Genomic DNA, 220,334 nt, shown 5'->3' on the forward strand with positions numbered 1-220,334 from the left:
CTGCCGACCTACGCCACAGCCACTGCAATGCTAAATCTGAGCCACATCTGCAAACTTCATCACAGCTCACTGCAACGCTGGATCCTTAACCTACTGAGCGAGGCCAGGGATTGAATTTGCATCCTCATGGATACTGAGCAGCAATGGGAACTCTGGCCCATTGTTTTTTACAGGAAAAAGAATCTGTTAGAAAAAGATGTTTTTTGTTTGTTTGTTTGTTTGTTTGTTTTCAAGGCTGCACCTTCAGGATATGGAAGTTTTCAGGCTAGGGGTTGAACTAGAGCTTCAGTTGCCAGCCTACACCACAGTCATGCCAGATCCAAGCCACATCAGTGACCTACTCCAAAGCTTGCTGCAACACTGGGTCCTTAACCCACTGAGCAAGGCCAGGGATTGTACTTGTGTCCTCATGGACACTGCATTGGGTCCTTAACCCTCTGGGCCACAATGGGAACTCCTGAATTTTTTTCTGTACATTTTAAGTGTGGTATGTTCCATAAAATGCAAATATCACCAGTTTATGGCTCAGGTGAATTTTTACATATGTAAGCACGCAGATGAAGACAGAGAACATTTCCAGCATCCCATGAAATTTTCTTATGCCCTCTCCTTGTTATTACCCCACGAGAGAACCACTTCTTTTTCTTTTTGATTTTTACTGCCACACCAGCTGCCTATGGACGTTCCCAGGCTAGGGGTTGAATCGGAGCTGCAGCTGCTGGCCTATACCACAGCCACAGCAATGCCAGATCTGAGCCGCACCTTCGAACTGCATTACAGCTTGCGGCACCATTCGATCCTTAACCCACTGAGTGAGGCCATGCACCCTCATGGATACTAGTTGGGTTCTTAACCCACAGAGCAACAATGGGAACTCCTGAGAGAACAACTTCTAACACCATAAATTCCTTTTGCAAATTCTTGGACTTTGTCAAAATGGAATCCAAAAGTATGTACTCTTTTGTAACTGGCTTCTTTCACTCAACATGAAAGACCCAGGAGATTTTAATTTTTCTTGATTGTATGACTGTAATTCAATTTATTTTTTATAGATAGTAGGAGCTTTGAAAATAATCATAGCAATTCCTATCAATTACAACATTTTCAGAAAATATAGTGTTTTTTTTGTAAGCATAAAAATTAGAACTTTAAAAATCATTGGGAGTTCTCGTCATAGCACAGTGGTTAACGAATCCGACCAGGAACCATGAGGTTGTGGGTTTGATGCCTGGCCTTGCTCAGTGGGTTAAGGATCCAGCGTTGTGGTGAGCTGTGGTGTAGGTTGCAGATGCGGCTCGGACCCTACATTGCTGTGGCTCTGTGGAAGGCCGGTGGCTACAGCTCTGATTCGACCCCTAGCCTGGGTACCTCCATATGCTGAGGGAGCAGCCCCAGAAAAGGCAAAAAAAAAAAAAAAAAAAAAAAAAAAGACCAAAAAAATCATGAAACTATACAAAAACAGTTATAATCATATATATAAATAATGGGGCCACAACTATATCTATGTTGCCCCAAAGCTGCAAGGTGACTCTGACCTCCTCATGGGCCCTCATTATTATTGTAAACCTCTGGCTGTCTGCACATCCTCATGGATGTCTCAGCAGCTAGTGTTACTGAGCTGAATTTGTATCTGTTCACCCAATGCACAGCAAAGCCAATCTGCTGACACCAGTTGTGGTGAAGGAAAGTACAGCATTTATTGCAAGGCATCAGGCAGGAGAGTGGGAGACAAACCTCAGATCCACTCCAACTTGGTCTTTAGGGTTAGGGTTTTTTTTGTTTGTTTGTTTTTTGTCTTTTCTAGCATATGGAGGTTCCCAGGCTAGGGGTCCAATTAGAGCCATGGCAACGTGGGATCCAAGCTGTGTCTGCAAGCTACACCACAGCTCATGGCAATGCCAGATCCTCAACCCACTGAGTAAGGCCAGGGATCGAACCCACAACCTCATAGTTCCTAGTCAGATTCATTAACCACTGAGCCATGACAGGAACTGCAGGTTAGGGGTTTTTTAAAGGAGAAGGAACAAAGAGGCTGGAATGAATCATGGTCTTGTGACATTTCTGTGGCATTTCTTAATTGCAGTGTTAGGACTCAGGATGTCCCTGATTTATAGTTCTCTGGCTAAGTGGTCCATGGCTTGGGGGTCTGTTAACTCATCTTGTCCTGGAGAAATAACCTGAGTTGTATATTGATGATGATATCTACAACAGCAATTTTAGTACATTGATGATGTTATTGGCAGCAACAGTTTTAGTCATCTGCCTGGTTAGCACAGGATTGTGGTCAGAGGGTACAAGAAAGGGAATAAAGTTTTGGATAGAGAGGTTAATCATAAACTCAGTAAGAAAGTTCAGTTTTAGGAGGACTCAGTTTCAGTGGGTCCCACAGTGAGAGTCAGCAGGAGGCCAGCAGAGGACAGGCACAAACCTATAGCATTTCTGTACCATGTCAAATGCCTGCTGGGGTTGACACTGAGGATAGAGACAGAGGGGTATCCCTGGGCTTTAGGGAGCCTCACTGACTACAGGAATTCCACACCAAGCCTTGGTACTATCAACTGAAAGACAAAATGTACAACGTGAGAGTTGTGAGTTTCAGTTTTATTTGGAGACTTACTAAGGACTGTTAGGAGGAAGACATTTTCCTCTCCTCTTCTAGGTTCTTCTGTCTGGTCTAAGAATGAAATTAACATAAGACAGATTGAGAGGAGAAAATAAAACAAACTTTGATACCATGAATACATGGGAAAGACTCAGAAAAACTGAGGAACTCTCCAAAATAGCTGAAAACTTCACCTTAAATACCATCTTCAGTTGAAGACAAAGGAAAGTGTTGGAGGTAAGGGTTGAGGGCTTTGAGGGCCGTGGAGATGGAAGAGCAAAGGTTTAGTAAAGAAATGCTTGCTGGGCCATGCAGAGACAGTGGAACACAGGTGGTCTCTGATCTCTAGGGATGTCCCCCACCACACTTAGCCCCTATTCTTTGCAGATACTTCTGGTGATTGCTGAACCAAGCCCTCTGTCTATCTACCCTCTTCAGGCAGTTAGGGAGGAGGTCAAAAGTTTCCTCCTGTGTCTTTTGAGTGTTTTCATCTTGAAATAATTTGCATTCCAAGGAGACATTTTGAGATGGCAAGTTTGTTTTCTTACAGTCCTGCTTTTGAAACTTTTAAAGTTTCACATTACAGAGGCTGAGTTGGTAGATTGTTCCATCTCATTAAACCACTGCCTTAGTCCTGACAACAGGTCAGTCCAGTCAAATTCATTTTAGGAGAGGGTGATGCAGAGGGGTTCTCAAAGTTAGGCCTATAAGGTGCAATGCAACTGGGTATTTAATAAGAGGCATTTCTAAAGAGACAAAGGAAAATGTAGGTTAATGAATAGAGCAAATTATAAACCCAGTGTCTGAGTCCTGAGAGCTGCCACTCAAGATTCTAGATGTCAGGGTCAAAGCACCTTTTGAAGTCTGAAATGTCTTTGATGATGCTGTCAGGTATTTAGGTAAACTTTCTGAGTGGCCCAAACAAAAACAGAAATGTAAACTGTTTAAACATGAGCTGCTGTGGTGATTTCTCTGAAATTTTTATCATGTCATCTGGCTTCAGTTTGCAGGGCTTGGGGAAAAAGTGTCATTTTATTTCTCAATGATTCCAGTCAGAGTAAGAGAAAAATTGGACAAGTTTGGAGAGTTGTAGTCAAATATTTGAGGAAACTCTAAGAATTGAGGATCCAGTTCAGTTTATAGGGGGAAAACAAAACCTCAAAGATGATTAACAAAATTAGAATCTAATATCCACAACCACTGTGTTAGTTTCTGCTGAAACACTAATTTTTTTTCTTTCTAATTAAAAGCCACCATTGTCATCCCAAGCTCTTTTTCTAGCTGACAAATTTAGTAACAGAAATAACATAAACTTATTTGACTTTTGGTAAACCTGGTTAGAATAAGAATTTTACGTTTAATGTGGATAACACTAAAGACAAACCTATTTTAATTAAACCAGTAATTTAAAATTTGCTTTTATTTACTAAAGATTAGTCCTAGATCACATGAACTTGAAAGACATTTGGGTTAGGTTCTATTACACTTTTGAGATTCAGAAATATTTAATTTATAAGCACTTACTTTTAAGCCACTTAAATGGAGCCCTTTTACAAATTACTTTTGGTAATACTATGCAGAGGTATAAAAAAATATTATATCTATAATATACATATTACAACATGTCGACAAACACATCCAGAGACCTCATAGCTTTCATTTAAAATTTTTATCATAAAGTGCTTAAAAATTGGGTTGTGATGATCATTGTACAGCTATAAATATAATAAAATTGAGTAAAAAATTTTTAATCATAAATCAGGTAGAACAATGTAAAACTCACTAGTATATAAATAGCAGTTGGAATATGTTAAGTTTATTTGATCAGATGGCCAAGACTTTTTTTTCCTGTCTTTTCAGGGCTGCACCCATGGCATATGGAGTTTCCCAGGCTATGGGTCTAATGAGAGCTACAGCTGCTGGCCTATACCACAGCCACAGGAATGCAGGATCCTTAACCTACTGAGCAAGGCCAGGGGTCGAACCCTTGTCCTCATGGCTACCAGTCGAGTTCATTTCCACTGAGCCATGAAGGGAACTCCCAGATGGCTAAGGCTTTTTGTTACTTGTTCATGATAAATCCTTGGGCAGTCTGTGAATTCGATTTTGAGTAAGGGAGAATTTCCAGCAGTTTATGCTTTTAAAAAGGTCACTCTTCCTCTTTGTTTCTTTGGTTTCAGGTTCTACCTGATCAAGTTATCTAGGCTAAGTCTCAGCCTATAGTATGCGATATTTATATTTCTGACTTTGTAGAGATTTGCAAGACAAAGACAGTTTTTTTTTTCAATTCCCCAAAGCACTGGGCTGCTGCCTAAAGGATATCAAAAGATTGATTTGTCCAACTGTATTTTCTTTAATTTGCTTCTTTACATCAGCTAGAAGATTTCCAACTAAACTGGTAATCAAACGATTTTTCTGTTCTAGAACGACAGGGCTGTCACTTCACTATCATGCCTTCAAAAGTGTGCACAAGGTGTTCAACAAAGATCTTTCCAAGTGCACAAGTCAACACCAGACCAATTCACCCCTGGGGCAAAAAGCTTCCACTCTTGCTCATATTAGTCCCCAGTTTTTAACCTCCCATTGTGTGGGTTTGGGCAACCTTTTGGTTTCCCTTATTTTTATTTGTTTGTTTATTTTTTTTTTTTGTCTTTTTGCCATTTCTTGAGCTGCTCTCACAGCATATGGAGGTTCCCAGGCTAGGGGTCGAATCAGAGCCATAGCCGCTGGCATATGTCAGGGCCACAGCAATGTGGGATCCGAACCGCGTCTGCAACCTACACCACAGCTCAGAGCATTGCCAGATCCTTAACCCACTGAGAAAGGCCAGGGATCGAACCTGCCACCTCATGATTCCTAGTCGGATTCATTAACCACTAAGCCATGATGGGAACTCCTTGTTCGTTTATTTTTATGGCTGCATCCCAGGCATAAGGAAGTTCCTGGGCCAGGGACTGGATCTGAGCCGCAGCCTATACAACACTGGATCCTTAACCCACTGTGTGGGATCAGGGATCGAATCCTCACCCCTGCAGCAACCCAAGCCACTGAGGTCAGATTCATAACTCACTGCACCACACATGGAACTCCACTATTGGTTTCCTTTAGCATGTTCAGTTAACATTGTCTGAAGGTTGGATGTCTATGCCCTGTCTCACAATGTGAGGGGAAGCACTCCCCTTTAGACACAATGTCCATCCCCGCAATACAATCAGATGAAAGAGATGCAACCATGTTACAAAAAGCCCATTCAGTTACACCAATTTTTCTTTCTTTTTTTTAGGGCTGCACCCCTGGCATATGGAAGTTCCCAGGCTAGGGGTTGAATGGAAGGTATAGCTGCGGGGATACACCACAGCCACAGCATGCGGGATCCCAGCCTCCTCTGGGACCTACACCATAGCTCACTGCAACGCTGGATCCTTAACCCACTGAGTGAGGCAGGGATCAAACCCGCATCCTCATGGATCCTAGTCTGGTTGGTTAACTGCTGAGCCACAAAGGAAACTCCGTGCCAATTTTTAAGTAAACTTTCATCTCAATTCTGTTAATGCTTATACCTTCAACCATAGGCTCCATTAGGACCCTATCAGCAAGTCTTTGTTTTACAAGTGTTACCAAACTGAATTTGGGTCCATTTGCCAGACTCAGAGCAAAGCCAATCTACTGACACTGGGTTGTGGTGAAGGCAACTACAGTGTGTACTGCATGGCACCAAGCAAGGATAATGGGCAGCTCGTGCTCAAAAGACCTCAACTCCTCAGCGGCTTTCAGGGAAGAGTTTTTAAAGGCAACATTAGGGGTGAAGGTTGCAGCTCATGGACTCTCTTCTGATTGGTTGGTGGTAAGGTAACAGGATGATATTTCAGGAATCTTTATCATCAACCTTCTGGCTCCAACCAGTCTGGGGTCTGCATGCTTGTGATCAGCATTTAGTCACCATTCTTCATTAAGTGGGGGTCTTAGTTTCTGCAGAACAACTCAAAGATAGGTATCAGATTGTCCTGTGTATCCCTTGAGGAACTCTGCTTTATCACTGAACTATTGCTTAAGCTCTCATTACTTTTCTTGCTTGACTGCTTTTCTTTTGTTTCTGCATTCCCTCCCTTCTCTAATTGTAAACTTCTTGTGCCTGCTCTTTGGAACTTGGGGAAGGTCTAGGAGGCTAAAGTTTTTTCTACAAACAAGAAGTGGGGGACATGGAGGGGTCTTGTCACTGGGCAGACCCAGCAGGGTCCTGCTCAGTTTCAATCCTCCCTCTTCTTTGATACCCCTCAATCCTGAGGGGAACAGGGATGGGACAAGAAAGGGGATAAAGTTTTGGATAGAGAGGTTGATTACAAACTTGGTGGGGGAACTTGGTTTTAGGGGAACCCAGTTTCACAAACAGTCCCAGAAACTTTTCTTTTTATCTCCTGTCTATTGTATCCATTGCTGCATAAAAGTGAAATCGCACAACTCAGATGGGACTTGAACTCATAATCTTCTAAATGAAACCAAAAAACTCATCTCAGGACGTAAGGAAGCTCAGGTTCTTTATGTCTCAGCACAGAAGGAATTCAGCAAGAGGCAAAGTGATAGGCAGGAAGTAGATTTATGAATGTAGGATGCTTGTGAAGGATACAAGCAGGCAGGCAAAAGGGAGCTTTTAAAATGTAATTGAGGAGTTCCCGTCGTGGCGCAGTGGTTAACGAATCCGACTAGGAACCATGAGGTTGCGGGTTCGGTCCCTGCCCTTGCTCAGTGGGTTAACGATCCGGCGTTGCCGTGAGCTGTGGTGTAGGTTGCAGACGCGGCTTGGATCCCGCGTTGCTGTGGCTCTGGCGTAGGCCGGTGGCTACAGCTCCGATTCAACCCCTGGCCTGGGAACCTCCATATGCCGTGGGAGCGGCCCAAGAAATAGCAACAACAACAACAAAAGACAAAAGACAAAAAAAAAAAAAATGTAATTGATAACAAGAATTAAGAACTAAGTGGGCTACATTTTTATAATCAAAGGAAACATGGGGAGGGAGAGAAGACCACTTTTACCTCTTCCTCTGTAAAGATATTGCAGGAAAATGGGGTGCAAGAAGATGGTCGTGTCCCAGGTCTTGGGGGAATTCCTGGGACCGGCCACGAAATGAGGGTCCTCGGCTTTGTGCAGGAAAGAATCAAGAGTGAGCTGTAGTAGAGTGAAAGCAGAGAGACACATTCCATAGGTAGAATGTGGTCTGTCTCAGGTGGTGAGAGAGGCCCTAGGAGATACACACTCCATAGACAGAGTGTGGACCATCTCAGAAAGTGAGAGGCCCCCAAATATGGTGTAGTTAGTTTTTATGGGCTGGGTAATTTCATAGGCTAATGAGTGGAAGGATTATTTCAACTATTTTGGGGAAGGGGCAGGTATTGAGCCACTGTCCACTTTTTGGTCTTTGATGATCAACCTTAGAACTGTCATGACATGTCTTGACATATGCTAATGTAATACAATGAGCACATAATGAGGCTCAATGTCCACTGGAAGTCAAATCTTCCACTGTCTTGGACCTAGTTCTAACAAGCGTATGTCATATCCTCAATGGTTATGTCATTCTTCTAAAGCTTGTGCCCTGCCCCCTTCCCTCCTGCCTCAAAATGTTTTTGAATCCCAGTTGAGGGGTCAAATCAAGGGACCCAGGCACTTTTGCTGATGTTTAACTTAAAAAAAAAAAAAGTTGTTTTCTTTTCCTTTTTAGGGTCACACCTGCAGCATATGGACATTCCCAGGCCAGGGGTTGGTTTAGAGCTGCAGTTGCCAGCCTACACTGTAGCTTGCAGCAACACCAGATCCTTAATACACTGAGCGAAGCCAGGTATCAAATCAGAATCCTCATAGGTCCTTAACTTGCTAAGCCTCAACAGGAACTGTTGATATTTAACTTGATTAATTGGCCTGTTGCCAATTAATTGCCTAAGCGGTTGCTGGTCAGGTTTTTCAATGTATTTTTTTTTCTTCCATCCTTTAAAAGTTTTCTAAAGTGGGGGTAAATAGAGTAGACTTGTTTGAGGTCCTTTAATGTTTGGGGGGGCCTCTAGGGGGTTCCTTTGGCCCATCCAACCTTATTAAATGCTGCCCAGCCCTAATACTGTATTAAAACCTTTGTTTTCTTTATTTGTTCTGGCCATGCCTGTGGCATGCAGAAATTCATGGGCCAGGGATTGAACCTACACCACAGCAGTGACAATGTTGGATCCTTAACCTGCTGAGCCACCAGGGAAGTCCAAAATCTTTGTTTCAATCCAATCAATGTCTATTTTATTTATTCCATTTCTTAATAACCATCTAAAGATTTCCATTACCTTTTCTGATTTCTCTTTTATTCTATCTTTCTACTTTCTACCTACCTTCTATATCTGTTTTACTTACCTTATTTTTAAATAACCCTTTAAAAATTTCTATCTTGTTCCCAGTGAGGGGAAGCTATGATACTAAACTCCATAAGCCTTCCCAAACTGTTTTCTTTTTTTTTTTTCTTAGTAGGGAGTTCTTAAGGTTAACTGTTACATTTATTTGTATCCACCCTTTAATTTGTTCTTTACATAGGTTCCAATAAAACAAGCTCCTTCTAATGACAGCTCTCTAAAATATTTTATCAGTTTAGAAGTTTCTGCCAACTTAAAAGAATCCATTATCCAGCCATTGATAAGTAGGATTTTAATAGTGACTCACGCAAATAAGATGCAAGAGGCGTCCCCACAAGAGAGTGCAAAGGATGCAGCCCTTTCAGATCCAGAAAGTTTACTCTCAAAAATAGTCTCAGAAAGTAAAGACCTTTGTTGCATCACTAATAAAGCAATGAGGGTTGAGATGACAATGGCCCCCTCTGAACTTGGACTCCTTAAGACAAACTCCCGAGAGCTGGCATGGCTGGACAAGAAACTATTTGGAATCCCAGTCAATTCAACTGGCTGCCAAATGCACACTGGTATGTGTATCTTCCAGATGGCAGAGGCTGGACAGAATAGTATCACCGGTTTACAAGCCAAACTCTCAAACAGAACAAAATGAAAGGAAAACCTGATCAGATGAATGGTTTTCTCCTTATGACAAAGGACACAAAAAAGAGAGAGAAAGAAAAAGAGTGACCATCCCTGGGAGGAAAAGGATCAACAAACCAAGGGTACTTTGCCATGTTTCAACCAAGAGTCACAAGTTCAATGAGCTAGCCCTACAAATATGTTCTCCAGCTAATCTAATTTTAGGAAAGAGAAATTTGCTGTTCTTGTTTCTAACAGACCCTGCAGGCAGAAGATCCAGGAGACTGGCAGAGTAAGAATTCTTACATGCCGGAGTCTTTTGTCAGTTATCCCAGGATCTCTTACCTATAGCAGCTTTGGAGTGAGTAATGCCCAGCCAGGAAATCTGCATTCCACCCTCACTGCCAGCTGTTGGGGAAGAAGACATTTTCCTCTACCCATCCAGGGTCTTCTCGCTGGACTAAGAATGAAACTGACATGAGACAAACTGACAGGAGAAAGTAAAACAAACTTTGATAACATGCATACATGGGAAAGACCCAGAAAAATTGAGGAACTGGCCAAAATGGCTTGAAACCTTCACCTTAAATACTATCTTCAGCTGAAGACAAAGGAAGATGTTGGAGGTAAGGGTTGAGGACTTTGAAGGGGCGTGGAGATGGAAAAGTGGATGTGCGGTAAAGAAATGCTTGCTGGGGAGTTCTCATTGTGGCTCAGTGATTAACGAATCTGACTAGGAACCATGAGGTTATGGGTTCGATCCCTGGCCTTGCTCAGTGGGTTAAGGATCTGGTGTTGCCGTGAGCTGTGGTGTAGGTCGCAGACGTGGCTCAGATCCCATGTTGCTGTGGCTCTGGCGTAGGCCGGCAGCTATAGCTCTGATTAGACCCCTAGCCTGGGAATCTCCATATGCTGTGGGAGTGGCCCCAGAAAATGCAATAAGACAAAAGAAAAAAAAAAAAAAGGAAAAAAGAAAAAAAGAAATTCATGCTGGGCCATGCAGAGACAGGTGGTCTCTGATCTCTAGGGCTGTCCCCACTGCACTTAGCCCCTATTCTTTGCAGATACTTCTGGTGATTGCTGAACCAAGCCCTCTATCTATCTACCCTCTTCAGGCAGTTAGGGAGGAGGTCAAAAGTTTCCTCCTGGGTCTTTTGTCTGTTTCCATCTTCAAATAACTGGTACTCCAAAGAGACATTTTGGGGTGGCAAAATAGTCTACAGGATTCTATGGCATAGGAGACAACTCTCAGATAGCTCTGCAGACCTGCTCCAAAGAAGTATAGGAGAAGCCAGGATTTATAAGAACTTTTTTGTTGGGAAAATAAATGTAGTCAAACATAAAAAGACAACTGCTAATAACAAACAATAGACATGTCAAGATAATGACCTTAGTGCCTTTCTATGTGTGGAAAGACTCAAGAATCTGGGGTCATTGAACTTTTTCCTTAGATATGCATCTTAATATCCTGGGGTCAGTATAATCCAAATGCTTCCTGTTTTTCTCCATCCTAAAGTCCCCTCTGGGTGCACTGATGGGTTCCCCTCCAGTGGGCAACTGCAGTGGCAATTGGCTTGATCTCTGTAGAACTGGAATGGTGGGCAACATTCTTTTCTTTACAGTATCCTGAGTCTGGGAGGGGCTGTGTGGGCCAGAGCCTGCATGCAGGAGGAGGAGGGAGTCTGATCGCTTAGTCAGCTTCTCGCTTAACCTTGAGCTGGTGGTTATAAGCTGGGCCCCAGGCGCCCGAGGCCAGACTCACCTCATCAGGCCCTGCTGCAGTGGGAGCAGGGAGAGTAGCAGTGGTAGGGGCAGCATGCTGGCCAGGGGGCTTGCCCTCCGCTCAGTCCTGGTCAAAGGCTGCCAGCCCTTCCTGAGTGCCCCTCGGGAGTGCCCAGGGCATCCCAGGGTGGGCACTGGAGAGGGAGCATGCATCTCCACTAAAACCCCTCGCCCCTTCAGTGAGATCCCCTCTCCTGGTGACAATGGCTGGATTAACCTGTACCGTTTCTGGAAGGAGAAGGGCACACAGAAAATCCACTATCACCATGTCCAGAACTTCCAGAAGTATGGTCCCATTTACAGGTAAGCCCTGCAGAAGGTGGGGGCTGGCGAGCCAGGGCACTGTGCTCTGCTCCTCTTTCCCTCTCTGGTCTGCTCTCCCACTCCAGGCTCTCGTTCACCTCTGGCTTTATTTTGTCCTGCTTGGGGGTGGCAGGAGCAGGGATGAGGCTTCCCAGAGAGTGGGTTCCATTCTCAGCCCTGAGGCCTCAACCCTCCCTGGGCCCTACACCCTCTGAGACTTCAGGGGGGTGGGAAGGCTAAGCCACGATCTGCAGGACACTTTGCAGGGTAAGTTTATCACCCCAATTATTAGAGATGAACGAAGTTCAGAGAGGTTAGGATTCTTGCCCTCGTCACTCAGCTAGATCCCTGTCCTCCTCTGGTGCTGGTCTCACCCCTTGGCCCTGTGCAGCTCTGGAGCAGTTGATTTTGTCCCTTCCACTAGCCTGGCTGGAGCCCCTACTTCCCAGGCATCTGCCTGGCTTCCTGCTGGGAGAAAGGGCCTTTGGTCTTTTGGCCTTTGAGCACCCCAATTTCTTGTCCTAGGGTAGGGGTGGGGCGTGGGGGTTGCCCCTGGTGAGAGGCCTCATTGGTTTGGGTTTAGCAGTTTCTAAGGTGGGTGGGCTTCAAGCCACCCCTGGGTTCTTTTCTGAGAGCATAGGCGAGGGGGATGGGAGGTGGTGAGGGTGGTGGTTGAGGGCAGGGAAGGGACACTGGGAAAGACAGTACATTTTATGTTAAGTAAAAGGGTCAAGATGGGGAAAGGGCATCACAGAACACGTCAGCTGGCTAGATAGGTGGCGTGGAGGGAGAGGCTTTTGTGGGTAGGGGACCAGCTGCTCACTGGTCTGGGTCACTTCCTCCCTCTCCCACAATCCCTTTGGAAGTCTTAAATGCCTGTTTTTTAAACAGCTAGTTGGAGGCAGGGAGCACCCCTCCCCCACACCCCATCTCCTGGCCCCCAAGTTTGCTCCTGAGCCTCTCTTCCTTGTCTCTCTTTCTCTTCTAGGCCTGTCATTGTCACTATCCTCAAGCTTACTTCTCTGAGATCTCATGTTACTCCCTGTTTCCTCCTTCCTTCTCCTCCTCTGCTCCTATTCCTAGTAGGAGCTGCTTATTTTATAAAGCCCCTCTCTGTTTTCTGAGTCATTTTCATCTGAGCCTTGCAAAAGTTGGTGTTGTTATCCCAGCGTATAGATGGGAAAACTGAGGCCCAGAGAGGAAAAGGGTATTGCCAAGGTCACACACTTCATCAGGGCAAAGCCAGGTCTGGAACCTTGATCGTCTGACTTCTAGTTCAGTGGGTCACTGTTCTAACTATAGCCTTGAAATGATAAACTCTTAAATAAACATAAGAAATTTAAAATACAAGTTTAGTAGATTTTTTTCCCTTAATACAAGATTATTCCTGTTCTTTATAGAATAATTTAGAAAAATTGAAATCAGATAAAATTTGTTTTGATATTTGTGTACCATTCAGAATGTGAATATATTTATATGCTGTTTGTTGCTGTCCTATAACAATGTATTGATGACTTTTTCTCTTTTCTCTCTTTAATGTAATTTTATTTTTATTTATTTATTTATTAAAAGTTAGCATTTTATTTATTGTTGCTTTGTTTTTCTTTTTGTTTTTGGCTGTGCCCAGAGCATGGCAAATTTCCTGGGCAAGGGATCAAACCCACTCCATAGCAGTGATCCACGACACTGCAGTGACAATGTCAGATCCTTAACTTGCTGTGCCACAAGGGAACTCCTCTTTAATATAATTTTAAATGGCGGCATACATTGTCAATCACTATACTCTTAAAAAAAAAAAGGAAGCATAGTAGCCCATAGTATGGATAATGCATATTTTTTTAGCTAATTCTTTAGTGAGCTATTTAGCCAACTCTAGTTTTTTTTTTTTTTCTTGGTGTTGTTTTGTTTTTTTGTTTTTTTGCTGTTAGACATCCTTATCCTTTTTTTTTTTTTTTTTGCTATGAACATTCTCATCCATCAGGCATCTTTGTCCAATGTCAGATCGCTGCCTTGGGCTGGATTCCCAGAGGTGGCATTGATAATAGCAGTTCAAGGACTTTGCTTAGTTTGTTTGTTTGTTTATTTATTTATTTATTTATTTTTATTATGGAGCCAGTGGTTTAAGGATGTGTGGCAGCTGGAAAAACAGAGGGGATTTTCTGGGGGCCACAGCCAGCCAAGGAAACATGGGGAAGGTAGGCCCAGGTTTTAAGGGTCAGTGGTTCAAACAGTTCTCTCCCCCTACTCCTTCTTCACCTGCCCTCTTCCCCTCCCTCTTCTCTCTGGAGGTAGAGGGAGGAAGAGAGGGGAGGGCAGGGAGAGAAAGAGAGGGAGGGAGAGGGAGACAGAATTTGCCTTGTACTTTCTTGTTTTTATGGGATTGTTACCCTAAAGTGTATCTTAAATTAACTTTCTTATGCAAAAGGCAGATGTGAGTCAAAAGCAGAATTTTCTGTTTCACAACAGTTGTATTTTAATACTATCTGCAAAGTGCTTATGAGGTATATTTATACCTGGAACTCGATGTTTTACCACAGTTTTGATAGTGACAAGGTAATTTGTTGGGCATCTGATTCTTGGAGGCAGGACAGGCCCTCCCAGAGTTTCAATCCTAGTGCCTAGAAGGGATTGCCTGGCTTGGTGTATGGCCTGCCCAGCAAGCGACATGGAGTCACTCCAGTACAGGGTCACTCCAAGGTGCCTGTTTCTGAGCTCTGCATGTGAGAGTGTGGAGGGTGCTGAGAATGTGGACACACAGGAAGAATGAGCATGGAGGACTGGATGGTCCAATGAAGGTGGGGATGGCCTGAGGACATGCTGGGGACCTGCTGAGGTAGGCAGGAGCCACTGTGATGATGAGCACAAAGCTGTCACTTACAGACAGAATGTCTAACAGGAGTCACACCCATAGGTTTCATATCAACTTATCCCTCAGCAATCCTGTGAGACAGGCACTGTATTTATCCTCATTTTATAAGAGGAAACTGAGACTCAGAGGGGGTAAGAGACTCAGGTCACACAGTCAGGAGGCTGTGGGGCAGGATCCATTCCTGGGCCTGTCTGCTCTGTGCAGTCAGCCATAGGGGGTTACAGACAAGCAGAATCCCGTGTCCTGATGGCCCAGGTTCTGCTTGGCTCTTCTCAAATCCTTACATTGCAGTGTCCCTTCTTTGCCACCTCAGGGAGAAGCTCGGCAACTTGGAATCTGTTTATATCATCGACCCTGAAGATGTGGCCCTTCTCTTTAAGTTCGAAGGACCCAACCCAGAACGATACAACATCCCGCCCTGGGTTGCCTATCACCAGCATTACCAGAAGCCTGTTGGGGTCCTGCTGAAGTGAGTCCTGGGCCACCTCACTGGGGCTGGAGGGAGATGAGGGGCAGCTGCAGCGAGGGCACAGGCTGGGGTGAGGGGCTACAGCCTCTAGACAAATCCCTGTCATCTTCCTGCCTCCCTAAAACAAATTATGGGCATGATGAAATGCCCTGCCAACCTTCGGGGACATGGTCAGGCAGAAGATCTTAATGAGTAATTAACCTTGAAAAATTCTCATTTATTGGCTCATTCACTAAGTCCCATTTTACTGAGTGTCCTTGGGCTAGGCTCTGGGTGATAAGCAGGACAGGGCCCAGTCACTGCGAGTCCCTTATAGTCTAAAGGAGCAGTGAGAAACACAAACAAATCAGTGTATTTAAATGTAACAGGTGGCGTTTCCCACCAAATTGCTCATCAAAAATTTAAAATGTGACCAGAGCAGGTGATGGTGAGGATATGGAAAAACAAGAATGCTCATAGCTCCAGTGAGGCTGAAAAGTGAGGCATCACTTTGGAAAATGGTGAGACATTACTTCCTGTAGTTGAATATCCTCATACGTATAATGCAACCATTCTGCTCTCAGGGATATACTCCTAAGAGTATCCCTGGCCCTGAGGGGGACGTGTACTAGAATGTTTGCAACCCTGTTGTTCATAATAGCAAAAACCAGGAAACGCCCAACAGGAGTGGGAATGAGTGAACAGTGGCAGACTCCAGTCAAAAAGAATAGACTCAGTGACTCACAACAACACAGACGATAGAAATACAAAGCTGAGGGGAAAAAGAAGCAAATCATGATGGCTTTTTTAAGAAGTTGAAAACTATACTTTTATTTTAAAAGTATGTTTTAGAAATATATACCGATTAGATAAAATTATATACAGAAACAAACAAGGGAGTCAGGTTGGTGGCTCCCTTAGCTGGGGAGGCAGGACGTGGGAGGACCAGGTAGGTACCCGTAAGTCACCATAAAATTACCCTAGTTTTCATGTCGGGTGGTGAGTTTATAATAACATCCTTGAAAATAAACAAAGCCCCAAAATGACAAAGAGGGCTTTGCACAGATCTATTTTCAAGAATGGGCCATAAGGTGAGACTACGAATGGGCATTAACCTGATTCTGAGCCCCTAAGATTCCTCACTAATGTAATGGGGCATGTTAGGGGTGCAGAGGAGGAGGGGTTGGTCAATTGCATTTGTGCAGGGGTTAGAAAAGGTGATATGAAGGGGCTCTTGAATGGTAGGAGGTGAGACTGGCCAGGAGGAAGGGGAAGCACTGGGGAGGGCAGGCCTATAGCAGAGGCAAAGACTAGAGGGCTTGAAAGTTACTTAAAGGCTCTAGAAATAAGAGTTCCTGGCTTGAAGCAGCAGTAGCAGAGGGAGTGGAGGGGGTCGGGGTTTTGTTCTCCTTCAGCTCCTTTTTCCTGTCACCCCCACCCTCCCCCTCCCCCACCCTCCCCGCTCCCACTCCCCCCCACCCCACCCCAGCCCCAGCCCAGGCCAGGCAGAAGCTGAGAGGAGGTGAAGGCAAGGGTCGACGTGGATGCGAGTGCTGGACCTTGAGCTGTGGCTCAGCCTCCTGGGAGAGCCAAGTCAGCCCCCTCTGTGTTTGCCAGGCCTGGGGGTTGTGACCATGAGGGCCCGAGGGCCCATGTTTTCTTAGGAAGTCAGGAGCCTGGAAGAAAGACCGGTTGGTCCTGAACACGGAGGTAATGGCTCCAGAGGCCATAAAGAACTTCATCCCCCTACTGGACACAGTGTCTCAGGACTTCGTCGGCGTCCTGCACAGGCGCATCAAGCAGCAGGGTTCTGGAAAGTTCTCAGGTGACATCAGGGAAGACCTGTTTCGCTTCGCCTTTGAGTGTAAGGGGCTTCACCTACCTGGTTACCATCCTGGGGGTGGGAGAACCCAGCACCCCATCTCAAAACCCAGCACAAACCCTTGTCCAGGGGGAGCTGCATGCTCTCATCTGATTCATGCTAAGAGGGCAAGGGTCTCCAAAATGTAGGTCCCTATTGCCACTTTCCTCCAAAAGCCAGAGCTTGGCTTGGCCTTTCATTCTTTACATCTCTCTCTCCTGGGACAGACACCCTTGAGGTCTTGAAGGGGAGGGGAAGGTTGGGTGGTTAATCTAAACTGGGTATTGGAGGATGTACGGGAGTTATCCCAAAGGCATAAGGAGGACAGACAGTATAGGCAGAGAGAATAGTACATGCAAAGGCCCTGTGGCTTGATGGATATCATATAGTCACTGCAGGAGATTTGGGTACTCAGAGTTTTGCATGAAGTCAGCATCTAAATTCCTGACCCAAGAGGTAGGAAAACCTTGGGATTGTTGTGACTTCTTATGTCCAGCCAGAGTGGACCCTGGATGGCCAATTACCAGGGATTGGTGTCTCCTAGGCACCCATCTGACCTATTTCAGATGACCTATTTGGTCAGTTATAGATGGGAGATCTCTTTCCCTAAGAGGAAAGCTGAGAGGCTGCTGGAGGTGCTGGTGGAAGGAGGACAGAGCACATTGGCTAAACCCTTCCCCAGCTCTGCTAGAAGATCTGCTTCCCATTTAAGTGAACCCTTTTTAGGACCTGCCATGTGACCCTCTGAAGGACCTGACTGGCTGCCAGAAAGGGAGTTTTTCTTAGCCCTGCATTTTCAGCCCTTTGGCTGGAATTGTAACTTTACTGAAGGAGGCTGAGGTTGGGTGCAGGGGTTCCTATGCGCTAAGGGGGATGGTTTCCTGGGAGCTGAGACTCTCAGATGGTCAGGTTGGAAGAAGTTCCTCAACCTTGCCTCCCCTGCAGCCATCACCAATGTCATATTTGGAGAGCGCCTGGGGATGCTGGAGGAAATAGTGGACCCTGAGGCTCAGAAGTTCATTGATGCTGTCTACCAGATGTTCCACACTAGTGTCCCCATGCTCAATCTCCCCCCTGACCTGTTCCGTCTGTTCAGGACCAAGACCTGGAGGGACCATGTAGCCGCATGGGACACTATTTTCAATAAAGGTAAGGGCCATACCCTGGCAGCCAAATGTTGGGGCCAGGAGAGCCTTGCCTACCTCAGAGATGGGAAGTCCAGGCAGGCTTGGGTTGGTGTGGATGATGAGGAGTGGGGAGAGAGAGAGAGGGAGAGACAAAGCCAGCTGGAGGCCCCAGACCTTGGCCTGCCTCTTTGTCCCAAGTTATGTCAATGAGCACTGACTTACCATGTAGAAAACCCACCCTCTGGTGGGAAGGGATGGGCATTGGGAAGGCCCTGGAACCCCTGAAAATGGTAGGCTGCATGCTAGCTATTGAGGATGATTAGATTTTTCTGGAGAAAGGAGATTAAAGATGCCCATCATAGTCTTCCAAGAAGCCCATGATCCCCAACATGAGTCAAGGACCAGTGTTTCTGTGCTTGGTGACAGAGCAGGACTTGGGTGAGAGAGATTGGTAAAGTAGGGTGGAGAAGGCTGACTGGGGTGTGATGATGACACCAGGCCCAGAGTCAAATCCCACCCTTGCTGTCCCCATCCCCCACCTACGTGACCTTGGGCAAGTCATCACCTTAGATGGGCTTCTGATTCCTTATGTGTAAAATGGGGATGATAGCACTTATCCCAAAGAGCTGTGGTCAATAAAAAACAGATATGAAGGATTTAGCAGACTGCTGCTCAGAAAAATGGCAGCCTAGAAAGTGCAGGGCTCAGAATCCCCAAGCCCTTGTACCAGCTCCCACCAGTGCTCCTTCCCTCCCCTCTGAAGACAGTCTCGCTCTGTTTTCTTCCTTCCTGTCCCACAGCTGAAAAATACACCCAGAACTTCTACTGGGACCTGAGACGGAAAAGAGAATTTAACAATTACCCAGGCATCCTCTACCGCCTCCTGGGAAATGACAAGCTGCTCTCAGAAGATGTTAAGGCCAATGTTACCGAGATGCTGGCAGGGGGTGTAGACACGGTAAGGACACAGTGCAGTGGCCGTAGGGGCACATCCTGCCCCTTTCTGTGCCCTTTCCCACCAGCCTGCCTTGTTGTCTGAAACTCTGTCCCTGTGGGTGTCAATCTCCCTCTCCTGACTCCATTTTCTAGATGCTAATCTCCTAGGAGAGTGAGGCCAACCAAGTCAGCCATCCATATGGAGCTTGCCTTGAGGCTGATCCATCATTTTTCCTTTGCCTGTGAGAAGGGAGTGACTAGGCACAGGTGGGTGACACAGCTCCCGCAGAGTCAGGAAGGAAGGCGGATCCTCAGAAAAGCTGGGAGCCAGTAGAAGTTGCCCTGGGCTCCACCCTCTAAGTGTCTTTCTCCTTTTAATTTTTTTCCTTTTTAGGGCTGCACCCGGGGCATATGGAAGTTCCCAGGCTAGGGGTCGAATCGGAGCTGCAGCTGCCAGCCTACACCACAGCTACAGCAATGTGGGATCTGAGTCACATCTAGCGGGGTTCTTAAGTCAACTGAGCCACGATGGGAGTGTACCTCCAAGTCTTTCTTGTTGCCTTCTATCCTCCCCCTTCCAGACCTCAGTGCCCCCCCTACCCCCCACCCCACGCCCCTGATGCCTGAAGGCAGCATCTTTAGTGTCTTCCTGAGATCCTTTCCACAGGCAGAACAATACCCCAGAAACTTGTGTTCTTGAATGTTAAGACTTCTCTGTCCAGTGTGCCATCTTTTTTTCTAATGCCTTAAACTTTTTCATGCTAATGTGATGGTGAGGGTTAATTCTTGAGTGTTTCTTGATTATTAGTTATGATTCAGGCACTGAGACTAGAAAGATGGATATAACAGACCCCAAATTTCCCAAAAGGGCTCAGAAAGGAAGAGTCTATTAGTTTGCTAGGGATGCCATGACAAAGTACCACAGTGTGGGTGGCTTAAACCACAGATATGTATCATCTCATAGTTCTGGATCAAAGTAACAGGAGGGTTGTTTTCTTTGGAGGCCTCTCTGCTTCGATTGTTGATGGCTGACTTCTTCCTATGTCTTCCTCTTCTTTCCATCTTCCTTCCCTTCTTATACAGACACTGGTCCTAGTTCATTTTACCTTAATTACCTTTTAAAAGGCCCTATCCCCAAATATGGTCACATTGTGAGGTACTGGGGGTTAGGACTTCAACATAAGAATTTGGTGGCACAATTCAGCCCATGACAAGGAGGCAGCATGGCCACTATTACACTATGTTATAGGACAGAGTGACTAGGCATATACCAGGTATTGAGGATGCCAAGAAGAGTGGGGAGCCTAACATGGCCTTGCAGCACAGGGACGGCACTCCACAGAGCTAAAATCAACTTGCCTTTCCTCTTGCTGCTATAAGGAGAGAGAAGGACTAGCATTTTAGGAATGGGGAGAAGCATGTGTCAAAGCCCCTGGGTGAATAACTTGATTTCCTAGATATCCTATTTACATTGTGCCCTAGTGGAAGAGTTTCTGTCCCTGGGCTGCAGGTGGAGCCTTTGGGCATATTTTTAAAAAAAGTTCATTGTCAGCCCTGTGGGAGAGATCTCCAAAAAACACTCACCTGCACCAAGCAGCTATTACTCTTAGATAACATTTATTAAGCATGTACTATATGGCAGGCAGGGTCCTAGCTTTCCACATATGTTAACTCATTTAGTATTCACAAATAGCACTATGAGGTATCAACTGTTAGCTCCCTTTTTCAGATGAGGACTCTGGGGCACAGAGAGGTTAAGGAACGTAGTCAAGGTCACCCAGTTAGTGACTTAGTTGACTACTGTAATAAGGTATCTCCTGAGTACCTGCTCTGTGCCAGGCCTTGGAGGCAGTGAGACAAACACATGCATTTGATCTGAGCCTTGAGGAAGGGGTACACACTTGCTTCCTGGGTTGCAGAAGGGAAATGAAGGAAAAAGGAACAGCATGAGGAAGATTTCTGGCTTTAGGAGCTGTGTGTAGCTCAGTGTGGCTAGAGCATGAGGAGCATGCTGAAGAGAGTTGGTGGTCAGCTGGGAGTAACCGGCTGGTGTTGAGGGGGCCCATGGGGACTGGCCAGAGCCTCTGGACTTGATCTGGGGACTCCCAGGAACCAGGCAAGGATTTCAAGCTGGGAAGTGACTGGATAGCATTTTTTCACAATTGCTTCTGCTGGGAAGAAGAAGGAGCATGTCTAAATCTCTTGGACCAAAACATGATCCTTGATAAGACAATGTGCCAACAACTTGTGTCCTTACCCTAGGAGGGAGGGCTGCTCCAGCCCGGGGTCCCACCACTGAGGAATCTGGACTGTGAGGCTTGATAAGGGTCCCTCTTACTTTCAGTGCAAGCTAACAGCCACTACCTTAAACTAATACTAAGATTAGCTAATTAATCTCAGTAAATACCATGTGCTAATTACAACACTGAGAGAAAACAGATCTGGTTGTTACAGTTTCAGCATTTTTTTTTTTTTTTTGGTCTTTTTTCTAGGGCAGCACCTGCAGCATATGGAGTTTCCCAGGCTCGGGTCGAATCGGAGCTGTAGACACTGCCAGATCTGAGCTACATCTGCGACCTATACCACAGCTCACGGCAACACCAGATCCTTAACCCACTGAGTAAGGCCATGGATCAAACATGCAACCTCATGGTTCCTAGGTGGATTCATTAACCGCTGAGCCACAACGGGAACTCCAGTTTCAGCATTTTTGAACTCACTTTATACTATGCTGCTATAGGCAAATGCCAAGTTTAGTGGGGAGTTCTACTGAGGAGAGGGCTGGTCATTTCACAGGCATTTCAAGAGGAATGGAGGTCATTCAGGTGTACAACCATTACACAAGTAGGACTTGGCCTCATAGGGCCTCTAGAAGAAGGCATTAGCTGTGTGGATGACCCTCTACTGGCTGGGGGGAGCTGGGTGGGCTATGGTGACATGAGGGAAGAGGGCAAGGACAAGTGCTGCCTCAAACATTCCTGCCTGGGCTGCAAGAAAGGCTTCTTGGACATTTGCCTTCTGAATTGTGTTGTGCCTTTTGTGGATGCTGGTTACTGGATACTGGAACAAGGGCGGGGAGAGGTTTTGAGCATGAAAATCTAGCATGGGTCTATGGACCCAGGAGTGACCGGCCCTCTTGGTTTTCTGCACCCCCACACTCCTTGCCAGACATCCATGACTCTGCAATGGCACTTGTATGAGATGGCACGTAGCCTGAATGTGCAGGAGATGCTGCGGGAGGAGGTCCTCAATGCCCGGCGCCAGGCCCAAGGAGACACAAGCAAGATGCTGCAATTGGTCCCACTCCTCAAAGCTAGCATTAAGGAGACACTGAGGCAAGCCCACCCCACCTGTGCCTGTCCCACCCCACCCCCTCAAATCCCTGCGAAGGGTCAGGGTGGTGCCCGGGCACAGGGCTACAAGAATGGGCTGGTGGGGGAGACTGGTAGCAGGAAGTGAGAGGTCTGGAGGAGACAACTGGGAATGGCAGAAGAGTCCTGCCTCCAAGTCCCCCTAGGGTGCTGTAGCTGGGGCTGAGATGCCATGCTGGGTGTGGGGGCTTTGTTCAGGCCTTGGGTCATCAGCTTCTGAATGTCTTCCCCTGGCAGACTCCACCCCATCTCCGTGACCCTGCAGAGATACCTCGTGAATGACTTGGTTCTTCGAGATTACATGATTCCTGCCAAGGTAGGTGCAGCAGGAAGGCTGCAGGCTCTGTCCATCAGACAGAGGAGGCCAGAGGAAGATGGTAGTTGTGTATAGATGGTGGTGATGGGGGCTTCTGTCGTTTGTCTTCCCGGAGCTGGCTGATGGGGCCTTTGGCAGCAGCAGTCCAAGTCTGAATGAAGGGCGGAGGTGGTGGGCACAGTGGGCAATGGTCTCTGGAATGCTGATGGAGCCCAGGGTTAGGAGAGAGATCTCATGGGCTTCCTGGGTCTCTGGGGGCCCTCTGGGGCTGAGAAAAGAGGTAGGGCAATCCCTTGGGCCATCCCTGACCGTGTGTCTTCAGATCATGCCCATATCATGGGTGAGGCTCAGGGAGGTGTGGGGCCTTGTTCAAGATCACACAGTGGGCAGTGTCCCGTGCTGCACAGCTGGGGAGCCAGGCTGGGGACTGGGGGGTGGGGATGCTGGCTAATGCTCTGGGCTGTAAGAGGTGAGGCCTACTCAGATCTCCGTTCATTCTGTCTGCAGACATTGGTACAAGTGGCCGTCTATGCCATGGGCCGAGACCCCGCCTTCTTCTCAAATCCAGGCCAGTTTGACCCAACCCGGTGGTTGGGTAAAGAAAGGGACCTCATCCACTTCCGGAACTTGGGCTTTGGCTGGGGCGTGCGGCAGTGTGTGGGCCGGCGGATCGCTGAGCTCGAGATGACTCTCTTCCTCATCCATGTAAGTCTATCCCAGGGACATCTGTCTCCCATTATTTGGTTTCCCCTCCCCAACAATTCCCTGCTGCTTCCTCTTTAGGCAGATCCACTCACTCCCCATTGGTGCTCCCTGGCCATCTGTCCCCTGCAGTGGTGATGGGATGAGGGTGGGGTGGGATAAGGTTTTGTAGACACCTAAGTGAAAGTCTGAACCAAGGGGACAAAGCACTAGTGGCATTTTCAGGCTCTGCTCAGGGTTCAGTAGGAGCTGGAGGTAGACCCCTTGGAGCATCTCAAATCACATTCAACAGGCACTGCTTCCAGGTGAATGAGCCTGGTCTGGGGGAGATAGGACCTCCCTGCCTCTCCCCTAAGCCCACCACTCATCCTTTTCAGATTCTGGAGAACTTCAAGGTTGAATTGCAGCACTTCAGTGATGTGGACACCATATTCAACCTCATCCTGATGCCGGACAAGCCCATCTTCCTTGTTTTCCGGCCCTTCAATCAGGATCCACTCCAGGCATGATCGGAGAGGGTGGGCAACCCATTTCCTACCAACCAGGCTAGCAGGGGTGTGGGAGGATGGCCTGATGGGGTGGGGCCCATGGAAGTGTCTGTACCACCAGTGCTCGGTCCCTACCCCTGCTCCTTTCTGGCCAGCTCTGATCAGATAAAGTTGGTGCTCAGTAATCAGCTGCTCCAGTTCAGCTGAGGCACCCCTTCTTTCACTCCACTTCTTCATCCACTCCCATGAAGGCAATAAATAGCTGAACTATGTGAAGTGTTTTCATTTCTGTCTAACCCTTAAGATATCTATCACTCTTGTGGAGATGCTCCCTGACCTAGGTCAGCAAATAGATCTGAACATGAACGGGGAGCCAGAGGCAGCTACATGTAAAGCCATTTCTGCTGGGACCCACACACCTACAGCAACCCAGGAGCCATCAGGGTCAACCTCCCTGTTGTTGGGGCTGAGGGTGGGAGGCAGAGCAGGTGGGGAGCTATTGGCACGGCACTAGGAGCTACTGAAGCAGCAGGCAGAGGGACAAAGAACTTGGCAGAGCTCTGTTGAGAAAACAGGGCAGCCTGAGAGGTATGGGCTAGTCTTGGCTTCCATGGAAGGACCACCTATCAGGGGTGAGGCTCTTGCTGGGGTTTGCTTGGCTGAGCCCTTGGGTGGGTATTCCCAGTGGGGTCATGAAGACTTCCTGCCAAGGACCAGTCAGAGTCTTGAGTACATCCCGGGACAATGTGGTGAAGGAGCTGAGATGAGCGACTGGCATGAGGTGGCTTACTCTGGGGATGAGAGGCTAGAATGCTTCCTCTACGCCATCTGACCCTTCTCTGGGCTTCCCCAGGGCTTAACCTCCTATTTTGGTGGGACACGCCCACGTGTCCAAGCTCTGCCTGTGAAGCAGGGGGACTAGGGCAGAGTCTTTGGTGCATTATTTGGACTGCCTGACAACGGTCCCAATTTCATCCCCCTTAACTCCCTCTGAGTTCCATGACTCCTGACTTGACCAGGTGCCTGATCCTTCCTGGCCATTGGCTACCCAGGTCTGAGTCCTGCAGGCAGACAGGGGGGGCTAGTCCTGTTTGAAACAGCAGCCCTGCCAGCTTGGCCTCTTCTACCAAGATCCGCAGGTTTTGAATCCACTCTTGGAGCCTTTCTGCCTTTCCTCATCACAATCCTCTTCCTTGTTTTTCTCTCTCCTTCCTACTCTGGGCGTGAGTCATCTTTGACTCAGAAATGTTAAGATCTAGAAAGGGCCTTACTGTTACAGAAGTTAAGATCTTTGGGGATAAATGAGGCAAACTGAAGCCTAGAGAGGTTGCTTGAGTCATCCAAGGTCACACAGCATGCCTGCAGCTAGAAGCCTCCTAACTCTCAGTGGAGGGCTTCTTCCTCTGGCCCCATCTGCTTTTCTATCCCTGGACACATTTAGACATAGCACTGCCAGCTCAACCTAGCTCTGGTGAATGCGGGTGTTCTGCACTAACATATAAGTGATTGTCACAGGCAGGCTTCAAGTCTTTCCCTTCCCAAAGAACAGATAAACCAAACTTGAAAGAAGGGATTTCATATATGATAGATGTTTAGGGGCAGGTAGCAAGTCCCAGCCTCCCTCATATCTCCTAACACAGCTGGCCTCTGGTGGTCTCAGTTCTTCCAGAGGTCTAGATGGGACTTGTCTCCCTGGCTCCTGCTTTGGAAGGCCTCTTCTCCCCCAGTCCTGGGTCCACTATAGCCTTTGGCTCTCCAAAGTTGACAGCTCCTGGGAGGGGCAGGAGGCTATAGGGCTTCAGCAGAAGACCTAGGTCCAGAGTAGGATCTGGAATGAGGAAGCTTGGGCCCCCCAGGCTGCTCTGCTCCAGGAAAGAGGTGAATGATCACTGACCGATAGCATTTAATAAAGTCATTTTTAGGGGGCAGGGCTGAGGCTCCTCAGCACACACAGAAAGGCCTGCTCCAGGACTCAAGTCTGCTAGTACTCAGTATGCTGGGATTTCAAAAGCTTGTTGAGCTGGGAATCAAGGGGTCCAGCTTGGAGGGTCGCCTTTTGTCCTTGGAGAGGGCGGAAGGGTTCTGCAGTGGGCAAAGCAAAGTGAAGTGAGTATTCCCAGCGGGAAGACCCATTAAAATGCATCTTGCCTGGCAAGCCATGTTTCAGAGGTTCCAAAGCCCAGTGGGTTGTGACTTCTCAAAGATTTCCAAACCCACTTAACCATAGCAGGTCACAGCCCAGAGTCTTCAGGGCTCAGTGGGTGAGTTTGCAGAGGTAGCCCTGTGTTCCCCTCAGTTCTCCCATCCTTTCCAGGCCTTTCTAGGAGCCTGAAAATGAGCAGAGTGCTGATGGTTCAAGAGTGGGAGCAATCAGGGGTTTTGCTTTGGGGGACTGGGTGCCCAGGGCTGAGCTTGAGGGGCAGTAGTGAACAAGCCTATTTGTTCTTGGGAAGCTGGCAGTGTTTCTGGCAACATGCTCCCATCCCTGGCAGCACTGCAGTAGCCCAAGGTCGTGTTCATGGGAGACTCTTAGGCACAGTGGAGTGGGGTGGGGACCACAGCTACTCTGCCCCCGAGCAAATCCTAAAGTACAGCCAGTGTGAGAGCATTCAGGAAATGCCCTTGTGGGCAATCTGTCAACCACAGCCATCTCATCTTTGATTCTTATCACCATCCAAAGGGGAGGAGGTGGGCTTGACACCTTGGTTCTCTACTCCTTTAGACAGATGAAGGATTGAGATGGGGCAAGGGCTTCAGCTGGTAACCAAGCAGAAGTTGAGTCCAGGTCTTCTAACTACCAGCCAGAAAGCTAGACCCCCTGCACAGTTTTTCTCAAGGCCCAGTGACTTGGGGGTGGGGTGGCTGCCAGCCCCACCACCCGAACACCAAGGAGCTCCTCCAGAGGGATCACTCACAGGTAGGTCCGTGATGATGGTGTTGGAAGGGTGCCTCAGGCCATATTCTTGCTCTTGCAGCCGTGTGGCCAAGTCCTGCTTTTCTCGTCCCCAGCGTCGAGCTGAGTCCTCTAACTACAGACCCAAAGAGAGAGAGAGAGATCAGGTCTCACCCCTGAGAGCAGGGATAGCCAGAACCTAGCCTGCTCTGTGGACAAAAAGCAAAACTCTGTGCAATGTATGCTCTTACCTTCCAAGAGACCTCAAGGGTGACAGGAGTGGGTGGAGAGTGACCAAGTGACAGACTAAGACTGATGCAACATCTCTGAGTCCACTAACATACTGAGACCCAGTATTAGTCACAATTAGCCCAGAAGACCCTCCTCATACAGGGAACTCCCATCCTCCTCAGATGCAGACCCCACCTCTCCTCACAAACTGAGTCTTGATCCTGATCTTCCTCACACAGGGAACACCACCCAGATCATACGTGTAGCCTGAATCTAATCACATATGGTGCCCTGAATTGCTTTACACAATGAACCATGACCCTGGTCACACATAGAGTCCTGATCAAAAAACACCCACAGCCTTGATGTTCCTCAAAAGGAAGCCCCAACTCTGGTAACACCTTCTTTATATACTGAGCCCTAGAGTCCAGAACTTCATCACAAAGAGAACCCTGACACTCTTCACATCCAAGGACCCAACCCTGAAAGACAGGCCCAATGCTCCTCATGCTTGGAGCCCCGAATATACTACCAGAGAGCCCAGACCCAGTCACAAAAAGCCCAGACCCTCCTCAGACACAGAACCCCATCCTGCCTCACACAGAGAACTCAACCCTTTTTACACACAAATCCCAGATACTGGTCACATATGAAGCCCCCAACATTATCGGAGGCAGACCCTAGTCACTCCTAACACATGGGGCCTAGACACCTCTCATACAGGGAAAACGACCCTGGTCACACATGGTGCACCAAGCCTCTTTATACACTGAGCACCAACCCTGGTCCAAAAATGGGGCATGGACACTCTTTAATACTGAGCTTGAACCATCCTCATGCCAGGATCTAGCTGCTTCTAAAACAGGAAGCCCTGACCCCCCTCACACACTGACCCCCAGCTTTCCTCACAAAGGGAGACCCAACCCACCTCAAACAATGAGATATCACCCTGGTAACATGTGGAGCCCTGACCCTGTAAAAATGGAGCCTGACCCTCCTCACACAGGGAGCCTGGACCTTCCTGACACATAAACCACCCCTGGTCACAATGAAGTCTGGACCTTGAACACAGGCTGAACCCCACCCTCCTTAAATAAGGAGTCTGGATCCTACTCACAAAGTGAGTTCCAACCTGATCACAACCAGAGCCTCAATCCTCCTCATACCTGGAGCCCCAACCTTGTAAAAACCAAGCCCTGATGCTCTTCCCCAGTGGAGCCTCGACCTTCTTAATTACAGAAGCCCTGATCCTGGACCCAGATGGAACCCTGACCCTGTAAAAATGGAGCCCAGAACCACCTCACACACTGAACCTCGAAGTTGGACACAGACTGAGCCCCAATCCTGTTCCACAAACAGAGCCCCAAACCCTTGCAATACTGGGCCCTCCTCACAAACAGAGCCCCGTATCTCCTCACACTGGGAGCTCTGAGCCTGGATACAAAACCCCACTCTGTAATAGGGGAGACTGGATTCTCCTCACAACTCAGAGCCCCAATCCTCCTGACACAGGGAATCCTGACCCTCATCCGCAAACAAAACCTCAACTCTCTTCAATACTAAGCTCCAACCACGCTCAGGCACAAAGTCCAGACTCTCCTCACAAACAGAGCCCCGAACTTCCTCCTCACTCTGGGAGCCCTGACCCTGGTCATATGGAATCCCAATTGGTAACATGGAAGCCCCGTCTCTCCTCACATACCCCGACATGGGAATTCTGACCCTGGTCCACAAACGGAGCTTTAGGAGCATGAACATAGACAGAACCCTGACACTATAAAAATGGAGCTTGGAACCTCCTCCTCACCCACTGAGCCCTGAAGTGGACAGAGACTGAGCCCTAACCCTTGTCCACAAATGAGCCTTAAACTTCTGCAATACTGAGCTCAAATCATCCTCACACACAAAATCCGGACCCTCCTCACAAACAGAGCCCCGAAACTCCTCACACTAGGAGTCCCCACTTTGGTCACACAGAACCCCACTCTGTAAAAGTAGAGCCCAATGCTCCTCAAACATAGATCCCCAACAAGAAATGCCAATTCTGGTCACAAACGGAGCCTTGACCTCTTTAGTAATGACCCTGAACCATCCTGATGCCAGGATCCCAACACTCCTCAAGCAGGAAGCCCTGATGCTTCCGACACACTTAGTCCCAGCTTTCCTCACAGAGGAGGACCCAACCCCAATACAAACACTGAGCCATGACCCTGGAGACTTGTGGAGCCCTGATCCTTTAAAAACGGAGCCTGACTTTCCTCACACAGGGAGCCTGGACTTTCCTGAAACATGAGCCACACCCACTGTGTAACACTGTGTAACCCTCCTGAAAAAGGAGTCTCTGTCAGCCTCACACAATGAGAGAGACCCTGGACCTCCTCACACATGCAGAGCCCCAATGTGGACAGAGACTGCGCCCTAACCCTGTCCCACGAATGGAGCCCTGACCCTTTTGACCTTTTTGTCTTTTTCTTTTTTTCTTTAGGGCTGTGCCCGCAGCATATGGAGGTTCCTAGGCTAGGGGCTGAATTGGAGCTGCAGCCGCCAGCCTATGCCACAGCCACAGCAATGCCAGATCTGAGCCGTGTCTGTGACCTAGGCCACAGCTCAGGACAACGCTGGATCCTGAACCCACTGAGCGAGATCAGGGATCAAACCCGTGTCCTCATGGCTGCTTGTCGAGTTCGTAAACCCCTGAGCCACGATGGGAACTCCAATCCCCAGCCCTTTTTTGCAATTGAGCTGGAACGATCCTCAAGCATGGATTCTAATGCTCTCCCAACAGGAAGCCCTGCCCCTCCTCACGCTCTCAGCCCAGCTTTCCTCACAGACGGAGCCCCAGCCTGCCTCAACACCAAGCAGGTGTGATCGCCCTCATCACATGCAGAGCCCTGGCCTTGAAAAAAACCGAGCCTGACCCTCCTCACACAGGGAAACTCGGACCTTCCTGACACACGAGCCACATCCTGGTCACAGTGAAGTCCAGACCTTGAACGCAGGTGGAACGCCACCTTCCTTAAATGAGTCTCGATCCTCCTCACAAGGTGAGTCTCTACCTGATCGCACCTGGAGCCTCAATCCTCCTCATACCCGGAGCCCCAACCCAGGAAAAACCGAGCCTTGGTGTTCCTCCCCTTTGGAGCCTTGACTTTCCTGATTACAGGAGCACCAGCCCTGAACATAAACAGAGCCCCGGCCCTGTAAAAATGGAGCTTGGAACTTCTCGCACACTGAGCCCGGACTCTGGTCATATATGGAACCCCACTCTGTAACACGGGAGCCCCGACTCTCCTCACACTCGCCTTCGACTTGGGGAATCCCGACTCTGGTCCGCACACGGGGCTTCGTGTGAGGATCCCAACCCTCCTCAAGCAGGAAGCCCCGACCCTCCTCACACACTAAGCCCCTGCTCTCCTCACAGAGGGAGCCCAACCAGCCTCAAATACGGAGCCATCACCCTCTTCGCACAGTTTTTCACCCTGAAAAAACGGAGCCTGACCCTCCTCACACAGGGAGCCCGGACCTCCCTGACACGCGAGCCACACCCTGGTCACAGTGATGTCTGGACCCTGAACACAGGCTGAGCCCTACCCTCCTGAAAAAGGAGTCTCTGTCAGCCTCACAAGGCTGAGTCCCGAACTGATCACTCCCAAAGCCCAACCACTTCACAGCTGAAGCCCTGACCTTATAAACACCTGAGCCCCGAGGCTCCGCCCCCTCGGAGCCTGGAACTTCCTGAGGACAGGAGCCCCGACCATGGACTGTACACAGTCGGGGGGCCCTGACCCTGTAAAACATGGAGCCTGGAATCTCCTCACACACTGAGCCCCAACACCATCCACAAGCTGAGCCTGAATTACCCTCACACAATGAGAGAGACCCTGGACCTCCTCACACATGCAGAGCCCCAATGTGGACAGAGACTGCGCCCTAACCCTGTCCCACGAATGGAGCCCTGTCCCTCTTTAAAACTGAGCTCAAACCATCAGCGAGGATTCTGATGCTCCTTAAGTAGGAAGCCCTGACCCTTCTCACACTCTGAGGCCCGGCTTTTCTCTCAGAGGGAGACCCAACTCTTCCACAAACACCTAGCCATGACCCTGGTGGCTGGTGGAGCCCCGACCCTGTAATAATGGAGGCTGACCCTCCTCCCACATGGAGTCTGGACCTTCCTGACATATGAGCTCCACTCTGGTCACAGTGAAGTCTGGACCCTGAACACATATGGAACCCACTTTCCTTAAACAAGGGGACTTGATCCTTCTGACGCATTGAGTCTTGAGCAGGTCACACCCAAGGATTTGGGTCCTCCTCACACCCAGAGCCTCAACCCTATAAAACCCTAGCCCAGATGATGCTCCTCCCTGCTGGAGCCGTGACCTTTCTGATTACACGAGCCCTGTCTCTCTATTACCAATGGAGCCCTGATCCTGTAAAAATGAAGCCTGGAACCTCCTCACTCACTGAGCCCCAACTCTCTTTACACAGTGAGCCTGAATTATCCCCACACATGGAGACCCCGAGCCTCCTCACACATGGAGCCCTGATCCTGGAAGCTGCTTGAACCCAAACCCTCCTGACACAGGGAGCCTGATCCTGGTCACTACAGAGCCCCCATCTCTCTTCTCATACTGGTTCTGAACCATCCTTATACGAGGTTCCTGACCCTCCTCAAACTCAGAGCCCTGTTTCCTCACACTGAACCCAGAGCCCCCTCCCATGAAGAGTCCCCAAACCAGTCACTCCCAGAGCCCCTGATCCTCTTCACATCTGGAGCCCTAACCTGTAAAAACAGTGCTTGGAAGCTCCTCATCTTCCTGATTACAGGAGCCTTGACTCTGGCCACAGACAGAGCTCTGATACCAGACACACACTGAGCCACAACCCCAGTCAAACATCGAGCCCAACACTCTTCACACACTGAGCCTGAACCATCCTTACACACAGAGTCCAGACCCTCCTCACCTATGGAGCCCTGAACGGGGTCACAAACTGAGCCCCAACCCTCCCAACTCATTGAGTCCCAACCCTCTTCACATACAGAGCTCCATCCATCCTCACACTTGGCCCCAACCCTCAAAAAGGAAGCCCTGGTCTTTGTTATACACAGAGCCCTGAGCCTCCTCAGACACTGAGCTGGGACTCTCCTCACAGACTGAGCCCCAAACCTTGTCACACACTGAGCCAGAACCATTCTCATACTTGGAGCCCTTACCTAGTGATATACGATTCCCCGACCCTCCTCACACTCAGAGCCCTGACACTGGTTACATGCCGAGCCCTGATCCTGGTCACACAGGGAGCCCTGATCCTCCTCAAACACAGAGCCTGATTACTCAGGCTGAGTGGTGAGGCTCTCTGGCCTGTGTGACCCCTGAACCTCACATACCTGGCTTTCCAGGGAAAGAATCCGGCTCTGAGCTCGCTCCAGCTTGGCCAGGAGGTTAAACTTGTCTGAATTATTGGCAAGGAGATCCTGTGAGAAAAGCAAAAACTCACCCATGGTCCCAACTCAGGGCTACAGCTGTGTGAGCTCAGGAGACCAGGTGACACTGCGGGAGAAATCAGCCAGGTCTGATGCAAATTCAGCTCCACATTCAGAGCAGAGCCTCAGACTCAGGGCCAACCCCCCTTCCTGGAGTTTCAGACCTGGTATGGTTTGTGCCTTTTTCACAGCCATTCTCCCCACAGATTTTGAGTGTATGAAAGTTTTGCACATCAATTTTCAAACATCAAATGCATTAGGTAGCATTAGGTTAATGCACAGAAAGGAATCTTGAACGGGGTCGGGGGGGGGTCTTTTTGTAACATGAAGGATCTGTTTGCAAAGCAAGGGTTTCCCAGTCCTCTCCACTTCACTTAGATGTCCACGCATCGGGTGTGCTTTCAAATAGAACTCACCTTCTGTGAGTCCTGAGATGAAGAGAAAAACTCTCCTGTGCCAAGCCCACCCCTCTCCTGTAATTCTAAATGTCCTGTTTGGGGGTTTGCATAAAGCAGGGCCACCTATCACAGCCTCAGAAGTAGAGAGGGGCCAGGGACACCTACCTGTGCGGGCAGGGTGCCCTTGGAGTGGCCTGGGCCATCTGTTTCTTGCAGCCTCTCTGCCAGGTCTCCTCTTGCTCCCAACTCCCCAGGGTCCACCTGGGATGGGGGAAAAGGGCTCTCCAAGGCTGTACCAATCCCAGGAAAATTTCGCTCCAAAATGGAGTTCTGAGAGGCCTATGTGAAGCCCAACTGCAGGCCAGCCAGGTGGCAAAGGGGCCAGAAATCAAGGGTCAAGGGTCAGTTAGGGGCTTGCTTTCTCTCCCAAGAGGCTAGGTGAGGGTAAGAGTGTTCAGATTCACATGTGTTCCCCAGGGAAAAAGAAACAAGGCCTGGAGCTGGAGACACCCACACTGGAGACCCTGGGAAACCTAGCTCCTAGTTCTGGGCGTCAACTTGAATTCTGCTCCGAGACTGTGCTGGTGTCTCTTACCGGCAGGGCCTGCTGCTGCAGAATGATGGGGGCCGACTGGTGGCGGTTCTTGTCCAGTTCAGCCCGCAGCCTCGAGTTTTCTGCCAGCAGCACTGAGTAAATGTCAACAGGCAGGGTCTCTCCCGTAGGAGCCGGGGGAAGGCCAGAGGCTGAGAGCATGGGGAAGGCTGTGAATGTGGCCACAGATGTTCATGAGAAGGGCTTTTCTGCCTCCATGCCCCTGGCCTGATCTGCCTCAGGATTTTACTTCATCCTGTCCTCCCTCTGCTCCCAAGCCTTCAATGGCTCCAGTGGGATAAGGTCCACCCTCCTTGGGCCATTGTTCTGGGCTCTTTAGAATCTGACCTGAAGAGTCTCCTTCATCACTCCCCCAACATTTGTCCTGGGTCTGTTTCAGCTCTTCGCCTCTATCTTTTGTCCCTTCGCTGGTGCCTGGCAACATCACTCTTTAGGACTGTGCCTGGCTGTTTCCCCTCCCTCTATTGCTTTCTTATCGCTCACCCCAACCTCAGGATTCCTGAAAGGTGGCCCAGCTTTCATGGTTTCCTAAAGACCTTAAAAAGTGGCCCCGGAGTTCCCGTCGTGGCGCAGTGGTTAACGAATCTGACTAGGAACCATGAGGTTGCGGGTTCGGTCCCTGCCCTTGCTCAGTGGGTTAACGATCCGGCGTTGCCGTGAGCTGTGGTGTAGGTTGCAGACGTGGCTCGGATCCCGCGTTGCTGTGGCTCTGGCGTAGGCTGGTGGCTACAGCTCCGATTCAACCCCTAGCCTGGGAACCTCCATATGCCGCGGGAGCGGCCCAAGAAATAGCAACAACAACAAAAAAGACAAAAAAAAAAAAAAAAAAAAAAAAAAAAAGTGGCCCCCACCAACACCCTCATATAGTGAAGGCTGACACAGGGGCTCACAGGGGTCCCTGGTGAGGTGGCACTGATGGGCTTCAGGAAATCCTCTGCTTGGGCTGGCCTGATAGGGGGTGATCTGTTTCTCTCCTGCTCATCTGAGCCACCGATGATTGGTAGTTCCAGGTGGCTTTGGTTAATATCAGTGGAGAAAACAAGTCATTGATGTAACCAAAATATTTTTCGTTTGTTTTATAGAAGCAGATTCTTTCAAGATATGCAGGGATGAGCAAATAATTTGAAGGGTCCTACAGTTAAGAAATTGCAAACTGTCGACCCAGACAGCCCCTTTTTGCGTGTAGCCCATCTCTGCTCACTTGGGTCTCCTGGCCTCTCCTGGAAGGTCGGAGACTCTTCTGAGCGTGGCTCATATACTGACTGTGTCCCTATGTGTTCTGAGGGGCTCCCTGGTAGGAGAAGGGAGCTCGGGGGACCTCTGGAAGTGCTCAGTGCCTGAGGGGGAAACTAGCACCCTTTGCTGCCATTTGAAGGTGCTCCTGAAACTGAAAGGCTCCAGGAAAGCAGGGCCTCCAGGGATGAGACAAAGGCCTGAGAGCAGACTTACCCACGTTGGGTTTTCCCTGCAGCCTCTTCTGCAGCGGCTCATTCCTATCCTGCAGCCTGTCCTCCAGCACCCGCTCCATCTTCTCGATCACCTGGAGGGCAGAGCACAGGGACTGGGCTGGCCTGGGGGCTTCTCATCTTCCCATCTGTGGCTGTGCCTGGGCAGCCTGACCCTTCTGGCACCTGCCTTCTCCTGATGCCTCACGGTCTCCTCCAGAGCCTTCATCTTCTGCAGCTTGTCCTGGTATTGCTTCAGCAGTGCTGACTGTGGCTGCTGAGCCTGGTGCAGGAGGAGCAGCTCCTTTTCTCGATCATTCTTCTGATGGTAGGGGAGGTGGGGGAAGGAGGGAAAGCAGGGGTGCCCTTGGCCCTGATGGTCCACCCCCGGCCCCTCTGCTCAGTCCTCCACTGAGCTGGTCCCCTGCCGTCTATGTCCCTGTCCCTTTTACTCCCAGACATTTCTCCAGACACTCCCCCCAAGCTCCCTTCCCCACAAGCCCCAGCTCACTCGAATCAGCTCATTCTGCAAATGCTGCACCTTGTCCCTCAGCTTCTTCTTGTCCAGCTCACTTAGCAGCAGTTTCTTCTTCATGGATGCTGGTGGTGGTAGAGGCACTGGCTCAGGGAGGAGGCTCCTCCCAGCTCAAATCGGCATAGTTAGAGGGTGGGGAGCAGCTGTCTCTCAGCTGTGGGGCTTGAGACAGGACTGGACTCTCAGTTTCCCATCCTGGAGAGGATCTAGCCAGGCTCCTACAAGCCTGTGTCTAGCCGTGTGCACACATAGGAAAGGCTTCCACCACCCTGTTCCCCTGGTGGCCTACATGCCCTCACCCAGGTTCTGGGCCTTGTTGATATTGTCCTCTTCTTCTTCCTCCTGGGTCAACTGGCTCCTCAGCATGTGGTTCTCTGCCTCTAGGATGCTGACCTGTTTCTGCAGTAGCAGGATGTCCTCTGCCATCTTCTTCATGGCCCTCCGGTAGTTGTTCATCTCCTGTGGACCCCAGAGCTCAGGGCTGAGCCTCTAGTCTCACTGGAGCCCCCACCCAACATCTACACCCATTTGGAAGTCAGTAGGTCACTCCTGAGGCCAAAGAACAGAGAGAATCCCAAGCCATGCCCTCAAGTCTTAGCAATTCCTTGAAGGGATGGTCATGACTGGGTCTTTGCCCCTCCTGGACACGTGAGAGCAGCCAAGCAAATGTGCTCTCCTGGGGGCTACGACTTTTCCCAGGATGCCAACTAGATGGGGATCCAGGGCTCAGATACCAGGTGAGGAAATGCATGAATGACAGAGACTTGAAAGTCTCTGGGACCAGGTTTCTAGGGCCTGGCTTCTCCATTTCTCCATCTTCTCCTTTCTCCCTTCTCTAATCTTTCTTCTTCACGTCACTGAGGAACCCAGGGAAGAATCTTTCAAAAATCCTACTGAATGCCATTTGGGAGCTGATCCTAGGCACTAGCCTCCCAACCAGCCCAGGGGTCGTGAAGGGACACAGGGTAAACCTAGGAGGCCCAGATAAGTACTTGGGGTCAAACTAGGATCCAGGGTGAGGCCAGGATGCTGGGCTCTGTCATTACATTAGGAGTATCAATAATAGTAATATCTGGTGTTCACTGAGCATTTGCTATGCTCCAGGTTAGGCCCCTGGAGGGCCTATGAGGGTGGGTGATGTTATCATCCACCTTTTACTGACAAGGAAGCCAAGGTCTAGAGAGGTAAGTAGCTTTTGCTTAGCCACAAAACTAATGAGTGGCAGAGTCAGGGTCTGAAATCCAGGGCTGCTGGCACTTGAGTATACGTTTTTAAGCGCTGTACAATCCTGCCATGGTGCCTCATATGTGGGAACTTCACACTATGTTGAGAAGTGATGAAAGCAGGTTACTTAAAAGAGATTATCAGTATGATCTTAATTTGGGAAAAAAAATCATGTCTGCCCTTGTTTATGCACAAGAGAATTAATAAGCTATATTTACATGCATTTTTTTAGAATTAGAAATCCCCTACTATTATTTATAAAGAGAGTTTCTTTCTTTCTTTCTTTTTTTCGTTTGTTTTTGTCTTTTTGTCTTTTCCAGGGCCACACCTATGGCATACGGAGGTTCACAGGCTAGGGGTCTAATCAGAGGTGTAGCCACTGGTCTACGCCAGAGCCACAGCAACGTGAGATCCGAGCCACATCTGCGATCTACACCACAGCTCACGGCAACGTCGGATCCTTAACCCACTGAGCAAGGCCAGGGATCGAACCCACAACCTCATGGTTCCTAGTTGGATGCATTAACCACTGTGCCACGACGGGAACTCGTAAAAGGAGTTTCTTCAGTATCAATAGTACAACAAAATATAAAAGAGGGACCCACCATGTGAAGCCAGAAATGTCCATAGAAGGGGAAGCGGTGACAGCTAGGTTGGGGGAGGAGTGGGAGGAGGGAAGAAGGGCCAGTGGGAGTTTGCTAAGTGCTGAAGGCTTGTGGCCTTCCTGAGGTTGTGGAGGCCTTGCCTGTGGGGGCTCTTAGGTTCAGCCAGGAAGGGGCTCCCAAGTCCTCAGGAAACAGAGTTCTGTCCCCAACTACCACCTGTGCCCCATGCTGACTGGGGGTGTGGCCTGGCTCCCAGCCACTGCCTCCAACCTGCTGCATGGTGGGCCACTGGCTTCCTGGGGAGGGGTTTCCACACAGCAGGGGCTCATCAGACACCACTTGTCACCTGCTGCTGTCTAGCCTTTTGGCTGGATTCCCTGTAAACAGTGCCAGTGCTGGGCGCATCTCCCCAGCACCTGCCTCAGTCAAGTTTCCAGTCTTGGATCCCCCAGATCTGCCCATCTGGTGCCCTCAGACAGCTTCGTTAACTAGGACCCTCAGCCCAGAGACTGAACACACACAGGGCTTGGCCACTGACTCACTGAGTGAACCTGGACAGGCCCCTTCACCTTTCTGAGCCTCAGATTCACCTTACAGGAGAAGCATGGAGCTACTGGAAGCTCAGAGTCAGTGTGTGTGGTGCAGGGCGCTGCCCAGGGCAGGCGTGACTGGGAGGCAGCAGTTTTCATCCTACTCCATTTCTGTTCTAGTGGCTGCTCTAATCAACAGGTCAGATCTCTTCTTCCTCCTTGCTACCCTCACCTTGGCTTCCCCTGCTCCCTCCTCTGCTGTGCTCTGCATCTTCAATTTATAGAAGCCCCAAGATGAACAGGGGTTTGGGAGGCCCATTAGACTGTCAAGAGGAAGAACATGATATTTTAGAAAAGAAAATTCATCTCTTCTTTCCCTCCTTAGCCTAGGTCAGGCTCTTATTAGGTCTGCTTTGAAGAATTACAGTCAAATGAGTCTCTTTGCTTTAGGGTTATCTTTTTTTTTTTTTTTTTTTTTTGGTCTTTTTGACACTTCTTGGGCCACTCCCGCAGCATTTTGAGGTTCCCAGGCTAGGGGTCGAATTGGAGCTGTACCCACCGGCCTACACCACAGCCACAGCAACACGGGATCTGAGCCGTGCCTGCAACCTACACCACAGCTCACGGCAACGCCAGATCCTTAACCCACTGAGCAAGGCCAGGGATCGAACCCGCAACCTCATGGTTCCTAGTTGGATTCATTAACCACTGAGCCACAATGGGAACTCCAGGGTTATTTTTTAGAGGAGCACACTCATCCAAGAAAACATGTTCAAGGATGCTCCATGATGTGCAGTCTGTGGTCTTATTCCAGGGCATGCTCAGTTTCTGGACACAGGCGGTAGTTACAAAGAATGAGCTAGATTTCAAGATGTCCATTCTGTTGTTGTTTTGGGCCACACCTGCAGCATGTGGAAATTCCTGGGCCAGGGATAAAACCTGTGCCACGGCAGTAACCCAAGCCACAGCAGTGACAACACCGGATCCTTAGCCCATTGAGCCACCAGGGAACTCTGTCACACCCTACTGTTAAAGGTTAAAAGGTGGCAAATTAATATGACCCCTCCATTACTGGCATGTGTGTGCATGTGTGCATTCATATAGATGTATAGTAACAGTGGCTACTGCTCAGCTTGGGAAGAGAAAAGAACACTTGGATCATCTCTATCTTTTGCATTTTTACTAAGAATGTATTCATATATTATTCATCTAACTAAAAATGATTTAAACCTAAATATACTGAGGACAACACTATGTTCATGGATTGAAAGATGCAACATTTAGAGTTAGTTCTCCCCTAAATTGAGTATATAGATTCAACACATTTCCAATTAAAATCATAATGCGCTGTGTATATGTGTAGAAATACATGAGCTGATTCTATGAGAAACAGAAAAAGCAAGTATAGCCAAAATATTTTTTTTTTTTTGGTCTTTTTGTCTTCCTAGGGCCGCACCCGCAGCATATGGAGGTTCCCAGGCTAAGGGTCTGATTGGAGCCACAGCTGCCGGCCTACACCACAGCCAGAGCAATGCAGGATCCTAGCCACCTGTGTGACCTACACCACAGCTCACTGCAATACCAGATCTTTAGCCCACTGAGTGAGGCCAGGGATCGAACCCTCAACCTCATGGTTCCTAGTCGGATTGCTTTCTGCTGTGCCACAATGAGAACTCCTAGCCAAATTTTTGAAAAGGAAAAGGTGGGAAGAGATGCTTTATCAGCTATCAGGACTTACGATAAAGCTACCGTAATTAAGACAGTGTGATATCAGGGCAAAGGTTGACAAGCAGGCCAAAGAAAAATAAGAGAGAGCACTGGAACAGACCCACACAGATATGGACCCTTAAAATATGCAAGGATGGGAATACAGGGTGGCAGGGAAAGGATTGTAATTTTAATAAATGGTGTTGCATCAGTTTAATACCTATGTGGAGAACAGGGAAATCTGACCCCTAGCACATTCCATAAGTAAAAATAAATTCCAGATGGATTGTAGAACTAAATGTTAAAGGTAAAACCATAAAGCTTCTAGAAGATAAGAACTCGGGGTAGGGAAAGGTTTTTCAAAACAGGACATGACACAAAAGCACAAACCAGAATGGAAAGGATTGATAAGTTGGGTACACTTAAATGAAGAACTTTTACACATGAAAAGGCATCATCAAGGGGGTGAGATGGGCAGGAAAAGTGGGAGATGATATTTGCAACAAACACACCAATGATGGATTCATATTCAGATATAAAAACAACTCCTACAAATCAGTAAGAGAAAAACAAACTACGCAACAGCATAATGGACAAGAGATTTGAAATGGCCCTCAGCAAAATAAGCCAATAAACATCTGAATTGGTGGACACCCACATTAGTCATTTAAAACCACAACGAGGTACTGCTATACACCCACCACAATGACTAAAACAAAAACAAAACAATCCTGACCACATCAAATGTTGGTGACGATGTAGAACAAGTAGAACACTTAGTCACCACCAGGGGAACACAAAATATCATCATCCTTTTGGAGAACTGCTTGAATACGGGAACCTATTCAAGTGGGACGCAGGCATAGCTTAATGATCTAGCAATTGTACTCCTGAGTATATCCCCAGCCAAGACCCATGTGCAAATGCATCAAGAAGCTGGTGTCAGAACACACCTAGCAGCATTATTAGCATTCCAAACTGGAAACAACTCCAGTGGCCAGCACAATAACACAAGTGCAGAGGGGTGGGACAGTCATGCAATACAACACGTGAATGATGGCCACGTGAAACCACATGGAGGAATCTCTCCAACTAATTGCGAGCAAAAGAAGGCAGACACAAAATACCTACTCTACAGGCACACCTAAGAGAGTCAGCAATCAGGGTATCAGGTCCCCTGGGGGAGGTGGGTGACCGGAGGCGTGAGGGAGTTTGGGGAGTGCCGGCAGTGCCGTACCTCTTGACCTGCAGGGCCTGTGGGAGTTCCATGTGTGTGTTCACTTTGTGATGGTTCATCACATGAAATCTTTATAATTTGTGCATTTGTCTGAATGGGTGCTGCAAGTCACATTAAAAAGTTAAAAACATTTATTGAATTCAGAAGTAAATGAAATCTTGGCTCAAGTTTGGGTCAAGTATAGGAGGCCTCCACATTGCAATCCTTTGGGGACCCTCCCAGCCCTCAGCAATAGTGGGTTCTGTCCCAGCCCTGAGCTTTGGAGGCTCTGGGGAGGCCGTGCTTCTGGGACTGATTGAAGCCTCTCTACCCTGGAAGGCCTTATCCAGTCCTGTCCAGGAGGGCTGGCCAGGTCCACTCCACCTCCCCAGCAGGGCCCTTGAGAACAAGCAGGCACACACGCCGATCCTTGTTGAGGGCCTACATGATGCCTCAGAACATCCTATGAGACTCAGATTGGTTCGGGTCACATCACCTGCAAATGTGAGGCTAACTTGTGAATCCAGACTCTGTGCTAAAATCTGTGCTCTTTGCACTCACTGGACTGAGGGAGGCTGGGGCTTCACCCAGAGGGAAGAAGAATGAGATCCTGGGTTAACTTTGAGCTGAATCTGTCTACAGATATTGAGAGGCACTGATGAGGAAGGTGCTCTGCACAGGCCCCAATGTCCATCTGATGTCCCAAGGTCCCATGGTCCCCTTTGTCCCTGAGGCCAAGGCTGTCCTGGGTGGAGATGGAAGAAAGGCATTCCCTGCCTGCCCCTCAAGGAGCCATCAGGGGCTCCCTGTGATGGGAGAGATGGGCATGTAGCCTCATCTCACTGTCCCCACCCATGCCCGTCTGGCACAGTAAGAAAACAGCTGGACTGATCCCATTGCTGGTTTACCAGCTTCTCCTTCAGTGAGGCCTTCCCGAGATAGGGGTGGGGAGAGAGAGGCCCTGGGCAGGCAAGAGCTCTACTGGATGCTGGGTTCCCGGACATCTTAGTCTGTGTGTGCAGGCGGAGGGCTGAGATCTTCAGGACTGTGATTCAGAATGTGTTCCCGAGGTTTGCACCAGCTTCCCCCAAGCTCCCCATTAACTCAGATGCAAAGTTTGAGGCTTGGTATTCAAGGGCTCTTGCATCCCCTCCCTCGTGTACCTCGGCCCCGCCCTTCCCCTCCAGCACAATCTTATTTCCCCCTTCACATCTCCCTCACCCTGAGCCATCTGCAAAGAACATCTCTCACTACCTAACTTTTGCCCTTTTAGAGTCCACTCAGTAATTTGCAATTGCAGGAGGACTAATAGTGTGTGCTCCTGAGTGTGAATGCATGGAGGGAGTTCTGGGGAAGGGGCTGCTGGCCCTGGCCTATGCTATGGGTCTGTCTAATCAGCAACTCTTCTCATCCAGGGGCTCACCCTTTCTAATACCCTCTTGTTCATCACTCTGCAGTCCTGGGGGTGAGCAAAGCTCTGTTCTTAACACCCCTTCTTGACAGATGAAGATGAATCCAGAGCATGGACAAAATAAATGGAGGAGACAGAGCATGGCTCCTGATGAAGTGGGGTGCCTTGCTTCAGCCAGATGGTCGATGGGTTCTTGGGGACTCCCCTAGATTGGAGATTAGCTTATAGACTTTCCAGAGGCCCCTACACCACCCCCAGGCTGGCTGTTCTCTGAGAGCGAAATCTCCCCAGGAGGGATGGAGAGGAACACGGGCCTGGCTTACCTTCCCTTGGTCTCTACCCTGGCTGGCACCCTCTGTCCAGGGGACCCAGAGAAGAGGCAGCCTGGCGGGCCTACCCTTCCTCCTCAGCTCCACCTACCGCCACAGCTGAGCAGTAGACTGCAGCCCTGACCTCTCCCCACAGCCTGGGCTGGGCTCCCCGCTCAGGGCCATGCTCTGCGTCACAGCCCAGCCTTGAGAACACACAGAACACCATGACCCAGATCCCTGCTGTGGTGCTTCCCCTCCCCCGCTCCCTGTTCTGATGTGAGCTGTGAGTGGGATGTCAGCCCCTTCCCGCTCTCCTCCCTGGGCTAGTACTTCCTCTAGGGACACTGGACTCCCATCCCGTGCCTTACCCTGAGTGCCCACTGTAACCCCCTCACCCACTGACACCCCACCAGGACCCCAGCTCCCAGAACCAGTGGAGGTGAGAAGCATCAGATGGCTTTGGGTTCAAATCACTCCCCTGCTACTGGGTGCTGGCAGCTTTTGCTGCATTAATAACTCCTCACTGGCTCTGGAAGGGTAGTAACTATGCTCTGGGCCTCAGTGTCCTCATCTGTGGAATGGGAAAATAACCCTATCTCGAGGGGTGGCTGTGCAGTCAAGGAGTGTGAGAAGGGCTAGCCCAGCCCTGGCATATAGGATGCCTGGAGATGCTACCTCCTATCTTTGTACTACCTTTTGGGTGTTTTTAAAAAATTATTCATAGAGTAGCCCTGGGGACAAAGCCCAGAAGGTAAGATTATCTTACTGATCCCACTTTGCAGAAACTGAGGCCCAGCATATATCTTGCCCCCCTTACCTTTAATTTTTTTTTTTTTTGGTCTTTTTTGTTGTTGTTGTTGTTGTTGCTATTTCTTGGGCCGCTCCCGCGGCATATGGAGGTTCCCAGGCTAGGGGTTGAATCAGAGCTGTAGCCACCAGCCTACGCCAGAGCCACAGCAACACGGGATCCGAGCCGCGTCTGCAACCTACACCACAGCTCACGGCAACGCCAGATCGTTAACCCACTGAGCAAGGGCAGGGACCGAACCCACAACCTCATGGTTCCTAGTCGGATTCGTTAACCACTGTGCCACGACGGGAACTCCCCTTTACCTTTAATTAAGGGGGAGACATGGTGCTTATCTTTCATAAAAGCCTGAAGAGGGCAATGCTTGCCTCTCTGCCCCCAAATAAGTTCTTATGATGGAATCAGAGGCACATTATCCAGGTGCAGATGTTCAAATATACCTGTGGCTACTACCAACTATGTTGACCAGAAGAGCCCTTATACCGTCATCGTTCAGAAGCCGAGCTAGGAGACAGCAAGCAGTGTGCCCAAGGTCACAGAAACTCAGCTACAAAGCCTAGACTGGGAGGAGTTCAGTAAATACCCAATCAACAAACACTTGCTGAGTGCCATGTCTGCGCCAGGCTGAGGCCACGGAGCCCAGACTGTCTCTGCCTTCAGCGGGCTCCTCACTACACAGAGGAGAAGGCAGGAAGTGCCTGGGACAGAAGGCAACTCAGAGAAGGTGCAGTTTAACCTGGCCTGGGGGGCCAGGAAGGCTTCCTGGAGGAAGTGATCATCTGAGCTGACTCTTGGCAGTGAGTAGGTGATACCTGGGGATGCAGAGAGGGCACCCCAGGCAGAGGAGGTGCTGCAGCAAAGGCAGGGGGGTGAGTGTGTGATGAGGAGAAAAGCAGGTGAGAGCAAGGTGCCGCAAGGGGAAGCAGGGGTATGGCTGGAGGGGTGGCAGAGCAGACGCAAGATGGCCATGAAGGCCAGTCTCAGGAGCTTAGACTTGGTTCTAAAGGCCACCTAAGTTGCAGGGCAGGGGTGCCTATGACAAGACCTCTCTAGCTGCTGAGTATGGATTATGAATTGGGTGACTGAAGGCCAAGCACAGTGAGCCAAGTGAACGTGATGGGACCAGAGCCAGGTGGATACAATGGAGATGAGGAGGGAGGAGTTGCAAACGCCTATGAGGAGCTGACTTAGGGGAGCAGGGCGTGCCGTGTTCGAGATGCCCGTGTGGCCTCCAGGTGAAGGTGGTCACAGGCCATTTATTTATTTATTATTTTTTAAATTTAATTTTATTTTTTGTTACTCAATGAATTTATTACATTTATGGTTGTACAATGATTATCACAATCCAATTTTATAGGATTTCCACCCCACAACCCCAGTGCATCCTCCCACCCCCCAAACTGTCTCCTTTAAAACCATAAATTTTTTCAAAGTCTGGTCACAGGCGATTGATGGTGGTCAGTTTGGATAGAATCTCAGCTGGAACTGGAGGGGTTGGGGAGCAGCCCATGAGGTGTGATGGAAGCCCTGGAGGAGAGGAGATTTTCCAGAGTCAGGGTGGGGTGTGGAGTGGGGAGGGGATTCAAGGACAAAGGAAAGGGGTGGTGGTGGAAAGGAGCCCTTAAATTCAGGGGGAATTGCCAGAGGGGTGGGAGGAAAGGGGTGGCAAGGGCAAGGCCACAGAGCCTTAGAAAGGAGGGGCGATGGCCTTCCACTTTGGGTAACGGCACTTCCAGTAATATAGACCAACCTCCCCTGCAGATAACCTAAAAACCTAGATACAAAATAAAAATCACCTTGTTAAAAGCATAAAGAGCTGGTGAGTCAGTGAGGGATTATTGGACAGATAAGAGATGGGGGAAGGCGAAACCCACACAGGAGAATGTTACCCAGTAACAAAAAAGAACCCACAGCACCAAGCAACCATACAGATGAATCTCATACAAACAGCTGAGCAAAGGAACCAAACACAAAATAAAACACACATGGCCTGCTGCCCTTTACGGAAAGTTAAAAACAAGGGCTATTAGGCCATAGTGATTAGGGAGGCGTGTGGAGGTGACGACAGAATAAAGAAGCAAAGCGAGGCATAAGCTGGTACAGTGGTCACATCTAGAAGAAGAGGGCTACCAGGGGCTTCTGGGTGCTAGTGATGCTCTATTTCCTGGCCTGGGTGGTGCCTTCTTGGATGTTTGCTTTATAATAACTTGGTTGTGTTTTGTTTTTATGTTCAGTGCCATTTTCTCCATAGGAGTAGTTTTCCCAGTTTAAAACGTTTTTGAAAAAAAGCAGAAGGCTCAATAGTGTCCCAATCTGCAGAGGGAGCCAAAGGGGGTGGCTCCTGGTGACCTCGGCTGGTGCTCTGAACTGTAGGAGGAGAATGTGCAGGAGGGGGAGGATGGAGGCGGACAGGGAGGTTGAGAGGGACAGAGGTAGCTGAGGACAGAGTCAACAAGAGGCATGGGGATGGAGAGAGAGAGGGTTTTCTGGAGGATGAGGAGACAGCAGAGAGAGGGGGCACGGGCTGGAGCAGGGTGGGGTGTGAGAGGGTAGTAGGGCAGGTGCTTCACATTCCTCCAAGGGGAAGGATGATCCTGAGGCAGGGGCAGGTGTAGACTCGTGTCTGGATCAGAGGCAGTGTGAGTGTGGGGCTCTGCAGGGAGTGGAGTGGGTGAAGAGGGTGTGCAATGAGGCCCGGCCAGTGTGCAGGGTATACTGGGCTGGAAATCCATGCTTCCCCACTTTGCTTTTCCCTGGACAACCACCCAACCTCTGAGTCCCCAAGCCCAAGGATCCGTGGCTGGCAGGCCCAGGCTACCTGCCATGTAATTTGCCTCTACAGCCAGCAGAGGACACCCGGCTCCCACAGATCCTCTGGCTTCAGCCGGTAGTGGGAATAAGGCTGGCCTGAGTGGGCCCCACAACTCTTGGGGAGCTTGGCTAGGGACGCTGTCTTGCTGATCGACACACTTGTTCCTCCTCCACGTAGTTGAGCCCGCTCTTCTCATACCTCCTGCCCCTGAACTCTTACCTCAGAGATACTGCTGGGTGCCCTCTGCTAAGAACCACACATGGAGGCCAGAGGGGTACAGTCATTAGCCCGAGGTCACACAGCAAACCCTGATCCTCAATTGGAACTTCTGTCCTGAACCAGTCCCAAGGAAAATGATGGGGTTGAATAGGGAAGGAAGAGGCTTGAGATGAGAGTCTTCTCAAATCACTAAAGGGACCCGCACTGAAGTACAACCTGCACAGCAGAAGACATCTGAGGCTGACCCATGTGCAGAAGGAACAGTTAAGAGGGGCTTGGATGCAGTTTAGTGTAACACACACAAACACACACACACACACACTCCCAAAGCCTAAATCTTTGCAAGACTTATCCATCCTGGAAGACACACTCTGGACACAGAGCCCAGGTAGGGATCATGGCAACTCCCCTTTGTTGAATGCCTGTCACTGGCCAGGCCCTTTATATAATTTTTTTCTAATGTGAGCATTGAGTCTGCGTTTCTGAGGAGGAAGCTGATGCCCAGAGTGGGAAGAGCTGGGTGGTTTGTTCAAGGTTGTACTCAGGCAGAGCTGCAATTTCACAGGGGATTATTGACAGAGGTGCTACAAGGCCCAGGAGACAAGCCTGGGGTAGGGAACGGAGCTGTGATCTCCAGGGGGACAGGGTGAGGTACCACTCTGCCTTTGACCTTCTCCTTTCACAAAGGGCTGGGGCTAGTCTCCTAGGCAAGGGGTCTGCCTAGGTGTGCACACCCCACCCAGGCCTACTGCATCCCCTTCCAGCAGGTGAGGTGCTCTTAGGGCCCTTAGGAGCTGCTTTTCTGAGCCAGAGACAGAAAGATTCCTGCCTCCCCTGGGCATGGCCAGGCCTGTTTCCTGGTGTCCCTGAGCCCCTATGCGGGCAAAAAGGGGTCATTTCTACTCCTTTATGACCTGCCTGTTCCCCTGAGAAACTACAGTGATGTAGTGTATCCACCCTCTCCGCTGGGATTTCCTCTGCTCAGAAAGGCACAATGGTGAAGCAGGCCCCCTCTCATGGCTCCTGGCTAACTGGTCTGATCTCTGTAACCTCCTTCAGGCAGGCCTCCTGGTTCTCTGACTCCCTCATGCTTGGGCTTTCTTGATGCTGCTTCAGTACACAGCCCACCTATCTGGTAGATAAAAGATGGCTGAAAATGCTGTGCTCCTCCTCTTATCGAGAGATGGGGTCTGATTTCCCTCCCCTTGTAACTGGACCAGTCTTACAGACTGGGCAGAATGCAGCATCACAAGTTCTGGGACTTCTCAGGTCGGGTCACCAGAAGCTATGCAGCTTCCACCCTCCCACCTGGAATACTCGATGTTCCCCCAGGGAAAGGGCCCTGTATCCCTGATGGCCCTGATGTGAGGAAGCCCAAAGTAAGTGGGAGAAATCAGTGTCCACCAAGCCCCAGCTGCTCTGGTCCCCTGCCCCATAAGTCATCACAGCTGGACCCACACATCATGGATTGAGACCAGCCCTCCCTGCTGTGCCTCAGCCTCACTCCTGACCCTCAGAACTGGGGCAGAATAATAAAAGAAAGAAATTACTGCTTTAAGTCACAAAGTTTTAGGGTGGCTTATAATGCAGCAACAAACAACTGGAACATGTTCCTTGGCCTCTGGAGCCCTTCAGTGATTCCATGTGCCCACATAAAAACTTTCAACTCTGAATTTTTAAGGTGGTCTGTCCCGGTACAACCAGACCACCTTTCAGAAAATAGTCCTGGCCACTCTGCTCATAGGCCAGGCTTCCTGGGCTCCTATCTATCTTTGAAGTCTTACTACTTCTGTAGAGAAGCCATCCCTGACCTCCTACCCCCACTCCAGCCTGGCATTCCTTATTCCAACAAGGACCACCTAAACAGTCTCCCTCTGGCTGCTGGGAGGCCCTAATATATGGGAGGAACTCCCCTCTTCTCCGCAGCCTCTGGGTGCCATCCTGAGTCGGAGAAGTAGGGCAAGGACCCACTCAGGTGGCCAAGGACCTCAAACTTGCCATCATTTGATGGATGGAAGTCCTGCAGGTTCCCTCAGGACTCTTGGCTAACCTAAGTTATCCAATACCTTTAAGGAGAATTAACACACTTCTTTAACAGAAAGTGAAACCATTCAGCTGGAACAAACTGGTGCTGGCTTCTGCCTTTCCTGAGATCAGAACGCTGAGCAAGAGCTCAGTTGTGGGGGGCTGTCTCAGAGAGACATGGGAGAGGATAGAGGTTGTGCCCTAAGAGCTGCTGAAAGAGAGCAGTACTTTCCCAGGAATCAGGGCTCGCCCTGGCTAAGTAGCCCCTTGTTCACAGGTATACCCAGGCCTACGCCTCTAGACCCAGGCCTCTCTGCCTTTGGCCACTGCCAACTCCCCTGAGCTCCCTTTCATCACCTGGGACAGTGTGACAACAGCAGAACCCTGCGATCACGAGAACAAGTCTCTTCCTTTCCTCCACTGCCTCTTGAACTTCATCACCACCAGAAGGTGGATCAGGAAGATCTGTGAGCCCTATTGGGGATGGGGACGTGAGGTCCAGGGTGGGTCCTCCTGAGGGCATGGCCTGGTGGGAGAGCCTACACTCCAGGCAGCAGAGGGTCTCTGTGGTGGGTCCTTGTCCCTGGAGGTGGGGGCCTAGAGGAAGTGTAACCCTGGAGGATCATGTCTCTACCTGCCACCAGTCTTGAGGCCAAGCCCAGGAGCTCTGCTTCTGAACTGAGGGCAGTCTGAAGCCACAGAAGATGTTAGAACCAGAGCCCTGCTCACCCCAGAGCCCTGCTCCTGGTTCCACTCTACACGACAAAGAATGTTGCTCCCCATCCAGTTCTACCTACAGTACAATGTGAAAGGAATTCAGGACAAAGATTAGGAAGGAGGTCCTCTGTGCTCTGGAAAAACTGGCAGAACAGGCCCTGAGACAGATATTTTTAGGAAAAAAATCATGTGAATCCAGATTCTTGCACTTCCTATATTTAGAAAAGCACTAAAACCATTAACTAAGACATCTTTTCCTCACGACTAACAGTAACCTTCTACCAAGATATATGCTTGGTTGCATGTATGTGTCTCCAAAATCACATATATACTGAGCCTCCCTTTCAGATCAGTTTCTTTTCTTTTTTTTTGCTTTTTAGGGCTGCACCCGTGGCATATGGAGTTTCCCAGGCTAGGGGTTGAACTGGAGCTATAGCTGCCAGCCTATACCACAACCACAGCAACTCGGGATACAAGCCCTGTCTGCGACCCACACCACAGCTCATGGCAACGCCAGATCCTTAACCCACTGAGTGAGGCCAGGGATTGAACCCACAACCTCATGGTTCCTAGTCAGATTCGTTAACCACTGAGGCACGATGGGAACTCCCTACCTTCAGATTTTTGTTCTTTTTTTTTCCCCATTTTCTCTCTCCCTCTCTCTCTCTCTCTCTTTTTTTTTTTTTTTTTTTTTTTTTTGGTCTTTTTGCCTTTTTCTGGGGCTGCTCCCGCGGCATATGGAGGTTCCCAATCTAGGGAGCTGTTGCTGCAGGCATATGGAGGTTCCCAATCTATCGGAGCTGTTGCTGCAGGTTTATACCACAGCCACAGCAACGTGGGATCCAAGCCGCGTCTGTGACCTACACCACAGCTCATGGCAACGCTGGATCCTTAACCCACTGGGCGAGGCCAGGGATTGAACCTGCAACCTCACGGTTCCTAGTCGGATTCGTCGACCACTGAGGCACGACAGGAACTCCTCTCCCTCTCTTTTTAACCTTTCTTTAGGATACAGTTACTTTCTCTTCCCTTAAATGCATTTCCATTCCTTATACCTTCTTTTTGTCTTGCATACAAAGATTTGTTATTAATTTTTAATAGTTTGAATTACATATTTTAATTAGAATTCTTAACTTTTCAAAACTTTAATTTTTAGTAAAAACTAAGAAGTAAGCAATTAGGAACTGTCTTTGGCATTCTGTAGATTGGCAGACTTACACATACTATTTATAATTTCTAAAAAAAAAAAATGCCTTCTTATAGGAAATGTCTGAGTGTGGCACCAAACAGTTATTAATAGTTCTAAATATCTTTAGTTCTCTGTAAAAGGAAGCCTGTGCTTAGTAATTAATGTTTCAGTATCTTATTTGGGGGGGTGACCTAGACATTTAATAAACTTTCATCATTTGACTTAGCAAAACTTGATAAGTTTCAAGTTACCAAACATCTGAAGAAACTATTTTTAGGTGGACGTTCCTAAGACACAGTTATTCCTAAAGGGTTCATCTAAAAGCTCTTATCTCATTTACATTTAACTTACTTATAAAAATCTCATATCAAGTTATTTTTCTTGCTGACAAGTTTTGTGACAGAAATAATAAGATATTATTTGATGTTTAGTAAACCTAGGTACAATGAAAGGATTATACCTAATGCTGAGGACTCTTAAGACATGTCTGTATTAATTACACCAGCAAACTTAAACTAACTTTAGTACCTACTATTAAGTTAATACTGGTCACATGAACCTGAAATTCATCTGGGTTAAGTTTCTTTTATATTTCTGATCATGTATACAAACAGTATTCTTTAAGCCAGTTAAATAGAGATCATTTATAAATTCATTTTGGTAATACCCTCTGAAGGTAGAGACATATCTCTAACAGACCTACAGAGATACAACCAGAGATCTCATATCTTCATTTAAAACTTAGTCATGATATTGCAATATAAAACTCACTAGTTTATAAGTAGTAGTAGAATAAGTTTATTCCTCTGGAGTTTAGAAAGGCCTCTTTTCTCTCTTTTTTCCCTCAGGCTCAGGAATTAGAGATGGTCTAGTAAAGAGCTCCCAAGAGCCGGGTAGAATATTTACATCTCCAAGGGACAGGGAGAGAAATGCAAGTTCCTCCTAGAAGGACTTGTTGATCAGAATTCTGAAAAGATGTTTTATCGAGCTGAGCATTCAAAACCAGTCTTGAAAAGTCAAAAAGCCCTATCTTGGCCATTTTCAGGGTGAGATTTCCTTCAGGCCCCAATTGAGTAAATACTTGCAAATATATGTTCTGTATGTATTGTGCCTGAATATGGTTGGAATGTTAGCTGGAGACTGACTTCCTGATGTCCCTCGTTTCTTTGTTTGAGAAACTTTGTTTCCCATTTTAAAGTTCAAAATTTGTCAGGATAAAATTTGCTATGAAACTGGCTACTGAGCAGATGTTCTCTGGGTCCCTGAGCGTCTTTTCAGCTCTTTTTGTGTGTGTCTCCGTTTCTCCCTCTGGCAGTGTTAAAACGGCTTGGATGCTTGGAGCATTCGGTGGCCAATCGCTATCTCATGCATCTCCAGACAAATCAGCTTTAAATAAAGGGTGGGTGTCTCCCTGGGACCACTGCACAGTATGAGGACTCTGCCTCCACCACTCCTGCAAATTTCTCTGTTGCCAGAGAAAGCCGTAACTTGTCCAGAAGGAGCCGTGTCCCTTCCTCAGAGCAGAGAGCTCTCATGTGATATCTTTACTTTTATCCTGACAAATTCTGTTCAGGTAGCCCAACTGAGCAAAGACGTTAGGCCAACCTCCTAGCTAATCACTCAGTCCAGACCATACAGTGTCTTTCAACTGTGAAAATCCCAGTGCCTTTCAAGTGGGCACCTCTAGCATCTTTCACCGAGGGGGCCAGGTACCTGTTATATACCACCAAATAAAACCCAAGATCTTGGAGTTCCCATTATGGCACAGTGGTTAACAAATCCGACTAGGAACCGTGAGGTTGTGGGTTCGATCCCTGTGCTTGCTCCGTGGGCCAAGGATCCGGTGTTGCCGTGAGCTGTGGTGTAGGTTGCAGATGTGGCTCGGATCCCGCATTGCTGTGGCTGTGGCATAGGCCAGCGGCTACAGCTCTGATTAGACTCCTAGCCTGGTAAACTCCATATGCTGTGGGAGTGGCCCTAAAAAAGGCAAAAAGTCAAAAAACAAACAAAAAACCCCTCAAGATCATCAACCAATATTCAGGAGACCAAGGCCGAGAGAGAGTTAGCCAAATTCATCTGAACTCAAACAGAAGGCAGAGGGGCATAAGGAACCCTTGGTGGTACCAAGGCTCCAGACCATTGTAGAGTTCAGATGAAGGGGATAAGTCTGCTCTGGATCCCTTCGTGGTTGCCAAAATTGTTCACTGAAGAAAAAACGAGAAGTACAACATGAGAGCTATGAATTTCAGTTTTATCTGGGACTTACTAGGGACCATAGCCCAAGAGACCTCCTCTCAGATAGCTCTAAGAAACTGCTCTGAGTCCCCGTTGTGGCTCAGCAGAAACGAAACCAACGAGGAACCATGAGGTTTCAGGTTCAATCCCTGGCCTTGCTTAGTGGGTTAACGATCCGGCGTTGCCGTGAGCTGTGGTGTAGGTCAGAGACACGGCTTGGATTCCGAGTTGCTGCGGCTCTGGAGTAGGCTGGAAGCTACAGCTCCGATTGGACCCCTAGCCTGGGAACCTCCATATGCCGAGGGTGTGGCCCTAGAAAAGACACACACATGCACACACACACACAAAAAAGACAAAAAAATAAATAAATAAAAGTAAGACGGTACAAAACCTAAATTTGGTTTTCTCTTTATTAAAAAGACAGTTTTCTTAGAATATTGATCCACTTTTGCAAACATATTGTAAAGTTTTTTACCTTTTAAATAATGTTATAATCTTTTTTGCCTTTGGAATCTTTTATTGTGACCTATGACCCTGTTTGACCAAATATTTTATAGAACCTTTTTGATATTTTTGACAAACTTCCCCCAAATCAAGTTCTAAACGAAGTTCTTTTAACCTCTATTTAACTTGAAACATCTCAAGAGATTTGTTTTCTCTCCTTGCCAAAGAAAGATACTACGCTAATTAGGTATATTTGGTGTATTAAATTATATGGGAAGCACTGTCAAATGAGTTACGATAAACCTTAGGTTACATTGTATGGTTAAATGTTATTAATACTGATATTCTAGAAGTTATATGGAATTCCTAAAAATCTGGTATGTCTTGGTATACTATAATCAGTAATAATCTGAGTTACCATCTTAAAATGTTGTATGTCACAGCAGTAACCAAGTTGCTTTGTCAATTGCATTGTAACCAGATCTTTAACCACGGTTTTTAAAGTCTTTTGTCATTTATAGACAGTTATTGTTGTTCTCTGATGCTTTAGAAAACAAACAAAAAGCTTCATCTTTAAGAAAAGTCATAGCAAATACCGTATGATATCACTTATATGTGGAATCTAATGTATGGCATACATGAACCTATATACAGAAAAGAAACAAACTCATGGACTTGGAGAGCAGACTTGTAGTCACCAAGGGGGAGGGGGAGGGAGGGGGAGGGACTGGGAGTTTGGGGTTAGTAGATGCAAACTATTGCATTTGGAATCGATAAGCAATGAGATCCTGCTGAATAGCACAGGGAACTCTATCCAATCATTTGTGATGGAACATGATGGAGAATAATGTGAGAAAATGTGTGTACATGTATGACTGGGTCACTTTGCTATACAGCAGAAATTAACAGAACACTGTAAATCAACTATAATAAAAAAAGTCACAGAAAGGATTTTTTAATAAGTACAAGGTTCTGCTAACTTTTGAATTATACCACTGAACTGGGTGAAAATTAAAGAATTCTAATGGAAAAACCTGATGGCTTCATAAACTATTAACAAAAGACCAATAAGAGTTAGTTACGTAGGGCTGTTCAATCTTTGTTTTCCAGACATAAGGAAGCCTTTCCCCTTATGCTAATTATGACTTACAGCAATTTGGTGAATTATACATTTATAAGCAGAATTGAAACATTCATCTTTTCTCTCTACTTGACCTCTCCAGGAATTGGCACCTTTTAGGTTCCCAGCAACCTTACCAGGTGAATAAGGAAGGCTACCTCCTGGCAGGTGCAGGAATCCCAAGATATTTTGGAAACCTTAAGAGGAACCCACCCAAATCTGTAGATATCACAGGCAGAATCTGATAACAAGTCCTTGGTTGTGGATTTTCTGGCCCCAGAAGGCCTCTTAGAAATTCAGTCTGAGACTCATTATGCAAAATTCCAGCATAGACCATTTAAAAGAGACTGTATGGGAGTTCCCGCTGAGGCATAGCAGGTTAAGGATCCGGCATTTTCTCTGCTGCAGCGCAGGTTGAGTCCCCAACCTGGCACAGTAGGTTAATTATCCAGCATTGCCACAGCTGTGGTGTAGGTCACGCTGCAGCTAGGATTCAGTCTCTGCCCCAGGAACATCCATATGCCATGGGTGGGACCAAAAAAAAAAAAAAAAAAAAGATCATTTATATAAATAATCAGGCCAAGTTTACTAAAACCAGACCTGTTTTGCAAAAAATTAGTCTTAATTTGGGGCTACATTTGGTAGAAATGAGGGTAATTTTAGAGAGAAAAAGATTCTGTTTTGATGAATGTTGTGTTCTACTGTTGTTAACTGTCTGGATTTACTACCTAAGACTCACTTCCTAAATGGCTCCTTGTTACTATTATTACATTACTGTAAAGTTTAATTGAATTATTAAAAGGACAATATAATTTGTTTCCGAAGCTTATCAGCAATCTATCTTTGGATGAAGATTAGGTGCCCTATGACTTGCAACCAGGAGATTATGGATATTAGAAAAGACATCATTTAAAGCTCTCTCTTCAATCTAAAAGGAAGGTCCCAGTTGTTCCCATTGTGGCTCAGTGGGTTAAGAACCGGACCAGTATCCCACGAGTTTGCGGCTTCTATCTCTGGCCTCGATCGGTGGGTTAAGTATCCGGTGTTGCTGTGAGCTATGGCATAGGTTGCAGACGTGGCTCGAATCTGGAGTAGCTGTGGCTGTGGCCTAGGCCTGCAGCTGTAGCTCTGATTCAACCCCTAGCCTGGGAACCACCATATGCTGCAGGTGCGGCCCTAAAAAAAAGAAAAAAATAAATGGAAGGAAGGCCCCTTATCAGATACTCTTAACTAGTTTATGTGCAGGAATAATGAAGGGAATTTCCTCTTAGATTCATATTTCCCACTTATAAAGCACCCCTGTACTGGACTGATCAATAGAGAGGACTGCTGACCTCAAATTCCCCTTAAAAAATGCTCAGAGGAGAATGACACCTGAACCAGGCAAGAAGAAGATGACATCAGAAGTAAACAGCTTTTCCAAGGTACTGGACCTCACTCGTGTGATTATAACATATTCTTGATTTTTTGAACTTTTGCCTATGAATTAAATGTTTTTTCCTATTATGAGCACAATCCTATGCAGAGTTTAAAAATTAATGCAGTTGTTAAGTTTTTAGTCAATTATCTATATCCACTATTTCTTGGTGGATTTCTCCTCTCTAAGGCTCCAATTGGATGGCCCTTAGGGAATTTATTCTAAAAGAAAGAAGTTGAAGTTCTGTTTGGGCCACTATTTTTTTTTTTTTTTCCAGATGTGCCTGCAGCATGTTGAAATTCCTGGACCAGGAATTGAACCTGTGCCACAGTGGTGACTTCCAGATCCTTAACCCACTGAACCACTGGGGAACTCCTGAGCCACCTATCATTAGATGGGACTCACTTGGCCAATCAGTCATACTGGTTCTGACCATGACCATAAACATGAATTTTCTTTAAATTTATACAAGCTCAATCAGAGAAATTACCTCAATTGCAGTCAAAGAATACAACTTCCTAATCATTAGGACCGAGCCTCCCTCAGTTATGGGATGGATTGATATGGTTTATGCCAGGCTATTCTGTTGTTTAAGGGACACCCCCTCCCTTAGGTTGGAAATAGTTAAATTATACTAAGGATAATCATCCTAATAACACTAGAAAATAGGACTGGTTGCTTATGAACAATGCCAATATATCATTTACCTTAAAGATAACGATTGGTACAGAACAGATTGGGTCAGATGATCAGGAATATACTGGATGGCACCTAATGGAAGTTCTTGGCTAAAATTCTTATTTATGACCCTATTACTGCTACTAGCTATATTACTTATATTCTGCCTATTTTACAAAATTACTGTTGCTTGTATTATACAACGTGTGACTGAGTCTCCAATAAAAATGATGACTAGGCAACTTGAAACAATTGACCAAATATGTAGTGCTAGATAAGATCAGTGATTATAATAGTGTAATTCTAGATATGGGAAGAAGCAACAAGAGATAATCTTTTCCTGGACCGTAACTAGTCAGACTAGTTAGATGCATGGTCCAGAGACTTTGGGCTACTGTTAACAGGGCCTAGTCTAGGTAACAGCACTTGAGTGATCTCTCCCTGAAATCACTGGAATGAGTGACCTAGGAATGCACATGCCTAGTGCCATGGAACAAACTGGTCATGAAATACCCCCCAAACCTTGGTCAAATTTATGACCAAAACGGGGGAAGCGGAAAACAAAAAATGTTGCCCCCATCCAGGTCTACCTAGAGTATACCCTAAAAGGAATTCAGGGTGAAAATTAGGAATGAGGCCCTCTGTGCTCTGGGAAAACTGACAGAACAAGCCCTCAGAGAGTTAGATGTTTTCAGGAAAAAATTACACGAATCCAGATTCTCGTATCTTCCCATACTTAGAAAAGCACTAAAATCATCAACTAAGATGTTTGTTCTTTGTGACTGGCAGTATCCTTCTACCGAGATGTGTGCGTGACTGCACGTACCCCTTCTCCAAAATCACAGACATACTGGCCTCCCTCCTTACCTCTTCAGAGCAGTTCCTTAGAGCTATCTGAGAGCGGTCTCCTGGGCCATAGTCCTCAGTTAAGTCCCCAAATAAAACTGAAACTCACAGCTCTCACGTTGTGCAATTTTTTGTTTAGTCCATATCTCTGATGTCAGCTGAGCCTCCCAACCGCAAGCAAATTGTGCAAATTACCGTTTAAAACATGTTCCCTGAGCTGGAGGCAGTTGCTTCTTTGTTCAACCCAAGGTTACAGCAAAGAAAACAAAAGGAGTGATTTTTTCCCTTTCTTCTGTTCTTTCTTTTCCTTCCTGCTGCTGCAGAGATGGCGCCTAGAAAGCTTTTGTGTTTAGCACACTGAAGCTCTGAGGGGTGGCGAGGCCTTGGCTGCTGACCCCAGCCCCTGCCTAATTGGCCCCTGCAGGAGCCAGGCCAGCTAATTGAGCAGGGTCTGGACAATGGGGCTGGGGGTGGGGCTGGCTTGGGGGAGGGGCTTCCTAGAGAGGCTCTGTTTTTCCTTTCCCATTTCCCTTCCCAGGCCTCCCAGAACCCGGCCAACCTTCAGGGCTCCACTCTGGGCCCTCCACCTCCAGGAAGATCCCCTGGGCTACCTCTACCCAGCCATCAATCACTCCTTCTCAGGTTTGTGGCTCAGAGTCCTGCCTCTTCTGGACTCAGCTTGGGATGGGCCCTTGCCCTCAGCCTAGGGAAGTACAGAGCCAGGCACTCAGGGGGTTGATGAAGGGACAGACCCCAGCCCTGGCCTCAGAACCCTGCTCACTCTCTCATAAAGAACCCCTTCCCAGAGGTCCCCTTCTGCTAGCATTCTCCCTAGTTAGAGCTTTGCCGTCTCTGAGTGCCCCATGCGGGTACTAGGAGAGCCCTGGCTGGGGTCTAGAATCTTACATTTTAATCCAGCTTCTGCCCATCTCTGCTATATGATCTTAGACAAGTTGCTTGCCTGCTCTAGGCCTCCTCATGCAGGCTGGGGTGATGATGCCTGCTGAGTGTGCTCTGAGTTCTTGCCACAAAGAAAGAAAAATGCTTTGGTGACTAGGGTCTGAATGAGAAAGTTATCACTAACCCAGACAACACAGGCCCCCTGCCTGAGGCTGATTCATTTCCTCTTGGATGCCCCTATCTGCCTCACTGGTCTCCCTCAGAGCCCTAGTGAGCGCTGCCCTACAAATAAGACTTCTTGGTCTGACCACTCCAGGCTAGCCAGGCCTGGTTACTTTCTAGGATGTAGGCCTGGACCTCCAAGAGGCCAGCGCCAGGGCCCCACTTAGCAGGAAACAATGATCACTTTATTGAGTTTTTCTGGAAGTCCTTTTCTCTTCCTTCTCTGGGTTCGTGGGTGTGGGCTCAGGTGGCCTGGACTGGGAGCCCTACCCAAGGTTCCTGTGAACACGGGCATCTAGGGCTCAACACCTGCAGGCCTGATCTTCTAATCTTCCCTCTACCTTGCTCTGGGAACCCTTTTACTGGTTGCCAGGCAACACATCCCAACACACCTGGCTGTTAGGTGAACCAACCCACGCTCCCAGAACTGGTGGGTGTTGGGGCAGACTTACAGAGCAGCTGTCAAGGAGGCCTGGGGCAGCCTTGGGGGCCAGAGCGGATGGGGACTCTGCCTCCCCCATCTTTCCTGCTAGCAGTTCTGTTCCCTAGGATGGGTCCTCAGGGACTGTTGCTACAACAAGTGCCTGCCTAGTGACCAAGCCCAGCCCTGAGCTGGAAGCAGGCAGGCCCAAGGGGCCACTTCCCCATTGTTTCAGGGTGGGGGCATCTGGGTGGGGTGACTAGAATCATGCTAGCTCATTCCTTGGCCAGAAAACTGCAAGGAGATGGCAGGGCCTGGAAGGGCTAGGGGGCCAGGAGGCCAGGAAAGGGGCAAGGTCCTGAATGGCTCTGGCCTTCTGCCTCCTCAACCCCAGTCTCAGCCTCCCCCTGCCCTGCATCTAAACCTCAGTCTCCCCTTAGCTTCCCCTCTCCATCTCCGTGGTCTCTGCCCCTTGGTTACCCCATACCCTCAATCTCCCCCTCCTTTTTCCCCTCAGCCGCCTCCTGTTTCTGGCCCTTGGCTTCCCCTCTCTGCAGCACTTGCACCCTCAGCAATCCCTCCACAGCAACCCAGGCTAGACTCACTCTTCTCCTGCAGCTGCACACAGAGGCCTAGGGCCCCACGCCTGCCCCCTGGGCTTGCCCATCTCTGCTTTCCTGATAGTCTGGACAAATTCCTTTCCTGTTAGTTCAGTTGAGACAACATGGGTGGATGTTTTTAAAAGGAACTCACTGGGAAGCGAATGGAAAACAAACCCAAACAAGGCAACTCGCCACTTAGAAACGGCCTTGGTCACTAAGGCAGAGCCATCTGCCCTAACTGCCCTTGGCCTGGGTTGCAGAAACACCCACCTAGGGCATGGAGGGGTCTGTCTGGCTTTTCCCCAGCTGAGTTGGGTCCAGCCTGTCCCAGGCAAGTTTGGTCCCAAAGCCTTTCCTAATAGCTACTCCCCTCATCTGTACCTAGCAAAATTCCTGAACAAAGTTGGGACTCCATAAATATTTGTTGATCTGTTTAACGAATAGATAGAAGAATGTTGGGGGTTTCTGGGGTTTCAACGGTGGCACAAGAATCATCCCTGCCTGGAAAGTCCAAGACAGGGGGTTTCTGGGGTTTCAATAGTGGCATGAGAATCATCCCTGCCTGGAAAGTCCAAGACATACAGATTTTTTTTTTTTTTTTTTGGTCTTTTTAGAGCCCCACCTGTGGCATACAGAGGTTCCCAGGCTAGGGGTCCAATTGGAGCTGTACCCACCGGCCTCCACCACAGCCATAGCAATGCCAGATTTGAGCCACATCTGTGGCCTATACCACAGCTCACGGCAACGCCAGATCCTTAACTCAATGAGCAAGGCCAGGGATCAAACCCACAACCTCATGGTTCCTAGTCAGATTCGTTTCTGCTGTGCCACGACAGGAACTCCTTTATTTTTTATTTTTTATTATTTTTTTATTTTTTAGCTTGACCTTTTTCAAAAGCAGGCACCCCGACCCTTGGCTGCTGGGTGCTAGCATAGGACTCTATATGGTTGGGGGTCTCTGGCCTCTGTCAGTGGTGTAGGGGGGATCTTACTCTCTTCCTCTGTAGGCCTCATTTTTTATTTAATTTACTTTAAGACCCTAGAGAGTTCACTGTTTTTTAATGGGGTTTCTTCCTCTGTTTAATAGGGATGGGGCAGGGGAGTTGGCTGGGACTGGGAGCCATAGAAAGACAGTGGGTTTCAAGTTTGCTCAGTGCTGTGTTCGAGTCCCACTCTGAGCCTCGGTTTCATCCTCTGTGAGATGGAAAATGTGACTGCACCATCTCCTGGAGCCTTTGGGGATGTACTGCGGTTATGGGGAAAAGTTCCAAGCATAGTGCCTGGCATGTGATTGGCTCAGGAAATATTAGTCCCTCCTCTGTGGGACTCACGGAGGCCCTGGAGGTTCCAATACTATTCTAGGGAAATGGAAACAAGGCTTGTGATGGGGATGGCCAACCTCTCCGGTGGCATCACCCACCCAGTTGGCACCCCAGATGTGGGCCTAGACCTTCCTGATCCTGCCCTTCTGCCTCCCCATAGGGTATATGGGCTGTTGTGTGTACATCCCCTGTCCCAAGACCCAGGGGCAGAAGCCTGGGATAAAGACAAAGCCAGACTTATGCCCCCCTCCCAGCCCAGCCTTCAGCTGCCCCCTCGCTGAGAGGGGCCCAAGGCTCCCAGGCCCGCTGCACTGCCAATCGATTGAATCTGCTCCCATCCTCAGGCGTGCCATGAATTTTTCATCAAAAGCCTGTAGACTTTGGGAAACGCACAATTAGAAGCCCCATCAATAATGTACCATGCAGAGGCATTGCTGTGCTCAGCCAGGCTCCCGACATGGCTGTCTTCCAGCCCTGCTCTGGTGGGAGGCAGGAGGGAAACTGAGTGGAGCCCTCGGGGGCTCTGTCACTGGACACAGAGCACGTGTGGGATGCTTGGAGGGAGGGGAAGCTGTACCCAAAGGCTTGAACATACCCGTTGAAGCCCAGTGGGACTTGCCTGGTCTCAAAAAATCGGTGCTAAGGAGCCCCCACCCTGAAGCGTGGTGAGGCATAGCAGAAAGTTGCTGTGTAAAGACTAGGGTTCTTTGCGGGGCTGGGAGATGTCCTTCCTCTGTGGGGTCCAGGAAAGCAGGGTAGGCACCAGGCTGAGGTAGGGAGCAGGTAGAGGGGAGAACAGAGAAGACTGGTGGCTCTGGGGTGGGGTTATTCATCCAGCTCAGTGGTCAAGGTCCCATGTGACCTGGCCCCACGCTCCATAGCCTCATAGAGCAGCTCCCCTTCCGCCAGTGACCCCTACATGCATTTGCTTCCTGAAACCTCAGAACCGCTGAATGGAAGAACAGAGGCTCTGTTCTGTCCTGCCTCTGTGCCTTGCAGTTCCTCCACCAAAAGGATGGAGGCGCCTTCACCCTGTCTCTGCAGATCCTTTCTTGATCCACCTCCTGACAAAAGCCTTTTCCACCCCATTTGGCTAGAAAAGATGCCAGCTTCCTTTTGTGAGTTTCTAGAGCCTGAACCGGACTAGAAACCCTCACTATGGGCCAGCCCTGTTCGAAATACTTTGAATAGATCAATGTAACTTCATCCTTCCAGTAACCCAATGAGGCAGCTGCCATTATACCCATTCTACAGAGGAGGAGTGAAGCAGGACAAGGTCAGGAAACTTGTCCCAGAAGGAGAGCTGGTTCCAGAGTCTACTCTCTTAACCACCTGCCCGGACTATGCAGCTGGATCTCCTGTCCCCAGCTGGCCTTCAGGTCCACCAAGTGTGTCAGGTGGTACAGGAGTAAGGAAGGGGTAGGTTCCTGGCAGAGGGAACAGCAGGTGCAAAGGTGCGAAGGTGAGAGGCCCAGTGGATGAGGTGCAGAGAGTCAGGATGTGTGGTGAGGAGGGCGGTGGGAGATGAGGCTGTGTGACTGCAGGGCCCAGTCATGGGGCCTTGAATGGCAGGCCAAGGCCTTAGTGTGGAGCCTGTTCTAGTCAAGGGGCTGGGCTGGACTAGAGCTAGACACTGGCACCACGCTTGACTGTGAATTTCTCAGGCTAAGGCCTGGTTACCTGGTAAACATACCCAAAGAGCTGTAGAGGGCACCAAAGCCCAGAGAGGGCAAGAAATTGCCTGGCCTCCCATAGCACCTTCCTGCCAGAGGCAGCTGAGCATTTTGTCACCTTTCAGGGCCAGGAAAGCCAGGCCATCTCTGAAGTCTGTGTAGAGGGCAGGAAGCACTGTCCCTCAGTGTTGGAAGGGGTCAAGACCTTTCGGAGGAAAGGGTGGCTCCAAGAGGAGTAGGATTGAGATGTTGGCCGGTAAGAACCTGGGGATGGGGTGCTGGCCATGGGTGGACAAACTTAGGATGCTGCCCTTTCTCAGTCCTCTGGGTGGGCCACCTGCCCTGGCATCCTGGAGCCACCAGGCCATGGCCCACTTCTCCCTGAGGCTGTGCAAGTCTAGGTTCTGTCCCACTCTTGACCCATGCTGCTCATGGGAAACATACTTGACCGTGGCTTCTCAGCCCCCTGCTACGCTATGGCCCAAGGATGTCTCTGTTCTTGGAGGAGGGACCTGAAAATCTCAGGCCGTGGGAACTAGAGCTGGGACAAGGTCTGGAGACCTGCCTCTCAGGCCCCCAGGGTAGCCGGCCTTCTGGGGCGGGGGGAGCTTGATTTGGACTGGAGGGCCAAGGCCCTGCCTGGTGGGTTCAGCCTCAGAAGTGGTCTGCAAGGGCCTCAGATCAGCCATGGCTTGCCGGGGTGAGGGACTAGAGGTGGCCGGGTGGGGGGCAGACGAAGGAAGGGGAAGACTTAGCTCCACCTTCAGCTAAGTCCTAGACCAAGGGAGGGGACAGTGCCCCCGTCCGCAGAGCCAGTTTGAGGAGGATGCCATGTCCCTGCTCTGGAGCACATCTGAGGAGGAGGCAGGACCCACACACTCCTGATAAAAACACATGAAAAGAACAGATGGTGCCAACAAGTGCAAATTAATTGAGCGAAGCCTGTGTACACAGGCGCTGCGAACAGGCTGGCTGACAGGCCCGGGAGGGGGTGGAGGGGGGCCAGGGCAGGGAGGTGGGAGAAGCTGTAACGAGCACTTATCGATGTCTCGCTGGATCTGCAGTTGCGAGCAGTTATTGACAAAGCCTGTCTATAAATCTCCCGGCCATGTCTCCAGAAACCTTAATTACGGGCCCTCATTACCCCTCACACCTCTAGGCACTGGGGACTAGCCTGAGCCAGAGTGGCTGCTGACACTGTGGCTGCTGCTGACACTGTGGCTGGCCCATGACAGGCGGGCTGAGCCCCTGCAGTAAGAGATGCCAGCTGACATGCCTGAGGGGACACAACTTAGGATCCTGGGCCCTGAGTGGGAGGCTCAGCCTCAAGGCCAAGGACAGGGAGATGCAAGAGATTTTGGTGCCAGGGAGCTCAGCATTCACGTTTTGGTTTTGCCAGTTACTCTTGGCTTTGCCAAGCACTTGGCTTCTCTGATCCTCAGTTTCATCATCTGTGCAAGGGGGAGAGGGCTATAGTGAAGAAGAATTAGTGTCCAGTGTCAAACGCAGTGCCTGGCACTGGAAGAAGCAGCCCCTGATGTGCCAAGAGCTGGTCTGGTGCACAAAACTAGACCATGGTGTTGTCTTATTGAACATAATATCACAGCGTCAGACACAGCTACTCTCTGACCAGAAAGACAAAACAACAACAACAACAAAAAAAAAAAAAAAAAAAAAGAAAAGAAAAAAAGGCCACTGTGTAATCATGTCTGAACACAGATGAAACATGAACATTGTCCAAACCACAAAGATGACAAGACAGCAGCCTTTTCTGGCTAATGTGAGTGCCAACTGATTTTTTTTTTTTTTTTTTTTTTGGTCTTTTTGTCTTTTTGTTGTTGTTGTTGTTGCTATTTCTTGGGCCGCTCCCGCGGCATATGGAGGTTCCCAGGCTAGGGGTCAAATCGGAACTGTAGCCACCGGCCTACACCAGAGCCACAGCAACGCGGGATCCAAGCCACATCTGCAACCTACACCACAGCTCACGGCAACGCCGGATCGTTAACCCACTGAGCAAGGGCAGGGACCGAACCCGCAACCTCATGGTTCCCAGTCGGATTCGTTAACCACTGCGCCATGACGGGAACTCCCCCAACTGATTCTTTACCAAGGACAGTTGCAGCCTCATTGTTCCCCTGCCTTCTGCATAAGAATCACTAAAATCCTCACTCATAGAATTATCCCCCCTCCTGAGAGCATCTAACCAGAGCAAAGCCCTATGTCCTTGAATTCTCCCCTGAATCACCTAACAGGACCCTGAGTCCTTTATGTCCTTTTCCAACACCACTTTCTGATGCCCCGACCTACCTTCTTGGCCATCTTTGGCTGAAGGGAATTGAGATAATTAGTAGAGCATCATCTCTATAGATAAGCATGCTCTTTAGACCTGAATTCTAGACTCTCGTTTTCACCCTCCCCCATCTTATCATTTCTGTGAAAGTAGGGGCCCACTGCTTCCCATTCAATGTCCCCTCCCCAGGCCTGGGGGAAAAAGCTCTGGAGTAGGGCTGTGGTGGGCAGAGATCCTGGGGCCACCTATAAGGTCTCTGGTGTGGGGGAAGGAGGCCCAGGCTGGACATCTGGGCCTCTTGGGGGATTCAGGGAGGCTGAAATGATCTGGAACTGAGAGAGGGATAGTGCCTAGGGGAGGGACTGGGGTGACAGAGGAGCTGGAGGTGGGGCTCACCTTAGCCCCTAGAAAGCCAGCACTGGGAGGGGTCCTCTGCTCCAAATGGCCAGGCCTGATGAGCTGGAAGGCGCAGACTCCCAGGGCTTTCTGGGGAAGGCTGGCATGGCTGGGCAATGCCTCAGGGTACTTGGGGATGGGCAGGTGTATGTCCCCATCTCTGGGAGCTCACTGACCTCATCTCTGTCTCTCTGGCCCCATCTGGATCCTTTCTAAGAGGCCGTTATATCCTCTGCCCCCATCCTCAGCAGCTGGATCCTTTCTGGCTGGTTCACCCTTCCTGCCTCCAGCCCAGCCCTGAAATGCTAGAAACTGATCATTTCTGCCAGGCTCCAGATTAACTCCATAGCTTCACAAAGCATTCTGCTTTCCAACTCCTGGGCAATGCTTTGGAAACCTGCATTACATTTTACCTTTGGAAGCTTGAGCCACAAGGCAGTTGGTCCCATCAGGGCCCCTTCTCAGCTGGCTTAGCAGCTTTTTTCTCATGACTCGCCCTCCTCATCCCTGGGAATACCCCTGGGCCCTGGCCCTCAGAGATGCAGGCAGCAGTGAGAGGAGGGGTTTCTTGGGGGTGCTCCCATTGCCTGAGGGCTCACTCTCTACCCAGTCTCTTGGCGGGTGCCAGTGCCTCTGTTCACCTCAGGCCCAGGGTTTAGGCTCAGAATGAAAACCCTGATTAGTCAGACCTTCCCCAAACACACCTCTAGTCCTACCAGCTCCCCTCCCACTTTTTTTTTTCTACACCAGCAGCAGGTGAAAATTCCTGGGCCAGAGATTGACCCAGGCTGCTGCACTGACAACATGGGATCCTTAACCTGCTGCCCCACAAGACAAATCCAGCCTCTCCCACGATTTTTTTTTAAGGTCACACCCAGTGCATATGGAAGTTCCTGGGTGCTCCAAATCAGAGCTCATCTGCTGGCCTACGCCACAGCCACAGCAACGCGGGATCCGAGCCACATCTGCAACCTACACTGCAGCTTGCAGCAACACTGGATCTTTAACCCAGGGACCGAACTCGCATCCTCATGGATTCTGGTTGGAGCCACAGCAGGAACTCCAATCCCCTCCCACTTTTAATGCCCAGGCCCCAAGCCCCTCCTGCTGAGAAGGCAGTAAGATCGAATACTGATAGAGGTCTTGGCAAAGTCTGGGACCGGTAAGGAAAAGACCATACACACGGGAGGAATGGATTCCCTAACAGAGAGGCCGATGGTTGTCTGACACGAAGGTCTCGGAGGAGCTGAGAGAAAGGAAATCTGGACTCCCCCCAAAGCCCTAAACTCTCCCATACTGTTCTCTTCACATCCTGCTGCGAATGTTAAGGAACCAGAGGCCCTTCGTGTCTCACAGAACCCTTTCCAGGTGCCATGAGGAGATTTTTGCAGCCAGCCTGTGGGGTAAGTGTTACCATTATTCCTATTTCACAGTTGAAAAGACTGAGGCTCCTATAGGTGCTGGCTGGGTGCGGAGTCAGGAAGCAAATTTCCTGTCTCTGATCCGGGCCTGTCTTCTCCCCTGGACCAGGTGGCTTCTTAGGAAGGGGCATTTTATGTACTTGTGGACCCATTTATGGAGCACCTACTGTGTGCCAGGTCCCTCAGAGTGTGGATCGGGGAGGGGATATGTGGCTGAGAAAGCAGAGCAAAGGCCTGGAGCTGTGAGCCAGTATATTAGGGTTGGGTGTGGGTAGAATATTCTGGGTTGGGGCACAGGCTTCAGCGGTCACATGAGGCTGAAGGGCTCGTGCTTCAGGTGAGGGAGCTTTAGAAGTGTTTAGAGCAGGGGCAACATACCTGGTAGCTAGTGTCCTAGGGCAAAGAGGGTCAAGTGGGCAGGAGAGTTCCATTTGGACTACTGGCTCCTAGACCCTAAGCCAGCTTCCTGAGGGAGCCCCTCTGGCATTCCATGGGAGCCCCCATCACTTAAAGGAGAAGGCAAGAGGGAGGGGCCTTCACCTTGGCCTCCACAACACTCCCCCTTATGCTGAAGCAGGGCTCAGAGGGGCTCCCCACCCTGCCAGAGGAGGGAGCTGAGATGCCTCTAAAACCAGTCGTCTGAGGGCGGTCCAGCCGCCAGGCCCTTGCCCTTTCTGTCCCTTCTAAATCCCTGAACCACTATCCAGCCATCCCCAGGGCCCACCACATGGAGCTGGATTTGCATATCTGAGAGGAAAAAAATTCTGCTGCAGAAGCTGAGCCCCATCAGGGCTGCTGAGTCCCCTTTTGTCTATTTGAGTAAGAGCCGGCTAAAGGCTGAAGGATAATTAGTCCCCTGTGGGCAATGCTGTGTGTCCCCCCCCCACACACCCCCCACCTTGAAGATTTAAAGGCACAGCCCACAAACTCAACTCCCTCCTCCTGGCCTACAGTTCCCCACTGGCGTCTCAGCCCTTCTCCTGTAGCCCCTCCTGCCCCACCCCCCCACCTACTCAGTTCTGGAGGCGCTGAGGAGGGGAGTCTGCCGCTGGAGGAGCGATGAATGGGTATTTTATCTGATTAAACTGGGAGTGAACTGGCCCTTCTCTATTATCTTTGGGCCTGATTGGATATTTAACACTGAATGTAGTGTGTGTGTGTGTGTGTGTGTGTGTGTGTGTGTGTGTGGGCATGAGCTGGGCTTTTCCAGTCCAGGTCAGGAGGAAATTGGATTGTACAGAAAAGCATTTAATCTGAGCTCAGGAGTCCACCCTAATAGAGTCAGTGAGCTGGGGGAGGGACAGTTGTGCCCTTAGCCCTGGACTAGAAGGGCCCTTGCCCAGGGTCCTATGTACTATAAGAGTCCCGCTCTGGCCCTCCTAGGGCCACACCCTCCTCAAGGGGTGAGAGGAGTTAGTGGGGCCAAGGGCATATGCCCATCCAGAGCCTGAGTACCACTCCAGACTACACTTCAGTGCTGGGGACCCCAAATCCCTTCTTCCTGCTTCCAGGCTTGTCCCCCTAAAGGGGAGGGTGCACCCTCAGGCAGGTAAAAGGCCTCACACAGTCACTGGGTCATTAGGGTGTAGAACTGACACTGAACTGGGTAAGAAGGAAAGGGGACATCTCCTGTGAGAGATGGGGGCGCCAGGGGCAGGGAGCTGGGAGCTGCTCTCCCCATGTCCCCAGGGTCCAAGGTGGAATCTGAGAATTCTCTGGGGTGGTTTCTAAGATATACTTGTTGGAGTAGAAGAATAGGACATATTTACTCGTTTGTGGGCTACAGCCTGATTTATAACTTTCCGTTATTTGGGGTATAGGAAACATGGTGTGTAGCCCTCCACATGCATTCTCACAGGTTTGGGGTGGGGTTGGGGTGCCACCACAGAGCTCTGCTTTGGGATTTAATAGATACCAAGGCAGCCCTCCCACCCAGATGGGCTGGGATGATGATGAGTCAAACTCATCAGGCTCTTGACTTCTTCTGCATCATGAGGCTTGGCCAAGGCAGCTGCAAGAGCAGGCATTGGGCTGAGACCCCAGATGGGCACTGGATCGATGAATGCTCCCTCTCAGTCTTGCTCTGTGGCCCTGGGAGGGTTACTGATCTCCCAGCAGTTTCCCCAACTGTAATATGGGGATGATAACTGTATATCCTTCATCAGATTGGTGCAAGGATGAAACAAGATTATGACAAGGATCTGAGAGCAGAGTAAGAGCTCAATAACGACTGATGGATATAATTCATATTATTAAAAGGAGGGCTAATCTGGCAGTTTGCAGAAGGGATGGGCCCCTTTTCCCAGGTTAGCAACTCTCTCCCAGCTTCCCCTGGTTCTGTAGTCCCCTCCCACCCTCACCAGTCAATGATTTGAGCCTTCAGCAATTGATGGCCTCATCATCTTGGCTTTATTTACAGAGAGAGCTGCACTCCTGCCCCGCCCACCCACCATTTAATCAAGGCACCGAGATGGACAGTGATACCAGGCAGCAAGAGCCGTCTCACTAAGGAGCAGAGCCAGGAGGCCGTCCTTCCTCCACCTGCCTTGTCTGCCGGGATGAAAGAGAAATCATCAATACCCACCTCCTGACACACACTCCACACAGGGGAGGCTGAGACCCTGAGAGGGAAGGAGGTCAGCCAGGGTGGCCCCCCCAAGTCACGGCAGAATAGAAACTGGACCTTAGGTCTCTGGATACCCTTCCTATTCAGTGCTCTCTCGGCTGCTAATTTTCTCTCCTTCTGGGGGTGGGGGTGAGGACTCTGCCCCAGTGGCCCTTTCATGCATATCTCCTCTGAGCCCAGTCTTTCGGTACTTGGGGCTAGGTCTTGATTGGGCCAATCCATTGCCCTACCCACCCATCAGTTCCCTCCTCACCCTACTAAGACTTCCTCATCCCTCACTGGAGGGAGGTATTCTCCCCACTTTACAGACAAGGAAACTGAGGTCCAGAGAGGGAAGGGACTAGCCTGGGGGCCCCACAGTATCTCTCGGTGAGATCCCAGGTCAGGATCCCACCTGGGAGATATGGAGATACACGCATGTAGGCACGCACACACACAGGTAATCTCCACCTAACAGATTCTTCTTGCAGGAACAAGCTCACCCACCTACACTTCTCCTGTACCAGCAAATCACGGTCAACCTACGACAACAGTGCCCTCTGTGCGCCCTGCCTGGCATTCTATGCAAAGGGTTGGGGGTAGGTTAGGCAAACTCCCCTCTGTGCTCCTTCAATCCCCTGAGCAGACTGCATCCCAGTCCTGGCCATACCCTCCTTCACTGATTTCAGATGTGTCTCTTTGGCTGAATGGAGGATTCCTGAGGACAGGGATCTGTATACGTTTCTGCCACTTAGCCTAGGGACAAGCTTCTGGAGAGGGTTCAGAAGGGAAGCCCTGGGTGCGCTGTGCTTCCCCACTTCTCCCTCCATCTTCAAGGGCTCCATGAATGCAGCGACTATTAATAAGCCTCCTGCAAAGTGGATGGCCCTTCACTATCTTCTTGTCAATCTTCTCAAAAGCTTCAGGAATTGGGTAAGGGGAGAGTATTTCCCCCTCTTAACAGATGAGGAGGCCCAGAGAGGTGGAGCGACTTAATCCAGGGTCACACAGCTCCTGAGTGGTAGAGATCGGGCTTAAAGCTGCCACAGCTGCACGAATGAGGAGATGAGTCTACAGGGGGAGGTAACAGGGCGTGGCACATAGTAAATGCTCAAAAAACTAGTTGAATGAATGAATGAACAAATGGGTGCACTGTGTGACTGCTAAGTCAACAGGAAGGGGAGCAGCTCAGGGGGTGGGGGTGGGGAAGCACTTAATATTTTTTTCCTTGTGTTCACGGGCCCCCTTCTTGGCTCCTCAAGCAGTGATCAGACTTGGGGCAGAGTTTCTTCCCCTTCCTACCCCTCAGCCCCTGGGGTGGCGCCCCTTTCTCACCCACTTCCCCAGGCTGTCTCCTGTCCCTTGGCCTCTGCAGGCTCCTCCCCAGTTAGGCTGGGGGCCACTTGCATGGAAGTTTGCCTCCCCATCTCTGGATATGCCCCTGCTACCTGTGAGGCCCAGGACAAGGGCATACATGGAGGCGCCCTGCAGATACCCACCCTCCCTCCAAACAGCTGTTCCTGAAAGTATTTAACCCCTGGGAGGATAGACTTTGTGGGCAGGGAGTCCTAGGGTCTTGGTTACACAAAGACTGGTCTAGATCATGGTGCTGGGGCTCTGGAGCACATACGCCTTACCCCTTGAACCCTTTGCTCTGTGGGGAAAGATAAGCCTGGAGGCCCAGAAAGGGCCCCCTAAATCATCTAAGGGTGGGGTCCCTCTCCCATTCTAATACGCTGTTCCATGGGCCCTGGGAACCTTTCCTGGGACCAAGGCCACTTGCCCCTCTGGTCAAGGTGGTCAGAAAAACAAGCCCACTCCAATGGCTAGTGGCTTTCTGTGGGCTGGTCAGCACTGGGCTCCCCACCAGCTCCAGGACCCGGCAGGGATGCAGGATGATGTGAGGGGGGGTAGTGAGCCCGAAAGTGAGAGAGTATGGGGCATGGGGGAGGGGAGCTGACCTGCAGGGGGCCTTGCTCAGCTGCTTATACACACACACCAAGACAATAAATCGACAAACACTTAATCTCTCTGCAAATTGAAACGGAGCCGTAAATATCTGCTGCATCCCAGTAGCTGAGTTATGAGTCTCGTTTATTAATCTCTTTAGTCCCAGGTGATGGATGGAGGAGGAGAATGGCCCACCAGGGAGATTCCAGGGTGGGGGGAAGGAGGGAGGAGAAGTGGGTCAGGGGTCTGGGAACAGCCCTTCTGGAGAAGGGGTCAGAGTGGGGAGGCCTGGAGTCTGTGTGCTTTTCCCATTTTATTCTCCATTTTGAAAACCCCCATCAGTGACTATTAATAAGCCTCCTGCAAAGTGGACAGCCCTTTACAGTTGCCAATGCACTGTCATCCACTCTCTTGTTAATCCTCCCCGCAGCCCACAGAAGCGGGCGTCGGGGGCGGGGGGTGTCTCCTCCAATTCACAATGAGGAGACAGGCACAGAGAAGTGGAGTGATTTATCCACGGCCGCACAGCTCCTGAGTGGCGGAGACAAGCTCAAATCTGCTACGGTGAGGTGAGGAGGGGGAGGAGGGGTCTGCAGGGGAAGATAACAGAGACGCAGGCAGGGTGGGATCCTTATTTCTTCCTTTCCATCTCCCTCCCCCTCCCTTCCTCAAATGCTTGAGATGCACTCTCTCTTTTTCTCTGTAGGAACTGGAGGAGGAGGAGGAGGACAGACTTGGGAGAGGAGGAGGGGGGAGCTGGTGCACCTCACAAGATTTATTTTTAGAAAGCCCCAAGTGCCAGCATGCAGGGCTCACCACTCCTGGGCTTCAGGAGTGCAGGGGAGGAGTGAGGAGGTCTGGAGCTGCAGGAGCTGGGCCTGGGAGGGGCCGGGAGGGCGAGCGGGATCTAGGGCTTGTGTGTGGTGAACATAGGTCTCTAGGTGGGCCTTGAGGCCAGGGGGCCAGAACAGGGGTCTTGCAGAGTGGCAGGGACAGAACACTGACCTGGCAAATGGAGCCACAAGCACTGGGCAGTAGAACTGGGGATGATGGAGACTGAGGTGTTGGAGCAGGAGGGATGGGGTGACAGTGATGTTTCAGAATGCACTTAGTGGCCTGTAGGGAGAACTGAGTCAAGGGCATCTGACTGGAGGCTGTTGAGGTGGGCACTAGAGGGCTGTGCCTTCTTTAATCTCTGTCTTGCTCTGTTTCTCTTGTAGTTTCCCTGCCTCTTGTGGTACAAAGATTTGAGCAGGGCTCAGACTCTCAGGTTCTGGGTGATCTGCCTCCCAGGTTGGGTTCGGTGTCATCTGGCTTACGGGGTGGCGGAGGGACCAACCCCAGGCTCCTGGGCTTGGTGAGGCCATTACCCTGGGCTGATGCTCCTGCTACTAGTTGCCACTGACGTGAATAGTGTCCATACTCAGACGACCCACTGCTGGCAGCTGCCTCCTGCTCAGGACCCATTGCCTGCCACCAGGTGGTGACCAGGGATCCAAGGTTAGGCCTGAGCCTCTCAGCCTCTCCAGGCTGCAGATTTCATCCTGGGCTAGAGCCTGGGGGCAGGACCAAGGCTCCAGTCACAGCCCAGGAGTCCCAGGGGCCTTTGGAACATCTGCTCCAACCTCTTCTGCTGACACAGGAAGGTACTGGAGCCCAGACAGGGAAGGGAGTTCAAGGTCACTTCAAGAAGGTGGTGAAAGCACTGTGAGTGCAGGGGCAGGGTGGAGCCGCATTGATGGGCAGAGGGTGTGTGCCCTATGGCTGTGGGGTGCTGAGGGGGCTGAGGTTGCAGCCACCTTGAAAGGAGCAGGGCTGGGCATGGGAGGGCCCACGCCATGACCCCATCCTGATTTGCCTGGAACTGTCTCGGGTTTAGTACAAGTTCTAAGTCCTGGGAAAACAGGGATGGTTGATCACCATAGGGCCATGCCAGGTACTTGCAGGATCAGGCTCACAGGTGTCTCTGCTACACTGCCAGCCCCTTCTGAAGGCCTCTGCCTCATCTGACCCTGAGAGGCAGGAAAGTCAGGGTAAGCAGCTCTCCATTACAGATGGAAAGATCAAGGCTCAGAGACATAAAGTGCTCTGAGCCACCCTGGGAAGGTATGGCAGAGCCATCTCTCCCCCTGGCTGGTGGGGAAGCAGTCCCTGGGCTGGGGAGGGACTCCTGTGATCTGAGCGGGAGCCACAGCTTCTCTGGCCTTCCTGCCTCTCCTTACCTTTGAAATAGGGCCCATTTTCTTGGGGGAAGTGGTGTCCAAAGGGTCTGGAGTCAACCTACCAGGTTAAATGGGATGCGGGAACCTGGGGAAGGGGACACAAAGAAACTGGGAGATTGCGGGAGCACTCTGGGTTCAGCAGACTCAAGATGGAAGAGAAACAAAAGTGTAATGCAGGGAGCAGGGAGAGCATGTGGGGACCAGGAAGGGGAGAGATGAAGGGAGGGGGTGAGGCTTTCAAACAGAATGAAGGAAATGAGTTATTCCAGTGTGGTGAGGTTGGAAAAACTCCACTGAATCTTTAAACAACCCTTGTCAATTATTCATCTGCTGGTATGAGGGCCCTTGGTCTGCCACAAATCTCCTCTGAGCAGTGGAGGAAAGGAGGGAGGGAGGGAAACTGGAGGGAGGGAGGGAAGGGGGTTGATGGGAGAGAAAAGGGCAAATATTTACTGGCTGTCTGCTGTAGCTCTTGCCTGCCGGGGAACTCCCAGAGCTCAGGGCCTTGGCTTTTTCCACCCCACCCGCTTTGGGCCCCTGCACAGTTGGGCATAGCTCTGGGCACCTGGCAGGGGTAGGGAGTTCTTTTTTCCTGGCTGGTTGGAGGAACTGCTGATGTAGCTGCTGGCAAGTGACAATCTGGTCAGTGGCAGGGGTTTTATGAGCCCCTGTGAATGGAGCCAGGCCTGTCTGGAGGCTACACGGAGCTCCTCATGTCACCAGCTCTTACCCAGTGTCAGAAGATATTGCCTGGCTCAGCATGAGGTGGGTTTAGGGCATGTAGGGGTAAACAGTGAGGTGGGTTTAGGGCAAGTTGTTTAGTGCTTGGAGAATTGTCATGTTTGGGATGACTCTTAATACCTCACTCTCTATCCTCACTTAATAGCCTACCTCTTCCAAAAAAAAAAAAAAAAAAAAAAAAAAAAAAGATTCCCCAGGCTGCTCAGAAGGGAAGTGAAGGCTTCCTCTAGCTCTGCCCAGGCCTTACACTTGTCTCAAGGTCACAACCACAAGAACCTGACCCTAGTGAGGTGGGTCCACTCAGGACTGGAGCTTTGCACCACTTCGACAAAATGGCACTTGAAAGTGTGTCAAAATCATGTGTCCTGGATGAAACGAGGAAGAATGGATTGAATTGCAACCCAGGCATGAAGGCAGATCCAAGGGCATATAGTGGGGGGCATCCCATAGAGGGGGCTGTGGGATGGACCAGCAGGCCCCAGGGCAGCAGAGTGTGTCTTTGGCATCCTCCCTGCAGAGAGGGTGCAGACCCTATATCCCTTCTACTCTCCTCTTTGTTCCCAAGGTTCTCCAGAAAATAGTCAATTTCCTATTAAGCTCTGGAGGAAATCAGCAGTAGAATTGTTTCTTGGGCTCTCGGGAGTGTGCTATAAGACCAGACACAGACTAATGCACTTCTGGAATCAGGGGATGCTGAGAGGCTCACAGCCTGGATACAATGGCTGAGAGCTGAGAGACAGCTAATCATTTGCTCACTGCACAACTACTGCCATGTCACTGGGGTAAACTGCTGTACCCCCTGGCTCTGTTGCTGGTGGCCACTCCCTGACTGCATGTCCAGGAGTCACACACCTTGGGACAGTGCCATTGCTGCCTGGATGTGTCTCAGTGCCAGTCAGGCATCTTTCACTGTTCTGTGATTCTTTCTATACTGTACACGCCATGTTCTGTGCTCATTGTTCCATGACTGCACCTTCCTGTACCGAAGTGCTGTGCACCGTTTTGGATCTACTGCTATGCAACTACATGCCACTGCTCCCTGACTATGTCCTATATATAGCTTGTCACTGTCTCTTGGTTGCATGAGCTCACCCATTGCTATGTAATTTTGTTTGGTTGCTATGGAACAGTGACCCATTGCTACATGCTACATGCTACCTGTACACTGTTGCTACCCACCCACATTCTAGTGCTTGTGACTGGGCAGTACTGGCTGCATGAGTGTTTGTCTGGGTTCTACCCTGGTCGTTCTGGGCTCTGCCTAGGGGACTGGAGCTGGAGCTGAGTCTCTAGGACCCAACCAAGGAAAGTGTCAGAGGTGGGAATAACCAGCATGATAAATCTGTGCAGAGAGCAGGGTGGAGGAATGATGTTGTGCAGGACTGAAGGAGGCAAGGAAAGGAGGGTAAGTTGAATGGAGTCAAAAGTCAAGAACAAGGAAGTGACAGGCTGGCCTGCGACAGGATAGGAGTAGTGCCCTGACTGACAGGGTTGACGAGATAGGAATACTGTCCTGCTGCCCCGAATACCATGTGAGTGTCTGAGTGACCCAGTGGTGTCAGGTTAGCCGCAGCGTCCAGGCTGGGCATGTGGGCCTCTGCTGCCATCACTCAGCTGTATGCAAGGCACCATGGGGTAGTGGAGTTAGGAAGCCCTGGGCAGGTCCTCCCACTGCTGGGCCTCCTCATTGCCATCCTTTGTAAAATTAGGAGAATGGACTGGATTAGTCTATGGTTCTTTCTGATGCCCTTTTCTAGCCAGGGGTTCAATCACATGGCCCCCAAGGCATTTACCTACATGTGCTGGGTGAGGCCTGGCCTGGGCCCTGAAGCCCAGAGATGAGGAAGCCAGTGTGCTTGGTTCAAGGCCTGGAAGGTGTGGCTGAGTGTACTTAACTCTTCCGCAAGCCAGAGAGAGAGCCAGTGCTTGTGGCCTTGCCAGGTACCCAGCAAGGCGGGGAGTAGAGGGACCATCCCACCACTGGAAGTGCTGGGTGATACCCAGACAGGGCAGGCATGAATTAGGTCTCCATGCGGAACACTCACACTGTCTCTGACATGGTATAGGGCAGCCCTGAGCCCCCTTGTTCTTACTCAGAGCATCCCCAAATCCTGACGTAGTGCCCTTGGCCCTCTTGTTTCTCCTCCTGCCCTCTGTCACGAACGATGTTTACTTAACCTCTTGCTCAAAAACAATTCCTCCTTACGGCTAACTTTGACATCTCAAGCGCGGTCTATTCTCATCTCCATGGTTAAACCTTAAGATAAGATTGAGACTAGCTGACTCACTACCCAAGTTATTATCCTTTAAATATTAAAGGATATTAAAAACATACAGTGTTGGAATTGCCCAAGTAGTGAATCCATCCTATAGGTAAAGGCCCTTTCCTTCTTAGCTCTGCTTTTGTTCTCCTTCTTTCCCCCATTATCATCATGAACATTATCACCACTGTTGCGATTTATAAGCATAATGAAGACTCTGATGCATTCCATTCCAACACTTCCTACACTTACCTCCCCAAACAAATACACAATATTAAGTCATCTCTAATTTCTCTCAAATAATCCAGACCCCAAGACCCATAGATCTAAACTCAGACTTGGATCTCTTGCCCAGCAGAAATGTTCACCAGACTCCAAACCAGGGAGGGCCTGCCATGCATGGTACCAGGAGTGGGGCTCATACCGCTCCTTCCTTGGTCCCACTGGGTACAGCACCTAAGATAAGAAGCTCATCTTGGAGTTCCCATCGTGTCGCAGTGGTTAACGAATCCGACTAGGAACCATGAGGTTGCGGGTTCGGTCCCTGCCCTTGCTCAGTGGGTTAACAATCCGGCGTTGCCGTGAGCTGTGGTGTAGGTTGCAGATGCGGCTTGGATCCCGCGTTGCTGTGGCTCTGGCATAGGCCGGTGGCTACAGCTCCGATTCGACCCCTAGCCTGGGAACCCCATATGCCGCGGGAGCGGCCCAAGAAATAGCAACAACAAAAGACAAAAGACAAAAAAAAAAAAAAGAAGCTCATCCTGCTTCCAGAAGCAGTGTGAGGTCTGCATCTGGCAGTGAGGAGGGGCCTCCCTGGGTGAAGATGGAGGCTTAGTGGGTTCAACAGGGGGACGGGGCGTTGGGTAGGGGAGGGGATGCCTTTGCCTGTCTTGGGCCTTCCTGTCTGCTCTTCCCCTCCATAGCACCTTCCCTCTTCCTTTCTTCTCTGGTCTTTTCCTCTTCTTTCTCCCTTGCATTATTTCTGCTCAGAGGCACAAGAGGGATGTCAGAGGCCAGGCTGTGGGGGCGGCAGGCATTGGCTTATTTATGCTGCCCGAAGTCTCCAAAGTCACGTCTGAATCTTTATTTTCAACCCAACTGAAGGCTGAGCTGGCAGGTCAGGCCTGAGCTGCTTTCCAGAGGGGGAGTGAGAGGAGGACGGGTGAGAGGGGGGTGAAAAATAGCTGTGAGTGTTTTGGCACCTGCCAAGGACAGCTCTGCTTGGGGTGAGCAGGAGCACGCCACATGGGAGGATCCTGGGTGCTCCACACCCAGCAGGCAGCACCCTTCCTATTCATCCAGTGGGACATGTTCCAGGAAGATGCAAAGTGCCAGGGGAAGATGTGGAGGCTGTCAGTGGAAGGGGGCAGGTCCTGGGAGGAGGAGGTCCAAGGGATTCCCTATGGGCCAGTGACCCTGGCTCAGGCCTTTTCTCAGGATCTTCCAGAGCAGTGTTCCCCATGGGCTCCGCTGTGGAAGAAGGGAGGAAGCTACACATGAATTTACCTATGGTAACTGGGGCATGACCTCAACTGGGGCCTTTGACTGGACTGTCTTACTGGTGGCCTGCCCTGGAGCTTTCTGCATCAAGGGGCTAGGACTCAGCACTGAGCCCTCATCAGATTAAGGCATCACCTTGGCTGCTTTTACCTGCCCCCCTTTCCCAGCAACTGGTCAGTTGGGGACAGGAAGACATACCAACTCCCATGATCAAGGGCACAGACCAAAGGTGGTGTCCTCTTTACTTTGTCCCAATTTCCTCTTTCAGAAATTAAAACTAACCTCTTAGGGGCTTCCTCTTACTCAGAGGATGAGCTCTCAAGGAAATTCTGAGTTGATGACTATTTGAGTCAGAGGGACCCAGTTTTACAAATGTTGCAGGGGTTTGTTTTGAAAGAAATCATTTGGAAATTCCATTCAGAAGGTAAAGAAACTGTAAAGTGAGGAATCTACATCTTCCACCAGTTTAGGGTGACTCACATATGGAGGTCCCAAAGGGGAGGTCCACTCACCACCTGAGAAGTGAGTAGCCCACAGGTGGCAGGCAAGCCCTTTCCTCGGATCCCATCCCCACTCTGACTCTCCTCGCTCTGCGGGGAGACACTCACCATTTTCCGGAACATCTTAGTCACCTGAGGCTCTTCCTCTGCTTCCTCAGAGGTGGATGTTCTGAGACCAATCGTGGAGCTCACTGTGGCCTTGGACCCGGATTCATGGATGGTATCCAGCTCCTCGTCTAAGATCTTGGGGTCCAGGATGGGCAGAACCATGTTGTTGTTTGGTGTCAAGAAGCTTTTTGGCCTCTGGGAAGAGAAGGTGCAGAAAAATTGCTCTAAGCCTCTGTACCACAAGTGTGCCTTTTACACTCCCCAAACCCTTCCTCCTTGTGGTTCAAGGAGGCCCTGCCCTCCTGGCTCTGTCCATTCCTACCACCTGCCCCTTGCTCCCTGGGCTCTAATCACATTGTCCTTGCCTTTCTTCCAACAAGCCAAGCTCTGTCCTGACTCAGGGCCTTTGCATCTGCTGTTCTCTCTTCCCAGACAGCCTCACAGGTCTTTACATGCTATCCCCTTCTCATCATTCAGGGCTCAGCCCAGATTTGATCTTCTCAGAGAGGCCCTGCCTTTGAGATAGAGGCCCACTCCATCGACACTAACCCTTCCTCCAGCATACTCTATTTGTGTTTTCCCATTTTACTGTGTTCGTAGTACTTATTCTACCAGAAAATCCATTTCCAAAAAATGACTGTACTTTTTTTTTTTTTTTTGTCTTTTTGCCATTTCTTGGGCCACTCTCATGGCATATGGAGGTTCCCAGGCTAGGGGTCAAATCGGAGCTGTAGCTGCCAGCCTACACCAGAGCCACAGCAAGGCAGGATCCGAGCCACATCTGCGACCTACACCACAGCTCACGGCAACGCCGGATCATTAACCCACTGAGCAAGGGCAGGGATCGAATCTGCAACCTCATGGTTCCTAGTCGGATTTGTTAACCACTGCGCCATGAAGGGAACTCCCCCAAAAATGAGTGTACTTGTTGACTGAAGCCCTGGATGACCCCGAGGCTGACTTTGGCATGGAATGCACTTCATAACTTAGACTTCTGGGGCTGTTTTGTCCCTGGGTATTAGGCCTGGCTGTCTCTCTCACCCACTTCTCTCAGTAATTTTCATTCATTTGGAGGCTCCCCACTGAACACACCCTCTGTGTAGCATCAGAATCAGATGGTTTGGGGTTTTCTGGTTGTCTGCGTGTTTTACATAGGGAAAAGCACTGCATCTGTCTCCTATTCAGAACAGCTGAACACCAGATTGGCTGGAGCAGGAAAACTACAGAATGTATATTGGATGGATGGGTGTGTGGCTGGATGCAGGAGGGAAGGAAGGGAAGGATAGCTAGAGGAAAGACCAATTCCCCATTGACCGGCTGGCCCCTGGGGCTGGGGTGAGATGCTGATTCAGGACCTGTAATGACATTTCTCCTCATTTCCAGGCAGAAAGCCAATCTTTATACCCTGGATTTCATAGACTGCCATATAATCCAGTTAAGGGAGGAAGCGGACGTAATGAAATCAAGGGAGAGGTCTCCAGAGGAGCCCCCATCAGTTCTGAAAGCAGGGACACTTTGCTGAGAGTCCCTTCCCCCACAGCCTATCTCCCTGGCATTCACCCTGTGTGGTCCCAGCAGCAGCTTGGTCAACTCAGGGACCCAGAGCTGACACTTATGGGGTCCCTGATCAGAGCGGGATACCCACCAGGTACTGTTTTTGTGTGGCTTCTGAAATTATTATGTATAACCCATTTAATTCTATCACAAAGATAAGTAAAAATGAAACAGACCCCTCAGTCCAGACCAGTGCTTCTACCCCACTGGTCTCTTGTGGGCAGGAGGGCTGTTCCAAGAAGGGAAGGACAGGTAGAGTATTATGAACTTCAGTCTATTCAGCCCACCTGACCCCCCGGCTACCCTTCCTGCAGCCCCTGCCAGTCTCAGTGGTTCTGCTCTGCTCTGCCCTCTTCATGGCTGACACTGGCCTACATCTGCTTCCACAGTTGCTTCGTGCCCGTAGCCCCTACCCCCATCCCACATGTCTCCTGCCCACATTTCCAATCCCTGCCCCAATCAGCTTTGCCAGGATCCAAAGTGGGTGGGTGACTTTTATAGGAAAATCTTTACACTTCCACATAATGCAGGCCTGGCAAAGAAGGTCAGAGGTAGTTGTTCTAGTCGTGTGATGTGAGGGACCCCAAGAGGGCCACAGTGCCTCATACAGTGCTTAAATTCTCCCAAATAGTTCCCTTCCTTTAGGGTCATCATTGCCTGTCCAGACTCAGCTTCAGTGTGTCCACATTTTGGGGATGGGATTGTGCCTTTCCCTCCTTGCTCTTATAGAAGGAGGCTTGTTGATACTACAGGGAGGAGCCAGGCTGCAGGTGGTGGTGGGTGGGGTGGAGGATGGGGGTTGGAGCAATGCTAAAATCAGGGTCGGGAGAAGATAGAGCTCCCTATTCAGGGCTGGTCTCACCTTGCCTTCCACCTCCCCCACCCCCTCCCCCAGCTTTCCTCCAGGGGTTGGGGGTAGAGACTACTGATGCATGCCACAAGTCTGTTTGTTTGATTATCTATTTGCCAGGCTTGGCCAGGCCTGTGGAGGCAGCTTGGGGCTGACAAGTGGCCCCTCACTCTGTGGCTCTGTGGCTGCAGCATGTCTTGCTTCATTAAGGCTGTAATTGGAGACCTACTTTAAAAACTCAAAGTGATGCACAGCCATGCACTGGCTCAGACTCGGCACCCAGTCTACCACTCCTTGTGGGGCTGCAGCTGCCCCACACCGCATGAGTGTATGGTGGGGAAAAGACACTCCTTCTTCACCATTCTCAGCCCTCATTGTTGCCTGCAGAGGAGGGTCTGTTGAGTCAGACCAAGCCAATAGCATAACAGGCTCAAGGCCTCTTGGGTCACCTGTTTCCCCCTCCTTCCCTAACATTGTCTGCCTCCTTCCCACCCACTGCATCCCCTAGATCCCTGATCATGCAAAATGCAACAGTTCCAGCCTGCTCTGGCAATTACAGACTAGCCAGGTTGCAGCTGCTGTCCCCGGTGCTGAAAGTGCCCGCCTTGCATCCTGCCCGCCTCTCACCCCGCCCTGAGCCTTCTTGCTGGAGCGCAGAGGCTCTTAATTCAATTAGCTGGCCCTGAACCCTCCCCAGGGAGCCCGGAGCGGAAACTGACAAATTCTGTTTAACAAAGACATTTGTCCCCCGCCCTGCTGGCTTTGGGCTCTGCCCGCCTGTATCCTGCTCATTAGGTATCTAACAAAGTGCGTCCCAAGAAATCTGCTTCCAATCGCTAGTAATTCAGGAGGCCTGATGCAATTTTCTCCCTGATAAGGGTGTCTCGCCCGCTGGCAAGCACTGTAATGAGCCCAGTGCAGTGGATCCCCCATCAGTTGCTGCTTTGTCATTTCCTGTGGCTGCAGTTGTAGGTTCTTATCTCTTCAGCTGAAGGCGAGGCTCAGACAACTCCCTTCAAGAGGGCTTGCTGCCTCCCCTGCATATCCTAAGCCTCATTTATGACAAACCATGTGGTCTTGCAGCTGTGGTGGGGTTTGAAGCTCTGAGTCTGTCTGCCAGCCAAGACAGGCCCAAGTGTTAATCCTCACAGGGGCCGTGATTCATTCTCCAGAAAATGGTGTCAGGGGGTTAATCTAAAAGCAAGTTGTGGGTCAGAGGAGGGGAGCCAGTGATAAAAGATTTTTTAAAATTCTGGCAGGGTTTTTAGTATTAAATGGAGCTCTGTTTCTGGCTCAGGGAATAGCCTGTTAGCTCACTCTTGTTAGTTTGAAACCTGGTCTTTCTGCATGAAGTCTTTCCCATTGGCATATTTAGAGAGACCCAAGGCATAGGTCAGATCATATCCTACTGCTGCTCAAAGATCTTCCTTAGCTTCCTTTTACAACAAAGTCTAAACCCTGCATCCTGGCATCCTCTACAATCTAGGCCCCATCTAACCCTCCTGTCTCACTGTCCAAGATAGCCTCCGCACATTCCATGCACTCCAGAGATGCCAGGCCTCTGTGGCTTTGCACTTGTGGTTCCCTCTGTCAGAAGCTCTCCTGCCTTGCCCATTTCTAAGCTACTCTTTGAGGCAGAGCACAAACCATGCTTCTCTATGGCCCTTTCCCTGACCTCTGTATGCTCGATGCACTTACCTCAACTAGAACTCTTAGCAAGATGGATAGTGGTGATCTTTTGAGGTGCTTTCCTGCTTGGCACAGGTTAGCGATCTAATAAATGATTGATGAATTCATGCCTGAATGACCTTGGCTAGACCAGGTCATTTTCAGTTTGGCTGAAAGGAGGTCTAGGCCATGGTAGTCTGGCTTTGAGTTGGGTAAAATGCCAAGAGCAGCACCCACTTTCTGAGGTTTGGTCTGGAAGCCTCTGTCCTGTTTCACTTTCTCCTCCCTCTTCTTCAATCCAACAGCTATGCACTGTGCTCATATGGAAAGCAGAGCAGGCCAGGAGAAGGCCTGAATGTCCAGTTTCTTAGTCATACCCACATCCTGACTCAATTCACTCCATCTGTGGCTGGGAGTTACAGGTTCACATTCTCAAGGCAACACAGGATGGTTGGTGAGACTTTTGGGATGAGCCTGCAGTATGACTCTGGGTTGACCCTTCCTACACTGACCTAAGAGCTCACAAGTCAAGAAGCAGGTCTTTTTCTCTCTCCTCCACAGGCCTCAGCTCAGGGCTCTGGCCTCTGGAGAGATGATTATCTGTCTCTTCTCCATTTCTTCAATTCCCTGAAAAACTGCTGTGAGACCAAATGTGGTGCTGGTGACGTTTATCTTCAGCACTTGACAAGGTCTCCTGATGTCCTTATAGATGTGAATCTGGTGGAGCAGCTGTCATGAGGGGCAGGCGCCGAGTGATGGATTAGCACAACTCTGTCGTTCCCTTCCCCCAGGAGTCCTGTCCTCATCCCTGATGAGTTCAGCATGTTTGTCAGCAACTTAGGTGAACAATAGCAAGCACTCCCTTTACTGCATGTCCGTCTGTAAGACCCTGTGCTGGGCACTTCCACACTGTCCCTCATTCAATTTTCACAACATTCCTGGCTGGTAGGGATCACAACCCCTTTCTATGAATTCAAGAGGAAGATCAAGAATTCAAATCTAGGAGTTCCTGTCACGGCTCAGTGGTTAACAAATCCGACTAGGAACCATGAGGTTGCGGGTTCAATCCCTGACCTCACTCAGTGGGTTAAGGATCTGACATTGCCGTGAGCTGGGGTGTAGGTCGCAGATGCGGCTCGGATCTGGCGTTGCTGTGGCTCTGGCGCAGCTCCGATTCGACTCCTAGCCTGGGAATCTCCACATGCCACGGGCGCAGCCCTAGAAAAGACAGAAAGACAGGAGTTCCCGTCGTGGCGCAGTGGTTAACGAATCCGACTAGGAACCATGAGGTTGCGGGTTCGGTCCCTGCCCTCGCTCAGTGGGTTAACGATCCGGCGTTGCCGTGAGCTGTGGTGTAGGTTGCAGACGCGGCTTGGATCCCGCGTTGCTGTGGCTCTGGCGTAGGCCGGTGGCTACAGCTCCGATTCAACCCCTAGCCTGGGAACCTCCATATGCCGCGGGAGCGGCCCAAGAAATAGCAACAACAACAACAAAAAGACAAAAGACGAAAAAAAAAAAGAAAAGACAGAAAGACAAAAAAAAAAAAAAAAAATCAAACCCAGATCTAAGGATGGGCTTTTGGGTGCACATTGCCAAATGATAGACTTTAGCTGCACCAAAGGGGAAAATGTGTTTGCAGAAAGAGAGTGACGGTCCTATTCTACCCACCAAAGCTGATTCAGCTCCACAGTTTGGGGGGACACTTTAAGAGGAATGTCGTCAAGATGAGACAGCCAGGGGATGAGAACCAGAAGCCAGTGTGACAAAGAGCAAATAGAAGAAGGAGAGTTGGTCGGGCTGGAAATGACACAACGATTCACAAGGGCTGACACAGGCATGGGGGCTGAATTCTCTGAAGCCAGTTTCAAGAAGGAAAAGGCAGGACTGAGGGAGACAAATGGAGAGAGGCAGGAGGAAGAGGTTTGCAAGGAAGCTGAGAGAGGCTGGAGAAGGCTTCTTGAGAGGTAATGAGCTTCCTGTCATGAGAAGTGAGCAAGTAGAGTCTGTAAAACCCTGTGGTCGGAGGGAGTGTCAAACTCCCTCCCTGAGGTAGGAAGGATGCGGGGACGGTTGCATGAGAATCAAGCGACAGTGTGGGGAGGAGTATTTGTATCCAAGGTATGAGGCACTACTGAGAAGAGTTCAGATTTTTGGTTGTTTGTTTTTGCTTTTCAGGGCCACACCTGTGGCATATGGAGGTTCCAAGGCTAGGGGTCGAATCGGAGCTACAGCTGACGGCCTATATCACAGCCACAGCTGCACCAGATCCGAGCCATGTCTGCGACCTACACCACAGCTCACAGCAATGCCAGATCCCTAACTCGCTGAGTGGGGCCAGGGATTGAGCCTGCAACCTCATGGTTCCTGGTCAGATTTATTTTTGCTGTGCTATGATGGGAACTCTGGGGTCAGGTATTATAAAAAGCAGGCAGGAACCTCTAATGATGGGATGGCAAACCTTGCCCCAATGCTGAACATCTGTGATCCAAGGACCAGGCTGGCCCTGGAAAAGCACAGGCTCCCCGTCTCATTTACCTGTCCCTAGCTTCCTTTGGTTGTATGGGAAGAGCCCTGAACTGGGCCTAGAGTCTGAGCAGGTAGGGAAAGGGTACCTGTGAAGGGTACCTGTTCCACTGTCTCCTGCCATGTGGCCTGGGAGAGTGGGAGGACAGGGAGGGTAGGGGGTTTAGGGTGGGGTTGGGGACCTGTGGGTAGGGCAGGGAAGACAGGCAGGGATGTGAGGTTGAAAGAGGGGAAAGGGTATTTTTCTCTGAATTCACCATTGTCCTTACAGTAGTGTTTTCAGAGCTGGAGTCTTGGGGGTGGAACAGGAGCTCCCAGAGGATAGAACTGGCTGGCAAGGCTGCTGTGCTACCCTGGACACTGGGCCTTCTGGACAGCTGGGCTCAGTGAGGAAATAAGAAGCTGGCTTGTGTCAAGGCTTCTCTGAGGACCAACCCAGGGCTGTCATGTTTGATTTTCCAAAAATCTGTAACATTTCATCAAAACTCAGCCTGTCCCCTGCCCTCCATTCCACATTTGCTAAAGAGCCACTGGTCCCCACTCTGAGCTGGTCTCTAGAGAGAGTTTTGTAAGTGGTCTGAATAAAAACACCAGGACAGCCTTTTGCATGGCATCAAAGACCTTCCCACACCACCTTGTGAGGGGAAAAGGGAAAGGGAAGGTCAGGTGGGACGGACTGTGGGAGATGCCCCTTCCCTCAGTGGGGAGTAGCAGGTGCCACCTTCTCTTTGCCTTTAAATGCACCCTTCCTGTGCCAAATCCAAGGAACCAGTGGTTTTCAAGTCTTCCAGCATCTCTCAGGGTTGTGAGCTGAGGAGTGGCTACCCATCTGGGAGATGCTGGTTCTGCCTGGTACCCTGGCACCCTGCCTGGGCAAGACTCTGGATCCCAAATCCCAGCTGCAAGAGGGGACTTGTTGCCAAACACCCAGATGACAGCATGGATTTGTCCCACTTCATGGGGAGGTACATTTCCAGGCAAGGAGGCAGGAACAGACACAATGAGCACTTACTGAGTGCGTGCCAGGCTCCAATCCACATAGTCAGCCTAGGAAACCTGGTCAGTTGTCTCACTTCAAAGAAGCTGACTGCAAGCTGGAGGGCATTCAGGATGCCATGGACCTCTTCATTAAAAAAGGCAGGGTGCTTAGCCTGGAGAAGCACAGGCTCCTGGGGGACCTGACTGCACTCTTCAAAGAGAAGAGGCCAAGATCAGAGGGGGAATGGAGGAGACCAAGGGTTTACTGGTATATGTGGAGCAGCATAGGCGCATAGGTTCTCAGAGTCTAATGGACTGCCAAGTGAGCCCCTATAGAACAGGCACTAAAGGGAAGTTTTTTGTGTCTATGCAGATGTGTTTGTGTGTTTCTAGCTTTTTGTACTCATCTACATCCACAACTCCAGCTTAAGGCAGATCACTCTGGGCAGCAGGTATCCATAGAGAAGTTCCACCAGAGGGAAAAAGCAACCAATAGAGCCAGAGTCAATCACAAGATCCCAAACCAGGAGATGGCTCTCTCTTACCATTCACTGGGACCACAGGTTTTGTTGGCTAGTCTGCCTGCCAGCATGCTGGATGGCTTCGGAGGAAGCTTGCTGGGCTTGCACTGCAGCTCGGGAGGGCAGAGCCAGGACCCTGGGGCAGAGGGAGGACCCTGGAGGTAAGGGTGGCTCAATGTGGGGTGAGCATTTCTATTAACTGCACCGTAGCCAATGAGCCCTGGGACAGGCTGCTTCTGGAGGTAGCGAGCTCCCTGACATGGCAGAGCAAGAAGACAGGCTGTGACAATCACCCATGGTGGACAGCATCAAGGAGATTCCTGTCCAGGGTGGGCTGTCCAGACACCTCTGCAGTCTCTGCCTATTTGGAAATTCCACAACGTTCCTGTTCCTAAAAGTCTGAGAATGGGTGATGCGGAAGCAGTGGGTGTGGGGAAACTGTTTTCACCAAAAATGTCAATTAACCAGGGTGGCCTCTGCCCAAATCTCCAGGCCATGGAAGCTTGCAGGAAAAAAGCTGTGTCCTTAAGTGGAGGTACACAAATAGGACATGCTTTTTTTTTTTTTTTTTTTTTTTTTTTTTTACTGAGTTATCATATATTTTATTTATTTTATTTTTTATTTTTTTAAATTGTTGTTTCCCCAAGGACATGCATTTTTATCTGTCCTGAAGTATTTCCTCTCTGTAGCACAGCGACCATGCCCAAGGAGTTGCCCCTAAGATGGAATTATTTAGCCAGGTGGACAAGGGGCCCTAAAAGGCCCATCACCACAAGTCCTTCTGCTGGTGGAGTGTCCACAGGACTCTAAGATCACCAGGCTTTGGGCAGTGGCTCTTGAAGCTTTGAGCAACAATGTTTGATTATTGATTTAAACAATGGAAGAATCGATGGTTCTGGACCCAGGTCTGGTGCTGCCTTCCCACAGGCTGGAAAGCAGAGATAAAGGCTGGGCACCTCCAGCCACAAATTGGTGGACCACACCTTAGGTAGAACAGTAAGATGGAAGGAACACAGTCTCTTTGTTACAGCAGCTTGGTGGGACCTTACTCAGATAGCGCATAGAATCCAAAGAGCCTGTTTGAGCACTCCCTATCAAGTCACCCCATTTGAGTTCCTTTTTTTCCCACTGCACCCATGGCATGCAGAAGTTCCTGGGCCAGGGATGAAATCTGTGTCACAGACCTGAGTTGCTGCAGTGATAACACTGGTTCCTTAACCCACTGTGCCACAAGGGAACTCCCTGTTTGCATTTTATCAGGTCTCATATCATGAGCTGATTATCTACTAATGAATTGATCTGCTCATTGTCTAGTCCACCCTTCCTTCTCTTTAAGAATGCAAGTTGTATGAAGACAGGGCCTTTGTTTTTTTTTTTTTTTTTTTTTTTTATCTTTTCAATGTAAAATCCCTAACCCATAGGACAGTATCTGCCTCACAGCAGGTGCTCAGTCAAGACTTGCAACTGCGGAGTTCCCGTCGTGGCGCAGTGGTTAACGAATCCGACTAGGAACCATGAGGTTGCGGGTTCGATCCCTGCCCTTGCTCAGTGGGTTAACGATCCGGCGTTGCCGTGAGCTGTGGTGTAGGTTGCAGACGCGGCTCGGATCCTGCGTTGCTGTGGCTCTGGCGTAGGCCGGTGGCTACAGCTCCGATTCAACCCCTAGCCTGGGAACCTCCATATGCCGCGGGAGCGGCCCAAGAAATAGCAACAACAACAACAACAACAACAACGACAACAACAAAAAGACAAAAGACAAAAAAAAAAAAAAAAAAAAAAAAAAAAAGACTTGCAACTGCATGGAGAACAGTGGTGGTATTACAGTGAAGGCGATTGTGAGGAGTGGAGCCAGGGATGCGCCTTTTAGACTTAGCTGCAATGTCATCTGATCTGTTCATCAATGCTTTCCCACCATGTCTTAGGGAGGAGGATGCCAAAAGGGCTCAGATACTAGCAGAGAGCCATGTCCATGCCAGAGGAGGGTAAATTCAAAGTTTATGGGCTCCATGGTTGCCTCCCTCTCCTCACTGCAATCCACAAGGGCAGCCAAAATTCTAGTCCTCATCAAATATATATGGAATAAAACAATGAATGAACAGGTGCCATGCCTGCAAGAACCTTACACCAAGTCTATACATATTAGCTCTTAATATGCAGGCCCCCAAATTGGACTTAAAGATTTTAGAATCAAAGTGACTCAGTGATTGGCCAATTCTCGGATAGTTATACCAAGAAACAGTTTAACCACAAAAAGATTTCGCTTCTGTGTGTGCCAATGCGAGTGTGAAAACATCTTTGTGTCAGTTTGCATGTGTGTGGGAGCATGTATATGTGCATTAAATGTGTGCAGTCTTGCAGAGAAGTGTGTATGTGTGTGTGCATGTCCGTGCACACGTGACTGGTGGGTATTCAAATGTGACTGTGTGTATGAATTCTTGGCTGTAGAATCTGAACATCCTCCAGTACTATTTTTCTGGTACACACCCAATCTTGATCCCCTTTCTTTTCCTTTCTTCTCGGAAATCCATTACTGAAAGGTTTTTTTTGTTTTGTTTTGTTTTTTTAACCCGCCTCCAGGGGGAGGGGGCTGGGCAAAGAGGAAGCTAAAATCACAAGGCCCAGATCAAAACACTCAGCAGCTAAATGAATTCGGCAGCATTTTCCCGCATGACTTGGAGGGATAATTTAGTGAGGCCGCCAGCTGGAAGGAAAGGGATTAATTCTGCACTTAGCACAGCTCCAGTGAATAATTCATCACTGGGACCTCTGTGCCCAGCCCCTGGGCAACTGGAGGAGTGTCCTGCCCACCTGCCTGTTGCCTGCCTGGGTCCCCTAGGGCCCTGACCAGCGGCACTTGATGGTCCTTTTGGTCCTCAGAACATATGTGCCCCAGCGAAGGGTTAGGAGGCAAGGGGAGGTGAGGAAGGGGCTGGCAGTGGCCACTGATGGACTCTAGACCCTGAGAAAAGCCGCGGAGGGCTGAGTTCCAATATGGAACATTTTTTCCCAAGAACCCTGCTTCCCCTTTCTTGGGGTCTTTTGTTGCTTCTGTGTCCTCCCTTCTCAGTAACTTCTCCGTCCTGTACCTGGTTTGGTGGTGATGGTGGTGGTTGGGGTGGGTGTCAGATTGTATCTAACAAACTCCCTCTCACCAAGAATGAGAGGAATCTCTAGAGGGCAATGAGGCACATTCCACAGTGGAGAGTGCTAATGGGAGCTTTCAAGTCCCCACCAGAGGCGCTTTGGGGAGATACTCTGGGGCTGGTACCTTCCCAGAAAAACCCTGTAGACCTTTCCTGAAGGAACCCCCTGTGTTCTTTACAGGTAGGTCACAGGGCCAAGTATTACCCTAGAGCTGGTGGCTATTTTTCCAGGCATAGGAAGCTAGCAGGAGTGGACTGATCCAGACATCAGCCCCTGCAAGCATTTCTGGGGTTCACCCAAGCTTCACATCCCACATCCCACAAACTGCCTACATCCCAGCTTCATGTCTATCCCAGTGCCAAAGAGAGAAAAATGGAAAAATCCCAGCCTGTCTGGTACACTGGATGATCTGAGTCCACTCCAGATTCAGAGCCCAGGTACAGCTGCTAGAGGAAGACATCCCATCCTTCAGGTAGGGCTCAGGCCCGGGGAGGGTTTCTACTTGGGCCAACCCAACAGTGGTGGGCAGATTCCAAAAATGAGCCTCCAAGATTCCAGGCCCTAATCCCTGAAACCTGTGAATATGATGAGCTATCACTCCTGTGACTATGTTACATGGCACAGTTGACCTTAAGATGGGGACATTATCAGAGTGAGCTAACCTCATCACATGAGCCCCTTTAAAAGCAGAGCACCTCCTCTGGCTGCTGACAGAGGAGAAAGTCAGAGAGCTCTGAAGCGTGAGGAGGATTTGACACGCTTGCTGGCTTAAAGATGGAGGAGGCCTTGTGAGAAGGAATGTGGGCGGCCTTCAGGAGCTGAGAGAGGCCCCCAAGCTGACAGCCAGCAAGGAAACTGTCCCACAACTGCAGGGATCTGGCTTCTGATGACAACCTAAGTGAGCACATATTTCCCCAGAGTCTCCAGACAGGAACAGGCCCCTGCCAGCACCTTGATTTCAGCCTTGCTGTGCTGGATTGCCTACCTCCAGAAGTGGGAACTCATATGTGGGTGCTGATTTAAGCCACAAAGTTTGTGGTAGTTGGCGATGCAGCAATAGAAGCTGATATCCTAGTTCATCCTTGTGAAACCCTGATCCCAGTGAGCCAGGCTTGGTTTGGGTTAAGATAGAGGCTGACTCCCAGGTCTGGGAGGCCCTCTGCTCTCAACTGTCTTCTTCCTAATCTCACTTTTCCCTCTGATTTTCTGGAGCCTACAATCACCCTCAGAGATTTCCACCCCAAACAGCAGACCCCTCTTTCCAAAAGCCCCTGACCCCAACCCCTGAGCAAGGTAGTAATCGTGAGGGAGGTTGGAACCCACTGAGGGGCTACAAGAGCTGGCCCATGGCTTCCAGGCCCTGACCCTCCCCTTACTCAGAGTCTTACCTCCGAGGAAAGTAGCTGGAGGGAGAGATCCACTGTGGGGGCCTCACCATTTATGGTTTTCAGCCTGGTGTTCTGGAGAGGAGAAGGAAGCAGTTGGCCACCCAGGCCAGGGCAGGCAGCTTCTGCCTCTACTCTGCCCACTGTTCCAGATTCCTGAGGAAGGTGTTTGCTGAAGGCTGTGCCCAGAGAGTGGGAGGGAGGCGGGAGCTGGTCTCCCACCTCTGCCACCCCACCACCGTTCCCAACCCCAGGGAAGCCCTGACTAGCACCTCCAGACTTGCTTCCTTCCAGATTGGGAAGATCCCATGTGTTAAGGTCTGTTATGTCAGGGTGACCAGAAGTATTTTAGAGAAAAAGGTGGCAAAGAAATAGACAGTGATGATAATGATGTCTTCATTCTTACTGAGAGCGTGTTCTATTCTAAGTGCTTTACAGGTATTTCCTCCAAAAAAATCTCATAGCAACACTATGAAAAAAGTACTATGGGGAGTTCCCATTGTGGCTCAGTGGTTAACGAATCCGACTAGGAACCATGAGGTTGCGGGTTCGATCCTTGGCCTTGCTCAGTGGGTTAAGGATCCGGTGTTGCCATGAGCTGGGGTGTAGGTCGCAGATGCGGCTCAGATCCTGCATTGCTGTGGCTCTGGCGTAGTCCAGCGGCTACAGCTCTGATTAGCCTGGGAACCTCCATGTGCTGTGAGAAGCGGCGCTAGAAAAGGCAAAAAGACAACAACAACAACAAAAAAAAAAAAAAAAAAAAAAAGAAAGAAAGAAAGAAAGAAAGAAAGAAAGAAAGAAAAGTACTATGGCTACAAAACCATTTTATAGTCAGGGAAACTAAGGCATTGAGACCAAGTAATTTTTCCATGGTCATGCAAGCTGGTAAGTGGTAGAACCAGACAGTCTGGCTCTAGCTATACCGAGAGATCACATACAGCATCTTGTACTCATTTGAGAGATGGGTACTCTTAAGATTCAGAGAGGTTAAGTAACATGCCCCAGGTTCTACAGTGAGGACTAGGGCAAGTCAGGATTTGAACCCAGGTTTGGCTCGTTAAAAGTCTGAATTCTTGCTGCTTTCCCACAGGGCCTCCCCATGCTTCTCCCAAGTTGCATGGGGGCAATTTCATCACAAGTCCAAGACTGAACTTTGGTGTTAGGGGTCCTCCTCACACCTGTGGTCAGTGGTCAGATGCCTTGTGGGGGACCTGGTGGAAGCCCTGGAGAAGCCAGATTCACCTGTGTTGGCGGAGCCAATTGGGGAGGGGTGGACCAGCCATGGACCGTTGGGAGAGTGGGGGGTACTCACGGTGATGGGGAGCTTCTCCACACGCAGCCCATTCAGGCCTTTCCCTGTCAGCATCTTTTGGTATAAGTGGCTCTTTAGTGGCAGCACGGAAATGCCGAGGGGCTTTCTGAGGGTCCAGGGTTCTGTGGGGGAAGGACCAGCTGGGGCTCCTGCCAAAGCCCCCAGCCCAGGCTTCTTGGATCCCAGCGTCTGAGGCCCCACTGGAGCCCATCCTTCGGTACTTGACATCTAATTCTACCATCCCTCACTGTTTCCTGCCTCCTGGCCTTTCCCTGTACAAACCCCCTCCTCCTCCTTTGCCCTTCAGAGCTTGTTGAGTTCAAGGCCAACTCTAAACACAGTCTGTGTCTCTCAGTATTTATATAGATCTCCCTTATCTCTCCCCTCTGGGGGCTTCACTCTTATAGTGTGGCTATGACTGTGGATCACTGGGTCTCTGAATTCTGTCTCCCCACTAGACTGTAAGCTCTGAGGGCTCCATCCCCTCCTTCTTCATGGACAGGCACATGGGGAAGGGGTGGTGGTGTAATAGGAACTCACGGATTTGGTATAAATACAGGGCTCATGTGTCCTAGCCCATTCCCCAGTGTTGCCATTTGGACAAGGAAGCCAGCCAGGCACTCCCCAACATGTCTGCATGCCCTAGAATGGGGGGGGGGGCTCCTTCACCTGCTCCCGCAGGAAGTAGGGCAGCATGGTCTGAACACCCTGAGTACACATGTTCTGGTGCACAGCTGCCCTAGTGTGGCCACGAGGGTCACTTACTTGAAGATGAGGGGTAATACTCCAGCACCAGGGCTGTGTCCCCTGAGAAGGTGGTGGCTCCGTCTCGGCCGTGGAAGAGGAAGGACTCATTCCACAGGGGCAGCTCAGGGGGTCCCCCAGGCTTGGACAGCTGAAAGGAGAGGGTGGGAGCAGATAGTGAGGCTACAGTATCTCCCAAATCAAAGGATGTCCGTATATTTGGTTGTATGCACGTCTATATATGTCGCAGATGTTTGTTCTAATTATAAAAGCAACAAACACTTAATGAATAAATTTTGAAAAAATACCAGAAAGTAGAAAAGTGAGAAAACAAAAACATATTCCTATACTAAGGACAACTGTTCATAAGACTGTATATTTCTTTCTAGTATTTTTTCCTATGCCTATTTTGTCATCCTAACATCCTGCCTTTTTCATTTACCATTAAAACTTAAGCTTATCCAGAGTCCTAAGTGACAGTAATTATCCAACTTTAGTAGCTGCAGGATATTCTGTCATGTCTAAGTGTCCTGGTTTCTTCCTTCGCATTTGTTCAATAACACTGCATTGAATGTTCTTTAATATATCACTGTGTATCTTAAATTATTTCCTTAGTATAAGTACCTAAAATGGAAATGCTGAATTAAAAATTATTTTTCAAGGCACTTGAGTCATCATGGGGAAACTGTTTCCCTAAAGAGTTGCACCAGTGTTCCCACCCACGGCTGCTGGTATCATAAACGCCAAGGCAGATGTGACCTCTGCCTTTGTTGCCAGCCCCTCTCTGCCCTGTACAAGTTTCCCAGCCCTTCACAGAAGCCACGACAGGTCTTCAATAGGGCATTTGGGGGACTTAATGGCACGCTAAGCCAGCAGTTGGGGCATACATGTGGGTAATATTTAAAAAATGAAACAAGACAGCATTTATTATACCAAACTATCTGAGCATCTGAGGGGCTATCAGACATCCCTGTGGGTGATCAGAAAAGCCTGAAGGAAGCAGGACCAGAGGAAGCCTCTGAGGCAAGATGTGGTAGGCTCAAGGGAGCGTGGATGTTATTCTGGGTGGGAGGATGGCCTAAGCGAACATGTGGAGGTGGCACCAAGCCTGGCATGTGTGGACCCTGGAATGAGGAGGGACTCCAGGGGGAGGAGGTCCAGCAGCTGCAAAGGCCAGAAGGTGGTGAGTGAGGAATGAGACTGGGGTGTTAGCCTGTAGCACCCAGCAGGCAACCCTGCATGGCCCTAACACTGAGAAGGGCCGGGGGTGGGGTATTACTGGCACAGACTCTCCAAGTGGCTGCCTTGCTTCTGCCCTCAGCCAGGGGCTGTCAGCAACAGTGACAGCCACTCCCACCTCCTGCTCCCCTGCGGGAATCGTCATCACCGGAAAAGGTCAGCACAAATGTACCACCGGCTCCAGGAGTTATTGATGCAGGATCGTGAAATATCAGTGTGGGTCCACTCCCCCCGTCGTGGCAAGGCCTTGATGCCTGTCACACTAATGTGTCTGCTCCCGTTCTCCCAGGACCAGCCTGAGACTCAGCTGTGTCTGCCTGTGCCCCTGGAGAGATAAGCTACAGTCACTTTGGGGCCAGGGGGCCCTGAACAGTGACAGGGGCAATGAGAGTGTTTCTGAAAGCAGGCTCTGTGGCAGCTCAGAGACAGCCACTTGGCAACCACGAAGCTGCTCTGGTTTCTAGGGTACCTGAGCATGGCCTTTCAGGATTTAGGGTCAAATCATGCCCATCCCCTTCTCCTGAGTCCCTGGGGGGGTATCCACATAGCCTGGACCATCTGGCAGACACTAGGGCACTCAAGGAGGACCTGTGACAGCCCTAGATGCCCCATCTCTTGCTCCCACCCAGCAAGAGGGGTGTTTAATGGATGCTGGCTGCCCTCTCTAGGGCCTATTAATGTGTCTAAATGGAGTCTACAAAGCAAGAGACGGTGTCTGCCTGTCCAGGAAGGACAGCTCCTTCCCTAAAGGGTTTCCCAAATGAATCCCTCAGGAAAGATCCCTTCAGACCTAGAACTGGGGAAGGAGGATCAGCCTCTTTTGTGCGTGTATGGGGTGGGGCAAGGAATCAAGCTTAAACCACCTTCAGAGTCTGATTCCAGGGACCCAGTGAAAGTGCTGGTAGCAGGCCTGTGTGTATTTGGGGACACGGTGAGGAGGGAAGCCATTCCTCACAGATGCTAATGGGAAAGGCCCTGGCAGGCTGTGGAATTAAGGAATGTGATTAACCTTCAGCTATGATCTTCAGCAAAGCCATTAACCCCAGCCACTGAGGCAGACCTGACTTCCCTGGGGACAGGGCCTTCATTCCTGGGCCTAAGGGCCCTCCTCTTATTTCCCCAGGGCCCCCAGTACCCACACTCACACCCGCAGCTCTCTGCTCTGCTCAGATGCAGCAGTGGCCATCCTTGTAAGCAGAGCTACTGGGGCAGCTGATGCTGGGTGGCTAGGACACCTTGGCTCTGGGCCCAGGTCTGCCTCAACCTTGCTGTGTGACCTTCAGCAAGTCCCTTCCTCTCTCTGGGACCTGATTTTGTCATGCCCAGTGAGAAAACATCTTATGCTTCCTGCTTTGAAAGGCTACTGTGAGGGTTGAAGGAGAAAGTGGCTATTTTGCTGTGAAGATGAAAAGTTCAAATCAATTGAACTTAGCAAATGCTGAGTGGGGCATTTTCCAGGCTAGTGGCCTCTGGGGTGTAGCAGGGCATATGGGAGAGCTAGAGCGAGACCCTGCTTCCCTCTGGAGCTGTCTTCCAAATGGATAGAACACACACACACGCGTGCGCGCGTGCATACACACTTCTATGATCCACGCAGAGGCCTAAGCAAGTTGTGGGTTGTGGAAGCTGAAAGTCTGAGGGGAAAGCTTTGACTTCCAACCTGGGAGGGGAGGACCTTAGGGATCAGGCAGTAGGTAAGAAGGTAGAAGGCCATTCCAGGTTGAGATTATAGCAAGTGAGAGAGGACAGCATGGGTGTGAACAGTTAGTTACACAGTGGAGCCAGAGAATGCCTGGGTAAACTGGGGCAGTGAACCAGGAGGCTGGAGGGGACAAGGCCTTGTGTACTTGGTTGGCAGTGAGGGCTCTGTCCTGTCCATGGTAGGGACAAGGGGGCCAGAAGGGCCTAACCCTGGGCAAGGGGGTCTCTGTGCCCACTTGTCACAGGATGGATGGGAAGGGCCCAAGTGGAGGCTGCTGCAGTGGTCCAGGCAAGAGAAGATCTCGGCCAGGTCGGTGGGATGGGAAGGGGCCCCATGAGAGCCTGGGTACAGACTGGCTGTGGGGCTGAGCAAGGAGGAGATTATGCTGGGCACTGACAGCTTTTTTCACCACTGCTTGTATTTCATCATCCAGGAATTCTATCAGCTCAAGAGGAGGCCAAGCCAGCAGGAGCCACCTGTTGGGCAGTGTTTCCCCTTAAGGGTGCAGGGTGCAGGGTGCAGGGTAACTCCTAAGTCCCACCCCTATGTTGGATCCCACAGGCTGGGTGAGGTCCAGCTCAATGGCTCACCTATCCCTTAACTCATCAGAGTTCAGGTTTTGCCATCACCACTAGGCTCTAAGAGGAGTAAAAGAGACACTCAACCATTTCCTTCCCTCCTCATAGCCAAGAACCTGCTTTGGTCCAGGTGTTCCCTCTCTACCTCTGTGGGCACTTGCTATTGGCAGGGTGATAACCCATGGCCCTCCTCCATGTTTGGCTGAGAGAAGTGCATGAGACCCAGTGGGAGGTTCTGCCGAAGGGCAGCTGGAAGAGAGGTTGCCAGCTCTTCATAAAAACCACACTGGGAAAGGGAGGCTCTCTCTTCCTCTGGTCTTGGTCCTGTCTGGATGGGGTGCCAGGAAAATTTTTCCCTCATGTGCTGTTTATCCAGGAGGGATATTGCAAACATCCTGAGTCCTTGAGGAGGATGCTGAGCCCAAGTATTAACCAATTCTGGTGCCGTCTTACATGGGGCCCCACCAGATGTGGGACAATAAATATCCTTAGGGTTGAAGTTAATGTGAGTTGGGGTTTATGTTACTTGTAGCCAAATGTAACAAGAACAATGGTGAGGCTGGCCTCAGAGGGGGCACTGGCAGCTCTGAAAGGGTCTGAACCCATTTAGCTTGGATGTTTTGCACAGGTTACCCCCATATGTTCTCCTATCAGCCTGATAAGGCAGGAATCAGGAACTGGTGGAATTAGGAAGCTTGTCAAAGGTCAGAAAGCCAGTAAATCACAGAAGAGGGGCCAAACCCAGGTCTGCCAGGCTTTGGCTTGGTGAGCCACTGGTGGGACACCACAGCACCCCAAGATGTCAGAGAGGCAGGTCCTAGAAATTACTTAGTCCAAACCCTTACCCCCTAAACGGAGGCAAGGAGATTGATGCTTAGAGAGGGGACAGGGCAGAGGTGTGTGTGAGCTGCTGACTAGTGTCCCTTCCAGGTAAGGCTCTGCCCATTCCCCTCTCTCCCCACCTGTGCCACAGAAGCCTGCCCCTGTCCTCTCACTGCTGGCACCTGGACTCTCTGTACTGGCTGCCATGGTGCCGGGTGACCTTTAGCAAATGTCCTGCCGTCACTGGACCTCTGGCCTTAAGTCCCACACATGCAAGAGGCACTGGGGATACTCCCCACCCCACCCCAGACTAGTTAGGCAGCAAAGGCAGCTAGAGAAGTCCTGGAATGGGGAGGGGGCTCACTCATTAAAGCAGCCAGCACCTCCTGCCCCTCGGGACTGCCTGCTGATTTGTTCATAATTTTCTGGGCAAATGCAGGGCCATGTGTGAAATGACTCTGGGGAAATCAGGCCGAGGATTGGTTCAGGTTTGGAGCCTCTGTCCCCGGAGTCCCCCTCTGTCTCACCCCCTCCTTGCCTCCATCACTCTTGTTCGTGTCTAAGCCTTCTTCAAATGTCTTTGCCTTTAAATGAGGGCTGGGGCTCCGTAGGGGTACCTCATTCTATATTTGCCATGCCAGGCGTGAACAGTTTGGCAGACCACAGGAGGGACCTCCCAGGCACTCTTATCTTCCTCAAGGCCTCTCGGCATGTTGGGACCATCACGTGGGGCAAGTTCCCATGAAGTGCAGGCTATGGGAAGAGATCAGTGAGGCCATCCCCCTGGACTGGCCCCAACCTGCACAGCCCCCGCCCCAGCGTACTCAAACCCGCCACCCTCCTCTCCAGCCCTGATGTTCATCGTGTCCTGTGCAGCCCCATCTCCACACCTGTGCTCCTACTGTTCTCAGTCGCCCTGCGCCAACCCTCCCCTATTAAAAACTCAGCAGTCCTATGTCCGGACACCTGCCCCCATCACCCAGGCTTCACATCCCTCTCAGCTCTGAGTAATCTTTTTATGGTGGTAAAATATACATGACATAAAGTTTATCATTTCAGCCATTTTTAAGTGTAAATTCAATGGCATTAAGTACATTCACAGTGTTGTAGAACTGTCACCACCGTCTATTTCTACAACATTTTCGTCATCCCAAATAGAAGATTTGTACCCACTGAAGAATAGTAACTCCCCATTCTCTCCTCCTCATAGTCCCTGGCAACCACCATTCCACTTTCTGTCCCGATGAATTTGCCTATTCCAGGTACCACATTTAAGTGGAATCCTACAATATGTGTCCTTTTGTGTCTTCTCTCCTCTGACTTTTACAGCTCCGACAGTCCCTCCTGCTTGGTTATTAATTATAATTATCTTGTGTTGATATTTAACATTTTCACGCGTGTCACTCCTGTCTTCCTCATCTTCAGCATCCCCGAGGGCAGCTTCAGCACGGACAGACAAGGCCCTGGGTACAGGGCGGGATTCAGTAAACTTTTTTTTAGGTAATTATTTTATTACAGTTGATTTACGGTGTTCTGTCGATTTCTGCTGTACAGCAAAGTGGCCCCGTCATAAAGACATATACCCTCTTTGCCACATCATCTTCCACCATGTTCTATCACAAGTAAACCCTTAAGAGTCAAGTGAACAGCCGAGTGAACAAAGGAGTGAGTGAGTGCGTTACTAGAAAGAATGGACCACTGAGAGGGCAAATGAGGGAAAGAGCCATACCTGAGGGCACCCGTTCCGGCTAACCTGAGGGACATCGAAGTTCATCACGGAGGGGATAGGGAAGGAGAGCTGGGTGATAGGCAGCCCCAGGGATGCCGGGTCCTGGTTCTCCTGATTGACCCTGGCGAGGCAGAGAGACAGGGGTCAGCACAGGAGCACTGCGGGTATCCAGCACTGTTGGCTCTGTGCCCAGGCCCGGCAGCCGAGGAATCCCACACAAGCTCTGGATTGAGGTGGGAGAGGAAAGTGCAGTGACCTGCATAGTTCACGTCTGGACACCCAGACGGGTGGTGGACCCTGGTCCTTCCAATGGCTGACCCAAGCCTTGAGAAAGCTCATCTTGGCTACAAGATGACCTGCAGCTTCCAGGTTCCTTTCCCCATGACTCACTGTGGCCTTGACTTCACTAGCCTGCATCCCCTCCTGAGGACTGTGAATCCACCAAACCCCCAAGGAGGCTGGGGTATGAGGGAGACGAGCCAGGGCTGGGGCCAGGGAGACCTCCAGGAGGGTGAGGGAGGGGACTTGTAGGCAGGATGAAAGGATATGAAGTTTGGGGACAAGCACTGGATGGATGGTGCCTTGGCCCTAGAGTGGGAGGGATATGGTGGGTGGGAGGTGGGGAGGCCGGTTTGGAGGAGCCAAGGACCCCTCTCCTCTGTATGCTCACTCTCTCCCGCAACCCTGCTCTTGTGAAGGGTCTGAGCTGCCTCTTTCCAGGGCTATGGCAGCTTCTTGGGACTTCGGTTCCACTGAGGAGGTTTGAAGAGCCTCATGGGGAGGGCAGGTATATAGCCTCCACACAACTTCCAACCCTTCCCCCCATCTCCCCGCCCATATCCACCCGGGCCCCACTCACTGAAACTCCTTGTAGTTGGGAACCACCCGGGCAACGACCACCATGGGGCTGGGGTTATTGGCCAGGGGCTCATTGATGCCCCAAAGAAAGACCTGGGGGAGAGAGGAGACAGGTGAGCCTGGGGTGGCCTTGGGCCCTGTCAGGGACATGGCCAGCCCACCATCTTTCTCCCCAACAATGAGATCATCCCTCTATCCACACCTCTGCTCCTGTCTCACCAGGTTCTTCAACAGGGGCTCAAGGCTGCCCTCTTTCAGGCCCTGGGCCAGACCTTGGGAAGGCGGCATGAGAAGGCCCTGATTCTCCACACACTTACACTGTCTTCCTAGCAGCTCCTGAACTGACTCCTGGTCCTCACCCTTGTCCACCAATGGCCCTCACTGCCCCCTCAGCCCTCATCCCACCCGCCAGCTGTGATTTCTGTGGCTCCTTTTACTTCTCTGACCCCTCACTGGCCTCTGCTTCTACTCCTGGCCCCAACTTATCCCCTTTCCCATGGTAGCAATAGCAGCCTTGTTAAAAATGAATTCGGGAGTCCCAGCTGTAGCTCAGCAGTAACAAACCCAACTAGTATCCACGGAGGTGTGAGTTCGATCCCTGGACCCACTCAGTGGGTTAAGGTTCTGGCATTGCTGTGGCTATGGCTGGCAGCTGCAGCTCTGATTCGACCCCTAGCCTGGGAACTTCCACACGCTGCAGGTGCAGCCCTAGAAAGAAAAAAAAGAAAAAAAATTGAACTGGATCATCTCATTCCTCTGCCCCACACCCACTGCCCTTAGAATGGATTCCATAATTCTTACCCTGCTAGCAGAGACCTGCATGTGTTGGCCTGTCTGCCCCTTAGCCCACATCTCTTGCCAACCCCCAGCCTCTTCTATCTCACCCCTCCAACACACCCTACTTGCTTCTGTTTCAGGGCCTTTGAGTGTGCTGATCCCACTGCTTAGACTCCTCCCCAGCCCCAATTCGGTGGCTGGCTCCTTCTCTTCCCGTAGGGCTTAAACATCACCACCTGTGAGAGGTGGTCTGTGACCACTCTTACTAAAGTAACCCAGCCCCTAGGGTGCCTCTTCCATAGCATCAGCATTGCTGGGTTATTCTAATTTCTTTCTTGTTTATTTTCTGTCCATTTGATTAGATCTCAGGCTCTGCAGGGGCAGGGACCATGTTCATCTCATTCACTGCTGTATTCCCAGCTTTTAGTAAAAGTACCTGACACACAGCAGAAGCTCAATATGTGTTTGTGGGACAAATGAATCCCACTGATGAAAGAGAAAAGGGGAGAACAGGTGAAGGAGAGGTCGGCTGTGTTTATGAGTGAGAGAGAGAGAGATACCAGAGACCTGGGAGGGGAAGGAAGTGGGAAGGACAGGCAGTGGCCTCAGGGAGGCGCTGGGGTTGAGTTGGTCTTGGAGGATGGGTGGGATCCTAATTACGTGGCACTGTTGGGAAGAGGCTCAGGAAGAGGAAGGGGCTCTGGATGCAGCTGAGGTGCCACATCTCGGGAACACGTCAGGATGGGAAGAGGACCCTGCCAGGCTGGACCACGCTCTCCCTAGTCCTAGCTCCGCCTTCAATGAGAGGAATGTGCCTGGAATAGGGGCTTGTTCTGGATCCCTCTCCCGAGCCCCTCTGCCAGAGCCCATCTCAGCTGCTTGCCCGCGTGCTCCACACAGGCGTGAGCTGCTAAGGGTTTAAGATAGTGAGGAGGACCTTTCAGCTCTCAGACCTCTGAAGACTGAATCCCTTCACCAAATTCAAAGGACTGATTCTTTCTTTCTTTTCTTTCTTTCTTTCTTTCTTTCTTTCTTTTCTCTTTCTTTTCTTTCTTTCTTCCTTCCTTCCTTCCTTCCTTCCTTCCTTCCTTCCTTCCTTTCCTTTCCTTCCTTCCTTCCCTCCTTCCTTTCTTTTTTAATGGCCACACCCACAGTGTAGGGACATTCCAGGGCTAAGAACTGAATCCAAGCCACAGCTGGGGCAACATGGAATTCTTTAATCCACTGTGCTAAGTTGGGGATTAAACCCACACCTCTGCAGGGGCCCAAGCTGTATAGTCAGATTCTTAACACACTGCGCCTTTGGAACTCCCAAAGGACTGAATCTTTGATGGTGGCATTTCAAACTTTGGAGGGGGGTAGGGTCTGGGCCTGAGGGATTTCACTGGACCCTGTCAGGCTCTATTGCTCACATGGACTCTAACAGCTGTAAGGGCTGAGAGGAGGGCTTAGAGATGCGTGTATGTCAGTGTGCAGGTGGGTGTGCCAATTTACAACTGTTCTGTGCTGAATGGTCAGGTGTGAATGAGACAGCTGCCCAAGCACACCTGCTCGTGACTGCCTGGTGAGTCACAGAAGCAATTTCTTCTTCCACTGCGCTCTCCTATCTGCTGTCAGGAGCAGACAGGGGGTCATCTGCGCTGGGGCAGGCAGGGTGCTAGAAGGCAGAGAGGCCCAGACTCTGTGAGACAAGTCAGAGGGCTGGGGTGGGGGTGGAGCAGATCCATGGGGTGGGGGTAGGGGTGCCCAGCAGGCCAAAGTTCTGCCAGGTCTTGAGGTGTGGTCCCCTCTCTATGGGGTGTGGCTGGGGGACAGCAAGGCCAAGCTGTTGTCACTCTTCCTTGGAGTGTGTGTGTGTGTGTGTGTGTGTGTGTGTGTGTGTGTGTGTGAAGTGCTGGCTGTCCTCAGGGAAAAAAAACCATGATCAAAGAGAGGAGGGAGAGAGGAGCAGAGGGTGCCTGCAGGTGAGACACATGTTAGCATCCAAGGGTGGCTGTGGGGAAGCAGAGATGTGGGTCAGGAGCTCTGGGCTGCCATATCAAACTCCCTTTGGGTCTCAGTGTCCCCAGCTGTGAAATGAGGCTAAAGAACACTTCTTGCCCTGCCAGGCTTACAGTCTTATGGAGCAGATCAGATCAGCTGTATTGAAGCAGGGAAAGCCCAGAGCTTGAGCTCCCTCTGGCTCCCACCCTGATCATACTCAGCCCATGACTGGATTTTTAATCTGCCACCCTGGACAGTTTGAAGGCTGGGGGAAAGGGAGAGAGGCTAAGTCCTGGGACCACATCTTCCCAGAGCATCACCAGTCCTCCTTAGGCTACCTGAAAGGCCTATGGATAGAAGGTAATGGGGGGGCACGGTGAGGGGCATATATGGAAGTGAGCTCATCCCCCAAGCTGAGCCCATCCCTGGACTGACTAATGGAAGAAGCTCCAAAAATAACTGTTGAATGAATGAATGAAAACCTAATTGGAAGACCAGACAAACCTCTTTAGAAACGGGACTCCAGGAAGGGTGGGGAGGTCCCTAGAATTTTCATTTAGGGGATGTAGGCCCTAGGTCAGGGTTACTACTCCAGGACGGACAGAATAAGAAAGAAAACACCAGAGAATGTGAGCCAAGGTGGGAACTCTCTTCCTCTCCCCATGAGATTCAGGGAGACACAGGGTTTGGGAGCTTCTTATTGTCTCTACAGCACTCCACGAATGGTGCGTGAGGAGTAGAGCAAGGGAAGGCAAGGCTAGGGTAGTGCCTGTATCCATGGAAAGTTCTGGAAAAGTTTAGGCATCATCATCGTCTTTATCCTCATCATCCCTGCCACCCCAGGGCAGGTTCTATACAAACAACTTTGGCTATTTTTGAAATATCCAGTTGCCCCCTTTTTTTTTTTTTCCCCAGATGACAACATGGTAATTCAATTTATTTTGTAGTTGCTTTTTTCTTTCTCAATTTCTTCCCCAGACATCCCTGCCCCACACCATCAGGCCAGTTAGAGATGGCCAAGAGCAGAGCCTGGGATCTGCTCAACCCCTGGCCCCTTCCCACACCACCCCACCCGACCCCTAAAGGCCCAGTCCCAGCACCTCCAGAGCTGTGTGGTTGTGGCCAATGTAGCGGGGGATGAAGCTGCCCTTCCGAATGACTGTCGCATACAGTTGGGTCTTGGCAGTGGCTTCATCAGCTTTCCCAGGCTCAGTGGGCTGGGGAAAGGGTGGGGGAAGAAGACACACAAGGAGGAGAGTGACTAAGGGGAAGACCCTTGCCATAAATCCAGCCCTCTGCAGACAATCACTTGGCATCGCTCCGCTGGGGCTCTGAGCTGATAATTAAAGCTCATGGTCCCTGTGAGCCCTTCCAAGGAGATCAATATAATAAATCTTCCCTTTTCTACTTGAATATTTCATTGCCCTCACAAGGACCACTGCCTGCCTGCTCTCTTTGTAAAGATGTGATAACAAGGTCTGGGTTGTAAGTGGACAGAGAGCCAGGAGGTCTCTGTGATGCTCCCAGAAGTACAGCTGAAGTGCTGAATCTTTTAGGTGAGTCACTAATCTCTCTGGGCCTTCCCTTCCCTGCCTGCCCCTGAGGTATCTCATCCTGAGGCCTTGGGCTTGGGGTTCTCTTAGAGCCTAGGGAAGATAAAGACCTGAAGGGGCATGGTTGAGGAGTCGCTTTGAAAGGAAGTCAGTGCCAGGGTCTGGGGGAGGGAGGGAGCAGAATATATCTGAACTGAGCACCTACTATGTGCTAGGTACCTTGCTAGATGTTTTATGCTCATCATTGCACTTGACCCTCCAAATGGCCATGCCAGGAGAGATATTGCCTCAATTTTGCTGATGAGGAATGGAGGGGGTTTTCTATGGACATATAGTTGGCAAGCAACAGACCTAGGTTAGGAATCCATACCAACACACGTCATATTGTTCTTTATTCTAAACAACCAAAAGGGTCTGGAATGCACACAGAGGGAGGGAAAGTCGTGCTTCTGTTCACCTCTTGCCCAGGGCCTGGCACAGAGTAGGTGCTTAAAAAGTACTTGAACAGTGAGTGATTTCTTCCTTCCATCAATCAGCAATGGGGAGGGGAAGAGGCAGGGAAGCTGGCCTGAGAGGTTCAGACCATGAACTGAGGGGCCCTGAGGCTCCCTACTCCAGGCTTCCCATTGTCCACTCAAGGGTGCATTCCAAGGAACACTTTATCTCCCACATACCCCAACACTCCTGGGCCTTTCTCCTGACAAAGCAACATGTGGAGGCAACACAGTAAGAACTAGCATGGGACATAGTGTGACCTGGGGTCACCCTTGACTCTGTTACTCACTTGCTCTGTGACCCAGGATGAGAGGATTCTTCTCCCTGAGTCCCAGTTCTATGTATTCAAAATAGAATTCACCTTGAGGGTTAGAGATGGTGTGTATGGCATCTAGCCCAGAACCTGGAACATAGTAGGTACTCTGTAAATACTGTATTTCTTTTATTTTTAGATACATTCTCACTCTTTAAACATACATGAAATGAGAATCTATCTTTAATTGGTGTATTCATTTAATGTGGCAGATATGCTATGTTATTGGGCTGTTCTCTGGAGGTGAATTCAGAGAATTCCAAACTCTTATTCAGAGAATTCCTACCTGCTGGGAGCTGTGTTTCCTAAACCCAAGTGGTCTGAGAGTTGTCATACTGCTGGGTGGGCATGGGATACCCAGGGATGCTCTGACGGAGAGATGGGGGCATCAAGTTGGTTCCCACCTGCTCTCCCACTACCTATCGCAGGCCCACTTGGACCCAGATACCAGGGCTTTGACTCACATTCACCAGCTCAAAGTGGTAGGGGTGGAAGACACGCAAGTACTTGATGGGGATTTGGAAGGACAACAGCTTCTCTTTCTTTTTATTGTCTGCCACCTTGAGGATCACATCTGAAGAGAGAAAAAGTGAACACAGGTGGAGGTCAGGGATTAGCTGACCACTGTCCTTCCTAGCGAGGTGAGACAGTGAGAGGTGAGAGACACTGCTGAGAGCAGGGGAGCAGGCCCACACTGAAGAGTCAACATGTATGCACATGTATGGAACACACACATGCACACAACTTAACAAGCAGTGTCTGAGCTCCTGCACAGGGCAAGGCTTCATGCTAGGTGCCGTTAGGGGCCTAACAAGCAATTCTCCCCCATATCTTGTGGAGGGAAAACTGAGGCTCAGTAAGGAAAAGTGATCTGCTCAAGAAATCTTTTGATGCAAATATCAATAAAAGTATACTCCAAGTAAATGAAAACTAAACACTAAGAAGGATGTACCACTTAAAATCCTTCCAAAGAGAATAGCTTTTGTTGTATAGTACACTAATGGGAAGAACACCAATGACCTGGAAATAATCATGGTGGGCCAGCTTAGGAGCATCCACTGCATGCCAGGCATGGGGATGGGCACTCCTGAGCCATTATTCCAACAAGTCCCTACCACCAGCCTTCAAGTAGGAATCACCGTCTCTGTTTTTTAAATGTGTAAACTGGAGTGCCAAGAGGTTATATAACTTGATCAACATCCCACAGCTAGTAAATGGCTGCTAGGAGAGGATGGATTCTGTGACCCTGTGGGTATCTTCCCACTTTGGAAACGTATGATTTGAGGAAGAAGAGGAGATGGAGAAGGAAGAAATGAAGAGATGGATAGGGGAAGGAGGTAGGAGGAATAAGGGAGATGGGGGAGGGAAGGAGATAAAAGAGAGATCTAGAGAAGAATGGGAAAGGGAGGACTGGGGTGGACGGGTGTATCTAAGGGAGCCTCTTGGGTAGCCCCTTGCTTTCTGCCTCTCTTCTTGAGACAAGGACATTTCAGCACCAGGGACAGCTGCCGGCTCTGCAGGATCACTGGGAGCACAGAGCTGCTGGGTCACTTGGAACTGGTGGGTCATTTGAATGAGGGGGTGGAGGAGGAAGGTGAGGGCTTTTCTAATTATTCTTCCTTTCATTCTCCTCCCCACAGTTACCTAGGATGCATAGAGAGGGTAAAACACTTGCCAAGTCCCTCAAGAACAGGCCATATGGGATTCAAACTCAAAGGAAAGAGGGGGAGATGGGCACCAAAGGGCCTTGATGCTGCCTTGAAGAAAGTAGAGTAAGGCAAGGGATATGAAGTCAGGAGCTCTGGTTTCTAGTACCAATATACCAACTTGCTTTGTGACTTTTAGCCAGTCGCTTAACCTCTCTGAGCTTCATGTTCCTGCTCTGCAAAATGTTAATACTTTAAAGAAGAAAAACTCTCTCTCCTAATAATTGCTGTTAATCCTAACCCTAACTCTAACCCTAAAATTGTTGTGTTTTTCAACCTATAAAATTCTAAGAAAATGCTCCTAATAACTGTCACCATTCTCCTGCTCATTAACCATCTGCAGTGCTCCCTACACTCACCTAGCCCTGACAGACTGAAAAAAACTCAGTTGAAGGATTCCAGGGCTTCCAGCCAAAGCTACAACAGTAGCTGTGGAGGTTACAGCCCCCTACAGCCACTACCCATAGGTCTTGAGTCCCCAAATCCAGTTGGAATTTACTGAGGCCAAACAAGGGGTGAATGCCCTGTGTTTCTCCCTGCTACTTCAATCTCTGAAGCTCTGTGTGGGCCGCCAGCAGATGAGCTCTAATTGGGGGGAATGGACAGCCATCCCTCCCCATTCCTGTCTCCATGCTACAAACACGCTTCATCAGCTTCTTCTCTGGGCATTGTGCCCCTCCGGCCTCCCACAGCTCCTTTTGTGTGGCCAACAAGCCTGCTTTGGCCCTGACACAGGGTTTGCAACTCCCCTTTGCTTTTCATTAACACATCCTTGAGCTCTCTCCCGCCCTTCCCCCACCTCTTGGCCTGGCCCCCATCTCACCCACCCCCCACCGCAGACATCACCACAGCAACCAGTTCCAACCAGGTTCCAACAAGCATCCAGCTACTTCAATCTGCAGAGAGGTGTCTGCCAATATTCCATGCCTGGCCATGAGGCCTCCCCACCCTCCGGCCCCTCCTGCAGTGAGTCCTGCTCCCCTCTCTGCTGCACAGATGGGCCCCAAGGACACTGACTCATCGTGTTCTTTCCTGTAATAACCCCAGATGTGTAGAGCCCAGGGCAGGATCACAGCCCAGGTCCACTCAGCACAACTCCTAACTTCCTGTCAGCTGTAGAGATGTACACACGCACACACACACACACACACACACACACACAAAACTACACACGTTTATGCACCACCAGGCACACACCAGCTCCCAGGTAAATCTAGGTGCATGCAAGACCCCCTGCTGAAGCCAGACATGTGCATGCAGACACACATACAGGATACACAGACATGCATGCCTATAGGCACAGTCACAAGCTCGTACTCACTCACACGTACAATGTTCACACGTGCATGTGAACTGGCAAGCAGGCATTCACAAAGACATGCACACACAGGGGCACATGTGCTTTTGCTTGAAGTTCTCCTCCTCTTTCGTATCTTCCTGACAGCTCCACCTATCCCTTCCTTTACAAGCAGAAAAAAAAGAATCTTTGGGCTTGACCTAGAACCAGCTACTTCTCCTTTTACTGATGCTCTTCACCCCTTTCCCCTCTCCCTTTCCACCATTTTTAGCAGCTGGTTTTCTGCTCCTAAATTGCTTACAGTGTCAGAATTCGCCAAACTGGGGACTTGAGGCTTGAGGGGGACAGTGGAGGAGCAAGAACTATTAGGCAGTTTCTATGAGCGTGTCCCTCGACCTCAGAAGCACAGAGACCCTACTGTCTGACAGTGGGCAGTGCTTGGGGAGGACAGGCAGGATAAGGGGCCATTCTAGGGACGCAGCTAGGGCTCAGGAGCTACACTGAGAGCACGGAAGGCTGATCGGGGGGTCCTCCATTTACTGATGACTTCAGCTTGAGCCTGTGACATAATTTCCTTGAACCTCGGTGTTCTCACCTAAGCAACAGAGCAGCGCTGCTCGTCCTGAGAGGAGTGATCCAGTGAGCAATGCATGGGGATGTGCCAGGAAGCTGTAATGTGCCGTTCCAGTGGGAGCCAGTGGTAATAACAACCATGAAAATAATAACAACGGTCGTAAAAAAAGATAAGCTTTCATTGTCTGGAAAATTCATTTATGTGGAACAACTCATTTTTCGAGCAGGCTGGGGAGATGAGGCATGACAGCATTATGATTTTTTTCCTTTAAAGTGCTTTTAACTGAGCCCAAGGAGACGTTCAGGTGGCTTCCAGCTGTGCCGAGACAGAGCTTGCTTCTGCCTTGCACCCCTCCCGAGTGTGCCAGCCCCCATCTGCCCCCGCCTCACCTTCGTGCCCTGCATCCTCAGCTTGGATCTCCACTTTGACAGTGTCCCCCCAGATGGGGGCTCTGGTGGGCTCCCTCGGCACAGATGTGACTGCCCTGGAGATCTGGTTCTTGCCTTCCTCCGATGCAGTTTTCCTGGGGTGGGGGGAGGGGCAGGTTGAGTCAGAGGGAGAGCACCCTGCCTGTTTCTCTCCCCTCTAGGACCCCACCATCTGTAAATCTGAGCAAAGGGTGGACAGAGCATGAAGAGCTCCCTCCCAGGCAGAGACACTCATGTCATCCCAGGCCTCTATCCGCTGCCCTGCTGCCTGAGTGACCAAGCCACCAGAGGCTGAGGGTGGAGTGTGGAAGTAGACACCTTGCCTGTCTGACTTCCTACCTCCTGCCAGGTCAGGGCTCTCTAGCAGGCACCTGAGTGCATCACTTCCCTGTCTTGACCCTCTCTTGAGGTTCTGTTTGGTGAGAGGAAGCCTCTCTGGGCTGCATGGTGCCTGTTTGGCTGGTACTTCCTTTAACCTTCATCTCCCTAAGCTTCTGGCCCAGCTACCCTGGATCTGAGCCTTTTCAATGGGGCATCCATGTGCCACCATCTTCTGCAGCACCCACTGTGTGCAAGGCCCTGGGCTAGCCACTTAGAGCTGGGCATGGGGCAGGGCAGGGAGTGGTGAGGGATTTCTGGCCAGCAAACCCTCAAGGTCCTGCAGGGTCAGGCTGTCAGAGGTGAGGCCTGGGCCTGGGCCCACTGCATCTCAGTGGATCCCACAGGTACCTGGGATAAGTGTCCCTGAGATCTGGAGCCATCAAACAGTTGAGTGAGAGAGTTAATGCTGCTTCTGTTGAGGAGCTTATTATATCAGCGCTGTAAAAGGTGCTGCTACATTAACTGCAGCAATCATGGGTGAGGAATCAGCTCAGAGAGCCTGTGGCAGGGGGAGCCACACCACACACTCAGGAGGGGGCGGCATCATGCACAAATAGTACCCCAGGGTGGGAAGCAGAGACGGCAACCTCACCAGCCCTTGGCCCCACCGCCATGTCCCCCCAAAGGGAGTGTGGAGCAGGGAAGTCGACCCAGAAGCTCAGAGCCCCATATGTTAACAGCCCCAGCCTGTGAGCCTTCCCTCAAGTAGCTGTGTGACTTTGGGCAAGGTACACTAACCTTGCTGTGCTTTACTTCCTCCATTTCTGAAATAGGGATGAGAACATCGGGTTGTTGCAGGGAGGAAATGGATTAATATGTGTAAAGTACCAGACACATTGTTAAGCACCACGAAAGTGTTAATAATAATACTGGTAATGATAATAACAATCATTTGAATTCCCCTGGCCTAGTGTCTCCCCATCTTGACCCTAACTCTGGTCCTGCAACTGGGCGTCTCTGGCTGTTGTGACCAAGGTACAGACAGACTACAGGCTTTGGAGCTAGCTTTGAGCCCATAGTTCTCTCCTGGCCAGGTTGCCTCCCACCCGAGGCTCGGTTTCCTCTTCTCTAAGTAGCACCTCCCTCTGAGGAAGATTATAAGGTCCGGAAGAAAGCATGTTGAGCTCTGGCACTCAGAAGGCCCCTGTTCATGTTAGTCCCTCATTTGTGACACAAAACAACCTGGGTGTTTCTCAAAGCTGCCTGACTACTCAGCCATGTGAAAGGGAAAGGGCTGTCCTGGGGGAAGGCTAAGCTGAAAAGGGGTGCGCTGCCCACAGAGCTGGAGCCCTAGAGTCCCCCAGACTTGGTGCCCACCTAGACATAGCCATTGCCTCCCTATACCTGCAAAGGGGTTCCTCTGGCCCAGGGGTGTGGGAAGCTGCCAGGCTGGAGAGAAGGAGCAAGGTTGTGGGGTGGTGGAGCCCAGCTCCTCGGGTCCCTTCCTCCAGCGCTGTTACCTCTACCAACTGAGGAGTACAACCTGGGCCCCTCCTCCTGCCACTCTGTGCCCTGGTTCCCCCTCAGCTTTCTCCAAGGTCAGAGGACGCAGAGCTCTCAGCAGCCCCTCACCAGCTTCCAATCCTCCTCTCTGCTCCCCACACCTCCCTTCCTGGACAGAGGGTAGAGCGGCAGAAAGGCAGAAGCACTAAGTGGGGAGTGTTGCGGGGAGGCTTGTAAGAGGAAGTCTGACCTCCTACACCCAAATAGCAAACCTGCTCCTGCAGGGCACGTGGTACTTGCATCCCTGAGCGCTTCCTGGTGCACAAAGAGGACAGAACCAGGGATGAGTGATGGGCTCAAGTCGCAGCAGTGCGGTGACACCACTAAGGTTGGAGCCTGTGACCCGAACTTGCCAGCTTGTCTTCCACCGTCCCCCCCACCTCCATGGCTTCAGCCGCTTGTCCCCTACCTTTCTCTACACAATCTCCTAAGCATATGACAGGAGGAATTCCAGGTGGAAGGAGATGGGGAAGGGTGATGGCTAAAACCAAGGAAGCCTGCTGGTGCTGACTTGGCTCAGGCATAGAAAGAGTTAAGCAAGCATCTCTCTTCCTCCCTCTCTTTCCCTCCCTCTCTCTCTCTCTCCCTCTGTCTCTCTCTCCCCTCCCTTCACTCAACACAGAGGTCAGGCAGGGCTAGGTGAGTGGAGGAGAAATAACTCCTGAGGGGTGAAGCCCCAGGGGAAGGAGGGAGGCTTTTAGCAGGTGGAGGGAGGCTGCCAGGGTAATGGCTTTTCTTGGCACAGCTGACTCCTCCAAGCCCTTGATGCTATTCTAGAAATGAGGGCTAGAGGGGCCTCTCATTCCTCCCAGAATAGGAGAAGGGAGCCAGCTCACTCTCTGCTCTCAGCCCCTGTTCTGTGCCCCCAGTCGGGCACAGAAGCTGAATTCTAGGATCCTTCAGGCCTCTGATGGAGCTTAGGTCACCCAGTTCAGTCTCAGAGTCCAGGGAGCCCCTCCGGCGTCTGCCTCCACACAGCCCAGCCTGAGCCACTGGGGAGCTGCCAGGTACTGGGCCTCAGACTTAATCCAGCCCTGGGGGCAGGGCAGCCACCCCAGGATGGGACTGGGTGGGGTTCAGAAGCACAATGCAGTGCTCCTGAGTCCCAGGCTGCAGGAAATATAAGCCCCCTCAACTTGGCCCACCCCTCAGGGCGCTGGAGGGGTGTGTATGTTTGACAAACTCCAGCCAGGCCCAAGCACAGCTGTGAGAGGGAAGGGAGGGCTCTGCTTTCCCTTTGTGAGGTCAGAACTAAGGGGAACGCACTGTCTGGTTCCCAAGGGCTGCAGCTGTGAGAGGAGGTGAGCTCTGGAAAAGCACAGCATGTTGACTGGGAGTGAGCAAGCTCCTGCGTCACTCCCCACCCTCCCCTGTCCTCTGAATGCCCTCTAGGATGTACACCACAGGGTGGGACCTGTGTGCCACTGTCCTTGTATCCAGGAAGTTTTCCAGGACTCTTCTGCTTCCCCCTTCTATTACAAGCACATATGTGCATGCATGGGTGCATGTGCATACGTGTGCACATGCACACACACACACACACACACACGCAGGCTGCCTGACAGAGGTCTGTGTGCCATGCTGTACCTGATCTCCTTACCCACCTGCCCTGTCTCCCAGCCCTCAAGCTGCCTCCATGGTCCCTAAGCCCCCCTCCTACACCTGCTCTGCTTGCCCTCTTTGTCTTCCACATTCCTGAGCATCAGAGCATGAACAAAGTCTGGCTTCCACCTGGGTGGAGCTTTGGAAGGATGCATGCCACTTGACTTGTCCTCAGTGCCAATGCCAGGGCAGCCCCTGGAAGATCTGGAGAAACAGGAGCACTCTAATTTGGATCTGTTCTGGCTGCTGGGTCCCTGGCTGGGCAGGCTCGTAAATCCTAAAGACCAGAGGGATATTCCCAGAATCCCTGGGTGGTTGGGTAGATGGAGAAGGATACGACAGAGGGCAGAACCTTTAGGCGACTAGGTGGCAGAATAAGAGGCCTTGGGACCTTCTGACCCATCCTCCACAGCTCTGCCACTCTCTCACAGGGAAACTTAGAGGGAGGAGGGAAAACAGGTTGAGATTAAGATTCCTGCCGGCCAGATGCTGCTGTGTCATGACTAGGCCTCATTCCCCTATACCTGTACCCTCCATGTGGCCCCTGAGCCACAAAGGCCAGCCTCTATGCTCCAGAAGCCCAAGAGGCAACAGACTCCCAGGCCACAGGCCTAATTCCATCCCTGGAAGGCATAGAAAGACCTCACGACCTCCTCCTGGCCCAGATGCTCAGCTTTATGCAACAGGAACAGGATGCAAGAGATGGTCATTTGAACGGGTGGGTCAAAGGCTGAATTCTTGTGTCTCTGACCCTGACTGGGCTGGATGAGGGAGGGAATGATTCCTGGAGAAACCAGGGCTTGAACAGATAAAAAGGAGGACCTTCCCCATCTGAGAATACAGCCTGAGATTCTGAGGAGCCATGAGCTCATGGGTAGGTCTGGGGAAGGGCCGCCTGGCCTATCCAGGATCAACAGGTTGAGAGCATGTCTTGGAATAGTCAGAGAGGAAGGTGAGGCTTGTGGTCCTCCCTGACTTCATTTCCTCTCCAGCCCTCTTCTCCCCACACCCACAGGCATTGTCCTCTGAGGCCAGACAGGCAGGTGTGTGTGTGCGGGGGAAGCCCTGGCTCTCATAACCCTGGCCCTCATACCTCTGGCCTTGACCAAGCTCCCCTGGAATAGCTGGGCAAGAAGACAGCACCAAAGCCTCCATACAGGAGGAGCTGAGAGAGCTGAGGCAAGGAGTGTCTAGTCTGAAGCTTCCTTCTCTCGCCTCTCCCACCTCACCAGACAACAGCCTATCCACGACGCACCCCCCCCATGCTTGCCTCTCCTCCAGCCCCCAGTGCATCTGGTCCTTGTGGGTTTTGAGCTCTTGGGAGGCTGCCACTTAAGGCGTGAGTGGGGCTGTTATTCTCGGCAAAGTGATGGGCTCTCCTCCTGGGTTCCATTTATTAATTGGACTCTAATGAACCACCACTAATTGTTGATGGTGCTACACCACTACAGGTGGGTCTCAATTTCGAGAATGGAGGCTATAAGGGGGATGTCAGCTGGAGGCCAGCCCTCTCTGCATCCACAAGGGCCTGCTCCTTCCCTTGCACTTTCCTGTAAGGAGCGGGGACTGCTCTGGAAATCAGAAATGGCACCTTCCAAGGAAATCTGAGATGAGCATTCTGGCAAAGGGAAAAATCTTCCTGTGAAACGAGAGTGCTGTTCCCCACATCCCCACCCACACTTTCATCTGAAATAGCCCTGCTCTTCTCAGGGGAGCCCCTTATGGTCAACAGGCTCCCCTCCCCCTGGCAGCTCAGGGAGGCAGCAGGGCAGGGGTAGTCTTTCCATATGGCCCGGGGAAAACCACAACCCACAGAGTTTTGCAACTGTTCCAAAGCCAGACGCAAGCCCCAGTCTGTCAGGCACTGTCACATCCTCTATCCTTCCCTGGGGAGAATGGCCTTGTTTTCCATAGAGCCCTTTCTTCTCTGTTGAGACAGGAGATGGTGCAGGGCCAAGGAGGGTCCCCACCTGTGCCATCTGCCAGCCTTTGGAATGTCCAGCTGTGGCCCACCCTGTGGCCTAGCTTGGGGAGAAGCCCTGGGAGCCATCTTCTTAGGCAGAGGAGAGAGGGTCCAGCTGTCAGTCAATACCATGGCCCTAGGGGACAGAATGACAGTCCCCTGGGCAAGGGAGAGCCATGGGTGAGACAATGCTGGGGGATCTGCCATGACTTGGAATCCTTCTTGATGGGTCACTTGAACATCCCCTCTTCTGGGGACCCCCTTTCTCATGGACGCAGCCTTAGAGCAGGAGGAACGTGGGCAGACATGCAGGTGAACTTCTCAACCTCGGAAGAATGACCTGCAACACAGCCCTGCTTCCTGCCCCCTTCCCAAGGGACAGCCTCCCTGAGGGGTCCTGGCACCCAAATGCTGGGGCCCTGAGACTGCTCGGCTACCTTCTGCCTGGGGAGACTGTGGGCACAGGACAAGTGAGTGAACAGTTATCTACTTACTCACCCCCGGCCCCTGACAGACTGTGAGCCCCTGAAGGACAGGGGCCGGTCTTGTCACTGCTGCAGTTGTTCCCAGCTCCCAGTCTGTGCACAGTGGGACCCAGCAAGTGTTTGTTGAGTGAAGGAAGGGGTGAGAGACCCTTGGAAAATCATGTGGAGACAGAGGCTCCTCTCCAGCTCTGTTGGACCAGCCCCCAGCCCAGACTGCTGGGGCCCTACTTTAAACTGTGGCAGCTCATTAGTACTATCCTGGAAGCAGCTCTTGGGCTGGGATGAGGGTTCAGATTCCAAGTTCTAGCCTAAAAGTGTGTCCTCAAAAGGAGAGAAGCAGAGCCCAACTGTGGGGCCTGGGCCCCCTTGAGGTTCTGGGAACTTGGGGTCTTGAGACCCTTGGATCCTGGCCTCTGTCCCAGCCTGAGGCCCTGTGGCTAGATCCTGGGTCTGCTTCTCCTGACTTCCATCCTGACCATCCTGATGGACCCCAGCTGTAGTCATGATCTCACGGTCTCACCCCCTAGGCCCTGCTTTTCCAACACGCACAAAACACTTGTGCATATACCTAGCACTCCCCACAAGCCCTGGAGCTGCCTGGGAAGTCAGAAAGTGAGAGATGGGGGACGAAGAGGGTCAGGACCACCAGCCCTTCTCCTCACTCAGGGACAGCTGCCCCTCTGTCCCCACCTTTGTGGGAGTAGTCAGGGGAGGCCACAGGGTTAAAACCCCTCAGTATTCCCAGGCCAGAGAGACCACATGAGCACTCAGGCTCACAGGATGTGGGTTTGAGTCCTGGCCCCACTGCCTACTGACTGTGTGAGCTCATCCTCTAAGTTCAGCTCCTCCCGATAATGGCTCCCTTAACTCACAGGTTTCCAGGTGGATGGACAGCCACAGAAGAGGAGGGGATGAGAAGGCCAGTTTGGGGAAGGCTGACTCTGGGGTAGAGGGGACATCGACCAGTGGGTCCATAGGGCTGGAGCTTAGGCAAAAGGCTTGACCTGCATCCAGACACTCTGGAGGCTTCAGGATAGGGGTGGAGGGGGTTTCCTGGGGTGAGGGAGACCTCCCAGGAGAGCAGAGCTGCAGGGGAGAGTCGAGGACGGAGAGTTGAGGACTGAACAGGGCACGTGGGCAGTCACAGGGTACAAGGAGAAAAGACCCCACAGAGGAGTGGGCAGAGAAAGAAGGGGGAATCAGAACAGGGTGTCCTGGAAACAGAGAAAGAAGGGCTTCAAGAAGGCAGGACACCTCTGTCAGGGCAAAGGGTCAGTGGCCAGATGGGGACGGTCATCTTCATCTGCTCCACTCCCACTGGTCAGCACTGTGATCTTCCTCAAGTCCCTTCACTGCCCGGGGCCTTGGCCTCCTTGGCTATCACATGGGCGAATGCAACTGCCTCCCAGGGCTCTTTCAGAGACCACGTGGGTGACGAACTGAGCTCCAAGTGAGCTCAGCATGGTACCTCCTCAGCAAACAGGGGCCACTTTACTCCTGGTACTGTCCCATGACCACTGTTGCTGTGAGTATTATTTTTGTTGAGTCCAACCCTTTGGCTGCTGAGACAAGCTCAAAGGTCACCTGTAAGTCATGTGGGGCCTCCACCCACTTCACCCAAATTCCTGCCTTCTGGGGGCCTTTGGCCAAGGCCCACCCACCAACAGGGGAAGGTATGAGCAGTCAGGTCCCAGGAGGGGTCTTCAGATTGGTCAGCAGATCTTCTCTGCAAATCTGGGTGAGGACCCTGATACCAACTTCCAAGGACAATGGTGACATGACGATCAAGGTAGAGAGGGAGGTGGAAAGAGCTTTCGGATTTGGCAATCTCAGATCCTGGTCTCGGTACCCAGTAGTTCTGCGACTTTAGGCAAGCCACAGAAATGCTCTGAGCCTCAGTAACCTCATGTGTAAAATGAGGCCAGTGTTACCTAGCTCACAGGATCCAGTGATGATTCAATGCTATCACACACGCACACACCCTGTCCTAGCACATTTGACAGGTTTATGGTAGACACTTGGAAAACACAATCTTCTTTAATCTTCCTCTCTTACAAGGACCTTAGACAAAACTGCTCTACTTTAAACATCGTCTTCAATTAGTTGTTAGGCTCAGTCTGGGGCCAGGGTCAGGGCTCCCAGGGTCCTCCAAGAAAACCAAAGATCCTATGCGTATGACTAGCTGACCTGATCTGTGCCCTGTCCCTCTTACACCAGCTGGGCCCAAGCCTGCCCCATGTGCACAGAGGAAGTTGCCCTTCCCGTTCCAGTGTGGGCTCTGTCTCTGCTTGTTAGCTCTGTGCAGCAGGTGGTCAGAGAAGCGGCTGCCAAATGGCAGCTCAGCCACGGAGCCTTTGGCCAAGGGTCAGAACCTCATAGGCTGTCTCCTGGCTGGCCCTTTCCCCACACTCTGCCTGCTGGGGTACTCCCCACCTGTCAGGGCCACTGCCTTCCTGGTCCCTGCTGTGCTCTGACTGGCAGGTCTCTCTGTGCCAAGGTGGGAGGCAGGGGCTGGACACTGCTCAGGCTCCAGAGCCTTGATCCCGGCCCATACCAGTCATGGGAGACCTTGGGCCTGGCCACAGGCCCAGCAGACCTGGACACAGAATCTGCTGTCTGGTACAACTGGGGCACTTACTGACTGTTCCCCAGGCCAGAGCACAAACCAGCTTGGCAAGCTTGGAATAGCATGGAGGACAAGGCTGGCCAACCTGGCCAAGGGAAGGTCCCTGCTCAGAGAGGGGCAGGGACTGGCCTGAGGTCACACAGGGAATTGGGGCTGTGGGCCAGACTCTGGGTTTTCTGATTGTATTTCAGCTTCTCTCCACTGCCCGGCAGATTTCTTCTGCTAGGTCTCATGTGCCCACTGTGACTGCTACTAAGGATATGCCCCCCACCCCATGTCATGCTTTAAAGCTGCCAGCACCTCCCACTATCTGGCTCCACCTTCTCTACAGCTTTTTGGGTAGGTACCCAGGAGAGGCATTTGGGCATTGAGCGGTAAAGTAACTTTCCCAAAGTCACAGAGTATGCTTGAAACAGGACTGGATTCATTCACTCATTCATTCAACAACAATTTATTGAGAGCTTCCTATGTTTCAGAGACTGTGTTGAATGCAGGGATAGAATGGTGAAGGAAACAGACCCCGTGGTTTCTCAGGGAACTAGTGGGACACAGTGTGGGGAGGCACTGATGAAGCATAAGCCAAGAATCACATACAAGCACATAAAACTCGTGAAACTGCAGCTGCAACCCTGGAGAAGTACATAGTCCCTCGGAGGCATGTACTGGGGGAGAATGTGGCCTGATCTGGAGGTCAGGGTGGGCTTCCTTGAGGAGGTGATGACTGAGCTAAGATTAAAATAGAGGAAGGGAAGAGAGAATGTTCTGGGGCAGGGAGAGTGCAAAAGTCTGGAGTAGGAGAAAGAGGGTCTGCTTAGAGAATTGAGAGGTGTTAGTTCATTAGGTGTGGCTGGAGCAGAGAGAGGGAGGTGGGAGGTCAGGTTGCTGGGGAGCTGGAGGGGCTGATAAAAACCCAAGCATCTTGGGCTGACAAAAACCCAAACATGTTGGCACAGATTTGATCCCTGGCCTGGAAACTTCCACATGCTGTGAGTATGGAAATAAAAAATAGGAGTTCCCAGTGTGGCCCAGTGGGTTAAGAACCCTTTGCTCTTTACCCTGGGAGTAATTTGAAGCCATTGGAGGGTTCAAAGCATGGGTTCCTTTGGTACTATGGCACCAGAGTATTGAATGATAACCTGCCTTTAGAGGGGATCTGAAGAGGGGCAATATTAGATGTACCACAAGAAGAAAAGTGCAGAAACCTAAGGTGGTGGAGCTTGCAGAGAAAAGCAGCCAAATTTGAGACAGGAGAAGAATCAACACGATTTGGCAAGGAACTGGATGAGGGCAAAAGAATGTGGTTACTGATGCCACAATAGGGATGAGCTCATGCAAAGAGAGAGTACAGAGAATAGGAGAGACCTAGTGTTGAAACCTGGGACAGGCCAACATTTAACACCAGGTAGAAGAGATAAAGCGGTACACGTTGAAGAAAATAAGAGCAGAGCATCTTGGAAGCCAAGAAAAGAAAGGGCTTCCAACAGAATGAGTGGTCCTGAGGGGCTCTTGCCCAGATGAGATACTCACTGGATGGGGAGCTAGGCATGGCGATCACTGGTGAACTTAGAGAAGGGCTTTCAGTGGAGAAGTGGGGTCAGACTGGAAGCAAGTCAATGGCTCAGATGGAAAGAGACAGAACCAACCACAAAATGAGCCAAGTGGACCTATTGGTCTGGCATAGATGCCACTGGAGCACACACCCTATTATTAGATTTGCTTAAGGCTAGAGCCTGCAGGGTGAAGGGAAATGGCTATGCCCCAAACTAGAGAGGCCTCATCTTTGAACCTGAACCCTCTTCTGCTCCCTGCTAATGCAATGAGTGATTGAATGGCTTCAGGGCACTCTCAGGCCTGTGCTTCAACCCCCATCCCCTCTCCCCGCTGCCCCCCTGCTGGGAAGGCAACAATCCAGAGAGGAGGGCAGTGGAACTAGGCAGAGAGAGGAATCTCCAGGATCCCATGCCTAGTTGGAAGGGAGACAATACAGGATGGCAGAGAGTAGGAAACAAAGCCAGGAGACTGCCTTGAGGGCACCAAAACACAGGCAACAAAAAGATGGGAGACACTATTTTGGAAGAATATGAAATTATGTATATATATATAATATGTTACTTAAGATTTAATATTATTTAATATATATTAAATATATAATATATATTTTAAGCATTAAAATATCCATTGTGAGAAAAATGAAAACTTTAGTGGACTTGCTTATGCCTATTGCATGCTTTGTTGCTGTGAATTTGGAATCAGACATGGGGCACAAGTAACATATTCTTTCCAGGTTTAGGGCTTCTGAGGGTCTCCATCCTCCCTCTGGGGTTCCTGCCTGGGGCTGGGGGGTTGCACTGAAAGCCCCTTTCAGGTCCTGACAGCTGGGCCTTCTTTCTCAGAAGCCCTCCCTTCTGCTTTCATTTGCATCTCATTAGCACCTCCCAGGGCTGGTGGCAGCTCAGCTGCCTGGAGCCCTGGAACGCTGGCTTCAGGATCGCCCAGGCCTGCTCCCTGCCCCCTCCCTGGGTGGAGATGGGTGCAGTGATGCGCTCCCCACCCCCTCTCCACCCCTCACCCAGGCTCAACGGCTTGGCTCCCACTGCGTGTTCCCATGGCAACCGGGTGATGGCACAGGTCGAGGTGCCTGTCGAGGAGCCAGGGGCCACCCAACTCCCCGCCCTGCCGCCAGGACTGGATTGGAGATAGGCAGGGCCTCAATCTCTTGAGATGATCAGCGATAATTGGTTTATGGAAATAGCTGAGGGGAGAAGGCAGTGAGGGGAGAAGGCCGCTCCCTGCCAAGCCTGCTCTCTGCCACCTGTCCTTCCTCACCACGGAAATGGAGTTGAGGGAGGGGAGGGCTGAGGAGCTGGGCAGTGGAAGTGGGGCTTTTGAGACAGGCAAGTGTTTCACCTGTTGGGCTCTGACACACCATCTATCCTCCTTTCTCTGTGTGGGTGTGTGTCTGTGTTGGGGGGGGGTGGATTTGTTGTCATAGTAACCTGGGTATTTGCCTGGCTCCTTGATCCCTAAGTCTGTGCTCAGGCCTATACTGGGCACATTGTTGGGGAAACGAAAAGGGAGACAAGGGATCGGTCCTAGGCAGCCCCAGTTCAGGGGACAGAGGGGCAATACATAACTTTATTTATATAAATATGTCAGACAAATGTTGCCACTGTTCCAAAGGAGACAGCGCTCAACCCAGGTGGCTGCCTGGAGGAAGAGGCTCGCAAGCAAGGCTTTGCAAGTGGGGTTTCAGAAGATGTTGGGGCAGGCACTCCCCAAGAGAAAGTGTGGGCAGAGCCTGCAGGCAGGCACTGAGTGTTGCTGGTAGAGGTGGAGAAGGGGAGGTGTAGGTAGCTTGTGGGGAGGCTCCCAATGGCTACAGAAGAGGCTAAGGGATGGCAAGCTCATGGGAGGGGGCTTGATAATCAAGACTGAGCCCAGGTACAACATCCATATAGAAGGCTTGCTGGCTGGAGACTGTTGCCCCTTGATGCCCTTCCAAGAGCAGTGAGGCCCATGAAGTGGGCAGTGGACACGGCGTGGCGGACCTCACTTGGCCACCAGGCTGTGAGAGGTGTGTGCCCTGACTACAGCTGGTTGGAGGGGGCCGTGCATAATAGGATCGGAATTAGGGAAGCCCCTGTGATAGAAATGACTGGAGAAGTGGGGAGGGCCTAGGAGGATGGTTGTGAGGACCCTACCCCAGGACTGGGTGCGGTAGGATGGGGCACTAGGAGGCTGGGAGAGGCCAGACTTAGGTCTTCTCCTTCCCTTGACCATTACCTCCCACTGAGCCCAGCCCAGGCCTCTGCCTCCAGGGGCCCTGACCCTTGAGTTGGATTTGTGGCCAAACCCTGGTCAGCTGGTTGTGGGGTCAAGGAGTGGCTCTTGCCTCCCTTCCCGGCCCACACAGCAGGGAGGAGGGCCAGGCCTCACATCTGCAGAGCCCAGAGCCCCTGTGTGATTCACACTTGGCTTCCCCTCCAGGTACTACAGTCCCAGCCCAAACCTTTGGGTGCTCATATTCCAAATACCCATCTGTGTCCCAGCCTGGACACTGTCCCCTGCCCCCACTCTTAGCCAGCTACTTACACTACCACAAAGGGCCACGGCTCAGAGCCATCTTTGCAGGTGGGTAGGTTGGTGGCCCCATGGAGAGTGACTGTGATGATCTCCTTATTAGGGGGAGCCAAGTGGCTGATGACAGAGTCCACATTCTGGGAGGTATTCGGGGGGTCTTCTGGGCCCTCAGTGACCTGTGGAGAAAGCCAGGGCTGAGTGGCCTCTTCCAGTGTGGTCACCTCCCTTTACCACCTCCCTCTAACTCCAGCCCTGTCACAGCTCCCCTCCAAGTGGCTGTTTCCCTCTGTCATCCCCATACCACATCTGGAACCATAGGAGCAGTCACCTTTGACCCCACTTTCTCCTTTCTCCCACACTCCACATCTCTGTCTCCCTCTTGCCTCCCCCAGTCCTGGACCCATCACTTCCAGAACCAGACAGGGGACTGCACCTTTCAAGGCCAGTCCCACCTCTGAGCCTCTGCTTTTGCTGGTACCTTTCCTTGTGATTTCTAAATCTGCCTGCTTTGGAAGTACTGGCCATCAGCCCGCTTTGCTGCCTTCTATAACTTCACCCCAGGCCATTTGTCACCTCAGGTCCTTCCTGTGCATAGCACTTTATAGTTTATAAGGCTTATCCACATCCATGAAGTCACCCAAAGCAATTAATGGAGATGAATGAATGTGTCTTTCCCAGATGCCTCATCTATATCCATCTTCTACCCAAGAAACCCTGCAGACCAAGCAAGAGGAGAGGTGCCCGCACAGGGGCCTCTTAGGCGGGCTGTCCCAAGCAGACGCATGTGCAGGGGCTCAATGGTGCAGCAGCTTGTGGAGTCACAAGCCGGAAAGCAGAACCTTGAGCAGAGGCAGCAAAGTGAGAAGGGGAGGGAGCCTCCTGAGGCCCAGGGCAGGCTCAGTTTGACTCAGGAGGCAGTGGGGAATCAGGAAGGGTGGCAGAGCTGGGTTAGGGACATGGGGCTGCTGTGGTTGGGGTGTCCTGTCCTCCCTCTGCACTTCCTGGCTGGCTCCCACTCACTCCCAGTACCTGGAATTGACACAGTTGACCTTAAGCCTCATCTGGCAGGAAGCCACTCCCACCTTTTGTCCCTTCCATTGATTAATCAGCACCAGCTGATGTGAGAGGCCACGGAGGTGTCCTCCTGGCCCTAGGAGGGGAGCAGTGGGCCTCCTCAGGTGGGGGTGCAGCCCTGGAGGGAGCACTGGAGGCTGACCCAAGAGAAGCTTGGTCTGGGAGATCCTGCATTCCAGGGCAGGCGCTGGCAGGGGTGGGAAGAGTCCACAGAGACCATGGAGAACAAGGTGAGCCAGAGGCCCAGAGAAGAGTGAGGGTCTGGTCCTGGGCAGGCTTTGTGCTCATGGCAGCCTCAACAGGTTGGGTCCCCTGGCTCTGTCCTGATAAAGACCGAGTGTTGGGAGGGGCTGAGTTTAAACCAGCTCTGCCTCTCACTATGGTGGGACCCAAAGCCAGCTGTGCTCTGAATCATTTTCCTCAACAGGATGATGAATGCTTGGGCCAGCCTGTCCGAAACCCACCCTGCTTCCTGTGCGAGGGCCCAGGTTCCCCATACACTGTTCCCCTTTGAGCCTGGGGGTCCTGGCACAGTAGCTCCTGATGCCGGGAAGCCTCCAGGCAGAGGGAAAGGGAAGGGCTTTTCATGGCTGTTGCATGCAGTTCCTGTGCTACTTCAATCCGTCAGCACGTCCTGCCAGCCCCACCTTCAAACCAGGTCTAGAATCCAACCCCTTCTCAACATCTCCAGTTGGGACTAAGACACAGGATTCTTGCACTTGCCTCCTCATTGCTCTCTTATTTCTGTTCTGGCCCTCCCTCATCTCACAGAACAGCCAGAGGGTTGCTCTACAAATTTTAATCAGATCACATCACCTCTCTGCTCAACATCCTACAGTAGCTCCCTGTTTCACTCAGAGCTTCACTGCGGCCTGCGAGGACCCTCCAGCCTAGGAAACTGACTTGTCTTATCCCTTGCCCACTCGCTCCAACCACGCTGACCTTCTAGTGGTTTAATCCCACCCACCAGGCTGGCTTTTGCCTCCCAGCCCTTGCCCTGGCTGTCCCTTCTGCCTGGATGGCGCTTCCCTACATGTTCGTCACTGTGGCTGCTTCCCTCACTGCCTCACATCTGACTCTTTATCAGAAAGTACAGGCTGTGGTCCTTGCCTAACAAGATGACTAGACGGGAGGTGAGAACATTACCCTCCTCCCAACCCCAGAAGGGCTAGCCCTACAGAGACTCTCCTTCCCTTCCCCTGGACTAAGGAGCCCCTCCCCCAACCCAGGACCCCACAGGAGCCACCACCATCTGCAGAAGTGTTGAGGTCCCCCCCTCCTCCATTCCAGGCCATTCGGGAGGAGCGGGAGGGAGAAGTCCCTGCCAGGGGGAGGGGGAAAGGGGAAGAAGCAGCCACAGAGCCACTCCCACCCACACAGATCAGAGCAGCTGCCTTCCCAGCGCTCCATCCTCACTGCACACCCCATAACCCATTCATTCCCCAGAAGGTTCCATCTTCTGGTTTGGTGAAATAGGAGCAAGACCAGCAGCCTAGGGGTCAAGAGCCTTAGGTTTCTCTCCAGTTGTGCCCCCAACGATCTGGGAGATCTGAGCCTTAATGTTCCCACATGGTCACTGGGACTGTCTGGAATGGTCTGTAACTGAGTCTTCCCAAGAACTGACCTAAGATTCCTGCAGCAAGGTCAGGAGAGGTGACTATGTCTCTCCCACTCCTGGATTCCCAGGAACTCCTGAAGATAGTAGTCCCAAGCCCTCGTGAGCTCCCTGGGGCCCTAGAAGTGAAGGGATGGCAGTACAGCGGTTGTCCGAAGGCTCACTGACTCCCTGGCAGCCCCAAGTCCAACAAGGCATTTTACAGACCAAGTCGGGAGTGGTACCTCCTCTACATCCTCTCTGTCCTACACATGCTCTATGCCTCCCCTCTGGGACAGCCTTACAGGAAATAAAGTTTGCAGGGGGCTTGGCAAGAACTGCTCGTGCTTCACTTTGGGGCATGAGGCCAGCTGCCCAGCTGGTACTTCCTGGTGCGGCTGGTAGGCACGTGCCCACTGGGCAGGCTGGGCTCAGGGCCAGGAAGGTCTGGGACCAAGGAGGAGGCCTGGAGGGGGGTGGGGGACAATGGGCCAACCTTTCTGCTTTCCCCTCTTTCCTGCCTATGTCTGGAAGGGAATCTGCAAGCTTTCCTCAGACATGTGCCTACATCAGGACCAATATCGCACCCCACCCCCAACCCCTGCCCTTCCCAGGCCTGTGGTGGAGACTTTACCAGGGAATAGAAAATGTACTTGCTAGTCTACATATGGGGGAGTAAACCGTGGCTGATGATGAAACCAAGTCTAAGTTCCTATAAACTCACCTGTGGGAGCGAGATGAACCCTAAGGAGGCAATTCACTTGCTCTGAACACACTTCTGACCAGAAGTGGAGCTGGATATGCCATAGGCTTATGCCCTGTTAACTCACCCAGCACTGCTAGGTTGCATAAAGCAGTGGACAGTATTTTCAGGCAGAGGTTTGGCTGGCTTACTGCTGCCCAAGGCCACTCAGCCAGTCCTGGCAGGACAGGGTTGTGAGAACCCAAGCCCGCCTGACCCCAAAGCCCAACCCTCTCAGCTGCTCCACTGGGGCCCAGCACGTGGGCAGGCTCAGGAGCAGCTGATTCCAATGTCTCACTCTCTAGTCTGCCTTGCCCTCAATAAGCCAGGATTAGCCAGCAGACGTCCTGAGAGACCTGTGACTGCCCATCACCCAGGGCATTTGGAGATATGTGTGGTGGGGGGAGGGGACATGGTGGGGGTAGGAAGACTGCACCAGCAAGGAAGGAGTTAATGGTCTATTGGACAGGAACTCAAATTGGCTCTGGTTGGGAGAGAGGTGCAGGAGACAGACTCTTCCATCCTTCCCTGGCCACTCCTCCGCCCTAGCAATCTGGGAGGCCATGAGAAGCAAGGAAGCGCAGTCCTACCCTCCAGAATGTCCCTGGATCTAAGAGCCATGCCAGCTGGAGAGCCTCTGCCAGAGGCCAGAGAAGGGGGCACTGGGCTGGGAAGAAGGGGGTCTGGCTGCCCTGATCGGTCATTTGGGCTGATTCACTCCAGAGGCCTCTGTGTCACCAGCTGTATCACAAGGGCTTTGAATTAAAAATGGTCCCTTATGTTCCTTCTCTTGCCTGGGAGTTACAATAGCCATGGTGAGGTCCTTTTATAGGTGAGGAAACAGGCTTAGAGACAAGAAAGCCCTTGCACCAAAGCACACAGCTTAGTTCGCAGGGACAGAGCTGGAAAACCAGGGTCCATCTGCCCCCACTTTCTGCTGTCTCTGCTCTGCTCTCACCAGCTGTTCTTTGGACGTGACGTGCTTTCTTTGGGTCCCAGTGGATACATGCTTGGGCTCATAACCTGCGTCAACAGTACTAGCAAATGGTACTAACAATAGTTGTGATGTCTGTGGCAGGAAAGGATTTTCAAAAGCACACAAAAGCAAAAATTGTCAAGAAAAGGAATGATAGATTTGATTACATTAAAATCCACACCAACTTCTATAATGGCTGAAATCACCAGGTTGAGCTGATTCACCTGCAAACACTCTGCATTTCAGATCCATGTATTCCAGGAGTGTAGGACACTTCACCTCACCTGGAAGAGCCACAGAACCCACCTCCTTCCCCATTTCACAGCTGTGAAAACTGAGGCCTAGAGAAAGGCTCTCCAGTCATGATTGAGGAGCAACAAAACAATGGACTTTGAAGGACAGATGATTTCATGCAGGTGTTTGATCCATGCCCCCAGGCCTCACCTTTTTCTTTTTCCGTCTCATCCTCTTGGGGGCAGGGGTGTTTGGCCTTGTTTAACAATCTTGGGGACCAGTACCTGGTATTGGTGGGTGATCAATCCTGCCCAGACAGCTAGCCTGGGTGCCTTGGAGTCTTTGGGGGTGGCAAACAGTATGGAGCATCAGTGTGGTCTCTGGGGTGCCAGACAGGGCTCTGGGGCCTGGGCAGGGGAAAGAGGAGGGTGGGGCAGGGGTCTGGAGCTTCTCAGCAGGGAGACATTATGAAATTGGAGGTGTCCCAGGGGCTCTGGGCCATGGCCAGCAGGGCAGGGGTCAACAACTGGGCAACTGGCTCTTGGTACCCAATGGGAGTGGTCCTCTTTCTGCCCAGACCTGGAAAAGCAGTGAGCTTTCCCACCCAGCTGGGTCACCTGGGCAACGTTGTGTGACATCATAGGGCAGAGTATAAGTCACAGAGACTTCTGTCAGGTGCAGATGGGGGGAATCAGAAGCCATTTCCCTTATTTCTGGAGCTGTGTCCTCCTGCTTTCTGCCATTCAGTCAGCGCCCTTCCTGCTGGTGGCACACCTAACAGCCCATAAACCAAGATTCCCCTGCGCTCAGCCACATGCTGACCACACGCAGGAAAGGAGGAGACTCAGATGTTGCCTGCAAGGAAATCGCAACTTGTTCCTCAAACAACTATTTCTGTTAATGAATCTGCAGCCATCCTGCCTCTATAGAATACCACAGTCTTTTGTTTGTTTAATAATAATAAACATAAAGTTCAGGAGAATGGTTTCCTCTTGGAGGATGGGTGGGAGGACGGGAGACAGAATGGGGAATAGATGTGTTATTGTAACGTTGTCTCTTAGATGGGGTGGTCAGTTAGTGGGTGTTCATTATATTCTTGAGAATAAATGATAACTAACAAGGGCCATGTTTGGGTCAACAATGGTTTTTAGGGTATGGCCCAAAGATGATGATCAATCTAATTCTGAGCTCCACAGAAATCATTACCAAGACAAAAATTTTTTCTTTTTATTTTTATTGAGCACTTACCACATGCCAGGCACAGTTCTAAGTGCTTTTATGCATGGTGAGATGGCAGAATGAGGTATGACTGGATCTTGGCTGGGGTTGGGGTCTGCTCCATGGGAAGGCGAGGTCTGAACTGACCTCCAAGGATGATCAGGAATCCTGGGCTAGCGAAGGTGGGATGGGGAACACTGGTAAAGACCCCTGTGGCCCGTCTCATTTTTCTGCCAGCTGATTTAAGCTCTATACTGAAAGTTCATCTCATTTTTCTTGATGTGGGGGCCAAGAGCAGGTGTACCCTGGCAGCAGGAGCACACTGCTTTGTGGAGACCTCCTAGCCTACCTCCCACCCCACTCCAGAGAGAGAGAGGCAGAGAGAGTGCTTCTCCCCAGTTTAAAGACAGAAAAGCTGAGGATTCACCTTTGATTAGAACAGAAAGGTCACCAGCCGAGGTCACCCAGATGGTTGGGGATGGAAGCTGTGAGTCCCACTCCCAGTTTTCTCCCCTCTCAGGCCTGGGCCAACACGGTCACAATCTAGCAGGTGTAGAAAGGGTCTCAGTGGATGGTTCCCCAGTCTCCTTAGAATGCTTCTCTCTTCCTCTCAGTCTCTTTGGGAGCAAGTTGTGGTGGGAGGAGGGGACCAGCACTACTCCACTGCATACAGGGGACATTTGCGGCTCAGTCCAAGGCCCTGCAGCAGGTCTGGAAGAGGCCAGCAGGGCAATTAGGGAGCACACATTAAGGAGGCACAGGCTCTTAGGGCTATGTGAATGTTTCTGCCACCACACCTCCTTAAATTCTGTACCCTCACTGCCTTGCCTGCCTCAGTGTGGCCCCTGCCCTGTCCTGCAGCTCCTTCCAGTGCCCCCCTGGGCTCTGGGCTCTGACCCAGCTGCCCTACCAGCATCTGAGCTTTCTGCTGCTGCAGCCCCTATTGCCTTCCTGCCTGGGAAGAAGATGATACAACTGGGCCCTGGCTCCAAGCCGTCTGGCTCCAGAGCACTAGTGAGCCCTGCACCCTGCACACTCAGCAGCCTCCGGAAGGAGAGCATTCCCACCACCTCCCTGGACCAAGAACCTGACTGCCCAGCTCCCTGGACCAAGAACCCCTGGGACATTCACTCCTGTGCTACACTAACCTTCCCATCCCAGAAAGGCAGTGAGACAGCCAGCAGCCTGGAGACTGGATACGGCTTTCCTATTTAACACTATGAACCTCCCACCCCTCTCCCACCAGTGGTTCTACCTGCCTCATTCCCCTTTCTCGGTAAGAAGAGCTCTGCCTCCCCAGCCCAGAGAAATGAACCTGCTTCCTGAATGGCCAGAAGACCTTCTGCTCCCCTGCCTGAGAGTCAGCCCCAAGCTTTGATGACTCAGGGAGATGCCACTGTGAGGAAAAGCAGGTAATGATTGATCTCACTGCTAATAGGTAACCCTACCCACCCCCTGCCTCCCAAGAGAGAACACTTGGAGCTGCATCATTTAGTGGGGCCAGGGGTTAAGCACAGCCGTTAGGAAGCCCAGAGTGGCTGCTTTGGATCTGGGGTGGGCTCTTGAGGAAAGAGGGGTCCTGCTTCCTCCCATGGCTTTGAGATGCGCCAGCTGGGCGGCAGGAAGAGTCTATCCTCCACCTCCCCCATTCTTTTACCACCACTACCCCCCTCCCATCACCTTCTCTCCATTTCTTTTTTTTTTTTTATAAGATTTTTTTTTTCTTTGTCTTTTTGCCATTTCTTGAGCCACTCCCATGGCATATGGAGGTTCCCAGGCTAGGGGTCTAATCGGAGCTGTAGCTGCCAGCCTACGCCAGAGCCACAGCAATGTGGGATCCGAGCCACGTCTGTGACCTACACCACAGCTCACGGCAATGCCGGATTGTTAACCCACTGAGCAAGGGCAGGGATCAAACCTGCAACCTCATGGTTCCTAGTCGGATTCGTCTCTCCATTTCTTTTGGGCAACTGGATTGGGCTTCTGGGGAAGGAAAGGGATAGATGCGGTGGGAAACTTGGTATGATTTTTGTAGCAAATGACAGTTGATAGCTGTGTGATCTTGGTTCAAATGCTAACCCTCTCTGAGCTTTGGTTCCCATCTTTATACAGTGGGGAAATCCAGGCAGCTCTGAGGGCTGAATGAGGCAATGCAGGTAAAGCACTTAGTGCTGATATTCAGTTCAGTGCTCCCCCAAATGCTTGCTCTCTTCCCCGCTAAACAACCTTGGACTTGGCAGGTTCTCCCCAGAAGCAATGGGCCAGAGAAGTGAAAAATGCCTGCAGGTCACAGCATGCACAACTCCACCCAGTGCCTGAGCCTTCACCCTCAGCCCAGATAATCCAGCCCCTCTCTCCTCTTTCCCAGACACACTCTGTTCCCAGCTTCCAGCTCCATTCCCACAGCCACCTCTCTCCAGGCAGCCGCCTCACTAGAAATCTCTCCTCCCCTCCTATCTAAATCCAATTTATCCTCATGTCCAGCTCGAGACCCTTCATCTGGGAAGCCTCCCTCTTTGTCTGCTCCTAACAGTCCTCTTTCCACGGTAACACTTGCCTGTGTCTGTGCTGCTAAGTTCACTCCCGATAGGAAATAAACCTAAGGTCAATGCCCTGCCAAGGCAGTTCCCTGAGGTCAATTGTCAGCCAAGGCAGTTCCCTTAGAGGGTCTCTACCCTCCAAATGCCACTTTCCCTCAGCCCCAGCAGTGTATACAGCAGGTGCTCACATTTTGGCTGAAGGATGGCAGACTCGAGGAGGACCAATGAATTCAATGGTGAATCCACAGCCTGTGAGGTCAGGACCGTTGGGGGCTGCTCTGACCTCGCATGAGCTAAGGCTCAACCTGGAAGTTTCTGCAGAGAGATTTGAGGGTGGCTGAGTGGGGACTGGCTCTGCCTTGTGCTTCAATGAGGGCTGCCACTGGGACCCCTGGGGGCCAGTTCACACCCCACCCCTTAAGGCACTAGGCTGAGTTTGAGCTTAAGTCACTGCAACCAGAGCTCTCTCTGCTGGGGGCACCCAGGAGCCCCTCTCTCTGTGGTCCTGCCTCTCCAGCCTTCCCTCCTCTCACCCTCAGCCTCTCCAACACCAAGGAAGCAGCCCAAGGACAAGGCTGCCTGCTTCCTTTGAGAGAGTTCAAATGGGAGAGCAGGTGAGTATGGCTGGAGAGTACAGCTGAGTCTCCTCTCCTGTCACCTGTGCTGTTGGGGGTCTCCCATTTGTACTGCAGATCCATTCTCTTTCTCCTCTTCCCTGAGCTGTGCCTGGAGGCTGTCCCTGGGTTCTGGTTAGGCTGGGAGGGCCAGCAGGGAGAGAGGAAGCTCCCTCCCAGCTGGTTCTCTGGATTGGCTGGTCCCTCTCCCCATGGCTACCCTGCCTGGCAGGCAGCACTCTCCACACAGCCACCCCTCCAGGTCATCATTCCCCCTCTTGCCTGTTTGGGTCTAAGGGGCAGTGAAGGCTCCTCTCACTTACTAGTCCCCAGGGGACTACACATCCCTCTTGTTCTTCCTAAACTTCGCCCTCAACTTTGCAAACAGTCCCTCTATTAACCTCCCCTCAAAGGATTGAAATTGCATGCATTCTTTTCCCTACAAGGTCCTGACTGATGCACCTGCTGTGTGAGCCCCTCTCGGTGGGCCTGAACACTGGTCTGATATCCTGGTATTGCTGGCACCCTCACCACTACCACGTCTTCACATCCTGAGAAGACCGAGTGGGCAGTAACTACGCCAGGTGCTGTGCCCAGAGTTTACCTCACTGCCTCTTTTTATCCTCATTTTCACAGCCCCAAGAGTTATTGCTGTTACTCCATTTTTTTTTTTTTGTCTTTGTCCTTTTTTTAGGGCTGCTCCTGCAGCATATGGAGGTTCCCAGGCTAGGGGTCTAATTGGAACCGTAGCCGCCGGCCTACTCCAGAGCCACAGCAACATGGGATCTGAGCCATGTCTGCAACCTACACCACAGCTCACAGCAACGCCGGATCCTTAACCTGCTGAGCAAGGCCAGGGATCAAACCCACAACCTCATGGTTCCTAGTCAGATTCGTTTCCTCTGTGACACCACAGGAACTCCTGTTACTCCATTTTTAAGAAGAGGAAACAGACGCTCTGAGAAATGAAGGGACTTGTCCAACTTCAAAGCAGCAGAGTTGGGATGTGAATGTGGGTCTGCTGGCTCCAAAGCCTACCATCACAATCACAAAAGCGTATCGCTTTCGCCTCCTCTCCCAGGGAAATGGGTCACATCTCTCCATCCTTCATCCTCAAACTGGGATGACATGAAAAAGGCACAGTTCAGAGATGACAACATCTGGCCTTTCAAATGGGGCCAGAGATATACTCTGTGACAATGCCACCCACAGACACGAGAGTCAAAGGAGAGAGAGGAAGGGCAAGCTGGGGGTCTCAGCTGGGCACAAACCAGGGCAGAGGACACCTATCAGCACAAATGGGTGGCAAGGTTGTCTGGCAGGATCCCTGCACCCTGGGCTTGCTCCCAGTTCCAGCTGAGTCCCTTCAATGGAGCCTGCCTGCAGGCTAAGCGGACCATGGCAGATCCCAGAGGTGTTGGGGGGCTGCCCTTCCGACCTTCTGGTGCCTTACTGTGCAGAGGTGACCTGGGTCAGCTTAGTCAATGGCTGCTGGACTTAAGGCATGAGCCTCCATATTTTGTCATGGCGGACTTGATAGTTCCAACCCTGTCACTGTGCCTTGTTTTCGTCCTTCAGGACTGACCAGCCTGACCCAGCACTACTACACTGGGCAGCAAAAAATACTCTGGCTCCTCCATGCCCCACAGCAAGCATTTTACGCAAGTCCTTTGACCCCCTTGGGCCTCAATTCCTCAACCACAAGGCAGAGAGGATAATCCACCTTGTAGGGGTGCGGTGAGGACCAGGTGAGAAGATGGGTGTCCCACATATGGCAGGTGCCCGGGTACAAGCTTCCCCTGGGTTTATGCCAGTTTGTGTCAATCCAGGGCCCCTGTGGCTCCAGTTCTCCAACAGGAGACTTGGGGTGACTGTTATGGGTGTGCTGCTCTCCCTGCTGGCTGCCACCCTGTCCCTTAGTTCAGCAGGTGCATTTATTGATCCTGCATTGAAGGAGACCTCTCAGCATTTGGTAACCAGAGGTCTCATTCAGGGCAGCCCAAGTCCCATCGCCATGCCACAAATCACTTCACTGAAGATGCAACGTGGCTTTTGGGCATTTTTCTTTTGAGAAATCAGTAACTCGTTAACAAGGGACTGAATAAAGGGGTAAGCAGAGAAGGCCACCTGCCGTTCCCTTCCATCAAGAGGGGCAGAAGGGGGGGACCCTGCCAAGGTGGAGCAGGGGTCCGCTCGTGGCAGAGAGGCCGGGGGTGGGGGGATCCAGTAGGCTCAACCAGTTCCCTCACCCCAACTCTTCCAACCTACAAATGTGCACAAGTTTCTTCTCTGCTTCCATGAACTGCTCTCAGAAGAGCACTGCTCTCAGAAGAGATGCTGACTCTCAGGAGATCCCTGCAGGCCTCATAGTCTGCTCCCTCCAGCCCCTCCAGCCTCATCACAGCTGACCCCTGCCTCACACCCACGCTCCCCTGAATGGACTCTGGTCTCCCCAGACTTTTGGCTTTGCCATATGCTCTCTGGACTGTCCTTCCCATAGCAGCCTAAATAACCATGGTGCTTCTTTAAGATGCAAAGCAACAACCTCCAGAAATCTTCCCTGAGACCTTCCCCCACTGCCCCTACCCCAACCCAGAGGCATCAGAGCCACAGCCCCTGGGATTCCCCCTGTCTCAGAGGAGAAAGACCCTCTCCTGCTGAATTCCCTAGGAGAGGGTCTGTCTCCTCTGAGGGCAGAGATTGGGTCTGGTGAGACCTCATCCCCAAGGCCCGAGTTGTTGCCTGGCACAGGGCTGGTGCCAGGGGGGTGCTCCCTGAGCGAGGGAGGGACAATCTTAGCATCAGACACATTCCTCTGCCCTGTTAATTCCCCAGATGCCACCACTTCAGCTTGGGATAGTGATGCCTGGTCCCCAAATAGCCCCCCTCTTCCAGAGTCCAAGCTGGAATGAGCCAGCAGGTCCAAGGAGCTCCAGTTACAAGAAACTGCTTATTCAGGCCTCATCTGCTAGGACCCTTGATTGCCACCTCTCAGATTTCCGGCTCAGCGCCAGGCCCCTCGCCCACACTGCGTACTGTCTCTACCCAAGAGCAGAGCCTCTGGCCCTAATCTCATTTGCGGCCATGAAATCGCATTTGCAGCATATTAATGCAGTGCGGAGCTGGCCTGGCCCGCCTGACTCCTGGAGGAGAGGAGCCTGGAAAGCAATCTTGTGGGGAGACGTCTCCCGGAACTCCCACCGACAAAAAGCAATTATGCTTTAAGAGGAAGATTAAAATAATATCCCTGCCCCCCCAGTGCCCACCGGAGGCCCCCCATCACCTCCCAATAGCAATTCAAGGGCAGGCTTCCTGCTGGGGGATAGGGTGGGGCAGACTGGGTTCTCTCCCTCCCGAATGTGCCCCCAAGGCCCCTCCCTTCACTTCCCTGCAACCTTACCACCCTTTACCCCCTTGAGTTCCCCAAAGAAACCACGCCCTCTCAAGCCTCTGGGCCTTTGCCTGGGCTGTTCCCTCCACTGAGAATGCAGCCCTCCAACCCTCGTCTATCTGGCAAGCTGCCATTCACACAACATAGTAGTCATAACATATTTTATGAGCATTTAGTATATTCTTTTTTTTTTTTTTTTTGGTCTTTTTTTGGGTGGGCTGCACCTGTGGCGTATGGAGGTTCCCAGGCCAGGGGTCGAATCAGAGCTGTAGCCGCCAGCCTACACCACAGCCCCATCAACACCAGATCCGAGCTGCATCTGCGACCTACAACTCAGCCTACAGCAATGCCGGATCTTTAACCCAATGAGCAAGGCCAGGTATCAAACCTGTGTCCTCACAGCTGCTAGTCAGATTGGTTTCTGCTGAGCCACAAGGGAAACTCCATATTCTTTAAATTTACTAAATGTTCAATCTGACAATTCTGTCAAAGAACTACTGTCATTACTCCCATTTTATGGATGAAGAGAGAGGGGCACGGAGAAGTTAAGTCCCATAGCTAGAAGGTGGCAGAGCAGGGATTTTAAGGAGAGCTGTCATTCTTTGATCCAGGGGAGGCCCAGCTGCTTTCCCCTCCCACATCTAGGTCGGCAGGGGTCTCACTGTAGTGTCTTGTCTCCCTGGGAGCTCTGAGAGGCCAGGCCTGGAGGAGAATCAGGGCCTAACAAACACTTCTTATGTGGAAGAATCGACGCTCCTCCTGCAGGGATAGCAGGGGTGCAGATGTTTGTCCCACTCCTGCCTCCAAGGCTGAATCCTTCCAGTCTGTCTGTATCGGAACTGGAATCTATTTGGAATTCCCTCTCCTCCAGGAAGGGCGCCAGGACTGCAGTCAGGCTAGCATATTATTTAACTTGCTAGGCATCATTATCCCCATAGTACAGAGAAGAAAACGGAGGTCAGAGAAGTAAAGTGACTTTATCAGGAACACTTAGTACAAGGCAGAGCAGGGATCTGAATTCATGCCTGAGTCCAAAGTCTGTTTATCCACAGCATCCTCCTGGCTATAACTCACTCTTGCTCCTCACATAGGGTGGGTAAGGGCTTAATTGTGTGCTGGGGCTATTTACACAACACTTTTTTCTAAGTGTCATCAGCTAACTCCAGTGGGCCAGGGGTTTTGCATGGGAACCCTGAGTCACTGAGAGCACCAACCCCCTCCCCAGTCCGTTCCCAAACCACCCAGGACAATGAGCCCTCGCTGTTGGGGTCAGATAACACTGAATACTCTGTCTTGGCTGGACTTGGTGTGATATGCAGCTACAAGAAAGAAATCTGTTCACCCAAGTGCTTGTCCATGATCCTGTCATGCTGCCTGGAAAGCCCATGGAAGTATGAGTCTCCCTGGGAAAGAACACTGCAAGTCATTCCCACCTCTGTGCTGATTACGGTAACAGAAAAAAGCAAAAATATATGGTGGAGACCTGGGTTCTAGCCTGGCTTTGCTAGTGAGTCACTGGGAAGCCTTGAGTGAGCCACTTAATTCCCAAGGGCTCAGTTTCTTACTCCAGCATAGGGACATGATCAGGGCTATCCTGCCCACCTCCCAATATTCATGCAAGGCTCTAATGGGTTTTGCAGCTTCCCCTTTGCTAGCCTGGCTGCAAGCAGCCTGGGCAAACAGGATAGCAGAGGGGTCAGAGCCCTGGAGCTGGCCCCAAACTTCCATGCCCTCAGCATACCCTGCAACTCCCCACCCCACAAACACGCACTCTCCACTTCATCCCTTCTCCCTGCTTGCTGTCCCTTCCCCCAACTCCACATTCTGGCCCCCAGAATTTTGTTCTCCCTGTCTTTTCCCCTTGAAAACCACTCTTCTTAATCCCTACTGGACCCCCCATTTTTTGAGGCAGATGTCCCCCTGACATCTGTGAGGTGGGTTTTTGTTTTGTTTTGTCGTTCTAGAGTTGCACCTGCGGCATATGGAGATTCCCAGGCTAGGGTTGAATCAGAGCTGTAGCCGCCAAATCAGAGCTATGCCACAGCCATGGCAACGTCAGATCAGAGCAGTGCCTGTGACATACACCACAGGTCATGGCAATGCTGGATCCTTAACCCAATGGGAGAGGCCAGAGATGGAATCTGCATCCTCATGGATGCTACTCAGGTTCATTTCCGCTGAGCCTCAATGGGAACTCCTGTGAGGTGGGTTTTAATGAAACAAGCAATTTCCCACCCTTGTCCTCATCTGAGTCTCACAACCTCCCTGCCAGTGGGCACTGCTTTGTCCATTGTACAGATGAGGAACTTGAGGCCCAGGGAGGTAACTGATATGCCCAAAGACATACAGCTCTTACGCAACTGCAAAACAGAGTCCTTTCCTACAGCAGACTGAGTCCTTGATGACCGCCCAGCCCGTACCCATAACTTCTTCCCCAAGCGCCAGCTGCCATCACAGTGAGCTTATGTCTCTGTCTTTCAACTCCTCCTATTTCCTCTCCCCACCTAGCCTGGCAGCTCCCCAAGGGCTGGGAGATACAGGTACCTTCTTTACTGATGGGGGAGTGGATGAATGGATGGATGGACATAGTCACTGTGGGCCAAGAGAGGTTGGAGCACTGGACCCAAGGGTAGGCTTCAGATCCAGGTGGAGAAAGAATATCTCTGACTCATCCTCCATCCATCCTGTTGGTTGCAGCTGCTCCTGAGGCCAGGGCCTCTGCAGAACCAGCCCAGGGCCTCTGCAGAACCAGCCCAGGATCCAGAGTGGGATGTCTCAGCTGACTCTTGACAGGCCAACCCCTTACCAGGGCTAGGTTAGGCCAACTGGGTCCTGTTAGCTTTCTTTCCCTGCTTCCCTCCCTCATCTGCTGTTTTATTAAAGACCAGTTATTAAAGACTGGTTTCACACGGCGTTTTGATTGCACCTCATATATCACACATGCCATGTCCGCAAAGCCTCCTTCTCCTCTGGTAGAAGCTGCACATTGGGGGTCTGTACAGGGACAAAGCCAGAAGGTCCCAAGGAGCTGTGGGTACATGTAGGGGAAGGTGTGTACCCCATGTCTGTTCAACAATGTGCTGGTGTAAATCCACTGTTGTGATGTGGGGAGGTGGGGGTCTCTGCATGCCCACGAGGTGGTGGCTTTACATATATCCAACACGGGTGTGTCCTTCCACATCTGCACATCTGTGAATGCGTCTGTGTACCCGAGTATCTGTTGAGGGCACATCCACTTTCCAAGGGTGTGAGTGAGGGAGAAGAGAGGATGAGCTTAAAAGGCCATGATAACTTGGCCCTCCTGCCCCTCCTCCCTCCTTGCCCCTGAAGGTAATTTCTGGAGATGAGGGGCTACCACAATTCTCCCCACTAGAGCACACAGCTGCTGGGCCTGAGCTGGGAGGACATCAGAGCCTGCTACCTCTCTCCTCTCCATCTCCTCTTCACCACATACATCTCTCTCTCTCTCTCTCTCTCTCTCTCTCTCTCTCACACACACACACACACACATGCTCGTGCACAGGCAGTAGTGCCTGACTGGGGTGGGGGAAGGCAGCGATGGGGGAGGGGTGGCAGGGCCATCTGGTAAGCTCAGATACAACAATCTGCTAATGGGGCTTCTTCCCAGACCAGCACCCAGGCTGATCCAGCCTTCTCCACCCTGAAACCTGGTACCCAGGTCCCAGAGACAGTGGGGTTCACAAGTTTCCAACACCCTTCCCCTGGGAAGCCAGCTAGGTAAGCAGCAGCAACCCTTTCTTCCAGATGCAGGACCTGAGGCCCAGACCCATCTACTTTCCCCAGTAGAGACATTCCAACTCATTACTAGAACAGCATCTATTAAACCCTGCCTGCAGGGCAGGGCTAACCGTATATCAACTAATTCAATTTTCCCAGCAATAGATAATACAGGAATCGCCCCCTCCCCATTTTACAGATGTGAAAATGGAGGCTGAGGGATGTTATGTGACCTGCACAGGGTCAGTTACTAAATAAATGCCAGAGACTGATCTGAACCCAGATCCTCCTGACCCCAGTGCACCTGCCTCTCACTGCCAGTTGGCTGAACCCCAAACCTCTCCTGTAATATCCCACCCTTCTGAGCTCTGGGCACTGTTTCCAAGGCAGGAAAACAGGCAGGTTGGGTGAAGAGACAAGCCTGGGCAAGGACATAAATAAAGGACACCCCTACCCCACCCCCATGCCAACACTACATATTTTTCAGGTCTTAGCCACTATCCACTATGTACAGGGACCTCTGCTTTCTTCTGAGCACCCCCCCCCCCACCGCCGTGGGCAGAAAGTCTCTCAGTACCACCCAGAAGCAAGAGGGGACAGTATGTGGCCTGCAGAGTCATTGTGGTGCATAGAGCCAAGGGCCTTTCTCTTCCTGTGGGGCTAATGGCCATGTCCCTCACCCCTGCCCTCCCTGGGGCCAGGCCCAGCTAGCCCCACCTCTCCTGTCAGCCTCAGCCTTTGCCTGGTGACAGGTGACGGGTCTACATTCCTCCCTGCATGGGTGACAGCACTCTCTGGGAACACATTGACAGTGCCTTTGTTCCCCAGAAATAAAAGAAAATCGAGCTACAAAGGGAAACCTCAGGTAGCTTTTAACGGAGCTTGGCTGCCTGGGGCAGAGTGTGTTTAAGCTGGAGGCAGTTGTCAGAGGAGCAGAAGGGGGAGCTGCCTGCAGTCCCCTCTTGCCCCCCTCACTCCCTTGATCGAGTTTACACAAGGAAAAGGCTCTTCCAAATAGCATGCAAAGGAGAAAATCAATGAGAATTGACAGAGAAATGTAAAGCAGCAAAGCAGCCGTGTGTGTGTGTGTGTGTGTGTGTGTGTGTGTGTGTGTGTGTGTGTGTGTGAGAGAGAGAGAGAGAGAGAGAGAGAGAGACAGCAGAAGTATGCTGTCTGGACCCAGGCTGACCTACTCTGGGGCCCAGGCCTGGGGATGGGGGTGGTGGGAGTCAGTCCCAGGCACGTGCCTGCGGAGGGGCGCTGGTGGCTGGGGGAGGGGTGGCAGCTGAGTCTCTCACTCGAGTTAAGAGAGAGATTAATATATTCAATCCGCTCGGGGTAATTGAGGGAACAATTGGAGTGTTTTTCTAAAGCACATAAAACTGCCTCATTTGCAAGGAGGAGCTGACCTGCTCACATCCTCTGTAGGAGATGGAGCTCAGGAAAGGAGGAGGGAAGGTGACACTGGTGTCCCAATACAGAGGGCTTGGGGCACTAGCTTGGGAGAGGGGGAGCAGTGCTGATCTAACCCATTCTAACCTGTCCTACCTTGTTAGTAGCAATCCAAGCACTGCATTCCAGAGCCTCTGTTTCCCCACCTGTGAAATGGGTACTGGGCATAGCCCTCCACCAGGAAATTGGATACAGGAGGGAAGGCCACGCTGACCTTGAAGGTCTGGCACTGAGGTGTAGGGGCGAAGAAGTGTCCAGCTCCCCATCTCCACCCCAGATGAACCAGGCAGTAATGTTAATGAAATCCACCGTGTGTGTATTGCCCCCCCCCAATCCTTCCTTTCTCCAGGGCAATAGAAATGGTATATGCAATAGTGAGCAATAAAAGGCAGAATGAATTGAAAAGCAGGGCCGAAAGGGGAAGAGAATGAGGGCCTGGCGTGTGCTGGCCCAAAGGCAGAAGGATGCCTGGGGCTTCAAGAGTGTGGGTCTGGAGCTCCAGCCAGAACCAGCACTCCAAGGGCGGAGAGACTCAGAGGTGGGTGGAGGAGGGAGGAAGAAAGGGAAAGGGGTGGGGGAGGGGCGGAGGGAGGGAACAAAGAGAGACTGCTGCGGAGACCTAGTTTGGGAATGGACGGGCTGGCAGCGGGGACGCTGAGCAAGCCTCTGACTGCTCGTTCCCCTCCACTTCTCCTTAATGAAAGCCCCCCAGCCTGTTGGTGCCAAAGCCACAATCAGAATCCACAGGCATAGAGCCAGGTGCTCAGCATTTGGTGATTGCTTTATTAGCTTTTTCTTCTCTTTTTCTCCCCTCCAGGGCAAAAAAAAAAAAAAAAAAATGTTTTAAATGGAAAAAAAAAAAAAGACCCTTGAAAGCATCATTTAAAAGGCTCCTTGGGAACAGAATCATTTCCTTGAAACAAAACTGCAATTGTTTGCAAAGGTAAATGCCAAGAAGGGAGCCCATCTCCCCCTCCCTCTCCCCTTTTCCCACTCCCACCCCTGCTCCCGTGTGGGAGGAAGCTCTGGGTCTAGTGTGAAGGAGCCCCCAGGATGGCTTGCTGAGCTACAGGAAAGGAATTTTTAAGTTCATATTTCCAGAAATTTCATCACTGGGAATTTCCAGTCTACAGTTTCCCTCTTAAACAGCTCTGTGCGGGGGGGGGGAGGTTGTCCTTATACCTTCAAGATCTCTTAGAGAGGTGGGTGAGGTACAGGAGGGATTGTAGCCCCTGAGGGCCTTTGCAGCTCCAGGCCCAAGACCGATGTGGCCTCCCCTTGCCCCTCAATTCCCCAGAAGGCCTTGTGTGCCCTTAAAAAAGTTAAGGGGTGTACCCCCAAGGCCTCAGCAGGCAGATTTGGCCTGCCCCTTGCTGCTTCCCTCATCCTGGGGGACCTACCCTGCATGGCCATCCTCGATCTGGTTGGATGAACTCCCACTTGCCCTGGGGAAAGGGGCCTTGAGGGTGCTGGGGTGGTGCAGCCACATGGTCTCAAACCTGCCAAGAGGCGAAGGAGGCAGCATCAAGGGACAGGATGAATCTGGTAGAGCTCTGCCGGGAAAGGAAGCTGCCTGTGCAGCTGGCAGGAAACCTGGAGCTGGCTCCCTCCTTTGCACGGTAAATTTCCCTCTGCAGCCACTGCTTGTGCATCCTGGTCCCCCAACTCGTGGGTCAGGGCCTGAGGGAGTGAGCTCTATCGTAGACGCTGTGACCTACATGCTGGAAATACTCATGGGGGATAAGCCCTCACTACCACCAACCCCCACTCCCCCCCCCTCACCTCCCCACACACACAGGGGAAGAAACTTGGGGACTGGAGAAGTGAATATGTTAGCTCAGGGAATTGACTGTCCCAGCAGAGTCTCCAGGATTTCTGGAATGCTGTGACCTACGCTGGCATGGCTATTTAGGACTATGTAACCTGTGGGTCATGGCTGAGAAGCAAAGTGATTCAGAGTCAGTCACTGACGCTTACACTGAGCCTTGCCTCCTGTTCCCTACTCATCCTTGATCATTGTATAGCTAATGCCCCTGCCCTCTGCCCCCTGCTGTATCCTCACCCCATTCCTCAATCCATGACCATCAGCAGTTCTGGCTTTAAAAACGGACACACAAATTGGAGAACAACTTGAGTTAACACTGAAGTTCTAAATTGGGTAGATTCAATGGTTGAAATCCCTGATGCAGACAGCCCTGAGGCTAGTTTGGAAGGGACAAAAATCAATTCAGGGAAGGCTTCCCGGAGGAGGTGGTCTTGCGTCTATCCATTAGCACCTGGAGCCCAGAAGTCCATCCCTGGCCTTGGAACTGAATATTGCTGAATCTGCACTCAAGGATGCAATTCCCCCCTCTCTTCTCCATGCCTCCTGCTCACTGCCTTTTCTTCTCACTCCCGCCACCCCCCAAATTGCTTTTTTCTCCTCTTCAGTTGAAAATCAGAGAACTGGGTTAAGGTCTTCATTTTCCCTATCTGCAAGAGTCCCTGTGGTTCTAGGCCACATCCACTTCCCCAGGGAGCTGGCCACAGGTCCAGAGGAGGCCCCATTGCTCTCTGAGAGCCTGGTCATGCCGTTGTCCTTCCAGCTGTGCCTTGGTACCTCCAAAGACACCAGAAAAGTGCCCTCTTTCCTCAGACTGAACTGCTGGATGAGTCTGCCTGAGCTGAAAGAAACAGCCCCTCTATTTTCTGAAGGACCCCTCTCCATTGTCTGTTCCCCTACTGGCTTCCTGGCCCTGTTGTCAGGGTTGTGATGGCTAACCCCCCCACCCCCACCCCTGCCACCGCCACCCCTCAGTGAGGAAAGCGATTTTCCTCTCCCTTGAAAGCCATTTTCTTGTCTTGGTAGAGGCAGACATCTGACACTTTAAGAGGGAGAATGGCAGGGAGATGATGGCATTAAATAACAGAAATTAGAGCTGCAGTGAATGGCTCAGCCATCTCACGGTCCCCCTTCCCTGCAGCCATCCCACCCTCCCTCACAGGCATTCAGAGCTGCAGCCTGCAAAGAACTGTCCACGTGGCCCAGGGCTCAGGTGGCAGGGACATGCTGGGACCTAGACAGCAGGGGACCACTTCTTCCTGAGCACTGAGCTTCTTGCATATCTAGTCCTGTAATGAACTGTAGAACAGAGGAGCCAGACCATGAAATCAGGAGGCTTGCAGCCTAAGGGGACAGAATGTCCTGTAAGAACCAGGTATCATCCATCTCACTGACAAAGCTCACCATTGTATCCTCAGCAGCCACACAGAGCTGGGCATACAGTAGGTGGTCAAAAGTATTTGTTGACTGACTGACTGATGAATGAATAAACAGAGGCCAAAGTAGTCTATGTAACAGACTGAGACCTGGGCAAGATAAGGTGGTCCCTGGTCCCTGGTCCATTTATCCAGTTCTCATGGCACATTCTTCCACATCACTCTGCCTAAACCACAGGTCAGATTGTCTTTCTCCGGCACACATCCCTCTGCTGGTCCCCCACAGCCTCCTGAACTGAATATCCACCCAGCTCTTTTGTTACTGTTCCCTGATTCCTTCCACTTTCTCCCATCCATTATTGGTGCTCTCATCACTCTGGGCTCCACTTCAGCCCAGACCAATGCACTGTGGGATGCAGGCACTGCAGGAGACTCAGGCACCTTTGGTTGTTACCTTTCGGTTTCGACCTCAGTTCATTCTGTTGCCAGCCAAACCCATTCCTTCTCCTCAGCCAGCTTATTCTGGTCCCTCCTCCTTGGAATACGCTCCTCAAAGCCCAGAATTGCCATTCCTAAATCTTACCCACCTAGCATGGGGTCTGATAGAGTCCCTTAACAAATGTTTGGCAGATTAATGAATAAATGAGTGAATGAACGAATGATTCATCTCAAACGACCTCTCTTCTGAACACCCTATCCTAGGCTTCAAAATTAGACCTGCACACTCCTTCACCAGAGCCTTCCTTCTAGCTTATGGGACCATATGAATCCTATGTTGTATCAAACTGTTTTCAAGCCAGGTGGCACCTTGAACCCAGGATTTTTCTTTTTTTCTTTTTCTTTTTTCTTTAGGGCCATACTCACGGCAAATGGAGGTTCCCAGGTTAGGGGTCCAAACGGAGCTATAGCTGCCAGCTTACACCACAGCCACAGCAACATCAGATCCAAGCCGCATCTGTGACCTACACCACATCCCATGGCAACGCCAGATTCTTAACCCACTGAGCGAGGCCAGGGATCGAACCCACAACCTCATGGTTCCTAGTCAGCTTCGTTTTTGCTGTGCCAGGACAGGAACTCCCCAGGGTTTTTCTTAGCTTTGGATTCAAAGCTCTATTGTGCATTAAGGTTCCCAGGCAATGTTGTGGGCCTTAAATGGAATCAAGCATCCTTGGGAACAAGCCTCAGTTTCTCCACCTATGAAATGGGCTGTTCACACTACTAGCTTCTACCTATACTGGCTGTGAGGCCCACAAGTACGCTACCTGGTTGCAGAACAAGACCACAACCAGGAACCCTCCTCAGCTTGGACTAGACCCTCTCACCTGGGACTGAGGCTGCCAGGGTCCTGGCTCAGGGCTGAAGCCCTCCCGGCTGTGGTGGGAGCTGGATGGGCTTGAGGGTGGGTGCAGAAAGACTTCCGTCCCCCGATCGCTCCAGGCCTCCCTCGAAACCTGGTGAGAATGTGTGACAGCGAATTTGAGGACTGAAAGGTCTCAGGGGACACTCACCCAGTGGGCAAAGAAACTCCACCGAGTAAGGATTTCTTGCTCTGTGGAGCCTTTATTCCATTTTTCTGTTCTCCCTCACACTGGGACTCCCTGCTCCACCCTCAGAATGCTTGTTCTCACAACCGAAGGAGGCGACCTTAGGGAATTCAGGAGCTCTGCTCACTGAAGGGCTGGGAGACAGCTAGGCTGATCTGAGGCACTGGGGGCGCCTAACTGGGGGAGCAGTGACGCTGGAACCCGACGGGCCCAGGAAACACCCACCTGCAGGCCGGGCAGCTGGGGCTCTGGGCGCAGTGACTTTGGTTCTGGCTGGCTGGCACCCAGAGGCCAGTTGAAGGCAGGAGGCTGCAGGGCCCCGTGCACGTGGAAGGCCACCCTGAAGGCCGGGGCCCCGCCGTGGCGGGCCGTGGGGTCTGGCCCGGAGCAGAACCAGGCTGCTGCAATAGGTCCATGGGGGTTGGTCAGGGCGCGGGTAGATGGGAAGATGGCGTCCCCCAGGACGCGCACAGCGGCCCCTCCTGAGGCCCCGCCCAGCCTCAGCGTCTCCACGCGCAGCCGCGCGACGTGCTGTCCGTCATTCTTGCAGAACCCTGGGTGTGCAGCCTTGGGCTCCGAGGCAGTCCCTGCGGTCTCTCTATGCCTCCGCCGGGGGATGAGGCGGACAGGCAGGCACCTTGAGAAACCCGGGCTGCCTGGCAGTTGAGTGGAAGCCAGGGTTGACTCAGATTTCCCTGTGGATGACTCTCTCTCAGATCCCACCCATGGCTCCCTCATGTGGGGAGCGGAGGGCTCTTAGCCTGTGAGATGGTCCTAGTCACCCGCTGCCCTCCCGGGAAGAGTTCACCTTGACCCTGATCTCTGACCACATGAAGGGCTGGAACTCAGCTTCCCCATTCCCTCACATGCCTTCCTCCAGGAAGATTGTTTGGATGGCCTCGCAGTCTAGGCATGGACATTCTGCTCCAGTTAACTGTTCTCTGGAATTCCTGCCTTTGTACCTGTTGGCTGGAATCTTTTCGAAGGTAGGACCCAGGTCTCCTTCTCTCTGTCTACCCCAGATCCCCACAGTCCAGTGGCTCTAGGCTACTCTAGGATGCCCAGGGGGACTAGCCCCAAACCTGCGGTGTGCTCAGGGCTCACAAAGTCACAAAGCCATTCTTCACCTGTCCTTTTATTTCCTTCTTACCCAACCCTGTGTGACAGGCGTCAGCATCCCCACGTCACACTGAAGGAGGCAGGGGCTCACAGAAGGTCAACATAGCCCAAGTTACACAGGCAGAGCTTTGGGATTCGGTCTAGAACTCTGCCCCTGCCCCTTCTCATCCACCCCGAGGCTCTCTGGAATCCCTGATAGGGGTCACCAGGATTTGCAGGGGCCCTGTCTCTCCCCCAGCACCACCCTTAACTTTATACCTTTAGGCAGAGTAAAGACAAACTTGCTCCTGGTGAGGGTGAGGCTCTGGCCAGGGTCTTGCTGCTCATGACATCAGTGACAGCAGAGCAGGCAGGGAGGGGGTCCCCATCATTCACCTGCAACCGCACCCCAGCCCCAGAGCCGGCCTAGAGGGGGTTCTCAGCTGACAGCCGCAGGGCGTTTCTGCCCTCCTCATTAAACCCACACTCAAGACCTCAAACTCCAGGTCCAGTGTTTTCTCCTCGGTCTTCAGCCTCTGGCTCAGCAGGGATGTAGGGACCCATAGTTTAGGCCCCCCGAAGGCCATGGCCATGTCAGGGACTAACCCCCAGAGCTGCACACTGCCCCCTCCTACCCACAGTCTCTGCCCGGGCCCAGTCCGAAAGTCTACACACTAGGCACTGAGGGCCATACCCCACCTTTCTCTGAGGAGAACCCAGGTAACAGGGCAGGAAGCCAGGCCTGTCCCAGGGAATGAAGGCAGCAATAGATTCCTCCCTATTAGCATTTGTTCATTAAACAAATATTTATTGAGTGTCTACTGTGTGACAGGCACTATTTTAGGCATCCAGAATATAACAATGAACCAAAGACTCCTGCCCTCCTGAAGTTTATCTTCTAGTGTGGGAGAGAGGTAGGAACAAGTAAAAATAAGCACTAAATACAGAAAATAAGTAAATGATGGTATCTGCAAGATGATGATAATTCCTTTCTTTTTTTTTTTTTTTTTGACTTTTTGCCATTTCTTGGGCAGCTCCCGTGGCATATGGAGGTTCCCAGGCTAGGGGTCTAATCGGAGCTGTAGCTGCCAGCCTATGCCAGAGCCACCGCAACGCGGGATCCGAGCCGCGTCTGCAACCTACACCACAGCTCACGGCAACGCCGGATCGTTAACCCACTGAGCAAGGGCAGGGATCGAACCCGCAACCTCATGGTTCCTAGTCGGATTTGTTAACCACTGCGCCACGACGGGAACTCCAATGATAATTTCTATGGAAAAACTAGAGCAGGGTCAGGGATGAGGGGTACCAGCGTGGGGAGCACATGGGTATGGGATCATCAGGACTTCCCATTTCCAGGAGAGCCTGTCTCCACATGCCTGTTCATTTGCTAGAGTTCATGGTTACATGTGAGTGTGGGGGTACTGTTCCCTGGGAGCATGCCCTTAGCATCTGCTTCTAGAACCAGCTTGTTACCTGATGACTCAAAACCCAGAATATGGGACACTTTATAGAAAGTCTCACTCTCTAAAGCTTCACTTTATAGAGAGCCTAGAGGAGTTCCCGTTGTGGCTCAGCAGTAATGAACCCAAATAGAATCCATGAGGATGTGGGTTTGATCCCTGGCCTTGCTCTGTGGATTAAGGATCCAGCATTGCCACGAGCTGTGGTGTAGGTTGCAGATACAGCTTGGATCCCGTGTTGCTGTGGCTGTGGTGTAGGCCAGCAGGTGCAGCTCCAATTTGACCCCTAGCCTGGGAACTTCCATATGCCGAAGGTTCAGCCCTAAAAAACAAAACAAAACAGAACAAAACAAAAAAAAAGAGAGAGCCTAGAGTTGTCACGCCAAAGAATTGTCAAACATGAACCCATCCTTCTGGCTCCTGGGTGTTGCTGATAACCAGTGAGAGGGGGATTCTGAACACTCCTCAGTAAGAGTCATCTCTACCACCACCACCACCACCACCACCACCACCACCACCATCTTTCTCATCATTAGCTGGTATCATCGTTATCATTTATGATGCTCTTCATTGAGAAGCTACTGGATAGCAGGCACTTTTCATGGCTCTGTGAGATAGATATAATTACCTTCATCTTACAGATGAAGAATCTGAGGCTGAAAGAATCTCAGATAACATAGCTAGTAAGCAGCAGAGCTGAGATCTGAACCTAGAAATCATAACTCTATCTACAGTTTTCCCCTACTAAATGTGTCTTGGGATTGGCTCAAAGATTTAAATTCATACTATTAAGGACTTCTGTACTTTAAAACTATAGAGGTATAGTTCTGATTTATGGACAGCATAGATTTCATTCAAAAGAGTGCATTTGATGTCACCTTGACTGGAAGGCATCATTTTCAAAAAGGAAAAGATTGGAGTTCCCATCATGGCACAGTGAAAACGAATCCGACTAGGAACCACGAGGTTACAGGTTCAATCCCTGGCCTCGCTCAGTGGGTTAAGGATCCGGCATTGTTGTGGCTGTGGCGTAGGCCAGCAGCTCTAGCTCCAATTAGACCCCTAGCCTGGGAACCCCCATATGCCTCAGGTGTGGCCCTAAAAAGACAAAAAGACAAAAAAACAATAAATAAATAAATAAATAAAAGTGGTCTGAAGATGACATTGGCGAGCCCAGCTAAGGGCTTCCGATATACATGGTAGGCTTCCCTGCAATGATTAAAATTCAGCTTCTTCAGGTCCCTTAAGGAGAAATTGAGCGAGAGGGAGAGGGGGTTTAGAAGACCAAAGTTCTAGTTACCTGATATGCAGGTGAGCTTGGGCAGATCCCTTTCCATCTCTGGGCATCAGTGGCCCCATCTGATGATGGATGGAAGTCAGGTGGATCAGTCTTCTGGATAAACTCTGGCTGTCTAAGACTCTGTGAGTCATTTTGGGGAAGGCCACAGTCTGGCCATTTGGGAAAGAAGGTGGCTGGCAGAGGCTTCCTGGAAAACTTTTCCTCCACAGCTGGGCATGGCCAACCAGCCTGGGCACGGAAGCCATGGTTTGCTTCCACTGGTCTAAGGTCTTGGAGAGCCAGTGATTCAGTAGAAGTGGCTCTCTTCTCTGGCATGTTTGAAGTGACCCTCAGCGATGTTACAAGAAGGGCATCAGTCTCTTCGGCTCTAGGGCAAACCTCTGTGCAATGCACCCAGCCCCGTGCCCCTGCAGAGTGGCCTCATGCTTACTACCATTCTTTATTATTTTGAGCCCCTTCCTCAGTGCTTCCCTTCCCCACTCTGACCTTTTTTCCCTCCCTCCAACTTTCTGCAAAGGACCTGAGGTGACTATGTCAGTGACGGCAAGCTTAGAGGCCCTCTGCATCTGATACCCAACCCTCCCATTTTTAGTGCCCCCCTCTCCCCTACTCAGTCTCTGGGCAAAGCTCATTTTGTGTGTGTGTGTCTGGGGGTGGGGGTGACTGTTTTTTAAATTGTGGTAAAATATGCAACTGATGGTCGTAACCATTTTTGAGTGTGCAAGTTCAGTAGCGTTAAGTATATTTACACTGTTGTGCAACCAAGCTCCAGAACTCTTTTCATCTTGTAAAAACTGAAACTCTACACCATTACACAACATCTCCCGATTTCCCCTCCCTTTGCCCCTGGCAACCACAATTCTACTTTGTGTCTCTATGAATATGACTACTCTAGGCACCTCATATAATTGGAATCACATGGTATTTGTCCTTTGGTGACTGGCTTATTTCACTCAGCATGATGTCCTGGGGAAGGCTTTCGTTTGCCCCAGGCTGGCCCTGCCCTGTCTCCTGTCATCCCCTCCCTATCTTTGCTGGTGCTGTTCATTCTACCCAAACTGCCCAGCCCCACCTGCTGTCACCCAACTCACCTGCTCAGAGTCTGGCTAAAAGCCGCCTCCTCTGGAACCAGGTTGATGACTTTGTCCTCTGCCACTCTGCACATTCCTCTCCCATCTCACATGATGGCTTGTCCACACTCGACTGAACATTCCTTCAGAAATCACATCTGTGTGCCCAGGACAGGGATGGGCAAGGGACATGTGCCTGGGGGGCCATTACAGCCTTCTAGAATGAAAGGAAGGGAAGGAAGAAAGAAAGAAGGAAGGAAAGGAGGGAGGGAGGAAGGAAGGGGTCAACTAATGGACAAACCCAACCCAGCTATTGCTTGTACATCAATGAATAAGGTTTTTTTGTTTGTTTGTTTGGCCAGTTCATCTGGAGTCCATCTGTGAGAAGTGAGGACCATTTTGGGCTTTAAACCTGCACTTGGACTCAGAGACATGTCCTGGTGTCTCAGTGGGCAGGCTGGTGCCCAGGAGGGAGACTGGCAACATGGGTAAGTGGCATTGTAGAAGGCAGTGTTCCTCATACTCAGGCTTCTCTGCACCTGGCCTCAGTTCTGTGGAAAAAGTCTGGACACTTCAGTGAATTTTAGCAGGTCAGGACTGGACAGTACTCCCATTTTACAGATGGAGAAACTGAGCCCAGGAGAGCAGAGCAGGACCAGATCCCGACTGCCTTCCCAGGATTCGCTCCACACCCAGCTGCCTCCTCCATTCAGCTTCATGTGGTTTTCAAAAGTTTTAAATTCCAGGCAGAGGCCTGGCTCTCATAGAAGAAGCCAAGAAGGGGCAGGGTGTGGGGTGAGGAGAGGAGGTGACAGTGCTGGTGTCCAGGCTGCCTTCCGCAGTCCCAGCGTGAAAAGCCTTAATGGGACTCTCAAGCCATCTTTCTTCCCCAGAAGAATGACCATTCAGAGGCCACTGGCTTTGTCTGGAAGAGCCTGGGACTGTAATTAGCCTACCCCCGAGAGCTCCCTTCCTGCTTCCCACAATAGCGCCTTTCAGCCTCCCCTGCTGACAGTCCCCGTGGCTCCTGTGGGCCCTCAGACCTCCATCTCCAAAGGCCCACCTCCGACTCCCCCTCCCATAGCCCCCACCTCTGCTCAGAGCTGAGTCCTCCATCTGAAGGTTCACCGCATCCTCCCAAGGCCTGGGGCTGGGACGGTTAGGCTTCTACACATGGGGAAGGAGAGGCACAGAGAGATCAGTAGGCGAGTGACAGGATGGACCTGGATCTCAGACCTCCTGACTTCCAGGCCAGTGTGATTGTGGGATCATTGCTGCTTCACACTGGGACTTCAGGCCCCAGCCCCTCTCCAGCATCTTCCCCTCCCATAGATAGAACCACCTAAGGCCATCTAATACCCCACACCCTTCAAATCCAGAGGCTCATTGAGTGATGGAATCACAGACTCAGACTGGCAATGTGAAACACAGCAGCCAGTCTCACCATTGCACAGATGGAAAAACTGAGGCCCAGAGCTGGAAAGCGCCTTGTTTGTGGTCACTCAGCTAGTACGTGGTAAAGGCAAAAATTGGAAGAAGCCTAGTTTCTTGACTCCATTGATTGTGATTGTTAGAACTGGGGCCTGGCTACCTTGAAACTCTCCCTTCTGCGTGATAACTGATCCAGTCTCCATGCCTCCGGCCCCATCAGGTGGCATACCCTTCCCTCCTGACCTTTCGCTTCAGGCTCCAGCATAGAACAGTGACAGGAGAGTCTTGGGCCATCCCTGAAGCCCTCCGGCTCTGGCCTTCAGCCAAGCAGATGCTGGGGCTGCACCCGTGATCCCTGGGCTTGCCCTGACAGCCCCCACCACCAGCCTTGGCTCAGAAGGGACAAAGTCCCTGGGGTCGCAGGAGGGAGAGGGCGCTAGCCTCTCTGGCGGCATCAGCAGCGCTGACCTTCCTTTGCCCTCTGCGCCCAGTTGCCCAGCTGCTCCCCCGACTTCAAATTCAAACCCCTGCAAGGGCGTCCAGCCTGCCTGGGGGGTCCTGCAGACTCCGGGGGTTCTGAGACCAGTGCCAGTCCTCCTACAGCAGCAGAGGCCAACAAAGCAGGTGAGTGGGGCAGAGACGGAGCAGGAGCTGGCCAGGGCAGCACCAAGTCAGCACACAACCTGTCTCAAGAAAAGGTACTGCCTAAAACTTTATGAAGAGAGAGAAGCTTCACAGTTAGGCTCAGAGAGAGGGAGACAGAGACACAAGAGAGCAGGAGAGAGAGACAAAAAGGGAAATAGAGGGAGAGCAGAGAGGCAGATCTCGACCAAGAAAGAATGAGGCAGAGACAGAGTTAGAAGGAGGGACAGAAAGAGAGCAGATGGGCCAACTGAGGCAGACAGAGAGAGGGTAGGCTAGAGAGAGATGATAATAGGGATGAAAGAGGAACTGATGGACCAGCACAGACAGGCAGACAGGACGACAGAGAGGCAGAGAGGCAGAGAGAGAGAAAGAAGCCAAGTAAAGAGATTCTGACACACACACCCACCAGTGGGCACAGGTTCTGCGGTGTGCTCATCAGAGTGCTGAGAGGTGGGGCCCAGGCCTGCCACTTAACCAACTCTGGGGGCCTTCACCCAGCCCCAGGACTGGGCCCCAGAGGGTGTCCTCCAGCCACAGAATGGAACAGCATCAAAGTTCTGGGAAGAGAGGTTTCTGGGGAAAGAACCACGTACTCTGCGGGTGCATGTGGGTGGGGCTGGGGTAGAGGATCTCTGACAAAGTTTCTCTTAGCTCCATCACTGCCCCTGGCATTTGTGGCCTCTCTGGTTCTCAGTTTCCTCTGGGATGTGATAGTGAATATGGGTGGTGCAGGGTTCTCTGAGATCTCCTCCAGCTCTAAGATCTGGTCTTTGCTCAGACTCTGTCTTTGCAGCTAACTTACTGCTCTAGCCTATCTAAGTCATGACCTCCACCTCATAGCCCAAGATGGCTGCTTGAGATCCAGCCATTATAAATGCATTTCAACCAATGAAGGAGGGAAGGCTAAAGAAAACGTTTTTCTTTTAAAAAACACCTCCTTGAAAGTTATGCTCAACACTTCTTTTTCCATCGCATTGGCTAATGCTTAGTCTCAGAACTGCATCTAGCTTCAAGAGAGGCTGTGGAATGTGTTGGGGATAGAGTCCATTTCACATAGTTTAGTGATGCCACCATAGCTGCTCCCAGCAGCTTTGATACAGCCATACCGTTTTCCTTTTGCTTACGTTAGATAGATAGTTAGATAGATAGATAGATAGATAGATAGATAGGAAGATAGATATGTAGATAATACATTTAAAATATGTATTTCGAATAAGTGAAAAATCCCCTTTCATTTCTCCAAAGTCATTTCTCCCAAGTGTGACCACTATGAACATTTGCTGTATCTGCCATATTCATTTTTTTTTGTGTATTTACACACACATGCACACACACACAAACTTATACCTAGTTTAAAGGAACATACACACATATATGTATTATTTTGCAACTTGCATTCTTGGTTATTTTTATGGGACCCTATATCTTGGAGGTTCAACCACGCCAGTCCACCTCATTCTTTGCAACAGCTGAATGGTACCTTACCAAATAGATTTATCAAAGGTTATTGATAGATATTGGGCTTGTCAAATTTTTATATTACAAATAGGCGTGGGCATCTTCTCTGCATATATACATATCCAAGTGGTCCTTGAGGATAGGTTCCTAAAAATGGCCCAAAGTTGAATTCTCTCCTGGTGTATGGGTTAACCCTTCCTATGAAAATCCTTCTTCTCCATGAGGAAGAGACCGCTTCGGGTCTTGACTTAGACTGAGCCCTCTCCCTCCCTCCCTCCCAGCCACCAGGCAGGCACTGGCCTGGCACCATCCTCACCACTGTGCCCTCCTTTCCAGGGTCTGTCCCATCACGGGAAGCCAGTCTCACATCCTAATGCCGCCTGGGCTGCCCCACCCTTTTGTTGACTCTTCCTCCTTTCTCCTCTGGGTAGGGAGACCCTCTCCTGGTAGCCTTCTCCTGGGAATTTCGGATCCTGCTTCTGGTCCCCACCTTTATCCCTGCCCCCTTCCTTACTACCACAGCACCATGTTTTAGAACCTTCTGAGCCCTTCCTTCCTTCTCCAATCCTGTTTACACCCCTCAGGGGGCACCCCCTCTAGGAGGGAGAGGGGATGGCATGGTGAGCCTGAGCCCAGCTCAGGGACGGGGATCAGCCTTGGGGGTTGTAGGAATGTACTCGGGACAAACAGCAGGCCCCAGAACCCTAGCCTTCTTCTAGAGACAGACCGAGCCATGAGGAGTTGAAGAGAAAGCTCTCTAAGAGAGCATTTGGCTCTCCCCCTGGAATGGACCATACCTGAAATTTGAGCCCCAAAGCTCCATGAAGGTGTGACAAATCCCCCCTTCCTACGGTCAGGGCCCTCAGCCCAGCTGGGCAGCAGCAGGATGCTGATCAGGTTATTAAAAGCTTAGCTGGTGGTTCTCCTCTGGCTCAATTCATCAGGCAATAGCCTCCTGGGAGTGATGGATGGTGACAAATGAAGGTAGGTAGGGGGTTCCTGAGCCCATCCTGGGCCACAGCTGGGGAAACTCAGCCATCAAAGCCCTGTGCAGCCTTCTCCACGAGGTGACTCTGAGGGCCAAGGAGATCAAGTTTCGGCAAATGGTTTGGGGGTGGGAGAGGCTCCGCCAAAGACAAGCTGCCCTGTGTGTTGTGTGGGGCCCCAGCCGGGCTGTGGGCCTGAGCTGGAGAGATGGGGGGTGGGGTGGGCTTCTCTGATCCTGGAATCACAGGCGGGAGGCCTGGGGGGCGGGAGGAGGGGCAGGGCCAGAGCTGGCAGGAAGGAGGGAGCTGCTTTTCTGGGAGGAGGAGATCAAACACCTTTTAAAGCAGGTGCTGGGGCCTCTACTCAGGGCCAACTGCTGAGACCGCACAACAGTCATCCCTCTGGGATCCCAGCCAGAGCTGGTTCTGGCGCTCAGAGAAGGAGGTCCCCGTTGTTGGGGAGCACGTCTGCCTGGAGGGACAGGACTCCTCAGGGTGATCAATAAGAAGAAGGAGGAGATACAGAAGGGAGAAGTCACGAGAACGCCTGGCGGAGGTAGGGCTGGAGCTAAGCCTTTTTGGGCCAGGTAGGATTGGAACAGGTGGGGGAGCAAAGCAAAGACACGCTGGGGAGTTGGGGGGCAGAACATGAACAAAGATGTGGGGCAGGAAGAGGGCAGGAATGGTAGGGTTGAGCAATCCTGAGGCATGAGGTTGGAGACCTGGAGATGGCTTACCTAGGGCACCCCAGAGAGCAAGTGCAAGCTCCGAAAGGCAGGGAGACATCAGAAGAGTCGTGTCTGAGTAGGGCCTGCTGGTGGGCAGGAAATTGACAGAGACCCCTGTCCTGTGGGCAGCAGAGAACAAGGAGAGAGAGCTCAGGAGATCTGCCCAGCAGTGGGTGTGCTCGGTGAGGAAGGAGGGCCGCACAAAGCCTACATCTCAAGGCTAGATCATGGTGGCACCATCCCAGGGAAGATGTGCTGGAAAAGGACAGTCTCCCAAGAGGTGGGAGAATCTTCATGGCCTTTTGGCTAGCCCTCCTCTGAAAGCAGGAGACCCTCTGTAAACATCTTGATGGTCCCAGACTCTCCTGGGTTTTTTGTTTGTTTGTTTTTGTCTTTTTGCCTTTTCTTGGTCCGCTTCCGTGTCATATGGAAGTTCCCAGGCTAGGGGTCAAATCAGAGCTGTAGCCATTGGCCTACGCCAGAGCCACAGCAATGTGGGATCCGAGCCGCGTCTGCGACCTACACCACAGCTCACAGCAACGCCGGATCCTTAACCCACTGGGCAAGGCCAGGGATCAAACCCACAACCTCATGGTTCCTAGTCAGATTCGTTAACCACTGCACCACGATAGGAACTCCCCCAGCCTCTCCTTGACTGCCTCCTCCAATGGGGGGCTCACGACTCTGTGAAACTAAGAAAGCTACCTTTGTCCTGAGTTGAAATCTGCCTGCCTGCCTTCCCTCCTCTGAGTCAGTTCTAGCCTAGCCCTCTGGGAGGGAAGAACACACTGCTCTCCCAGAACAGCTGACTACCCTCCTCCTCACCATTGTCCACACTCATGCCAGAGCAGTCTGGCCTAAATCCCTCATGCTATGATGATGCCATTGGTGAGGGGGCAGGAGAATTCCAAGAAGGAACTGTCAGATGCTGTTTCTGATGCTCCCATATGACAAGAGAGGTAGGGGGTAGAGAGCCATCCCCACTTTCCCCTCATAAGCTTAGCAGCCCACAGCACTGCCTTCCAGCCACTGAATAGGGTGCAGCTCGGTCCGGAGCCAGGGTTAGGCACCTGCATGTGCTGGGGGCAGTTTGGTGCTTGCATGCGAGCACACTGTGTAGATGGGGCAGACCCAGAGCTCACTGGTCCATGTGGGGTTGAACCTGCCTTGGCTGCTTATCCACAGGCTCATGGGGGGCTGGGCTGCACAGGCAGGTGCATCAGCCATCCCATCATTCCTGGACTGAGGCACCCCTTGGCCTTTCTCTGCTGTGATGCTGGGAAATGGGGGTGTTGCTGAGGCGCTGAGGTGTTACTAAGGTTCGAGTGCTGTAGAATTTTGGAGGGGTACAGTACACTCAGAGAGCCATAGGCTGGGATGGGAGGGTGGTGAGGAGTGGGGAGGGGGTGTCTCTGGGCCCTTTGCAACTGCCCACCATGGTTTTGACCATTTTGCCCCAACCTGTGCTTGATTTGCCAGAGTTTGAGGGTCCTTGGAATGTGGCTGCAGTTCTGAGATGTTTTAGATGTTCTGGCATGTTCCTCAGGCTCTGGGGGTGCCTGGGGATGACACGGGAGAGCTTAGGGTGTTCCTAAAATTCTTGGGATACTGCTGAGATTCTAGAGGTGCTCTGGAGGATCTGGGAGTCCTTGCTGGTGTTTCTGAGGTTCTTCCTCAGTCTTTCTGGCCCCCTGTCAACTTCTTTTAAGCTTAGCACTTTGCCCTTTGAGCATTTTGATAACCACAGCCTGCTGAAGGCACACACGTGGGCCTCTGTTCCTGGACGCAAAAATTCCTCAGATTTAATCAACTTGAACAAAAACATGGGGAGGAAGGAAGCCCTCTCCTGAGGCCTTCATGGGCCAGCTCCAGCCTGAGGGGCAGGGCAGGGCAGCTCCTTGCCAGGCCCAGATGGCAGATGGTCTTTGTCTGCTCAGAGCCCAGAAGTTTTTGTAAGCCACCCCCCCACCCCCCACAGTGAGCAGGGCTTTGCCACCCCCCAGTCTGAGCCCCTCGCTGGCCTGGGCTGCTCAGTGGCGTCAGCCCCATCTGAATGTGCCCACATGGCCTCATGAGGGAACAGCCTGGCAGCCCTGACCCCCTGCCCTGCTCTCTCCCTGCCTCTCAAAATTCTCTTTTCAGCTCTCCTGAGACACTTACACCTCACTCTTGTCATCATTACCTATGTGACCTCAGGGCCCTGCTCCAGGCCCCCTCTTCCAGGAAGTCTCCGAGACTACTCAAACCGTCTCCTGCCTCCCCTCTTCTCTCTTCTCTGAGCTTTTACTTGCCTCCCAAGGACCTCCATTCACCAGCCCCTCCTCTCCTGATGACAGCTGCCAGCCTCTGACTCTTCTGGGTGCAAGTTCCCCTGTAAAGCCAACTGCAGGAGGCAGGCCCCGGACTTTGCCACCAGGCCTTTGGAGAAATTCTTCCGGAGCCTGTCATTACCATCTTTCTCCTCTCAATACTTTTCTTTGCCAGCCTTCAGTCTGGCCAGGTGGCATCCTTCCTAACAACTCAGCGGTAGCCTACCATTTCACAGATGTGAGTTCTCCTGGCTTCAGGCTGGGGAGGTACTTTGGGCTCCAGCAGTGGGGTCCTCTTCCCAGCCTGAGCCATGCAGCCACCTAGAATCTGTGGATCTTTGACCCAGCCTGCCTCCCTGTCCTCATTAGAGTGGACGGGGGAGCTGGGGGCCAGGAGGGTGGGTGGAAGACAGTGAGGGAATGTCGGGGCAGTAAGAGCCACTCTCTGTGGCTTTGACCTTCTTACTGAAACCATTGCCTGATGTGCTTGCTCCACATTCCTGGGCTATGAAGTCATTGAGGGCAGGGAGTGGGGGCCTTGGGGAGAGAAGAGCCCACAATCAAAGAATCTCCTGGCTGGATAAGCTGCCCATCCTGGGAGAGAAGCAGGACTGCAACTCAGAGAGGCCAAAGGAATCCCTCAAGGTCACACAGCCAGTCCCAGAGGTCAAACCCAGGTAGGTTGCCTCACCAACCTGACATTTCCCTCTGCCTTATAGAAACCAGCTCTTTCCTTCTGGACCTGCTTCCTCGCATTTCCAGCCTGGCCTTGACAAAGGAAATGGGCACGAACTGCCCTCTCTCCCTGGCGCCCATACCTGGGGAGGGGGGGCGAAGCTCACCCTTTTGTCCCCTCTGCTTAGGGCCTCCCCAGTGAGGAGGGAGATGATACTATGAGCCCTGGCCTATTCCTGAGGGGAGGGATGGTCTCCACTGGCAAGAGTCTTTGGGGGCAGACCAGGCATTAGGTCAGGGAGGGGTATGTTGGGGTTGGGGCTGTGCCTAGACTTAGCTTGGGCCCATCCCTGCCAGGCTGGCTGTAGCCCCTGAGGCCAATGGGCCCCAGGTAGCCTCTTTCCTCGGTGTCCAGGTGGGTACCCTTCTTCCTTCAGGTGTCTGCTCAAGTATCACCTTCTCAGCTGGAACCTTTCCTCACCCATCCTGCCTAAAGTAGTCAACTCCTGTGTGTCTGCCTCTCCTGTCCTATCCCACTTTATTTTCCCTCTCAGCCCATAGGACACACGTTTTATGTCCCTGCTGCCCCCTACCACACGTAAGGTTCCCCAGAGGTACAGGACTTTATCTGTCTTGCTCAGTGCTGTATTCTCAGCATGGAGAACGTGGCCTGGCACATAGCTGCCATGCAGTCAATCTCTGTTGACTGAATGAGGGAATGAATAAACCAGACTGGGGAGGAAGATTCAGACTTCCACCAGGGAAGGGAGCCGTTTCTGACAGGTAGAGTTATTCAGCTATGAACCTCTCTACCTCATAGAGGGAGTGAGTGCCCCGACACAGACTGGATTCCAATTTTTGGAAGGGGAGGCCTAAAATCAGATAAGGAGTTGCTCCCTTAGCTGTGGATCTAAGACTCTTGAGCAGTGAAGGGAATGAGGGCTATGGTGTTGGAGCAGAGGGCTCTGGAAACCCGTCTGGAGAAATAGTAGCCTGCATGGGACAGGCCCATGGAGGGGCGATAGTTACCAGAACAAGCCATGGCTTTGCCAAGCCCCATTGAGAAAGTCCCTTTGGCCCCAGAGCCGTATATTGTGCACCAGGAGAAGGAGGGAGGAGGAGGAGAAGAGGCAGGCTCTGCCCTCAGGAGCTCAGAGCCAGGGCTGAGAGTCAGGATTCACCCCAAATCCCTGGGATGAGAAAGGCAGTGTGGGCTCCTGTGTTGCATCAAATAAAGTTCTGGTTCAGCTCTGAGTCAGCAGATGCTGACATCTCTATAGGCCGGGGCAGGGGTGGGGTTGGGGGGGAGTGGAGACCAGAAGAGCGGCCGTTTGGGAGGGAATAGGAAGAACCAAGGCCAACAGAGCTCTCAGGCCCTCGTGCCAGAAGGCCTTGTGGGCCTGGCTACAGAAGTTGGAGCTTTTAGGACTTTCAGTTCTGTATGTCCCCTCTGAGCCTCACCTATGCTGTTCCCTCTACCGGTAACACTCTTCCTTCCACACTGCCACACCCTCCACCCTCAGCTCACCACTGAAAGGTTTCTTTCTTCAGGAAGCCCCTCCCTCTCATCCTTTTGGACCACATTCAGTTTCCTACTACAAGTCAGGGCACTCTGTGCCTCCCCCTTGAGGTTATTTACCTACTTGTCTGTGCTCCTCCCAAACTGTAGACTATTTCAGGGCCCCAGTGGGTGTTCAATGAATGTCTGTTAAAAGAATAAATGAATGTCTTTTTGAAAAGCTTATTGAACGAATGGCTTTGCTGGTGAGCACCATGGCCTAGGCACCCTGTGGGGTATCAGAGGCTAGGGATCTGCCAAGGGTCGGGGGGGCCCCTCCGACCCCCACCCAGGGATAGGAATCTGAGAGCTACTCTCTGCCTTGTCTGCATCTTGCCATTGCCCACTCACCCCACCTCCACCACCACTACCCCTCCCCCTACGGTTGGGGGCCAAGAAGGGGAGGGAAGCCAGCTAAGGGTGTTGGAGAGGAACCCCCACACCCTGCCTAGACCCTGCCTTCTTCACCCTCACCGTCACCCCATACTCCAGGAGGAACAGGAGACAGGCGGGGTTCTTGCCTGCCCGTGGGTCTGGTTCGTGTTTAAAGGACTAATTTCTGCCTTGTGGGGGTGAGTTATCTCCTTGTGAAATCAAGTTGGAGAAACAGAAAGGTTTTACCAGTCAGACACATGTTCTTCCAGGAGAGGGAATAGATGTCTCCCTCCCTCGCCTCCACCCCCCGCCCAGTCCCAGCCGGCTCCCTGGGCTGCAGGAATGCCTGACTTGTGTGTGGGGCCCCGCACATGTGCTGGGCAGAGGTGTGGGAGATTGGGGGCAGGCCCTGAAGGCAGGTATGTGCGTGCAGTCGGGAGCTAGTCCCCCTGGCCACACTCCTCCTGCGCTCAGGCCACCAGTGGGGAGGGGGCCTGTGAAGACCATGGTGTGTTCCCATCATGAGGCCCCAGGGGGCCAGTGAGGGGCAGGCTGAGGCTGGGGGATGGTCTCAAGGGAGTTTGAACAAAGAGGGGGGGATTGGGCTGGACCCCTGAGAGCGGGAGGGGGTCTGGGAGACTAGGCTGGGAGGGTCCGGGAGGCTGTACTGAGCCCGCCCGCTGCCCGCCCACCCTTTCATCTTTGCAGCTCCTTCCTCCCTGGTCCTTCCTTGCGTGTGTGTCTGTGGGTCCGTCTGAGTGGGTCTGGTGAGGGGGAAGGAAGGGGGGAGTTGTCTGTGAGCAGCTTGGATTAGACAAAACTTCTTTGAAAATGATGCTTTGAGTCAAAGCCTGACGGTGCCAGTCAGACAGAGCGACAGACAGGTGCTCCAGTGAGAGCCCAAGGACCCCGAGGGAGCACTGTCCCCAAGGGATAACGCCTCCTGCAGACTGGACGGGAAGGGACAGGAGGGGACAGGAGAAGCCCTTCCCCTCGTCCTGTCCCCGGCCCTCACTCCCAGACCGGCTTTTCCCAGGGAGCTAAAAGCAAGAAAGTAACCTTCAGGATTAAAAAGAAACGTTTCTTTGTTTGGGTTTTCTTTCTTTCTTGTTTTTTCCCCTCCCCTAAGCCTCTTTTCACATCTAGAGTGGCCTTTTCCCTCTTGTTTGGGGGCGGCCGAAAGAGAAGGACCAGGGAATGTCGACCCAGGGCTCAGGGAACCAGACCTCCTCCGGAGCCACAGACGACGACTATGGCAGCTGGTACATCGATGAGCCCCAGGGCGGCCAGGAGCTCCAGCCGGAGGGGTGAGTTGGAACCCCTGGCGGGGTCCTCCAGCACATGGGTTGTGGCAGAGGTTACTGATGTGGGGGGATGGGGAAGACCTTGTGTGAGGGCTGCTGCGGTCGGTGGGCTCTGCCGCTCCTTTGCTGTGTGGCCCCTTGGCACGTCACAACCTCTCTGAGCTTCAGTCTCCGTACCTGTTACATGCCCTTGCCCTGGTGTTAAGATACTTGAGGTATGGGACCTGGAACAGGCTAGTCACCTAAGAAGCACCTGTAGGGTGTGTTTAAAATACAGATTCCTGGGCCCCATCCTTGCAAACTCAGATCCAGCTAGGCTGGGGTGGCTCCCGCAGTGACTCTGGCCTGTAGCCGGGGTGTAGTTCTGGGTGAGTGTTGAGGGAAGTTGGGACTGCCTTCAGGGGGTTACTGGTCCCTATGGTGACCATCTGGGCTGTGCTTTTCAGCAAGTGTCAGGTTCTCTGGGCAGGCCCAGGGCAGGGGAAGCCTGAGGAAACACTCTGGCCCTGTTGGCTTTGGCTGATCTGAGTCTCCGTGAAGATGAGATTCTGTTCTCTTTAGCAGGAGAGCTCTGGGTGGCCCAGGGGAGGGAGGCAGGCTCAGCCCAGCCCAGCGTGGCTTGAGGACCCGGCCCACAGCCGCCACTGCCCAGATCCCTTCTATCTTTGTTTAGTCCAGGCACGCTGGTGGAGGAGCTGGGCCTCCCTGTGCCCCCATGCTGCCAAGGACGCCTTGCCTACGTGGGCCCCAGAGCCCAGGTCCCCCCTTGTTGTTCCTGGCCCTGACCCCAGCCCCCACCACCATGCTCTGTCTGAGGCTTTGGGAACTGGAAAGGTGAGGCTGGGGGCTTGCTGAGCCAGATGTGTGCACATCTGTTCTCCATCAACAATCAAAACCAGAGAAGGGAAAATGCTCGCGTGCCTCCCCAGGGGCTGGGGCTGTGGCCTGGCCAGACCGGGGTCACCCAGTAGGGATGGGGGCCCCACCCAGGCCTGGGGGAAGGAGCAGTTGTTTGGAGGACTCGGGGTTCTCACCACCTGGAAAGCAGCCCTGCTGTCAGTAAACACATGCCCTTCTTCCTCTCTCCAGCTGACCTTGAGAGCCCAGGGCTTCCCAGGTCCCCCTGTGTGTCGGGGGTGGGAGAAGCAGCAGAATGGAGAGGGGTCCAGGAGCCACAGGTGGACACAATCCCTGGCCTGGGTTAAGGCCCTAATTTGAAGCTATGTCCTTGGTCCTTGGCTGCCTCAGGGCCCAGGCATTGGCTCAGGCCAAATGCCTGCAGCCAGCTCTAGTGGCTCAGGTATTTAGACATGGCCTTAGAATAAAGGGGGTGCATGGCAGGGACTGGGTGATAAGGAGACTACCTCTAATCGGGGTGGCATCTAGAATCTGCAGCTCCCTTCTCCCATCACAGAGAAAAATGAGAAGCTTTATTTGAATCTATGTACTTGGCTAAACCAAGTCGAGCTTCCTACCAAAGGTGGGAGAGGGAAGCTGGGAGCTCAGGGGAATCCCAAGGAGATGAACTTGGACTTAACCTCTCCCTGGGTGAGTCAGACACCCAGGGAGAGGGGACCCCCACAGTTCTGAGGAGCTCTGGACGGTGCTCGCCCCACCTCCATGTGCCCCAGTAGTCTGGAGTCAGGATTGTGGGCACTGGTGACAGTGTCTGGGAAGGACTTAATCTCCTGGTCACACTTATCCAGGTGACAGGACCTGGTTGAAGAGGTTGGGGAGTAGATGAGCCTGATGGGGATGGGATGCATTGTCTGGGGTATTTTGCGGAGGCAGAGGGATGTGTATAAGCTGAGCTGGCTCTTTCCTCCCCCAAGAGGCTCCAGGTTATGGACCCCACTTGCCATGTGCTCATGTGTCATCCACCCATCGTCAATTCTGAGCTTCCCAGCCAGAGCCTGGGGATACAAATACATCTGTGGCCGCTGTCCAGGATGTCAGTCACCTCCCCACCACTTCAAAGGGCTGCCTGGAAGGCGGAAGTGGGAGGTTTCCTTCATGGCCTGCCCTCCCACTAAGTGAGGCCAACAGCAGGGACATCTGCAGGCTCTTCTGCTGTGGGGTTGGGCGGGGGGGGGGGACCAGCATCAGGCAGCAGGGCTCCAGGCTTCCCGGGGACCACAGGACCCCCACCTGACCCGTCCACCTTTCCTCTCACCACAAAGATCGGCTCTACCCTCCTCTCTGGATGGGGTCCTTTGCAGTCTCTTACTCCGAGCCAGAGTTCTAGAAACAGTCGTCTTGCTTCTCCTCCCAGTGTCCTCACCACCCTGTAGTCTGGCCTTTGTGCCCATCACCACCTCTGAACTGCCCAAGACCAGGCCTCAGCTTCCTTGGGCTCCATTTGGCTCTGGTCCTCATCCTTCGTCTTGGAATAAGGCCCCAAACCCTCCAGGCATCCCCCAACCCCCCCCTTCTGTCTGTTTCTCCACATCAAGGCGTATAAATCCTTCCTCATAAATTCCTGAGATGCTGCCTGGCATTTTCGCTCCCCAGCAAGTATTTATGCAGAACCGCTTGAAAATACTAGTACTCGACTGTTTTTGAGGTACAGAGATAGCAGTTTCATGGGGTTTGACTTATTATCTTCCTCCACATACTCCTTACCTCTCACACCCTGGTCACATATGGCTGCTGGAGCCAGATGACCTCAGTTTGAATCCTGGCTCTGGTGCTTCACCAGCTGTGTGATTTGGGCCACATACCTAGCCTCTCTGAGCCTTGTTTTCCTTGTCTACACAGGAGGATACTAACAGCATCCACCTCTTAGGTAATAACTGAGTTAATATATGGAATAAACCGTGCCTGGAACTTAGGCAATACTTGGTCAGTACTAGTTTTTCCGGTTGTTATTGTTATTCAAATCTACTCACAGAAATATCCGTAAATCCGGAAAGGCTGCCTTGCTCAAAAAGTCCTCGGTGGCTCCCTAGCACCCCCCATGCCTGCTATAACCAGCTCTCTGTCTGCCCTAGGTTGCAAGCAAGCTGAAAACCCTGCCTGGCCCCAGCCACGCTGTCTACTGCCTGTCGCTCCACTTGCTCACGCTCTTCTCTCTACCTAGAATTCCCTTGCCCTTTATTTGCCTAAAGAGATGCGAACCATCTCTCAAGCTCAAACACCATCCCCCCTGAGGCCTGGCCCCAAATTTCTCTCCCTTTTCTGTGTCCTTTAGCCTCTGCTTGTGCCCCTTCAAGGATCCAGCTCCCACCCTGCCTGACACGGTGTTCTTTGTGCCTGTGCCATCCTGCCTGTCCCACAGCACAAAAACATGGCCCCGCGAACCATCCGCCAAACAAACATTTGCTCAGCCTAAGTTCTGTTGCTCAGACCTCAAACATTTTGAGCCTCAGCCAAACTAAGAAAAGGGTAGATGAGGAGTCCCAGGTGGTATAGAAAGAGCCGGAGAGTCCCCCATTCAGGGCCCTGGGGTCCATGGGGGTAAGAGTGGCTCTTGGTCAGGCTGCTCCAGGGCCCATTTGTTGAGCCCCTGCCCTGGCTGGGTCTGGAAGGCAGGAGTGAGTAGGACATCGTCAGGTGATGTGGTGCAGGCTGACAGGGCCTGGGGTGGTGGCTTTGAACTCTTGGGGCTGGTCAGGGACCCTGCCTCCCCCAACCCTCCTCCCACATAGTCAAGTAAGATGCCTCAGAGCTGGAAACGGGGAATGCGAGGTTTGGGCTCGGACAGCAGGAACCCGATCCCCTCCATGGCCCCTACTCTCCCACGAGCGCAGTTCCGCTTCAGGAAGAGGACGGCTCTCTCCCGGGCCAAGAAGTTGCACAAAACAGACTTATTGTGTCCCTCCTCCCCAAGGACAAGCCCACATGACTGAGGTCTTTCCTGCTTTTCACTCTCTGGGATTTCCAAGCTCAGGGAGGCATGGCCCTCCCAGCACAGGCTCCTTGGGATTTCTCTTTTCCACGTAGCCACAGGGACCCTAGGTGGGTGGGTGAATCTTCTGGGCAGGGAGGGTCCAGCTACATACAGCACAGGGCTTCCTCGATGCCTTGCCCACCAGAACTTGCTGGCCCTGCCCACGTGGGTGTCTTCCCTCTGGCGCTTCTAGGCTCCAGCTGGGCCATCCTGGAGCTCTACCTCGCCTCCAGGAACCCGGTCCTGTCTGCCCTCCCAGGTCCAGCTCCAGCCCTGAGCTCAGGGCTCCTTACTTGATGCTTTTCTCTGCCACGTGACCCAGCCCTTCATAAAGGCAAAACTGGTCAAGGAGAGACATAAACCCTGGAAGATCAAGGTAGATCATTCCCGTCATAGACACAGACCAGGCTCAGATGCCCATGAGTGAAGGGCCAATCATAGGACCCATTGCTTGATGGCTGGACCCAGGCGGTATCTCAGGCACAGTTTGGAGGAGAGAACTGTGGGACCTGCAGCAGTCAGGGAGACTTCCTAGAGGAGGGAGGAATGAAGCGGGCCTTGATGGATAGGAAAGCCATACTGGCCCATTCTCTTTCTCCCATGTCTTCCCCTGGGGAACCCCTGTCTCCTTCAACCCTGTGACCTTAAAGCTTGGCCTGGTCCGGCACACCGTTGGGGCATGAGAGGCCCAGGATAGCCCTGAGGAGGTGAATGGGGCAAATTTGTGGAAGAGACATCAGAGGGTAGAAGGACGTGGTAGATAGAGCCCCAGCAGAGACAGCCTGGACCCCCAAACCTGGCTGCACACCTTGGTGTGTGTGTGTGTGTGTGTGTGTGTGTGTGTGTGCCCCTACCTAGCCTGACCCTGCCTTCACTCCTTCTACAGGGTGGTACCCTCCTGTCACCCCAGTGTGCCACCCGGCCTCTACCACGCCTGCCTAGCCGTGTTGTCGGTGAGTCCAAACTGGCTTGCAACCCACTGCCAGCCTGGGCAGGGTGCGGTGTGTTCCCTGCTAGGGCTGGTGGAGGGAGACCCTGGAGCTCAAATGTGGAGGGGCTACTGGGAGCTCTCCCAGGCTGGGGACCCAAACCAGGAGGCAGACTGAGTCCAGCGACTCAGACTTCTGTCACCTTCTAGCCTTCCCCAAGATGCTGCATGGGTGTGCACTGGGGAGAAGGGGGCACGTGGGGCCAGTGCTTTGATTTAGCCCCTCAGGGAAGGCCTGGGCCCCCCGAGCCCTCCTCTGTGCTCTCCTTTCAGATCCTCGTGTTGCTGCTGCTGGCCATGCTGGTGAGGCGCCGCCAGCTCTGGCCCCACTGTGGGCACGGCAGGCCCGGGCTGCCCAGGTTGGTCCTTGGCCTGGGCACCCCCACTCAGGGGGCTCAGATATCAGGCTGCTCTGGGAGGGTGGTGAGCTGTTAGATGCCTAGAAGTCAGCTCTGGCCTCCACACCCCAAACTCTGTCTGTCTTTGGGCTCTCCCCGCCTCCACCCAGATCTCCAGGCTTAGTTGGGACCCCTAGAGGGAAGGGGAGGGACCCACTCAGGTGCACCTGCTCTTCTTCCAGACCCCAGGGAGACTGAACTCCAGAGGGCCCAGCTCCAGGCCACACCCCCCTGGCAGCCCATGGTCTGGACAGGCCGTAATCACTCCATGTCATCTTGACCCTCATTTTCCCAAGGGTGTTATCGGGACCCTGAGACGTCAAGGCAGATTGATGAGGGATTGACCATCAGTCCCTATGACTGAAATCTTCTGCTTGTGTCTCCTTCAGCCCTGCAATCCTAGAGTCTGGGGATGGGGACGACACTGAGGCTGATGGAACTGAGCGGGCTTGTGAGGGAGAGACCAAGTATTGGGGGAGGTGGTGGAGGATCTGCAGTGTAGACAGCCTTGTACCCCAGACCCGGGCTGCACCTGGAGGTGGGGTCCGCCATGCTGGTTTTTTGCTGGAGAACTCACCTGCGGTTTCTGCCGCACTGGCTGGCCCAGGAAAGTCCTTGCTCTGCCTGGGGATGGGCAGGACGGAGCCTTCGGGGCATGAGGGCAAGCTGGAACCCAGAAGCAGAGGGTCTGAGTGGTCTGCTCTGAGCCCAGAGGGGCGATGCCTGGGACAGTTGTGCCCGCTGTCTGCCCTCTGCCCCGGGGCCACTCCCAGGCCAAGGCGGCGGCCGTTGCATAAGGATGTTGTGACTTTCCAGCTCTCTGAAGATCTGCCAGCCCAGACAGACCAATTAGTGTGGAGGCGGCTATTTCCTGGAGCTTCCAGAGTGGGAGGAGGGAGCAGTGCTCAGGCTTGTTATGTGTGTGTGTGTGTGTGTGTGTGTGTGTGTGTGTGTGTGTCTGTTTGTCTGTGTGTTGGGGGGTGGTTCCTGCGTCACTTTGCTGCAAGACCCAGACCTTGATACATAGCAGGCACTCCACAAATGTCTGTGGGACAAAGGCAGTATTTGTGGAATGCATACATGAAGGGGCCTCAGTTTCCCCATCTGGAAAGTGGGACAGGCACCACCTCCCTGCTTTATGGAACATGGCGGGAGGTAATGGGCGTGCAGGGCCTGAGCAACTCCCTCCTGTCCTGTCCCTGCCTCTGCACCAGCCCTGTGGATTTCTTGGCTGGGGACAGGCCCCGGACCGTGCCTGCTGCTGTCTTCATGGTCCTCTTCAGCTCCCTGTGTTTGCTGCTCCCCACTGAGGACCCACTGCCCTTCCTGACCCTCGCCTCACCACTTGGCCAAGGTACCCAGCACAGCTGAGGCCATGGGCTGGATTGATGGGGGGTGGGGTGGGAAGCCAGAGCACTGGGGCTCCCCATCCCAGTTGTGAACCTCAGCCCAGAAGAAGCTGTCCTGTGACCCTGCCCACCTGTCCCACCACAGGCCCAAAACCTTTGTTATTCTGTCCTGGGGTCAGTACTGCCCTCTCTGCTTCCTCTGTTCTTGTGCAAACCCCACCCTCAGGAAGGAGAGAACTCTAATTCATGGGCACAGGCTGAGTCCCCTAGACAGACAGCTCTGTTCTGTGTGAGCATGGAGAAGGGTGGGGAGAGGACCGAGGAAGGGCCCTGGAGAACTGAGCTGGGCTCAAGGAGGTGATGGTAAAAAGGACAGCTGCCATCTGGAGGAGCCACTTCCCTAAAACATGACCTCCTTAGCACCGGTATAGGTTTGATCCCCAGCTCTGCACAGGGGTTAAGGATCTGGCATTGGCACAACTGCAGCTTTTGCTGCAGCCCGGAAACTTCCATATGCCATGGTTATAGCCAAACAAAACAAAACAAACAAACAAACCAAAAAATGACCTCCATAGATCATCTGATCCTCACAACGACTCCAAAAAGCACAGATATCAGCCCCATTTTACAATGGAGGGTCAAAGAAGGGAGCAGTAATAACACAGTAGCTTAATTTACTGAGTACTAATTCAGATATTAAGTGCTAAGGATGACATATACTTTCTCATTTTGGTTTTTCGTTTGTTTGCCTCCTTTTTAGGGCTGCACCTGCGGCATATGGAGGTTCCCAGGCTAGGGGTTGAATCAGAGCTGCGGCTGCCAGCCTATACCACAGCCACAGCAACACAGGATCCGAGCTGCCTCTGTGACCTACACCACAGCTCATGGCAATGCCAGATCCTCAACCCACTGAGCGAGGCCAGGAATTGAACTTGCATCCTCCTGGATGCTAGTCAGATTTGTTAATGCTGAGCCATGACAGGAACTCCTACTTTCTCATTTTGTTTTTGCTAATTTACTACTATTATTTCAATTTTTCAGATGGGGACACTGAGACTCCAAGAGGTAACTTGCCCGAGATCACAGAGCTGAGACTAAGCGCCTGGGTTTGAATGCAGGGCTTTTGCCCACTGAACCAGCTGAGGGACTTGGAAGGTGGAGACGGGAGAGAAGCCTGGGTGGGCTGGACCCAGGCCCCACCTCTGCCCCTCCATCATGTGCCTCTCTGCCTGTCTTGCCTTCCAGGGCCCTGGAAGATTCTGGCCCTGCTCTATTACCCTGCCCTCTACTATCCCCTGGCTGCGTGTGCCACAGTCAGGCATGGAGCCGCCCACCTGCTTGGCAGCGTGCTGGCCTGGGCTCATCTGGGGGTCCAGGTCTGGCAGAGGGCAGAGTGCCCCGAATCGCCCAAGGTAACCACGGACTCATGACTGGGGGCTGAGGGGTGTGGAGGGGCTGCTTAAACCAGCGTGGCTCCTTTGATCTCTGTCCACACGCTTCTCTGCTGCCTTCCACTCAGCACGGGACCCCTCACCTTTACATATATGCTCCGTCCAAGCTCGGCCCCTCTGGGGGAGAGACCAGGGACCAGGGAGCTGGCCTGTCCTCAGGAGCCTCCAGTCTGAGGGAGGGAAGCAGGGGTGGGATGCAGAGAAGGAAGGGGAAGAAGCCTGCGATCCCCCCATTATTGATTCCCCAGCTTCCCTTGGCCAGGCTGGGGTGGGAGTGAAGAGAGCTGGAGGATGCAAGGCAAGAGTTGGGGGATGGTCTCAGAGGGCTAAAAGGAGAATTCCAGAACCTCAGAACCTGGTTCACTGGAGCCGGCCAGAGGTGTGAAGCTGCCTCATCCAGGGCTCAGAGGGTGGGGGTATAGGCTTTGTTTGAATTCAGCTTTAGCCCTTCCTTCTTCATTCAACAAACATATTTGAGCCTACGCTCTGTACCAGGGACATTTTCAGGTGCCGGATACAGCTGTGAAAAGAGAGATGAAGTTCCTAGCATTCCAGAAGGGGACACACAATCAAACAAATAAATATACAAAATGATGCCAGGGGTGCTAAGTGCTTTCAGGAAACTATGTCACTTTCCTGAGACTCGAGCCCCCCACCACCACCACCTGTGCCCCTGTAAATGAAGTTGGGAACTGAATCCCTTGAGGTAGATTGAAGATTAGGTGGTTTCCTTGAGAGCAGTGACTTGATTGCTCTTTTTCTCCACCCAGGACCTGGCACGTTATAAGTTTTCAATAAAAACATATTGAATCAACAATTATACGCATAAATATAAAAGGGGCCCAACCCTGGGAGGACTTCAACCTTAGAAGGCAGGGCATGTATTTCCCTGATGCTCAGGTTGCAAATTCTGCATAGAAAAAAATCAAGCCTGTGTCCAAAACACCAGGAACATAGGAATATAGAGGGTGGACATCCAACACCCCCCCATTTCATGTCTGATCCTAGCCCCCTGGGGTGGGTAGGAGGGGATTACAAAGCATCAGGTGCTCGGGGCTGGGGAGCAGTGATAGAAACAGAAGCCTTACCATGACCCTAGACCATCCTCAGCGCCCCCATGAGCTGGGAAGGGAAATGGATCCTGGTCTTTGACTCGGGGAAGGAGGCAGAAGGCAGATGTGTCTAGGTGTTTGTCTGTCCACCCAGATCTACAAGTACTACTCCCTGTTGGCCTCCCTGCCTCTCCTTCTGGGCCTTGGGTTCCTGAGCCTTTGGTACCCGGCACAGCTGTTGAGAAGCTTCAGTCACGGGGCAGCAGCGGGCTCTAAGGTAAAGGGGCAGGGCTGGGGTGGCTTGTACTCAACTCACAAACCTTGAACTCGCCATGTCTGTTGTGTGCTTCTGCTTGGAGAGGGCCTAGAACATAGCAGGTGCTCAGAAATGTTTGCTAAGTCGCTGAGGAACTGCTTAGTCCTCTCTCCCCAGGCAAAAGCTAGACCAGGCCCTCGGCTGGCACCCAGGGTACTGAGTGGTCTACATCACAGGGACTCCACAAAGGAGCCAGAAGACAAGGATGTCATAGCCCTGTTTCTGAAACATAGGATCCAGCTGGAGGAATGAGACAGGCCAGGAACCTTGTGCCTAATAGGAGCTCTGCAGGTGCTGACATGACTCAAGACGTACTCAGGGCAGCAGTGTATTGTGAATCAATTCTAGGTTGGATAAAGTCAGAGAAAGCAGAGGGCTGAGCCTGCTAAGGCAGGCTGGGAGGGCTTCCTGGAGGAAGTAGAGTGGGGCTGAAGGACAGGGAGGATCTGGAGTGGGGAGAGAATAAGGAGAAGGCATTGCAGGCATAAGAAAGAGCATGAGTAAAGGGGCGGGGCTGGGTTGCATCTCTTTCATTCACGTATGATTTTCAGCCCTGGGTAGGAGTGCACACGGTAGACACTCCGCAAGGAGTTCTAAAGTTCTGGGTAGGTGGGTGGGTGGATGAATATATCATGCAAGAGAGAATTCTTACAAGATCTGGCAACCTTATTTTAGATTACATAGAAATCTTTCTAAGCACCTACACCGTGTCAGGCCTTGGGCTGGGGCTGTGGGTGCAGCCAACCAACCTGTGTCAGATGTCCAGGACCTCCCAGTGTGCAGAGGGAGAGGGATGCGGCAATGCATATTTATAGGGCAGTGTGAGGAGCGCGCCTGGAGTCATCCAGCTGCTCAGGAGCTGCCTGTAGAGGCAGGGCCAAAGGCTGGTTGCTCTGCAGGAGAGGCGGGAGAAGGAAAGGCCCAAGGGTGGCATCTAGGATAGACAGATGGTGGCCCCAGTTGCTAACTTCAGAACTCTGGATGAGTACTGAGTGGAGGGATGATGCGCAGCTGTAGTTGTGTGATGCTGAGGGGTCTGGAGGGCACAGCTGGACCGTGGACCTGGAGCTCAGGACGGGCTGGGACTGAAGCCGAAGAAGGAGTGAGGTCCCCACAGAGGGATGAAGAGTGAGGGGAGAAGAGGTGGGTGGGCTCAGCATTTCTAGGGGCGGCCCACCTGACCCCGGGTTTGGCTCTCAAAATGCTCAGAAGAGGGGAGCTGCACCCCAGGCCACGTGCTGCACCAGGCCCATCTCTACCTTGCCCAGTCCCTTCCCTCCTCTTCCACGGATCCTCTTGGCCTCTCCCTCCGTTGCATGCTTTTCCTCTTGGGAAGTCTAAGAAGAAATAAAATCCTCTTTGGCCCTAGGTCAAAGAGGTTTAAGCCCCAAAGGACACAGTCAAGCTTTGAGCTGACCCACACCTGCCTTGAAGCCCAGGGTTGCCAAGGCAACAGGTGACAATGGCCTATATTTTCCTAATGATCAGGGGCCAGGGGCTCACTGCCTCTTACCAGGGGCCTCTGCCGCTTGGCAGGCAGCTGAAGGCCTGGAATGCGGCTTAGACAAATCCAGTCACCCTTGTGATCTCCCTGGAGTAGGAGGAGAGGCCTGGGGGTTCTGACCTGAAATGGCCCCATTCAGTATCCTGGTCAGGGATGTGCTCATGAGACATAGGCTCTCTTTTGCCCTAGTCTCAGCCAGCAGAGGCCAGAGGTCCCGGAGAAAAGCAGTGATGCGATGTGACTAACACAGGAGTTGGAGACAGATCTTAGGAAGAACTTCCCAGCATTGAGTGTTCTTAAATAGGAGATGGATTGTCTTGTATTTACGGAGGAGGAAAAGGAAACGTTGGGAGGGGGAATGGACCTTGTCCCCAGGGCGGCCCTCCTCTGTACTCCACCACAGCCAAGAGGTTTATACGGTATACCTACTGGGTGCCTAGCGTGATACCCTAACCAGGGCCCCAGGGTCAGGTCTCATCTGCCTGACCATCCATCTGTCCCTCCAGGGGCTGCAGAACTGCTACTCTGAAGAATATCTGAGGACCCTCCTTTGCCACAAGAAGCTGAAAAGCAGGTGAGGTCCCTGGCACATCCTTTGGGCCATGGGGACAGGCCTGGGCAGGCAGCTTATTGGGGGCCTGGCACTGGGCAGCATGGTGGGGCAGCAGTGATGAATGAGCCAAACTCTGGGGCCTGGGGCAGGGGCTTCTCCTGAGGGTTCCTGCCTGCCTGGGTCTTTCTGCAGCTCCCACTCCTCCAAGCACGGCTTCCTGCCCCGGGCCTGGACCTGCTTCAGACACTACACCTACACACCACAGCAAGGTATGGGGTGGGGAGCTGAGGTCATGAGTGACAAATAACCTCACCCCTCTCTTGCACAGAACAGCTGCAGTAGAAGGCCAGCTCCTACCCCAAAACCCTTGTCATTAGGAGGAACCACCCCAGCTTGGGACAAGGGGAAGCCCCTGGCCTAGCCTTGGTGGTTCCAGGACCTGTGAGCCCTGGCCCTTTTCCTGGGCCTCTTGGGAGGGATGGGGCTCCCGGGCCTGAGGGGTGCTGGGGTTCACCATGCCCCTCCTTTTGGGGACTACAGGATTTCGACTCCCCCTGAAGCTGGTGCTTTCAGTCACCCTGACAGGGACGGCCATCTACCAGGTATGTCCTGCCTCTCTAGTGCCATTTGCCTCTAGACCCCAAACCCCAAGCCTAGGATGGCTCAGGCCCAGCTCGGCTCTCCAAAAGCCCTGCCCATAATACTGTCCAGCTGCTTCTGGCCATCTCGCAAACACGGGCACACCCAGGGGGAGGGGATGTTAACCCTTGTCGGGCTCACATAGGCTCAGAGCCTGAGTTTTGGAGGCACATAATCATAGATTTAAATCCTAGCTCCTTTCTGTACCTCCTGAGGGACCTTGAACAAGTTACTCAACATTCTTGAACCCAGTGGCTCAGCTATAAAATAGAGGCGATAGAATCATTTCACTTCCTTTTAGACTAATTGGGAAGGTTGGGTTAAATAAGGGTGTGATAAAGCCCCACCACCACTACCTCCCTAAAAAAGACAAAGAACTCCCACTCCCCCAAATCCTGGGAGGTAGGTATGTTTTTCTCCATTTTACAGATGGGGGAAATTGAAGAAGAGAGTAAATTTGATTTGGCAAAGTTCCTACAGCTGACATGTCAGGGTAGCCAAAATTGGAATCCAGTTCTGTCCAGCTTCAATGCCTGTGCTCCTTTATAGGACACTTTGCTTTCTCCAACATGGGAACATTGGGCATTTTATACCCTGAAGTTTAGCTAGATGATTGATAGTCAGAGGTGTACATGTACAACTGTGCTACTTGAAAGCATCTGTGGCCTACAATGCTAAAGTCGTATCTGTTTGTAACATGCTGATTAGGGGCACGGGGAGGCTGCTTTAAGGGACAGATAAGAACATCATGATGGGTGATGGGCGTGTGGATGCAGCCTGTGGAGTTTTTCCCCTGAAGTCTCCCTGTGAGCTCAGGAAACACTTTTCCTGGTATGGGCATGCCTGGTGTGAGTGCTGCCAGGCCCTGGCGCCCTCATTTTGGGCTCTTGCAGGTGGCTTTGCTGCTGCTGGTGGGCGTGGTACCCACCATCCAGAAGGTGAGGGCGGGGATCACCACAGACGTCTCCTACCTGCTGGCTGGCTTTGGGATCGTGCTCTCAGAGGACAGGCAGGAGGTGGTGGAGCTGGTGAAGCACCACCTGTGGGCTCTTGAAGGTGAGGCCTCCCGGGAGTCCCTGAGGGCCCACAGCGGGAACCTGAGCCGGGATACTCTGAGTCTCGGCTGCCTCGTCTCCAAATTGGGGCAGCTGGAGTTTCCAGTTCCAAGTCTCTGAGACCTGAAGGGGTTACCTCATCTCAGCAGCCCCCTATTAGCCTGTGAGGTATCTCTCTCCACCACCCCCAGTGTCTTTGCCCAGCTCTGCAGGCATGGAGATGGGGAAGGGCACGGTGTGCATGAGCTGAAGGGGTGGCTCCAGGCATTTGCTGCAGGTGGGAAGGGGGAAAGGAGCCAGTGAAGTGGGACAGTGGCCCAGGATTCTGAGCTAATCCTCGTGGCAAGTGGGTGGGGTTGGGCAGGGCCAGATGCTCTCTCTTCCCTAATCCCTGTCGTCCAGGCCACCTCCTTTCTCCTTTCTTCCTTTGACAATGAGCTCCTGTGTTCAGGAACAAGGCTAGCCTCCCCTCCTGTGGTCTAATGCCTCCTTTAGGCTTTAGCCCTGTTACCCACCTACCCCACTTCCAGAGCTGAGAAGTATCCCATGTGTCAAGTGGGGATACTTCTCCCCACACTCCCCAGAAGTGTGATCAGAAGGACTCGCCTAAGGTTGTACAGTCAGGCAGAAGTGGAGCCAGGAGAACCCAATCTCCTGACTCCCAGGCTGGGGCTCTCCATCACCTTGAGATAAAGCCTTGGTCAGGTGTCATGGGACCTGCACCCTCTGCTGGCTTGGGAGTTCCTGGCTGGTATGGCACCCTGGCTCTTGAGGAATAAAATGTGATGGTTGGAGCTTAGGCAGCCAGTATTGCAGATGGAGGTATGACTGCTCTACAGCCGTTCCTCCCCATTACCATCATCCTTGTCCCACAGATGGAGAGGGGAAGGGAGTAGGGGTGGGCAGAAGTGTGATCAGTGACTTCTTCCTTCACTGACCACCACTCCCACCACCTTCCTGAGTGCCTCTGTTCCCATACCAGAGGGCTTCCCTGGAACTGTGACCAAAGCCCACAAGCTAGACAGATGACAAGTTCTGGATGGGCTAAAAATGACATCTCCAGGGAGATTTTTCAAGTTGGCTGCAATCTGAGCAGTAGGCAGGAGCAAACAGCCACATCAGCCCAGGTCCAAGCTCAGACCTTGCTTACAGCAGCCTTAGGTCAGTGTTATTGATATCACCTCACAGAGCAGGAAATCAAGAGGAGGAAGGAGGATGTAACATGTCCGGGATAATGGATTCGGTTTCTACGCAACACACCTGACACTCAAAATCGCATGCTGCAGTTTCCAAGCTCAAATGCTCTCACTTTGGGTCTCCTTGGATGCAGTATTTACCCTCATAGGTCACAGACCTAAGTATTTACCCTCTTAGGTCACAGACAAGGGAAACTGAGGCTCAGGAAGATCAGAACTATGCCCAAAGCACTCAGCCAGCCAGGGGTGAAACTAAGATTAGTCTGAGCTTTGCGGGGCCCTTTGATCCGTTCTTGATGCCTTCTGAGCTTTGACAGCCTGTTTTAGAGCTGTGCAACTGGCACCTGGACCACCATCCTGGTGTTGTTCACAGAAACCTCACATTCTGAGGTCAGGCAGACTAGATTAGAATTCCTCCTCCATCACTTCCCAGCCATGTGATCTTGGGCAAGCCACTTCACTCCTTTGGACCTTTATTTCTCTGCTGTCAAATGGGGGCTGAAGCTCTAAAGACAACCTTGTCCTAGAGGCCCTTGACTGGGTGGGAGACAGACTGATCCACAAAGCAGGACCCAGAGGAGGCAAAGAGCAGGAAGATTTTACGGGTACCAGGACTAGGAGGGACCCAAGTTTGGAACGAAGTCGGGGAGAGAGGAGCAGGAGGGAGACAGATGGAGACTCAAGTCCAGGCCAAGGGCCAAGGAGGCTTGCTAACCCTTCACCCCTGTCAACCTATTCACTCACCTGGGCAGACACAGCAGACAGGCTCCTCACCTCCTGGCAGAAGCAGTCCAGAATGTACCTTCGCTGGCACCGAAGCCCCAGAAGCAGATGAAACGGGGCAGAACTTCATGTGTCCAGGGCTTTTCTCTTAGCCTTACTTCTCAGGAGAGTGCTACCCTCCTGCCCCCAGAGGAGTGAGCCGGGGCAGGCAGATTGGCCCCAGGTTTCTGTAGCAGTCGTTCTCCATCCTGGCTGTGCCTGAGAATCACCTGGAACTTATAAGAATTCTCAAGTCTCAAACTCTAGGTCAGGCTTCAGAAACCTTGAAGGAGGGGTCCAACCTCTGTGATTAGACAAGTCTTCCCCGTGATTCGAATGTAAGCCTGAGTTTGAGAACCGCTGTAGCAGGCACTCGACACATGTCGGTTGGCTGATGATTTCCGACGCTAATTGAAATAGATCATTCAGGCTATATCTTTGGAAAAAGCTCAGTTCAGTGGTTCTCAACCCCGACTGCACATCGGAATTCCTGGGGTCACTTTCCCCAAAGCTAAAGCCTGCGTCCTATGCCTGGAACTCCTGATTTAATTGGTCTGGGGTACAGCCTGGGCCTTGGGCATTTCAACAGCATCAGGTGATCCTAATATGCTGCCTGTGCCTGAGCCGAGACCCACACCTCCAGCACCCATGGCTACATGGACCTCGTGCTTACCTTTCCCATGTGTTTGCTCCCCTCCTGCGTCTCTGATGGGAACCAGGAACAGCGGTTCTCAAAATCAGGCTTGACTGATGTGATCAGGGTACAGACACCCTGGCTCATTCTAGGTCTGCTTGGAAATGATTGCACAACTCACTCCATCACTTCCTAGCAGAGTGGCTGGCAGGTCAGTCCCCCTCTCTGAGTCTCGGCTCCTTTGTTGGTCCCATGTCTCGCTGTGCCTCTCCTGTGAGGTTGCTATGAGGGGACCGAGTAAGACTGGATGTGGATGTAGGATGGAAGGGTAGCAGCCCTGCTATCCTTAAATATCAGGCTTGTCCACAATACACCGTGCAAACTCCTCCAGCTGCTAGTGATACAGGGATCTCACACTCAGTGCACTGACCAGGGTGGGCGGGGAGCTGGGGAGGAAGGGCCACGCCCGGTAGGAGATGGGTAGGAGCGGTCACGTCCCTCATTCCGATGGACTTGGGCCACATTGGCAGGTGCTCACATTCTCTGTACCCTGAACAAAGGCCACAAACCTGGGACCTAATGGGACCCAGGGTTTGATGGTTCATATCATGCTGAGATGTGACTGGCATCAGCAAGCTTGTGCTGGGAGATGAAATGACCCTTGAAGGCCCCCCAGATGGGAAGCCTCAGAGGTAGGGTGGATGTTGGCTTGGATGGCATCTCACAGGGGGCTCACACAGCAATGGAAGCAGCAAGACCAGCGTGAGGGCCAGGTCTGCAGCCTCAGAGCTGGCCTCTCCCTGCCTTGGCCACCAGATGTCACCTGACAGTATGGGCCAACCGAAATCATCGACTTGTAGTGGATCTGAGAACAGGGGATGTGGCAAGTGACCTCTGCTCAGAGCGGGGCGTTGGGCAGGGAGGACTCCCACCCAGGCGCCACCTTGGCAGCGGTTCAGAGGCTCTCAGGAGCCCCCCACCCCTCAGCCCTGACCTCCCATTTTGCTCCCTTTCCACCTTCCAGTTTGCTACATCTCAGCCTTGGTCCTGTCTTGCTTACTCACCTTCCTCATGCTGATCCGCTCGCTGGTGACACACAGGTTAGTGGCAGGCTCTGACTCCCCCAGTGCAGACGTGGGGAAGAAAGAGGTCGGATCCCTCTGGGCCTGTAGGACTCCTGACCTGGGAGGCCTGTGGGGAAAAACTTGGGGCTGGAGGGAGGGAGGGAGGGTCTCTGCAGGAGACCAGGTGGTCATTGGAGCCCAGCTGCCCTGCCATGTGTGGAGAAGGTAGGGTGTCCCTGGCTGGTTGGGAAGCATCTGTGAGTGATGATAGGGCACCACTGATAAGGGGCTGGCATGTGGAGCTTGCCCCTTGAGAAGAGGCCACTTGAGAAAGCTGGCATTCTGCCTGGGAATGGAAGAAGAGATTGTAGATGAGGGAGGAGGGTGCCACGGGCCAAGGAGCTGTGTGAGCAGGAGCATGCGTGAGCGGGGTGAGGAGGTGACGAGCCTAGTGCTAGGATACTAATGCCAAGCCGCCTGTCTTGCCCTCTCATGGTGAAGGGTGAAGAGCAATGAGGAAATGGGAGCACAAAGGGAGGGAAGGTTCTGGTTGGGTGCCGGGTGGGTGGGAAGGGGAGGGCCGGGACTAGCAGGGAACTGGCCCTCATGCCCCAGGATCTTTCCTCACACGGTTGGCTCTACTTAGGCTGGCATTTCAAGGCCTTGCAGCCTCTGCCTGCTCGACCCTTGCCTCCTGCCCTGGTGGCCAAGCTGCCAGTCACTTACCATCCCTACCTTTGGGCCTCACTTTGCCGACTTGGCTCAGTTTGAGCTTCTTAATTTGTCTCCCTTGATCCCTGCCCGGCCCCCACCAGTTTACTCTTATTCATCCTTTAAGACTCATTGCCTCCTCTGGGGAAGCCCTCCCTGACCTCCCAGGCTGGGCTAGCTGCCTCCGCTGGGCTCCCACAGCCCTGGGTTTCCCTGCCTCTGGGCGTGGATTAAACTTAAACTGGGAGCTCAGTTAGAGGCTGGCCCTGAGCAGGAAATGAGAGAGCCCCAGTGCTCCCTGTGCTCCCTGTCTTTTTCACTCCCGCCCAGGACCAACCTGCAAGCTCTGCACCGAGGCTGCGCCCTGGATCTGGGCCCCCAGCTCCAAAGCCCCCGTCCCTCTCGTCAGGCCATATTCTGTTGGATGAGCTTCACCGCCTACCAGACTGCTTTCACCTGCCTTGGTGAGCCCTCTTGCCCACACCACCAGGCCCCCGGCTGGCCTCTGCCTGGTGGGGCGTGGAGAGTGCTTAGAGGGTCTTGGCTGCCCCTGGGGGTCTGCTTGTGCTACATCTGGCCCTGAGACAAGAGCAAAAGGAGGGACCCACCTTGCCTTCCCTGACCTCAGGAAATCCACACATTTGGGAGGGGGGAAAGGCCTTTGGGGAAAGGATACCCGCCATGTGAGGATGGCTCCTTGGTGCCCCCAGGTGTTTACAGAGCAACCCAGGTCTGCAAGGTGGGGAGTTCAAGAAAGTACATTTCTGCTTGTGTAAGGGAAAGCTATATCACGATGGGCTGTCTCAGAAGGTGATGAGATCCCTGTCACTGGGAGTTATGTGGCCATTGTTGGAGGCTGCAAAGGGGGTCCTGCCCTGAGGGAATTGGACAAGATTAACCTCAAGGACCCCTCCAAACTCTATGTTTCTGATTCTCCGGTCACACCACCCTGAACACACCTGATTCTGCTGATTCTCCCCTTGGGCACTTCAGTGAGTAAAACCTGCTCGAAGGTGAAATGCCTGAGGCCAGTGTTGCAAAAGCAAGGGCCTAATTTCTCTCTCTGCTGGTTCCTTTAATTCTCACCTCCCTGGAGGAGGTGGAGAGACATGACAAAGGGGTAGAGGAATTACTAGCACTAAACTCCTAATTCCCCATAGTGGTAAACCTTATACCTCTGAAGCCCTTTTGTACATACCCCATGTAAATAACTAGCCAGCTGTTTCAATAGACAACTTCCAGGCACCTACCATGTGCCTGGCTCTGGCCAGCAAGAAAGCAAACATTAATTTCAAATACACAAAGTTCCCATCGTGGCGCAGCGGAAACGAATCTGACTGGGAACCATGAGGTTGTGGGTACGATCCCTGGACTTGCTCAGTGGGTTAAGGATCTGGCATTGCCGTGAGCTGTGGTGTAGGTCGCAGACCCGGCTTGGATCTGATGTTGCTGTGGCTGTGGCGTAGGCTGGCGGCTACAGCTCCTATTGGCCCCCTACCCTGGAAACCTCCATATGCCGCAGGTGCGGCCCTAAAAACACAAAAGACCAAAAAAAAAAAAAAATTCAAATATAGTCTTGTCTCAAAGACTCAGAAAAATTGCAAAGCACTTTGTGGTTTTCAAAGAGTTATCACAGATATTGTCTCATTCGATCCTCAAAATACCCCTTCTAGGTAGGGGCTGCTATACTCATTTTACGGAGGAAGGAAGCAAGGCTCAGAGAGGTGAACTAACTTGCTCAAGGAGACACAGCTAAGCCGCAGCCTAACAGGAATCTGAAGCCAGGTCTGCCCAGTTCCAAAGGCTTGGGTTCCTGGGAGTGCCAGGGGCGGGCTGATGCCTGTCCCCCTCCCCATCTCCCTGCTGGCAGGGCTCCTGGTGCAGCAGATCCTCTTCTTCTTGGGGACCTTGGCCCTCGCCTTCCTGGTGTTCATGCCCGTGCTCCATGGCAGGAACCTTCTGCTCCTCCGATCCTTGAAGTCTTCGTGGTAAGTAAGGCAAGGGGCCGAGGACCCTGGGACTCCTTCCCCAAAGGCCACTAACAGTGACACCCTCCCCATTTCCCCACCCCCACAGGCCCTTCTGGTTGACCTTGGCCCTGGCTGTGACCCTACAGAACATGGCAGCCCACTGGGTCTTCCTGGAGACTCACCATGGACGCCCAGAGCTGACCAACCGGTGAGATAGCTTCTGGGCTCATGGCTCCTTCCTCAGTGTCTTTCTTTCTGCACCCTTTTTGTCCACTGCCATCTTTCCCCTTTCTCTAACACAGAGTCCAGCGGACAGTTAAAAGAGCTTGCCTTATCCACAGAGAAAGGGGGCAGTGGCCCAGCTTAGTCCAAAATACCTTTCTGCTAGAGTACCTGTCGTGGCTCAGTGGTTAACAAATCTGACTAGGAACAATGAGGTTGAGGGTTCGATCCCTGGCCTTGCTCAGTGGGTTAAGGATCCGGCATTGCCATGAGCTGTGGTGTAGGTTGCAGACACGGCTGGGATCCCTTGTGGCTGTGGCTCTGGCGTAGGCCAGCGGCTACAGCTCCGATTAGACCCTTAGCCTGGGAACCTCCTGATGCCGCGGGTGCGGCCCTAGAAAAAGGGCAAAAAGACCAAAAAAAAAAAAAAAAAAAAAGCCTCTCTGCTTACCTGTCACAGGGCCAGAAATCCCCTCATGAGCTTTTCCTGCCTTGGGGATCAACACTGTTCTCCCCTTTGCAGAGAGGAAGTAAACGGATGTATTATTTCCGTGCTAGGTGGCCAGGCTGTGGGAGGACCTTGGCCCCAGGACAGACTCAGAGTCAGTGGACCTAGAGAAGGGAGTGGGAGATACTAGGTCACCGAAAGATCCAGGTGGACCTGGACTTAAACCCCAGATCTGCCACTGACCAACTAGATGGCCTGAGCTAAGTCATACAGCCTCCCTGGGCCTCTGTCTCCCAGATGCGCGGGATGGGCGAGCTGGGTTGAGAGCACAGACGTGTACTCGGTACATGGCGGGCCCTCAATAAAGACGTGGTGGTTATGGCCATCCAGGTCTGACACTGACCTGGAGGAAGGCCCTCTGTGTGGGGACCTGGCTCAGCTCTTCTCTCTCCCTCCTCAGGCGAGCCCTGTCCGCAGCCACCTTCCTTCTCTTCCCCATCAACATGCTCGTGGGCGCCATGGTGGCTGCCTGGCGAGTGCTCCTCTCTGCCCTTTACAACGCCGTGCACCTTGGCCAGATGGACCTCAGCCTGCTGCCACATAGAGCTGCCACTCTCGACCCTGGTAAGGTCACTGGAAGGAGGGTGGGTAAGGGCGGCTCAGGCTGCCCAAGCAAGAAGGGAGGGTCTACCCGGACCTAGTCTCGGTGGAGGATGTCTGGGACCCTGAGCCTCAGGGTCTGCAGGGGACCACATGCAATGCACATGCCACACGCGCAGGTGTCCACGTGCCCATATGCAGTGTGGGCAGGGCACTCCCTGTATGGTGTCAGGGGCCACCTGGGGCCCTCCCATACTAGTGCTGCCGTGCCCCACCCACCCAGGCTACCGTACCTACTGCAACTTCTTGAAGATGGAGGTCAGCCAGTCGCATCCAGCCTTGACAGCCTTCTGTGCCCTGCTCCTGCGAACTCAGAGGCCCCAGCCCCGCACAGCCCCCCAGCACGGCCTTGGACCAGAGGAGGAAGAGGAAGGTGTGCCCTCCCCCTGGCAGGGGTGGGAATTGAGCCCATCCAGCTTCTCCCAGGAAGGAGGCACGCCCCTTCTCCAACACATGCAAGGGAGAGAGGCCAGGAAAATGCTCGCGTCCTCTCTTGGCTGCTTGTGGGAGAGAAGTGAGAATTTTCCTGAGCATCTCAGGGTAATTTTTTCCATGACGCTAACATACACATACTCTCTGTCATTCCACATAGGTGCACACACATTCTCACTTTGTCACCCCCACACCAGGCCACCCCCTACCTCTCCTTCTAAGGCAGTATGATCTCCCCCTGCCCTACTCCCTGGGAAGTGTGTAGTAGGGAGGGGGACACTAAGCTGGCTCCTGACCCTTGTCCCAGCCCTGCCTCTAGTCCCCCTGCAGAGCTCATCCTCTCCTTCTTCTGCCAGCCACCCAGAGGATGACATCCTGAGCCTTTGCAAACACCCCAGTGCAGACCCACAGTCCTCCTACTCTGTGAGCCACCACCCGGAGCCCCAGCCCCGTCAACCTCCTTCATTCTACGCATGGGATTTTGAGACTCAGCTCCAGCCTTAGTGTCAGGGGTGGGGCTTGGCTGGGTGTTTGTTGAGTGACTCACAGAAGTTCTCTTCTTAGGGATGCAGTTGCTTCAGACCAAGGACCCGATGGCCAAGAGAACAGGGCCCAGGGCCCGTCGAGGCAGGGCCCGCTGGGGTCTGGCGTACACTCTGCTGCACAACCCGGCCCTGCAGGCCTTCCGGAAGACAGCCCTATCAGGTGCCCGGGCCAATGGCGCCCAGCCCTGAAGGTGGGGAAGGCCATGCCACCATGCCCTCGCCCGTGCTGAGGTGTTTTCCCTCCTCCCAGCCCACTCCCTCCCTGGCTCTCTCGGCATCATCATCACTCCAACCATGACCACCTCTCTGCTTGGCACCAGCTCCGCAGGTCCTAGGGGTTCAGGGCTGCCAGGGGTTGCCATGGTTGGGTGGAGGTCTGTCAGCACTATGAGTCTTGGGAAGGATCTGGTCTGCCCCTTTGACCTTGGGAAGCCAGCGAGGGCTCTGGAGAAAGCCAGGGGAGGTTTGGGCCTTTGGTCCAGGAGTCAGTGGAAGGAGGGCAGCCACATCCAGGCATCCCCAGCCCCTGGCTCTGCCACCAGCCACCAGGCTTCCTCAAGGCCTTCTCCTGCCTGGGGTTGGTGATTTCGTCTGGGACAGACTTGCGTTCCAGCTTGGCCCGCTCAGACTTGGACCTCACCACGGTGACCCGACACAGCACGTCCTCTCTCCTGACCTCTCCCTTCTCTTCTGGGGGGGCCTCGTGGCCAGCAAGGCAGCCCCGGGAGGAAGCCATGGGCTTCTACCCAGCAGCGAGGAGTCAGGACTCAAACCAGGCCCCACACCGAGCTGCCCACATTTGAGAGCTTGATATTTTTGTAGTTTGTATGCCTTTAGATACTATGAAAGAGGTCAGTGTGTTCACTGTAATAAACTTGTCCCTAAGAAACAGTCCTCCCGAGGGGGCAGGGTACACAGGGAAAACCGCCCGGACTCTCAGGAAATCAACACTGCGTTTATGGGGCTTGGGTGGGGCTGGGGTGTTCTGGTCACATGCCAAGCTGCACACTGGTTGGGGGGCAGAGGGGAACCCTGGCCGCATCCCTTTGGGAGGTGGAGAGACCTGGGGCCTCTGGTTCCACCCCTGTGCTGTGTGAGCAGTGGCTTTGGAAGCAAGACTCATTCTGGGTCTTCAAGAATGTGCGAGCTTTGGGGAGGAGGAGAGAGGTCAGGAGGTGAGGAAGCAATGCCAATAAAGGTCTGGCAGTGGGAGGAGACCAGTGTGCAGACGGAGGGCCACCTGAGGGGGTCCCTACCCTTGCTGGGGACTGCTGGGGTGGGGGCATGTAGGATTGAAGGTATGGGGGCCACTGTGGGGCTGGGGCTTTTGAGGATGGGCAAATGTGGCCACTCCACGCATCTGGATTATCAGGGCCTCAAGACAGGTCCACACAATTAGTGGAGACCAACTCCCACCGTGTTCTCACGCCCAAACAGCCTCAACCTCCCAGGAAGCCAGGCAGGGCCAGGGAGCTTGAACCTGCCTTCAAGGATGCCTATGAGGAGGGCAAAGAGGACAGGGCCTGATCCCACTGCAACCCACTGAAAACTGTCTTCCTAGCCCTGTGTCAGCAATTGACCGGGTCCAAAGTGTGAGATGACCCACTGGGTCTCTGCCCTTAATAAGGAAATAGAGTCATAGCAGAGTGTCATCAAGCTGGGATGTTGGATATTCAGGGCGGTGTGAGCCAGGGTCCAATTTGGAGGAGTGGGGGCAAGAGCATCCAGGAAGGCTTTCTGGAGGAGGTGGTACCTAAGCCAGAGTCTCAAAAGCTGACCTAACCCAAGTGAGGAACAGGAGAAGGATGCCCAGACTGATGGGATGGTATAAGAAGGATGCCCAGACTGATGGAAAGGTATAGATGGTGACACACCTCGGAGCGTAAGGCACAATTAATTAGCTGTTCCGAGAGAGGTGGGCGAGAATGACTTTGGAGAGCCAGTCAGAGGGGCCATGAATGGCTGGCTGGGGACACTCTGGCTTCACACTTAGGGCATGGGGGCCACGGATGACTTTAAAGCAAGTGAGTAGCTAGTTCATTCAGAGTATAGCTGTTCCCCAGCTACCCCCGACTCAGGTCTTGGGCCTACATCCTGCTGCAAGAAGCCAAGCCTCTAAGCTGTGACTGGGACCAGAGACATCAAGGGATCCCAGTCAGGTTAGGGTGACCAAGGCTCAGATAATCAGAGTCGATGAGTGTCCTATCCCATCCTTTGTTTTCTAAGGAAACCGAAGTCCAGAGATGGGCAGTGACTTACCCAAGGTGGCACAGCACAGGGGACTTGGCTCCATCCTGCTGCTTTCCATCAGAGGTGCACATCCTTGACATGTGCTTTGGTGATATCCGCTCAGAGGGAGCTGATGAGGGGGATGGGAGGGTTCTCTATGTGGAAGAGGGGGAATGGGGCTGGCCAGCCTCCGAAGCTCACAGCTGATACCCCATGCTCCTGGGCTTCCCTGCCCCCGCTGTGCTGGGCTCAGCAGTTCCAGGGGCTCTGGTTGAGGCTCCAGAGCCTCTCCCATGGGGTCTTACCCCTACACATAGCACCCTTTGATCTGGGGAGGGTGGGGACGGATACTGTAGCGGATACATCTCTGACCCAGCCCAGGTATATGGTTCTAGAGTCTCCAGGTTTTAACCCCATCCACACGCTCCCCATTCTAAGACACCCACAGGCTGCTGCCTCAGCCCTCCCAGTCAGTTTCTGATCCCCCTTTTCTGTGAGGATAGCCTTCCCTCCAGGAATACTATTTCCTCTTTCTGGAAAGGTGGGAAGAAGTACCATTCATTTCCTCTGTCCCCTCCTTCAGATGTGTTCTCTTGTTCTTGGTCTTTCTGGGATTTGCTCTTTCCCTCTCTCCCCCGTCCTGTGTCCCCTCTCTCCTCCTTCTCTTTCCCCTCCTTTTTGCCTTGCCTGTCCCCACTTTCGTTTCCCTAATATCTCTTGTAGGGTAGGACTGGTAAGAGGGACCACAACCCAGGTACTTGATCCCCCAGCTCCCCTAAAGCCTGGTCAGGCCACTGTTGGCTAAAGCACTTGCCCAGCGAAAACTCTGCAACAGTTGTCAGGTTCGTGCCCCCACCTGTGCCATGGGCTAGCTCTGGGGGAGGGGAAGAGGACACCAACAGCTCAACCCAGCCCCACAGGCCACCACTGGGTTGCCCCTCCCTACTTCACAGGCCCCTCACATGGGCACAGGCAGGCTAGGTGTCCTGACTCCAGCTTCTGGTCCTGTCCTCTGCCAGGGGGGTCCTAGATCCACGACAAAACTCTAGGCAGACACAAGGGAGCATCAGAAATGCTGTTTATTTCTCTGCCACCCCCAGGCTGGCTGGCGACTCCCGGAGGGGCAGGCTACAGATGCATACCTGGAGGGAAAGGCGGGGCAGGTGTCCAGGATGGAGAGAGGAAGAGGGGATGAACGCCATCCTAGATCCTCCAGTTCTGTCTGAGGTGAGGGCACAGGCTCCCAAGCCCTCAAGTCATCAGAGAACAAACACCAAAGGTCAGCAGGAGCTCAAGCAGGTCACTGAGCGCCTCAGAGCCACATGGGCCACTTCCTCTACATCTGACTCCTCCCTCCTGTGCCAAGCCTGCTGCAGGCTACCTCCCTGCCCAGCCCCAACCCCCACCCACAGCCTTCGCCAGCTTGTCAGTCCCAGTGCCTGGAATTTCATCAGTGAGGCTCCGTCCAGTTGGTTAGGGCATCACCTCATCAGCATGCTACCACCAAGAGAGGAATGCAGGCAATGTGGTTAGCAGCAATCAGCACCTTAGACAGGGAGTTATGGGATCAAATCCTGTCCTAGTCACTAGCTTTGAGCAAGTCTAGAAGTTGGGGTGGTGAGTGTTCTAGAAGGGATGAGAGGGGGAGGTCAGAAAATGGGAGGTTGCCAACCTCAGACCTGTGGTGTGTGCAGCACTTATAAGAGACAGCCTCGGAGTCAGGGGAAGGAGTCAGTGAGGACTTGGGGCTGTTCCAGCCCAGCCCAGGTCAAGGTGGGGCTAGAAAAAAGTGAGTACAAGAAGGAGGATGCTCTGGCCCAGCAGGAGTAGGCCTGGGGGCTGCTGTGCAGAGACCCCTTCTCCCGTTGCTGCAGCCTCAGGGCCCCCAGTGCGGCTGAGGTAGATGATGACAACGTTGTCCTCTGGACCTGATGGCTGCACCTCATTGTCAACCGTGTAGCAGCCCTTCCCCTCGGCTGCTTTGCCGTGGAACCTGCGCCCTAGCGCATCCTCGCCACCCTCGCCCGGGGTGGCCAGTGCCACGTTCACTGAGCTCTCCGCACTGCCCAGCTCATTGGTGGCCAGGCAGCTGTAGGTGCCCTCCTCCAGCTTGCCAAAGTCGGGGATGAGCAGACTGCCATTGGCAAAGGCCTGGAAGCGCGGCCGGGCGCTGGCTGCCAGGGCACCTGGCAGGGCGCGCCCATCGGCACCCACATTGGGACTGGCAATCTCCACAGTGCCCCTGGGGGTCTGGATGTGCCAGTGAAGCTGGGGGGCTGGCTGCCCATCCACATCACAGTGGAGTGCCAGCACGAAGCCAGGCTGTAGCTCGGCTCCATCCTGGCTGGGCTGGTACGTGAGCTGCACTGAAGGTGCCGAGCAAGGCAGCGGCAGCAGGCGGTTTAGCCGTGTGCCCTTGAGCACATGGGGCGAAGTGCAGGTGATGTTATCCTGCTCCGGGATGGACACAGCCGTGGTCAGGGCCCATGTCTTGAACCACATAATGCTGCAGGTACAGTCGAAGGGGTTATCGTTGATCTGCAGGTGGGACAGCGCGGTGAGCGGTTCAAAGGTGCCCTCTGCTAGTGTGTGCAAGCGGTTGTGATTGAGCTGCAGGGAGCGCAGGGCACGAAGGCTGCGGAAGGCGTCTCGGGGGATGAAGGTCAGCTCGTTGCTGTCCATCTTGAGCAACTGGAGGGCGCTGAGGTTGTGCAGGTCACTCCAGGCAAAGTCAGAGATGAGGTTGTGGCTGAGGTCCAGGCTCTTGAGATGGCCCAGAGGGGCCAGGGCACCAGCGGCCACTGTGCGGATCTCGTTGTGTGCCAGCCACAGTGACTGCAGCAAGAGCACCTCCCTGAAGGCCCCCTCTGGCAGGCTGGGCAGCCTGTTGGCTGACAGACTCAACGTGGTCACATTGGCCGGGAAGCCGGGAGGCACAGCCTCCAGGTCACGGTAGGCACAGTCGGCAATCTGGAAGCCATACTTTTCCCCGCAGTCGCAGGGCTTGGGACAGGCCTGCACCAAGCCCACGAGGACCACCCAGCACAGCAAACACAGCTCCTGCATCCTAACTCCTGCAGAGAAAGACATGCCACCAACGTGACCCTGAGGACCCGCAGGAGGCATTTGTCTCTCTCAGCATCCCAGCCCAGAGCGCCTCCCCATCAGAAGGTCCTGCCCCACGTAATCCAGCCAAGACCCAACACCACCTAGCCCACCACCCCCATTCTATAGAAGGGGAAACTGAGGCCCAAAGAGGGTCCAGGACTTGCCCGAGGTCATGCAGTCAGAAGGGCTGAAGACAGGATGGAAGAGGACCCCAGCTCCTTCTCTGAGCAGAGAGCTCTCCCTGCCTTGGCCAGCTCCTAGCTGATTTTATGACTTGAAATCTGTTTTCCAGCTGCCCCCTCCCCCGGCACTCAGCAGAACCTCCCTCCTGCCCTCCCACATCCTGGCCACAGTCCCTCCCACTGGAGCCCCCCCATAGGTATGCTTGGCCCTGGCCTAGACAAGGCGCCTTGTGCAGTGCACACCACCCCCGTCCACCCCACCCACTGTTCTCCCACTCCTACCGGCCGTGACCGCAGCAGACACCAGACCCTTTCTGCAGAATCACACCCTTGGCCTGTTCAGTTCAAACTACGCCAGGCAGCTGCCTAAATAAACCCCTACCAGGACCCCTCAGCTGGCTTGGGTGAGGCCAGTGGCTCAGCCCGAATACTGCTGGGATTTCCGGGGCTGCGGCTGCTAGAGGGACAGACGCCCCCTGGACAGTTCCAAGCAAAGGATTGTCCCAAGCACCCCAAACCCACAGGAAAGCACTTGGGGGAGCCCAGCCCCTGTGTCCAACAGGCTGCCTTCTCCTCTCACTTGTCCTCGGAGCCCTCTTCCCGCCGGCTTACCTCAGGCTACTCTTTCGGAGTCAAGCAGAGCCTCTTCTAAGACGGAACCCAAAACAACAAAGGACTGAGTTCGCCCTGGACAGTCTTCAGGGCAAGGGAAGATGAGGCTCCAGGAGGAAGGACAGCCTGGTCCCTGCCCCACCTTCAGTCTGCAAGCCTGGGCCTGCCCTTTTCGTCCCGGGACAGGGTGCCTGAGAAGGTCTGCAGAGAGGAGGCTGCAGGAAGGGAGCCCAGGCAGCCCGTAAACTCCCTCCTTCCGGCCAAACAACTGCTTCTCTGCAGCAACAAGGACCCGTGTTTCATAAGTGACACCAGAAACTTGGGGGAGAAATTGCCAGATTTTTTTTATGTTGTTTTTTTTTTTTTTCTCTCTCTCTCTCTCTCTCACTTTTAGCAGCTTCAACTTCCTTAAAGACACAGCACTAGCTGGACAGGACCCAAGAAGAGATGCGGCCAGAAGGATTTTTACAGGGTGGGGGAAGGCTGAGAAATCAAATCCCAGGGAAGGTGGGAGCCTTCTAACCTCACAAGAAAGAAAATGTGTGTGTGTTGGAGGGGGGGTATTCTCCAAGTTGGGACCATGTGAGGGATTGTGTGTACCCTTGTGTGTGCATGTCCGAAGGTGGGCGTGATATCTCTGTGTGTGGCGGAGTTTGTACGTGTATTTGTGTGGATGTGGGTGAGAGACCATGCATGTGTGAATCTGTGTGTTTGGGAATGTTTGAGTGTGTATATTTGTGTAGGTGTGAGGCTGAGTCTTTGTGTGTTTGTGTCTCTGTGTCTGTGTGGGTGTGCCTGAGTCTGTATGTATATTTGGGCATGTGTGCATGTGCGTGTGTGTGTGTTTGTGTACAACTGAATGTGTGTCTCTGGGACTGTTCGTGTAGGTGATGGGTATGTTCCAGTGAAAAGCTGAAGCCAAGGAGTGTAAACACCCACCATGCTCCAAAGCCTCGGTGAGAAGCCAAAACGTTAGGCCTGTTTTTGTAAGAACACATCCTCGTTGCCGGCTGCAGGCCTGCCTGCTGCCTCTGAGGCTGGGCTGCCCTAAACACATGTTATTGCCCTGGGAGGTCCCCAGGCTTCGAGGCTCTAGCCCTGGCTCCCCACTTTGCTGGGAGGGGAGGGCTGGGAAGCAGGCAAGAGGGTGCTTGGGTTCCAACCAGGTAAGAGAAACTTTGGACCGGAACCAGCTGGGCTTCAGCTTCCTGACTGGGATTCTGAGACATCCTGGCTTCCCACAGGGCTTGAAACCCCACTCATGGGTACTGCAAATTTGCAAAGGCAGCATCGCTCTCAGCTCCGCGGTCCCAAAGCTCACTGCCTCCGGTGTGGCGGGGGCGGGGGATGCTTGCATCCAGTTCCTGTTTCATGTATATATTTTATTTCTCTGAGGATAATAATAGCCTCTTTTATTATGACTTTTTTTGAGCTTCCTTCTATCTGCATTGTCAGATTCCTTCAAGTTGCATTTTTTTTTTTCTGTTAGCTAACTTGTTTGGGACTTTTGTCTTTCCTATTAGAGGTTTTCTCAGTTAATTCACTAGACAGAAATGTAGTCCCATGTGTTTAATGGTAGACCCTCTGCTAGAGGGGAAGCCTGTTGAAGGCAGACATCTTGTTCCTCCCAGTTGTTAATCCCTGGCACAGAGAAGATGCTCAATAAATACCCCTTGCCCCAATGAATGGGCAGGTAGGATGGGCATCAGATGCCAGAAACAAAAGCACTTTTGGGGGTTACCTTCCCCACCTCCTTGTTTTACAGATAGGGACTCTGGGCCCAGATTGGGTTCCTTAGGACAGGACTTTTTTTTTTTTTTTTGTCTTTTCTAGGGCCACTTCCGTGACATATGGAGGTTCCCAGACTAGGGGTCGAATCGAAGCTGTAGCCGCCAGCCTACGCCAGAGCCACAGCAACGCAGGATCTGAGCCTCCTCTGTGACCTACATCACAGCTCATGGCAACACCGGATCCTTAACCCACTGAGCAAGGCCAGGGATCAAACCCGCAACCTCATGGTTCCTAGTCAGATTCCTTAACCACTGCACCACGACGGGAACTCCCAGGACAGGACATTTTAAAAATAGTTCAGGGAGGGAGTTCCCGTCGTGGCTCAGTGGTTAACGAATCCGACTGGGAACCATGAGGTTGCGGGTTCGATCCCTGGGCTCTCTCAGTGGGTTAAGGATCCGGCGTTGCCATGAGCTGTGGTGTAGGTCGCAGACACAGCTCAGATCTCACGTCGTTGTGCTGTGGCGTAGGCCGGTGGCTACTGCTCTGATTAGACCCCTAGACTGGGAACCTCCATCTGCCGTGGGAGCAGTCCAAGAAATGGCAAACAAACAAACAAACAAACAAAAAAATTAGTTCAGGGAGTTCCCATTGTGGCCCAGCGGTAACAAACCTGACTAGTATCCATGAGGATGCAGGTTCAATTCCTGGCCTTGCTCAGTGGGTTAAGGATCCAGCGTTGCCTTCAGCTGTGGTATAGATCTCAGACGCAACTTGGATCCCATGTTGCTGTGGCTGTGGCTGTGGCCGGCAGCTGCATCTCCAATTTGACCCCTAGTCTAGAAACTTCCATATGCCATGGGTATGGCCCTAAAAAAAAAAAAAAAGAGTTCACATGATATGGGAGACTCCCCACACTCTATTGGGTGGGTGGGTGAGTATGTTACTAACCTCCCAGGGGTAGGAGAGCCCTTGTCCCCTAGTCCCCATCATTAAAGACCTTGATGGCAGCTGAATACTAGGCTGGTCTCAGAATCCCACTGCGGAACAGTGGTGGGGGGTATCGGGGTGGGCAGGAGAAGCAAGAGGGACCTGCCCTTCCAGGGAGAACTGAATCTGCACACACCAGGCTCTGACAGCTCTCTCCCATCTGCCCAGATCCCATCACCTCCTGAGGGTGCCACTGCCCCACCTCCACCAGGAAGGACAATAGGACAATGACCACCAGAGCCCAGCAGGCCTCTACTAAAAAGCATCAGGTCCTCCAAGGAACTTCACAGTGAGCCACGCAGCGCCACTCCCTGCAGAGTCTGAGGAGTGGCGGTACACCTCCAAGCGTGGGACTCGTTATCTCCTAGGCAGCCCCTCTACTCTCCCTGCACTGTCATCAACTGAATGTTCTTCAAAGCCCATCCCACAGGAAGTAATGCAAGCAGGCAAGGAGACAAGCAGGAGATGGGCTGGCTTCCCTTCCTCTTTCCAGCCAGGAGCTGCCTGTGCGCTGCCTGAGCCATCACCTTCTCTCCTGGCCTCCCCTGAGCGGGCTCAGGCCTGGAGGTGAGGGTCCTCAGTGAGAATGTGGATTCCTTGACTGTCTCCAGATCACAGGCAGAGGCCCAAAGGCCCAGGACCGCAGAGCTCCTCTCAGACCCTAAAATCTCTCCACCGCCCCTGGATCTGCAGCTGCCCTTCGACAGTGGGAGGGAGAATTGGGAGGCCGGGAGTGGGAGGAAAGGGGTCTGGTCTGGGAGCCCCTCCTTTCAGTGTTAAAATCCGGACAATCCCAGGCCAACCAACCTGGACAGCGGATTACCCTAGCAGGGGAGGCGTTGCTCACGTCTTCCCACAACTTCCCTGCTCCCCTTCCCTAGCCCTCTACAGGGGCCCAGCCCTCTCTCCTCCCACCCCTCCCGCCTCCCCCTCCCACCAGGGTGGCCAATCCCTCTCCAGCTGCTGTGGCTCCGCCAGCCTGACTCCCCCACCTTAAAGAGGCCTCCTTCCCGCTAACGGGGGCGGGAGGCGGGGGGGTGCTGGCCACGGCCACGTCAGCTTTTCCTGGAGGGCAAAAAAGATCCTGGAGAGAGAGAGAAAATAGAGTGAGAGGGACAGAGCCCAGCAGAGAGAGAACTGGAGAGAAACTGAGAGGAAAGGGAGAAAGAGACGGGGAAGAGAAAAAGAACGCAGAGAGTCTCTGACAGCGAGGGTCAGACCCCCAAGGTAGAGAAAGGAAGACACAGAAGGGGGATGGAGAGCCGGGCTCCAGTGTGCTCTGAAATAGGCTCCAGGGGAAGGAGACAGCGGCTGCTCAGATGGGTGGGCAGCTGTGGTTGGGGCTGTTGCCCTGATGCCAAGTGGGTCTGGATCCCAGCCCCATGTCCCTCCACACAGCCTGTGGGGATAATTGGGAAGAACTGGGAGGAAGCTCAGCTGCTCCTGGAGGAACTTGACTAAAGCTGGGCATCTCCCAGGAAGAAGAGTCTGGCCTGGGCCGCAGAGAAGACAATTTCTCTGTCCTGTGCAGGAGTTGGACTAGATGCTCTGATGTCCTGGAACCCTGATGTTCTAGAATTTAGAATGAACGTCCACCTTTACAAGAGGAGTCCCTGTGCAGGCCAGTGTTTGCACATACTCCTTTCTGTGTGCACACACATGAGCCTGTGCTGGTTCTCCCCATGCATTTGTTGGTGCGTGCCCATTGCGGGAATGCAGTGCAGCAGGAGCGAGCGGCAACTCATGGTGGGGGTGGCAGGCCAAGCCCCATCTTCTCTCCTGCATCAGCCTCAGGCCAGAGGCCCCAGCACAGGCCTCGGCCCCAGGCTGACCCCATGGTACCCTTACTCCCGTCTCCTCTCCCAGTCTCCCACCTCCTCTCCACACACCCCTCTCCACCACTCAGCTGTGAGGGCCCCTCCTCTCATCTCTGGTCTCAATTCCTCAGACCTGGGAACCCTGGAGGTGCCAGGTGCCATGGTGACCCACCCCTGGCTACTCATCTGGCCCCACCTCCACCTTGCTCCTACCTTGGGGCTGCTGCTCTTGCTCTTTCCTCAAACTGGACTCTGTCCCCCTGTATCTGCAGGGCTCCCTTTCTTTAGTCCATGGAGACTTTCAAATGCCAGCTCCCCAGAAAAGCCTTCCCCGACCACCTTACATAAAGAGCCTTGTCATTCTGTCCCTTTGCCCTGTATTATTTGTCCCTCTTCCTAACACTTACCTCTGACATATCTTTGAGTGTGATCCTTGTCTATCTACCCAGTCTGACCGGGAGCTCCACGGGGGTGCACCCTTGGCTTTATTCACTGCAATACCCGCCTTACTTGCCAAAGAATCTGTTGCTTAGTCTGGCCTCAATAAATAATGTTGAATGAGTAAGTGAAAAATGACCTCTAGGCTTCTAGAAGGAAGTCTCAGGCCAGCCCTCCCCACCTGCTCAGGGCCTCGCCAGCCCCCTCCCTTCTGTGTGGCACTGCCCTGTCACTGGGTACTCTCCAGCTGGCATTTCTGGTCCCGCTCCTAGCATCATCCTCACTGACCTTTCCCATAGTGAGAAGGGACCGTTTTCAGTAGCAGCTCTAAACTGGGCACATTTCACTGGAATTATTTTTGTTCTGCAGACCAATCTCCCCATTTCCAGAAATCTGGACCTTGACCCAGGGCACATACCAGATATCCAAGTTTCAGCCCCTGCCCTTCCCAAAGGCTAGGGGTGAGATTGGGGAGTGTTGTGAATGAGCAAGTCTTTGAATTAAGGTTCTAGAGTGGACCAGAGTTATACAGGCAGGATCCCAGTCGCTAAGTAGCTCTGGGCAATGGAATAGGACAAAGGCCATTTGTCAGGAGTCGGCTTGAAAGCCAGGATTAGATGTGCATTCAGGTTTAGAGGCTCGGGAAAGGGTAGTTAAATGCAGTATATAAAGCAGGGTCTGGGGTCTGGAATGGGAGGGTAGCAGTGGTCCCTATGCCTTGTTGAACAGTAGAACAGAGGCAGTCAGCAGAGGACTAGGGTGTAATGCAGACAGAGACAAAGGAGAAACAGGGAGACAAGGGCAGAGAGAGAGAAAAGAGAGAGAGGGGAGCAGGCAGGGTTAGAGACAAGAGAGAACCTGGGAGGGAAAGGCCAGGACAGCCAGGAAGAGGATCGAGCATCTCACCGTCCCTGGCAGCAGAAAGCCCTCTGGACACCTGCTTCTCATCAGCAGGTCAGGCTGCAGCACAGTTTCCATGCAACACTTGCTCCACACCAACCTGCAGAAAGAGGTTGCAGGCAGGGATGCAGGCTCCTTCTGACCCTGAGGGGCTTCCTAAGGGTGTAAGTGGGAGATGGAGGGAGGAGAGGCGCTCCGGATGAGGCTGCTGCCCTTGGCCCACAGCCACCTCTCGGGGGAAGACAGTCTCTGCAGAGACCTGTGGGGGAGAGCTGGGCAGGGCAGAGTGCTGCACAGCGTGGGGATGCAGGGATTGAGAGAAGGGAGTGTGAGCCCAGGTCAGGAAGACTTGAGAGAGGAGCCGGGAACTTGAATAATTTTCATAACAGAGTAAAGAATGCAAATTGTAGAACAGAAGATCAAATGGACAGAGAGGCTTAATAAAAAATGCTATAGTTATCTGCCTTCCATCCTTCCCTCCCTCTCTCCATTCCCCCAGAGGCAACAACTTGGGATGGTTTCTGTTTTTAGTTCTGTGCTTACACACATCAGGCCTGCCCAGAATGTCTGCAGGGCCTGGGGTGAGGGTACGTTTGGGGGCACACATACCTTAGGTCTAAATATTTAAAAGCTATAAATCCTGCAAACTACATAATATGTTCTGTTGTCCTACCTTGACAAATGTACCTTCATAACCACTTGAAGGCCAAGTTCAAATTTAGAATTCTTGGACTCCTTGGAATCCCACCCTGAACCAGACAGGCATGCAGAGCCATCCCCGCAGAAGGCCCCAGCCTATAGCTGTCCTATTTCTCTTCCCATTCTGGGCTCCATCCTGTTCCACGAGGGACCCTGTGCATATAGAAGTGGACACCCCAGCACTCACACTCAAGCCCTGTTCACATCCCTCACCTCCCTTAAACTGACTCAGGCCTGGGGAGACACACTCTCTGGTGTGGTTCTGCCTGGGGAGGAGTGGTCAGGATGAAAAGACTTACAGAGGCCCTGGAAGCTGGCTCAGGCTCTTTCATTTGGGCAGAGAATTCCAGGGTCCCAGGTCTTCAAAGTTTGGCCCAGAAGTGGGGGTGCCGGCTCTAGGTGGAAAAGTCCTCTTGAAAAGCATGTCCAGGGTAGAATTGCCAGATAAAATACAGGACACCCAGTTAAATTCGAATTTCAGATAAATAACAATAATTTTTTAGTATAACTCCAATATTATATGGCACATACTTATGCTGAAAAAAAAAATCCTCTTTGTTATCTGAAATTCTACTAAATTTGGCAACTCTAGGCTAGAGGGGTGTCAGAGCAGAGCCCTCTAAAGCCTGGTGCTCAGGGCAGGGGTCCCTTCACCTGGGTTAAAATGATATTGATCTGCATAAATCTAAACTATATGCATAGAACACTATGTCCTTTTTCTTTTTTTTGTTTGTTTTTTTTTTTTGGGGGGGGTGTTTTGTTTTTTTAGGGCTATACCCACGGCATATGGAAGTTCCCAGGCTAGGGGTTGAATTGGAGCTGCAGCTGCTGGCTGACGCCACAGCCACAGCAACATGGGATCTGAGCCATGCCTGCAACCTACACCACAGCTCATAGCAATACCAGATCCCCAACTCACTGAGAAAGGCCAGTGATTGAACCCAAAATCTCATGGATACTACTCTCTATCATGGTTTTAATTGGATTCCCTCCAAAAAGATACGTTGAAGTCCCCCAGTACTGCAGCATGTGATGTTATTTGGAAATAGGTTCTTTTAAGAAGTAATCGATTTAAAATGAGGTCATTAGGGTGGGTCCTAACCCAATAACATTGGTGTCCTTACAGAAAAGGAGCACAAGAGAACACCATGTAAAGACACAGGGGAGGATGCCTTATGAAGGTGGAAGCAAATATTAGAATGATGCATCTCCAAGCCAAGAAATCCCAAAGATTCCTGGCAAATCCCAGGAGCGAGGAGCCCTAGGACAGGTGCTCCCTCAGTCTCAGAGGAACCAATCCTGCAAACATCTTGATCTTAGACTTCCAGCTTCCAGCCCTGGGAGACAGGAAAGTCTGTTGTTTAAGCCATCGGTTTTGGTACTTTGATATGACAGCCTTAGGAAACTAATATACTCTTCTAAGGAAAAGCAGGTTTTAGTTCCCTTATTTGCTCCCATGTCCTCTCCCCTATTCCTCCTGGGTTTTGCTAGTTAAAATAGTCTTTGGCTCTTCTATTGGTTACATTTGTGCTCTAAAGAATACTGCTTGCTTCTTAATCCATAGAATGGAGACACCATCTGATGCCTTCCGACCATGTTAAATGAGAAATTGAAGTTCCAGCTGTGGCTCAGCAGGTTAAGAACCCAACAGCGTCCGTGAGGATGCAGGCTTGATCCCTGGCCTTGTTCAGTGGGCTAAGAATCTGGCATCGCTGCGAGCTCCAGCATAGGTTGTAGATGTGGCTTGGATCTGGTGTTGCTGTGGCTGTGGCATTGGCCGGGTACAGCCCTAAAAGAATAAATAAATAAATAAATAAATAAATAAAATGAGAAATTTATCACTCCCATCTCCTCTTTCCCTCCCCCTAAGCCTTCTATCTCTCAACCTGTCTATAATAAATAGCCTTAACATTTTAAGAGAGGATAATGGTTAAATGCTATTTCGAAGTCATAATTCTGACAGTTGCATTTTGTCCTTAGGTCAGCTTTAAAAAAAAAAAAAAAAAATCAATAAGTCGATACTACACTCTCATGCCTGTATGAAAATTGTTCACTGCTGAGCCAAGGAATATGTACCCAAGGATTATATTTCTTTCTCTTCGGATCCAAAGTCATGATGCCCAGAACACTCAAAGGGTGGCTAAGAATACATCAAGGTTACATGTATTCAATTTTCTTATGCTCCCTCAGTTGCTCAAAGGATTACCACATTTTCATTTGCTTTATATTTGGGTGATAGCTTTTTTTATATAGCTTTTGATTTTCCTGGAGTTTCTAATTGCTTTCTTTATTCTTATTGTCAAAAGAATAAGGTGCCTTCACCAAATACTAAAAACAGCAGCTTTGTGTGCATCTCCTTGGGCTGACATTGCCTCGTATTAAAAGCCCTACTTTCCTTAATGACTTGCTTTATTGGCATATGGGCTTCTTCTGTTTATTTTTGCTTTTCAAGCAGCTGGAAGTCCTTTGAAACCCTGAAGGCTTGTCAGTTATGGAGTCCAGAATGAGGCTGGGCCTGAGAGGGCACTAATCAAAGAACCCATTTGAAGTTTCATGCTCCTCCCCAATATTTGATCACAATGTTCCCTCTAGCATATCACCAATGCTGGGGAAATTTCTATTCCAAGGAGCCCCATGGATTTGGAGAATTTTGAGGATCTCCTTCTTGGAAAAGGTCCAACCATCACGAGTCTTTTCTGGAGCCCTGAGCCCTGTCCCAGCTCAGTGACTCCCCTTGGGGAGTTCCTGGTCTGTTGGTTTACCTTAATCCTCTTCCTTCATGAGGTTTACATATGAGATTATCCCAATCTGTCCACCCTGGAGAAGCAGAGATGGGCACTGGCTCTGCTCCCTACTGCCCCCTACCAGGCACATGGTCTTTTAGCCCATGAGGGCTCTCCCGCCAGCAGGAAGGCTGGCTGGGGGCAGGAAGGGAACAGAGGGGAGTAGGGGGAGAGCGTCATGATTGACTAGCTCCTCTTTAGGGTGTGTGAGCTTTTAGGCTGGGGGATACCCCAAATGCCGGGGGAGGCACTGCGCTCAGAGGCAGCAGCACCCACACTTGAAATCCTGTCTCTTCCAGGCAGTTCCTCTGACGATTCTAGGGAAGAATCCTTCAGTTTGGGGCTGGAAAGGAATTTGAAAAAACTAATCAATTATACCCTGTTTTTAATCTTTTTTTTTTCTTTCTTACTTTAGCCAGGAACTGCCAAAAATCACATCTACCATTCTTTAAAGACCTACTGTGAACCAGACCCTTATACAAACCATTTCCTTACAACCACACAAAAGGTAGGCTATAATCCCATTCTAGAGATAGGAACACTGAGGCTCTAGTTAAGGAATTTGTCAATGTCTCCTTGCTTAGGAAACAAGGGGACCAGGGTTCAAACCCACCTCTGTCTGGTTCTCAAGGGGCCTGACAGGCTGGATCTGTTATGGCTTCAGTAGGAAAGGAGAGGATAAAAGACAAGTGAAGGGGGAGTTTGACCAAAATCCCAAGCCCTCAGAGGGCCAGCGGGAGGAAGGGAGCCAGGGCCAGGCTGCCCGCTGGCTTTTCTCTTGTGGGCACCTAAGAGACAGTGTAGATGCTCGGCTGTGAGAGCGACAGGATAAGAGCTAGGATTTATGAATTTGGCACCTGGTGCAGATGAGATCGATTAGAAAGTGGGGCGCGGAGGAGGCTGGGGGCACTGAGAGAGTGGTTAGGAGGCTGGTCCATTGCCCAGAGGAAGAGCTGGTAGGAGGGGAGCAGCAGGGCAGTGGGCAGGCGTGAAAGGTGGTGAGAAGAGACCCCATCGGCCACGGGAAGGGTGGTGAAGAGAGCGGACAGAGAGTGCAGTCACTGCTTCTGCGCCAGATTCACACAGGCCGGTGAGAGGGAGCCACTTTAGCAGCACAGAGATACTCATTCATTCGTTCATTCCAGCACCTGGGGGAGGGGAGCTTCTGGGATGAGGTGGGCAGGACAAGGCTGACAGCCTGACAGTCGGATTCCTTCCTGGGCTCCCCAGGCCACCCTCTGAGAGTAAACTGTTAGAGCAACAGCGCTCCCCTCCCCCATTCCTTCTTTCCTTTTTCAGAACTTTCAGGGCTGGGAGTGCGAGCTTTGCGGGGAGGGCAGAGTCGGGTGGTCCCCCTTCCTGCTCTTCCTCAGCCACAAGCTGATTCTTGACCCCAAATATGCTCCAAGTCACGTTCCTTCCCCAGGGCCCTTTCCACCTGTCCCACTCTCCAGTTTCACTGGGGGACTTGGCTCTAGGTTTCCTTTTTGTCTCAGTTCCTTGCAAGGCAGTTGCGAATGTCTGTCAGAATGGCTGCTGTGAAATGCTAAAGTAATGAAATAGCGCTACTCATCTAATAGAATGCCTGGAGAAGGAAACTTTTTAAAAAAACTCTTAAAATTATCAGGTGCTAACTGGGATGCAGAGCAATTCGTCCTTTGTTGGGGGAATGCAACATGGCGCAGCCACTTTGGAAAACAACATGAGAGTTTACCTTTATGTTTTCTGTACAGCCTATCAGTTCTACTCTTAGATAGTTACTCAAGAAAAGTAAAAATAGGAGTTCGCATCGTGGCACAGAGGAAACGCATCTGACTAGGAACCATGAGGTTGCGGGTTCGATCCCCGGCCTCACTCAATGGGTTAAGGATCCAGCATTGCCGTGAGCTCTGGTATAGTTTGCAGATGCAGCTCAGATCTGGCGTTGCTGTGGCTGTGGCATAGGCTGGCAGCAACAGCTCCAATTAGACTCCTAGCCTGGGGACCTCCATATGCCACAGGTGCAGGCCCTAAAAAGACCAAAAACAAAAAAGAAAAAGAAAAATATATGTTCATACAAAGGAGTTCCCTGGTGGCTCAGCAGGTTAAGGATCCAGCATTGTCACTGCTATGGTATTATGGTATGGGTCTGATCCTTGCCTTGGGCATGGCCAAAAAAAAAAAAAAACTCTGCATGCACATGTTTAAAATAGCATTTTCGTGGAGTTCCCTCATGGCTCAGTGAGTTAAGGATCCAGCATTGTCATTGCTGTGACTCTGGTTACAGCTGTGGCACAGGTTTAATTCCTGGCCTGAGAGATTCTGTATGCTGCTGGCACAGACAAAAAAAAAAAAAAAAAAAAAAAAAAACTTTAAATAGCATTAATCAAAATTACCCAAAACTGAAACAACATGAAAGTCCATCAGTTAGTGAATGAATTAAATCAACAGAGGTATGTCTTTATTGTGGAGTAAAAAAGAGATTGGACAACTGACAGATAAAGCATGAATGAATGTCAGAAGCATTATGCAGAATGAGAAATAGGAGGCCAACTTTTTAGAAAGATAACCCAAGACAGAACAAAAATATTCATAATCCTGGGTAATAATTATATAATGTGTGCTATTACTTTTAACTTTTACTATACAAATATAAAAAAGAGGTGTTTATTTGAAATTATGTGTTATTCTATATCATTTACTTTCTGCTACATAATGCTATTATTTTTACTTTTTTTTTGTCTTTTCACCATTTCTTGGGCTGCTCCTGTGGCATATGGAGGTTCCCAGGCTGGGGGTCACATCGGAGCTGTAGCCGCCGGCCTATGCCACAAACACAGCAATGCCAGATCCGAGCCAGGTCTGTGACCTACAACACAGCTCACGGTGTCGGATCCTTAACCCACTGAGCAAGGCCAGGGATCAAACCCGCAACCTCATGGTTCCTAGTCGGATTCGTTAACCACTGAGCCACGACGGGAACTCCAATGCTATTATTTTTAAAAAAAAGAATTATCAATGGCCATTAGTGGTAAATAATAGTAGGACTAATTGACGTACAGTATGTGTGAGAAAATATAACAGGAGTTCCCGTCGTGGCGCAGTGGTTAACGAATCCGACTAGGAACCATGAGGTTGCGGGTTCGGTCCCTGCCCTTGCTCAGTGGGTTAAGGATCTGGCATTGCCGTGAGCTGTGGTGTAGGTTGCAGACGAGGCTCGGATCCCGCGTTGCTGTGGCTCTGGAGTAGGCCGGTGGCTACAGCTCCGATTCAACCCCTAGCCTGGGAACCTCCATATGCCTCGGGAGCGGCCCAAGAAATAGCAACAATAACAACAACAACAACAACAACAACAAAAAGAAAATATAACAATATTTTTATATTCTTTCTATCCTCTGATACAGCCATTTATTTTAACTTTTTAAACTCTATTGGATACTTAAATTTTATAGACTATTGTATATTCTTAAGATACATACATGTAAGAGTTCTAAAAAGGAGATATAATAGTATCAGTTAAATGGATATTACCTATACTTAGTAAAAATTAACAGCGACATATTTCCTTCAGGCCCATGCATTTTCTTTCAGCTTCCTTTTCCTGCAACACCTCTCTGAATTGCCTGCAGCCTTTATGACATCCTTTTTTTCCTTTATATGCAGTGGTAGAATGGAGTAGAGACAAATGCAAAAGTCACTTTGACCTGTGGTTCTGCTTTTCTCAGGCCCACACTGTACTGGGTCCTAGTGTCAGCTCAATGTGATGACATTGTGCAGAATATCCTCTCAAGAAAAAATGTTTGAGCCTGGAATACTTAGGATTTTCCTTACCAGCCTCAGCATATTTTTGGACGTGTAGGAATTCATTCCCACCTCTCCCAAAATACCCATCCTCTTTGTATCTACAAGCTCATTTTGAGAGACCAGCAGTTTGTCAATCAGGTCTTTTGTGTCCACAAGTTCATCCTATAAGCTCTCCATGTCTAAAATGTCCATCATTTTAAAACATCTTGAAGCACATCAAATGTCATCACAAGCTAAACCTCTTTTCTCAGGAAAAATGGTTTTATAGCACAGAGGCAATTTGAACTTGTGAAATTGAACTTGGATTTCAAATAGCAATGGCAGAGGAATTAAGGAAGTCCTGTTCAACTTGGCTGTCCTTTACTGGTGATAATTTTTTTGCATTCCAAAGCAGTCTTCTTACTTCCAAGAGATGACTCCTTTTTTTCCATTGGATAAGTTTTTGTCACAACCTACACCTAAATGGAACTAGTCAGGTGCTTTGAGTTCATCCTTTTATACAGCTCCTGCAAAGATCATTAAACAGGAGTTCCCGTCGTGGCTCAGTGGTTAACAAATCTGACTAGGAACCATGAGGTTGCGGGTTCGGTCCCTGGCCTTGCTCAGTGGGTTAAGGATCTGGCATTGCTGTGAGCTGTGGTGTAGGTTGCAGACGAGGCTCGGATCCTGTGTTGCTGTGGCTCTGGCGTAGGCCAGCAGAAACAGGTCCGATTCGACCCCTAGCCTGGGAACCTCCAAGTGCCGTGGGAGCGGCCCTAGAAATGGCAAAAAGACAAGAAAAAAAAAAAAATCATCAAACAATATTGGAGGAATGGCATATAAATTCTATTTCCCATAACCCTTTTCTCTACTCTCATCCTCAATGCATTTCCAAGTTAGAGAAAGAAATTCTTCTGATCCCACACTTGGAAAATATTATTTTACAGCAGGCCAACATTTTATCATCTATCTACGAGACATCTTGTAAGCATATGTCTAAGGAAGCTATCTTCTTCTGCTTCTATAAATAAAAAAATCTCATTAAGTCTCTTCTTCATGCTTTCAGGAAACGGGAAAGTGACCTAAAATTTCATTTTGAAAATCTCAATTTCATAGGTAACCAAACCAGACCTCTTTTTAGAGGTGTTGAGTAAAAGGTGTGGAGGACATTTAGCAAGTAAGATTTAAAATTTTTTCTTTGGTGAGAAGTTCATAGAATGGAATTTTCCAACATCTACATTTGCACTCTTTGCCAATAAGCAGACAGATGAACAAAGTGAGCATTTGGACAAGATAACAATCTTTTGTTTCACATAATCTGTGGTTTCACTAAGCTCTTCAGAGAAATCAGGAAAACAATGTAAAACTCCATCTTTCTTTTTTTTTTTTAATTCTTTTTTATTTTTTTTATTTTTTTATTTTCCCACTGTACAGCAAGGGGGTCAGGTTATCCTTAGATGTATACATTGCAGTTACAGTTTTTTCCCCCACCCTTTCTTCTGTTGCAACATGAGTATCTAGACATAGTTCTCAATGCTATTCAGCAGGATCTCCTTGTAAATCTATTCTAGGTTGTGTCTGATAAGCCCAAGCTCCCAATCCCTCCCACTCCCTCCCCCTCCCATCAGGCAACCACAAGTCTCATCTCCAAGTCCATGATTTTCTTTTCTGAGGAGATGTTCATTTGTGCTGGATATTAGATTCCAGTTATAAGTGATATCATATGGTATTTGTCTTTGTCTTTCTGGCTCATTTCACTCAGTATGAGATTCTCTAGTTCCATCCATGTTGCTGCAAATGGCATTATGTCATCCTTTTTTATGGCTGAGTAGTATTCCATTGTGTATATATACCACATCTTCCGAATCCAATCCTCTGTCGATGGACATTTGGATTGTTTCCATGTCCTGGCTATTGTGAATAGTGCTGCAATGAACATGCGGGTGCATGTGTCTCTTTTGAAAACTCCATCTTTCAACACGAAATACCTCAGAGCCCGGGAGAACGTGTTTTTGTTGCCATGTTCAGCAGGCTGCCTGACACACCACAGAGCCTGTGCTTATTGGAAGGGCTCGCAGAATCAGCTCTGCCCTGCAATGGGCTGACACATCTGTTAAGCAAAATTTCCACTTTTTGCTTCCCCAAAGGACATTTTCGTCACAACCTCTAAATCAGGAAAGGTAACTTTACTTAGTCTCATGAGGCCATCAAGAAAACAATTCAACAATAAGAGTTTCTTTACGTGATGAGCCCAGACTCATTCAGTGGCTGCGGTGTTCACTTGTGCATTAGTGTTTTGGGGACATAAAAAATATTGATTGATTTAGAAATACCTGTCTCGGAAGTTCCCTTTGTGGCTCAGCAGGTTAAGAACCGGATTAGTATCCATGAGGACTCGGGTTTGATCCCTGGCCTCCTTAGTGGGTAGGGGGTCCGGTGTTGCCTTGAGCAGTGGTGTAGCTTAGATTCCACACTGCTGTGGTTGTGGTGTAGGCCAGGCAGCTGTAGCTCCAATTTGACCCCAGCCTGAGAACTTCCATATGCCGCAGGTGTGGCCCTAAAAAGCAAAAAAATAAAAGAAAATTCAAAAATGAAAAAGTACTTGTCTCTTCCCAGACTTGTGATCCATCCCTTCCCTCCCCAGCCAGGCTACTGCACTTGGCCTGGGAGGTACTCCCCTCACCTCAAGGTTCCCTGAAGATCTCTTGGAACAAAACAAGAGGGTGTTGCCTCCCCAAACTAGAGCTGGGTTTCAGGGTGACTTTTCTAGACCGATGCACAGCTGGTCAACTGTGTAGCTGCAAAGGTAGGAGGGGATGCTCTCATCAGTGTAACTGCTTCTAGGCCTTACACATGACTGAGAGAAGTGGGGAAGTCTTCCATAATGTGAGTGATGGGTGAGTTTCACTAACATAATATCCTCAGTCGTCTGTGTTAGGCAGGGGGCAGAGGAGCCAGCAGATGCAGACTGGGAGGCAGGCTGCTTTCAGAGAAGAGGGAGCACATTGGGCACAATGATCCGAGGCACCTTTGTCATTGGTTACCTTTGGGCAGGCCTCTGCTCCATTCAGCTGTTCCTCCCCTACCCTCCCATGGGGGAACAAGAAGAGGCTCTGCTGGACTGGAATGGACCAGAAAGAGGTCAGGTGATTGGGAAGAGGCTAGGCCACCAGACTGCAGGTTAGCAACAAGAGAGGCCAGTGCCAGGAGAAAAGCAAGGCCCAGCCTGCAGCCAGATCACAGAGAGGCCACAAGCCAGGTGAGGGGAAATTGCCTCTTGCGGTTAATTATTATGTTTCTAGCTGTTCCAGGCACAGCTCAGAGAAGGAATCAACAGCTCAGATTTAAATGATTTTTTTAAGTAAAGGGCAGAGGAAAATCCATCAAAATTAAAATCAGAGCGTAAAAATGCTTAGAGATGGGGAAGTGTTTACAAGACCTCTCCATGGAGAAAACCAGGGACTGGGGATGTTTGGTGACTAGGGACATTCAGGCCAAAATTGCTTTGGATATTTTTTTTTTTTTTTTTTTTTTTCCACAGTGAGATGCTGGTTCTGTTAGACAGTGTCGTTTTCCCATGCCTCTTCAAGTTACAGACACCAGGGAGCTGGCGGAGATGTGGGATTTTTCAGAGAATAGATATGGCATCCAGAAATAGTCCAGAGCCCAGTCCAGAGTGATGAAAAGATGAACAAGGCCGGCAAAGCTGCCAGGGGGTGGGGACTCACCATAGCAGCAGCTCTGGGGGAAGGGTGAACAGATTTTTGCCGACTGGGCTTTGTCAAGAGCAGCTGAGACTAACAGACCAATTTCCTGCATCAGTCACTAGGCCAGGGCAGGCCAGGCCATTGCTGAAACACGGGTATGTATCCAGTTGCAAGAATTTGGAGACAGTGAACATGGAGAAAGCAAGGGAAAGGCAGGCAGGGAACTCAAGTAAGTAGCAACGATTGTTGCATCTCCAGCTATTGTTTTAGATTCATGTGAGACTGTCATCATTAACCATAGGACTCCATCATTGTTACCCAGTCTCTGCCTCTTGCAGGAGCAAGGACTTTGAGAGATCTGCTTCTAAACAATGGAGCTCTTTCAGTAAAGTTACTTAAAATTCTCCATTCTGTGATTACACATATTTCCAAGGCAGAGGATGTTTTTCCAGAATATCAGGTAGCTACAGCTGTGAATGGGGAGAACCCAGCTTGTGGGACAAAGAGGGACCAGGCACCAGGTCTCTCAGCCTCCTTCTCTGTCTCCCAAGTTGAGCAATTGTTCATTCATTCATTCATTCATTCAGGAAACACATATTCGGTACTGATTATGCTTCAAGAACAGTCTAAGTTTACGGAGAGAAAAGTAAGGGCTATTCCTTCCCCTCCCGAAAGATGTAAACCTTCCAGGTTTCTGTTATCCAGGTTTTTTATCCTCAGCAAATGATGACTATATCTTGACGAATAAACACAAATCCAGACCTGGGTAGGCAGAGACTTTGATTAGAAAGAAAAGACTATTGCTATGGGGAGAACACTCTCGTCTCAGAAATCTTCAAGCGTCTTAAAATCAAACCGAAAAAGAGTTTTCTTTTACAGGGTAGAGGAGAGGCCAGTGTAGATAAGCAGAATCTTTGGAGGGGAAGCTGAATACGCAAGGGGAAATACCAGTGTGATTTGGCAGGAAAAGTGTCCCGCTGTGGTCAGGCAATTAATTCCCAGGAGAGGCTGACTGGAGCGGGGACTGGGGGGGTGGGGGGGGGCTGTTACATCTCAGTGTTTTTGTGCTTGCTCAGGCTTGGGAGAAAGCAGGGTTCAGGGGCCTGGAGGGAAGAGTGAAGCCCACCTAAAGTGTGGTCAAGGCAAAGTAGAGGGTAAGCAAGGGGCAACTGTGGACACTTGGCCCATCTGCGGACACTTTTTTTTTTTTTGCTTTTTAGGGCCTTACCTGTGGCATATGGAAGTTCCCAGGCTAGGGACTGAGTCGGAGCTGCAGGTGCCAGCCTACACTACAGCCACAGCAACACGGGATCTGAGCCTTATCTGTGACCTATACCACAGCTCATGGCAACGCTGGATCCTGAACCCACTGAGCAAGGCCAGGTATCGAACCTGCATCCTCATGGATACTAGCCAGATTCATTACCACTGAGCCACAACGGGGGACTCCCATCTGCAACTTGTGATAAGTGTCAGGCAGGTGGCTGAGGAGAGCAAGACTAGGGCTGATGAGCTGCACTCCTGCCATTTTCCAATAACCATCCACTCTCACACCCACACGCAGACAGAGCCATAGGGTTCCTATCCCGTGGTGATTTTGATTGCTTTACTCTATATTTTATATTTTTCTAGGCCACGAGCAGCAGCTTCCCTTTCAATGGATAAAATTCAACCTAATTACCCCCAAAGCACAACCTGTAGGCAGAGAAAAATGAGAAAACAAGTTCAGATATACTCTTCCGTCTCCTAAATAGAAAAGCCAGGAGAAAAGAAATAAATGTGTAACTTGCAGACCATAAGAAGAAAAACAGAGTAAAAAAAAACTTTACCTATCTAACATAAGGCAAAAAATAGAAGGGAGTGGGTACAGATGGTAGATAGGACACTCAAAATAAGATGTTAGGAAGAGATATGAACCTATCACTAAGTATAATGAAGTGTGAACAACTCGTTATCAATAAAAAGAAAAGCATTCAAATCAGGTTTTTGAAAATCCAATTATATGTGATTGTGTGATGTACAAGTGTTCAGTTATCTATTGCTCCATGACAAACCAGTCCAAAATTTAGTGGTTACAGGCAAAATAATTTATCCTTTTTCACAGTCTTGGGGGTTGGCAATCTGGGCAGTTTTGCCAGTTTGGCCTGGGATCACCCACGTGGCTGCTGTCAGCTGACTGCTCAACTGGGGATGGAGGGTCCAGGTGGTCCTCAATCTTTCTGCAGAAATTGGTGATGGCTATTGGCTGGGGCTCCGCAGTTCTCTTCCATGCGGCCTCTCATCCTGCAGGAGGTTAGAGGGGGCTTCTTCACAGCGTGGTGATTTGAGGGGGGATTCCCAGGGGGATGAAAGAAGGAGTCCCAAGATCCCATCTCAGAAGTCACATGTAGCTTCTACCACATTCTATCTGTCAAAATAGTCACAAGTCCTGCTCATGCCAGGTGTTAGAGTAACTGCAGGAATATCTGAGATCAGATTAAGAAAGTACAGAGCTGGGGATACATTTGGTTTTGGTTCGGTGACGTATACATATATATACAATTATGTGGTTTCCAGCCTCTTCCTTATGAAGTGGTTATTGCTCACATCTTATTGTAAAAATGATATTTGTGAATATTCCCATCACCCACTGGGCTAAATTACCCAGCACTGTGACCAGAATGGGCAAGGCCAAGTGTTACCATAATTTGAATCTATCCCATGGCATCCAATTACATAACGTGAGCAGAAGAGAAAAAAGGAAGTTTTGAAATGCATGGAGCCAAAAGCTAGTCTGTGAAAAATTCTCCCCATCATCAGATGTACAAAACTGTAAGGAGAGAGTTCAGTTCTCACTGAAGCTTTGTCAATGGCAATATATTTAATACTGCAAAACAGACTGATACCTTCCAAATGTGAAGAGAAAATAATCTCAAACTTAGAATTCCATATCTAGCCAAATGATTAATTAAATGTAAGGGCAGAGTTTTTCTTTCTGAGTGGGAACCATAGGAAATGGAATTTATTGGAATCCTTGTATCTGCGGGACAAAAAATTGTAATAGTATTATAATGTCAAGTCCAATTGTGTGAAGTCACATATTTTATGAATCTCAACTAGACATAACAGAAAACAAATTTTGAACAAGGAAGCTAAAGGAAAGGCTGAAATATCTTTTTATTTTCTTAATGGAAAATATAAAATGGTACAGAATCATTACAGAGCAGGAGGGCAGCAGCCACCAGTTTGCAGCTCACACACATAGTTGCTTGCTTTCCTGCTGGTGCCCCTCCTTGGTGTGCAGCGGCTGCCAGGCAGGCAATGCTCCACCTTCCCCTAGGTCCTCCTCAGCTTCTTCAGCTCTTGAGTCAGGTGTGTTTTAACTCTGTGAGGACACCCCCATCATCTAGGTTTGAGGCAGTTCCAATCTGCCCTTCTGGGTCCCAGCTTAAGCTCGGGGTTCTAGTTTCTCCTTGCTCTCCCCCAGTTTCCCTTCCACCCAGTCTGCCCTGCAGACGTCAAGCTCCAGCTGCAGATGCAAAAGCAATAGCTTTATAAAGCATGTTTAACCAGCTGTCACAACGTGCAAAGCCCTGTAACAGACCCCCAGATGGGCAGAGAGATAGATAGATGAATGGATAGATAGATAATAGATACATAAATATAAAGAACAGACTTGTGACTGCCAAGGGGAAGGGGGTGGGGGAGGAAAAATTGGGGAGGTTGGGATTAGCAGATGCACACTATTATATATAGGATGGATGAACAACAAGGTCCTACTGTATATAGCACAGGGAACTATATTCACTATCTTTTGATAAACATGCATGGAAAAGAATATGAAAAGGATATATATGTCTAACTGAATCACTTTGCTGAATAGCAGAAATTAAGGCATTATAAATAAATTATACTTCAATGAAATTTTAATAATACATGGATGGATAGATGGATAGATGGATGAGTAGATAGGTAGATAAATAGATAATAGGTAGATAGATGATTAGATGATAGATGGCTAGATAGAAAGAAATTCTTCCTTCCACTGGGATTGGCTTCTGATTGAACCTCAACTAATACAAAAGTCATCAGAGTCACAACGGAAATTTCAGGACGAAAATTACCATAGGGATATGCCAGACAGTTTAACTAGTTAGACTAGTTTCCTGGATTTTGTGATGTTTGTGATAACTGCTGCCATTTTCAAACATGCAATTTATTGTGATTCCTTCTCCCATTCTAGAAATTTTGAATGGGAGAAGGAATCTTTCTTCAGCCCCACAAACCAGGATGCTCTACTACTTCTCTAGAGAATGTGCTCCATCAAAAAAGGGAATAAACCAAGAAGAGGAAGACAGAGGATCCAGGAAACAGGAGGTCCAACATTAGACAGGGCAAAAGGAATTGGGAGGATGAGGGTGCAGGGGAGTCCCAGGATGGCCTAGTGAGCAAGCAGCCTGGATGTGGACAGAAGGGAGGAAGGCCTCAGGGAGTATCTCCAAAGAAAGACACTGATCAAATATCTCACGTTTTTTTTTTTTAAAATGGCTGCACTGGTGGCATAGGTGACGCTGCAGCTGTGGCAATGCTAAACTCTTTAACCCACTGCACTAGGCCCAGGGATCAAACCCCACACCTCTGCAGCGACCTGAGCTGCTGCAGTCAGATTCTTAATCCACTGCAGCACAGTGAGAACTTATCAAATACCTCACTTTTTAAAATATACTGAGAGAATTATTCTGCAATAAGTTTTGGAGCATAGTGATAAAAATAAACAAATGAAAAAAAAAAAAAAAAAACCAACCAAACTAATTATCGACTCCAGGGAGAACAAAAGGTTCTACAAGAAAAGAAATATAAGCATAATTAATTACATGAATCAGCTGTGAGTAATGTTTAGGTAATTATCATCATGTAAACACTGAACACTGATTTAAGCAAAAATTTTTATTTAATCATATTGGAAGAATAGAGGGAGGAAGGAGAGAGAAAGAGTTTGTGAGAGAGCTAATTCTTCAACCTCCATAGAAAGTCAATAAGTAACATACAAATTGGAAAAATAAGAAACAAGCATGTATTTTTTTTAATATGGTGGGCGATATTAGAATAAAAGCTGAAAAGCTGAAAGCTTTTGCTTAAAGAAATGGAGAGACAGACACAAAAGGTTCATGGATTAAAAGACTTCACATAGTAAAGATGTCTGTTAGTTTATCGCAATGCTTTTAAAAATCACAGCAAATTTTTTTTTTAAATATAGATAAGCTTATTCTAAAAATCTGATGAAAAGGAACAGCCCCTAGAATAGTTAAAACAATCTTGACAAGGAAAACTAGAATGGGAGAAATCACCATGCATGATATTAAGTCCTTCTGTAGAGCTACATAATCCACATAATATGGTACAGTCAGTGGAGGGATAGAGCCATAGATCAATGGAGAGAATAGAGAGTCCAGAAATAGAGCCATTCCAAGGTACCAAACTGATTTTTAACAAAGATGCAAAAGCAAGTCACTGGAAGAAGAATAGCCTTTTCAACTAATGATGTTGGAACAACTGGATAGTCATAAGCAAGAAGTTCTCCACCTAAACTTTGAATTTTATACAAAAATTAACTCAAAATAGATCGTAGATGTAAATGTAAAACCTATAACTATGGAACTTTTTTTTTTTTTTTTGTCTTTTTAGGGCCACATCCTGCAGCATTTGGAGGTTCCCAGGCTAGGGGTCTAATTGGAGCTGCTGCCACCAGCCTATGCCAGAGCCACAGCAACATCAGACCTGAGCCGTGTCTTAGACCTACACCAAAGCTCACGGCAACACCAGATCCTTAAACCACTGAGCAAGGCCAGGGATCGAACCTGCAACCTCATGATTCCTAGTCAGATTTTTTTCCGCTGCGCCACAACAGGAACTCCAATAAAACTTTTGGAAAAAATAAAAGAAAATTTTCAGGATCTAGGGCTAGACAAGGAATCCTTCAACTTGACAGTAAACCATAATTCATAAAAGGAAAAATTGCCAGATTTGACCTCATCAAAACTAAAAATATTTGCTGCATGAAAAACTTGTAGAGGATGAAAAGACAAGCTATGATGTGGGAGGAAATATTTGCAAACCGCATATCTAACAGAGGACTACTTACTTTCTGGAATATACAAAGAACTTTCAAAATTCAACCATAAAAAAACCCCGAACAATCCAATTAGAAAATGGGCAAAAGAGGAGTTCCCGTCGTGGCGCAGTGGTTAACGAATCCGATTAGGAACCATGAGGTTGCGGGTTCGGTCCCTGCCCTTGCTCAGTGGGTTAACGATCTGGCGTTGCCGTGAGCTGTGGTGTAGGTTGCAGACGCGGCTCGGATCCCGCGTTGCTGTGGCTCTGGCGTAGGCCGGTGGCTACAGCTCCGATTCAACCCCTAGCCTGGGAACCTCCATATGCCACGGGAGCGGCCCAAGAAATAGCAACAACAACAACAAAAAAAAAGAAAATGGGCAAAAGACATGAACAGACATTTTGCTGGAAAGGTGGTGTAGACAGCATATAAAAAATGTTCAACATCATTAGCCACTAGTCAAGTGCAAATGAAAGCCACACAATGACATATCCACACACACATGGCAGAATGACTAAAATAAAAAATAGGGACGACAACAAATGCTAGTGAGGATACAGAAAAACTGGATCACTCATTGCAGCAGGAAGAATAATGGCTCTCCAAAGATACATACACCCTAATCCCCAGAACCTATGCATATGTTAGATTATATGGCAAAGGAGAGTTAAGGTTGCAGATAGAATTAAAATAGTTAATCAGCTGACTTTAAAATGGGGAGATTGGAGTTCCCATCGTGGCACAGTGGTTAACGAATCCGACTAGGAACCATGAGGTTGCGGGTTTGGTCCCTGCCCTTGCTCAGTGGGTTAACGATCCGGCGTTGCTGTGAGCTGTGGTGTAGGTTGCAGACGCGGCTTGGATCCCGCGTTGCTGTGGCTCTGGTGTAGGCTGGTGGCTACGGCTCCGATTAGACCCCTAGCCTGGGAATCTCCATATGCCGCAGGAGTGGTCCAAGAAATAGCAAAAAGACAAAAATAAATAAGTAAATAAATAAATAAAATAAAATGGGGAGATTATCCTGGATTATCTGGGTGAACTCAGTGTGATCACAAGGATCCTTAAAAGTAGAAGAAGGACACAGAAAGAGAAAGAGATATGATGACAGAAGTAGGATCAGAGAGTCCAGGAAAAAAAAAAAGCAAAATGCCCACTCAACTCATATATGGTTATCTACCAATGACAACGTTGCCAAGGCCTTATACTGAGCGAAAGAGCACATTTTTTTTTTTTTTTTCAAATTCACAGCATATGGAAGCTCCCTGGCCAGGAATGGAATCTGAGCCACAGCTGCAACCTATGCCACAACTGTGGCAATGCTGGATCCTTAGCCCACTGTGACACGGTAGGAACCCCAAGATCATCTTTTTAATAAAAGGTGTAAGGTCAACTGGTTATCCACACACAAAAATATGAATCTTGATCCCCATCTTCCTTTATACACAAAAATAACTTCCAAATATCTTATAGATCTAAATGTAAAAGGCAAAACTGATGCTCTTAGAAGAAAACATAAGAGAATAGTCTCATGACTTTGGGATAGGCAAAGATTTCTTAAATATGGTCCAAAAAATTCTAACTATAGAGGAAAAAAAAATCAATACATTGGAACACATTAAAATTAAGAAGAGCTCAGAGTTCATTGTGGCTCAATGGTAACAAACCCAATGAGTACCCATGAGGATGCAAGTTCAATCCTTGACCCCGCTCAGTGGGTTAAGGATCCAGCATTGCCGTGAGCTGTAGTGTAGGTCACAGATGCAGCTCAGTTCCTGTGCTGCTGTGGCTGTGGTATAGGCTGGCAGCTGCAGCTCCAATTTGACACCTAGCTTGGGGACTTCCATATGCTGCAGGAGCAGTCCTAAAAAAAAATAAAATAAAAAATAAGAAGACCTTTTCATTTAAAAAAAAAAATGAGGAGTGGAAAAAGGAGCCATAGAGAAGGAAAAGAAATTTTAAATATAAGAATTTCTATCTAGAATATATAAAGAACTCTATGAATCAATAAGGAAAAGGATATACAACCCGATAGAAGAATGAGTGGAAGACACTTTACATAAGAGGATATCCAAATGGGCAATAAATAACAGTGTTCAACTTATTAATCATTAGTGAGATGTTAGTTATAACCACGGTACCATGGTGCTACACACTCAACAAAAGGTCTAAAACACAGAGTAGACAGTGCTGAGTGTTGATGAGGACTCATGACTGGGGCAAGTGTCATTTGGTCGATACCAACAAACTGTTTGGCAGTTTCCACCAAAGCTAAGCATGTGCATGCTGTATTGCCTTGCAATTCCCCTGCTACAAAAATGTATAAATTCCCCAAAGACATATAACAGCATTATTTCTAATAGTCCCAAGCTGGTAACAATATAAATGTCCATTAAGAGTAGTATGAATACATGAATTGTGGTATATCTCACAGTGGAAGACTATACAACAGTGAGAATGAATGAACTGTATGCAATGACGTGGATGAATCAGTCTCACAGACATAATGTAAATAGAGGCAAGACTAACTTACGCTGTTAGAAGTTAGGATAGTGGTGGCAGGGGAGTGACTGGAAGAGAGCATGAGGAGGCTGCTGGGTGCTGATCATTTTCTTTTTTGTAGACATCAGTGCTAGTATACATGCTTTCTCCTTGTGAAAATACTTTTCTGTAGGCATGTTACACTTTAATAAAAATCTAACTGAACAAGAATACGTCTTATGACATTGCCTCAAAATCACACAATGTGAAAAGAACAAAGTACAAAAAAAAACAGATAAATCCACAGTCACAGAAAGAGATTTTAATACATCTTTCTCAGAAATTAAAAGAGCAAGCAGAACAAAAAAACTGGTGAGGAAAGACAAGATGTAAACAATATGCAAACTTGATCTAATGAATATATAATCATGAACCCTTCAATTTAATCATAAGAATCCTTTTCAAATGTATCTAAACATTTGCAAGAATTAACACATACTATTCCTCTGAGCAAGTTTTAATAATCAAATAACCAACCATCACATAGTCCTTATTCTCAGAATACAGTACAACTGAACTTGTATCAAAACAAAACAGAAATGGCAGGGAAAATACATACACTTGGAAATTTAAAAGCACATGTCTAAATAATTCATGAATTAAAGAACAAATCTCACGGAAATAAAATATTTAAAACTAAATGACGAGGCAAACACTATCAAAACTTGGGCAATGTTGTTATAGTAGAATTTAGAGGGACATTAGTAGCACAAACATACACATTAAAATGAAGAAAGTTTTAAATTAATGAGTTAAGAACAGAACTCAAAAGGTAGACACTGAAAGTTGTATTGGTCTGGCTCAGAGGGAGCTTGTGCCTTGGGTCCCTGCAGTGCTGCTCAGAGAGAAGATTAGGTTGGTACCAAAAGGACACTGGGCAGTCTGACAAGAGTTCCGTGTTCCACGCTGGTGTGAAAACAGCAAAAGACCTTTGTGAGAGGCCCCAGTGGGAGCTGAGTGCTGCCTGCAGACCGCCCAGACTTCACCCCAGCAAGCAGCACCATCAATCAGGCTGGCCCTGGGCCACAGGCCAGCTCTCCCCACAGTCAGGAGGGAGTGAAGAATGTACCTGATTTATAGTCGACCCCTTGCCCTGGGAGCACCCAAAGAGGAGTAGCATCTCAGCGATGAGACTGTGCTTGATCCCCTGTCTGACTTGCCCCAGGTAACATTTGTGCTTACAATAGCCCAGGACCGAAATAGCTCAAGAGGAGGGGAAATAGAGCCCTTGAACTCTGGTGGGGTGTGAATGGTGGAGATGACACCCTTCACTTGCACTGGGAGAGGCCGAACTGAACCAGATGGAAGCTCCCTGAGCTGGGGTGGTGTTAATGACACTGCTTATATTTCCATACAGATCCATGCACTTTACAGATGCATGCCAAAAAGGTCTGGAAAGATACATGCTCCCCAGTAAGAATGGTTATCACTGGGGAGAGCTCTGGGGCTGCAGGTGGTAGTCAAGGAGAGTTTCAGTTAATCAATATTTAATTATTTTAGGACAAGAATGCATTCATATGTCACTCATGTAATTTTATAAAAATTATTTTAGAAAGACATTGGAAGGAATATAAAATGCCAATTATGTTTTTGTTGGACGGGGTATTATAAGTAATTTATTTTTCTATACACTCCTACATATTTCAATTTTCTTTTGAAACACTGTGAACAGAACTTTCTGTGATGATGGAAATGCTCTGTCTCTCTGCTGCCCAGTATACAATAACCACTAGCAATGTGTGGTTATTGAGTGCTTGAAATGTGGCTAATGTGATTGAGGAAGAGAATTCTTTGTTACATTTCAATTAATTAAAATTTACATCTAAATAACCACATGTGGCTATAGCTTGATGTATTGGACAGTACATATTAAAAAGTATATATTACTTTGTTGCTTTATTTCCAAGGGTTATTTTTCTATTTTTAAAAATCAATGTATAACAATATAAAGTGCATAAATTTTAAGTGTATAGCTTGATGAATTTTGAAATATGAAACCACCACCCAGATCCAGATATGGAACCTTGCTGGCACCCCCAGAACATTCCAGTGATTGCTCTCACTCCTTGTCAGTGCCTTCCAACACTATTCTGACTTCTTTCACCAAAAATTACTTTGGCCTATATTCGAACTTCATGTAAACGAAATCATGTATTACATATTCTTCTTTCACTCAACATTATGACATCCATGCTGTTGCATGTAGTTGTAGCTTTGTTCTTCTTCATGGTTGTGTAGTATTCCATTGTGTGAATATACCGAAGTTCCCTGCACACCTCCCCCATTCTACCTCGGTGAATATTTGGGTCATTTCTAATTTGGGACTACTAAAAATAAGCCACTATGAACATTCTTTCACTTGTGTCCACCAAAATACTTGTCTGTCTTTTGATGGACATAAGGGTTCATTTCTTTCGGATATATGTCCAAGAGTGAATTGGCTGAATCATAAGCTAAATGTATCTTTACCAAAGATTTTCCCAAAGTAGCTATAACTATTTACAATTAATCACTCATAACTTTTATAATGGAGGTACTATTTTGAGAAATAAGAGAGCTAGCAAGAGAAACCCTTTTTCTAGACAAATTCCATAATTAGCAGAAAATTTAGCAATACTCTATAGAATATACTATCCTTTGCTTAGACTGATTTATAGAGGTATTGGGAGAAGGTTTGGCTTCGTGGTGAAGAGCTCTGGTGTTAGAATCAGATAACTGAAGTACAAACTTCAACCCTGAAAAATACAGCCGTTTGACCTTCAGCAAATGACTAACCCTCTCTGCTCTCTGGCCTCTTTGCCTGTAAATGGGAATAATAATATCACCTTACAGGATTATTGTAAGGATTAATAAAATAATGCTTACAAATTCCATGTGGGCCTCAATATGTAAGAGTTCAATAAATGTTAGCTACTATTGATATTATTAATATTCTTACTAAGTGACCAGTAACATTTTAGCCAGTCTAAATACATGACAGGTCACTTTTATTATAAAGTGTGATAATTAATTCTCCATTCCCATTCTTTCCCCATTTCAACACTGATCAATTCTTATGAAATTCCTCTCTGATATCTATGATGTTGGCAGCTTTTCTCTCAAATGGTTGGATGCCTTGAATGGCTTTCAGACTCAATTTAAGGACCAGTTTGCTAGAGTGTTGCTAAGAGAAAATGCATCTAATTTGCCAAAACCAAATTATCTCCTAATACACAAGGGGGAATGTTTAAGCAGTAAACAGCTGATAAAAATATAAACACTTTTATTATCTGTATTCCATGTGGACATAAACTTAATTATTAAACTTACATTCACATGTCCAGACAAAGCACATGCAATTAGCACAATTAAAAAAAATCATAACATCTTCAAATTACCTAAATGACTTATTCAACCAAGGAATGATACAAGTCTTTCCGACTAATTTAACCCAACAAGTCTACCCATCATGGGGTCTTTGGATGGCTTTTTAAAAAATACATATCAAGTCTCATTAGGAACACCAGTCATATTTTGAACTAAACGCTAATATTATAAGACAGCTTATAATTCAATCTCTTTTACGTGCCAGTCACAGCAAATCTTTCATTTTCAATATAATGCTATTCTCTGTTGAGTCCTAAGGCAAAATCTTGTCATTGAACACATACGTGTGGTTGGATGTGTTGCAAATGCAATCAATTAATTGACACATTACAACTGAAATGGCTCTGCTTGCTCCATCCCTGATTTTCCAGAACTGCTCTTGTCAATATCTTTATGTTGGAGATTTACAAGGTAAAGGTATTTGTTAGGCCAGAAGTGGCAATATATGGCCTTTACATGAAGGCTTCTTGTATCCTAGTACCTGGACATAGAATGCATCTAATCCCTGAAAGGCAAGTTCTCCCAGTTTCTCTTGCTCAGTGGTCTTGCTGTCACAGTTCTCTCTCTTGTCGCCCTTTGTGCAGACAGAAGGTCTCTCTTTCCCTATGGAGTGTCTCATAACTGGGGCTCTGATACTGGCAAATCTGGGGCAAGGCAGTCATAGCAAGATGCCACCCCCTTTATGTACCAAAATACATTGCCCTGAGATCCTGGAAGGAAAAAAGCCAAGTTTAGCATCACCACCAGAGAGTAGCTATCCAAACATTTACTGACCCAAGTCATCTTTAGAGATGTCAGCTTTAGTTGTGGTTGTTATTCAGGTGTCATGCATGGAGGGCTGCAATCCAGACACAAGATTGGGAAGCAGAGGGCCCCACACCAGCTGCTTCTTCCTCAAAGAAGCCCTGCCTCCCTTTGTCCTTTTATATTAATGGACTTTCTCTAATGATCTTCAAGATGGTTCTCATTCCAGCTGATCTTTAGGAGACACTGGCAGGGGTGGGGGACACTCTTTTCAAATCACCTTTCTACAGACAGTTTTCCAATCTCATTCAAGGCCACATCCTGGGCATCTGCTTTCTGTAGCTCAGAGAATTACTGCTCCTGATAAATTGCTCTGAGTTCCAAGGCTACTGCTGTCATACTGTATTCTCAGACCATTTTCCAGGTCCCCTCAATACACACTTAGACTCTCTCTCCCTTTCTGTCTCTCTCTCACACCCATTAGACTCCATTCCCATCCAAATAAGTTTTTTGAAAAAATACACTGGAGAGAGAGAGATAGCATGGCACCTGAAGCATAAAGTAGGGGCTCAAAAAAATAAATAAATAAAATTGCTTTGAATTAAAAAGCTTTGGAACCTGAAGTGAGGGATAGAGGTAGAGATGATACCCCAACACCTTTGCAGGTTCTTCCAGAGCACATGCCAATGGCAGAGTCATGCCTGAGGGGTGGCAGTGAGGAGTAGACACATTTTCAACCGCTCACAACTGGTTCCTTGACTGGAGGGAGTAAATAGTGAGTCCCCATCTCTGGATAAATATAAGCTGATGTTGTCAACCACCTGATGGGGACACTGTAGGAAAAATTAAACCTCAAATGGGTAGTCGAATTAGCAAGTTTCAGGGTCCCTTCCAACCCTGGGGTTTTATGAGACTCCTTGAGGAAGCAAAAAGGGAGAGGCAGAAAGAAAAGGAGAACAGAGAGGAGAGAGGGGGAAGAAACAAAAGAATAAAATTCAAAAGGAGACAGGAAGGAAAGCCAGCAGCTGGAGACCATTTCATACATGTGCCAAACATTTAGACAAAAACTGCTGAGTTCCTGAGAGGGCTGGTATCTCAATAGCCAGTCAGCAGAGTGTCACGGCACCAGAGTCCTGCATGTCCAGCACCCACCCATTCCCAGCCTGTGGACAGACTTCAGGCCTGGCTTTGCCCAGGGAGCAGGAGGCCTAGCTGAGCAGTGTGTATTCATTAGGAAGCTTAGCCTGGGACAAAGAAGGAACAGAACTCTCAGAAATTTTACGCATTCCCCTGGGACACTCAGGATCCTTAGGGGTCTCCAGGAGGGTCCTCAGTCCATAGAACAGGGGAGACAAGCCCTTCTCCCCAGTCCTCCTCTCCCATGATGAGAGGGTTGGTTGGGACCAACACTGATAATACTCACCTGCCCAGCCAGGCCTGTGCCTAAATGCAACCATGTGGGTAGATTCCTGAACCAATCATACAAATTGGGCCAGTCCCTGTCCCCAGCTCAAATCAGCATTTGTAGGCAGAACAAAGCAGCCCTCTCCCTGAAGATCAGATGTCTGAGCTCTGTCCTTGATGGTGGTATGGGCTGCAGTGGCAGGGCTTGGGCTGTGGCTCTCAGAGGGGAATTTTTCTAGGAGACAGCTTTGCTGATCTGGGAAGAGAAACTGGCCCTGGGAGGTGTCCCAGCCACTGTCTCTGCCAGGAGATAGGCTAGGAGAGGATGCTGTGTGTCTGGACCTCGACTTGATGCTAGGCTGATCTGGTCCAATTTGAAAGTGAAAAGAAGGGAGAGCAGGGATGGTCTCTTCACCTGCCTCCTTCATTTGTATTCCTTTCCTCTATCCTCTGGGGCGGGGGGGAGGGGGGGGGAATTTCAGCTCCAACAGGACCAGCTCAACCCCAGTACTGTAGGTTGGACAGAAGCATCCACTTTTGATCCTTCTGCCTCTTCTGTTCCCCACCCAAGAAGCCCCATTTCTAGGACTTTTAAATCAGCTGCCAATCCTGATTGTACGTGTGCACCCACCTCAGCCCATGACAATAGTCTCACACCCCCTGCCAGGTGGCCATGCATCATTCACTGAGCATCACCTCCCAACACACACACACAGCTCCTGGGCTAAACGTGCCAGCTTGTTTTGTGGAATCAGCCCTTCCAAGTTTCTCCCTTTGCTGCTTTCCATTATTTGCCTGCTCTGTAGTTTGTTACTTGTGATGTCTTTTGTCCAAGCCACAGCAGTCTTGCCTTTATGAATACTCAGAGAACCAGGGCTGGTGCTGAGACACAAAAACTGGGTAGTCCTCACACACACACAGCCACACCCCACCATAGTGACAGTGTCAACCCAAGGAGGATTGTGCATGCACACAATACACTCATGCACACACTACCCCAGAGCTACCCCCAGTTCAGTCTGCAGTGAGTCACCCCTCCCTCCAGGCAAGCCCTCCCCACTCACTTCCAGCCTCTCTCATCCCTCTTGGTTTCTCCTTTACATCCTGGAGTTGGAGGCACCAAGAGCAAGCATCAGGTGTAAACACCTGGCAAAATTACAGAACAGCCAAACAAAAAATCACACAAAGGATCCCAGAGGGAGGATGGGCTCCTTCCTTCTGCGGTTTCCTCCTGCATCCCTCAGGCTTCCTC

At 50.9% G+C, this 220,334-nt stretch overlaps 5 protein-coding genes and 1 long non-coding RNA gene across 21 annotated transcripts; 3 read left to right on the plus strand and 3 right to left on the minus strand.

Moving 5' to 3' along the window:
* CYP11A1 (cytochrome P450, family 11, subfamily A, polypeptide 1) lies at window positions 8,427-24,077 on the plus strand. Of its 3 annotated transcripts, none has more exons than XM_021098320.1 (9): window positions 8,427-10,227; window positions 14,869-15,024; window positions 16,668-16,867; window positions 17,810-18,013; window positions 18,792-18,949; window positions 22,096-22,262; window positions 22,536-22,614; window positions 23,122-23,319; window positions 23,694-24,076. In XM_021098320.1, exons 3-9 carry the CDS (start codon window positions 16,717-16,719, stop codon window positions 23,823-23,825), a joined length of 1,089 nt encoding a protein of 362 aa, XP_020953979.1. In that variant the 5' UTR covers window positions 8,427-10,227; window positions 14,869-15,024; window positions 16,668-16,716; the 3' UTR covers window positions 23,826-24,076.
* On the minus strand, window positions 24,222-59,669 carry CCDC33 (coiled-coil domain containing 33). Of its 7 annotated transcripts, none has more exons than XM_021099060.1 (10): window positions 58,493-59,669; window positions 35,704-35,863; window positions 35,411-35,469; window positions 35,060-35,191; window positions 34,874-34,964; window positions 33,407-33,573; window positions 32,977-33,072; window positions 32,318-32,404; window positions 26,720-26,833; window positions 25,691-25,886 (listed from the first exon to the last, which is right to left on the minus strand). In XM_021099060.1, exons 1-10 carry the CDS (start codon window positions 58,559-58,561, stop codon window positions 25,809-25,811), a joined length of 1,053 nt encoding a protein of 350 aa, XP_020954719.1. In that variant the 5' UTR covers window positions 58,562-59,669; the 3' UTR covers window positions 25,691-25,808. The 7 variants fall into 7 exon arrangements, with proteins under 7 accessions (XP_020954723.1, XP_020954722.1, XP_020954719.1 ...); XM_021099059.1 differs by having other exon boundaries at window positions 35,060-35,188; window positions 35,381-35,469; window positions 58,493-59,668; XM_021099058.1 differs by having other exon boundaries at window positions 35,381-35,469; window positions 58,493-59,668.
* On the plus strand, window positions 57,447-70,812 carry LOC102162300. The gene is made up of 3 exons (XR_002345829.1): window positions 57,447-57,560; window positions 66,074-66,147; window positions 68,585-70,812. It is a non-coding gene; the product is annotated as an uncharacterized LOC102162300 (long non-coding RNA).
* LOC100152111 (coiled-coil domain-containing protein 33) lies at window positions 77,007-148,769 on the minus strand. Its single transcript, XM_021100053.1, has 13 exons — window positions 148,696-148,769; window positions 143,969-144,380; window positions 143,522-143,650; window positions 121,438-121,601; window positions 108,747-108,880; window positions 105,245-105,354; window positions 103,520-103,636; window positions 99,661-99,752; window positions 98,802-98,922; window positions 92,753-92,882; window positions 91,988-92,109; window positions 78,053-78,247; window positions 77,007-77,414 (listed from the first exon to the last, which is right to left on the minus strand). The coding sequence occupies exons 1-13, from the start codon at window positions 148,767-148,769 to the stop codon at window positions 77,298-77,300; spliced, it is 1,917 nt and encodes a 638-aa protein (XP_020955712.1). The 3' UTR covers window positions 77,007-77,297.
* Window positions 153,528-182,872, plus strand: STRA6 (stimulated by retinoic acid 6). 5 transcript variants are annotated; one of them, XM_021099065.1, is made up of 19 exons: window positions 153,528-153,781; window positions 159,986-160,146; window positions 164,919-164,985; window positions 165,294-165,379; window positions 166,633-166,772; window positions 167,809-167,832; window positions 168,013-168,179; window positions 169,425-169,547; window positions 171,597-171,664; window positions 171,836-171,912; window positions 172,184-172,245; window positions 173,176-173,338; window positions 176,954-177,029; window positions 178,035-178,168; window positions 179,575-179,692; window positions 179,781-179,882; window positions 180,805-180,968; window positions 181,228-181,377; window positions 182,001-182,170. In XM_021099065.1, exons 2-19 carry the CDS (start codon window positions 160,037-160,039, stop codon window positions 182,168-182,170), a joined length of 2,001 nt encoding a protein of 666 aa, XP_020954724.1. In that variant the 5' UTR covers window positions 153,528-153,781; window positions 159,986-160,036. The 5 variants fall into 5 exon arrangements, with proteins under 5 accessions (XP_020954724.1, XP_013833541.1, XP_005666216.1 ...); XM_013978087.2 differs by having other exon boundaries at window positions 153,528-153,750; window positions 159,969-160,146; XM_005666159.3 differs by having other exon boundaries at window positions 153,529-153,750; window positions 182,001-182,872.
* ISLR (immunoglobulin superfamily containing leucine rich repeat) lies at window positions 185,272-188,534 on the minus strand. 4 transcript variants are annotated; one of them, XM_001928174.4, is made up of 2 exons: window positions 188,113-188,534; window positions 185,272-187,284 (listed from the first exon to the last, which is right to left on the minus strand). In XM_001928174.4, exon 2 carries the CDS (start codon window positions 187,274-187,276, stop codon window positions 185,990-185,992), a length of 1,287 nt encoding a protein of 428 aa, XP_001928209.1. In that variant the 5' UTR covers window positions 187,277-187,284; window positions 188,113-188,534; the 3' UTR covers window positions 185,272-185,989. The 4 variants fall into 4 exon arrangements, with proteins under 4 accessions (XP_001928209.1, XP_013833544.1, XP_020954725.1 ...); XM_013978090.2 differs by having other exon boundaries at window positions 185,272-187,315; window positions 188,113-188,444; XM_021099066.1 differs by lacking the exon at window positions 188,113-188,534 and adding an exon at window positions 187,783-187,989.

The sequence above is a fragment of the Sus scrofa genome, chromosome 7, assembly GCF_000003025.6.
Source record: "Sus scrofa isolate TJ Tabasco breed Duroc chromosome 7, Sscrofa11.1, whole genome shotgun sequence".
NCBI lineage: Eukaryota > Metazoa > Chordata > Mammalia > Artiodactyla > Suidae > Sus > Sus scrofa.

Bases quoted from the DNA above. Each gene is read 5' to 3' on its own strand.
- CYP11A1 (XM_021098319.1), top strand. From the start codon at position 11,418: ATGCTGGCCAGGGGGCTTGCCCTCCGCTCAGTCCTGGTCAAAGGCTGC. The intron at 18,950-22,095 runs GTAAGGACACAG...ACTCCTTGCCAG, and splicing joins TGGCAGGGGGTGTAGACACG to ACATCCATGACTCTGCAATG. The intron at 22,263-22,535 runs GCAAGCCCACCC...TTCCCCTGGCAG, and splicing joins AGCATTAAGGAGACACTGAG to ACTCCACCCCATCTCCGTGA.
- CCDC33 (XM_021099058.1), bottom strand. From the start codon at position 58,561: ATGGGGGAGGCAGAGTCCCCATCCGCTCTGGCCCCCAAGGCTGCCCCA. The intron at 33,073-33,406 runs GTAAGAGACACC...CCCCCATCCCAG, and splicing joins TGCAGCAGCAGGCCCTGCCG to GTGGACCCTGGGGAGTTGGG. The intron at 25,887-26,719 runs GTGAGTGATCCC...TGCCCACTGCAG, and splicing joins CCATCATCACGGACCTACCT to AACCCTTCCGCCCTCTCCAA.
- LOC100152111 (XM_021100053.1), bottom strand. From the start codon at position 148,769: ATGTGCAGAGTGGCAGAGGACAAAGTCATCAACCTGGTTCCAGAGGAG. The intron at 144,381-148,695 runs GTGAGTTGGGTG...GGGTTTCTCAAG, and splicing joins TTTAGCCAGACTCTGAGCAG to GTGCCTGCCTGTCCGCCTCA. The intron at 105,355-108,746 runs GTGAGGCGGGGG...TTCTCTCTTCAG, and splicing joins TGAGGATGCAGGGCACGAAG to ATGTGATCCTCAAGGTGGCA.
- STRA6 (XM_021099065.1), top strand. From the start codon at position 160,037: ATGTCGACCCAGGGCTCAGGGAACCAGACCTCCTCCGGAGCCACAGAC. The intron at 165,380-166,632 runs GTTGGTCCTTGG...CCTCTGCACCAG, and splicing joins GGCAGGCCCGGGCTGCCCAG to CCCTGTGGATTTCTTGGCTG. The intron at 171,913-172,183 runs GTATGGGGTGGG...TGGGGACTACAG, and splicing joins CACCTACACACCACAGCAAG to GATTTCGACTCCCCCTGAAG.
- ISLR (XM_013978090.2), bottom strand. From the start codon at position 187,300: ATGTCTTTCTCTGCAGGAGTTAGGATGCAGGAGCTGTGTTTGCTGTGC.